The sequence below is a fragment of the Peromyscus leucopus genome, chromosome 5 (genome assembly GCF_004664715.2).
Source record: "Peromyscus leucopus breed LL Stock chromosome 5, UCI_PerLeu_2.1, whole genome shotgun sequence".
NCBI lineage: Eukaryota > Metazoa > Chordata > Mammalia > Rodentia > Cricetidae > Peromyscus > Peromyscus leucopus.
In genome coordinates this window covers 43,471,491-43,759,848 of record NC_051067.1, presented here as the reverse complement: position 1 = coordinate 43,759,848, position 288,358 = coordinate 43,471,491, and the positions used below count along the sequence as shown (strand labels likewise).

Genomic DNA, 288,358 nt, shown 5'->3' with positions numbered 1-288,358 from the left:
TTTGAAATAAAGATCTTACATTTGCCTCTGTCGAGCCACCGAAGTAGGCAGATTTTATGGCAATTGCTGACATCAAAACTGCTGAATCTTATAAATGTAATGTTATTCAATAAATCTGACATTATGGAAAGGCCCAAGCATGTCCACCTGTTTCTGGCACAGTGTGCTCACAAGGGGCTCCTCTGCTCTCTGTGTGTCTGCCGCGGTGTCTATTGGCCTTCCCTAGAGCCTTGATCTAGATGGACCACATTCCTTTTAGCCTCAGGAACTGCATACTATTCAGTGGCTAAGAATATTGCCACATCTTGGTCTATGATGGGTATTTGTTAATTAGATGAAATAAGGAAATAGTAACTAAATTGAAATTACTGGCTTTTTACAACATTAATGAATAAGGGTCCTGAGAGGGGAAACTTGCATTTTCAGCACTTAGCACAGTGCCTACCTCATACTAAAGACAGAACAATTATCTGTTCATTAGAAAATGATGAACTAATAAATGTAATAAAATGAGTGGAAGAACAAATGAATAAACAAATTAGTTTTTTTCCTAAACCATCATCTACCTACAAATTAAATCTTTTTCTACTTATATCATGAAAAAGGCATGTGTAATTGTGTTTTTTTCATAGGAGGAAACAAATTCTAAAATATAGAATAATTGAGTATCTATTTAAAAAAATTCTGCCCATAAACAAAACAGAATATTTTGACATGATTTTTGATAATTTAATGTTTTATTTCATCCACCAAGTAAAATGCTAAATATTCTCAGTGGTCATATGAACAGAGGTCACAAAGAAGAAATCAATAATTTTTCTCAAATGCCTTTCTTTCTTTCTTTCTTTCTTTCTTTCTTTCTTTCTTTCTTTCTTTCTTTCTTCCTTCCTTCCTTCCTTCCTTCCTTCCTTCCTTCCTTCCTTTCTTTCTTTCACAAGGTCTTTGGAGGCAACTAAATAGAAAAGAAGGATCAACAGCATTTAAGAGAAGGAAGCAACCACTTCATGGAAACAGTTCTGCCTTCACACATGTTTATTGAACCAAGAGTGTGTTTCTATTGCCCAGCAGGGGAAAAGGTCTGGAGAGACTACAGGTCTGACCAACAGCTACAGAAGAGAATGACCAAAGCTTGAAGACTAACTGAGCAGGTAAGAAAGGCACAATACAGCTTGATCTGACTCCTTGAGTCATTAGAACAATGCTTTCTAATATCCAAACCCACAGATAAACCTAACATTAGAAGTTGCTAAATATTCAGTATGTCGTAGTTAACTATGGTCACCCTGCTCTGCTACAGAGGACCAGAACTTACTTCTCCCACAAATGTGTAAAACTAGGAGAGAAACAGGACAGTTGTTCAACATCATGTCTAAAATTATAAGCTTACTATAAAATTAACTACATCTTATTTTTCAGTGTGTTCACCTTTTTTATACACCCGTGGCACCTAGTCACTTGGGAACACACCTTTCCAGCTAGTGGAATGAGAGATCCATCAGCCACTCCCACAGGCCCTTCTGAAGCAGGCACCAGGGGGAAACGTTCATGTGAAGCAGGGATGTCCACTAGCAGCAGTGTGTTATGCTTCTCTGAAGGTCCTACGGGTTGGCTTTTAAGTAACTGCTTAAAGTCACTCCCAGGAGATGCAGCTAACATTCCCCTAGTCTCTTCTCCCGGCTAGAAAAGACATTGCCACCACATCCATATTTGATTTTCTGGAAAATCTGTATTTTCCTGAGTCTCATACCTTGACACTAATAAATGTAATGAAATGAATGGAAGAACAAATGAATGAGCAAATTAGTTTTTTCCTAAACCATCGTCTACCTACAAATTAAATCTTTTTATTATTAATCATATGGCTTTTCTTTTTGCGACTCATTCTGACTGCTGGGAGGGGGGGGGGGAATCCAGAAATAAAGTAACCTGAGAAACTGAGTCCATAAATTAAGTGCTGAAATTCTCTACAAATAGAATTCTTGATAGTACGCTTGAAGCACAAATACTGGTTCTGCAGCACCCAAAGAATTCATTCTCAAAGTGAATGAAATGATGTTGGAAAGGTGACATTCTAGGATTATTTCCTATATTTGTTGACTTATAGCAGTCCTAACCACTTAGTAGTTTTAGACAAATGTTGTCATTGGAATGAAGGGAACCCTAAATATTTGTATAAATAAATTATAAACAAGTGCTGCCTTTATTTACACTAAAAAGCCCCATTATCTCTGCAAAATGGTTGATTATATTGGCACTAGGTTCTAAAACTCTGCAACCCAAGATGCTTTGAAACGTAGGCCCATTTCAAAAAGAATAAAGCTAATATAAAGAGAAGGATCAGAAAGATAATCTTTCTTCCTGGATCCATTGGCAACAATTGTGGTCCTGTTCACATGTTCTGCACCTCCAACATGAAACACCGTCACTCATTTGAAACTTCTCTCACCGTTTTTGCTCTGTCTAAGGAAGTCATGAATATTCAAAATGTAACCTTGCTGGAAAACTTTGGAATTTCTAAGTTCAAAAATTGAAATGCACGTGCTAAGTAACACTCAAAAAATCTAGTCTCTTTTCCCACAAAATTTATGCTTTATGTTATGCTTAAATGAGACATAAGTACAACAACAACAATAAAAAACATAAAATACCATTTATATGCAATTTACATTTAAACATAAGGTCTAATTGTCAACAGGTATACAACAATGAAAGAGATGTACACAGAGTAGGTGATATCACATGCAGATGGAGCCACACAGAAGTAAGAAAGCCCTTGAGTGCAGGAATGGCTAAATTCAAATGACTCCAAAGAGGATGGGAGCGAAAGGAAGCCCCGGCCCCCAAGAACAGAACCACAGATCCGGCGCTTAAGGAAATGTCCTCTTTGTAGGCATTCTAAGATTCCAACAAAACACCTGAAAATAGTCATTTCCCATTTCCTTCTCTCAGCATCTTGCCAGCAAACAGGAAGGGTAACAACCTGGAAGTTCAAGCCAAACGGGAAAGCCTACCCAGTGTTTTCTTCATTTGTTGGTCTGAGGACTGGCCTGAAACTCACAGCCATCCCCTTGCCTCAGCGTTCAAGTGCCGAAATTACAGGGAGAAGCCATGATGCCTAACTCCAACAGTTTATTTGAATGATGACATTGTAAAGAATGCTTAGCTGTTTCCAGGTTCTGGCTATTATGGACAATGCTGATATGAACATAGCTGAGCAAGTGCTCTTGTGGTATGATTGAGCATTCCTTGGGTATATGCCCAAGAGTGGTATAGCTGGATCTTGGGAGAGATTGATTCCCAATTTTCTAAGAAAGTGCCATGTTGCTGGAGGGCTTCTCTCCAGGTTCCCCAAGCCCTGCTTATATCACTTATAAACTGTATGGCCATGGCAGGCTTCTTGCTAACTGTTCTTTTATCTTAAATTAACCCATTTTTATAAATCTATACCTTGCCACGTGGCTGGTGGCTTACCAGCGTCTTCACATGCTGCTTATCCTGGCGGTGGCTGCAGTGTCTCTCTGCCTCAGCCTTCTGCTTCCCAGAATTCTCCTCTCTCCTTGTCCCACCTACTTCCTGCCTGGTCACTGGCCAACCAGCGTTTTATTTATTGACCAATCAGAGCAATTTGACATATAGACCGTCCCACAGTAGCGCCATATTGATTTCCAAAGTGGTTGTACAAGCTTGCATTCCCACTAGCAGTGGAGGAGAGTTCCCCTAGCTCCATATCCTCTCCAGCATAAGGTATCTTCAGTGTTTTTGATCTTAGCCATTCTGACAGGCATAAGGTGGTACATTACAAACAACCTAGATGCCCTTCAACTGAAGAATGGATAAATAAAATGTGGTACATATACACAATGGAATACTACTCAGCAGAGAAAAACAATGACATCATGAGGTTTGCAGGCAAATGGATGGATCTAGAAAAAAATCATTCTGAGTGAGGTAACCCAGACTCAGAAAGACAAACATGGTATGTACTCACTCATAGGAGGATACTAGATGTGGAACAAGGATGACTGGACTGCTACTCACATCACCAGGGAGGCTACCTGGAAAACAGGCCCCCAAGAAAGATACGGGGATCACCCAATGATGGAGAAATGGATGAGATCTACATGAACAGTCTGGACATGAGTGGGGGTAATGAAGGACGAGGGTCGAGGGAAAGAGAGTGGGAGATCCCAGCTGGATCAAGAACAGAGAGGGAGAACAAGGAATAGGAGACCATGGTAAATGAAGACCACATGAGAATAGGAAGAAGCAAAGTGCTAGAGAGGCCCACAGAAATCCACAAAGATACCCCCACAATAGACTGCAGGCAATGGTCGAGAGACAGCCCGAACTGACCTACTCTGGTGATGGGATGGCCAAACACCCTAATTGTCATGCTAGAAACCCCATCCAATGACTGAGGGAACCGGATGCAAAGATCCACAGCTAGGCCCTGGGTGGAGCTCCAGGGGTCTAATTAGCGAGAAAGAGGAGGGTTTATATGAGCGAGAATTGTTGAAACCAAGGTTGGATAAAGCACAAGGACAAATAACCAAACGAATGGAAACACATGAACTATGAACCAAAGGCTGAGGGGCCCCCAACTGGATCAGGCCCTCTGAATGGGTGAGATAGTTGATTGGCTTGATCTGTTTGGGAGGCATCCAGGCAGAGGGACCAGGTCCTGTCCTCATTGCATGAGTTGACTGTTTGAAACCTGGGGCTTATGCAGGGTCTCTTGGCTCAGCCTGGGAGGAGGGGACTGGACATGCCTGGACTGAGTCTACCGGGTTGATCTCAATCCTTGGGGGAGGCTTTGCCCTAGAGGAGGTGGAAATGGGGGGTGGGCTGGGGGGAAGGGGAGGGGGGCTGGAGGGGGAGAACAAGGGAATCCATGGCTGATATGTAGAACTGAATTGTATTGTAAAATAAAATAAAATTAAATTAAATTAAAAAAAGAATGCTTAGCTGAACAGAAACTTGCGCTCTGCCTCTGACCAGAAACCAAATTCCATGGGACCATGTGGCAAATAGCTTTTTTTTTTTTTTTGAATGTATAAAGAGGTGAGCCCTCTAAGTTCATCTCCAAATAAAAGTAATTTAGAATGTGCAGCCGCAGTGCATCCCTGAGGTAAAATGCTCATGTAGGTCCTTAACTTCCACACTGTTAAATGGGATTTTCTTTTTCTTATCACATGTAGTGTAGTACTAAACACTACAAGATGCCAAGTCAATCCTGGCCAGGACCCCCCTTCCTTAACCATGTAGGCAGAAAACTCAATGTCTTAGATTCTACAGTGAATATTATCTTGAGTTTCTGCCAGAAATTAAATGACCATGAACTGGATAGCCACAGTAATGCCTGCTTCTGAATGTTGAGATCTAGTGAGGAGATCTGCCTGTTTCTGAACATGAGCTCATAGAGATCTGATAGGTAAAGGTGTCATTATTATTATTATTATTTTTTACGAAAGTCACTGCCGATCCAAAGACTATCTTAAAACTCAAAACCAAACCAAAGAGGAATTCCATGTCCTTGTGTTTGTCCCCTGACAATATCAGATTATATTCACTTCAGGACTAAAATAATTAAAAAAACAAAAACAAAAAAGAAGAAAGAAAGAAAGAAAGAAAGAAAGAAAGAGAGAGAGAGAGAGAGAGAGAGAGAGAGAGAGAGAGAGAGAAAGAGAGAGGGGGAGGGAGGGAGGGAGGGAGGGAGGGAGGGAGGAAGGAAGGAAGGAAGGAAGGAAGGCAGGCAGGCAGGCAAGCCAGCCTTCACCAGGTGGGTCAAGACAGCACATGCTATTCAGCAACCCATGCAGACACATCACTACTCCCTTTGCCCAAAAGCCTTTCACGTAAATGTCCAGCCAGACAAAAGCCTGTTTTTCTACTGCTTTTGTGTGCTGTGGCAGGAAGCAGTTGTCAGCTACAGCTACGTTAGTGAAAAATAACAACTGCAGACGCTGAGACACCCGCCACAGTGTTCTTGTGGAAATCAAACTCTGAGAAATTTTTTAAATGTTTTCAACACATCAGCGTGAAGCATCGACCTAGTTGGAATCACTTAGATCTAAAGCAAATGCGCTGATTGTTTTCACAGCAGGCTTTTCTTCTTGGAGCAGAGCAAGAGCAGGCGCTGGTGCGAGGGTTGCATGGAAAGGTTTTCAGCCCCCTGCTTCTGTAGGCTGTCGCCTGTGACAGGATCAATACCAGGGTGAGCAGCACAGGAAGCTGACGGAAGATTATGAAGATGAGGTGAGCTGTGGAATTACCCTACAGGCTCTGCTCTTTCTCTGACCTCGAATCTCATCAACCTCGGACATAGATGGAAAACCACCAGGACAGAGACGGAGAAAGAGAGGAGGGCCCGGATGAATGGTATGAGGCAGCAGTATCTGTGCAAAGCCTGGGGGTCATCCGGCTGCCTGTTGTGGTCTCAGAAAAAAACAAACTCAGTGGCAAGGTGAGGTGGCATCATGACCAGCAGGAAGAGTCCCATGCCTCACCAGCAAAGCAGGTGCGCAGTAATTGATTGGTAACACTGTCTTCAGCAGGTTTTCATTACAGTGAATACAATTCCTGTTCTACTTTTGGACCCAGACAGGTGGCATTTCTGTTAATAATCTGCACAAAGTACCATGGAGAGGACGAACTGCACCCTGAAGACCCATCATCTGTCTAATGGGATTCTTGCTGGCCCCAAACTACACAGCACAGTTTTCCTTCAGTTAGAGCCCCAGACTATCCTCTGAGCCAGTCCTGGATCTTGGCAGGAGCAGTGGATCAGGAGAAGCCATTCTCATTCCAAGTGACCAGTACACACACTTGAAGGAACTTCTTTTTCCTATTAGTCTGAACTGTTCCAGCCAACTGAGCATACTGGAGATGTGGCTCATAATCAATGAACAGAGTCAGGTCCAAACTAAAATCGCTACACAATCTAACATTTGAACCTAAAGCATGAGATGTCTCTGGATTTCTCTAATGATTGTACAATATACAATGACAATATTTAAGAAGCATCCAAGAAATGCAAGGCTATTTTTAAATCTGTTTGCATAAGTCACTGGATGAACAAAGAAGAAGTATATGCTAGTGCTTCTAGGTATTAAATGGACTGTTATCTACAATCCCTCAAACCTGAAAATTGCCACCACCAAGTTTAGCTATCAATTTCTACACACACACACACACACACACACACACACTTTTTAAAGATGTATTTATTATTTTTATTTTATGTGTGTTGTCTGCTAGTATATATCTGTACTTCATTTGTTCCTGGTTCCTGTGGAGGCCAGAAGAGGGCGCCAAACCCCATGGAGCTTCAGTTCAGGATGTTGTGAGTTGCCATGAGGGTTCTTGGAACCAAACCTGGACCCTCTGCAGAAACAAGTGCTTTTAACAGCTGAGCCATCTCTCTAGCCCCATATACATCTGTTATTTTCATAATTAGTACCTTACAACATAAAGTTTCTCTTTTGGGCTAATATTGTACATTAGATCACCAGAATATACGCAGCTCATTCAGCTTCTTCGAAAACAATTTTAAATGGCTTTTAAATTATGAATTGACTTCATCTATTTCATCAGTCCTCTGTTTAAATATATCAGATGTTTGTTTTTGTGTGTGAACACTAAATACAAAGTCTTTTTTTTTTGAAGCAGAATTACTAGATCAAAAGCCCAAATGAATACTTTCTGTGGCTTTAAAAAAAAAAAAAAAAGGACCACACATTACTGAAATTTTATATTTTAAAAAAGAAAATTTCTCAAAAATCCCACAAGTATGAGATTAATATTGTAGTGTGTTCTTGGTGGACTTATGTGCACGCAGATAAAAATATGGATGTGTTTCTCATATTTTATTATTTATAAAACTGAACCAGGTAGTGCATAGTAGGGTATAATCTGCCTTGAGATTCATTTCATGTTGTCTTCCAAATTCAGAAATGGAGCTGACAAAGCAATGCTGGTTTCCCACAAGAACCCTTCCACGGCTTACAAATGGCAGAATTACCATCAGTCCATTGGCTTCTCTACCATACCACTCTCTTCCCAGTGTCTGACATTTGCATCTCATCCATAATGAGCGCTTCCTAAGTATATGTTGAGGAGCTTTTCGCAGAAGGAGAAGGAATCATATGGTGGGGAAGAGGAGGTGCATATCAGAAAATACTCAAAAAATTTGCCTGATGAGAAAGATAACTTGCAATACTTCAAAGAAAGATCAGCTCAATAATTTACCAAAGCAGCAAGTGAGGAATGTTTCTTCTTAATAACTGTGAATCACAGACCTCAAGGCAAAATAAGCACTATGTTATGACACTAGTTTTATATATATATATATATAAAACTTTGTATAATCTAGATAGTAACCCTCTACTAGTTGTATAGCTGGTAAATTTTTTTAACCCTTTCCTTAGGTTGTATCTTTCACTCAAACAATCCTGTCCTTTGTTGTGGAGCTTTTTAGTATCCTGAGGTCCCATTCATTAATTGTTGGTCTTAACGCCTGTGCTATCAGCATCTTGTTCAGAAAGTCTTTCCTGTGCCAATGAGTTCAAACGTACCCCTACTTTTTCCTTTATCAGATTCAAGGTATCAGGTCTCATGTTGAGGTCTTTGATCAGCTTAAAGTTTTGCTTGGCTGAGAGATAAAGATCTAGTTTCATCCTTCTATATGTAGCTCCCTAATTTGACAATTATCATTTGTTGAAAATCTTCTCAATGCGTCTTTTTTCCCTGAGTATCACAAGTTTATTTAGCAAAAAGTTTCATATGAAAATGCACATGATCCAATTCCACACCATAGTCAAACAGGCTCTTTGGGGAGGGATGTAGACTCCCCTGCTGGAAAGCCATTGTTCAGACTCTTTCCAAGGGTTCTAACATGATGATGCTGTTTCCTCACGTGACCACCATGACAATGTTATTCTGTTGCCCACTGGTTGCCATCTCCACACATTCATCATGCACAAGATTCATAAAGGGATCCAAGCCCTGTAGTATTCCTTGTATATATCTGCCACCATTTAATTTCGAAGATAACTTCTTCAGTTTGGGAGGGCGGGCCTTGCTCATGGCAACTTCTCAATTGTCTCAGCACAACCTCCATGTGTATTGTTAAATACTTTGTCAAAACTCAGTGGCTAGAGGAGTGTAGGCTTATGTGTGCAATTCTATTGCAATGATCAGTGTTTCTGTTTTTATGCCAGTACCATGCTGATTTCATTATTATATTATTATATTCTATAGTATGACTCAAAGTCTGGGATGCTGATCCTTCCAACAATTTGTTGTTGTTTTATTTTAGTTTGTTGCTGTGGGATGGTCTGTATGTCAAATTGTTCTGATTGGTCAATAAATAAAACACTGATTGACCAGTGACCAGGCAGGAAGTAGGTGGGACAAGGAGAGAGGAGAATTCTGGGAAGCAGAAGGCTGAGGCGGGGAGACACTGCCAGCTGCTGCCATGACCAGCAGCATGTGAAGACGCCGGTAAGCCACCAGCTACGTGGCAAGGTATAGATTTATGGAAATGGATTAATTTAAGCTATAAGAACAGTTAGCAAGAAGCCTGCCACGGCCATACAGTTTGTAAGCAATATAAGTCTCTGTGTTTACTTGGTTGGGTCTGAGCGGCTGTGGGACTGGCGGGTGACAAAGGCAAGACAGGAAAACTCTAGCTACAGTTTGTTCACTTTTTCTTTTTTTTTTTTTTTTTTTTTTTTTTTTTAGTTTATGTATTTATTTTGCATTTCAACTGCTGTTTCCCCTCCCTTCTCTCCTCCAAGCCCCTGTTCTTCCCCTCTGACCCTTCTTCATCCACTCCTCCTCCATTTCTCAGAAAAGGGCAGGCCTCTAATGGATATCAACAAAACATGGCATATCAAGTTACAGTAAGACTAAGCACCTCCTCTTATATTAAGGCTGGGCAAGGCAACCCAGTATGAGTAGGGTCCCCAAAGCCAGCAAAAGAGTCAGAGACAGCCCCTGCTCCCACTGTTAGGAGCCCCACAAGAAGACCTAGTTACACAACTGTAACATACATGCAGAGAGCCGAGGTCAGTCCCATGCAGGCTCCCTGGTGGTCAGCTCAATCTCTGAGCCCCTGTGAGCCCAGGTTAGTTGATTCTGTGGGTTTTCTTGTGGTGTCCTTGACCTTTCTGTCTCCTACAATTCTTCCTCCTCTTCAGCAGGATTCTTGAGCTTGGTCTAATATTTTGTTGTGGGTCTCTGCATCTGTTTCATTCAGTTCTTCCAGCAATTTTTTTTATTGTCCAGTATTGTTCTGAGTGTTGAGTCTTTATTATTTCGATATAAAATTTAGTATTATTTTTTCTATTTCTGTGAAGAATTGAGTTGAAATTTTGATGGTGATTTTATTGCATTTGATAGATTGCTTTTGGGAGGATGGCTATTTCCACAATATTAATCCTACCAATCCATGAGCATGGTAGCCCTCTCCATTTTCTACTATCTTTTCAATTTCTGTTTTCAATGTCTTAAAGTGCAAGTCTTTAACTTGTTTGGTTATATTTATTTCAAGCCATTGTATTTGTTTTGAGACTATTGTGAATGCTATTGTTTCTCTGATTTTGCTCTCTGGCCTTTGTATGTAGGAAGGCTACTAATTTTTATATGTCAAGTTTGTATTTTTCTACTTGCTGAATGTGATTATCAGCTGTAGGGGTTTTCTGGTGGAGTTTTTATGGTCTTTTGTGTACACAATCATATAATCTGCAAATAAGGATACTTTGACTTCTTCCTTTCCTGTATATATCAACTTTATCTTCTTTACTTGTTTTATTGATCTACCTAAGACTTTGAGTGCTATGTTCAACATCTTTGCCTTATTCTTGATTTTAGTCATGATGCTTTAAAGTTTTCTCTGTTTAGGATAATGTTAACCACCTTTATTACGTTGAGAAATGTCCCCTGGATCCTTAGACTCTCCAGGACAAAGTTGTTTAAAACAAACAACTCACTAAAAAAATGGAGCACAGAACTAAACAGATACTCCTCAAAAGATGAAATACAAATGGCCAAGAAACAATTTTTAAAAGTATTCAACATCCTCAGTCATCAGGAAAATGAAAATTAAAAAAACTTTGAGATTTCTTCTTATCACAGTTAGAATAGCTAAGCTTAAGAAAATGACAACAAATACTGATATGGATGTGGAGAAACACTATCAGTGCTGGTAGGCATGCACACTGGTGCAGCTACTATGGAAATCAATGTGGAAGTGCCTCAAAAAGCTGAAATAGACCCACAATGTGTGATCTAGCTATACCACTCTTGGGCACAAACACAAAAGTCCTCATATCTTATTATCCTGTTCATTGCAGCTCTGATGGAAACAACCTAGATGTCTATCAGATGATGAATGAATAATGAAAATGTGGTACATTTATACAATGGAATATTATTCTCTTATAAAGCAAAATTATGAATTTTCAGATAATTTGATAGAGCAAGGAAAAAAATTATTCTGAGTGGGGTAACTGAGATCCAGAAGGACATAACATTGTAGGATTTTTTCTCATTTGTAGATAAGACTCTTCAGATATGTTTGGGTTTTTTTTGCAGTACCCACAGGGGTCATGAAATTAGTAAGGGGCTGTGAGTGGGCTTTTAAGGAAAAGGGCATAAAGATTTTTAAATAAAAAAATAACATAAGAAGTAGGTATCAAAATTCTGGATTTTTACCTAGAAAACAAAGTAATAGTAAGCCCTTTTATTTGCATAGTATTGTAATTTACCAAATAAAATGTATAAGCTCTAAAATATTGCTTGTTCCTTCACTAGTTGTTCACTGTAACTTTTTGTCAGTAGTAAATTATTCAAAGACAAAATAAGATTATTCAACTTAATGCCATTCTATTTGCTATTACTCCTAAAATTCCTATAATAAAATGTCAAGAAACAACATTTGACACAACACTAATATTTATACACAAACTAGATTTTTAAAATTATTGTGACTTATAATCACTATCATCAAATACCTACCACCATCATCACTATCATTACCACTATCATAAACATCTTTGTCATCTCATCACCACCACTACCATCACGGTCACCACTATCATCATAACCATTGTCACCACCATCTTCATCACAGCATCAGCACCATCACCATCATCAGCAACATAACATCCTCATAACATCACCACTATCGGTCAACATTACTACCACCACCATCATCACCACCATTATCACTGTCAACACTATCATTACCACCATCACCACTATTATCACCACCTTCATCATCTCACCATTTCCATCAGATCATCATCATTGTCACTACCATTGCTACCATCATTGCCACAGTCAGGTCCAAGAGTACCCATTGCCCTCATTGCCCCCTAAAAGAGCAAGTCCACTGACTTGATCCAAAATTGAATCTAGGCTCAGCTCAAGCTGCCCTCCTATAGAAGCATTTTTGGTGGTTGGATAAAAGCCAGCATTCCTCAGGAACTTTTGAAAGAAGTCACTTCCCTTGCCTCTGGCTGAAAGGACACATATGGCTCTTCATCGACCTACACCTGTTGCAGCTATCAGCATAGCCAAGGCCTGTTGGTCTACAGGCTCCTTGGTACCTGCTCACAAATGCCTGTTATGCATTTCAAAGCCTGCACTAGGATCCTGGTCCCTCTCACCTCCAACTCTACCCTAAATTCCCAGGCTATTTTAGTTCACAGGCTTTCTGCCTCCCCAAATAACTTTTCTCTTTAAAATCCTCAAGATTATCCCCCCACCCCACCCCAACCCCATCAGCTTCTCTCTTCGGTCCATTTTGGTGGTTCCTTCACTGCGCTCTTGAATACAATTTCAGTGTTAATCTGTTTTCTTTTGCTAGACCTGAGACTGGATAATATGTCAATAAATTGTTCATAGTTTTGTAAACAGACAGACCAAGATATGGTAGCCTCATCCATTTGACCTCTGGTGTTGCAGAATACTTGATCATACTGTGAACCCCGCGATTGCATCATTTACTAGAAAAACCTGCTTCTATTTGTGGTGGGGCTCAGTCCTGGCACACATTTAATGCAAGAGTTTTCTGCTTGGATATTATAAACAGAATTAAATAAAATCAACCTTATGTCAAGAGGCAGAGCAAGCAGGCGGTTGACAGGAAATAACCATAGAGAGTGAAAGGAAGTCAGGAGGACAGAGAGAGAGACACACACACAGGAAGTAGAAGGGAGGGTCATCCATTGGAGGAGTTTTTGAGAAGGGTAGGAGAAAACTCTTTCTGGGATAATGGCAAAGGAGGAAGCAGCTGGGTATGTCTTTTGCCTCCCTGACCTTGCGTGTTTTCACCACCACACCTGGCTCTTGAGTCTTTATTCATAAAATAGAAGGATAGGGAGTTAGTAAAAACAACACTCTGGTAAAGATCTCATGGTAGATGGCATTTCAATGAGGGGTATACATACAGGAAAGAAAATCTTGACAAAATAGAAATAGGAAGGTGGGAGGAGTCAGCCTTGCTCCTGAATTGTAACGGACTCTCAGGAGAACCAGCAATGCTCTCCCAATTACTACATTACTTCATTAATCCCTCTGAGAGACACCCAAAGACCTAACATTTTCCTCTAAGCTACAACTTCAATATTCTACTACTTCTGAACATCACAGTACTGAGGACCAAGTTTTCGACTCATGAATCCTTGATAAGCAGATTTATACCCTGTCCAAACAACACACTCATTTTATTTGTGGTTCACTGTTACCTCTCTAGTTGGCAGCATGAACCCAGGAGAGTGGAGCCTAAAAATGAGGTGGGCTAAAAATCTCACACAATAGCCCACTCTATTCAGAGCATCAGACAATTTGTTTCCTTGGAATTATCTCGCAAGGTCTCAGATTTCTCCTCACACAGCTTCATTCTTGGATCGTGTTCTGACCAGTCACTATCTTATAATAGTTTTTATTTATTTCTTGGCATTTATCACACCTTAAATTTTTCTTTGTTTTTAACTTGCATACAGAGCAGGTTTTCTTGCTTATACTGTAAAATAGCTGAGGGGTTAAAAACTGTCTTAGCTATCATTCCTTCACTGGTGTGCTGTGTAGTGGCTGGGCGACCATAGGTCATCATCAGTCAATGAAAGCTACAACAATAATTAATATCAGCTCTACCTCAAAACAAAGAAAGCACCTAGATTACCCGTGATAAGAATTATCCTTTTATGTAGTTTGACACACTTCATGAATCTTTTGCTTTGATCCCCACAAGAAGACTGTTTGAACCTGTGTACACATGCAGATCCTAAGGAGAACCTGTAATGAGAGTGACCTAGGCAATGTGAGTCAGAAGTGAAAAAAAAAATACTGTCTATTCAAAAACATTTTTCACCTGTCAAAGATGAAATTCATCTACTCAAATTAGCTTTTAAGGCTAACATAGCATAATATCCCAAAATCCACTTTAAAACATAAATACAAGATGACAGTTCACATATGAATTCATCTACAGACTGAACAAAGAGTGCTGGACAGCTACATTTCCGTTTGCCAAAGACTGATATGTTAGAAGACAGGAGGAAAAGGAAAGACTGTATTGTCCATGAGGAGAAATAAGTCACTGCACAGGGGACATGAGACAGAAACAGAAAGATATAGATCCTTCACCCCCAATACCTTCTAGAGACTCTGTAATCAAAACTTGAGACTATTTTTATATTTTTACTCTGTTTCAGTAAACATGTTTGAATGAACCAATTTATAACTTAAGAGGAGAAAGAGAAACAGGACTGAAAATGCTAAGAAGAAGGTAGGATCTGGCTTTGAGTTGGGGAACATGGGGGGTGGGGGTTAGGGGAGCAATAGTTAGGGTGGGAGATATGGAAGAGATGAGACAGCATCGACAAAAGACTGCAGTGGAGGACTTGAAGAGTTCGATGCTAGTTGCTGACGGATAATCAGCATGGACAGTGTTGTTCTTGCTTCCCGAGACAGTGCGGTTGATCACAAGATAAAGTAAAAGCCTTGTAAGTAAGTCAGCATTTAACAACAAGGGGCTCTCAATCTAGAAAGGGTTAGACACTTAAAGGATTTCCCCAAGAGACTGTATCAGAAAGTGTCAAGTAGCACAGAAATACCTGCTGGCTTAAGGCCAATCTTTCTAACCGTGCTTAACCGGCATGCCCAAGTGTGCTGGCTGGAGCTGGGAGAAGAGAAGCACTTGGCTCCACTTCATCCCCGGAACTGTCCCCTCACTCAGTTACCGGCGCTTTCCTTGACTTTCATTCACAAGCTAGATTATAAGAACTAAACATCTATGTACTTTCCCCGCTTTTCAGAATTCCAGTTTAAGAATATTTCCATTGAGAATAATGAAGAGATTTCCCTCTTAGCACTGCTAGATCAGGCCCTCTGAATAGGTGAGACAGTCGATTGGCTTGATCTGTTTGGGAGGCAACTAGGCAGTGGTACCAGGTCCTGGGCTCATTGCATGAGTTAGCTGTTTGAAACCTGGGACTTATGCAGGGACGCTTGGCTCAATCTGGGAGGAGGGGACTGGACCTGCCTGGACTGAGTCTATCAGGTCAATCTCAGTCCTCGGGGGAGGCCTTGCTCTGGAGGAGGTGGGAATGGGGGTGGGCTGGGGGGAAGGGGAGGGGGCAGGAAGGGGGAGAACAAGGGAATCTGTGGCTGTTATGTAGAATTGAATGGTATTGTAAAATAAAATAAAATAAAAAATAAAAAAAATTAAAAAAACAGAATAGTGAAGGGAAAGTTTCTGTTTATTAACAGTTATAGTGGAGTTAGAGAAATGAAGCAGTGACGTCATCGTGGCTGCACTGGACAAGATGAGAAAACGTGACCAATGCTATTATTCCTACATCTCACATAACCAGACTGACCCAAACGGACACTCCTTTTCAAAATGTGCATAGGAAAGAGAGTAGCTCCAATGATCGAAGCTCATACTAAACTGTGGTTTAGAAATACTCTTATCACATAATTACTCCAGAACTGTCATATAATCAGGACACAGACTTGTAATTGGATGTATCGACCAAACCTGGAGAGGAAGTTAAGCATGTAAAGGTGAAGCGTACAGTGTTACCACTGAATAGACCAGAAAGGCCAGTGCTTATTTTAGGTGCAAAAAAGCCATGATTCCCACAACAACAGTAACTTAACTGGTTGAACATATAGTATATTATGACATGAAAGTTGACACCACATACAAAAATACTAAATACTACACATGCCTGAGGGGTTCTCATTACTACCACTGTGGGAGTTGTGAGTTCTGAATGGCGATAAAAATGGAGTCAGAACCAGCTGAACAACCTTGGATCAGGCCTTTATGGAAACCCTGTGCACTCATGTACTTCACAAATCTTTATTGAGTGCCTAGTATGTATAAAGCATTGTACTAGAGGCTGTGCAAAAATATGGTACCTGCCTCAAGTAGCTTATAAAAACTATATCCCCTGGGACCTAACCACTGGTTTATAACAAATGAGAGAATTCCTCATGCTTTGGCCAGGCAGTCTGTTCCACCTTTGGCAAATGTCATGTGCAGATGCTTATGATGTAGAAATGCTGCCAGAACCCATACCCAACTGCTAAAGCTAACTCTCTATTGCCCACTACTGTGCTACCCATAATTAAGCTTCACATGTTAGTCTGTCATTTTATTCTTTGCTTCCTCCCAACCTTTAAAATAGATCTTCATTATTTAAAAATTTCTAAAATTCCCATTGTACTAAAGATACCCTTTAAAATATATCTATCCCAATCTCTACATGTTCAGATCTCCAAAAGGCATGCACATACCACATGGCATTTCAACAAGCATCTATCATCTATCTACTTCCCTGCCTATGTCTAAATGCAGGTAAGCGTCTTAAAAATGGAATCAAATTGAGCATACCAGAAACCCATTTGCACTGGGTACTGGGTGCAACAGCCTGATCATGCTGAGTTGATGAAATCCACTTCAATACACTCTAGTCACTCGCACAAGACAGCTCAAGCTACCATGAACCTCATGGAAGGAAGCACAGGAGAAGATTCTCTCCACCAACCCTAACCTTAGGAAGTTTCAAAGTCTAGGAGATGTCACAGGTAATTTATTAACCAAAGTGAAGAGTAGATCAATCCATAACTACATGCAGCATTTATATAACTGTTGGGAGTTTGAAGAGGGAAAGAGAGAAAATAGAATGACAGAATCATTGTAAAAATGGTCATAGAAAACATATGGACTCACACAGATCATTTCACAAATAATTTTTATTTCATACAGGTTTTTTTTTTTTGAAACTTATAAAGCTCTGTGTTAGGAATCAACCAGATGCTCAGAGATTGCAAGTTCATTGACCTTGACCAAATCAGTTAAAATATTTCAATTTAAAACAAATGTCTTGAGTTGGGCGTCCTTTACAATTTCTTCTCTAGAAGCATTCTCTAACTACACATGCTTCCAAGAAGCATGACCCTTTCTTGTCTTCTTACACATATCTGTCTCTCTATTAGTTCCAAAGCAGCTGGAATTTAATTATTCTCAAGGCCTTAAAATTTGCTTAATAATAAATAACTTTCTGTTGAATTAATAATATTTCCCACTATTTGAAAAATATTTATTTTCAGTGGGGCTAGTACATCCAAGGCCACTTATAAACTTTTGCCTAAGCTCAGGGGATAGATAAAAACAGAGTATACATGGGTTAAGGTAAAGAGAAAATGAAATAGAAATTTACAATAACCCAAATTCAAAAGATGTATGCCAAAAAGAGGTATGGCATGCTCTGAGCATTGAAGGGAAGACAGACACATTTGGAAGGGCAGGGTAGAACTCTGAAGGTACTGTTTTTCCATAGGGAGGGACGGCACTTCGGAAGCAGAAACAGTGGTGGACTCTCAAAGGCATGGAGGGAAGGAATTCCAATTACTCTCCGAATGTGTTATCGAATTTAAGGAGAGGATTTAGAGTCTGAAGAAGAGATGGGGGAAAAAACATTAACTTGTGGGATATGGCCAGGTCCTGTCATGATGTCTCCCCTGACTGGGAATCAGGAATTGTGTCAAGTAAATTCTCTAGCATCTTCTTCAACAGGGAATAAAGTCAACGGAGAGCATTGGGGATCTGGTTCCTTAAAACCTTTAGCCTGGGTTCAGAAGTATTTGTTTGCTCAGCATCTGTGTATTCTGTGTAACAGGGTTTAAAGATAGAAATGTGAAGAGTGCCATTACAGGAGGCACAGGACCTGAAGGCAAGGAGGAGCCCAGGAGAGAGGAAGAAATTCGGAAAGGAATTGGGCCAGCAGAAATGAATAGGGTATTGCAACCCAGGTACATCCCATGAATGCTGGAGAGGCTGGAGAGATAGCTTAATAGTTAAAAATACATACAAATCTTGAGGAGGACCAGAGTTCAGTTCAGCACTCACATTCACAACTGCCTTGTGACTCCAGCTTCAGCATAGCTGATGCCCTCTTTTGGCCTCCACAGGCATCTGCATACGTGTTTGTGTGCACAGAAACACATAGACACAAACAAAATTAAAAACCAAATAATAAATATTTCAAAAATAATTTTAAAAGAAATATGCTTGTTAGGATGAATAAACAGAGGCTGGTTGCCCGAGTTTGAACGCCAGCTCTACCACTGGTTCATATAGAGAGAGAGATGCTTGCTGCAGTGTTGTTAGAACTCTAAGTGTAAGACAAGTGCATACCATTGTTTGGTGTTTGCAAGAAAGATGGCTTTAGCACAGGCTGTTATGATGGGAAAGCCAAATAGGGAAGTAAAAGTGGTACATTTTAAAATAATAAGGTTGCCAGGGATGATGAGCAAGTACATCAGGATCATGATGGGGAAACCTGCAGAGACAACCATACCAAACTAGTGGGAACTCACGAAAGTTGGATCAATGGCTGTGGAGACTGTATGGGACTGGACTAGGCCCTCCACATGACGAGACAATTGTGTAGCTTGATCTGCTTGGGGGGTCCCCTGGCGGTGGAATCAGAATCAATCCCTGGTATATGAGGGGACTTTTTGGAGCCCACTACCTATGATGGGACACCTCACACAGCCTTGAGGCAGGGGGAAAGGCTTGGACTTGCCTCTACTGGATGTACCTCCCCATGGGAGGTTTTGCTTTCTTGTGCCCTCTGCCCAGGACTCTCAGATATACTGTGCCTGACTTAGGTCATCCTTGATTATCTTCCTTACCTGTCATGGAGATATACTTTTCATCAAGCATACTCTGGCTTAGATCGGAAGCTATCAAGAAGAAAGTTGTACATCTTTGGCTACCAGTTTCTGGCAGGAGGAAGTACTGAGCTTAATTCAGCTCTGAACCAGATCTCAACTATGAGCTTGCCAACATCCACAGCGATCTCCATAACTGCCACACATCCCAGCAAAGGAGAAGGGGATAATAAAACTGGAATTTCCTTTTTGGAATAGGTCTAAAGTAACTACAGCAGTCTCAGCTGCACCAAGTCCTTTTCCTGGATCAAAACTCTCTCCTAATGGATGATCAATAAAACTTTCAAGAGACTATTTTGATTCCCAGGAGAAAACAGTCATTTCAAATCGTTTCAAAGTATCCACTCAAGTAAACAAAAACCCATGCTAATTATAAAGACACTTTTACAAACTAATTTGATTGTGGGAAGCTTATTCCTTCTAGAAGGCCTATCCATTTCTAAACAGAAACAGAAGGAGTGCGAACTTCTAGGAAGAAGACAGAAAAACTCCCCTAATTATGACACCTTCAGTTAAATTTTCCAGGGACTACTGAGATCATGAAAGTATTCAACTATAGCTGAAGTTAAAAGAGTAATAAAAACGTCAAGATGCTTCTAAAAAAAAAAAGAAAATGGATTGGAGAATAAATATATGGAAAATTGATAGCTGATGATACTGACATTGGTTGCGGTACAGAGGATAGGAGAAAACCTGGGTAAAACTGGGGACTATCTCATTTCTTGAAATGAGAAAGAAGAAACAGAATTAAAAATGAATGGAAGATTAAAAAAACTCATCTTAGAAAGTTGGGTTAAGAAAACCAGAACACAGCAGAATGATACATGCCAGTAATCCCAAAAGGCAGGAAACTGAAGAGAGAGAATTGCTATCTTGGGGTCATCTTGAGCTACCTAGTGAGACTCTATTTCAAAACAAAAACAGAAATGTAAGCAAGCCAGTAGGCAGCTTCAGGAAGCATGGCCAGTACGAGGCCAGTGGAGGTGAAATGTACTAAAAGTGGACTGACAATTGTTAGCAATAATAGATCTTTCAAAATAGGTAAAGGAAAAGACGTTGAATGATTCTACAGTAAAGAAATGAAAAATATTTGAGTGTATGGACATGTTAAGTATCTTGATTAGATAGGTATACACAATATTCACATGTAGCAAAATATCACACTATATCCATAAATATGTACAATTATTGTTTCAATTAAAAATAAAAACTTCCTTTAAAAGAAGTACATTGAATAATATCCTACAAAAGACAAAAGTGGATGCCCACTTCCTTCTCATTTTCACAAAAACTATAAGTCAGAAGTGAGCAGAAGTGGGTGAGAAGGTTTAAGAAGTGAACAGGCCATAAAAACAAAATCTTCTCATGTATATGGAGACTTTTCTGAACACCAACCACTGCGCTCTTTTTCTACATGAACTGTTTTACTTAGTTCTCACCATTTAGGTGGTCATTTTTAAATTTATTTTTGAGAATTTCATACATGTATACAACACATTCTTGTCACACTCATCCCTCCATCCTTTCTTCCTCTTGCTTCTATCATTATCCCCTGTCCCCCCCACCCCCAAGTCTCCAGTTCACTTTTATGTCTGTTTTTATGCTTTGTGATGCATGGCATTCAACTAGGGCCACCGGCATGGGTGTAGGTGTGAAGCTATTCTCCTGGTATGAGTAGCTGCACCACTGAAGACAATTACTTACTCTTGTTTAGTAGTCTTGACTGCAATAAAATCCCCTGGGCAGGGCCCCATGATCTTCTCCCCCATCTGTGCCTGAGTGTTTACTGGCTCAGGCATGGGCAGGCCCTGTGTAGGCAACAATAGCTGATGTGAATTCATGAGTGCCACAGTTATGTCAAGCCCATAAGACAGCATTTCACAGCTCTCCTCTATGTTCTTGGCTCTTAATGTTTTCCAACACCCTTCTATTATGTTTCCTGCACTTTTAAAGGGCGATACAGGTGTTTCATTTAATGAATGCTTAGAACTCAACAGTCATTTGTTCTCAGTACTTTGACCAGCTAAGAGTTTCTGCATTAACTGCAAAGAGAAACTTCTTTGATGAAGGCTGAAGTTAGCACTAGTTTATGGGTAGAGGCATAAATATTTCTGAGGCAGGGGCCAGTAAGATGGTTCAGAAAAAAAGAAAAGGGGAAGTACTGTGGATGCCTTTCTGTATGCTGTGAATATGTGCTGCGCTGATTGGTTGATAAATAAAGCTGTTTTGCCTATGGCAAGGCAACTTAGAGGCAGCCAGGAAATCCAAACAGATAGACAGGAAGAGAAAGGAGAGGCAAGGAAGACACTGAAAGCCGCAGCCAGGAGAAGCACAATGTAAAGGTATTAGTAAGCCACAAGTCATGTGGCAAAGTATAGATTTATAGAAATGGTTAATTTAAGATATAAGAGCTAGCTAGCAAGAGGCCTGCCATATATACATAATTTCTCCAGCTCTATAAAGATGATGGTATCCCATTTAAGCTGTTCTCCAGCATTGCTTTCTGGTCACATCTGGTTTATTTCGTTCTTATGCAACTTAACATCTAGACAGGTTAAACTACTGAAACACAAATTTTGCATGTTTTTTCAGTCCCCTTTGTCTTGTAAGTGCTGCTAAATAGTCCCTGTATTTAAGATCAACATTTTGGTGTGCTAAAGGTGTGTATCAGATACCTTGCTGGTGGCTCCTAAGTCAAATGCATTACATAATGTGTAAGAAACCATGAAAGAAATGTCTCACTTCTTGTAGACATCGTTATGAAAATATAAAATGACCATTTTAAAGATAACATCATTTATACATTCTGTAATGAAACTATGAGCAGAGTACCCCCAAATTCCCCAAGTATGTTGAGAGAAAATGAGTGGAACTAAGGCAACTCAAAGTTTCTGAGCCACTTGAAACTTCCCAAGCTAGAAGTTAGAAGAGGGCCAGCTGCCATAAGTTCTCATAGTCAACAATCAGTAAGCCTCTCAATGCCAATAGCACCTCAGGAGAGATGCAAGCATTGTTAGGAAAAGTAACAGCAACGGTTGAAAGGAAAATGGTGTACATGACAAGAGAAAAACCTGTGTGGTCTTTGGTAACTCTTTTCAACTTTTCACTCATTCTAAGATGGTTATGATCCGTTTTCTCATTAAGGAAAGAAATAAAGAAGGAAGGAAAGAGAAGGAAGGGGAGGGAGATGAAGGTTTCTGAAGTCATCTAAACCTAGCATACAGAAAGCCAAGACCTCCTTTCATTCAAACAACTTTTGCTCAGCTTCTCAATCTGACAATATTCCATTAAGATGCCAACAGTACCCCTTTTCTGCAACACAGGCAGCAAGTATTTACACAGATAAAGGATGGAGACAGGAGCTTCAGTTCCCTGTTCCTGGCTTTATGCAAACGCTCTTCTCAGTCCCAAGAGGACAGATTCAGCACCACTTTGATTTCTGATAGGGTCTGACATCCCTGGTTCCCCATTTACACGTGAGGATTTCATCTTTTCCATTGGAGCCTTTTCTGGAAAGAGACAGAAGTCCTGACTCCTCATGCTACCTAAACTTTCCTCCAGTAGGCAGAGCCAAAATAAAACACAGATACATAAGAAATCATGGTTATAATTGTATATTGAAAGCCACAGCTGTCATCAAGCCTTATAACATATAAGCCAAAAATAACTTCAGAAATTAAAGAGTGTTGTTTATTGTGCCTTAAAACTTTTTAAATAAAATTTAACAAATGCATGAGGCACTAATTTTTTAAAATAATGAATACTAATAATTTGTTACAAACTTAAATGACAGCTGGTGGCTCAGGGTAAGGTCTCCTATTCAAGTGGTCATAAATGTAAGTTGAGGCTCTGTGCAGTGCTGTGGTAAGGGAATAATCAGGCAGATGCATGGGGGGGCAGTGTGATCTTTTGTAGAACATTTCCCTTGTAACTGTTTCCTGATGGAGATTTGGTTCATCTGGGAAAGAAAGAATGCTACCAACAATACTAGAGGAAGAAATGTGCAAAGAGATGGGAAAAGTTCCAAGATCTATGTACACAAAATCTCTGCTGCCCCTTCTGCCATCTATGGCTGTTCCGTGTGCATGCTAAACTCAGCTCCACGTCTTTCTCAGCTGGGTCCTTGCAAGAGATGGCATCAGTCTGAGGCTCAGAGCTTAATCATGACCACCTCCCTTCGCTTTGGTTCAGAGTAGTCATCAAAGGCAGGGATGTGGGTGTGGAGATGTGGCAGGCATGACAGAAGATCTATTATACATCACTGAATTACAGTACACCAGAGAGAGAGAGAGAGAGAGAGAATGTACCATGTACTACGTTCCCTTTGTTCCTTGTGAACTTTCAAAGCAATAAATATTTTGCTGAGGTTCATTTCAGGAAACCACTGCATTGTTTTCTAACTGTATATTCATGGGGTCTGAAAATCTTAAGTTATTTGTTGAAGTTAAAGGAGGTATTGTAGCTAGAGTTTTCCTGCCTTACCCACAGTCAGGACAAATCTCTCTCACGGGCCAGTCCCACAGCCGCTCAGACCCAACCAAGTAAACACAGAGACTTATTTTGTTTACAAACTGTATGGCCGTGGCAGGCTTCTTGCTAACTGTTCTTATAGCTTAAATTAATCCATTTCTACAAATCTATACCTTGCCATGTGGCTCATGGTTTACCGGTACGTATTTACGTCTTCCTTGTCCTGGCGGCTGCTGCAGGCAGTGACTCCTTCTGCCTTTCTGTTCTTTTATTTCTCCTCTCTGTTAGTCCCGCCTATACTTTCTGCCTAGCCACGGCCAATCAGGTTTTATTTATTGACCAATCAGAGCAACTTGACATACAGACCATCCCCCAGCACAGCCAAGTACAGACCATCTCAGACACCTGCACTCAGGCCTGTGGTCCTAATCATCCTCTATACGGACCTGCTGGGTAAAGCCACGAGGAACCCGAGAACGGGCTCCCACAGGACATACAAAACATCCCACAGCAAGGTATTTTGGAGTGAATTCTCTTAGATCCTACATTCATAATACAAATGCAAAAAAGAAAAAGACTGAAGTTTTGTGACAATTTCAAACTACTAGATAATGAAAAGAAGTTTTGTTCTCAGCTGCAATTCTACCGTTAAGGTCACAGATACTTAAAGTGCTATTTACAGGAAGAAATGAAGTTAAGAGGATGTGAGCAGAACAGAAGAAACCCTTCATCTAATTCAGTGTAAAAAAAAATGGAATTGAAGTAGAAAATGAGAAGGCACAATATAAATCAACTTTTCAAATTTTAATTTAAGATAAATCTTTGGTGATGTCACATTGCCATAATTATTAATGATAATAATAAGGACCATAATTAGGGCATAGACTAAGTATATATTAAGCATTAGAGTTTCCATTGGCAGCACTTAAGGCCATGTTTTCATTTTGTGGTTTTGTGCACGATTAGCAACCCTGACACCCACATTTTTATACCAAATTCTAACTTTGTCATTTTACTGCCCACTTGATACTGTCTTCTATGCTCAGCTTCCTGGTCAGGAAAACCAGGTAACTCACACCTATCTGGCAGACCTCTTGTCAGGATTAAACCACATTTGCAAAGTGTTTAACACCTGCTAACTCCTCACTAATTCACAGATTATCATAAGTGCTCTTGATTGGAGATAGCTGAATATTTAGCCCTTTTCTGTTGTTTTCTAAAGGGTGTGTGTGTGTGTGTGTGTGTGTGTGTGTGTGTGTGTGTGTGTGTGTATGCCTGCCTATGTGAGTATGCCATATGTGTGCAGGTGCTCACAGAGGCAGGAGGGCATTGGATCCTCTGGATTTTTGAGTTACAAGCAGTTGTGGGCTGGCTAGGAAGGGAATATGGACCCTTTTCTGGGTGAGAGATATTATTAAGTAGTATTTCATATATTCAACACAATATACCAGATTCTCTCTGAAAGATATGCACACACACATATCTTATGGCATGCATTCCCCATATGTAAAGTAAATATTAAACTCTTGGTCAACATATAATAGGATTGTACCACAGGACTGGTGGGAGCTGGCACAAGCTGTTCTTGAACCCAGGCAGAGGCTGCAATTTTTAACTTGGTTTAAGGATGAAGCTAAAAACATAGAAAAACAATGGAGGGATAAAGGTTTTTTTTTTTTTGTTTGTTTTTTTTTTTTTTTTTTTTTTCCAGACAGGGTTTCTCTGCGTAACTTTGCGCCTTTCCCGGAGCTCACTTAGTAGCCCAGGCTGGCCTCGAACTCACAGAGATCCGCCTGGCTCTGCCTCCCTAGTGCTGGGATTAAAGGTGTGCGCCACCATCGCCCGCCACCATTGCCCGGCCAATGGAGGGATAAAGGAATACAAGTTTGCCAGGATCAGCTTATTGGAGAAGGCCAATATGCTTCAGTACAAGCACAATGTTTATATGATGTCCAAACCCTAATTTTATGTCGAATGGCAGCCTTGAATGCATGGGACAGAGTTGAGGAACCAGGAAAAAAAACCTGAGTCATTTACAAAGGTTATGCAAGGCCCAAAAGAATCTTTCACAGATTTTTTACGAAGACTGGCTTCAGCAATAAAGAGAATGGTCTCGGATTCCGAAGCTAGTAAGGCAATAATTGAATCTTTGGCCTTTGAGAATTCGAATGCAGCATGCAAAAGAATAATCAGGCCATTAAAGGCAAGATCTACACCTTTGGAAGATTGGATTAGAGACACAATTAATGTTGAGGCTGATGAGCATGATGATACATGGGAAGGAGAAGCAATTTCAAAAGGTTTGAGGAATGTTAGTTGTTTTGGATGTGGAAAGCAAGGACATTTGAAAAGGGACTGTAAACAGGTCATTCCTAGAAACAATGTTTCTTTAAGGAACAATGGCAACAGAATGCCCCTTCCTTCTGGAGTATGCAGAAGATGTGGTAAGGGAAAACACTGGACCAACACATATAGATCAATAAAGGACAGACAGGGTAATCCTTTGCCTCAGTTTTTGGGAAACTCCCGGAGGGGCCTCATGCAGGCCCCCATAGCAAATCCAGTTCAAACCTTTCCTGCAGTTGTAGAGGAAACCCCTGCTCAGAGCGATTAAATAACCAAATGCCTATTGGAATAAATCATGCTGGTCAGGATGATGAAACAAAGAGAATAGAAAATTCAGGAAAAAACATAAAGAAAAATTTTTTGGCAAACTTCTATTAATGAACAGAGACCAAAATTAACGATAAAAATAAATGGTGTTTTGTTGTCTGGTCTGGTAGACACAGGTGTGGACGTTACCATAATTGCACCAGAATTTTGGCATCCAACTTGGCCTCTTCAGGAGGTAAACGTTCAACTGTTAGGAATTGGGACATTATCTCAGGTGAAACAGAGTGCAAGATGGCTGGAATGTATAGGTCCAGAAGGACAGAGAGGAAAATTAAAACCATGTGTGGCTAACATAGCTATGAACCTGTGGGGTTGAGACTTGTTGCAACAATGGAATACTCAGGTTAACATCCCTCCAATCTCAGAAACAAATCATAAACTAGCACATGTTTCTGAGAGAAATATGAGAAGGCAGAACAGAAAGACTATTTAAAGACAGGCACACAGGAAGTAGCTCTCTTTTGGAGAAGCTAGGAGCCCTGCAGGAGGTAAGATTTTAGCTCGGAGCTATGACCTCTGGGCTTTCTCTTTTACATTGGTTCTGTGTTTCTTATTTTAATAAGACGGTTGGTTACATCAACACACATAGAATTATTTAATCTTCATTGGCTCAAATTTACATTACAATTGCCTATAAAGCTTTATTGATTGTTTAATGCTCAGGATTGAACACGGATTTGCATAAGTGAAGCAAACACACTACCACTCACCCAAGCCTTGCAAAGCTTTAGAACAAATGCCAGTATTACCCAAGCACCACTCAGAGAAATCAAGTGGAAATTTCTGGAACTGGCCTCGCATATAGTCAGTAACTTTAAAGCCTTTCCCTGGTGGTTTCAGTGGCAGCCAGAGTTAAAACTAAGAAAGGGAGAACCATAAAACTACAGAAAGAACATCTGGTTTCAAATCTCACTTTTCCACTCATTAGCAATGTGGTTATAAAAAGAGAGTTCAACTGCTCAAGCCGGAAATAGAGTTCTATTTCCTCAAGATGAGAAGTGGATTCTAGAGCTGTGGCTGCCACCTGGGTCAAGGCTGACATTGTGATTTGCTGTTAAGAGCCTGCTCTAAGCTTGAGGAGGCAACAAACTGCTCTGAGGCTTACAAGTGAAGATGGTTGTATGAAATCCAGAGTACTTATCTTGGTGTCTGAGGGAGCACAGAGGAGGGGCAATTGTACATTTCTCCAATGGGAGTTCAGAAAACCAATTTCCATAAATCCCTGCAGGAAAACCTGCCTTGAGTAGCTCCCTACCACCCCCTCTCCCTGAAGATTTCATTATCTTCCAATTCACCTTTTTTTCATATGCATGTCATAACGTGATTAAGATCCACAATCACAGAAATCCTAAAGAAATGTAAACTATAACTTCGAGCACATTCTCCTAAGTATCCAAGTAGCAGACATTTTGCCTACCTTACCAAAACACCAAGTTAGTAGAATGCAAATGATAATTCTGATTATTTTTGGTTCATTCTTCTCTCAACTGTATTATGAAATGTATAAGTCAGTGCTGAAAGATTGGTCTGATACAAAAATGAAATAAAGAAAATAGAAATCTAACTGGCAGCCACTAATGTGAATTTCTTGTTGTCTCCAGCTCACTAATGTAGGTACACTAACTGTGTCAAACACTGGAAACAGCTCTGTGTCAATTATCTTCCTAAGGAGCAATGAGACCCATGGTGGAGTGTAAGATGTGCACTATGATCAGCTGAGTGACTGGCCTGGTTTTAAAGTCATAACATATCCGACTGAGAACTGGCTCCTTTTATCATTCTTTCTTGTTCTTCCTTCCTTATTACTACATACAATACTGTGATATTTATTGCTCTCTTAATTGGTTTTGATATTCTACATGTAAATGATAACTATCTTTCACAATGCCATTAATCTATCTTTCATTTTGAATATTACACTTCATCATCTATCTTTATTAGGGTTTCTATTGCTGTGATAAAACACCATGACCAGCCGGGCGTTGGTGGCGCACGCCTTTAATCCCAGCACTCGGGAGGCAGAGCCAGGCGGATCTCTGTGAGTTCGAGGCCAGCCTGGGCTACCAAGTGAGCTCCAGGAAAGGCGCAAAACCCTGTCTCGAAAAACCAAAAAAAAAAAAAAAAAAAACACCATGACCAAAAGCAAGTTGGAGAGGAAAGGTTTATTCAGCTTACACTTCCACATTGCTGTTCATCATCGAAGAAAGTCAGGACAGGAACACAAACAGGGGAGGAACCTGGAGGTAGAAGCTATTGCAGAGGCCATGGAGGATTGCTGCTTATTGGTTTGCTCAGCCTGCTTTCTTAGAGAACCCAGGACCTCCAGCCCAGGGATGGAACCACCTACAATGGGCTGGGCCCTTGCCCATCAATCGCTAATTGGGAAAATATCTTACAGCCACATTTTCTGGAGGCATTTTCTTAAGTAAGGTTCCCTCCTTTCAAGAATGGCAGCAGCAGTGGCATGGAGCCAGCAGGAGCCTAGAAGACAAGCTGTGTGCGCTGCAGAGGGCAGAGCTGGAGAAGTGACCCAAGCTCCCTGGAGGAGCCAGAAGATGGTGAATGAATCCCAAATAATAGAACATTGAGTTATTTATACTATCAGAGTTTGGTTTTGCTTGGTTCAGATTGTGACTATGCCCTGATTCTTCCCTCTTGAAGAAGGTGTTTAATTTAATTTTGATTTTTACAAGAGTCCAAGAGCTGAAAGACTTTGAACTTTTAATAGATTTTGGATTTTTAGAGAGATTGGATATTTTAAAGAGATTGAAATTTTAATGTGTTTGAACTTGTAAAGCCTGTGGGAATTTTAAAGTTATTTATGTTTTTAATGTGAGATCTTGGGGAGGAATAAGAAAGGAAAGGTGGCTGGGCTATGGTGACTCATGCCTTTAATCCCAGCACTGGGGGGCAGAGGAAGGCAGATCTCTGTGAGTTCAAGGCCAGCCTGGTCTACAGAGTGAGATCTAGGACACCAGAACAGCCAGGGCTACACAACACAATGAAACCTTGTCTCAGAAAAACAAAACAAAACAAACATAAAAAAAGAAAGGTGTGGCTTAACGATGATGTGTTTGTGTATCAAGTTGACAATGTGTCAGCTGTGCTGGGTGGTCTAAAGTCAACCTGACACACAAACTAGAGTTATCTGAAACTAGAGAACTTTAACTGAAAAAAAGCCTCCATGAGACAAGGCTGTAATTAGTGATTGATGGGGGAGGGCCCAGCACATTGTGGGCTGGAGGCTCTGGGTTCTATAAGAAAGCAGGCTGAGCAAGCCATGAGCAGCAGCCCTCCATGGTCTCTGCATCAGCTCCTGCCTTCAGGTTCCTGCCCTGCTTGAGTTCCTGTCCTGAATTCAATGATGAACGGTGATATAGAAGTATAAACCAAATAAACCCTTTCCTCTCCTATTTGCTTTTGGTCATGATGTTTCATTATAGCAATAGTAGCCTTAACTAACACACCATCTCTTAGGAAGGGCCGTGTATGAGTTCTTTAGGGAAAGCAAACCCCACTTAGAAGATTCTGGAAAACCTTTGTTTAGACTAATTGATAAGAGTGCTTTGTTTAGACTAATATTATTATTAGTCTAAACCTTTGTTTAGACTAATAATAAGAGTGCTTATTTGTAAATAATGGGTGCTCAGCAAGAGAGCACTGAATATCAAGAAAATGGAATATTACACAAAAGGATGTAGTTTTAGAGCCAAGCATGATGACACATGCCTGTGGACCCAGGTTTTGGGGAAGCTGAGGCAAGAGTATCATTTGAGCATAGAAGTTCAAGGAGACCTTGCCTTTTTTTCTAATGCAGATCTATTTTTAAGTAATATGTGGTATTCAATATATGCTTATAAATATATGAAATAAGTTGCAGAACTCTGTAAAATATGAATGTAATCCAGTGGTACAAATATTTTCTATGCTTATATATACATGGAAACTTTCTGGAAAGATAAATAAGAAATTGTTAATGAATATTAGTTTGTAGAGAGAGAAATAAAGGGTACTTTGCTTTCCAATTTGTATAGTTCCATCTTATTGAAATTGTCTCCCAAAAGTGTGCTTTATTCTGTAATTTCTTAAATGCACTAAGCAGCTCATCTCAATCTTGTATGTATCTAAACTGTGCTCATCTCGGTGATGCTGCACTTTCTTCCTCTTTAGGGGAATTACAGAAAAGAGGAGACAATCCCAGCGTGCATGCTGCAGCACTCACAGGAAGTAGCTACACAATGGATGGAAATGTATTGGGAGACAAGCCTGAGTTTATGAGGGAGTGGGACAGTCATCATCTTTTATTCTAGTAACCGGTGTGCTCAAATTTCAACTTGGAAAGCTTACAAGGTGATTCTACATTCTCTTCAACAACTTAGTTGAGAAGAGTGTTTTAAAGTACAAACCTAACATAGTTTTTGTATTCATTAAATTTAGAAGACGCTTAAAGCACCTTCAAACAATTAGAAGTTAAATAATCAAGCATTTCTAAAATCCTTAGTGTGTATGGTGCACCTATGTGCACACGTGTGTGTTCATGTGTTCATGCATATGTGTGTGTATGTGCTTGTGTGTGTGCTAACTGGATTGTCAAATTGGCCTGTTTCCATTCCTACATTTGAGAATTGGAAATCTAAATATGTTCAATCACACACACTAAAAAAAATGTTTTCCACAAATAAATCACAATTTTAGCACTTGAATATAATTCTCTACAATAGAACAAATATGATTGTTTTGGACTTAAGCATGGTTTTCCTTTGTTCCTATAAACCTTTGACTATAACTCAAAGCATCTTTTGCATTAGCAGCATCAGAAATGTGCTAAGAAATAGATCCAAGAAACAGAGAGTTCACACTATTAAAGAAACATTCTGAAACTGAGAAAATGAATGCAACAAAAGTCTACTTTTAAGATTATGGACACCTCCTATACATAAAAAAAATAGAAAATTTCAAACTTGGGGTTTTTATGTTGCAGCCAAATTTCTACAAAACCTCCAATTTTTCCCAAATGCTGACCTGGGGCACTTCACCCCCCAATCATCACTTGTGCCTTCCATTCAACCAGCATCTTGTCAAATCTGGCTGCAAGATTAAGTTTCCCAATTCAGAATTCAATATTGTAACCCTAAGGATATAAGATCCAAGCTGGAACATTCTGTTTTTTTAAAAAATGGATAAAATTGTTTCAGCCCAGAGACCACAGTTGGCCCAGACCGTAATGATGTATCGTCAGGACTGACACTAAGTGAAATGAGTTTGATGTTCTTGGCTTAACTTGTGCACATTAAGCAGCATTTTACATCTGTCCCAACTCTCAACCTTTTGGAGGAGAGGTTGAAGGAGTCTTATGTTCTTGTGTTATATAAGACTTACAAAATTAACAAGCTCTGTCAGAGCAGTTTGGCCTGCTGTGGTCTAGCTTTTTATGTTTTTCTCCATTCCTGTCCATGCTGGCCTTTACTTTGAGAGAAATAGAGCTGAAGATCTAAAGAGTTCTTTCCTCATATGTCTTCAGTGTTGTTGAGACTCCTGGTATCCATGCTTCTGTTTCTATATAATACTCACTTCTCTTTCTTGGAAATAATGCATTTTATTTATAAAAAAAAAAAAAAAAAAAAAAAGGATGTGAATTCTGCACCAAACCTCTTAAGCTTAAAAGGAGCCTTACACTCTCTATAAATGATGCACTTTGTTCTCTTCAGGAGAGTTTGCCTGAGTTCTGATGAGTGCTAAAAATCTTTCTTTTAAGGGACATCTAAGCTTTTCAAAATACACCTGTTTAAGTCTCTCTCTGAGCATTGGAGAAATAAGTTTTCTTCTTAAAATAGTTTCTAATGTTCATATAAAAGCAACATGGACACAATATTAAGTCCCAGAAACACCTATGTGGTAAGTTGCTACTTCAGATCTTTAGAACATTGGTCAAACTCTTGTAAAAAAAATGCTCCAAGGCTGTCTGAAAGTGTCCTTTAATTCTGAAATTCACATATGACAACAAGTGGAGAGAGCTGTTTTCCTTTAATCTCCCTTTGGAGATTTTATTTGTCTTAAATTATTTTCACTGCATGATCCCAGTTACAAAGTCAGCTGAAGTAAAATTATGAGCTTAGAAGAAACACGAAGGAAGCAAATGTGTTGGTGGGTTTATTGGCTATGCTCGAGTACTTGTCTCTCCTTCCAAGGTCCTTTCTGCCTGGGCAGCCCACTAAAACTCACTGTTCATTTCTTCCTCAGGACTCTGACTCTGGATCACAGGGCAAAAGAACAGAATGGCTGACAGATGTAAGACAATGGCAGAAGGGAGCAGAGTGCCCGAGCAATGCTCTGGAGTGGATTGTCCTTCTCATTAAAGGAATTCGCACATTCATTTGCAGCTTTGGTCCCAGGAATGGAAAGCTGGTGATTACATGGGTACATCTTTACCCAGGAGCAACCTACCCCTCAAAATAGGTGGAATTTGTTCTGTTGATTCTTTGCCCTCAACCCCGGATCCTTTCTTTAGAAAAAAAGCTACCAAAGACAGTGGTGTTGCAGTTCACTGGAATCTGAACCCAGTATCTACAGCTACTCTGTCTGGTGAAGAAAGAGTCCTTCCTATCATGGGAGATTTAAAGCTGGTGAAAAAACAAAAGCAATTTTCCAAAGACCAGCTGGTTGGAAGAATAAAGTACCTTGCTAAAGAAAACCTAGAAATTTCTCTTTAATATAAATAATTAACGATGCTTTCAATTGTCTTACTGCTGTTATTTGCATTTTTATTTACAAAATGTTAATTCTGAAATAACAATACAGTCATGTATGCATAAGGTAAATAAAATTAACACAAGCTTGGGTTAACCCAGGAAATGAAGTTATCAAGTCAAAACTAAACAATTTTCACCATCATCCACTCACACTGTGAGATGGGAAGAATAAGAGGATGAATGGGAAGAGAAATGGACCCTTCCTGAAATGTGATACTGGTGTCTTCCTTTAAATACTATCCTCAAAGTGAGACTCAGAAGTAACGAGGAAAACTGATAGAAATCACCAGTGTAACCTCAGACGAGCTCAAGACAGTGTGGCTCAGTAGAGCTATTCCCACGTGCTCGGCAAACAAGACATGAGTTGGCCATTTATCCCACTGGAACACATTAAATCTATTAAAAGAAGGAAGGAAGGTAAAAAGGAAAGAAGGGGAGTGGAAGGGAGAGAAAAGGAGAGACAGAGGGAAAGGAAATGGTAATGCTGGCTTCAGTTTCTATTTAGAACAGCCACACAGATTTTTTTAACCATAAATGCAAATTAATTTAAAAGTAGTATACTTTATATTTTCTATCGATGTTCAATTTATGGCCAATATTTGCCTTTCCCCCACATTGTTTCTGTGTGTCTGATCCTTTTATCTTTGCATTTTATTTCCAACTTTACTTTCTGCTCTTTCAGATGTAATGAGAAAGCAAGGACTTACACAGCACAATGCAGTGAAAAGCGACATTTTCCCACATTTGCAGGTATGTTCAAAACTAATTCTGATGCCAAAAAGAGAAAGATGCTTAAACTGCTTGGTATTGTGCAGTTTGCCCAGCAAGGCAAGTCAGTGGAAAACGTCTTCCTTCCCTGACCTCCAGCCAGCACTCAGGATTTAGCAGGCAGCTCACCACAGACAAACTTTTTTCCTCATGCTCATTTCACTTATTATCACTGCACTGATAAAATGGCTTCATAATTTGCATGCCCACTTCAATCTTAAAATATTCAAAAGGCAGTAAAAATCAAGAATACCAGACAAGAATCACCTAAGCAACATTAGGCTGCCTTCTAAATTTGTATCTAATGAAGCGTTGGACAGCAATAAGAAGGACATAGACAAGTTCAATATTTGTGAATCTAGCACTGTTCTGTACCTGAGGAAAATCTTTCATTAAGCTGTATTTTACTAATAACACATTAACTACCTATAGCACCATGGGAAGTGTATTTTCAATTAAATTTGAGTAATAATAATTTCATATCCTGAAATATATACATTTATTGAAGCAATATTTCAGTTTCAAAAAAAATATCATTCAGATCCAAATGACTATTACTGAAGCATATGGAAGTCATATTTGGCTCGTATAAAACATGATTAGGGAAGCCCCAATGTTTAAATTGTATATATTTGTCATGAAAGTCGGTCCAAGCACACCGAGGATAACGTGCATGCCATTTACTTGCTACTAGGATCTTCTCCCTTGGCAACGTCCACCTCATGTCAGCTTGAATGTGCTTCAGGCAAGCAGATTATTTTCAGTACGACATTGGCTATTTCTCCGGAACAAGGAAAGATGTAAATAAGTCTATGCTTTAGTTGTTTTGATACTAAACCATGACTTTTTGCTTGTTTTCACACCAGAATGTGAAAGTGAGAGAGTATGTACTACCCCAAGTCAATGCAGGACACACAGCGACAACAGCCCCTCTGAGCCTTAACACAGGCTTCTAATGTGCCACCGTGAAACACTGCAAACTGTATAAATCAACTTGAAAAAGGATCTATTTTATAGGGAAGGAAAACGGCAAATACTTTTGAATGCTCTTCCAGTAGTGTGAGGAGAGAGAACAGTTGGTGTCTTCATCCCTCTGTATTCTAGCAATGTCCTCTAGAATTGCACCCATGACCCAGTTATTTCTCTATTACTGGCAAACTCTTAAATATGCTTAATGAACACTTTTAAAGACACCTAATTTGCCTTACCTGTTGTTTTTAGTACCTAATTCAACACCATCTATTGGTAATATTTGCACAATAGTCTGTAGATTTGTGCTGCCAGCCCAGACCCTCAGGGCTGCACATCAGGATGGTAGATCTCTCAGTTTCTCTGGGGCACAAAGCGCCAGAAGTATTAGGAATAGTGACCAATCTCTATGAGATGAGCAGAAAACAAAACAGAAAAAAACTCTGCAATTCTCATGAACAAATCTGTCACTCATAAGCACAGGTTTACAAAAGAGAAAAGATGAAGTAAACATTTAATGACCATGGAGATGGATATTTAAGCCTTTGTTTTTAAATGATAATTTGAACCCACAGGATAAAACCTTCTAACTGCTGAACTTGAATTTATTTGAAATTATATGAAGGATAACAGTCCATCTTTGGAACAAGGGTTTGTTTAGGGAGCTTGCTGCAGATAATTAGTATTAAAAATCTGATTTGATTTCTAAAAAATGTATGAATGAATCGAGTTTCTTGGTCTTGATATACTAGGCAGAGAGCTTGTTCTTCCAAGTCTAGACTGTTTAATTGCTTGCTTGAGGGAGGGAAAATCCTGGGGGAGAGGCATAGATGAGCAATATCTGCTGTGTGAAGCCAGAACTCTCCCAAGCTAGATCATGCCTAGTAATGCAGAAAGGTCTGATCTTCCCTCCAGTTCAAGTGACCATATACATATTTGATCCTAGAACTGAATGAAAAAGAAAAGCAAAAATGACCATATTTCGTGGGAACCATTCGGTATTTTGAATGGAAAACATAGCTGGAAACTGTTTCCTTCTCCCAGCCAAAGCCATTTAGAAACAAGAATCAGAACAGGAGGGAGGCAAGACGGAATCCACCAACATGCATCCTAACAGAAGCAGCAAACATTTGCATTATGAGGCGGGACTGTCCGCACCTGCTGAATAGGTCTTAGAGATATTTAGTCAAGGGCTTGAAAACAAAGCCTCCCCTGCTGGCTATGGGGGACTGCAAAGTAATTTCTTTTCTCCTTTTTCTTTTCCTTATGTTACAAACAATGAGTTGAAGAAACGTCTTATCTGTTCTGTAATAGTTAAAATGAATCAATTTCAAGTGTTGACCACTTCTATTTTTGTCTTTATAAACATGGATCAATTTAGACTTTCACAGTATACATTTCAAATTCAATTTCAAATTCAAGAAACGAATATTTCAGTGTGTACCTTTGAGAACTGAAATTCTTAGAATCTTCAAAATAACCACTTCTATAATTTCTATTTTAACAAAAAGCATGGGTTTTTTAAACCAAATAATTTAATGAGAAACAATGCCAGAAAATGCAGTTATTTGGATGCAACTATTTACAAAGTATCCATAACAAGTCATTAGCATTAGTGTGCTTTCTGTACATAGACCTCAGGAGATTCCTGGGGTGCACACAAGACACAGCTAAGGAATAAGCACATGTACTTAAACCCTGACAAATCATAAGTCTTGCATCTGTAAAATACGCCCTGGTTCATCTTTAGCGGTACATGATGGAGCCTTTTAAAAGTATACACATTTGCAATTGATTTCCTATAAAAAAAAAAATCTTAAATAACAAACTAAAAGTATTCCTTCTGATTTTCTTCACCAGAAACATATGCAAAAGGAAATCAGAGTAATTTTGCCCAGTACTATGCACCGTAACTACTTCATGGAGAAATAGTATACACGACTGAAGAAAAGTTTTATTAAACAGGACAAGACAGCTGTCATGCGTTCAAGTTTTAATCATATACAAAAATCACCTATAGCAGATATTTATTTAATTCCCCACTACAAAAGTATTTTGTCTCCAATTGATATACTTTTCTGTCAGCAAACACTTACAATACAGCAGGTATTGGCAGCACCTAGAATTAGTTGCATATTTTCTCCTGACAAATATATGAACACAGCCTTCACTTTATAACGTGCCAACAGAATAAAAACAACTTCAAAGTTTAAAAGAATGATTTTTTTTTCTGTTCAAACAAACATATACTTCTTTTAAATAGTGTGAGCACGTGGAAATATGGTATTATGTATCTGACATTTTCCATCTAGAAATGCATTGTGAAGCATGCTGGTATTAATAAGCTATGTACCTTCAGCCTCCTGAAGTGCTTTGCTATTATTTGTTCGAAAACAGAGTGAGAAGGTATATAACTACTGTGTAATTAACATACAGCAAATACATTGTATGTCTTCACCTTGCTAGCTTGCCTTGACTGGAAAGTGCGCAAAAATAAAAAATCCCAAAACTTTTTAGAGTTCATAAATATTCGTAACCATATTCTGATTTTTGAGCTAACAATTCTTAAGCAAGCATAGAGAACTTAGAGAATATTTTAGCTAAAAGCACATTTAAAAGAGAAACTGTATATATTTCTTTTTTGCGCACCCCACCCCCACCACCCTCCCTCCAGCAGGGCACTGTCATTCCTTTCGGTACTTCAGTTATCAGAAGGCAAATGAAAAGACAATGGTCCTTTCCTCCTCTCATTTAGCCTACAACGCAAACATTTAAGCACAAACATAAAGTACCTACTTAACAGAAAGCACCAGACAGAGAGAGCAGGACTCACTGACCCATTTGGAAGACAAAGACGACAGAACAGCAAAGCTCTAAAAATCAGCTTGTGAGGCCTCTGAGAGATATTCTTCTGGCATTTCATCACAGCAGCCCCAGACCAGTTCACCTCCCTGGATACAGAGAGGAGGAACTAAATAGAGCTGTTTATTAAAGCTGGTGTGCTGGATTGCATTAGGAAGCGCGGGCAGGCCACCTGGACCTTTCAGATTGTGGCGGTGTTTAATTTGCAGGCTGCCCCTCTGCAGCAGAGGAGGCGACGACTGCTACTACTACATTTACCAGGCTCAGTCACACACCACCGGGGCTAGAAGTAAAGGCACTTGTATTTGTGTACTTATATTTTCCATACAGAGGGAGAGAGAAGAATACAATCCAAATAAAAATATTGAATAGCACAATAAAAAATCGTAACTACTGCCTAGGAAGCATGGCACTTTATTTTCTTCTCATACTTTATTTTTTTCAGAGATAACAATCTATACAGAAAAAATAAATAAATTCTTAAAATGAAAGTTTTTCATATTCAGCCCAAGTCATAAATTTGCTATGCTCTGTGAATTTCTTGGTGGTGGTTTTGTTTTGGTTTCTGTTTAAGAGCATCACACTGAAGTTTCCAGCTGAGCTTCCCTAGCCAGATTTAATGGGCGCCTTTTGCCTTTCGCACCTTCAGCACTACGCTGGCAGGTAGCTGAAGACACGGATAGAAAGATGGTACAGTAAATATGAATTATGTGAATCATATGGTGAGACCCTTGTGGAAAGGGGGGAGTTGAGAAATGGCTGACTCCATACCTGACCAATTACAGCTTGCATGGTCCCCGTGTCCTGCTGCGCTGGGAGATCGCAATCCATCATATGTTGTCTTTGAAAAGGAGAATGGGGGTTTCTGGCATGCATCTGTCAATCAACTTCTGCACTCACAACCATCACCAAAAGCAAGGGGGAAAAAAGTCAAGCTGCTCCACCAAATAGGATGAGACTGTCATGTGACCTCCGGCAGAGACGCACACACATTCACTACCTCCATAGAGCGTAAGAATTTTCTGTAGATATGAAATGACATTGACAAATATCCAATACCAAGTAAATAAAGTGAGACAAACAGCTATTCACCAAAGACGAAACGTTAGCTGTAATCTTCTGCTAAAGGCATATCAAAAATAAAAATGTGAGGATTCTTTTTAATGCTCTAGAAAATATATTTGAAAACAAAAAAATAACTTTCATGTGATAATTGAGTCTTTTTACAACATAAATTTTTAAAATAATAATTCATTGTTGGGCCTCTCTTAAGCTGCCCCTTGTAATTTTATTTTCAAAACTTCTAAATGATTTTTTGACAATATGCAGTGATCTCTGTAGTTTTATAAAAAGTCACCATTATAGAAAAGCTTAAAATATTAACCATTATGTATCACAGATGCCCTGATATTCATTGATTGGAAATGGATAGACAATCATGTGTGTAAACTCTGATGACTACTCAAATATAAAATATTCAAAGTGTGTAAATAGTGGTCGCTAAACTTTTCATCTTCCGAAAGGTTAGGGAGGATTTACTTCCAGTTCCTCCAAACTGACGCGCCATAATGGCAAATGCCTCCACTTCTCCCCTATTTAAATACAGCCATCTGACCCTACACACTGTAGCACAGATTGCTGGTGTATTGTGGGCCATTTATTAAAAGACAGGAAAATAACTACGTAGCTTTTTAACCCTTTCAGGATTAAGAACCTGACTTGGAAGACAATCCCACAGACAGTGCAGACTTGCTCTTTGAAAAGCCCCAGTCACAAATGGCACTATATATTTAGTGTCTTTGTAAGTTAATGGTTCTGTTGGCCCACTTTTTCAATTGGAGCTCATGAATCACAGTATTTCTCTTAAACAAAAACAAAAAAAGATTTTGTGTTATAAAAGGAGAACTCTTTAAGACTAAAAACTAATACTAATGTTAAACTTGGTAAGTGGTAAAATGAAAAGAAATGGCTAATACACACACACACACACACACACACACACACACCAGTATCTCCAAACAGAAGGAACCATGCATGCTGCAGGTCTTGAGGACTGTCAGGTCCCACTGCACACCATTCGAATTCAGAGTCCACGCTTTTAGCCTCTGTCCTGAGACCCTAGACAGGGACACTGACACAGCAGGGTGCTTCTGCAGTCACCCCAAATCAAGGCCTTGCATATCCATCACCCACCCCCTGCCTGAGATGGGGTTGAGGAGGCTGAGGCCATCGGGACCATCTGCTAACAACGGTTGGAACCTGCAAGTCCTGAGACCAATGTATCCGAAACCTGCAGGCTGAAGGGCTGGGAGGCGGTAGTGGGCTCTGGGGACCGCTCGACAGACTCCAGGCAGACAAGCAGACAGATAGCAAGTTCCGGGGGCGGGCGGGATGAGCATCTGTCCAGACCCTAGGATTCTGACGACCCACGACCAAGCTTGGAGTGGTCCCGGGACTTTTGGGCTCCTGCCGCACGAGGTGCTCTGCTCTGCTCAGAGGAGCCAGCCCTGATCCAGCTTGACAAGGACGCCTGTGGGCTCCCTAGCAACCGGTTCCCTCTGGCTGCTACTTCTCTAGATGTTCAGTGTCCTCCCGGGACCTTCCTAAGTGTCTCCCCACAGGATCAAGAGTGGGGGTTGGGGGTCAGGCTGTAGTATGAGGAGGAGACCTTTGAAGTTCCTTTCCCATATTTTGGTGTTTGCGACTGGCTGTAGTATACCACCTATCATAATCTATCTAACTGATATCAGCTGTAATTACTGTGGGTGAGCCTGGAAGAGGGCCTGAGCCAGGCACTGCCAGAGACCTTGCCTTAATTCATTACCTCCTGGTGAAATCCAGGGGGGCCTGACAGTTATTTCCATTTCACAGACGCAGCTCAAAAAAGCAAATAAAAGAGCTGTGATTTAAAGTTGCTTTAAATCCAAAGACAGAACTTCTATGAAACTGGAGTCAGCTAGCATTTAAAATAATTGTTTTAATTTAATTATAACAAAAATAATTTAAATTAAAATAACAGCTGCCTCATTTGAGACACTGACTTCTTCAACAAACATTTATGCCAAGTACTGTACTCAGTGCTGGTGACACAGCACACAGTGCAGGTTACTGTTGAAACAATTAAAACAAGCTGAAAGCTTAAAAGAGTCATTTGCGGGGATTGTCTGATTCTGAATGCTGGAGCAAGTTTATAATTCTAGAATCTCTCATGTAAAGGTATCTGTCCATCTATTACCTATGCTGGGTATGCCCTTGGGCAGGTGGCAGATTCTCTGAGTTTTCAGAGAAATTTTCCCATTTTATACCAGAGGTAATAATCCCTCAAGAATTCGAAGAGATGTTTCATGGAAACTTATTGAGTTATATTTTGCTGGTACCCAAGAAATCTTAAGTTATTTCCCATCTAGAAGGGCAGTAGAAAGTCAAGAAAGGTGAATTCTACTGGAGATTGAGGAGGAGCACAGGCAGGTAGCAGGAAGGTTGGGTTATGGTATAAAGAGGAGGCAACTCCTGCTTCCCATAGGGAAAAGCATGGTCTGCTTTTTCCCACTCCACCCTCATTTCCCAGTGTGAGTGGTAGGCATTTCTAAGACTTGAAGAGTGGAAGACCATTGGGAGAGAGTAGGAATGCAGAAGTTTACTTCCACCCCTACAATAGAATTTAGGAAAGGAAATCCATTAAGTGAAAAACGTACTATTACTACCATCCCTTCTGCCTTCTCCTCTCCTCATCCAGGTTCCATAAAATCATCCACTGTTGACCCACGTAGACTACCTCATCATTGTCCAAGGAGACACTGGGCTCTCAACAAACCCTCTTATATAACAGATGGCATGAACCAGACCAAAAGAGGTCTCACCATTGTCCCTGACTCTAACTCTCAGCTTCTTAGACTAGGGATTACCTTGATTTCTTAACATTAAACCATAAAGGATGCAAAGATAAAGGCAATCCTGAGACCAAGGTAGAGTGATATTTAGCTAGATTCTGTCTCTGAATTCAACTGATGCTTTGCACTCTTCAGAGATAAGAGATAGCATACCTAGATACTTCTCCAGCCCAAGGACCAAGCACAGTAAATGGTGGAGGCATGTTTCAACAAAATCCATGAACAAACATCTCCTCCTGCTGGATTGAGCACATTTCCCCTCATGCTGTTAGAATGTGTAAGTTTACAGCAGCACACCCGAGCCTGCCTTTCTGCCTGTTGAGGTCTGCTTTGTGTCTCTGCTGTTATTTGCTTCTTTCTTTGGTTGCAATGATATCATACTTGTTCCTTCATCTCCTATTCCTTGTTTGCTCATACTTAATATTCGTGCTTATATTTCTGATCCTTGAAAGGTTGACCTTACCATTTCCTTAATTTCCTTTCTAGATCTTCCCCCTTCACCTAAGGCTCCCTCAATATTTTCTCCAGATTACACAGCACTCTGTATAATGCAGTTTATTATGTAGTGATTTGACATCCATGGTTTTCAAAACTCCCATGGACATGATTCATTGTAGTGGGAGTAGATACGTGTGGTCAAGACTCCCTTCCCACAGTCTTTGGTTTACTCTGCTTCACTCCATCTTCCTTTTCAAGGTCATGTTTGTCAAATTTTCTGCACCATCACCTTCTGGATGATCTATTGCTTTGTCTATTTCCACCATTTCCCTCCAACATCACATTTTTATCTAGACTTTTATATTTTGTAGAGAACTTCTCTGGTACGGTCTTTTCAATCACTATCTGTTTCTTAAGCAATACTACATAGCTTTGACTTCCACTGGACGCTGACCAGCATAAATAATCTGTACCCTGGGATCCTTGGTTGTTCTTATTTTTGTATTTCTAGAAAGTTGAGCACGGGAAAAGTATCACAAGCAGAATGATGAAAGTGGAAAGAGGAGAGGAGGGAAAAGCCATCATTCCCAGATCCAGGGAATGCAGAATTGAGAGGGGTTTGATCATGCGAGTCTTAAGCACCAAGAGTTGTGAGTACTTTTGATTTACAGTTTTCTTCTACAGTATAATTTGGAAGCACCTTTTTTGTTTTTTGTTTTGCTTTTCATTTTTCCTCCTTGAGAAACAGTGACAAGAATGAATAGCTAAAAAGTCGTTCAAGAATCTGTTGACTCTGACCAAGGAAGATCCACGAACATTGTCTGATTATCTGACCTCTGATTTTGTTATCTTTTCTAACTAGGGACTATATTCAGAATGGAAAAAAACCATCACAGGAAATTAATATCTGTTTTTTACATCCGTAATTGCCTTTTGTTACAGCTTGGTTTTCTTGGGTCCATTCTTCTTCCAGTACGGACTTAGAAGAAGGCAGTGAAGTAAATGCTCCTGGACTTCACAGTACTTTGGAAAGTTTTGGTGTCTGAATCTAAATGCTAACACAATTTTCCATCCTTCCTGGTAGGACAAGTAGACAGCTTGCTTCCTTAACATTGTGGTCCACTGGGGGACTTCCTTACCTTTATCTCACAGCTAAAGAGACACACGCCTGAAGAAGCTCCCCAAGGTGCCATTGGACTCTTGATTCTTCATATGGTAGATTTGAAGCACTGGGATCTGTCCATTGTTTTCAAGACAACCAGTTTTAAATGGCTAACTGAATAGAGATAGATTCATTAAGAGAACATGGCCATTCCTAGATCTTCTTCTGGAAAACCCACCCTATTCTAGCCTTCTCTGTGATCACAACCACCATCAATATAACGTCACCAGAAAACCAGGACTGGATCCAAGAAGAGGGTGAGTGCTGAGGACCTGTGATGTCAGAGGTCTTTTCAGGAGGAGCAGAAGGTTAAATGGTTTTCAAAATTACACTGAATGTGACCTTCCTCTTTTACTCTCCTCTTCTGAAGAATGCACAGTGGAGTTTTCCTGGAGCTGTATGATTTAAGACTTGCTACCAGCCCGGATGAGGAAGCAGGTCTGAGACTCCAAGTCCCGTCTGGTAACTTATTCTTTAAGGAGAGTTGCTAAAAATGTAACACAGTGCCACACTTCTCACTATTTTTTTGGGGGGGAAGTATGGTTATTTTCCATTAAACATTATTTATGTAGCATAATTAAATACATTAGTAAATATACTTTTCCTAACCTAATAAACATTAATCAATATAGACCATAAAGACAAACACTGTGGGGAGTCTTAACTAGCCTTACAATGGTGTGGAGACATCTGAGGAACAAAAGGGAAGTACAGTCATGGCAGGAAGTTTCCATTGCCATACAGTATCCAAGCACATCCCTTCCACTCCCTCAGCTACTCTCATGCCCATCTCAGCTCTCTTGGTATTTCAGGTAGCAAGGGGTGGAGTGGGTTTTATAGCTACCAACTGGAACAGAGAAAAGTATTAAAATTCCAACAACTTCATTCAGGCCCAGTTTCATAAAGGAGGTGGCAGAAGAAATAGAAGTGAGAGCAGACATACTTGGACACTTCTGACCTTATTCAAGGTATGATGCTTTCTCTAGAGGCATGCTAGAATTACTGGGCTATAGGTTTGATGCTACTCATGAATGTATATTCTTAGAAAAAAAGACTTAAAAACTTTAATTTGATTCTTTTTGCAATGTTCCTAAGAAGCATTGCTTACCTTAGTTCATACAAATGCAAGATTATTGTTTTAGGCATATTCATCATTAAGACCCCTGCATTTGTAGTATTCAGTGTAATGCTTCTACCAGCGTCTATGAAGTCAAGATAAATTCCAAGCATGTCAATCTCCTTCCTTGTTTACACACTTAAATAATTAGCCCAAACCCATCATTATTAGTGAAGTCCTCATTATTAGTGAAGTCCATTGACCCTTACATCCTTGATATTCCTTACATCCAGAGATTGGAATGTCACATATGTTGATTCTAATGACCTTATGTTAGGCTAGTTCTAGACCCTCCCCTAACAGCCATTCCTTATTCACCTGTGTGTCAGAACTAACATCCCGTGACTAATAGATCAAAACCTTTTGAAATCTATTAACTTAACAGACTACTAGCTTCCACAACAAGCCCAACAGCTACGAATGTCATCAAATAGCATCTGATGACCTACTGAAAAGCTTTCCGTCACCATACAGTAACATCTGCTCTGCTGTGTCCTCCAATGTAGTTAAGCCTGCCTTAATTTGTTACTTTCTTTGTTTTGTACACTATAAAACTTCATGAAACTGCTTCCACATTGAAATGTATCTGGGGAGATCTAAAGATATGTTACCAGGCTATGGTCACAACCATGTCCTTTATACTTTTGAGGTGTTTCTTTCAAAGATGTAACCATTTCTTTATTGAAAGTGAAGAATTAACCACTTGCTCTGTGAACTTTCTTCGAGCCAAAGGACGCCGGAGGATTGGACTAGTGGCTGAGTCCCTTTGCAACTTTAACTTGGAGAATGGTCAGGAATCTATGTATACTAGATTGATCTAGATTGATGAAGGAGAACCTAGTAGAAAATGCCAGACCAAACATGTGTATGGAGTGAGAACTTGTTCCTGACCTGTCATGTACAAAGTTATTAAGACCCTGAGTTTATTGCTCTCCTGAGCTGTATATCATTATGCACATCTCCAGTGCAGAATGACTGTGAAATCAGAAACTGCCTTAAAAGTCACAGGCCTTTGTAGCATCACTCTGCATACTATTACCTGTTGTTTATTCCTTCTTCACCCTAAGTAAAATTAAGATTATGTGAAGTCCCTAGTGTCTCATACATTGTCTTAGAAATTGTCCATCTGTTCTTGTGTATAATCTTTGTTTCACATATAAAGACCCATCCTATGCTAAGTTCAATGATTTACCTTGTACCTGTACACAAGAGAGAATGTAGGAAAAGGAAAATACAAATCATGACTACTATCTTAAACTCATTAACCTCAAATAAGCCCACCATACTGCTTTGCCATCCAAATTCATGTCCTTGCTCAACAGCTTCCACTATCAAATACATGATGCGTTTTCGTTCTTCCTCAGCACTTACAGTAACCCCTCAACATTCCTCGAGCTCAATGAACCAAGAAACAGATAAGGAATGAAGAGAGATACTTATGCTCCTCCCTTTGTTTATCAAGCTATAAAAACGGTGGCCAACAAAGAATTGAAATTTCCCTAGAAATCTCATTTGTTAGAGCCTGGTGATAACCAAAGGAAGAACTTACCTCTAAGGACAAGATTTCACAGAGTTCCGACAACTTGTCAGATCACCTTCCCAAAAAGACTGGAGCTAAAAGAATGATGGATCAGTGATGGGCTGGACCATACCTTGACTAGGACTGCTTCACTATACATATCTTTTACCTTCTAGTTAAACCTAAATTCCATGTCATGACCCAGAAGACGGACTTGGTGAGATGCCATCACTAGACAGCTTACTTTTTTCTTCCTACCAATGCCGCCACGTTGAATGTCTTTTTTCTGCTTTTCACCATTACTTACATCTTTCACTGACCTATTGAAGACAAATGGCTGAAAATAAATTGTTAAGGCTTTCAGGACTGAGGCTTTCACCCTAATAATGCCAGCAACATTCTTGCCACCAAATCTGTCAGTCTTTTTATTTGTACCTGATGTTCTGTCTTCCTCCTGCTAAAATGAATAAAATGCACTTGCCTCTGCATGGGAACCCTGTGCACAAGAACTTGTTCCCTCTCAATTACTCTATAATTTTGTTCTTACAATCATTCCTTGTCTTGTACATCAGCAAAAGTTCCATTTCCACTAGACTCTTCCAATCAGCACCCAGAACATACTAGATTTTCTTTAGCACTACCTGTCCCCAGAAAGTCAGCTATCATTTCCATTTTCCTCACGCTTCACAAGAAAGGTCCTCAAAATAATTGGCTTTTTCTGCCACCTCCCCTACACCCATGAAAGACAAGGGAAACCTGTGTTATCATGTTGCTTTCCTACAAATTTATTCCATTTAAACTTTATATAGAGATCTACTAAGATCTATAAAATATGTGAAGCTCTAAAGATTGCCAGATTCAGGAAAATCTTAATATTCAACTTTATTTCAAGACACATTGTTGAGAGGCCAATCTTCTCAAATTAATCTAATAGAGTCAGTGTGATATCATCAAAAATCGTAGCAGGGGTTTTGGGGTAGAAGTGGACAAGTTAATTTTATAATTTATATGAAATGACAAAGGACAAAACAACTTTGAAAAAAAGGAAAAAAGTAGACAGCATTAAAACTTAGGATAAAGCAGCAGTAATCATCATAGCTAATGGTGAATTTACATAAGATAGACAAATAAATCAATGTAACAGAATAGAGGCTAGAAATATACCCATAGATACGTAAACACTGTTTTTTGACAAAAGTTCAAAACAGTTCATTGAATAATTTTAGTTGATGATGCTTGAATAATTGTACATCCCCATGCAAAGAAAAATAAAAAGAAGTTGAATCTATATCATAAATACTATACCACAATTAACTCAAAGTGAACTAATGACCTAACATAAAATTTGAAACTATAGCATGTTGAGAAGAAAATTTTTATTGTCTGGGCAAATATTTAGTTCTTAATACAACACCTAACTCAATAAAGATCAAAGTGATAATATGGACATTATAAAAATGTAAAATTTTTTCTTCAAAATATATAAGGAGATGGATGGTAAAATGGGGGGCTAGATATGATCATATATCATTGCATATATCTGTGAAATTCTTAGTAATAAAGAAAAATTAAGAAAATTTAAAAATAAAATATTAAAAACAAACTTTCAAAAGACAAATTATAGAATGGAAGAAAATATTTTAAGTTATATATCTGATTGTTGTTATATCTGTAAGATATGAACCATTCTCAAAACTAAAAAAAAAATAATAAAAAGGGTAAATTATTTGAAGAGACTCTCCACTAAAGAAAATACTCAGTAAGTAAATAGACACATGGAAAGTTGTCCATTATTCATTAGGGAAGCATTAATTGGCAAAAGAAAAACAGGTAAAGATGTTTCCTTGGGCTGGAGAGATGGCTCAGTAGTTAAAAGCACTGGCTATTCTTCCAGAGGTCCTGAGTTCAATTCCCAGCAACTACATGGTGGCTCACAACCATCCTTAATGAGATCCGGTGTCCCCTTCTGGCCTGCAGGCGTACATGCAGAACACTACATTACATAATAAATAAATACATCTAAAAAAAAATGTTTCCTGACTTAGTAATTATTCTGCTTGCAATTTTTTAAATTAATGGTACTGATAAGTGATATAAATTTGGGAGAACTATACCTCAAATTGAGCATTGATTTTTTTCTTGTGCTAGCAATATGTAGTACCACTCACTTACATGATACTGGACAGCATCAAAGATCCACAGCTCCCAGCCAGCACAATCTACAGTGTGTTTCACTGCTGAACTCTGGTGTTCAGTGGTTAGGTGGACAAAATGTACTTGGAACATAAAATATTTTCAATTTATAATATATTTGGGGGATGGAAGCTTAATGTATATCCACAAGTTATCTAAATACTCTATGTTCATGGCTAAAACTAAAAAGACTTACCATACAAACTGCTGGCAATAATGTAGGTAAACTAAATTCCCCCCCCCCCTCACAGAGAAGAGTGCAGCAATCTACACCCACTTTTAAAAAGCAGATGGGAAGTTTTAGAAAGTTAACTATAAGCTTACAGTATGATGAAGTCTTTCTATGCCTAAGTATTTACACACTGAAAATAAAAGCAGATATTTTCACAGACTTGCTTACAAATATCTATAGCTCCTTTATTTTTAGTAGGTTAAACTCAAAGCAACTCAAATGGTCATCAATAGACAAAAAAATAAATCTGTCTTCTCCCACATAAGTAATATCCCACACTACTCAGCAATGAAAAAGTAAACTGAACTGTCATCACATACTACAGAATAAGTAAATCACCACATGCTTATTCTGAGTGTTTAGGTACACTGCAACTCAGTTCATACAGACGATGGAAACTAATAGCAACAGAAAACAGATCAACATATAATCACCACACAGGGAACTTTCACATTGAAAACACACTGTGTGGCATCTTCTGGTGTGTGAGTGTGTGAGTGTGTGTGTGTGTGTGTGTGTATGTATGTGTGTGTGTGTGTGTACACATATACATATTTATGGGGGCAAATATATCTGGGGTAAAGTAAAGGAGAAATGAAGAGTCACTGAGAAGCCTTGGGTGGGAGCTTCACTATCTTGATTGTGATGATTGAGCCATGAAGGATGTGTCAAAACACACCAAATTATGTACTTAAACTACAGCAAACTACTGAATTTCAGTTCAACCATTGAAAAAGGTATAATTTCTGTGACATTCCCACATAAAAGCTAGAAGATAGAGGAGCACTATAAAAGGCTGTCTTCTGAATATGATATGACCATGTAGTCCTGAAGACACAGTAACTGTGACCAGATGGATACAGCAACTTGACTGCCTACACAGATCTGCACACACACAAATGCGTGAATGTAGGAGAAGGAGGAGATGGTGGAGGAAGGTTATCAGCAGAAGCGGTGGGGACAAGAGAAGGCAGTGGGGAACACGTCACAATACAGTGTATAAATCATGAACTGTCAAAACTTCTAAAAAGCATTTTATAGATGGTATAATTTTCTAATCCTGATTATTATAGCATCTTTGAGAGACTTACTTTAACAAACAGTTTCAAATACTATTTTATTATTAAAATGTTTTCATGCCTGTAGCAAGCTAAGCACTTGGTTAATTTTTACTTACATACTGTTGTGAAAATTAAGCACAGAAGCACACATGGGCCCTGTCCTTAACCACCTTACAGACTCACAGGGAACCATATCTTAACCAAATAAGCCTTCAAAGAAACATGCAAATTAACAATTACGATAATTTTATGAATGTGAGTAAGAGTATTTGGGAAAATATACTCTGCCATTCACTTTAACAGTTACATCATGTTTTATAAAAAGCATATGAGCACAAGAGTTCACAATCACTCTATGGTTGGTTATAGTCATGTTGCCCATGAGTTCTTAAGTAACACAGATTCTGCATTTGTGTATTGCTGACTTTGATTAATCTTTAATTAAGATAGACTTTTGCTTTCACATAAAAGTTTCAGGCTATTACAATTTCACAGTTAATGCATACTCAAAAGTATGCATTTCCGTTACCTCAACAGTAAAAGAACATCTCCTGATTGGGTAAAGCATTGGGGGATTACTTAGGTTTTCTTCACCTTTATTTCTATTTCTTCCCAATTTCCTGCCACTTAATATCTCAGAGGAAAAGCTCTCTGAAATATTAAATAAGTGATCTCTTTCAAATGCTTTAGCACATAGGTTTTAGTCTTTATCCTTGATATTTGTTGACTTTACAAAGAGACATATTGTTCTCTTTTGTTACTATCAGAAAAAAAGTCTTTAGAAATAGAGAGTAAAAGTAATGTGAGGGGAAGTGGGAAAATTGGGATATTATATGATGCACTTGGGAGGCAGAAGCAGGTGGATCTCTGTGAGTTCGAAGCCAGTCTGGTCTCCAAAGCAAGTTCCAGGAAAGGCACAAAGCTACACAGAGAAACCCCATCTCGAAAAACCAAAAAAAAAAAAAAAAAAAAAAAAAAAGAAAAAGAAAGAAAGAAAAAAGAAAAGAAAAGAAAGAAAGAAAGGGATGTCACCATTGTCTGAGCATTTAAATACTTGGTTTCAAGTGCAGTGGTTATTGGTACAGGGTTAGGTAGGAGGGGTGTACTTTCTGCAGGAAGTGTGTCACTGGGGATGGGCTTTGAAGTTTCAAAAGATTCCTTTTGCTTCAAGTTGGCTCTCTACTTCCTGTTTTCTGTTCCTGATGTGACCTCCCAGATACTGCTCCAGTCACCAAGCCTGCCTGCTGCTTTGCTCCCTTCCCATGATGGTGAAGAACTCTTATCCCTCTGTAATGGTACAGCCAACATACACCCTTCCTTTCATAAGTTGCCTTGGTCATAGTGTTTTATTACAACCATAGAAAAGTAACCAATACCGGGTGTTAATTGGGAGGGGGAAGGGAGATCAACACAGAAAGAGAGGGTGGGAAGAGGGTAAAAGAACAGTAAGGGTATTTGAAAAAGTCATAAAGATTCCTATTACTAGCTATCTACCTCAAATTATTTATAATATATGAGTCTATATATATATATATATATATATATTACATATACATATACATGTGTAATATAAATGAAATTTTCTCATCTAAGCTGACAATGACCAAAAAAGCCACAGACTAACAGAAGCCACAGCACCAGGCATAAGAATAAGAATTCTCTATTTGAGTTGTTAGTTGGGGTTGTCTAAGAGACTTCTAAAATATTAGAGGCTATTGCTGTTGCCTTTGGTTGCCTCTCAGCAGTTAAAGGTAAGTTTGTGTTGCTGGAGACACCATGTACTAAAGACACAGGACTTAGATGATCTAAGCTTAGTCAGACCTAAAAGCCTTCTCCTGAGGACTGATTTCCATGGGACCATAAGGCTCCATGTAGCTCCCAAGGCATAGAAGCAGCCAGAAGTCCCACCCAGGTATTATTCCTCTGAACCACAATAACAACCAGCATGGCATGATAAACCTAAGTGGGCAATAGTGGCACACACACTTTGATGGTAACAAACAAGTCTCTAATTGGACTACCCAGAGATAGTTGGGTCATGGGTCTTAGAGGAGAACCCACAACTACCGATCTGCTAAGGCAGCGTAATTCCTGACTACATTCTAAATATTGATCCTTATACCTACAGATAAGTGTATTTCTCACTCCTCAACAAATAACATTCTCTTTGCAGTGGGTTGAGACTGTTACAGAAAACCACAATTGATCAGAATGCAGAGAACAAGTGGTCATCTGGTGCCTAGCCAAACTGATACATCTACAACACAATTCCTGTACCCAAGGATCAGGCAACAGTGCCCAAGAGTGGGCAGAAAAATTATTAAGAGTCAGAGGAACAAGATGTCTGCTGTGAGGTTGATCCTTTCATACAAATGTCAGGGAAGCTATAACCCGTGATGTCTCAACAATCTGGCTGCTTAAACACAGATAACACCAACAGACATACTAACATGGAAAGAGGGAAACGGGAAACACATCGGGCCCCAACCCTAAACAAGGAATTATGGGCAACAGAATAATACAGAGAGCTGCAGAAAATGGTGTTCCCCGGGAAGAGACCCCTCAGTTGGTTATCCAATGCTAAGTAGCCAGTCCTAAAGCCATATATAGACAACAAACATTGCATAGACTGAACAGGTTGTACTTATGTATTTAGGAAAACACACACACTTGCACACTTAAAATAACAACTGCTGAATCACACCCAGAGGCTGAGAATCCAGTAGTTGCTAGTCCACAAAGCTGGTGCCTCAGCAGCCCCAATCAATACAGAAGACTTGGACCTCTGGTCCTTAGTCTGGTTCTGATAGCTGCAAAGGAATCAGCAGGAGCAGCCACAGGGAAAATCAACTGAGTGCCAAATGGGAAGGTCAAGCAAACCAACAGAATGCTGCTCCTTGTACCAGGCCTTTTTTGTTCAGGATGCTATTCACAATTGGGGTGGGTCTTCCTGCATCAGTTAAGGCAATCACATCATTTTCACAGTTCTTCCTCAAACTTCTTCAGGTGAGGTTCCATGATAAATGATTCTAATATGTGAGACGTTGGATGATGTATCATGATGACTATGCCCACTGAGTTCTCAGCAGGATTCTAAAGTGCTGTCTGCTTTTATGTTCTTTCACCCCTAAACATCTCAAGATGAATTTCAAAAACAAAATGTCATTTTCTTGCATGACCACTATTACAAAAGTTGATCATATTACTTAATATCATAAACTATATGATAATTCTAATAGTTGATCTACCTTGTTTGTATTCAAACTTTCAAAATTGATATACTTCCAGAAAATACTTTTCTACTATTGGTTTGATTAACTAAAATTTAAATAAGGATCTTGTATTTTAGTATACATTATGAGTTTCTTATAAAAGTCTCAATATAAAAGACCCTCTCTTCATTAATTTTTTCTGCTAAAATGTTGAGGAGACTGAGTCCATTTCATGTTTTTCATTTCCCTGTTTCTCTTGATATTGTTTCCCTGTCACTTGCAATTACTGTGGAGCCAGAACTAACACTGTAATTGCTGAAGTTCATGATCAAGTTTCATCCAGGGAGCTGCAGCTTCACCCTACCTTACGTTAGAAGGACCCCCATACCTATGAAGGTGAGGGGCCCACATGCTCACAGCTTATTTCTACATTGTACACATTTCCATCCAAAGGTTTTGATGACCACTGCCTATAGTAGTTAGTTTCTAAGAGTTGTGAATTGTGATGTTTTCACAGTCCTTCTATATAGATTATCAAGTTATACAGAAAATCTCATTCACTGAGGATATTGGTTCTTTCTAAGTAGTTAATGCTGCCAAGGCGATGTATGCTTAGTGCATTGTTTTCACCATCAGTTTTCAGAGAAATTAGTTCACACTTTAGCAACCTCTAGTGCCATGGTTTGTTTTTATTCTCCTTTTAATATCATAAATCAGTCACAATTTTTTATTTTCAGTATTTGAACAATTGCGCTGGCCGTCTCACCAAAGCTCATGCCACATGCTTTGCTGTGGGAGCCCATGTCCAGGCTCTGTTCCTTGATATACCCCTCCACCCACCCAGAATTTCTTTTAGTTTTGCACCAATACTACATTTCTTCTAGTTCATTTCCTGTAATACTCCTAGGTTCTTTTTGGAGGTGAATGGTATTTAGAACCACTGGGAATATGTTATTTCAGAGGTCAAAGCTAGAAAATACACCTGTTTTTTGAAGGGAGAAAAAAAAAATAAAGATGTTTACTCTGATATTCCCAATTCAAATTTTAGTATCAGAGATTTGTCCTGATTTCTTTATTTTACACCTATATCTCTAACATTTATATTTCTTATGAATAGTATTTTGCTTTATAATGACATTACAGTAATTGTGTGCTATTTTATTCCTGAATAAATGTTAAATAGTTTCCAAAATGAAATGTAAAATTCCTATTAATTCTACAATCATTTATTTATCAATCAGAAGCAATGCCATCATTTTGAAGTGACTTCCACTTATGGGAAGCTTACAATTTTTTCTCTGTGAATGGTTTTGTTTCATATTATTAGTATGTGTTGTTTGAAGCATCTTTCTCTGTGATCATATCCAACACTGAGTGACCTTTTAAGTCTACTGGTCCCTTTACTCCAGGTGACTTTCTCTACTCTTGGACTTGGCTTGGCTGTGGGTCTGTGTTCAGAAGATTCCCTCCTACTACCATGGTTATTGTTTATGGAGGCACAGTGGTCCTGTAGGATTTGAGGATAACAAAACCACTTTAGTGCCAACATTCAGAATTTAAGTATGAGAATTCAGAAAATGTGGGAGTCCTCATGCAGACGAATTGAAGTATATCTTCTCTGACTAGGAGAAGCATTGTTCTCAGAAAACCTATAGCTCTTTCATTGTGTTGATGAGTCTGATAGCTGGTTCTCTACAGAAAAGAAAAACCACATGAATTATAGCAACAGTTAACAGCATGTTTTAAATACAAACTTCATCTGATTGGAAAGAAAAGGGAATATTTGGGAAACAGAAATAGAAAGAAAATGGAAAGCTAGCCCCCAGTTTCATGTAAAAACACTGAATAGACTTTAAGATTTGGGAAAGGAGATGGCCTGGGATTTGGATGTCCAGGAACCCAGGAACTGAGCTCTTTAGGCAATAATTGTGAATCAGGACCAGTTCTTGGTCCAGCTCATGCCACAGTTGGTTAAAATGTGAAATTACTTTATTTACATTGTGTTACAGTTTGATGAGCATTGACCCAAGATTCATGACACAATTAAATGTAAAATAATCATAATCCAGCTATTGAAATTCTCATAGGTTAAAGTCATTTAAATTACTTTTAATTTAAATCTAGTTAAAATGTTTGACAAAAAATTCAGCAACAGAAAAGTCACAAAATCATAAATAGGAGATTAAATCCTCATATTCTTTAAATTAAAATATTACCAGCAGCTCCTCTAAAGCTTCAGTAAAGCCTGAGGAAACAACCAAGCCAAGCCCAGACTCCTGGCCACAGGAACTGAGATGTTGTTCCTTTAATCCACAGAGTTTTATTTTATAATAATTATAAGAAATTTATTTTTTTGTTTGAAAAGTATAAGAATTAAACTGAAGAATTTAAAGCTAGAAAAGGAAAGGAGAGAATAAACTAAGTGAAAGTCAAAGAAAGGAAACAACAAAGGAAGGAAACCTTAGGGGACATAAACAAAATCAAACAACGAACAGGAAAACCAACAACAGACACCAAAGAAATTCAGAATATTTTAAGAAAATACTTGGGAAAGCTATATTCTATTACGTTAGAAAGCTTAAAAGAAATGGACAAATTTCTAGGTTCAGCTAAACCACCAGTGTTAACCCAGAAAAAGATCAACAACATAAAAAGAACCTTAACAACTAAGGAGGTAGAATAAGTAATAAAAACCCTCCCAGCTAAAAACAGCCCAGGTCCAAACTGATTCCCAGAAGAATTCTATCAGGTTTTTAAAGAACTATAACCAATACAACCAATACATCTCAAATGATTAAAAAAAAAAAAAAAAAAAAAAAAAAAAAAAAAAAAAAAAAAACAGAGAGAAGCAGAAGGATCATTCTCAAGTCCTTCTGTGGAGCCAATGTTACTTTAATACCCAAACTAGGCAAAGGGAAAATTGTAGGCCAATATCCCCAGTGAACACGAGTGAAAAAAATCCTCAGTGAAATACGGGTAAACTAAATACAGGCATTTATCAAAAAGGTCATCCACCTTGATTAACTTATTTTTATTTGAGATTCAGGGATGACTCAACATATTTAAGTCAATAAACGTAATAAGTAATCTAAGTAGAATTAAAAACAAAATTTACATGATCATCTTAACAGATACAGAAAAGATCCTTGACAAAATTCAATATGCCTTCATTAAAACAAATTCTAGAGAAAGTAGGACTGGGAGATAAATACCTCAGCATAGTAAAGCCTATATACATGACAAACCTATAGCCAACATCATCCTAAATGGAGAAAAACTCAAAACAATACCATTAAAATCAGAAATGAGACAGAACGGTCAAATATTTTCCTTTTTTATTTATTTTATTTTATGTTCATTGGTGTTTTGCCTGCATGTATGTCTGTGTGAGGGTGTCAGATCCCTTGAACTGGAGTTACAGACAGGTGTGAGCTGCCATGTGGATGCTGGGAATCAAACCCAGGGCCTTTGGAAGAGCAGATCAGTGCTCTTAACTGCAGAGCCATCTCTCCAGCCTCACTGTTCTCACTTTCAATACAGTGTTTGGCATACTAGCTGAAGCAACAAGGCAAGGGAAGGAAATTAAAGAGATACAAATGGGAAAGGAAGAAGTCAAATTATCTCTATTTGCAGATGCTATTATATTATATTATATTATATTATATTATATTATATTATATCATATCATATCATATCATATCATATCATATTATATTATATATATGAAATCCCCAAACTCCATTTACTTCTAGAAATGATTGGCATTTTCTGTCAAGTGGCAGAATAAAAAATTAGCTTACGGAAAAAAAACAGTAGCCTTTCTATATGCTAATAACAGGTTGAGAATGAGATCATGGAAATACTTTCATTCATAATATCCTCAAAAATTAAAAGAAAATATCTAAAATAAGCATAACTAAGAATGTAAAAGACCTCTACACTGAAAACTAAATATCTGAGAAAGATTTAGACACTAGATGATGGAAATACCTCCCATGCTCATGGTTTGATAGGACTAGTATTGTCCAAATGACCATCCTACCAAAAGCAATTTAAAGAGTCAAGGCAATATCAGTCAAAATCCCCATGATATTTTCTACAGAAATAAAAAAAAAGTCCTAAAATTAATATAGAACCACCAACTACCCTGAATACCCAAAGCAAGCTTGAGAAAAAAAGCCATTGCTGGACGGATTACTGTAACAGATTTTAAGATATATTAGTAAACTTTATTACTATAAATAACATGGTACTGGCATAAAAACAGACATGTAGACCAATAAGATGTAATAGAAGACTCAAACATGAGTGCACAAAACTACAGACATCCAATACTTGACAAAAATGCCGAAGACAGAATATTTAGGAAATATGGGGAAAACTGGATGTCCACATGTAGAAGAATTAAAACTATTATATATCTGTTATCCATACAAAAATCAACTCAAAATGAAACAAAGAACTTATTGTGAAACCTAAAATGTTTAAACTGCCAGAAGAAAACATGTGCAGTACCCTGCAAGACATGGGTGCAAGAAAGAACTTTCTAAAGAAGCCTACATTTGTTGGAAATGATCCAGTGGAGAGAAAGTCTTCAGAATGGGAGAGGACTGTTGTCAGCAATACATTCATTTGAGGATTAATATCCCGGATATACAAAGGACTCAAAAACTAAAGAGTTAAGAAAACAAATGATTTTATTTAAAAATAAAGCCATGTATCTGAAAGGAGGGCTCTTAGAAGAAGAAATGAAAATGACTAAGAAATATCTCAGAAAGTGATCAACATCCTTAGAAGTTATGGAAATTCAATTTAAAATTACTTTGAGATTTCATATTACCCTAGTAAGAATGGCTAAGATAAAGAAAACAACTGATAATAAATGCTTTGGGGCATGTGGGGAAAGGAGAACCCTCATTCACTGTTCATAGAATTGCAAACTGTGGCAGTCACTCTGGACATCAGTGTGGAAAATTCTAAAGAAGCTAAAATTAGATATACCCTATTGCCCAGCCACACCACTCTGGAAAATACACAAAGGACTTTACATCCTTCTACAGACACATTGCTCAGATGTGTCCATTGCTGATTTGTAGAGATTCACTCCACAATAGCTAGGAAATGGGAACAACTAAAGTGTCCTCCAAATGATCAATGAATAATAAAAATCTGGTAAAGGGAGTTATGCCACACCAGATGATAGGTCTCCCCCTAAGATCTGTACACTATCTCACAAAAATGCCAATACTAGGCGTGGGAAACCTCCCTTGAAGTTGTTGGTCTGGGGTATCAAAGATACCACCAAAACAATATAGATTCTTGCTATTGCCCTTGGTTTACTCCATGAATTTGATGGTGACTCTATTGTTAAAGACACTGCATTCTTCAGACACAACACTTGAAGTCCTTGAGCAACTGACTTACAAACCTCCTTCCTGAGAACAAGCTCTCATAGTATTTGAAGATGCTCTACAAGCTGAAAAGGATGAAAAGCAATCAATAGTCTTACCTAGTTGTCACAGCTGCAAACCACAACAATGGTCAGTCTGGCAAGATGTCCCCAGTGATGCAATATTGACATTATTATCTTGGGGGAAAACAACAGCTATCTAATTGGACTTTAGTTTCATTCAAAGGAAATAATTCATACCTGGTACTGTAAACCTAGCTAAATACCCACAGGTAGAGAGGTTATATAACCTAGAAGAGAACCTGCTACTGTAACTTTCTCAAACAGTATAATCTCTAAATGCATTCTTAATATTTACCATTATACCCATAAATAAGTGTAACTCTCATCTCTTTCAGAAAAGTTTATTTTGTAATAGATAGAGGCTATTTCTAGTACCAACAACTGGTCAAAACACAGAGAATAAGTGACCACGGTATGCCCCAGTTGGTACATCTACAGTGCAACTCCTACAACCAAGGTTCTGGAAACTTCAAGAAAAAGGATCAGAAATATGGTAAAAACCAGAAGACTAGATACCTGTGGCTAGATGGCATATTCTAGATGTGAAAGTGATACTTCACCCATGAAATCTCAACATTGTGTTTTGCACAAAGAAGACAGGAGTAAAGACCACATCACTTGACATGCCAGTGTGGACAGGGAATATTTCACAAGCCCCACCTCTTGATGAAGAACTATAGGAAATTAATTGCTCCTGAAAGAGGAAGAATCAGCTTTTTTTCAGGGACAAGCCTACCAATAGGTTTCCAAGTCACAAATAATCAACCCTAAACACATGTACATATGAGTAACAGTACATAGATTCAATAAGTTTTATATACCTATACATATATATGTATGCATGTATCTATGTAACAATTATAGTTAAAGAAAAAAAGTTGTATATTTGACAGGGAAAGGGGGACATGGAAGAGTTAGAGTGGGAAGTGGGGATAGAAAAATATGTAAATACAGTACTCATAAAATTCTCAAAAACAAAAATTTAATTAAAAATTATGTTTTGGCCAGTTCCATTAGTAAATTAGCAAAAATAAAAGCATATTATTTAAAAATGCAATATCAGCTTAAAATGTAAATATCCAGTAAAGAAATTTCTCTTTATCTCCTCACTGTGCACATGCTTCATGAACCATTTCTTTTTGTTTGTTTGTTTGGTTGGTTGCTATAGAACTTTAGACTCCAAAGATAAGATAGATAATAAAATATTTTCTTTAATTTTGTCAAATACAAATGGACTGAATATTGTAACTGTAATTCTTAATTAATAACTGTTCTCATATATTTATATAGTTTTACTATGTTAAAAGTCCTTCCTTTTCAATTAGACAAAAAGGGGAAATGCTATAATCCTTCTGTACACTGTGAATATATATTACTCTCATTGGTTAATAAAATGCTGACAGACTGGTAGCCAGGCAGGAAGGATATGCAGCCAAACACAGAGGATTCTGAGAGGAAGGAGGATGAAGTCACAGTTGCCAGAAGAGGCAGAGGAAACAGGACATGCTAGAGGACAGGTAAAGCCACAAGCCACATGGCAGAATTTAGATGAATAGAAATGGCTTAATTTAAGTTGTAAGAGCTAGTTAGTAATAAGCCTGAGCTATTGGCCAAGTATTTATAAGTAATATGAGCCTCAATGAGGTAATTTGGAAGCAGCTGCTAGGACAGGAAAACTCCACCCCACCTACAGAGTTGCATTTTTTTCCTTTTATTTTATTTTACAATACCATTCAGTTCTACATATCAGCCACGGATTCCCTTGTTCTCCTCCCTCCTGTCCCCCTCCCCTTCCCCCCAGCCCATCCCCCCATTCTCACCTCCTCCAGGGCAAAGCCTCCCTGGAGCAATGAGATCAACCTGGTAGACTCGGTCCAGGCAGGTCCAGTCCCCTCCTCCCAGACTGAGCCAAGCGTCCCTGCATAAGCCCCAGGTTCAGAGTTGCATTTTTAAAGGAAATATGAACTCAACATTATTTATAACTTGTAGTATAAATAAAAAATGTTTGTCTCTGATTTCATATTTGTTGTAGCTTTAGATGCTCTCACTTGTTTTGTACTTTACACATTTTAATATGTTTCATACTGCATAATATTTGTACATTTTTGCATACAATCATGTAACTGGATATCTATGCACAAACGTTCCACGTTCTTTTAGTTTCCAGAAATGGAAACCTGTTGTTTTGACCACACAATCTGTAACTGAAGCTGTCATCATTGTTGCTCCCAGTTGGTTCAGTGTTGAGTAGCTAAGCTTAGCTTTCCAGTACACCAACATGACAATCCCCTTCACATAAGGAGTTCTGGCTCAGATTCTTGTCAGGATGTACTGTTTCTTCCTTTTTTTTTGGTTTTTGTTTTTTTTTGTTTTTTGGTTTTTGTTTTTTTTTTTGTTTTTTTTGTTTTGTTTTTTTTTTGGTTTTTTCGAGACAGGGTTTCTCTGTGTAGCTTTGCGCCTTTCCTGGGACTCACTTGGTAGCCCAGGCTGGCCTCGAACTCACAGAGGTCCACCTGGCTCTGCCTCCCGAGTGCTGGGATTAAAGGCGTGCACCACCACCGCCCGGCTAATGTTTCTTCCTTTTTATAGTGTAAAGCTTTCAGATATCAACAGAACTCTAAAAGAATCCTGTTTTCATCTCCAATTATACAAATCATAGATGTAGCTTTCCAGCTAAGGTATTTATTAATTAATTATTTAAAATAAGTTTTTTTTTTTTTTTAAGGAAAATGAGACTTTGCTTGGAATCAGAAGAAAATAAATAACAAAAGTCTCTCAGCATATAAGACATCCTCTTTTCCAGTTTGTATCCCTTTGATCTCCTCAGTTGTTTTATTGCTCTAGCTGGAACTTCAAGTACTATATTGAATATATAAAAGAGAATGGACAGCATTGTCTTGTTCCCGATTTTGATGCATTGCTTTGAATTTCTCTCCATTTTAGTTGATGTTGGTTACGGGTTTGCTGTAAAATGCCTTAATTATGTTGAAGTGAATCCCTTGTATCTCTAGTTTGTTCAGGACTTTATTATGAAGGGGTGTTGGTTTTTTGTCAAAGGCCTTTTCTGCATTTAATAAAATATCATTTGATTTTTATCTTTCAGTTTGTTTATGCAGTAGACTACATTTATCTATTTGCATATGTTAAACCATCCCTGTATGTCTAGGATGAAGCCTACTTAATCATAGTGGATTTTTTTCCCCTTTGGTGTGTTCTTGGATTCAGTTTTTAAATTATTATTATTAACATATTCTTTTCATTTTTTTGGAATTTCACATCATGCACTCCAATCCTACTCATTCCCCAGTCCCTCTGTATCTGCCCTTCACCCTTGTAGTATGTCCCTTAAAAAAGAAATAATAAAATAAAATTAAAATGCAAATAAGAATATTAATTAAAAGCAAACAAATAAAACAAAAAAGCAAACAAGGAAAAAAAACTTCACTCCTTTATCTTTTCTGCCTCTCCATCACCTCTTCATTCATTTTGATGGCATTGGGAGCTCTGTGTGTCATGCAGTATATGCAGTATACCCTTCTGTCTAAGCAGCTTTACTTGTAAATGTTCATTGTTTAATGTGTTATTGATCAGGTTCAAGGCCTCTGGCTTCAGATACACCATCAATACTGGACCTCACCAAAACTCCTCTCAGATATCCTGTAGTTGCCCTGAGTCATGGAGATCCTTTGGCTATGATTCCATAGGACCAATCCCTTCATGAGTCCCAGCAGGTCATACATAGATGGGTTAGATGTTGGGAAGTGTCACTCAAAGCCCTGCATGTGTGACTGGGTGGTAACTGGGTTGTTCTGGCTTGGCCACTGGAACCAGCACTGCCTTCAGATAAGTGGCAGAGCCATCTCTTCCATGCCTGTGGTGAGGGGTGGGACCAACTTTCCCAAGTGTGAGGGTTGAGGGATAAGAACACAGCTCTCCTATTAAGAGTCAGGGCCATCTTTCCCAAGCCAGGGTCATCAGGGTCTGTTATTTCATGGCTCAGCTCCACCCTCACACATATGGTTCAGCACAAGGTTCACATGGGCCCCTGTGGTAACACAGGCAACTGACATCAACAAAGAATTTTCACATCTATGTTCATAAAGGAAATCGGTCTGCAATTCTCTTTATTTCTTCCATATTCATGTGATTTGGGTATCAGGGTTTAACTGTGACCTCATAAAATGAATTGAGCAGTGCTGCTTCTGTTTTTATTTTGTGGAATAATTTGAGAAGTATTGACATTAACTCTTCTTTGAAAGTCTGGTATAATTCTGCATCAAAACCATTTGGCCTTGGCTTTCTTTGGTTGGGAGACTTTTAATGACTGCTTCTATTTCAGTAGGGGTTATAGTTCTGTTTGAATTCCTTATCTGGTCTTGATTTAACTTTGGTAAGTGGTACCTATTGAAAAAATGATCCATTTCTTTTAGATTTTCCAGTTTGATGGAGTATAAGTTTTTTAAGTATGTCCTATGATTCTCTTCATTTATTAATTTAGATATTCTCCTTCCACCTATTAGTTGATTTGGATAAGGGTTTGTCAGTCTTGATGATTTTCTTAAGAAACCAACTCTTTATTTCACTGATTCTTTGTATTGTTCTGTTGTTTCTATTTTATTGATATTTACCCCGTTTGATTATTTCTTGCTGTCTATCCACTTTGGGTATAATTTATGTTTTTTGTTATAGAGTTTTCATATGTGCTGTTAAGTTATTAGTATGTGATCTCAATTTTTCTATGTAGACACTTAGTGCTATGAATGTCCCTCTTAGAACTGGCTTCATTGTGTCCCATAGTTCGAGTATGTTGTGTGTTCATTATCATTCAATTATAGAAAGTCTTTAATTTCTGTCTTGGCCATTTTTTTTTCATTCAGTGGTAAGTTGTTAATTTTTCATGAATTTGTAAGCTTTCTGTTGTCTCTATTGTTAATATCCAGCTTGAATCTGCAGTGGTCAGATAGGATGTAAGATGCTATTTCCATTTTCTTATATCTTATATTGAGACTTGCTTTGTGACCAAGTTTGTAGTCCAGTTTGGAGAAAGTTCCATGAGGTGCTGAGAAGAAAATATATTCTTTTGTGTTTGTGTGAAATGCTCTCTAAATATTTGTTAGGTCCATTTGGCTTATGACACCAGTTAGCTCCAGCATTTCTCTGTTTAGATTTTGTCTGGATGATCTGTCTTTTGGCAAGAGTCGTGTATTGAAGTCTCTCCTACTACCAGTGTGTAAGGGTCTTTGTGTGGGTTTGGTATCAGAATAATAGCATCTTCATTAAAATAAAATTTGAAATGTTCCTGCAGTTTCTGCTTTGTGGAATAATCTAAGGATCATTGATAGTAGCTCTCCTTTGATGGTCCGACAAAATTCTTCATTGAATACATCTGGCCCTGAACATCTTTGCTTGAGAGATTTTTATTTTTTCTTCTATTTCACTAGTGACTATGTGTCTGTTTAAGTTGTTTGTTTTGTCTTAACTTAACTTTGGTAGGTTGTATATAAGAAATATCCATTTCTTCTAGGTTTTCCAGCTTGGTAGAATACAGATTTTTTTTAAAAAGTATATCCTTATGATTCTCTGAATATCCTTGATATCTGTTGTAATGTTTCCCTTTTCATCTCTGATCTTATTAATTTGGATCTTTTTATCATTCTTCTTGTTAATTTGACTAAAACTTTGTCCACCTCTGTTATAGTGATTCTTTATATTCGTGGTTGTTGTTTCTATTCCATCAATTTCAGTTCTGAGTTTATTTCTTCCCATCCTCTCTTTTTGGGTGTTATTTATTCTGGTCTTTCTAGAGCCTTCAAGTATATAGTTTAGTTATTAATGAAATATTTAAGGTTTTTTTTATTATTATGTAGGCATTTAGTGTCTTGCCTCTTAGAACTACCTGTATTATATCCCATATTTTGGATATGTTGTATTTTCCTTTTCATTCACTTCTAAAAAATGTTGATTTCTTCTTTAATTTCAGCCGACTCAATTTTGATTCAGTAGTGAGTTGTTCAGTTTCCATGAATTTGTATACTTTTTGCCCTCTTTTAACACGAATCTTAAAAGGTCTTATTAAATTAAAAAACACAGAGCCAGATATTGGGGTGAACGCTGAAAGATCAGAGAAGAGAACAAGCCACAGCTAATCTCACTTTGCCAGTTCCTCAGCTGATCTTGTTTCCTCAAACTGAAAGCTTCTGAGTCCTCACCCAAACGGTTCTCAGCTGAACTGCTGCTCAAAAGCCTAAAAGATTAAAAAGCTTCTAGATCCTGGTCCTCACGCCTTATATACCTTTCTGCTTCCTGCCATCACTTCCTGGAATTAAAGGCGTGTCTTTTCCAAGCAAGACAAGAGATCTAACGTGCTGGGATTAAAGGTGTGTGTCACCATGCCTGGCTTTGTTTCTGGTGTGGCCTTGAATTCACAGAGATCCGGATGGATTTCTGCCTCGGGAGGCTAGAAATAAAGGTATGTGCTACCAATGCCTTACCTCAATGTTTAATATAGTGGCTGTACTGTTCTCTGGCCCCCAGATTAGTTTATTGGGGCGCACAATCTAGCCAGCTTGCGGATGGCCATTTTCTGTGTCTTGCCATTCCTTTCCTCTGTGCCCATGTATGTCCTCATGCCCTCTTCAATAATGAGCCAGTCACATTGGATTAAGGCTCTGTCCTGTCATCCTATTTTACCTAAATTATCTCATGAAGTCTTGTGCATTAACATAGGTACAATCTATATTGAGCATATATTTGAAGGGAAGAACCAAGTCAGCCCACAGCAGTTCCCTGTTCAAAAATTTATCTGCCCAGATTTAAACTCCTCCCCATTACTCTCCCTTACACTCATTCATCTCCATCCCCCCAGCCCTTGTGTCTGCCAGAGGCACTGAGATCTTTCCTGCCCTGGCTCTGCACACATTGCCCTTCCTCCAGGAACGCTCTGCCTCCTGCTTTGCTTGTCTGCTTACCAGTATTTAATCTCAGTGTAAGTGCTTCTTCTGCAAAGATTGGGATCTCAAATTAGCCTCTCCTCTTTCATTGTATTTCAAATTTTCATTTCTTAGTGCGTAGATATACTTGTTTATGAGATCGTTTAATAATATATATAAAATATTTACAAAGGATAATTTACTTAATTAAACTCATAGAGATTAAAACTGTAAAAAATTATTGTTAGCTTTTTATTTTGGTCACGTATTTTCCATTTCTAGTTCTCTTCATTCTCTTTAGTAGATCCACATTTCATTCAGTCCTGTTTCTTTCTGCCCGGAAGGACTACATATCACATTTTTATTATGCTGAAAAAAAATGAATTTTCTTGACTTCTGTTATTCACAGAGGTATCAGTCATATCAAATTAAAGCAAGGGATTTCTGGATGTATAATTTTATGTCTCTGCTTTGGCTAATTTTAACATCTATAGTTATTTTTTTCTCTCATTTTTAACGCTGGTAATTTGTACTTTCTCTTTCTTTATCTTTACAAGTTTAAGGCATGACAGAGATAGGTCCTTTCAGGGAACCAAGTTTTGCTTACACTGATTTTGTTTATTCATTTTCCATTTATTTGAATGGGAGTGTAATTTTCTCCTTTCTTGGAACCTTTTAAAATTGAAACTTAGGCCACAGATTTTTTTTTCTGTTTTTTTTTTTTAATTTAATTTTATTTTACAATACTATTCAGCTCTACATAACAGCCACAGATTCCCTTGTTCTCTCCCTTCCTGCCTCCCTCCCCTTCCCCCCAGCCCACCCCTCATTTCCACCTCCTCCAGATCAAGGTCTCCCCCCGAGGACTGAGATCGACCTGATAGACTCAGTCCAGGCAGGTCCAGTCCCCTCCTCCCAGATTGAGCCAAGCGTCCCTGCATAAGTCCCAGGTTTCAAACAGCTAACTCATGCAAGGAGCCCAGGACCTGGTACCACTGCCTAGATGCCTCCCAAACAGATCAAGCCAATCGACTGTCTCAACTCTTCAGAGGGCCTGATCCATTTGGGGGCCCCTCAGTCTTTGGTTCATAGTTCATGTGTTTCCATTCGTTTGGCTATTTGTCCCTGTGCTTTATCCAACCTTGGTTTCAACAATTCTTCCTCATATAAACCCTCCTCTTTCTCACTAATTAGACTCCCAGCACTCCACCCGGGGCCTAGCAGGGGAGACACCATGATCAAGTAGGCCACAGATTTAATCGTCATTTTTCTCATATAGATTTTTCTCCATAAACACTGTTTTGTGTTTTATAAAAGTTGACGAGTTTTCAATTTTCTGAAAATTTTTTTTTCTGACTTACTTCATTTTTCTTCATTGACCCATGAAGTATGAGTATGTTGCTTACTCTAAATAGTTAAATATTTTCCAGAACCATTTTTATTTAATTTTGTTTTGTTAATAGAGCATGTTTTATATGCTTTCAGTCCTTCAGTATGGCCCAGTAGACATTCTCTGGGATGAGATGAGCATTTGTGTGCCTTGAAAACAAGCTGAGAATGTGGAGCACAGTCTTGGAATGCCAACGAGATTAAGTTGGTTAATAGCACTGTCCAAATCTGATGTATCTTTTATTTCCCACTTTCTAGCTGCTTATACTTTCAAGAGAGGATCAGTAAAATCACATCTGTAAGTGTGGATGTTTTTGTTCCATCAGTTCCTATTTTGTGTATTTTAAATCTGAGATTGTTGTACCAATAGAATTCTTCTCCGATGTTCCATGCTTACTCATCAGAGAAAGACCATTTAAAAAAAAAATCACAGTAGTTCCCCATTATAAATAAATGGAAAAACATGGGGCAAAATGTCATTGTCTCCCTCTCTGTCTCTGACTTCCTCACTCTTTACCATTTATCCTGCTCGAATCCTGTGTCAACCTTTTGATAAAAACAAAACAAAAAGGAAAAGCAACACAGTTTCTAAAAAAAAGCACTCTAAAGTTCCAACCCCACCTTCAAGTCATATTTTAACCCAGGGTCAGTCTTACATGGAACTGTGTGTCTTTGTTAAATAATGAAAGTGGCTATTGCTTTTTTTTTTTGTTGTTTGTTTTGTTTTGTTTTTCGAGACAGGGTTTCTCTGTGTAGCTTTGCACCTTTCCTGGGACTCACTTGGTAGTCCAGGCTGGCCTCGAACTCACAGAGATCCGCCTGGGTCTGCCACCCAAGTGCTGGGATTAAAGGCATGCGCCACCACCGCCCGGCTGGCTATTGCTTTTTAAACTATTTTATTAATCCTTTGATAATTTCATACACTGTATTTTGAACATTTTTGTCTCCCTCCCCTCTGTCCTTCCAGATCCACCCCCATTCCATACCCACATTACTTTGTGCTCTCATAATAATAATAATAATAAAAATCCAGTACCATTAACGCTGCCCATATACTCAGGTGGATAGCTAGACATCCACTGGAGCAATTTAGATCTATCAGTAGCTACATCTTTAAATAAAACTGCCTCTCCCTCTGCCAGGAATAGCTGGCAGTAACCAATAACTCCTTAGCTGTGGTGGAATTAATGCCCATCTTCTCTCTCCATTCTGGGATTTTTGTCTTGCTTGAATTGTACATGTCGTATACAGGTGACATCTACTGTGGGTTCTTATGTATGAATGCTCTGTTGTTTCCAGAAAATACTGTGTCCCTGTAGCCATTCACTACTTCTGGCTCTTGCAATCTTTTTGCCCACTCTTTTCCACTGATTCCTGAGCCTTGAAGGAGGATGTTGTGATATAGATGTCCCATTTAAGGCTGAGCACTCCACAGTCATTTATGTTCTGCACCTTAACCAGTTATCAGTCTCTGTGTTAAAAACATCTACTACAAAAAGAAACTTCTCTGATGAGGTTTAAGACATGCACCAATCTATGGATATAACACGAAGTCCTTAGGAGTCAGTACAATACTGTGTCCCATTAACAGAATAATGGTAATAGCTCCTCCCCTAGGGTCACTGGTTCTTATCCACAATAACTGCACAAGATAGAGATTTCATTTTCTAGAGCAAGATTAAATCCAATCAGAAATTGGTTTCCTCCAAGACATTTGTGCCACTATTGAATCAGTGGGCCTATCTTGCCTATCAGGTTATTATTGTAGCTCATAGGGTTCATGGGATGATAAGATTGATAATTATTTTTCTTCTCTGGTAGCAAGCATAGCACCTACTAGCACTATGCAAGCTACTCAGTAGGAATGAAGCTTCCAGGTCAATATCAGATTTATTTATCCATGTGTTACGACTCAGGTATGTGATGGCTATAACGGTAGGGTCTTACCATTACCATCACACTTTGGAAGAGAAGCCAAGAGCAACTGTAATATCCTGTAGTATCTGGGGATCTATGGGACCTCAGCAGCCAACAGCTTCTATAGAAGTAACACTAAAGTGAGAAATCCATGACAGTCTACTTCAGGGGTACTAGAGAATTTATTAGGATATAAATTGAGGAAGTACACTCAAATACAGAACCAAGTAGACAGCTGAAATTGTCCTCTGATCTGACCTGGAGCAAGTTCACCTGGCAATTTGATAATACCAGGAAGCAGGGAGAAGGGACCTCATGACCCCTCTCCCTTTCCTTTTAATAGGTCATGTACACCAGCAAGAAGCACCAACTCCTTCAGGCTGTATAGCCCAAGGTCATGGTTGGAGCAAATACCACTACATTTCTCCTTTTTGTTTAAATAAGAAGGTTTTAAACCTAATGCAAACTATATACAATAAGAATGATTAGCAAGTATTGTCCAGCACAAACAAAGGTTAATAACATAAACAAAAATGGAACTACAACCAACAATAACAACATCAAAAAGAAACACATGCCAAATGTCCAGATCACAGGTAAATGGCAAATTACCAAGATGACTCTAATAACTGTCCTATTCTAAAGATTCTAACTTTAGTATCTAAAATGTTCTTAGCTAAGATATGAGAGGATTATAACTGTAACTATATAGTCTTCAACCCCATCAAAGACCTGAGAAGAAAAATAACATTATCTGAGTAAACAGGAAATGCAAGTGAGCAACTTCTGAAAATTGCAAGAATTGACAGAGACAGCTGGCAGCCTGAACAGTCACCTAATGTTTCTCAGCACTGTAGGGTCATTCATTTTTGGCTACATACCTAGAACATCTGAAAGATCATTTTCAGAAGCAGGGATTTTTGAAAGACCATTTCACCCTGTCTTGGCAAGGTTCAGCAGTCACTTTTCCTTGTGTCCTGCTCATCTGGAAAGGACAGTGTTCATACTGTCAGTAGCAGGGGCAAGGGCAATTATTTGCCCACCAGGCCATTTTGTGCCAAGAAGAAAACAAACTTCTATATAGAGCATCATAGAAGCCCAACATTCTCTCGAGAGTAGATCAGTACTGCCAGGAGCAATCATGTCTCACATCAACAGAATTCTAAGTTAGCAAAACATTTAAATGCCATATTCTCTAGGTCTATAAAGTATTTGAAGATTACCTATCCATCTGATAAAAGTTTCTGTAAATCTGGAAAACCTAACTAATATCACTATAGATATGACACTCATGGGTGACTATTAATCTGTAAGTCTTATCTTACAGATTAGATAAGGAATAATCTAAGGACTAAGGATTCACATCAACAGGGCAAGCAATCTCTAAACCAAGGTACAATATAAGAACAATGACCTCAAAATTGTGACAAGACACAAAATATCTTAAATGGATATACAAATGTATAGTGTAATAGGATAACAATATCCTTAATATGTATCAATATACAAAATATCCTAAACAGAGGTAGATAATACATACAGTATGACAAATATAATTTTACATTTGTATCAATATACAAAATATTTCAAATAGAAGTAGGAACATGTGTATAATATGACAATTATTTTGAATTTGTATCAATATACAAATTATCTTAAATAGGAGTAGAAAATAGTTTACATTTGTGTCAATATACAAGAATCCATATCAGTGCAAATTATCTAAGGCTGATAGTTTGCTAATTTAGTTTATTAGTAAATACAATAATCTACCTTAATATATTATACCTATCCATTCCCTTTTTTTTTCATTTCCAAAAAAAGAATCCTGAGTCTAAGTATTTGTGAGTATATTACCTTAATTTATATCCTAATAAATTCTCTCATACTCCTTAAGCAGACACTTGTGGATTTATTGCTTTTTCTGGTGCCCAACGTGGGGCAAGGTTTTCCACCTAAAACCTGAGAGATCTTACTAAAATGGAGCTAAGAGCAGCTTCCTAGTTCATATGTCTCATGGAGGCTGCAGTAAAGAGATACTCTGACATTGGATCTTGAGCATAGCATTGCAGATTCCCACTACCAGTACATAGAGGTGTGTCCAAGCTGTGCAGTGCACTGCATGGTAGATTTAGATTTTGCTAGTACAGACAAAAAAAAAAAAAAAAAAGGTTTCTGGGCCACACACTGCTTGATGGAGACAGAGACCCACTGCTTCCCAGAGTCAGTGGTGAGCATGGCTCCCAGAGCTGGCCCTAAATGTATCTCGCCATGTTAAAAAGCCAAGAGGGGTGGAGTCAGCAGCCAAGGCTTCCACTATGGTCCTAGCCATGCAGCTTAGCAGTTTAAAATCTTTCCTGGTCAGAGAAGGATTATAGATTTACAATAAGACAGATTCAGAAGGAATAAAACTCTAAATGAGTTACAGTGTGTATAAAAATGTACATAGGCTTGGAAGAGAAAGAAGAATATAGACAGTTATATAAAGAAATAGATAATTAAAAAATAAAATCTTTGAAGAGACAGTAAGAATAATATGAAAGTTTAAGCCATGTAAGGATGGAAATTACACAAAGAATCTGGACACAGCATATTATTATGTTTGGGGAATTTTTAACTACAGAAAGACATTTGACTGTAAGGGCTACTAAATTAAACCAATATGTGTATTTTAAAGTTATCTTGACTTCAAATTTTGTGTCTAAAGATACGTTGCTTTAGAAAACAGGTTCTGCTTTTGTTTCTGCAGAAGATGAGAACCTACAGATATTTTCCAGGCTAATATGATTTCATCAACCAAGACCCCCTGAAAGGTCTCTGATGACAGCCATGGGCCAGATGATCCAACATCCAAAACATCTTTAAGGGAACTGGCTGACATGAGTCTCACAGACTACAACAGCCAAGATTTAACTATAATTCTTAATTTTCTCAGGATCCCCATAAGATTCCCTCAATCAGCAGGAAGTAGTATGGGAAGCTACGCCCAAATTTTCAAAATATTGTTTATGAATGTTTATTTTTATTTAAAGTGTGTTGATTATGAATATAATCTCTTTCTAAAGAAGAAAAGGGGATATAGATATGATAGAATGAAAGGGTAGATCATTGAATCTACTTTTAAAGTATGGATTTTAGTTTATTGATATAAATTTAAAGTTAATTTTGTTATATTGTATATATATTTCTACTGTTGTTTAGGGTATTATGCTTATGCAGCTCATTTTAAAATATAATTAAAAATACAAATTAATAGTCATCTATAATAGTCAAACTTATAGTCTTGTTAATTAAGTTTTCTAGATATGAAGAGATATATTTCAGGTAGATAGATAGTCTTCAAACACTTCAAAAGCCTACAGAATATGGCATTTAAAATGTTTTAAGAACTTTTCTGGACATTGAGACATGTCTGCTCCTGGCAGCACCAATCTGCTTCAGAGAAGATGATGGACATCAAAGGAACTCTATATGGAGTTTGCTTTCTTTGTGGCAAGTTAGCCATTTAGGGAAGAAACTGCTCTAGCTCAAGACTGCTTGACAGTATGTTATATAAACTGGACATACAGTACCCATAGGAAAGTGACCACTGAGTTTTGCCACAAGGGGAGATGGTCCTTAAGTTTCTTCTTCACAGAAGATACTGCCAGACATTCTGCAGGACACAGAGAAATGCAACTGATGAACTTTGCCAGCATGGGTGGAACAGTCCTTAAAATTTCCTGCTTCACTGAAAGCTATGCCAGAGACTCTAGGACTATAGGCTGAAGATAGATGCCCCAATGCTACAGAGGAACTTTGGATGACTGTCCAGGCAGCCAGATGTCTCTGTCATTTATAGAATTACAGAAGTTGCTTGCAATGCTCTTCCTGTTTACTCAGGTGATATTATATCCTTCTGGGGTCTTTGATGGAGTTCAAGAGTAGGTATTTATAATTATAGTTTTCCTTAGTCATGATAAAAGATAAATTAGATATAAAACTTTAGACTCACAAAAATAGGATAGATGATAGAATATTTTCTTTAATTTTGCCAAATATAAGTAGACCAGATTTGTAAGTATAATTCTTGCTTGATAACTGTTTTGTTACATCTAATTTTACTTTGTTAAAGCTAAAACCTTCCTTTCTGATTAGACAGAAAAGGGCAAGTGCTGTGGGATGTCTTTCTGTATGCTGTGAATATGTGTGGCTCTCATTGGATAATAAATAAAGCTGTTTTGGTCTATGTCAAGAAACAGGCAGGAAATCCAAGCACAGATACAGAGAAAAGAAGGGCGGAGTCAGGAGAGACACCAGCCAACTGCCCAAGGAGCAAAAAGATGCCAGCAGACTGGTGATGCCACAGCCACATGGCAAATTATAGATTAATTGAAATTGGTTAATTTAAGATGAAAGAGCTAACTAGCAAGAAGCCTGAGCCATAGACCATACAGTTTGTAATTAATATGAGCCACTTGGGACTGAGTGGCTGCCAGCCCAGGCAGGACACAGGAAAACTTCCAGCTATATAACCCATTCCTGACATTGTATTGTTGTTTTTAATCCTCCAATATCAAATATGCTTCCTCCTATAGTTACAAGGATGATTCAACATATACAAATAAATAAATAAAATCTACTACATATGGACAAAAGGAGAGAAGCCATATATCTCATTAGGAATGGAAGAGGCCTTTGACAAAATTCAACTCCCTCCATGACAAAAGTCCTGAAAACCTTAAAAGTACAGGGAGCATAGTTCACTATAGTAAAGGCAATATACAACAAACTCACAGCCAGCATTACCCTAAATGGAGAAAAACTCAAAGAATTTCCACTAAAATCAGGAACAAGACAAGGATGTACACTCTCTCCATTCTCGTCCGACATAGCTAATGAACTAAAACAAGTGAAGGGGATCAAGGGTATACAAATAGAGAGGGAACAATTCAAATAATCCTTATTTGCAGATGACATAATTGTATAAATAAGACCCTAAACACTCTACCAGAGACCTAAGGTGATAAACACATTTAAGAACAGTGGCAGAATACAAAATGAACAGACAAAAATCAGTAGCCTTCCTATATACAAATAGCAAGCATACTGAGAAAGATATGAGGTAAGCAATACCATTCACAATTACCTCAAAAATTAAAATATCTTGGAATAAATCTAACCAAGAAAGTTAATGACTTGTACAATGAACCTGATCCTTCTTTATGAACCAGGATATGAGGAGAGGCTTTGTAATAGGGTCAGAGTGAAAAACACGGAAACTCTCAGTCTGATAAAACTAAATTGGAAGAATACTCTTTAACCTAGGGTTTGGGGATTTAGCTCAGTGGTAGAGCACTTGCCTAGCAAGCACAAGGCCCTGGGTTCGGTTCTCAGCTCCGGGAGAAAAAAAAGAATACTCTTTAACCATTGGGTGATATGCAGATCCAGAAAAATATTGTAACTGATATATATGAAAGACAAATGGCAAATATATATGTATATATGTGCATGTATATATAACTGCCTTGTGCTTTGTGCTTTCTTCTACTATGTGCTGTCAGCATAATCTGGACCTGAATATTCTATGAATGGAATCAATATCAATAAAATGCTAAAAGATTAGATGTGCCCTCATACATTTAAGCAACAAGAGGACTATTGAATAAGAATTAGATTCCATAAATACTTCTTTCAAAAATTCTATTTATGCCTCTATTTCTCACATTTTAACCAAAATTAATCAGTCCATACAAGGTTGTCAATCACCATTAAAAACAGATTTCTCAGATGGGTCCAAGCTCACCTGCCCCTTATACTTCCTGGTTTCATTGCTACGATTTGTTTACTTTTCCTTTAGGAAAATGAATGACACAGGAGATAGCCTACTAGAAACTGTGCCAATACCTCTTGGTTATGAAAAAGGACTTGGAGTCTTTTTTTGCACCCCCAAAGACTGAGTATTAGTTTGTTGATTTTCCCCTTCATTTCAAGGTCAACTTCCCTGTTTAACCTAGTTCACGAGTCTGGCCTCATCCTTCCTCTTGAGGCAACTAGGAAAGAATGGCACAGCCATTATCTATACCACACCTTAGATATTTATGTTTAAAAGAAGTTGATGAAGTTAATTACTTTTGTGCCTTCATCAGATTTATATTACTATAAACTTTAACATGTAAATAAGAACAAATAATGCTTGTAAAATGTTGTAAGACTCTGTAACCTTGCTGTGTCTCAGCAAACTTTCATTTTAGCATCTCTAAAACTGTGATGCATCTCAAAATTAAAGTTGTCATAGTTTAATGGGCAGGTTTTTATCTTTCCCTGGTGTGCTTTGCAATTAGTTAAGGATTACATTCTATGAAACAATAATTCTGAGTATAATCACTTTTTTGGTATTACTATATAGAGGAACTGAAATAAACAACATTTATTACAGACATTGGGAAGGTAATAACAGGTCTTGAATTTATTGCTGGGGTATCAAATTCAACCCTTGAACTTATTTACCACAAGAGTAACAATCAGAGCAGTCAGATGCTGTGAAAAGGAAAGGTTCATGAAAGGATTACCTGTCCAAATGTAGTCAAGCACAAAAGCCACATAGTCTCTATACTATAGCACATCTTTGCCCAGACACTTCTGTATCCTCTTGAACTTCTGCCCCAGCAGACTCATTCATATACCCATCTATGAATGTCTTGTTTCTTTATCATTCACAACCACCCACTTCTGTCTTAAAACACAACTCTAACTACTCAGATTTAGTATATAAAATTGTCCTGTAATAGGACACTTCCCCAGTCATTGAATCCAAACACTACTAAATTATTTTTACTGGCATTGTTTGGATAAGATCACTCATATCTTAGAAACAAAAATGATCTTGCAGTTTCTTCCCTCTTAATGTTATCTGCCTGGTGAGTGCATACAAGCAAGCATTGCATGTACTCATGTGGAATATCAAACACAGTCAATTCACTGTTGTTTTTGTTGCCTATTTACTCATTGGCATGGAGAATAGACTCACAGAAGATAAGCACAGGCTGAACCACTGAACTCCACCCCCTAGCCCAGCCCAGTATGTTTAAGCATATTTAAACTCAAATAAAATTAACAGAAAGAGATGTTATCAATAACTTAGAAAACAATCATAAAACTTTAAGGTGAGGAAATGCCTATAATTCATTCATTTGGGAGTAACTTTAGTCCCAAAGTCATACTTCAGACCATGCCAGAATAGTCTTACTACAAAGATGCTTTTTTTGGGATATAATTCATAGAAATTCATATATTATCATCTGAAAGAAAGATTAAGTTTGAAAGGCTGGTAAAATAGAACAATATGTGATATTATTTCACTATATTCATCAATATTTACTTTTCTGAGAGCAGGGATCTGAACATAGCCACATCTGTCTTTTTCTCTGTGTAGTTTCACCATTTAGTACAATGGCAGGCCTAAGGCACTGAGCAAGCATAGAGACAGAGCAGATATGATTTTATATTGCTTTCTTTATATGTGAAGTCATTTGGAAATCAAATACTGTTTGTAGGAGGCATGGAGGAGAGAGTTGAGGTAGTCACTGGATACAAAGCTGTAGTTAGATGAGGAAAAGAAGCAAGGTGAGGACAGTTAATAATCACGTATACTTTAAATAGCCAAAAGATTTTAATTGTTAGCACAAAACCTGACAATTATTTGAGATTATAGATTGCTAAATACATGGTTTGATCACCCTCCAATGTATCCATGCACTGAAATATCATATTGTACCCATAGATATCTCTAATTATTGTTTATTAACTAAAAATTAAAAGTTTTTTAACATAAGCATACTTTAATCATAGAACATTAGTTTTTAGAAAGAGCAAATCACCAATGTAATCAGGAATTCACTGTCTTAGTTAAATAAAAACTTCTTGGGTAAAATTTGTGAATTTAAAACAGTCAATATTGGTGGAAGCTTTTCCTAGTATCTATTATATTCAGCTTGCTTGGTTGTCTAAAACAAAATGGAAATGGTTCAAATAAATGTCAAGAGATCCATGCTTGGTTTCAACCACTTTTATGTAATCCTAACATCTAGGTCTAGAAGTCCATATTCTTCCTGCTTGTAATATTTCTGTCATGTATTGAATCATAAGTAGTTAGCCTTTCTTGAGGTTTTAGAAACTTTCAGTGGGTCTTCACAAATTCTTGCCATCTCCTGTTCTGAACTTATTTATTTATTTATTTACTTATTTATTTATTTATTTATTTATTTATTTATTTGAAACAAGGTTTCTCTGTGTAGCTTTCCAGGAGCCTTTCCTGGAACTCACTCTGTAGCCCAGGCTGGCCTCGAACTCACAGAGATCCACCTGCCTCTGCCTCCCCAGTGCTGGGATTAAAGGCATCACCACCGCCAGGCTTGAATTTATATTCTTGATACTCAAAGGTCAATGTCTGGATTGCTGTCTTTTCTCCTAAAGTACTCATCTGATCATCTACACTATCTTCCTTCCTTTTTTTTCTCAAAGGACCACTAACCATAACATTGGGCATAGACATAAACATGCTTTGAAGGCTTAGGCTATCTGAAGCAAATTATGCACAGGAAGGTTAAAATTGACAGCCTTATAAAACTGAATACTAGGCATCAATGTCTGGGATTCAAAGGTCATCTGTACTGAGGATCATTCTGCAGCAGTCTTTCCTCCCTGCACACTCCAGATGCTTCCTACTTTCTGAGGGTTCCTACTCTTAGCCCTGAAGTATTGTTTCCATCCCGCTTTTCCTGCCTTCCATTTCTGACTGTAAACTTGGAGTCTTTAGCCTTCCATTCAAGGGAAATAATGTCACTTACTTTGTAATATAAAAATATCATTTCCTTACTGGCCTGGACCTTACCTCTTTACACTGTGCCCTACAGATTTTAGTGCTATGTACATTATTGTGCTCTGCAAAAGAAAATTGTACCCTAAGAGGAATCCTTCCTTTCTTCTAGTCCTGCCAGATTAAAATGAAAAGAAAATGAAATGAAAGAAAAGAAAAGATGGAACTAGAGAAGGAAAGGAAGAATGAGAGACAGGAAGAAGGAGGGGAAGAAAGGGGAGAGAAGTGGAGAGAAACAGAGAAGAGGAAGAAATTAATCACATCTTCTCAATAAAGTTGTCAGAGTAAGGAACCTATTTAACACAGATCATCATGGAGAAGGAGCACACACTCTGAAATTCTTTCTAGAATTGAACAGCACTCAGAAGAAATGAAAATTTTACCCAAACTATATAATTTTCTATCCCTGTAGTGTGATCTTTAAAATCTTCTCTGAAACGCATCAGCACAGACAGCAGGATGAAAATGAATGCATGTGTTAATTTTAATCCACACCATAGGGGGTGTCACTTACCCCAGTCAGGAATTTACTCTCAACATAAGATCAACTAGTATTATATTGGAAAGTACACACCATGAGACTATGAACACTTTTTTTTATACTCAAGTAATTATGCTACTAGTTTAGAGTGTTGGAATGGATTTATGTTGTTGAGATTGCTGGCTTGATCATTAGTATAGAGAACACTGGAAATGGTAAAAGTAAGGCAAATGAATCACAAGAGTGGTAAACTGAGCACAGAACTTTACATATTTGTACATAATCACTGGCAAGCCCTCAAGCATACACAGTGTAGTCCTGGAATAAAGAAACCACAGTGGTAGAGTGCCTGTAAGCATGCACAAGCAAGCCTTTGCATTAAAGCCCCTGCTCTGTGAAAAAGAAAAGGGGGCTAACAGTTGTCAGCTGCCAGTTTCCAGGTTAATTATGACTTCACCTTTGGACCATTGCTACAGCTGTCTGTATGAGAACCTCAACCCAAGGGGTTTGTAGATTCTTTTAAAGAAGCAGGAGCAGAACCTTCTTGGATCTCACAAGTGAGTTGTGTGATGGTTTATGTGTCTGCTTGTTTGTCCTCAGACTTTGTTCTCAGACAGCTTTCTCCAAAATAGATCATAGAGGATTAGCTGTGAGCTTTGATTCTAGTACCTATAAATATCTACCAAAAAGAAACTAATAATTGTGCATGAGTCAACAGATTCAGATGGGTAGCCATGCCACAACTATGACAATGGCAGCATCTGCTCCCACGGGATGTTGCACAGGACTGGACACAGGAAACAGGCTTAGTAATTATTTCATAAATGAGTAACTAGGGCCCACCATAAATCTAACTAGGCTATTGGGGGAAATGCATTGTGTTTGGTCATTTTGTCACCGTGGTGTGTCAAATGCAAGTCTGGATATGAACACAATAGAATTGAAATTAGAAAGACTGACAAGCTCCAGGACAGGCTTTACCAAGGAATACCTGAATTAGACTCTCTTCAGCAAGCAGGGATGATCACATACAAGAAACAGTTTTATAAAATGGAAAGTCTAAGAACCAAGGAAGAGCTGCCTGCTTTTTCCCTTTATAATAAGAAATAAAAATCATATGAACCAAAATTATGACTTCTACATGGCCAAGGAAAGCACTAGAAAAAAAACATAATAGAAAGACATTAAAATAAAATATTACTTGAAAACAATGGATGTTTAGCAAATGAGCACATAAATGTTCAACAAACATTCTATAAACAGACTAACACCATTTCTTCTACCCATCTCTACATTAGGGCCTCTACTGATAAATAAGCACCACGTTAATGGCTAATGCTTTAGTTATAAAGTGTCTCTGTGGATCTGGAGAGGCTAAGAGTACTAGCTGCTCTTCCAAAGGACCCAGGTTCAATTCTCAGCACCTACACAGTGGTTCACAAACATCTGTAAATTCCAGTACCAGGAAATCAAATGTCTTCTGTCCCTTGTAGGCATGCAAATAAATGTCGAACAGACATACATATAGACAGACACTTATACTCATAATAAAGTTTACTGTCTCAAAGTTAAGTAAATAATTAGTAATGAATTAGCAACTAATTAATGAGTAACTAATTAGTAACTAGTTAGATAACTAAGTAACAAAAGGCTCATTTTTGAAGGCTTGATCCTAACTACAAAGAACATTCAGAGATAAGCTTTTGGGAGGTCAGTGGATCATGAAGGCTTGCCTTCATCAGTCAGTGCATAAGCTAATGAATTTCCACTGTAAATCCTGTATTGAGAGGTGAAGCTGTGAAGGGTAGGCCTAGATGGAGGAAGTAGCTTATTAAGAACAAGTTTTTGAAGGATGTGAGGCTCTTGGCTTTCCTTGCTGTCCTTTGCTTCCTGAAGGCCACAAGGTTGTCAAGTCCATCTTGCCACATGCTCCTACTATGATATTCTAACTTACCATGGCCCCAGAACCAAGAAAGCAAGTGGTCATGGGCTGAAACTTCTGAACCCAGGATCTAAAACAAACATTTAATTATTCCACATTGTTTTCTCTAGTGTTTGCTACAGTGATAAGAAAAAAAAAAGACACAATGGTCAAAGATCCCTCTTCAATTTCAGTTCTATTACAGTGATGTCTCTCTCTCTCTAGAAAAAGTATAATGTAAGCTTTGTTAGTATTGAATGTTGCAAGCCCAAGTCTGTCAATTTAATTTATTGCTTTTGCATTTCTTTTATAATATTTGTGTGTGTGTGTGTGTGTGTGTGTGTGTGTGTGTGTGTGTGTGTGTGTGTAACAAATGTAGAGTTCAGGTTTAGAAGACAGTGCATAAGAGTCAGTTATTTTCTTCCACCATTATGCAGCTGAGATTAAACTCAGGGCCTCAGGGCTTGGTCGCCAGCCCCATAACCTGCTGAGGCATCTCTCCTGTCAATTTTTGCATTATTTCCAGTATTTCTTATTTGTACACATTTGGCAACCTCAACATTGGAACCCAAATGTTCAAATACTGCCTTGATTCTCAAGAAGCAAATGCTCATCATAATATCCTTCACAAGCAATCTGCTTTGCTTTGTCCATACTTCTGATAAACATGAGATTCTGAACTACAAATCTGAAAGAAGACTCAAAGATAGTCTAAATGGCCTTCTCCCTTAACCCTGAATATTGATGTAATTCTGTTTGGCACATTTGTCCAATGTCATTATTATGAACATCTGACCTTGATCCTTATGCTCTATTAAAAACAGGCACCAAAGCTTTATACTCAGAAGTCTTTAATGTATTTTGGAAAACTTGATTCAGATACATAATACTAGAGAAGAGTAACTGGAAAACACTCTAATTGGTGGATAATCTAGCTTGGGACTCAAAGGTTTCAGTCTGAAGATTTCATATATGCTACTTTGTTTAAAGAATTATAATCACATAGAAAATTGTAAAGGTCATAGTAAGATGGAATAAAGCAAGGAACATCTTGAAGAAAGAGATGTGAGGAAGAGCTCACAAGCTAGTTAGAGTGATGAAGGAGTTGAGAAGGTCATCCTTGACTACGGATGGCAGAGATGAAAATTAGCACAGTGAATCAAAACTATGGGAAAACATGAGACATAGGGAATAGAGTTAGGGACTAACATGCCTGCAACGTAAGGAACAGTACTTTCAGGGTGTGTATTACTATCATCTGAGGCTTCACAAAAGATAGGGATGAATATATTAATATCCACTTTTTTTTTTTTTTTTTTTTTGGTTTTTCGCGACAGGGTTTCTCTGTGTAGCTTTGGAGCCTGTCCTGGACTAGTTCTGTAGACCAGGCTGGCCTTGAACTCACAGAGATCCATGTGCCACCAGCGCCCGGCTAATATTAATATCCACATTTTACTAAGGAGACCAAGTGTACGCAAAAGCCCTCCAACAGCAGGAAGTAGTGGAAAACCTCTAGGAGGAAACTTATTACATCATAGAAACAGTCAAGCAGGCTCCCCTGTCATTGGGGACAGGAGACCCCTTGTCACTAAGCAGAGGCCATACACTGGAGAAGCACAAGCTGCATGTTTTATCAACATGCTTTCTTTGGCCTGTGGGTTTTTTTTTTTGTTTGTTTGTTTGTTTGTTTTCGAGACAGGGTTTCTCTGTGTAGCTTTGTGCCTTTCCTGGAGCTCACTTGGTAGCCCAGGCTGGCCTTGAACTCACAGAGATCCACCTGGCTCTGCCTCCTGAGTGCTGGGATTAAAGGTGTGTGCCACCAACGCCCGGCATTTTTTTTTTTTTTTTTTTTTTTTACCTCTTTATACTTTTGTTTTTATCCACATCTAAGCAAAACTAAAGGATCCCTCTTCATCCATGTGTGCATATACGTGTGAAAGTCAGAAAGCATCTTTGAGTATCATTCTTCTGGCACTGTGAATGCATTTTTTGAGACCATGTTACTGTATTACTGGTCTGACTGATCAGCAATCCCCAAGGATCCCCTGTCTCTGTTTCTTTAGAAATTACAAGCATGATGTTCAGGTTTGTTAAGTAAGATTCTGGGGATGAAACTCAGGTCATGATCTTTACCAGTTGAACTACCTGTCAGGGCCATGGCATTTCTAACATAAACACCAATTGCACAGCCGCACTACATCTGTATTCCAGTGAAAACCATAGCCCCAAACAAGAGCCATTTCCAGGAAAGCAAGGCCTCTCTACTCATCTCTGTAGCTAAGTCACACCCTCAATTTTGTCAACCACCTGGATTCTGGATATTTGAGTAAAGAAATACTACATTAAAGTAACACTTTAAAGGAAAAATGATATAGAAAGAAAAGGAGAGGTTTTCTCTGTGTTTTTTCTAAAGTTCTGTGTCTTAGAAATCTCCTTCCACTGCTCAAAATTCTCACTCTGCAGAAATAAGCCCTAGTATATAATAATGGTATTAAATCTCCTAGGCCAACATGATCCATTTTCTGCAAAGTTCACCTGAAAAACCTACAATACTAAATGTGATGTCTTACTCTAATAGGATATACTGGAGAACTGAAAGTGCAAAGCCATCTTGAGCTATACATTTATAGTTAGAGATTTGGCTTAGTTAAGAGCACTCACTGCTCTTACTGAGAACCCAGGATTAATTCACAGAACCCACATGGTGCCTCACAACTATCTATAACTCAATTTCCAGGGGTCCAACACCCTGTTCTAACCTCTGCAGGCACCAGGCAGGCATGTGGTACATGCACAGATGCACAGGCAAAACCTTCATACATATAAAAAAAAACCCAATATTTAAAAAAATATCTGTCACAGGACTGAAGAGATGACTCAGTAGTTAGTAGCACCTGCTGCCTTATCAAGAGGACCAGAGATTTGATCTCAGTACCCACACAACAATCCAAACATAATGCATGCTTGTGCCCAACTCCAAGGAAGGTAGGGAATGGAGAATCACTGGGGGTTGCTGGCTTTCAACCCAGCTGAGAAGACACAAGCCCCAAGTTCAAGGAAAGTGTCTTTCAAAAAGAATAGAGGAAGAGTGCTAGAGAGGAGCACACAATGCTTCTTCTGGCACCCAGAACATGCACAGGCATGCAAACCCACAGGCATATCAAGACATATGTTCACATAGAGAAACACATAAATACATATATGCCAAAAATTACATAAATAGGTAAATCTTTTATCATTACCAGTCACACAACTGCACTCATGAGTTTGTGGCACTCAGAGTTACCTGAACAAGACCTGCACAAGATTAAACCCATTCACATTCTATTAGGGATAAGGAAGAAGGCACAAGCCTGGTGTGGGATAGGGAGGTGGGTTGGATCTGGAAAGAATAGGGAGTGAATATGATCAAATACATTATATGAAATTATCTAGTAATTAATTATAGAATTATAGTCAGAGTGCATAGGACTTTTCTTTAGCATAATAAACAATTTTGATACAGAAAAAAAATTAGAGAATTATACACTTTTAAAATTACCTGTCCTAGAAATGGAGGTTGAGCAGATAGTTTTCTGTACAGATGAGCATTGATAGGCAAACAGGAGCTGTAGAAATTCTTAAACAGTCAAGAATGTCATCCTCACAGATGTGCCTATGCAGGGAGGCAGGAAGATGCTGGTGTCAAGTCTTACATGCAAAACAACTGGACAGGAATCACAGTTGTGTCATGGAAACAGGAAAATAAGTGCCACAGACCTGACATGTGTTTGATCCTCCTGTTGTTTTAATGCCATTTTCAGCCTCTGAACAGAATAGATGCTGATTTTTATTGTGAGATGATACAAAATTGTTCCACAGTGCTTTAAAGTGACTTCAAAAGGCATGAGATGTTGCATTTTATTTCTACAGCAGCTGGTATAAAATGCAGAAATTGTCATATAGAACAATTTCCTAAAAGCTTTGAGCACATGTTCTAGTCAAAAAGACGTTTTTGAAAGTACAATCATTAATTTCCTCTTCCTTACTAAAAAGCATGTTTAGCATCTAATTAAATCTGGTGCTGTGCAGGGCATTTTGCAAAGAGAAGTGCTCGTACTGGGGAAAGGTAACAGCAAAAACACACCTGTATTCTTACACCATGAGGATAAACTGGGAAGGACAGGGAAGCGGGGATGGCATGGGGGATGAGAACATGAGGAAATGGGATGGTAGAGTAGGTGGAGGGATGGAGAGGGAGAACAATGAAAGAAACACCTTGATAGAAGGAGCCATTATGGGGTTAGGGAGAAACCTGGTGCTAGGCAAATTCCCAGGAATCAACAAGGATGACCCCAGCTGAGACTCCTAACAATGGTAAAGAGGGTGCCTGAATGGGCCTTTCCCTGTAATCAGATTGGTGACTACCCCAACTGTCATCATAGAACCTTCATCCAGTAACTGATGGGAGCAGTTGTAGAGATCCACAGCTGGGAACTGGGCAGAGCACCTGAAGTCTGGTTGAAGAGAGGGAGGAGGGATTGTATGAGCGGTGTGTGTGTGTGTGTGTGTGTGTGTGTGTGTGTGTGTGTGTGTATGTGTGTGTGTGTGTGAAGATCATAATGGGGAAACCCACAGAGACAGCTGACCTGAACTAGTGGGAGCTCACAGACTCTGGATAGATGGCTGGAGAACCTGCAGGGAACTGAACCAGGACCTCTGAATGTAGATGACAGTTGTGTGACTTAGTCAGCTTGTGGGGGTTCTGGCGGTGGAACTTGGATCCCTCCCTGGTGCATGAACTGGCTTTGTGGAGCCCACTCCCTGTGGTGGAATACCTTGCTCAGCCTTGATACAGGGGAGAGGGTTTAGGGCCTGCCTTGTTGTGCCAGACTTTGTTGATGCCCCATGGGAGGCCTTACTCTCTCTGAGGAGTGCATGGGGGGGGGGTAGGGGGAGTAGGGGGATCAGGAAGAAGGGAGGGTGGGGTATATGTAAAATGAAAATAAATAAAATAATACAGGAAAAAGTTTATGTATTTTCAGAACAAAAGGACAAGACACTAATGAGAATGGATGGCCCAGATGAACCAACATCTCATCATGCCTGTTGCAATTTGTGAGTTTTGCACCCAGAACAGCTTCAAGGCTACCGGCTGAAATGGTCCACCTCACAAACTACTCTAGCCAAGACTTAACAACTATCCTAAATTTTCTCAAGGTTTCCCCAAAGATACCAGCACCCGCAGACAACAGGAAGTAGTCTAGAGAACAATGCCTACATTCCCAAAAGATTGATTATAATTATTTATTACCATTTAAGGAGGTGGCTACAAGTTGTTATTGGTAATGGTCAGGAAAAAAGCAGAACAAAGGAGATTAGATTCGATGATTTTGTTCTAAAAAGAAAAGGGGGGGTATAGAAATAATAGGATAAAAGTATAGATTATTGAATCTACTTTTAAACTAAAAAAGCAACTACTAGTCATACATATTTTACATTGGTATGAATTTTGGCTTACTGATACAAATTTAAAGTTATTTTTTTACTGTACTATTTGTTTCTATTCTTGTTTGGGGTATTGTGTTTATGCAATTCATTAAAAATGTAATGTATAATTAAGAAATACAGGTTAATAGTCATCTATAATAATCAAACTTGTAGTCCTATCAAGTATATTTTCAACATTAAACAGATATATTTAGATAGATGATCTTCAAAGACCTACAGAATGTGGCATTTAAAATGTTTTAATAACATAAGACTTTTCTTGACAGTGAGATACGTCTGCTCCTGACAGCACCATTTACTTCAAAGAAGATGATGGGCATCGAAGAAACTCTGTGTGGAGTATACTTTCTTTATTAAAAAATTTAGCCATTTAGGGAGAGGAACTACCCTTGCCTCAATTGCTGACAGTACACTGTCACTTCCTTTTCTGGCCCAGCTCTGTCACTTCCTGTCTGTCTGTACAGACCTTCAGACCTCCATGGTTAACTAGTGTTGGAATTTAAGGCATGTGCCACCACACCACTCTCTTCCCAGTGTGGCCTTGAACTCACAGAGATCTAGATAGATTCCTGCCTCCCAAGTGATAGGATTAAGGCATGTGCTACCATTGCCTGACTTCTATGTTTACTATAGTGGCTGGCTTTTTCCTCTGATCCCCAGATAAACTTTACTGGGGTACACAGGTAAAATATCATCACACTTTCCCTTTTTTCTGGTCTAATATAAAAGAAATTAAAAGTTATAAGAAAATTATATACAATAAGTACAATAACTTATACAATATATACAAGCAATAAATACATCAATAATGTCTAGTAGTGCTGTGGGATGTCTTTCTGTATCCTGTGAATATGTGTTGCTCTGATTGATTTATAAATAAAGCTGCATTGGCCTATGGCAAGGCAGCTTAGAGGTCAGTGGAAATTCAAGCAGATAGACAGGAAGAGGAAAGGAGACATGGAAGAGACACCAGCTGCTGCCAGAAGAAGCAAGATGTGAAAGTACTGTGGCCATATGGTAAGTTATAGATGAATAGAAATGAGTTGTTATAAGAGCTAGCTATCAAGAAGTCTGCCATATGCCATGCAACTGGTAATTAAATAAGCCTCTCAGTAATTATTTTATAAACAGCTGTGGGACCACAGGCTGGGCAGGACCGGAGAAACCTTCCAACTACATCTTAGTCTTGTTTAGTTTCCCTCTGTAGCCTCTTGTGGGTGTTTATGTTTTTCTTCAGTCTGAAGTATGCCTTCCAGTAGTGTCCTGTGTAGTGCTGGCTTTGTGGTCATAAATTCTTTTAACCTGCATTTGTCATGGAAAATTTAGAAACTTTTTCTTTCTCCTTCATTTTTTATAGATAGTTTTGACTAGTATATTAGGATTGTCAGTTGTAATCTGTCAAAATCTGAAATAAATCTTTTCAAGCCTTCTAGCTTTTTAAAGTTTCCATTGAAAAGTCAAAAGTTATTCTGTTGAGTCTTTCTTTATATGTGACTTGGCCCTTCTCTCTTGTAGCTTTCAATACTCCTTCTTTGTTCTGTATATTTCATGTTTTAACTGTAATGTAAGGAGTTTCTTTCCTGGTTCTGTCTATTTGGTATGCTGTGTGCTTCTGGATGGCCTTCTCTTTTCCCAAAAAATGCTAAACCAGAGCTAGGGGCACAGGTGTGGACATTTTCCCTATCTCTAAATGGTGAAACAGGAGTTGCTGCATCTACATAGTACTTTGGCAATTCTGATAAGCACGTCCTATTTGTTATGGGAGAAACTCCAACAGATTTTTTCCCCGTTCAATGTTTGCTTTGTTTTCATTGCTGTCTTATTTCCCCAAATTAACTAGAAATATATTTTCATGTTCTCAGGTTTCTCTCCATTGTGTTCTGATTATCATAAACCTAGAAAATTTGTGGTATGAGGTCATTGGTTTAAACCAATATCTTTAAACAATGAGAACATGGCATGTGTAACTCAGTGAAATATTTATCTAGGAAAATATATTATAAAGACAAACATAGCTATCATTCATTAAACATTTGATATGTGCTAAAACTCAGTGAAAATTCCATATGTAAGCTAGGAATGGTAGCACACAGGAAGCTGGGGCAGAACTAATGTCAGTTCAGAGCCAGCCTGGCAAGACAGAAAATGGCATTCTCAAAAATAAAATAAAAAAGAAAAGAAAAGCATTATCTCTGTGGTCCTGACAGCTCTGGTGGAGGAAGTAGTATCATTTCATATTCATCCACTAACACCATTTTCACAAGTTCTTTGTTAAGGTTTACTTTCATGGTTATACTGCATGATTATACACATTTCTTTGCTAAAGATTGATCTGAGGACCCTGGACTATTTCTCTTCTGGGTGTACAAGGGCACAGGGAATGAATGACTTTCTTCTAAATCTATTTGTTCCTTGGTTAGGCTTGGGAAGCATGGCTTCTGATTGGGCACACATTCTCCAAATATTGCCCAGTGATCCTTGGCTTCTTGTATTCACACTCAGAAATTCCTTTCCTTTGGATATACAAGAAATTCAATGACTTGATGGTATTAAACAGAGTTTGTAGGAAGAGAATGAGTGCTACTTACAGGATTAGGCCACAATACCTCACTTACATATTGAATGTTCACTTGCTGAATGTCTAAGGAAATGCATCATAGTGGAGTATCCTCCAGAGAGAGTCAGATCAGAAGAAGTGAGAGAACCTCTAGCCAACAGCCAGCATGAAACTGAAGCCCTCAATCGAACCCCAGGTCAATCTCCAGAGTGAGTTTAGACATAGTTCCTTTTATATCAAATATTCCCTAAGACCACACACCAGGTAAGCCCGCACATGAACAGTATAAGAAACTTTAGATTGGAGGACCTTGGAGAATTGATGGCTGAGTTCCTGACCAAAAGATAAATGTTAGTTGTGTTAAGCCATCAAGTTATGGAGTAATTTGTTATGTAGCAGTAGACGACTTGAAAAAAGCCTGTTGACAGTAGAGCCTTAAACAAACATAACTCTGTAATTTCCAATGCCCATTTTCTTTCTTTTTTGTTTTGTTTTATTTTGGTTTTTCGAGACAAGGTTTCTCTGTGTAGTTTTGGTGCCAGTCCTGGACCTTATTCTGTAGACCAGGCTGGCCTTGAACTCACAGAGATCTGCCTGCCTCTGCCTCCCAAGTGCTAGGATTAAAGGCATGCACCACCACCACCTGGCTTACAAAGAATGGGTTTATTTTAAGATTTATTTATTGATTATGTATACAGTGTTCTGCCTGCATGCCAGAAGAGGGCAACAGATCTCACTATAGATGGTTGTTAGCCACCATGTGGTTGCTGGGAATTGAACTCATGACCTCTGGAAACACAGCCAGTGCTCTTAACCACTGAGCCATCTCTCCAGCCCCCGAATGCCCCTTTCCTTAAAGGTCAAAATAGACACATACCTTCTTGCTAGTGAGCTCAACCTCTTCACTACTCTCAATAGACTACTATCTCAGCCACACATGTGAGGCAACACTCTTCTCAAATAGAAAATAAGAATGCACATTTTTTAAAAAAGGAAATATGTTAACCAATAATTCTGGAAAAAAACAGATTATCTACATGCAAAAATTATGTTGGAGCTTTAACCCATACCATTTACAGAAATTAATGCCATGTGGACATAAGACCTACTGAAACAAAACAACAACTAGGTGAATACATGTGGTCCAAGACTTTTTTTGTTGATTATAAAAGGGGCAACATAAATGTCTTCTATAACTACTTCCTGCTGAAATTGGAGAATAATGGAGGGGGGATGCTGAGGGTAATCAGGAATGATGATCGGGATAATTAGAGTGATGCTGGAATGATGGCCAAAGAATGGACTGGGGACATCTGTTTTACTGTACTGCCCAGGTTCTGTGGGCTAGTGAAGTACAGGCAGCTTTGGAGCAGTCTGTGTCACAGAAGCTCAGGCTGGTCAGAAATTCCACCAGAAGCATCCAGGGCTGGCATGTTTGGAGCAGTTTGCAGCCCACAGTTACTTGGAAATCTTCTGGGAGAGATATAGACTAGGGACAAAGGTAAAGCTAAGGAGTTTAGGGATAATTTTTGTCTTGGATGTTTACTTGGAAATTTCAGCCCCATAGTTAGTAAAGCAGAGGATGAAGACCAGGGGAAAGAGAGAAATCCTACCCTCAGGAATAGGCAAGTTAGACTGTTAATTGACAGGAGTACTTATCTGGAGTCTGTTTGACCTGTGAGAAGTAGATCCAAATCTCACAACTCCCTACTTACATAAATTTTTTAAGTTTACAAAAAAGAGATAAAAGTTTTAGACATATTAGCATTATCACTTGTGGTGGTTTGAGAGAAAATGCTCCCCAAAGGGAGTGGCACTAATAGGAGGTGTGTCCCTATTGGAAGAAATGTTGTCCAGACCCCTAAAGACCATCAAAAGACCAAATCCGATGCAAAAGCAAAGAGTCTTTTCATTGCAAATTAACTCAGGCTTCTCCATTCATCTGATGCAGCAGCAGAGCAGGAAAGACCCAGAGTAGCAATGGGGCAGGGTTTTTTATAAGGGGTAAAGCATGGGGGGGGGGAGTCCTTGGGATCTACAGACTACATAGGAACAGGCAGGATTGGTTTATGTGAGTGGCAATCATGTTAGTAACTTTTAATTGGCTAGGGTTAGTTGGGGGTTTGTCAGGGCTACAGTTATTCATTTTGGGGCAGGCCTGGACAAGTCCCAGGATCTGTCCTTGATCCTGTCCTTGTCCCTGTCCTGCTGGGGAGGTTGTCTTGGCCTAGCATATATTGACTGTGGGGGCTGGCTCAGTGGCCCAGGCTTGGTGCATCCTATCTCCCTGACTCTCCTGACAAGGGCATCAATGATTGTCTTTTGTTCATGACCCTCCCAGAAACTGCTTGTTCAGTCTCAGGAAAGTGAAATTGAGGCCTGATCTCGGAGAGAAGCCTGAGCAGCTGTTATAGTGTCTGATTGGTCCTCTCAAGTGTATCACTGTTGGGAGTGGGGGTTTTGAGGTCTTTTCTCTCAAGCTTTATTCAATGTGACAGTCAGTCGACTTCCTGTTGCCTCTGAGTCAAGATGTAGAACTCTCAGCTCCAGCAGCACATCTGCCTGCATGTCGCCATGCTCCTCATCCTGATGATAATGAACTGAACCTCTGAAACTGTAGTGAGCCACATCAATTAAATGTTTTATTTGTGAGAGTTGCCATGGTCATGGTGTCTCTTCACAGCAATAAAAACCCCTAACTATGACATCACTGTTTGTAATCTGTACTGAAATTCACATTGAAGAAAAACCAATAGACACATCTTTGAGTCACAGTAAAGGCTTGGGGACTGTCAGGGTCTTAAGTGGGAAGGAAAGTATCCCGTCCACCTCCATGACAGAAATCGGCAAGGGAACTGCAGGACCCGAGTGAGATGTCAAAACAGAATAGGTAGCTCATGTGTCCAAAAGAAAGTCAATGGACTTACCCGCTACCTGCAGCATCACCCTAGATTCAGAGAGGGCAATGGGAGTCACCAGGTGTAGGCCACATCAGTTATCCGCCAGGCTTAGGAGTTCAAAGGCCAGAAGAGTCCCAGATGCCAATGTTGATGATCCTGGACCTCTGAGATGTGGCATAGAGAACAAGCCCACACCGGGCATTCCGATTTCCAGTGCCCAGGCTGTCAGCAGACAGGGCATGGCCTCCTGAGCGGCTGCTGGATGTGTTTCTGGCAGAGTCAACTTGGGCTGAGCTCCGGCAGGATGGAGCCTCATGGCCGACTTCCCTTGTCCCCCTTATAGGGGCCTTGGTGGCCTCAGGGCAGCTGCTAAGACTTGGGCTTGGAGCGTATTCTGTTGCAGCCTTGTCTATCGGGATGACTTGGCTGTCATTAAAAACTTTAAAAGCCATTTTTTACCAAGTCCTGTAGGGGAGTTTGGGGATCTTCCTTAGCCTTTTTAAATTTTTTTCTAATATCTGGCGCTGAAAAATGAAATGGGTGGCCAGAACCGTGGCTCCCACTGGGAAGGCTGGGTCAAGGCAAGTATAAGAAGAAACTGGGGAAAATTCGAAGGCATTAGGTTAGTGTGTAGAAGGGACCTGGATGTAGGTTGAGGCATTGGGGGATCGGTGGGGGGAGGGGAGAACAGGAAGGCAGGTAAGGAGGAGGAATTTATCCTAGAGGGGTTAAGAAGAAGGGAGGGGTGGATAGAGGAGTGTTGGCCGCTGAACGGGACATGTGACCTGGTAGGAGGGGGTTGGGTAAGTAGAGTTTGGGGAAGTGGGGGAGGGGCCAGTGTCTCCAGTGCCAAGGTGAGGGCAGAATTTTCAGGGTCCCAGTTCCAAGATAGGCAGGAATCTGGAGGCACCATGACCCTAGCCAACAAGACCGGTGCTGTGAGACATTGGCCGCTATAGGAAGAGCAGGAAAACGGAACCCAAAAACCATGGATGTAGGGCAGTTTTGTCCAATTATCTCCAAGCTGACAAAAATTTTCAAGATCACAGAAGATGGAAAAATTCTAACGTTTAGCGTACTGTGACCAGGCCTTGGTGCTCAGAGAAATCAAGTGTTCAGGACAGATGGTATCAGATAGCCCCAATTTGAATAGATTTTGTAAAAGACCCCGCAGGGGCATTTGGGGATCCAGCTTTGAATTGCAAGTGCCCATTTCACAAGTCTATGCCGGGACCTAAGCCTAGCACAATGCGTCCACTGTGGTAGGCCTCGGGTCAAAACTGGGGTGTGTGGGAAATTCCCTTCAACAGAAGAACATCTTCTGAAGAAGGGGTACCATGGAACAAAAGCAGCCCTTTGCTATGGAACAGGTCGGGGCCTAGAGTAGCTGTGTCTTTGGCAGGACACCCCGAAAAATGAAGAGGCCCTGGGCCTCTTAGGCAGTGACTTGAAAAGGGTAACTTACCCAGTCAAAAGCAGATCTTAGTCCGGCAGAAAGCAGTGTTGGGGAGAGGGGTGTTTTGCCACCACGTAGCCCTGGCCCAGTAGGGAAAAATCAACCCCCTTGGTGGAACTTCCAGATGAAAGTTTTTTGGTTTTTTTTTTTTTTTTTTTTTTTTTTTTTTTTTTTTTTTTTTTTTTTTTTTTTTTTTTGTGTGTGTGTGTGTGTGTGTGTGTGTGTGTGTGTGTGTGTTTCCACAGATAAGCCTCTCTGCCGAAGCAGGAATCCAAATCAAACCAAATCAGACCAAATTAGAAAAACCCCTGGTTTAATCAGTAAAGCGTTCCTGGGCAGCTCTCCAGCCCTCCAGATTGGAGACAAGGATGAGAGACTGGAGAACCACATGTCTGTTTTCTGGGATGCAGCTTAAATACTCTGTGGGAGGTCTTGAGCCTCTCTGGGGGAGGAGCCATGTTTGGTGGGCTTTGAAGGGGTGGGTTTGGGGAAAGAAATGGGGGAGGGGAGTTGAGGTGGATCAGATAATAGTAGCAGTCAATGCTTAACCAGGACTAAATTAATATCTTATCAGAATTCCATCGGTTAATATTAAAATTGTGAACTTCAGAACTTTTAATCTAACAATAGCATAGAGAGGGAAAGAAGTCTAAACCATTTTTTCCGTACCTTAAATCACTTCCTTGGATCTTTACAGTGTGTGTACACACACACCTTAAATGACTTTCTTAGACCCTTTTAACTTACTTAAACTTTAAGCCATTTTTTTTTTCCAGGCAGTCATTTACCATGCGACATAAGTGCTTGGTTTTGAGAACTGTCAGTGTAAACCAAGTTTTATTTTTTGTGTTTTGTTGTTGTTGTAGTTGGTGGTGGTGGTGGTGGTGGTAGTGTTTCCTAAAGGAATGGTAAAAAGTTACTTTGAAACCTTGCTGTGAGTTTGTCTGTTTAAGAGTGAAAGTCTGTCAACCTAATCAACAGCTTCCCTTCTCCCCAGGAGACTTAGCTGCTCCAGAAAAGCAGTGCCTGAGGCCCGACCTTTACATATGCAATGGACTACCAGAGCAGCTGCAGCCTTGCCAAGGAGCTGGTTTGCTTTCTGCCCAGTCCGGCCAAAGGAGCTTCCTGGCACACTGGTGTGGCTGTTGTAGTAATGGTAGACAAGGCAAGCAGTTCCAGGGTGACTCTTATCCAGTAGAGGAGAAGGGGAGAGAGAGATGTCCAGTAGGCACAGATTCCCAGATGAGAGAGTAAGGCCAGAGACACGGAGAGAGTAGATGAGGAGAGGCTAATGGTTAGAGCACTTGGAGGGAAGACACAACTCTGGACTCTAGAATATGGAGTCAAATTTGAGTCCCAGAAGCCAGCAGAAACAAATGACCCATACATACCTCAGGAGAGTCAAATCAGCAGCATGGTTTGGAGAGGCTGAGTCCCTTGACAAGGAGCTCATATTTGCCAATCCTGTGCCTTTGGCACCAGATGAATGACACCTGAGGACAGGACGGTTCCAAGGTATGGTTGAGAAGAGTTGGTTGTAAACATAAAGGGGGAAGGGAATCCAGAGACATCTGCAAGGGGTCGCACTTAACCAACCAGATGAGCCATGAGAGGAAGGGGGATTGAAAGAGAAAGAGAAAAGAGAGAGCAAAGAGAATATCTGGGACTCAGAGATCAAGGGACTAAGGGACCAAAGGACTGTCAGTCAAAATAGCTGAGGTTATATGGAGATCAGAGACTGGGGGAAGGAAAGCACCCCCCCCACACACACACACATACACACCCACACACCCCTGCACCCAAGTCCCCATGCTGTAGAGCTCAGGGTTGGGGACCAGGGCTTGCCAAGAAAACTCTGTTAACAAGTAGGAATTGGGGGAAGACTAGTGGCCAGAGTCTGTTTTGACATGTTAAATAGGCACCTCAGTCAGCCATTGGTGGGGTGGGGGGTGGGGGGTGGATTCTTTGAGACCTAGCAATGCTAACCAAGGCTGCACAGGCCTTGCACTTAGGAAGAACTACCAAAGGATGTAGGCAGCAAGTTTTTGGCAGGAAAGAGTGAGGGGCTTCCTCTTTCCCATGAAAAGATTTGATTGGCTTTTTTGAATAATTCTTGGGCTGGTAGGAAATGGAAGCCTCAGCCTTAGAAATGGTGGGTGTCTGTCTCATCCTTTGATAAGGGAGGATTATTTCCGAGGACCCTTATTTGTGAGAGCAGACTGGGGAAGGATGCTTTTGGTTAGGCAGGCCATTGAAGGCTCTCCCAATTTCAATGCACATCAAGGCAGCACATAACTTAGAATTTCAATTTTAGGCCTCGCACCACTGTGTGAATATGTATAGAAATGTGCAGCCATGGAGTGTTTCAGGAAGTAGAGGACACTGGCATGGAGGAACAGTGAGCTAAGTTAATGTAGAGCACCGCCCCCACTTCCCTAGTCATGGTTAGACCACAGCTGCTCCATGTGTGATCCTTTCTCCACTGCAAATTGCTTATCATGTATGCAATGAGGTAAGTTCAGAAATCCAGAGTAGGTCTTCAGATACTTTTGTAGCTATTGAACACATATATAATGGTACTAGGCACATGTGTAAAGCATGCACATCACACTCAATATGGTTTCCCACCAAGGAATATTCACCTATAACCAACCAAGGTGGAAATGTGAATACTGGTCAACAGGAGGCTTATTTCATTAGTGGTTAATTCTGCTCCTGTGCTCCTATCCCCACTCCAATTAAATATAAAACACACATTGCAAGATTTGATGCCAAACCATAAAGGCTAGAGACAAGCCCTGCCACCCAGCAGTAAATATTAAGGGAAAGATTTAATGTAAACAGCAGTGTATGGCGGTGCTGATGGTTTCTTATAAGCTACATGGACTAATTTAGAAAGGGGGAAAAAAGGCAGAGAAGCCTTCAAGGAAGTAATAACCCAGAGGTAAAAAATATTGATTAGGGAAAAATATTATCTTAATCAAAATATGTCTTTTAGCTGGAAGTTGTTTAGACTCCAGAAAGAGAAAACAAAATATGTTTCTAAGATGCACATTTTTTTCCTTGTGTTATTTGTTGAATAATGACCATGGCTATCACTCAGCTCTTTGCTGTATAAATCAAAATACAGGCTTTAAAAATTCTGTTAGAAACCTTATTTATTAGTGTGATAAACACTAAGGAGAAGTAAGTATTTTCTAAATATCTCCACATACACCTGTGCCTTGTGGTGTTTTAAATTATATGGCCTGATAAATTTTGCTAGTCTGGCCACATGCTGTATTTTCTTCTAATGAGAACTTGTTACCTCTGCTCTTTGTCACCTGCCTTCAGAAACAAATGACTCAAAACAGCTTTGCTTCTACTGTAATTGTGTCCTGTGTGAGCAGCTCCTTTTGAATCTGCTTCCGGTGTAAGCTTGACCTCTCAAATATTGTGAATACATGTTATTTCAATGTGCCACACATTCTTAAATTTTTATGTATCAAAATGCTGTATGTTTATTGTTTGCCATTTGGACATTGTTTAGCCATAGGAAAGCCTGTCATAGGGATGCATGGTGCCTTGCTTGCACTCCATAGGTAGAGAAACCAAAACAGGATGTGCTAAGGGGTACAAGAGCAAAGTGACCTGGGTATGTACTTTCTGTCTATTCACTCTGTGCCTGCATTCATAACATGAAAAATTGATACATTTTACAATGAATTTAGCTCTTATAGACCAGAAAATTTAGGTGTAATTGATGAACAGGGACTCAAATTATTCAGGAGACCAAATTCCCTTGGAGCCTCTAATTACCATTTCCTGTGTAAATACTGGCTCTCCCTCCAACTTCCTTCAACTGGCCCCTGGATTTCCTTGTTTTGCTCTGAACACATTTGCAAAAACCTTTCGGTGTTTTTGAAGAGGCAGAGTCTTCACTTGTGCCTTAAAAATAAGAGAGAGAGACAGAGACACAGAGACAGAGACACAGAGACAGAGATATACACAGAGAGTACTATAATTCATTTTGAATCCATTTCCTCTCATCAAAATATGAAGAGAGCACCCCCTATTGGCTGCCTAGCAGCAGGCGACACACAAAGATGTCAACCTAGAGAGAGAACTCTGGTGATTTGGGTCCTGTACCAAAAGGGGGAGGGGAAATCAATATTTGCTAAAGGGAAAAAGGCAGCATTGATAGGGGAGGAAGTTTTATTCTCTAACTTTCAATAGAATCTTAGAGGCACTGGGGGAAACACTCTATTTCCTTATTATTTGTTTTTTAAGCTTAAAATTAGGTTCATTTCCACTATTAGCTAATTTTCTGAACAGAACACTGGGGGGTGGGGCTTCCTAAAATATACTTTTGTTTTGTCTGAGGCCACACTTTGCTTTTCACATTGTGTCTTTAATCTGTTCCAGTCAAAGACTAAGAAACACCACAAGTTTTACTCACCACCCTATTTTTACCTGGCCAATGAAGAGAGGAAAACAGGAAAAAGAGACATAAGCTCATATGGTTCTCTTTGCTGTCTTGAACATTAAGTTAATAGAAACAGATTGTCCTTGTGTTTACAGCACATGTACTGTGATCCTAGCCCTTTAGTACTCCTGCTAAAATCTGAGCTTACTTGTCTATAATGAAGCAGAGATTTGATTTTAAAATACTATTTTAAAAGTGCAATGTTATGTTTTTCTTTAGAGAAAAACATACTTTATCAATCCTGTCAATAGAAAAATGACACGCACTGTTTTTCGCTAAGAAATCTCTTCTGTTTGAGAAATTTAAATATCCATGATTTTATTCCCAGTTGTGTCTCCATATATGAAATTTAAATAGGCAGTGTATGACACAGCAAGAACATTACAATGCCTCTGAAAGGACCTGATTTTTTTTAAAAAAAATTAAATTAATTTATTTATTTTACATCCCAATCTTAGTTTCCCCTCCCTCCTCTTCTCCCAGTCCCTCCTCCCACTTCCCATCTGCTCCCCCACCCACCTGCATCCTCTCCTCCATTTATATTCAGAAAAGGGCAGGCCTACCACAGATATCAACAAATGCCATGAATAAATATGGTGAGAGTGGACAGTTTTGTCATGTTCCTGATTTTAGTGGAATTGCTTTGAGATTCTCTCTATTTAATTTGATTTTGACTATTGGATTGCTGTATATTGCCTTTATCGCATATAGTATGTCCTTGTGTCCCTGATCTCTCCAAGACTTTTATCATGAAGGGGTGTTGGATTTTGTTAAAGGTTTTTTCAGCATGTAGTTATATGATCATGTGTTTTCTTTTCCTTTCAGTTTGTTTATATAGCAGATTACATTAACAGATTTTCATATGTTGAACCATCTCTGCATCTCTGGGATGAAGTCTATTTGATCATGGTGGATCATGTTTCTGATGTTTTCTTGGATTCAGCTTGCAAGTATTTTATTGAGTGTTTTTGCATCAATGTTCATGAGGGATATTGGTCTGTAATTCTCTTTCTTTGTTGCATCTTTGTGTGGCTTGGGAATCACAGTAACTGTAGCCTCATGAAAGAAGTTTGGTAACGTTCTTTCTGTTTCTATTGTGTGGAAGAGTTCGAGGAGTATTGGTGTTAGCTCCTCTGTGAAAGTCTGGTAGAATTCTGTACTAAAATCATCTGGCCCTGGGCTCTTTTAATGACTGCTTCTATTTCCTTAGGGGTTATAGGTATATTTAAATTGTTTATCTGATCTTAATTTAATTTTGGTAAGTAGTGTATATCAAAAAATTTGTTCATTTCTTTTAGATTTCCCAATTTTGTGGAGTGTAGGTTTTTGAAGTATGACCTAATGATTGTCTAGATTCCCTCAGTGTCTATTGTTATAGTTTCATTTCTGATTTTGTTAATTTGGACAGTCTCTGTCTTTTAGTTAGTTTGCATAAGGATTTCTCTATCTTGTTGACTTTCTCAAAGAACCAACTCTTTGTTTCATTGATTCTTTGTATTGTTCTCTGTGTTTCTATTTTATTGATTTAAGACCCCAGTTTGATTATTTTTTGCCATCTACTCCTCTTAGGTGTGTTTGCTTCTTTTTGTTCTAGAGCTTTCAGGTGTGCTGTTAAGTTGCTAGTATCAGATCTCTCCAAGTTCTTTTTGAAGGCACTTAGTGCTATGAGCTTTTCTCTTAGCAGTGCTTGCATTATGCCCATAAGTTTGGGTACATTGTGCATTCATTTTCATTGAATTCTAGGAAGTCTTTAATTTCTTTCTTTATTTCTTTACCCAGTAGTAATCCAGTAGGTAATTTTTCAGTTTCCATGAGTTTGTAGGCTTTCTATTGTTTCTGTTGTTGTTGAAATATGGCTTTAATCTGTGGTGGTCTAATAGGATATAGGGGGTTATTTCAATTTTCTTGCATCTGTTGAGACTTGCTTTGTGACTAAGTATATGGTCAATTTTGGAGAATGTTCCATGAGGTACTGAGAAGAAAGTGTATTCCTCTGTGTTTGGGTGAAATGTTCTGTATAATTATACATAATTATAGGTCTAGGTGCCAATTTTTGGATTTGTCTTTGTTGGACATGTGTTTTCTTCCTTGGTTTCTGTTTCCTTTCTGGTCTTGTGGCTGATGTGACCTGTGGTTGAGTAGATGGTCTCTACCTGCATTGGGGGCTGTGTAGCATGAGTATTAAAAGGTCTTATTAATAAAAACAAATTCAGGCTCTTTCGGGAAGCTGGAACCACGGCAGTTGGAAGGGCCCAGCGGCGGCCCACAGAGGTAGACGGGCCGGCAGCGGCAGTGACAAGCAGAGGTAGGTAGGCCCACGGCGGCTCCTGGTAGAGACATACAGGCCCGGTGGCGGCCCACAGAGGTAGACGGGCCCGGTAGCAGTGACAAGCAGAGGTAGGTAGGCCCTTGGCGGCAGCCTGCAGAGACATACAGGCCCAGCAGCAGCCCACAGAGTCAGACAGACCCAGCGGCAGCTGACAGGGACATACAGACCCGGCGGCAGACGCAGAGGTAGACAGGCCCAGTGACTGAGACAAGCAGACACAGCATGGAACAGGGACTCTTCTAACCCCAACACCAGGGGAAGAAGCTATCTCCGTGGGACGGAACCAGAACGAATCTGAACACTCTGTCTGAGGACAACCCAGGGCCCAGCTGCTGATCCTGCAAAACCCAACAACTTGGAGGTGAGGGTGAGACTACCCCGCTCAGCTGAAACCCATCTGGGAGAGGATTCAGATGCCTACAGTTTGAAGTCTGAAGAAACAAGATCAGCTGAGGAGTTGACGAATGAACAAAACGTGACCTGGGAACACAGAAGAAGGCACTGCCCAGCCACCAAACCAGATCACCAGAATCATAAGTATATACTTCACCGACTGAGATCAGCTGCCCCTAAAGAAATAGCCCAATAGCACCAATTTAACCAAGAACTCCTACTAAACCAAGACTAAAAATTAGAACAAGAGAGGCACTCTCAGACACAGACACCACCTGCACCGCACAGAGGAAGAGATGAGTAGACGCCAGTGCAAAAATAAGGCAACAACATAAAGACCTATATGGCAACATCAGAACTTAGTGATTCTACACCTGCAAGACCTGAACATACCAAGACAGAAGAAACAGAAGAAATCAACCCTAAAAATGACTTTAAGAAGATGATAAAGGCCCTTAAAGAAGAAATAAAACATTCCCTCAAAGAGGAAATAAAAACTTTCTTTAAAGAGGAAATGAACAACTCCCTTAAAGAGGAAATAAAAACTTCCCTTAAAAAGGAAATGAAAAACTCCATTAAAGATGAAATAAAAAACTCCCTTAAAGAAATGGAAGAAAAAACGAACAAAAAATGGGAAGAAAACAAAGAAAGCCAAGAAAAAGCAATTAAACAAATGAAAGAAACATTCCAAGATCTGAAAAATGAATGTGAGACAATAAAGATAACACATGCTGAGGGAATGCTGGAAATAGAAATCCTGACTAAAGGAACAGGAACTACAGAAACAAGTATAACCAACCGATTGCAAGAGATGGAGCAGAGAATCTCTGACACTGAAGACACAATAGATAAAATAGATTCGTCAGTCAAAGAAAACACTAAAGACAAAAAAGTCGTAACACAGAACATCCAGGAAATTTGGGACACCATGAAAAGACCAAACCTAAGAATAATAGGGATAGAAGAAGGAGAAGAATACCAACTCAAAGGCACAGAAAATATATTCAACAAAATCATAGAAGAAAACTTCCCTAACCTAAAGAAAGAAATATCTATGAAGATACAAGAAGATTACAGAACACCAAATAGGCTGGATCCAAAAAAAAAGTCCCCTTGCCACATAATAATCAAAACACTAAACACACAGAACAAAGAAAAAATATTAAGAGCCGCAAAGGAAAAAGACCAAGTAACATATAAAGGCAAACCCATCAGAATAACACCAGACTACTCAATAGAGACTATGAAAGCTAGAAGATCATGGACAAATCTCATGCAGACACTAAGAGACCACGGATGTCATCCCAGACTATTATACCCAGCAAAACTCTCAATCACCATAGGCGGTGTAAACAAAATATTCCAGGATAAAACCAGATTTAATCAATACCTGTCCACAAACCCAGCCCTACAGAAAGCACTAGAATGGAAAATCCAACCCAAAGAAGCTAAACACAGCCATGAAAAAATCAAACAATAGATAATCCCACACCAACATACACCACAGAAGGACAACACAGCACAACCACAAAAAATAACAGGAATTAACAATCACTGGTCATTAATATCCATCAATATCAATGGTCTCAACTCACCTATAAAAAGACACAGGCTAACAGAATGGATAAGAAAACAGGACCCATCCATCTGCTGCATACAAGAAATACACCTTAACTTCAAAGACAGACACTACCTCCGAGTAAAGGGCTGGGAAAAGGTTTTCCAAGCAAATGGACCTAAGAAACAAGCTGGTGTAGCTATCCTAATATCTAATAAAATAGACTTCAAACTAAAATCAATCAAAAGAGATCAGGATGGACATTACATATTTATCACGGGAAAAATCCACCAAGATGAAGTCTCGATTCTAAACATTTATGCTCCAGATACAAAAGCACCCACATTCATAAAAGAAACACTACTAAAGTTTAAAACGCACATCAAACCGCACACATTAGTAGTGGGAGATTTTAACACACCACTCTCACCAAAAGACAGATCTACCAGACTGAAACTTAACAAAGAAATAAAGGACCTAACAGATGTTATGACTCAAATGGACCTAATAGATATCTACAGAACATTCCATCCTAACACAAAAGAATATACCTTCTTCTCAGCACCCCATGGAACCTTCTCAAAAATTGACCACATGCTTGGATACAAAACAAATCTCAACAGATACAAAAAAATTGGAATAACCTCCTGTATCTTATCAGACCACCATGCCTTAAAGTTAGACCTCAACAACAACAAAAATTATAGAAAACCCACAAACTCGTGGAAACTGAATAATGCCCACCTGAAACATCAATGGATCAAGGAAGAAATAAAGAAAGAAATTAAAGAGTTCCTAGAATTCAATGAAAATGAAAGTACAGCATACCCAAACTTATGGGACACTATGAAAGCAGTGCTAAGAGGAAAATTCATAGCTCTAAATGCACACATAAAGAAGATGGAGCAATCCCATACCAATGAATTAACAGCACAACTGAAAGCTCTAGAACAAAAAAGAAACAAACTCACCCAGGAGAAATAGATGCCAGGAAATAATCAAATTAAGGGCTGAAATCAACGAAATAGAAAACAAGAGAACAATACAAAAAATCAGTGAAACAAAGAGTTGGTTCTTTGAAAAGAATCAACAAGATAGACAAACCCCTAGCCAAATTAACCAAAAGGCAAAGAGAGAGCACCCAAATTCACAAAATCAGAAATGAAAAGGGAAACATAACAACAGACAATGAGGAAATCCAGAGAATCATCAGATCATACTTCAAAAACCTGTACTCCACAAAAATGGAAAACCAGGAAGAAATGGACAATTTTCTGGATAAATACCACATACCAAAATTAAATCAAGACCAGATGAACCATTTAAATAGACCAATAACCCCTAAAGAAATAGAAACAGTCATCAAAAGTCTCCCAACCAAAAAAAGCCCAGGACCAGATGGTTTCAGTGCAGAATTCTACCAGACTTTCAAAGAAGAACTAATACCAATACTCTTCAAAGTGTTCCACACAATAGAAACAGAAGGAACACTACCAAACTCTTTTTTATGAGGCTACAATTACCCTGATACCCAAATCACACAAAGATGCAACAAAGAAAGAGAACTACAGACCAATTTCCCTCATGAACATTGATGCAAAAATACTTAACAAAATATTGGCAAACCGAATCCAAGAATACATCAAAACAATCATCCATCACAACCAAGTAGGATTCATCCCAGGGATGCAAGGATGGTTCAACATACGAAAATCAGTCAATGTAATACACCATATAAACAAACTGAAAGAAAAAAAAAAAAACACATGATCATCTCCTTAGATGCTGAAAAAGCCTTTGACAAAATCCAACTCCGCTTCATGATAAAGGTCTTAGAAAGATCAGGAATACAAGGAACATTTCTAAACATAATAAAAGCAATTTATAGCAAGCCAACAGCAAACATCAAATTAAATGGAGAGAAACTCAAAGTGATACCACTAAATTCAGGAACAAGACAAGGCTGTCCACTCTCCCCATATTTATTCAATATAGTACTAGAAGTTCTAGCTAGAGCAATAAGACAACAAAAGGAGATCAAAGGGATACATACAAATTGGCAAGGAAGAAGTCAAACTTTCACTATTTGCAGATGATATGATAGTATACATAAGTGACCCCAAAAACTCTACCAGGGAACTCCTATAGCTGATAAACTCCTTCAGTAAAGTGGCAGGATACAAGATCAACTCAAAAAAAAATCAGGAGCCCTCCTATACACAAATGATAAAAGGGCTGAGAAAGAAGTCAGAGAAACATCACCCTTTACAATAGCCACAAATAATACAAAATACCTTGGGATAACACTAACTAAACAAGTGAAGGACCTTTTTGATAAGAACTTTAAATCTCTAAAGAAAGAAATTGAAGAAGATATCAGAAAATGGAAGGATCTCCCATGCTCATGGATAGGTAGGATTAACATAGTAAAAATGGCAATCTTACCAAAAGCAATCTACAGATTCAATGCAATCCCCATCAAAATCCCAACACAATTCTTCGCAGACTTGGAAAGAAAAATACTCAACTTCATATGGAAAAACAAAAGACCCAGGATAGCTAAAAGAATCCTATACGATAAAGCAACCCTTGGAGGCATCACCATCCCTGACCTCAAACTCTACTATAGAGCTATAGTAATAAAAACAGCTTGGTACTGGTATAAAAACCGACATACGGACCAATGGAATCGAATTGAAGACCCTGACATTAATCCATGCACATATGAACACCTGGTTTTTGACAAAGGAGCCAAAACTATACAATGGAAAAAAGAAAGTATCTTCAACAAATGGTGCTGGTATAACTGGATCTCAATATGTAAAAGATATTACAAATAGATCCATATCTGTCACCATGCACAAAACTCAAGTCCAAGTGGATCAAAGACCTGAGCATAAATCCAGTTACACTAAACTTAATATAAAAGAAAGTAGGAAGCACTCTTGAACGCATTGGCACCGGAGACCATTTCCTAAATAAAACACCAACAGCACAGACCCTGAGCACAACAATTAATAAATGGGACCTCTTGAAATTGAGAAGCTTTTGCATGGCAAAAGACATAGTCAATAGGACAAAAAGACAGCCAACAGAATGGGAAAAGATCTTCACCAACCCCACATCTGACAGAGGATTGATCTCCACAGTATATAAAGAACTCAAGAAACTAGACATCAAAATACTGAACAGTCCAATTAAAAAATGGGCTAAAGAGCTAAACAGAGAATTCACAAAACAAGAACTACAAATGGCTGAAAGACATTTAAAGAAATGCTCAACATCCTTAATCATCAGAGAAATGCAAATCAAAATGACTCTGAGATACCACCTTACACCTGTCAGAATGGCTACAATCAAAAACACCAATGACAGCCAATGTTGGAGAGGATATGGAGCAAAGTGAACACTCCACCACTGTTGGTGGGAATGTAAACTTGTACAACCACTGTGGAAATCAGTATGGCGGTTTCTCAGAAAATTAGGAATCGAACTACCTCAAGACCCAGCCATCCCACTCTTGGGCATATACCCAAGGAATGCTGATTCATACCATAAAGATACATGCTCATCTATGTTCATAGCAGCACTATTTGTAATAGCCAGAACCTGGAAACAACCTAGATGCCCATCAACGGAAGAATGGATGGAAAAAATGTGGTACATATACACAATGGAGTACTACTCAGCAGAGAAAAACAATGAAAGCATGAAATTTGCAGGCAAATGGATGGAACTAGAAAAAATCATCCTGAGTGAGGTAACCCAAACCCAGAAAGACAGTCATGGTATGTACTCACTCATAGGTGGATTCTAGATATAAAATAAAGAACAGTCAGACCACAACCCATAGAACCATAGAGGCTATATATATAGCATGGAGGTCCCTAGGATGACTGTGGCTTATTATAAATTTTGGTTTTACTCAATTATTGAAAAAAATAGTGAAATGAATGGAAACACATGAACTATAAACCAAAGGCTGAGGGGCCCCCAGGTGGATCAGGCCCTCTGAATAGGTGAGACAGTTGATTGGCTTGATCAGTTTGGGAGGCAACTAGGCAGTGGGACCAAGTCCTGTGCTCATTGCATGAGTTGGCTGTTTGAAACCTGGAGCTTATGCAGGGACACTTGGCTCAGTCTGGGAGGAAGGGACTGGACCTGCCTGGACTGAGTCTACCAGGTTGATTGCAGTCCTGGGGGGGGGAGGATTTGCCCTGGAGGAGGTGGGAATGGGGGATAGGCTGGGGGTAAGGGGAGGAAGTGGGAGGGGGGAGAATAGGGGAACCTGTGGCTAATATGTAGAACTGAATGGTATTGTAAAATAAAATTAAATTAAATTAAATTAAAAAAAATTAAAAAATTAAAAACAAACAAACAAACAAACAAAAAAAAACCAAATTCAGAGCCAGGTATTGGGGTGAACGCTGAAAGATCAGAGAGACAGAACATAGCTACCTCACCTTGCCAATTCCTCAGCTAATCCTGTTTCCTCAGACTAGAAGCCTCTGAGTCCTCATCCAGAATGAATCTCAGCTGAACTGCTGCAAAAGCCTAAAAGCTTAACCAGGCTCTAAATCCTGGTTTTCACGCCTTATATACCTTTCTGCTTTCTGACATCACTTCCTGGGATTAAAGGTGTGAGTCACCATGCCTGGATGTTTCCAGTGTGGCTTTGATCTGGATGGATCTCTGCCATCGGAATGCTAGGATTAAGGGTGTGTGTGCTACCATTGCCTAACCTCTATGTTTAATATAGTGGCTGTTCTGTTCCCTGACCCCCAGATAAGTTTATTAGGGTGCACTATATTGGGGAACACAATACCACCACAGGGCTGGAATTCTGATGGCCTGAATAGCCTCTGGTCCAGTAGGCGGTTGCTGCTCAAGTTTGGGGCTAGAGTTTTGGCTGTGTGTGTGGTCTCTGATCTGGCAATTGGTCCTCGGGGGGGTTCAGGATCCTGCCCTGGCTTCTGGTGGGATAGGAGGCTTCTGCCTAGTTTTCAGGGAGTTGTATGTTATAGAGTGGTCTCTGGGGATCAGGATGCTGGCCTGGTTTCTGATGGGGTGGGAGGCTCACACCAGAGGTATAGGCAGTGACATGGTGATGAGGAAAGGAGGAACAATTGTAGTTAATCTGGGTGAGCACAGGTGGGGTGCGGGGCAGTCTTACCTGGGGTTCAGGATGCAGGTCTGGGTTCTGGTAGAATAGGAGGCTTCTTCCAGAAGTGTGGGCCAGGATATGGTCAGGACCTGGTTTCTTATCCTGAGACTGACATTTTCTGTCTATAACAGTGCAAGCCATATAAACTTCCCATGTTCCAACTTCCTCATCTGAGAAAGTCATGAACTTGATCATTGATTTAAGATGCATGGAATATTGGATGCACAGCCAGGTGCTTGCACAAGATGATATGTATGAGGGGGACTGGTAATTGTAAATGACTTTCTACTGCATCCCAATTACTGTGAAAATCAGTGAGTTGATTCATGGTGATGTATAAAAGTTCAGTTCTTATGTCTGATCATCTAGGTCCTGATCCCATTGTGTCATTGACCATGTAGAGATGTTTGTACATATTGCTGATACTGAGCTTCCTTATACAGAAACTCTGAATTGATTTTTTCCAAGTGACATTTCCAAGTGATAACAAATGGGAGAAACAAGACTAGACTGCACTCATGCACAGAAGGACCGCACACCTGGAAAGAAAATGTATATAAGTTTTTTTAAAAGTAGTGTCATTTGACTTTGTTTCTTCATTTTAATCTCTGTACCTTGAACATCCTTGGACATCAGACTGAAGAATTTAGACTTTATCTTTGTTGTGTGACCTTTTCTGAATTGTATATTTCTATCCATCCTAGATGGGAAAACAACAGACTAAAGAAGCAATCCCATTCATATTCAATTTGGTGAACCAGAGTTTTGGGGAATACATACAGGATCATGAAACAGATGCATCAGCAGAGAGTCTCTTGCACCAGAGTGTATGATGACTCATGAAGCCTGCATCACTCCAGTGCCCCAAGCAGCTACACTACTGAAAATGTCTTTGCCCCCAGTAGCTGTTTACTGCTTATGTGACAACAGAGAAGGGCTTTCTGAGTCAGGTAACTTTCTGATTTCATGAGCTCAGGTATGATTCCTTCCTCCCTCAAGGGGGGAACATTGCAATGTAGAGGAAACCATTATACAACATTCTTACAAAGGAAAGTTAGTGAAATATTTTACTCGGGGATAAAACATAGCCATGACTAAATTCCCAGGGTGTTAGGAAAACTTAAGGGATTGAAGACATGACTCTGTGGATTAAGAGTGCTTGCTTCTGTAGAAGAGGACTAGGGTTCTCTCCCAAGCACCCACATAGCTACTCACAATCATCTCTATCTCCAGTTCCAGGGAATCTAACACTCTCTTCTGCCATACTCAGGCACCAGGTGCACACATAGCACACATATATACATGCAGGCAAGTACTCACAAAGATAAAATAAAGCTAAATATTCTTTTTAAAACTTAAGAAGCAACCATGTATGAAAATTAATGCATTTTTCTAAGTTCCTATGATTGTATTTATCACAGGTGATGATGTAGAGAAAAGACCTACACAGCATTTCTGACTTTGATGTTGGATACTTGTGTTCTAATGTGATGTCCTTAGGATATAAAGCAAGGCTATTTTAAGAAAAGTAATAAATTAGAAATCAGAAACAGAAGCTTAATCCATGGCCACAGGTAAACCTTTCATGTTTCTAGTCATCTCCTCTTTTATCTCTTCTTCCTTAAAATTGGTAGAAGGGTCTGAAAACTATATAAAGTGATGAGAAAAAAAGCCACGTGGCAACAGAGTCAGCCCGAGATGGGCAACATGGTCTCTGCCAACAGAGGAGCTGAGCTTTACAATGATAGAGTATGGCTACGAGGCAATTATAAATCAATAATGACATTTTAAATTTACTTTGTGAAAACTCAGTGGGAATATTTCCACTCAATGTGGTATTTAATTAATTCATTGTCAATATGTGATAGGGTTATGCTAAACTTTGATTATAATTTCTAGAGCATTTAATTGTTGGTACATAAATTCATCCTTTAAATTTCCTTTTAGAGCTAAGGGCAAAAATGGAATCGAGCCCTGAGCCCTGGTTATTGGTAAAGGTCAGTTGCCATGATCACAAAGATCCTCATTATGAATCATGGGGTCATAAGGACTTACAAAATCTCTAAATATATAGAATGAAAAGAATGTAGAAGAATTATTGTTTAAGGAGAGGCTGTACTGGTTATTAAGGTGCGTAGTTTCAGTTAGAGACTTATGTTGTAAGGCAGTTAGCAAATATACTCTCTACTTAAAAGTATGGATTGTAGGGACTGGAGAAACGACTTGGTGATTGAGTGCTTGCTATTCTTGCAGAAAACCAGAGCTCAATTCCAGCACCCATGTCAAGCAACTCACAACTACCTGTAACTCCAGTTCCAGGGAATCCAACACCCTCTACTGGTCTCAGAAAACAACTGCATTTATGTGGACTCAATGGGTACAAGCATGTGTATATACATCTAATTAAAAAGAATTCTAAAAATCTTCTTTAATGTGTGGATTGCTATGTGATCTTTAAAAACAATGTGTGTTCCATTTTTGAAGCATTCATTCCTATCTTTATTTAGGAAGCTTAGTCCCTTCCCTAACCAGGGCAGACACCTACACTAGGAAAGTGGTATCCAATTTCAACTATTCTGGCAGGTGGTGGTCTGGTTTTTAATTTCTTGAAATCTACAAATATACTCTTTGAGAGAGACTCTTAGCTCAAAATGTATTTCTTTAGAAAGACTCACCGAGATGTCTGAAGAAAAGAAAATACTACCACAAGCCATGTACTTAGGCAGTCTCTTTCAAGCACCACTTACTGGCATTGAGCTGAACCACGGATCAGGGTTTGAAGTCTGACGTGGCCACTTTCAGCTCTACAATCACAGATGCCCCAGGATAGGGAGTGTGTGTGGCTCTGACTTAGCCTCTATTATTGACGAGGCTTGGGGAGGAAGAGAGGAAATAGGAAGGACAGGCTATTTCTGTGAAGAGGAAGGAATTGAAAGTGGAGCGAGAATGAAAGTATAATGAAGGATGCTGCCATCTGGTTGGTCAAGGAGTGTCAGAGAAGGAAAACCCTACACAAGGCAGTCTGTTGCCATGGGAAAACAGATGGCATGCATCTGCTTGGAATTTTTCAGTAGTGGAGTAAATTTTTCAGGGGTAAAAGAAAAGAGTAAAACTTAAAATACACAGAATAGCAATCATGCTTAGTATCTGTGAATTTAGTCCAATATTTTCACACTATACATTTAGCTTTTTAATCTACTCTCACACAAGTTCAGCAGAACTGTCCCTGAACCTCTGGTTCATGTTTTACATTTACTACAAGGTAATGGTTAAATTAACAACTACTATAGATATGTATGCAAATATGTGTTGTAGAAAACATGCCTTCTGAACTATTGTCTAAACAGATTATATAATGATGGTGTATTAATAATTTGGGGAAGGAAGTCAGGATCTTAGACACATTTAATTCATGAAAGAATCTGATATAGGGTCTTAGAACTAACTCATGGAAACTCCTGGACAAGTGCTGTATCATATAATCCCTGGCATAACATAAGCCAGATGAAAGTCTATACAGAAATCTCCCTGCAGTAAATGCTGAGAACAAGCATTTAAATACACTCAACTAGACACTACTGTATGTCACTGGCATTGGTGTACACAATCTCATTAGAGCTCAGATTTACAGTAAAGTATAGCCTTGTGCTATCTTAGTTTAGGTAGCATAAGCATGGAGCCAAACAAAAGTAATTTCCTTTGCAAGAATATACATCACATTTAACTATCTAACCTTGGAGAGCTTACTTTGCTGGTTGAAATGCATGATATCCTTCAGGTAGACCAGACCTTGCAGTTTGTGCTATCTTGGAAGTTTTGCTGAGGCCTCTCCAATTCTGCAAATACAGAGAGGCACTATCACAGGATGGAATGACTGTAGACACATTAAAGGCATTGAGCAGTCAGCAATTTGCAGCATGGTGGAACTCAGAGCACAGCTTAAAGTTGTAACCCAAGTTTCTTCCAGGGGATGACATTTTATTGAAATGGCTCCAGGTCCGTGAAGACCATCACTACCAGAGTCTGATGGATATTTTCATCCTTCCTGGGCTAGCATCTAAGAGTCTTTGATGATATTTGCAAATTGCGAATCAAAGTATAAAGTTGGAAAGATTTTCAGATTGTTAGAAATAGAAAGGAACTGTAATTTATTTTGGTTAGTTAGAGGAAAGTTTTCCTGTTGTGTGATATTTTGATTGCCTTCTGATGTTCCCAAGAATGACAATAAAGTTTGTTTTGAAACTGAGAGCAAAGCTAGCTACTAGATGACCAAAATTAACCATAGAGGTCTTGGAGGACTGAGGACAGATTGAGAAACAGGAAGTAGTATGGCAGAGCATAGAGAGGGTCTTGGCTTTTTTGTATGGAACGAAGGAGAGAGAAGGTCACTAGTCATTTATCTGCTGCTTCTCTGATCACTCAGGTTCTTACCCAGATATCCGATCTGATTCCCAAGTTTTTACTGATAAATGATAATTAGATAAATGCATCATCTGGCATCCAACTCGGGGCACAAAATCACGAGGTAGCCACTTGCCCCTGGCTACCTCCAGAGCTGCCACCACAACTGGCTTTTTCTCCCTCACCCCAAGCCCTTTGAGTGAGTCTGTGATTTTCCTGTTGTAGCCTCTCTACAACAGACTCCAGCTGCCACCCATTCCCAGCCCCAAACTCCACAGGTGCTTGGGCTCCAAATGCCATAGGAATTAGCACCCACCACCAGCCAGCTCTGTCCTTCAGGCAACCCTGTGCCCTTACATCCCACCACATGTGCTTCTTCTGCACATGATGTTCCCATGTCAACTGTTCAGGAGGCTGACTTCCTCTGGATAACCTTCTTGGGCTGCTGCCATACCAGGTCAACTGCCTTGATACCCTGCCCAGGCTTCTATTGTTGCTATGACTGCCACACACTCTCAGCTACCAGGTATGCATGAGTTGTGAGTAGCTGCAGCCGCCCTCAGCCAGGCTGTACACCACCTGTCTTCTCTGCCCAGACATGCTATGCAGAAACAGCCAGCCTCACACTTCACTGTCATGATCAGCAGATCACCTGGGAATTCTTAAGGGAGGGAGGAATTAGTTTTAAAAAAGTTTTTCCCCCCACATTAAAAATGGGAAACATTATGATGCAGAGTTAGGTCTCTATATAGTTCCACAATGGGTGGTTTGAAAATGGAACAATTAAATGAAGGAATAATCAACTGGGATTGACATGATATCAATTATAATCATTATCAGTTTGGTAGTTCATTTTTTTTTCTTTTTTTTTTTGTTTGTTTGTTTTTCAAGACAGGGTTTCTCTGTGTAGCTTTGCGCCTTTTCCTGGAACTCACTGGGTAGTCCAGGCTGGCCTCGAACTCACAGAGATCCGCCTGGCTCTGCCTCCTGAGTGCTGGGATTAAAGGCGTGCGCCACCACCGCCAGGCCAGTAGTTCATTTTTTTATGCCTAAAAAAGTTGTTTGATGTTGGTGGCAAATACAAAAAATTGACTGATAAGATACAATCCTTAGAAAGACATATTAATGAAACTAAGAAAAATATTCACACACAAAGGAGTTTAGAACAGAAGCTACCACACCATTGCATTATAAAACTGAGGAGGAGCAGCCCAAGGTTATTAGGAAACCAACCTTAATTTATCCAATTACTATTCAAGAATGACCACCAGATGATGGGCACCACCAGGGTTGTTCAGAAGTTAACTGGCATCCCATAGAAATGTTATATTTGAAGAGATTGAAGGAAGCAATAGTTTCATATGGTGTGCATTCACCTTTTGTAAAGTTGATGTTAAATTCATGGGTCACACTGAACACAATTATTCCACAAAACTGGAAAGATTTAGTTACAGCATATTGGAAGCTGGTCCTCAGTTATAATGGAAAACATGGTGGATAGATGAAGGTAGGGTCATAAAACAATGAGGTAAGGCTAGAGGTTATGAGATTTCACAAGATAAAATTCTTGGTGAGGCCATTATGCTAATGTGGAAAGACAGAGTAAATTTGATGATCACATCTTGGCCCTATACCACACAGCAGCTTTGAATGCTTGAGACAGGATTAAAGAATCAGGAAAAAGGAGTGAGCCATTTACTAAAATTATACAAGGCCCAAAAGAAACCTTCACTGATTTTTTTTTCAAAGATTGACTTCAGCTGTAAATAGAATGATATCAGATCCAGAAGTTAGACAAATATTAATTGAATCTTTGACTTTTGAAAATTCTAATTCAGAATGCAGAAGGGTGATTAGGTCTTTAAAGGTAGGATCAACACCCGTAGATGAATGGATTAGAAATACAGCTGATATTGGATTTCATGCTTATGATGATACTTGGATTGGAGAAGTTATTTCTAAAAATTTTAAGAAAAACCAAAAGGTTAGATGTTTTAATTGTGGTAAACCAGGTCATCTGAAAAGGGATTATAGGCAAGACATTCCTAGGAACAATGTTTTTTTTTTTCTAGAGGTAATCCAAACAGAAGGCCCTAGCCTTCTGGAATATACAGAAGGTATGGCAAAGGCTGCCACTGGACTAATGAATGTAGATCAAAATGGGATGGGCAAAGTAACCCTTTGCCATCAGGAAATGCCTTACTAGGCCTCTTGCAGGCCCCCATGTCAAATTTGGCTCAATCATTCCCTGTCATTATTGGAGAAACTCCTCCACAGAGCAATTAAAAGACTTAATGCCTGTTGTGATAACCATACTCTTCTGAATGACAAAGCAGCTTTATTTGATAGAACAAAATTTTTAGGAGAGACCATAAGAAAATATTTTGGCAAACTTCTATAAATGATCAAAGACCAAAGTTGAAAAATACAAATAAATGGCATTGAAATTAATAGTTTAGTAGACACAGGGATAGATGTAATATTAATTGCACTAAAATCTTGGCATCCAAATTGGCCTCTTCAGGAGGTGAAGCTTCTAGGGATTGGAATTTTATCTTAGGTAAAACAAAGTGCAAGATGGCTCGAGTGTATAGAGCCAGAAGGACAAAAGGGAAAGTTAAAGCCATATGTGGCTAGCATAGTAATGAATTTATGGGGACATGATTTGTTACAGCAATAGAATACCCAGATTAATTCCTCCAATCTCAGAAACAAACCATAAACTAGCATATGATTCTAAGAAAAAAATTACAAGATAGTATCAAAAACAGTCTCACTTACCATTCAGGCTGTACATAAACAGGGCACAACAGCTGCTGATCTTTTAAAGGTATCAACAGCCCTACCTTTAAAATGGTTGACTGACAAGCCTGTCTGGGTGGAACAATGACCTTTGACAACAGAAAAATTTCAGGCCTTAGAACACCTGGTACAGAAACATCTAAATACTCAACATATTGAAGAATTGACCAGTTCTTGGAATTCTTCTATATTTGTCATTAAAAAGAAAGCTGGAAAGTGGAGAATGGTAAGAGATCTAAAGCTATTAACAAGATGGTTCAGCCAATGGGCTCTTTACAGCCTGAAATTCTCTTGCCTTCTTTGTTACCTAAAGGATAGTCTATTATAGTGATTAATTTAAAAGATTGCTTTTTTAGTACACCTTTACAAGAACAGGATAGAGGAAAAAATTTGCCTTTGCAGTGCCTACTTAAAACAATTCCCAGCCTATTAGAAGCTATCAGTGGAAATTCTTCCATGGGGATGTTAAACAGCCCTACCTTGTGTCAATATTTTGTACAACAGCCATTGGAAATAATTTGTAATCAGTTCCCTCAATCTATAATTTACCATTATATGAGTATCTTACTAGTGGATTCAAATGCAGATACCATAAAGAAAATGTTTGAAGAAGTAAAAAATATTTTTGCCTTGTTGGGGATTGCAAATTGCTCCTAAAAATACAAAGAGGAGATTCCATCAATTACCTAGAATATAAGATAGGTTTACAAAAAATTCAACCACAGAAAGTACAAATCAGGAGAGCTCAATTATGAACTCTTAATGATTTTCAAAAATTGCTAAAGATATTAACTGACTATAGACTACAATTGGATCAATAATTCAAGAACTAAGTAACTTATTTCAAAGGGTACTCAAATAAATGAAATACCGCAAATGGAAGTGTTTCATTTTGCAGAGCTTGGAAAATTAAAATATGTACACCATACCATTGATAAATATTCAGGATTTCAATGGGCAACTGCTTTGAGTTCTGAAAAGGCTGATTCTGTAATTACATATTTATTAGAAGTTATGGTCATCATAGGGATACTTGTACAAATTAAGACTGACAATACTCCAGCATATATCTCTAGTAAAATGGAACAATTTTTTGCATATTACAACATAAAGCATATTATAGGTATATCCACACAATCCTACTGGGCAAACAGTTATAGAAAGACCTAAGGTTATTTTTGTTATATATATATACTTTTGTTTAAGATGTTTTTGTAATTGATACAAATTTAAGGTTGTTTTTGTTAGAACATACTGGACATATTTCTACTCTTGTTTAAGGTATTGTACCTATGCAGTTCATTTAACAATGTAATGTAAATTTCTAGTCCTTGAAAGTTATGAAATTCTTTAAGATAATTAAGAAGTGTAGATTAGTAGTTAGTCATCTATAACAATCAAATTTGTGGCCATGTTAGATATGTTTTCAAGGTCAAGCAGAGATATATTTTAGGCAGGGGTCTTCAAACACTTCAGAGAGCTACAGAATATGGCATTTAAGATGTTTTAATAACATAGATTATTTTTATGACAATGTGACATGTCTGCTCCTGACAGCACCAATCTACTTCACAAAGGATGATGGATACTGAAGAACCTCCGTATGGAGTTTGTTTTCTTTGTGACGAAAGTTCCCCACTGGGTAAGAAACTGTCCTTGCCTCAACTGCTGACAGTATGCTGTTCAAATTGGACAAGCAGGACACTTAAGAAAACTACTGCCAAACTTTGCCAAGACAAGGCAGGATAGTTCTTCAAAATTCCTGGTTCACAGAAAAGTCTGTCAGATATTCTAAAACTGTAGGTTGAAGATGCATACCCCAACGTTACAGAGGAACCTTAGGTGACTGTCCAGGCAGCCAGCTATTTCTGACATTTCTATAGTTTGGAAGTTGTTTGCTCTGTACTTCCTGTTTACTTAAGTAACATTTTATCCTTCTTGGGTCTCTGATGAAGATTGAAGATTAGTGCTAGACACAGTGTAGGAATAAACTAGGAGAAGGTGGGAGTAAACAATTGTAACCAGCATCCAAAGATCAGAGAACACAGTCTGTCTTTATCTGAAGATACTTTTCCTTGATCCCTTGCTGCTGGGAACCAAGGTAGTTTCCCTGACTTTAAAAGACCACTGGTGAGACAACAGAAGGATTGTTAAGAGGGGAAAGCAAACTTTGTATGATGTAGGGTTCTTTATCTGCATTGGGGAATGGATTTGAATGTGTTTTAACAAAAAGTTTCCTGTGATATCAAACAGAACATAAATATCAGAATACAGTGTGGCCTCTTTACTTCTTCATTGCAGCAATTTCAGGAAAAGAATCATGATCAATAGCGTGCATTTGGTGAGTGGAGGTGTTTGGTGGGGTGTGGGTGTGGCCAGGGTCTACTCAGCACAGAATCTCTCTGTCATTACATTTGTGGAAACAGAAAAGCCGGAACATTCTTATCTGAAGCAGAGTCTATAGAAACAATGAAAGAAAGGCACTAAAGGAAATGCTTAGAGAGGTCCTTATGAGTGAGTGGAAATGAAAGAACATGGAAGGAAATACTCATATTCATAGAAGCTCAAGATGCACTTGTTGGAGAGGCCCTACCCTTGGTTTTGATTATGTCACAGACTCTCTCTCTCTCTCTCTCTCTCTCTCTCTCTCTCTCTCTCTCTCTCTCTCTCTCTCTCTCTCTCAATTGTCAGTTGTTCCAAATGAACATGTAAATACTACTCAGATCATCCACAGGGAATTAGTTCCAGGAACCTTGGAAATGCCCAGATCCACAGATACTCAAAGTCCTTATGTAAAATAGCAATGGCTTATATATAACCCACACACACTCCTGTAGAGTAGAAATCATCTTTAGTTTACTTATGATTCCTAAAACAATGTAAATGCTATGAAAATAAATGTAAAATAACTTTAAGTCTTCTGTGCAGAATTAAGTGGTTTTTTGTTTGTTTGTTTGTTTTCTGTTTTGGAATATTCTCTCTCTGAGTTTGGTTGAATCTACAGGTGCAGACCCCAAGCTGTACAATATGGGAGTCTGATAATGTTTACCTAAGGGCACAGGGATGGCTTCATTTCCTGTGTCCTTCCCCATGTCCCCATTTTCTGAACTTTCTTCTTTTTGTCGTTCTCCTTGAGATATGTGCTATTTGAAGGGCTACAGCGTGAGTAATAGTGATCAAATCAGGATTCTCAATTAAAGGTTCATTTTCAATTAAAGCTTAATTGTCATTGGCTGCAATGTGGCCAGCACAAATGACAGCTGAGATTCCTGCTGGCCACATTGCAGCCTTGCTAGAGCAATAAATGACAGTGCACAGCAGAAACATAATAAAATAAAAAAGAAACCCCGTGGTGTTAAATTTTATTTTCATTGTAAACTACTATGTAATCAAGGCCCAAAATTATTAAACTAGCATAACAATGTTTATTCCTTTAATAGCATCAGTAATATGCTGTGTTATATTCATATCATCTGTGGAGTCAGCTGTATTATGATCAAATAGCTACCTGACTAAGAATCTTTCTTACTACTGTCTTTTAAAATAAGAAATGAACATTAATTTTCAGTAGCTAACATACTGGTTATGTTCAATTTTAGAGCATAACTGGGTACAAGCGTTGTACAACAAATCCTTCTACTTTCTCCTTCCTCCTCTTCTTTTACAGTTTTGTTAGTTTGTTTTTATGTCTGAAGCACTCTATACATATGAAAGAGAAGCTGGGCTCATCTATAAAAATATCTTGACCTTAAATTCTCCCGAAAAGCAGACCATGGTTTGCAAATAAATTTTGGATCCAGTGGCAGGATGTGTTGAGTATTTTGTTTCAAACTTTTGATTGAAAATGAAGGACTTTATTAAATAATACATTTTCCTGGCACAGTCAAACACCTGGATTCGGGATAGATTGAATTCATGGTTAAAAAAATTGTTTTGTGCTCTTCTGTCAAAAATATGAAAGAACTTCAGTAAGTGGTTTATGGACACACAGACTATGTTGTGGTCCTCTAAAACAAGTGGCCCCTGAATATATCTGAAAGAAAGGCACATGGTAGGAATCCCACACTTATTTTGCATTTTAGTTCTTCAAAAGTTGTAGCCCCTAAAACTTGTTCCATCTAGTATTCTAAGTGTCATTTTAACATGTAGCGTAAGAAGATCTTCTCAAGTACTCCATATCAGTACATGTCAGTGCTTAATGGATCTTTAAAAGGCATTTTTGTGCTATTTACACACACAAAAAAAGCTTTTATGATGACTTTAAAGGTGTCAGTGACCAGGCTATCCCTGGTCATATTCAACGTATGTTCTTAAGGAAATATCTACCAACTGGACAAGTGAAATGTTAATTAGCTATATTCAAATCATACAACAAAATGAATGTTTATCAAGATTAGCATTTTTTTCATAGAATGAAGCTGCAATAAGCACCACTAAATGAATATTTTAGAACAATATATAATATTAATTCAAAGTGAGCTTGAAATAGGACAAAGTGAAGAAAGCAGATGACAAAATTTGACTCCATATTTTTGTTAGAAAACAAATCTTTAAACACAGAGAAAGAGCAGAAAGGAAAAGGGGGATAGTTGAAGAAGAAGAGGAGGGGAATACAAAAATGTATTCCAGCAATGGCGACCTGAATGGATATCTCACATATAAGTTTTATCTTTCTAACTACATGTATAAGTGTATATTATGTTTATAACTAGAAAAGGATTGTTTTAAAATTCTAGTGGGTTTACTGACGTCTATGGTATGAATATTAAACGTTTCTTGAAAACCCAGGTAGTGAAGGCTTGATTAGTTCCCAGCCTGGTGTAGCAGGAATTTTAAAAGTTCTTATTCATAAAATCAAACCCGAGGCAAGTTATTGGGGTCCATGCTGGTAGATCAGAGAGACAGAACAAACCACAGCTATCTCACCTTGCTCAAAAGCCTGAATGCTTAACCAGCCACATGCTTAACCAGCCAAATGCTTAACCAGCCAAATGCCTAACCAGCCAAATGCTGCTAGTTTCTGGGCCTCACGCCTTATATACCTTTCTACTTTCTACCACCACTCCCTGGGATTAAAGGCTGGCTTTCTGGGATTAAAGGCGTGTCACCATGCTTGGCTATTTCCAATGTGGCCTTGAACTCACAGAGATCCAGAGGGATTTCTATCTCTGGAATGCTAGGATTAAAGGTGTGAGTGCCACCATTTTCTAGCCTTTGTATCTAGTGGCTGTCTGTTCTCTGACCCCAGATAAATTTATTAGAATACACAATACCACCACATTTCCTCTCTTTTTGTCTAAAATTAAAAAAGCTTATAACTAATACAAGAAAAACTATCTAATAATATACAATATATACAGACAAAAATTACATTAACGATGATGTCTAGTCCATTAACATTTGACCGATTCAGATAAAAACTCCATTATATAAATTAACAATGTCCAGTCCAGTAACATCTGATAAACTCAGACCAAAAAATTTTCATTACTTATCTTATTTAAAACAAGTAGTTTCTTTTTAAAAGTAGATTCCATAATCTCCCTTTCTATTTTATCATATCCATATTTTCTCTTTTTTCTTTTCATAATAGATTCATTAGTCTACCTTTTGTCATTTTTATATCTTCCCCTTTTTCTTCAGTGTAGATTCGATGATCTACCTATTTATCCTATTATTTCTTTATCTTTTTTCTCAGAGTAGATTCGATGATCTATCTCATATCAATATTCTCTTTTTCTTTTTGCTTTCTAGGGTGAAGATATCTTTAGGGAATCTTGAAAAGAAAATTTTTGGGTTAATCATCAAGTCCTGTATCATTTGTCCATTCTCTGCATAAAAGGAAAGTTCAGGGCTTGTTTCAAGTCCTTGTTCGAGTAGTCTCTCAGGCTGTATCATCTCAACTAGTCCTCTCAAAATTGTTCTGACCAGTCTGTAGTCCAAAGTTGATTTTCCACAGTGTTAATCGGCTTAATGGCTTTATCATAGTCCATGTGGAATCATCGTTGTAGGATCCTGTCATCTTTTTGAAGATTTCAAAGTCACTGTTAGGCATGGTCATGGTTTCCTGTGGTTTTTTTTTTTTTTTTTTTTTTTTTTTTGCCTCCTCTGTGGTTTGGAGCAATCACAGTCTGATAAATGTCTGTCTCTAGGAACCATGAACATTCTACCCTAGAACAGAAAATCTTCACAGCAGCTTCTCCCCACCATTTTTCTTGCCAAACTTTTTCAAACTGACCTTTGCCGATGCTTTCTTGTAACACGATGGTCCTGACAATTCTTCTCTGAATCAGCAGCAGTAAACCCTTCGTCCCAGGTAGCAGCATCACCGCAGTCACCAACATGATGAGAAGGAGCTGGCAACGTGGAGCAGTAGCCACTGCTTCCATGGTCCCACTGCTGTTTGTGGTTCAGTCCGGGCCAAAGCTTCTCCCAAGCCTCCTAGGCCGGCTCAAACTTGGGATCCTCCTGCCTCTGCCTCCTTCAGCAAATCCTACCGGTGTGTGCCACCACAACCACCTGAGTGTAGCTTGGGCCTGAGCTGGGGCTCACAAGGCCACAGGCAAACAGCTTTTTCATGAATTCGTAACACGAACGTTGGGCGCCAGATGTAGCAGGAATCTTAAAAGTTCTTATCAATAAAATCAAACCCGAGGCAAGTTATTGGGGTCCATGCTGGTAGATCAGAGAGACAGAACAAACCACAGCTATCTCACCTTGCTCAAAAGCCTGAATGCTTAACCAGCCACATGCTTAACCAGCCAAATGCTTAACCAGCCAAATGCCTAACCAGCCAAATGCTGCTAGTTTCTGGGCCTCACGCCTTATATACCTTTCTACTTTCTACCACCACTCCCTGGGATTAAAGGCTGGCTTTCTGGGATTAAAGGCGTGTCACCATGCTTGGCTATTTCCAATGTGGCCTTGAACTCACAGAGATCCAGAGGGATTTCTATCTCTGGAATGCTAGGATTAAAGGTGTGAGTGCCACCATTTTCTAGCCTTTGTATCTAGTGGCTGTCTGTTCTCTGACCCCAGATAAATTTATTAGAATACACAATACCACCACAGCCTGGTGCTTTGGGATATCCTATGACCTTCAAGAATTGAATCTAATGAGAGGTATTAGGGCGCTGGGTGTGAGCAGTGCAACTTTGGTCCCTTCTTCCAGGCTTCCGGTTTTGTTTCACACCCCCCACCCCCACTGTGATCTGCTGGCTCTTCACAGGCTCTAAAGCTGGGGTGGTGGTGGTGGTGGTGGTGGTGGTGGTGGTGGTGGTGGTGGTTTGTTATGTATTACAATACCCCCAAATTGTGAACCATCACAAATCTTTTCTCTTTATGACTTGAGTATCTCAGGATTTTTTTTTAAACTAGAGGTAGGGAGTTGACATTTGATATTTCTAGTAAGCTGTATATTAAAATAGCATTTGCAGTAGTAGACTATGAAGGTTTCAGTTGGTTCCATTTTAAAAAAAACGAAAATGTGAAATAAACTGAGGCTTGTTATCACTAAAGATAGCATTAATGTTATTTTCTCTATTTTAGGGAAAAGTTAATTAAAGAAAGGGTGGAAGGGTACTGTTGGAAGCAGGTAATGTAACATGCTGTGAGTTGGCTTGTCATTTCATCCTAAAGATTTTAGTGTGAAGAAGGTAACAGTCTAATGCTGCCTGATATCATCTCTCCAAATCAAACTGAGCAGAAAAACAAAAGCACCTGGAGGAGAAAGCCATGGTAACAAGGCATAGAGACTCAAGACTGGGGTGGTTTCCTGAAACTGCTACTTTTTCAGCAAGGCTACCTGGCTGGTGCTTTTTTAAGGTCACCTTCACACTTTGCTGAGTTCTCATTGCTAAACGTAGAAGCACTACTTTGTAAGGGTCAACACTGAAGCCATTCATATTGTTTAAGATGAGATAAAGTTATTATGAATAGAACGGCTATCATAATTTTTTTTTAGACAGGGTTTCTCTGTGTAGTTTTGGAGCCTGTTCTGGATCTCATTCTGTAGACCAGGTTAGCCTCGAACTCACAGAGATCAATATGACTCTGCTGGGATTAAAGGTGTGTGTCACCACTGCCCAGCTGGCCATCATAATTTACTAAGATACTACTCTGTTTCAAACCTATAGGGATAACTTTTAAGACAGATCTTTAAACTCAGCAAACTACTCTATAAATATAAAGGCTGAGGTCTGGTTGCTTACACCAAGTAAGTTTCAAGTCCTATACAGGGAGAACGAGGAGTTGAACTTAGTCTATCTCTCCATAGCTTGAAGGGAGAGGATGAGTAGACAATATGCATTAAAAAAAAATGAGTGGTCTGATGTAGAATTAGTAACTGCTAGGCCAAACACTTTTCAAGCTTTTACCAATGTATGTATAATCTGGGGTCATTATTGAAAATCAATTATCGTTCAGTAAGTCACTCATTCAGTTCTAATGAGGTCCCAGGTGATCTGTGGAGAGTATTTTGTGTAGCAAGAAGAAGCACTAGGACCTTTCAGATAAGGGAACCTTAAACTCCCACGGGAGAAAATGTGGGTTTCAGAGGTCACATGCCAATTTCATTCTGCCTAGTAACCCATAGTGAACCTAGCCCATAGTAGGTTGCAACTTTGCATGCTTTTGCCTCTTCATCTTCCTTGTGCCTGAAGGATCCCATGCTCATTGTATTTTATTATAGTGAAGACAGAAGATGTGGAGAGCATTATCTTAGGACTCTCTGGGTTTGGGTGAGCAAAGAAGAATCTGCAGCAAACTTCAACTGCTTTTCCAATTCATCCCACAACATCTCCTTTGAGAAAGATAAGATGTTAAACATTCTTCATTTCAAAGAGTTAAAAGTCTACCATGGGCCAGAGCTGATGACTGGCTTCCAGCTTTGCTTGTCTAGACTACTTTAGTGTGTTCTCCATGTTGCTGAGCAGAACCTGTGTAGTGGATGAAAGGGATGTGTTCTTTAGAGACTCTTTGGAGAGAACTCATTCAACATACAAACTTAGAGCTCCAGCTGCTGAAAAAAAATCCCCAGAAGACAGACAGACAGACAGTCAGACAGGAAAATCAGCAATAAAATCAGAGCTGCAACCCTGGCTGATTTGGATTCTCAGAAGACCTTTTATTTCTTATTGTAAAATTATCATCTATTTACTTATTTACGTAGTGTGTATGTGTCTCTGTGTGTATATGAGCATTGAGAATATGCATGCATGTCTGTTTAGGCTGAGTCCTGAAGATGGTGATGGCAGGCACTCTTAACCACTGATGCATATCTCCAGCCCTCAGAGGGACCTTTTCAACAAGGACTTTCAGCTGACCTCAGCTCCAATTCTGCCATCAACACAAAGCCGGTGTGAGATCTTTCTCTCTCTCTCTCTCTCTGTCACACACACACACACACACACACACACACACACACACACACACACACCCCACAATCTCCATATCTATCTGTGTGTGCATCAGAAGCCATGTGGAGTTAAAAAGAATGCTAGCCTAGAGGGAAAGGACGTCATCAAAATTTGAGGATTGAGTATGGTGATGCATGCCTTTAAGCCCAGCACTTGGGAAACTGAGTTGTGAGTTCAAGGGCAGCGTGGTCTATATAGCAAGATTTAAGCCATCCAGGCTTGTATAGTGAGGCCTGATCTCAAAAAAACAAACTTAAACAAAAAAAAAATTTAAAAAATCCTCAAAATTTGAAGTGGATCATACAGGGTTGTCTAGAACAAGAACAAAAGCCTTGTTTGGGAATTCAATGATGATTTTCCAGCAGTTAATCACTCCTTTTAGGCATGACTGATTCTCACCAAAATTGAAATGAACAGCAAGAAAAGTACAGCAAGGAAGAAACAATGATAACAATCCTGCATTTTCTTCCTCCTTCCTGTAGCTATTTGATCAAGATAGGATTCTGCCAGTCCAAAGAGAAGGCAGTCTTACTAGTCTCTGTAGATGTGGCCCACAATGGAAAAGGGAAAATGATGGTTTGTGAAGAAAATCAGAGGAGCCAAAGATCAAGGCTTCTTTCTATTTTCCACGGTAACTAAACTTAGGGCTTCCTCTATATCTGCTGTGTGGAAGGCTTGTTGCATTGCATTAACATCTGATTCCAACAATATCCATCTTCATAAGACCGTCTGTGTCTGCTTGCAAAAGATTGTCCAACTGGTTCTGTTAACTGTTGACATTCCCTCATAGAAGGAGGTAGGGAGGTCACTGGACCCTCACTTCAGTATCCAGCCATTCCTCCCAGCCAGTATTATGCCAGTCTGTCCTAACTGCATGTAGTTTCTGGGAGAGGTATGTAGGAGATGGGAAAACAAGGAGAAAGGGGCTCCATCTGTTGTTATGGTTAAGCTTCATCCTTGGAGGGTGAGCACTTTTTGGTGCAGCTGCTTTGGGGCCACTTGTGCTCCTGATAGTAGCCCCTCATGCATGCTCTGTGAGCTCTATAAACTCATTAGTTTCCCAGGGGAACTGTGGTGGGTCAGAAGTTTGGTTTTTGTCATTGGGACCTTAAAGGAAGGAGATAGATTACCTAGGCTCCTGCCAAGGAGAACATTCTCACAAGGTCCTTCTGTGGCTTGAAATTCTTCATGAGCACTGTTTGGGCCTGAGCTGCTTAGCAACAGGTGTGAGAAACTCTTAGATTAGACACAACCTTGGTTGGGTGTTTGCCTGTGGGTGTCTAACGGAGCTGAGTGAGGAGCAGGCTGGAAGAGGGACTCCAGCAAAGGGTCTTGGAGGCTGTTTACGTCCACAGGGGAATCCAAGTGTCTGAGAGCTGACATCATCATGGCTTGTGGGCCACAAAGGAAAACAGGTTGAGAAGGCAACACCCAGAGACCAGGAGAAGCACATAGTACTGAGTATATGACTTCCTACTAGGTCAGAGTCAGTGTGTGCCACAGGGAACAAGAAGGATGCTGAGACACCCACCATGTGCTGCCAATTGTGCTGCCTCTGTGAGTTGCCAGGGAATTAAGACACTATTAACAGACAAATGTCTTTGGACAGGTGAATGGATTCCCGAGGAATAGAAAGACAGTTGATTTTGTTCAGAAACATAGGGGAGGGTCAAGTTTTCTGAATGATGTTTTTCAGACTTTACAAATGACAAACTTATATTTTTATCTTGAAGATAGTCAATGCAAGTTTAGCAAATAATTATTTTCTTCCAGGGGTACATGCAGGCAAAATATCTATACAAAAAAAATTAAGTTAAAAAGAAAGATGTCCATTTAATGTACCAAGATACAAAGTCTTTGTTAGAATATACATTATTTTCTGAATCAACACTGCAGACATTCTTTTATAGTCACTATCCTTTAAAACAGGGAGTGGGCAGGCACAGCAACAGTATTAGCCTGAAGAACATTTGTAGTCTTGGCCATCGAGAAGGGACCAATTCTAAACCTATTCTTCTCATGTAAGATTAGTTAGATCTCTGAGGCACTGTGCTCTTGCCTGCTAGTGCGGATAACCGTGGGTATTGCTGAGAGTACTAAATGAGATAATTCATAATTTTACTGTCAACCAAGCCTGGAATAGAAAGTGCTTAATAGATACTACAGTAACAATAGGACGTATATCAACAACAAAATAAACTCTAACATTAACTCAATATATTTTGGATTCCTTTAAACGGAACCCTGTTGAGTAAAAATGAGAGCTGGGTAAGGAACCGGATTGGTGGGGGAAAAACTACATTTCCCAGTAGGCTGCTGTGGCCAAGGGCTGTTTTCTCTTATTTCCGGGTATGTCATGTGACTCTCAGACTGCGCTATGGCGGAAGCAGAGGAGCAGGTAAACGCTGGCAGAGCTAGTTCGGGGCAAATGGGACATGGAGACTTGAGTGAGGGGGTCTGGGGCGCGGAGGGCCGGGATTGAGACTGTCCTGGCCCGGCTAGTTGGGGCGGCCCCTCCCCTCGGGGATAGCGTCATGCACACCTCCACCGTCTGAGCCGGCCTAGCCTTGGCTCAGCTCTGCGGGTTTATGTTAAGTGGAATTTTTCAAAGAAGGCAAGTCGAGACTGGGCTATGCAAGGCTGAAGGGATTATCCCTGTTGCTGGTAAGACTTAGAAGGCAACGTCCAGCCTGCAGCTCAGAAGGTAGCACTGAGATGTTGAGTAGAAATTATTGCTTTATTTTCATAAAGCCGTTCTGATAGCCACACATTAGGGCAAAGAACAAAAACTGAATGAAACTGACAAAATAGAAGACTAAGGCCAGACCTTAGAAGAGACCCCAGGAGTTGTCGTTTCTAGTTTCACTTCAATTTGACATATACAATATTTCCCTTTCTTACATTAAATGGCCTGTCTGCCACTTTCCTGTGATGCTCCTTAAGAAGATATATGGTGATGAGCTGTTTACTGTCATAAGAGACATTGGCTTGTAGTAGACTTTTTACCATTCACATCCGTGCTTATTTTATGTATGCCAAAAGCTAAGGAATTTGCCTTGGGAGAATATGGGTTTGGCATTGTGTTAGCAAGAGCCTCTTACCCATCATTTATGCAAACTATCTTTTGCACTGCAGGCCAAAGGGGAACAGAACTTGCCTTCCCAGCAGGCCTTACTCAGTTTGACTACTGTGAGTCGGCTTTTCACATTGGGCATTTCCATTTCTGTTGAAACATAGCTGTGGTTTTGTAGAGAAACAAAAGCCCCAGTTGGTTGACTTCTTAGATTAGATCCAGTGTGATAGAACGTAGTACCCCTTATATTCCCACTCATGCAGAAGAGGAGTTTGACAAAGCTGTCTGGTGTTAAAAGTAGAAAATCAGGTAGATGATAAGATGTTTCACACTTGTACAGTGCTTTCCAGCTTCAAAAGCCCCTTTCACACGACAGTTGGTCCTTCCAAAAGAGTTCTGTGAGGTAAATTTTTTTTCTGATACAGAAGTCATATAAAGCCTCCATGTCTCAAACCCTTTCCTCCCAAACTGTGGTAAAACAGTGCCCATATATATGGTAATTACCAACTAGGGCCTTGTGCAGGCACCCCTTCCATGCTCTGACTTCATTTCCGACCAGCATCTTCCTCTTGTACCACTCTGTCTCACACTGCCTTTCTTGTTCTGTAAACAAGCCAGGCATGTTTCCTCCCCAGAACCTTTGCTCACACTGGCCCTTTTCAGGATTTCTGATATCTACAGGGCGTTCCCCTTTACTTTCCTCATGCCTCTGTGGAATTTTGCTTCCTGATTGAGACCTCCTGCTCATTCTTTGAAACCATCTTCTGATAATATTCTGCATAATATTTATGTCTTAAAATTTTTATTTTTCTTGTGTATTTTCACTTTTGCATGCTATATGGTAAGAATTTATTCACTACTGATAACCAATATTGGGCTATTGCTTGATACTTAATATATTAAATTATTGGATTTTATAGATAAATGGATTGAAATTCAGTCAATTTGAATTTTCTCATGCTCACATCTATAATGTTTTAGTCTCATGTTTTCAAAACTCACATTTTTTTCACTAGACCACTTTGCACTTTGCTTTTTAAAATATGCTGAAGAACCTAAATCTAAATATATATATATATATATATATATATATATATATATATATATATATATATATAATATGAACTTTAAGAAGTAAAATTAGCCCTTACCATCTTGATGGCTTTCCTTTTAGCCCTTATTTTTCCTGTGGTGTTTCCAATGTACTATTGGAAAGAGCATTCCTTCCCAGTTGGTACCAGTGTACATTCATAACTTGTTCTATGAATTCATAAAAAGTTATGATTCTATAATTATATTGATATTATTAGTTCTTTGAAGATTAAAAAGAGCAGGCTTTTCTTATTTTCTGGATTGGTGCATTTTGCACTTACAGTAAGAGCCATTAAAATCTGATAGTAGGCCTTTGTCAAACAGTTTTTTGATGACAAAGTTCACAAAAATCAAGTGAGTAAATGTGCTCATATTTTGCCACCTTGCATATTTTTGGAAATTATGGCATCTTTTTTTCTTCCTCTTGAGTCCTTTAGGAGTTGACATGTGTATTAAATGAACTACCATGACAAATTACAGAGGGAGGCGAAGCATTTTCTTGGTACCCTGTTCTGTAAATGCAAACATCCTTCCAAGATGAATAGCACAAAATTAAACCCATTGGCTTATCTTTCCTGAGTGTTGTGTTCTTTGATGATTGTCTCCCCTTTAATTTTATGAATAGCCAAAATGGTGACATCTGTACTGAGTTAACATACTATAAAAAATTCACAGTTTAAAACTGAAATCACTGCTTGAGTATGGGTAAACAGATGTCTTTAAGTCATAATGGAAGCCTTGATTTTGCTGAATGTAGAAAAAGTACTTTGTAAAAGTAACATTTGTGTTTTATAGTTCATAGAAAGCTAATAGCCACAGCTCTGCTTGGAATTCTTGTAACCAGCAGTTTTGCTTATTTCTGGAACGATTTATAGGTGTCTTTTATCGTCACAGATGCCCAACAGTGTTTGTCCCGACCTCTCATGAATAACACTCTGCTTGAAGTCTGGTGGGTGTATTTGTCTCCTGCGGATTGCTGAGTCCTCAGAATGAGGGCCATAGCTTCCTCATGTCTGTATCTCCCCAAGAGCTAGTAGTTTCCAAATCCTAAGTGCTGAAATGAATCTAGTAGGAGGAGAACACTTGTAACTGTCACATGTGAATCCTGTTCAGTAGAGTTAGTGGGAAATCATTGTATCATATTTAAAATGTTGGGCTGTTACTCCTTCAGGTGTAATATGAATCACATTGTCTACATTTCTTCCACTTAGCCTTCACACACTTTCATCCTACCTACCCAGCCACAAAATTAACCATCTGTTTCTTGGCTGGAGGAGAGAATTTTAAATTTGATTTCCACTACTGCATCTTAGAAATTAGGGGGGGTTCCATCTTTATTGCAGGTTATCAGATGGTTCAGTCTATGCTGATGAATATCAATGTGCATATAAAATAAAAATCAGGTTTGTATATACTTCAGTGCCTCCATTTCCTTGCCTGTTAATTTATTCTATAAGCTTTGTTATGAAATAAATCCACTAAAGTGGTTAGGATAAAATAGTTATAAATTAGACAAAGATTAATCGTTCAGATCCAGGCTTGGCCAGGGCATCCAAGGTTGGGCTGTTAAGGAAAGTGAAAGTTTAGAAAAGCCAGTGCTTTTCACCTTTAAATCTCAGGTTGGTACCATGAACTTAGGGTCATGATAGTGAAGCTCATATTGAAGCATTGCGACACCTTCCCCACTGAGTTCCAGAGACACGACTTGAAGCTGGAAAACCGTAAGGATCCTTGTGGAATTGAGCCAGGGTTAAGTGGAGGGAATACCCTAAGGAAAAAAATCTCAATTGGGAATCACAAACTCAAGGCAAGTGTCCACGACCTACGTGGGGTTGGAAATGGTGTTGAGGGGTAAAATGTCCTCCATCCTGGCATTGCTGTTCAGTCCAACTGAAGTTAGGCAGAAATACAGATACTATGTAGATGTAATGTGATTTTTACATTGGAAATGCAGACTTTTATAGAGATGTTTCTGAAAACCATCCTCTAGGTTAAACAACACATCTGTAGGCCACACCTAAATCCTACCTGTCATTTTACTGCTTCTAGCATGGAGACATGAGCATGTGATTCTCAGTGATAGCTTACTTAGTGTGCCTAGAGTGGTATAGATTTGTGCAGGGGCTGGAGAGACTAGAAGTCTCCTGGTGTCAGAAATTACTCCCCCTCTGCCTTGCTGGGGATTCAGATCTGATCTAGTCTGGGCCTGGGAGACCACTGCTGGTTCTTTGAGGATGGCAGTAATCAGTCTGATCTGTGCTTTGGACAGCTGATGAATACCTCAGGGCCAACACAGGTCATAGGGGAAGTTCTTCAGATAGATGATTGGAGTTCAAGAGATTGCTTTGGGAAAGAAAGGTGAATTACTGAATTTATTGTTAAGCTTGCTGCCTAGAATTTGAGTGGCTATACATTTGTGTCAGTGGTATCTTGTAGCCCAACATCTTTGCCTCAGCCAAACCAGCATGGAGTTTTTAGTTGGACATGAAGCTCACAACTTCAGTCATTTTTAAGTGTGTGATTGAGTTAGATTAAGTGTATTCAAGTTGCTGTACAGCCATCACCACCGTACACACTGAAAGTTTACCTACTGATAACTCCCTATCCCCACATTGCTCTGATCATCTCAATTTTACTCCTGTCTCATATACATAAACTCATACATTATTTGTGGGCTGTTTTGGTGAGTTTGACTTATGTTACATAGAGAACAAGGCAGTTTTAGCTTATATTTTCACGATTCAAATAAGAGATTTCTTGAGGCTAAAAATGTTGAAAACCATGCAGTCTTTAATTGTAACCTCTGTCATGGTTCAGTCTTGTTTCTGGTATTTGCATATTTAGGCCTTTCTGTTTACTTCTTTGTCTCTAGAACATTAAGCAGAAACATTGGTCTAAGAATGGAGCTAAGCACCCATACTGGGCTAATATCTGAGGTCTACCATGCATTGCTTACATAACATGATGGAAGTGTAGATGTGTTGAGGCCGTATCTGTGTTCAGGTAGTTTGTGCTAATGCTGATGGTAGGTCTTACAGAGTCCTGAAGCACACATTCTCAACTGGTGCCAACCACTGAAACTTTCACATTTTGGCACTGCATTCTTTCAGGTGTAAAAAATATGAAATCGGTTTTTGAGGTTCTGGGCCAGCTCTATTGGTTGATGATTTATGTTGTTTTAATGAGGCACGTGAGGGGACACTCCCCCATTTACCAAGTATGTATATTTGAGTGGATTCCACATTAAAAAATATTCTTAGGTTTAATGTTTTGCTGGAAGAGTAGCCAAGTATGTTTTTAGCACTCTAGATATAGGAAATCAGGATCTCGACACAGGTTTTTAGTATGGGTGTCACAACATTGCTTTGCTACTGCTATTTAATTAGTATTCAGGGAACTCAGGGACCAGAGATATTTTAGAAACCATTAAATTCAGCCTCTATACCTCATTTTTCTGGCCTAAGGGGTTAGAAATGTTTAAATTCTGTGTTATAGACGTACAGATGTTAAAACATTTAGCATTATAAGTGGAATATGATAGATGGTCAGTAACAAAGTCAGAGAAGTAACTATAAAAATTTGTAAAAATCAATTTCTACTGTGTGTTTAAAGTATACAGCATGATGTTATGAGAAGCATATATATTCATATATATATATTCATAAAGTGGTCACCATAGTGAAACATGAAGATACGCATCCCTTCTCAGAATTGTCTATTTTTCCATAATTAATCTGCTCTTTCACAAAAATCCTTACAATTCATTGAATATACTCTTAGTAGCTATGGTCCTTATTTTGTCCCTGAGCTCTTTAGAACACTTATTCCTTCATATCTGCTGCTTTGTGTCCTGTGACCTGTATTAACCATTTCCACACACCCTGTTTAGTAGCTACTGCTTTATTATATTTGCCTACTTGACACTTCCTGCTTTTCTATTGCACATATAAGGAGATAATGCAACAGACCCATCACAGCTCTCCTCATCCCTTGTCTTTCTAGTAAAAGCTATCCTAGAGTTATCTGAAGTGATAGAGTGGCTTTGATTAGCATTTCTGAGATTAGAGAGTCTGAACACCTTTTAATGTACCAATTGCCCATTTTAAAATGTCTTCGTTGGAGAAATGTTTGTTTAGGACCTGTTTTTAATTAGGTTCTGCGTTTTCTTGCTGTCGAGTTGTGTGAATTCTCTGCAGGTTTGGGAGGTTAGCCCTTTGTGAAGTGTATGGCTGACAAATAATTTTCCCAGCCTATAGGCTGTCTTTATATATCATTTGCTTGGCAATTCAGAAGATTTTTAGTTTGATGCAGTATCATTTATTTTTACATCTATAGCCTTAGCTTTTTGTGAGATATTCAAGAAATCAATGCTAAGGCTAATGTCGAGTGAGCTTTCTCTGTGGAGCTTCAGGGGAGGAGAGTTTAACTTTGGGCGTTTTGTCCACTGTGCGTGGCTTTCATTCTTCTAGACGTAGAGACCTCGTTCTTTTTTTTTTTTGGTTTTTTCAAGACAGGGTTTCTCTGTGTAGCTTTGCGCCTTTCCTGGAGCTCACTTGGTAGCCCAGGCTGGCCTCGAACTCACAGAGATCCGCCTGGCTCTGCCTCCCGAGTGCTGGGATTAAAGGCGTGCGCCACCACGCCCGGCGAGACCTCGTTCTTTCAGCGTCATTGTAAGTGACGAGCCCTTCCCATTGTGTTTTCCTAGGATGCTCGTGGGAAATGAGTTAGTGCTGCTTACGTGGGTTATTTCTGGCCTCTATATTCAGTTGGAATAATGACTTCATTTTAAAAGTGGAATGTGTAGAAGAGCTAGATCAAGATGGTAAGACGACTAAGACCAGGAAATGGATGGCTAGTGCAGAGGAGAAATGACTTAGAAGTGTAGGTGGGATACTTGCCTTTAACTGTCTGGACAACTTCACATGGTAGGAAAGCTGGATCTCTCTCTCTCTCTCTCTCTTTCTGGACAACTTCACATGGTAGGAAAGCTGGATTTCTCTCTCTCTCTCTCTCTCTCTCTCTCTCTCTCTCTCTCTCTCTCTCTGTTTTGCAGATGTAAGAACAACCCATTGTTTTGGAGGATTGCAGCTTCAAACTAAAGAGTTCTAAGATTCTGAGTCACATTAAATGAAACAAACTGTATGGGCATGCAGAAGAGATTCTCTGGTTTATCCCTGTTAATAACACATGTATAGTAAAATTCTTAATTGCATGTAACATCTCTAATTATCACATGGTCTTCACAGACAAGGACTATATTTTCCTTAAGACCTAAGCTACCTCTAGAAGAAGCTGTCTCTTTCCAAGCTTCTATTGTTTTTTAACATGTAAAATAAAGCTGTTGTTTTTGAGCATCAGATTTACATTTATCCTACTATCCATCTTGAATTGATTATAATGTGCATCTGACTTTCTTTAGAATGTTCTTTTTTCCTTAAAAATGTGTTATATCTAAAATGTTCTTACCCCTCTTCCTGTGTTGCTCCCGTTGTTTACCTCATGGATTGTAAAATGCTTACGTTCAGTGTCAGCATATTAGCTGTAACTTTTTATTGCTATTGATAACTATAAGTACGTTAAGTAAATCTTCATTTTGCTGACTTCTTTGAGGATGCGTGGCATCAGCAGATTCTCTCTTTCAGTGGACAGGTGAGAGATGAGCAGGATCAAGTCCATTTTTTTCCCTTTTTGCTGTGTTTCCTCCAGAGCAGCAAGATTCATTGTGCAGCAAGAAGGGAACTGTGCTAAGTGAAGGAATTTGTCTTAGAGTTACTGGTTTATTACAGGCTTATACCACATTTGATGAGTACCACTGTAGGGAGATTCTTTTTACAAGAACTGTTCTAGGCTTGGGGGTGTGGCTTAGCTGTAGAGTGCTTGCCTAGCATGCACAGAGCCTTGAGTTCAGTCCCCAGCATGACATAAAAACAGACATGGTGTCACATGCCTGTAATGCTAGCACATAGGATGTAGAGGAAGGAGGATCAGAAGTTCAAGGTCTTCATCAGCTTCATAGAGTGTTTAAGACCAGCCTGGAACATGAGAACCTGTCTTAATAAACAAACCCACCCCCCATCCCCCGTCCCGAGACACAAACAAATTTCCTCCCTAAAACTTTTAGCAAGACGGTAATTTTGACTCATTGACATAAGAGATTTCAGTATTAACAACCGGCTCATTTGATGTGGTGGTTTCTTGTTCTGCTGTGGTATCAGTGAGGTTTTGCCAGATGGATTTCCATTAGCTGAGTATTCAGATTTCACATATCAAGTTTCTGGGGTAATTTGTTCAGAGTTTGAGAGGGGGAAAACAGAAACTTGGAGCCCCATAATCCTATCCCTTCCACACCTCCACTCCCACCCCTTACCCATTCCAGGCCAGCCATAGTGTGAAGTTGTAAAAGGGGTGTGAGAGTCGAGCATGTGGAATCCTCTGAAATGCAGTTGCAAACGACTCTTCCAGAAAAGCAGGTGGGTACAATGACTCTTTCCCATTGCAAATGGTTTTTATTCTCCTGACACCCTCTCTCCTCTGTGCTTTCAGGAAACTGGGTCTCTTGAAGAGTCTACAGATGAATCAGAGGTAAGATGGAGCCTGCAGATTTGCCACGCACCTTGATGCTGTCTTGAGCTTGTTGGCAATGAAGTATGGCATTCCCAGAGCCTGGAAGATGAGAAAAGGGGCTAGAAGAACAGGGCTGTAAAGCAGAGATTTAAGTAATAGTGTGCTGGTTGTCTTTAAAACATTAAATGGATTAACTTAAGCATATATAGAGAAAACCAAACAGGAATGTTTCTCTTCATCTTTGGAGACGAAGGCATTAGTCATTACACTATGGATTTCTATCTGTTATCTTGAATGGCGTTTTTACCTGCAGCTATGTATGCTGGGAAGACTGACATAAAGTTTTAGAAACTGATGCCCACCTACTAAAGCCTGCATGTTTTCACAGTTTTTGCATTGTGGTTTTAAGATGTGTGTGTGTGTGTGTGTGTGTGTGTGTGTGTGTGTGTATTTTTTTTTCCCCTCTTCTTACTTTGAAGATTCTGCCCGGCTCCCCACATTTGGTAGACAAGTGCCGCACTGCTGAGCCATGCCCCCAGTCCGGATGTTCATTCATTTTCTTTTCTTTTTTTTTTCTTTTTGGTTTTTTCAAGACAGGGTTTCTCTGTGTAGCTTTGCGCCTTTCCTGGAACTCGCTTTGTAGACCAGGCTGGCCTCAAACTCACTGAGACCTACCTGGCTCTGCCTCCCAAGTGCTAGGATTAAAGGTGTGAGCCACCACCGCCCGTCCATTTTCTTTTTCCATGAACGTGAATGATCATATACCCTATGCTCACTGCCCCTATCTATATTTCCTGAATCAATGAAATTGTAGCTCATTGCTTTAAAAAGAAAACTACTAGGGAGTTTTGTTAAAGACTATTACTCAAGGGAAATAAAGTTGTTCTTTTAAAATTGACACTGCTTTGAAAATTGACTCTGTATAAGAAATAGGATGAGCATAATGCAAATTAATTAGATTATAAATTGTGTGGATGGACTAATGGATAATTTTTTTCTTTTAATATTTTATTTAGGGAAGGCAAATGAAAATGTATCTTGCTAACCTGCAAGAAATTTCTATCAGTGTGACTGTATCTGATAATCTCATCTTTTGTTGATATACATTGCATATTATATGGATTTTGCTTTTCTTGTGAAATAGTAGGTTTATACATACTTCTCCAGATAGCATCATATAGATTATGACATTTTCTGGTCATGGCTCTTAAGATTTCACTGTAGGATTCTTAGTGCCATGAGACCCCAGGTGCCTCCTTTCTGAATTTGCTCATAAGTAGAAATGATATCTGCTAGTGTCTGACAGTGTGTGGAAGAACAATTCCGATGATCTCTGAGAAAGGAACACTGTCTTCTATTGTGTATGATTTTCATTGCTTTTGAAAAGTGAAACCAAATGAAAAGAATTTGGCAAGGGTGGTAGTGTTGATATAGTTGGGAGTTACACTAGGTGACTAAGGACCAGGAATTAAATTTGATGGATTAAAAATGTTTGTTAAAAACCAACACATCTCTCAAAAAACTAAAAACCAAAACCAAAAAATACCCCAACACATCAGTTTTGTAAAAGAAAATTTTAATTTACTTATATTTTTTATGAGTGCTCTGCATGTATGATGCATTCCAGAAGAGGGCACCAGATCTCATTACAGATGGTTGTGAGCTACCATGTGGTTGCTGGGAATTGAACTTAGGATCTCTGGAAGAGCAGCCAATGCTCTTAACTGCTGAGGCATCTCTACAGCCCCCAACACATCAGTTTTAAGAGGAGATCCAAGGAGAGAGAAGAGTACCATATGTGGGCTGAAACATGGGGGTCTGCTCTGTAAGAAGGCTGCATTGGCCGTGTATGATTCATACAACTGAAATAGCCAAGTTTTGGTTGATTTTGTCTGTAGTGCATTCCATTGAGGCAAAGATTCAAGTACATACTTTGCATCTCTTAGCCCCTGGCCAAGATGTGTAATAACAGAATGGCTAATTACTGTCACCTCTATCCTTATAGTTTTTGCTACTGTTATTAAAAAACATACTTTCTAAACATGACTTTGAGGTGGTTTAGTTTATACATAGTTCTGATGGCATGAGTATGTTTCATAAGTTAAATAGTTTAGTATTAAACATTAAAATTAAAATGAATTGGCAGCTGAAGCTATTCAAAATAATATGGTGAGTGAGAAATTAATCTTCAAATAAAATCAACTTCTAGGCATTTCAGCCCCATGGAGAGTTCCCTTGCAGTTTTGTTGAAGTGAAAACCAGTCATTGTGTGAAATCAGGAGAAGTTATTTTTAAATCAGAAAATGCACCACACAAAATTATTTAATCTCACCTGGTAAACAGAGGTTATGAATCATTTATTGAAAATTCAATTGATTTTTTTTTTTACTCATATTAATTGTAATATACAGGTTTCTAGCAACTAGTACCTATAATGGTAATTACCCTGTTCTGAATTGATTGCTGTGGAAAATAGTGTAGACTTCCAGGGTTCCATTTTTCTAGGTAGCCCTTGGATTAAAAATCTGTTCTTTTATTTAAGGAGCTATTAATATTAAAATAGGCTCTGCTGATTATTATTCAGGTATGGATAAACATTCCCTTTGAAGCAAATCTTATGAATATTATCCTTTTAGAAACTTGTAGAACTTTCTGGATGTAAGATTTTCACTCCATGTATCTGCCATTTATTATAGATTAAAAAGATAAACATGGTCTAATAGACCTTTGAATGGAATTTGTAATTTCACTGCTTGGAAGGAAAATTATTTCCGACAGTTCAAGATTGACTAATTGATCACTCAAATACTTATTGAATACTAGGATACTACAGTGCACCAGTGCTGATCAAGAAGGTGGACAATAAACAAGAATACTTATTAGGATATGTCAGATAATAAATGTAGATTAAAAAATGTGTTTGGGGAGGTGGGGAGGATATGGGAGGAGTTTGGGGGAAACTGCAATCAGAGTGTATTGTGTAGAAAGTATTTTCAGTTAAAAAAGAAACAACATTGATTGAGGGGAATGTGGAGCAGCCTGAGGGGTTGATGGCTTACCTTTCATTGTAAGTGATAGTTTTTCTGATAGAGTGATCTTGTGTTCTTATTTTGGACAGCATCAAGCTTGGGCCTTGAGAGTAACCTTTATCAGGCAGAGCAGTGACTGCCCCAGCCCCTGACTCAGAATGAGAATTGTTTGATTCTTGGATTGTATTCACAAAGTGAAAATGATTTAAGAAGCAAATAAGAACTGTTTAGCTTAGTTTTGGCTCTGGGCATACAGCTCCATACCTACTAATTTTAACCTTCTGCTTTTAATGTTAATCTAGTAACAGAAAGAATGTTTCTCTAGAAATGTCTCTTTCCTTATCCCCAGAACCTGTGACTATGACATATTACAGAAGCAAGAGGAGTTAAGGTTGGCGCTCAGCTCACTTTGAGATATGGAGTTTCCTTGGAACATGTGGGCAGGACCAGTGGGATCTTAAGGGTCTTTACAGATGGAACAGAAAGCCAGAAGAGAGTATGGTCTGGTGTGGTGTGTGTGGTGTGGTATGCTGTGTATGTAGTATGTGGTGTGTTGTATGGCATGGTGTGGTATGGTCTGTGGTGTGTTGTGTGGCATGGTGTGGTGTGGGGTATGGTGTGGTGTGTGGTATGGTATGGTATGGTGTGGTATGGTATGATGTGATGTGGTATGTATGTGAATCCTGCTCAGGGCTATTTGCTGTGGACTTCCTACTACAGAATTGTAAGACAGATGTGCATTGTTTAAAGGAACAGTATTTGTTATCATGTTTTATAGTACTGGTAGGAAACTAATGCATTAAATAGTTTGATTGGATGACCTTGTCTCCACAGTTCTTTCACGTGGCTTACTTTATAGTTTAGGGAGTGAAATACATCCAGACAAGGGAAGGCATCCTGGAAGCACTTTGTGTTTAAGCTGGTTATCCTAGGATGTCGTGGGGAGCTGTTTGTAAAGATGTGTGTGTCTTTCTGATGACTCTTCTCAAATATTGTTTAATTAATGATTTCACTTGGCAGTTGGGGTCCAAATCTGCTTTGTAGAGGCTTGAAGGCTTCTTTCTCTGTAGACTAAAAATGCTATAAGGAATCTGCATAGTTCTGTGGTTCTTTTCATCCCAGGTTGATATTTTGTTTATAAATATAGAGATTACCATGTATCTGTTCTGTCATGTTTCTTTACTTCAGAATATGACTGGTTCCTTCAGCAATCTCAGAGGACTAAATTGATCTCCTTGTTTTTTTTTTTTGGTTTTTCGAGACAGGGTTTCTCTGTGTAGCTTTGCGCCTTTCCTGGAACTCACTTGGTAGCCCAGGCTGGCCTTGAACTCACAGAGATCCGCCTGGCTCTGCCTCCCGAGTGCTGGGATTAAAGGTGTGCGCCACCACCGCCCGGCAAAAATTGATCTCCTTGTACAGAGAGAGATTAGAGAGGGCCAACCACTGGAAGAGCTTGAGATTTTAGGCTCTTGTCATTGTTCTCAGCACCAAGGGACTGGGCAGTTTGGGAGTTTTGGCTTTGTGATAGGCATCTGGGAGAGGCTCTTGTTAATCTGTAGGAAATGGCAATACCTCCTCTTCTTTTCTCATTAGTCAGACTCACACTTAGCTGTGTTTGAATACTTCTGTTTTTCCTCATGGATGTTCAGGATCAAACCCCAGGGCCAGAGTGTGCTAGAGAAGTGTTCTGTCACAGAACTGCATCCTGAGCTGAAGTCAAAGGCAATGAATGTGTCATTGTTATAAGAAGTCAAAGAAGTATTTAGATTCCAAGTGTTTCTGTTCATTCGATAATGTGTTCTAGCACTGTACTGGGAAGTTAGCACCTGAAGGAGGAGATGAGTTCTGCAATTTAAACTTGTGGTATTACACTTGTTACTTACAATACTTTAAAAAACTGACATTCACTGGATACTGCCAGATACTATACTTTATGAACAGTTTGTACATTTAAATTTTACAAAAAATCCCCGATATTATCATCCCTTTTAAAAGTAGGGTAACTCAGGTTTTAAGATACTTGCCCAGTGTATATGGGTTATTTGTGGTGCAGCCAGTAGAAGATACATTTCTTTAGCATCAACTCCTTGGTTTGGAAGCAATTGATTAAATTGGGGGAAAAAAATGAAGTAAAGGTTTGCAGCTCTAATCTTGCTTTAGGTGACCCAGTACATTCAAGTTAGCACGGGCCAAGGTACAAGTGTTAACCTTTCATAGTTTATACTAGTATATTACCTTCCAAAGATAGACACAGTCTCTCTCTGTATATGCTATGTATCATATATATTTAAACACATAATAGAAGTAAGTGACTTAAAGAACGTAAAGACAATACTCTTCAATAAGTAATTGAGATTTCATATTCAGAAAATGTTATTGAACTTAAGGAAAGTGTGACTTAATGAATACAGCATCCTTTCCTTTCTAGTCTTTCTGTCCAGTATGTTTTGGGCCCTTGTATTTCTTTGGAACCAGATTAGAAATTTCTTCTAGGGTTCTTTCTCTACAGATAGGGTGTTTTGGCTTATATCGAATGATATCTCTAAATGGTATGTAGGTGACTTTGGCTTCTTAAAGGATTAATAAATGTTCAGACTCTCCTTTAGCAGTCATTTTCTTCAAACAATGGTACAAAAAGACAGATCTTGTTGCTCTCCAGGGTGCAGGGGTCAGGCCTGCTAGCCTTGAAGCACCTGGTGCTGCTGGACTCCTGCAGTTCATCTCATGTAGTCACTGGGCTCTTTGGGAAAGAAGCCACTATTATTTCCTGAAAGCGTTCATATATTACTGTATTTCCATGTTAAGGGACAGTGGGAAACTTGAGGGTTCTTGTGCTTTCAAAGTTTTCATAGAACTTATAGCTCACATAGCCTGGGCCAGGTGCTTTGCTAAAGGAGAGAGGCAGTCCTTTTAGGCTTTGATTTATTCAGTTTATTTTGTTTGTCTTTCAGAAGTACTGTGTCAAACATCCCTTACCTGAGATAGTCCACTTGAAAGGAGGAAACATTTATATAGATGATTGGTTTCAGAGGGTTTTCTTACTCTTGGTTGTTTGGCTCTCTAGCTTTGCACCTGTGGTGTCATAGAATATAATGGTGAGAGCATGTGACAGGAATCCTGTTCACTTGATGACAGGTGGGAAGGGAAGAGGAGTCGGGAGAGATAGAGAGAATGAATATGAGAATATAAGAATATGAGAGACAATGAAAATGAAACAGTGAGGATCAGGGTCCCAATCTCTGCAAAGACTTGCCTCCAGTGACCTAAGTTCCTTCCATTAGTCTCTGTCACAGGCCCTCTCACCTCAGAGTACCCAGACTGGGGAGTGACCCTAGTGCTTAGGCTTACTGTTGTTTTCTGATTTGTCTCAGTTTTCTAGTAAAGTTTTTGTGCCACCAGGATTCCCTTGGTCCTTCAGCATTCAAGGCTGAGACTCCCATATCATGTGTCTGGCATGCCAGCCTGCTGAAGAATGATGCAGAAAGATGGTGGCCAGGGTGGAAAGAGGTCACGGGTAGGAGTAAAGAGGGCTATGATTATAGGCGGAGTTGAGTTGTGGGTGCAGAGTATTGGGAGGAGGCTAGAAAGCAATTGCCTACTTTTTCTTCAGGCAGCTTATGACTTCTGAAAAAAATAGGCTGTAGGCTTAAAAAAATCAAGGTATCATTACCTTGATTTTGGTAATTGCTTTCATTTTAATGTTATTGTTAGTTGTGAATAGATATAGAAATGATTGTGTTGTAAGAAGTTTGTGTGGAGCTGGTTACCAGATGCTTCTATACATTTAGAAAAGGAACATGCAATTAGACATGCCTAGGAAGCATTAAGTCTCTGCTAAACCAGCCATTTCAAGGATTTAACATTTGTCCTTTGTCATATAACAGGGTACAAATTTTAAATATAAGGTTTTTTGAAAACTGAATTTACATGGTCTTTGCTTTCTATCTCCGCTAGGAAAGGAGGAGCATCATTTCTATAAATTTATCTAAAACTCCAGTTTATACTGCCTTACTCTGTTTAGAGCTTCCTTTTCCTCTGTCTGTATCTTAAGAGTTTCTATGCCACCTGCGGTTGCTTGGGTTCCTAGTCTCTGATATGAAGTGTGGAGATCTCAGTGGGGATACCTTAGGGGAACTGCTTGCTAAACTTGGGTCTTCTGCTACTACAGACATTTGTTTTGACTGGTCTTTATTGGGTACCCACAGTTTTGTTAGGTGAAGTTCAGAACAATGAAAAGGCATAAACCCTGCTTCTGAGGATCTTGTGATCACCAGAGGATATTGGGAAGAAAGGAAAAGAGGGTTATGTTGGCTTTAGTGGCGGAAATTGTCCACCCGAATGGCATATCTTGAAGATTGGTGAGGTTATTCCATATGACTGGGAGGAAATGAAAAGCTTATTTGCTTTTCTCATTTTCCTCCTCTTCTATATATTCTTATCGCTTTCCCAATATAAAACATATGATGAGAGTTGATCCTGTTTATGGTGTGTGGCACAGGGCATGGGAACCTTCCCCTTATTTCTTTCTCCTTGAATTGAACATGAAATTCTGATACCACAGGGCAAAGGAGAGGGCAGGGTTTATGAAGACTGCCTGACTTGTGCATCTTAAGCAGTGCTCTTCAATTATTACAGGCTCAACTTTCCCTCCCTTTCCTAGTTAGAGTATTTGAGTGAGGGGGGAGGCTCCAAAACACGGGGATTTCGGTTCACTTGATGTGGTTTGAACGATATCGAATGGTGGCATTTAATTTTATTTTGATAAAAATAGCATTTATTTTTATAAGAAATGCAGTGCATATTTGTTTTAGAGTGTATTGGCGCAATATCAGAGCAGTGATCCCCTCCCTCCTCTTTAGCATGACATAGGTCAAGTTATCACCCCTGTCCCCTAGATGAAGAGCATGAAGCTTGAGGGAGGTTACTATTTGATGTGTATTCTTCTATTTTTATTCCCTGGAGAAAAATTTGCATTGTCCAGAGTGTTTCCTGATGTGTTTCACCTGGCAAGCATTAAGAAGATGCTTCCTGGGGATGATGCTAATATCTGTAAAATATTTTATCAGTGGAATCTTATTAAGTGGTACTTGACTTTGGTACCATAGGCTGCTTGAATTGAGTGATGTTTATTTTCTGGGACAGTCTTACACATTATAGGTTATCTCACCCACACTGACCTCTCTGTAGAAGCTGGGAGCTGCCAGTAGCAGCTTCTTGCCACATGACCAAGTTATGGCCAAAGTGTCTTTAGGCACTTCCTGGGGAACAGAAACCACCTGATTACGAGTAACTTGCCAATGTGTGTTTTATACTTTTAAAAGTAATGTGTAACAGGAGGGATGAGGGGTGTGTGTTTGGTGGAGAGAGGGATGGAGGGAGCGAGTACTGGATAAGAAGACTGTAACTGGGGGTCATTTTAGGGGTGAGGTAGAAACCACAGGGGTGAGGAAACTCCCTGGAATCTGTGAGGTTGACCCTTGTGAAGACTGTTAGTAATGGAGGATATGGAGCCAGGCAAGGCTTCTATTGGAGGGACTGGGGCACCAACCCAGTCACAAAACCTTCTACCTACAGTTTGTCCTGCCTGCAAGATGTACTGGGGTAAAGGTGGCACAGAACTTGTAGGATTGGCCAACCAGTGACTGGTCCAACTTGAGACCCACGCCATGAAATGGAGCCCATACCTGATACTGCCTGGAGGGCCAGGAACTAGAGACTGGGATAGCTCAGAGACTTAGGATAGAACCAAATCTGACTGACCAAAACAACAACAACAACAACAACAAAAAAAAAGTCAATGTAATGAGACCTAATGATATTGTGCTATACTCATAGATCGGTGCCTAGCCCAGTTGTCGTCAGAGAGGCTTCATCCAGCAACTGATGGAAACAGATGCAGAGACCCTCAGCCAAACATTAGGCAGAGCTGGGGGAATTCTATGGAAGAGGGGGAGGAAGGATTGTAGGTGCCAGAGGGATTAAGGATACCATAAGAACACGGCCCAAAGAATCAATTAACCTGGGCTCATAGGGACTCAAGAGACTGAACTGACCATTAGGGAGCCTATATGGGTCTGACCTAGTTCTTCTGCATGTGTTATGGTTGTGTTCTTGTGGGACACCTACAGTGGGAGTGGGGGTTGTCTCTGACTATTTTGCCTGCTTTTGGGACCCTTTTCCTCCTACTGGGTTGCCTCGTACAGCCTTGATATGAGGGTATGTGCCTTGTCTTGTTGTATCTTGTTATTCTTTGTTCAGTTGATATCCATGGGAAGTCTGCTCTTTTCTGAAGAAAAATGGAGGAGGTGTGGATCTAGGGAAGAGGGGAGGTGGGGGACAGGGACTGGGAGGACGGGAGGGAGGGGAAACTGGTTGGGATATAATAGATGAGAGAAGAATAAATAAATTAATTAAAAAAAGCAAAGGCAAGAAGGGAAATATGACAAGACCGAAAAAAAATTATGCTTAGGAATGAAGAATCATGGTGACTTTTCTATACATTTGAAAAAGCAGATCTGAGACATCTATATTAATTTATCAATTTCAATTTTCAGTGGTTTTTATGATTTTTTCCATATTAGCAATAATTCTTTTTTTTAGCAATAATTCTTAAAAGATGAAAATGTAACATTATTTTCATAATACAACAATGCAGTTGCGTATCTGTCAGCGGACAAGTAGAAAGGCATTCTGGAAGCTGTGACCACTGTTGTTTTATTAGAGGTAGTCGGTTATTTTCATGTCAGTTTCGTGAGAAGTGTGGTCATTGAGGCAGCTGTAATACCTTGTATTATTAATGGAAATCAGGAATTACTCTTTCAGCTTCATTATGTAGTTTTCTTGATCTATTTTGACACTTTAGAAATAGCCGTGAAGTCATCTTTCTTACCAGGTGCTCATCTTTTTACATAAATCAAACACTGCTTCTATAACAGAAGTGTAGCACACAGTAATTAATAGTGCGGGTTGTCTTTTTAAAGTGATCACGTTTGTTTTGCACACTTTGGGGAGGGCATTAGACAGCTAGCCAAAGGCCTTAGCCCCCGACTGACTGCGCCTCACCTGCAGTGTCTTTTCATAAATCCCTTTCCTCGGCCTGTGACTCCTCTACCCTTTCTGAAGATGGGCTTTTTGTTTGTTTGCTTTTTGGCTTTCTTCCTTCCTTCCTTCCTTCCTTCCTTCCTTCCTTCCTTCCTTCCTTCCTTCCTTCCTTCCTTCCTTCCATCCTCCCTCCCTCCCTCCCTCCCTCCCTCCCTCCCTCCCTCCCTCCCTCCCTCCCTCTCTCTCCTCTCTCTCTCTCTCTCTCTCTCTCTCTCTCTCTCTCTCTCTGTCTTTCTTTCTTTTGCAGGGGTTGGGAGGGTGTTCAAGAGAGGGTCTCTCTGTGTAGCCCTGGCTATCCTGGAACTTGCTTTGTATACCATGCTGGCCTTGAACTCATAGAGACTCGCTTGCCTCTGCCTCCTGAGTGTTGGAATTAAAGGCATACTTTGTGTACTAAATTTGAAGGAGTCCTGTGTATGTGCACATTTATGGATAACATAGTTTCAAGTAAATGTGTATGTCCAGTAATATGTGATTTCCATTTGTTTCTGTTGCTTGTTTATAATACTCTGTGGAAATGGTTAGAGCTGTTCCTTAAAATATTTTTATGTTTTTGAGTTTCAAATTGTGTTTTGTTTGACATTTATTTCAATAATGCCTTTAATATTTTCCTAATTTGTATATGTTCTCTGTTTTCTCTGATAAATTATAATTGATCAGAAATATTAGCATATGTCATGGATCTTCTATTGAGTAAAATTATTGGTAATGAGAGACAATTTAAAATACAAATATTCTGAAATTCAAATGTTCTGATATTGGATTTTGGTAGTTATATTTTATATATTGAACTTGTAAGAATGAGTACAATTTTGAGTATTTCAGTTTTCCTCAAGTAATTAGAGTTCTAGACAGAATGTCCTAGAGGAAGCAAACCTTTATTTTAGACTTTCATAACCATGGTTGATTATTGATTTGCTTTTTATTAACACTTGGTTTTTACTGTGGAAATTCAAGCTGCATGAGAGCAGTTTTTTGTTTTTGTTTTTGTTTTTTTTTTTTAAACACTGAGAAATTCTTTGAGGATGTTAGTGTCTCCCTATTGTATCCAGCTTTAAAACATTGGATATTTATTAAAAGGATTTGCCCCTAGTCAGATGTAGCTGATGACAGGAAACTAGGTAAACCATTCATCTGATTAAATTTCCTAATGGTTCAGCTGAGGTGTCCTGGAAGGGGAACGCCATCTGCACAGAGTGATGACGGGTTGCCGAGTAGTGATTTCCTGGAGATGTTTTTACAAGCTTAATCTGGGCTTTATGTGATATCTCACCTCTTTTCTTTAGCTAATGTTGTCAATTTTGGTTTCTAAAGTTAAAGTTGAATTTAATAAAGAAGTGGTATCCAAAAATAAAAATGTAATTTCTGTATAAATAGGAGGAATAGAAAGTGGAATGATTGACATCTGGTGCATGTGAAACTGGGGACTGAACTGATGACCTGTGTATTGTAATCATGCACTGAGCTATGTCCCAGCCCCATTTAATGTTTTTATTTTGAGAGGGTCTTGCTAAGTTAACACTGTTGGCCTTGAACTCAAGTGTACTCCAGGTAAGCCTCAAACTTGCAATTCCCAAGTAGCTGGGATTATAGGTCTATACCACCAATCCCAGCTAACATTTTTTTCTTTGTAAGTGAAATTCAGGTTTTTATTTGGATCATAACAGTGATACATTGTATGAAATATATTAATGTGTGAACAAAGATATTGGCAAAAATTGCAGTAGGATGAAAATGTAGAATCCATTAGCTGGACTAAATTTTTTTATACTTGAATTTAAATGATGAGAATGATATTACTGTTGGTACACAAGACCAGGTGAAGTGCCCTGGACTTGGCTGGGATATTCATCCTCCCAGGACACACTGACAAAAGGAAGAGCTACTGAGCAGGTTCTTACAGAGAAACCTTTAATAACTTTAATTTGTTACTTCCTAAAATGATTTTTCTCCATTTAAGTTCAAAACTCAGCAAAAGTGACCCTGAAATGACATTTTCTGATAGTGTTCTAGAATTTCATAGGATGGTCCAAGGATTTGTCTTTAATTAAAAGTGCTATACACTTAGTACGGATCCGTGTTTGTTGAGAAATTGATTCTTTTTGAAGGAAAGCTGCAAACTTTTCTTGTATGGGTAAATGTCACTCTATTCATATCTTCACTTAGCTGCAAGTCAGTACGTGTTCTGTTCCACCAGGTTGTCATAGTAACACAGTTAACTGTCATCTCAACTCAGACTGTTGATGGTTTTATTTGTAGGTTTGTAGGATTATTAAAATTTAACAAAATTATTGATTTGCTTTTTATTAACACAGAGTTATTTACCATGAAAGTTCAAGCTGCACGCTTTTTTTTCTGTTTAATTTTTTCCCAAAATTAAAGTGAAACTAGATATTAAATTCTTGTGATTAAATTTTTTTTTATTTAAAATGTAATATAGAGTCTGCAATAGCAGAATAACCTCTGTGAATTGTAGTTTTGAGTCATTTCCTATTTTCTTTCTTTTGACAAGGAGGCAGGAAAAAAAAAGCCTTAAAATTCACCTTTAGCTTGCTCTTAACTAAACATAAAGGATACCTGTCAGGAAAGCATGAAATGGTACATAAAGTGCCTAATACTGAGTTTTCATTTTATTTATGGTTTTTGAAACCTTGTGGGAATGCTTCACTGAGCTGTGTTGTAAAAGTATTTATTTTGGTATATTTATGTGAGAGAGATTACTTAGTTTTCACTTATAAATAAGGCAGGCAAACCTTATTTACAGTAAGCTTATCTAATGGTCCGTGGATGAGTGCTTTTATGCAAAATAGTTGGGAGGCTAGAATTAACTTTCACATTGAGTGCACATTTGATGTCCACACTTGAGCAACATGTGGCATCTTATTCTAAGGACTGCTGTTCAGGAGTCAATTTGTATTTAAGACATTTCCCTCGGAACACACAGCTCACCTGCATGACATCTAATGTTTCCTTTTGAGTGTCTCTTTCTCTTGGGAGATACAAAAGGGTTTATTGTTTTTATAATCTTCCCTATTTATTTTTCAAAGACTTGGTTAATTCTGTGTCATATTATACATCAAAATAGATCAGTCTGGGGATGTTACAGCTTCAGTTGATTATTGTGAAGTATCTTTCCCTCTTCCTGTGTATACTGTGTATTGTTCAGTGTATTTTGTTGCTCTTAGGTCTTAGTCATGGAAAGCTAACAGTATGTGCACAGTCCCTGGTGGAATACTGTGTTACTCAACAGCTGGTAGCTAGTTTTTGTGCTCTTGAACTTAGGAATGTTCACTAGTGTACATGAAATGTTTCCTTTAAAGGTTTTATTAGTATTCTTGTAGCTGCATGATGCCCCTCCCTTTGCAGTCCCCACACCCTGTTATTTATGTCCTTGGGTCCTCTGCTCCCATACTGAATCATGGCTGGCCCATACAATCAGTAGAATATTGTAGATGTGAAGTGTGCAGCCTTGCAAGCTAGGCCTAACAAAGCATCAGGCTTTAATTTGTTCTCTCTGGGATGCATTTACCATGGGAGAAGCTGCATGCCTTTGAGGTGCTCAGGCAGCCCAGGGAAAGCCCCATCCATGAGTTGTAAGGAAATGAATCTTCCCACCAAAGTCGACACTAACAGGCCAGCCATTGTGTGAGCTGCTGTGGGGGTTGATGCCTTCTTTTTTAGAGTTTCATTCATGAGCATAATGAATTTTCATCATATCCCTCCTTTCTCCCCACTCCAACTCCCTTTCTCATCCCTCTCTCAAATTCATGACCTCTTCATTTAGATAACCATTTGAGTCCAGTCAGTGTTGCCCATAGTACATGGGTGTAGAGCTGACTTCTTGGGCAGAGCCATTGCAGTCCTTGGTTTGTGAACTTTGCTTTGAACTTACAAATGTAAAATTATACTTCTTTTAAATCACAATAATATTATAGCTTCTTGGATTTATTGATTTGTAATTATCATCATGAAGATGGAGAATATCTTAGATACTGCACCGCATAGTAAGGTTGAACATACAGTTATTTACAATACAATAATCATGTATCAAATATCCATGTTTTCAACTTTTGAATTTATTCCACCAGTGAAACTGTATATGTAATTGGCAAAAAGAAACAGGAATTTTAACCTATATCTGCAGCTGTAGTTTTTGACAATGAATGAAAGGCTATCTCTTGTTACCTCTTAAGTGCATTTTGAGTCATTCAGAACAAAGCCACAATGATTATAGTGTTCCTCTGCTTTTCATGCAGGAAGAGAGTGAAGAGGAACCCAAATTGAAGTATGAAAGACTTTCCAATGGGGTCACAGAGATTCTTCAGAAGGATGCAGCAAGCTGTATGACGGTCCATGACAAGGTAATGAGCACTTTAAGAGGATTGCAGATGCTCAACATCTGTGTCCTTGCTATGGCAAGGGTCTTAATGGACATTCTGAGACTGCACTAGGTATTGGGTCAGACTCCCAGTTCATTCTTGAACCAGAACTGTTTATATTATAATAGTGAGGCCATGGTTCCACCCATTGTTCTCTTCTTCTCTGTGAGCCTTAGACCTTCCCCACCTCTGATGCACCCTTTGGGTTTGTGCTCTGTTGTTTCATTCTCCAGCTGGCTTCCCATTTAATGCCTTTTGCTTCAGATTTTGTTCCCATGTAAACAGATCCCTGTATTCACTCTACACTTTAGTGGTAATGTCTGCTCTTCTGTTTTTTACCATAAACGCCCTCCTGTGAGTCCCCTGCCGCCTTTGGCTGCTGACTCTAGTTAAGTCCTTGTTCTTCTTCACTGATGAAGACTGACCTTGCATGTCTTCAAACTCACTTACTTCCATTGAGCTTCACTTCCTTATGTTTGTCTTAGTCACCTCATTCTAGTGCTGTGAAGAGGCACCATGACTAAGGCACTTCTTATAACAGAAAGCGTTTAACTGGAGACTTGCTTACAGTTTCAGAGACTTAGTCCCTTGTCATCATGACAAAAAACATAGCAGCAGGCAAGTATGGTGTTGGAGAAGTAGCTGAGAGCTACATCCTGATCTCCAGGCAGAGAGATAGAGTCTGGCCTGGCATAGGCTTTTAAAACCTCAGAGCCCACCGCCCAGTGACACACTTTCTCCAGTAAGACCACACCTCCTAATCCTAATGCTACTCCCTGGTGACTAAACATTCAAATATATGAATCCATGGGAAGCGGGGATTCTTATTCAAACCACCACAGTGGTGCATTCTCCACTGCTTTGGGCACATTATGGATGGTTTCAGTAGCAGGAACCTGCTGATATTTGGCCTGCAACATACGCTCTTCAAACCTTCACGTTCTTTTCACACAGACGCCATTCCTGACTATGGTGTCCCAATCTTTGGTCTTTTATTTTCCTTTATTATCTGTCCCGTGAAATTATCCTTAATATGTCAGTCTTCCTTATCCATCTTTGAGTCGTATTCTTAGTTTTGAATCCATCGTGTAATGGCCGAAGTAGTCGTGGGCTGTGGTATCTCGTGCACTCAGGCTTCCTTTTTTTACTAAAGCTTGCTGTAACCTGTTTTTTCCTTGCTCCTCTTGACCCCAGTTCACTTCTCCACCATTGTCCTTTTACTCTCAGATGATGGCATTCTCTTTCCTCTGCCTTCCTCTCCCTTTTGCTTTCTCTTCGATTTTTGACAGTCACCTTAAACGTGATTTTGCCGCCTTCACCTCCTGATGTTTGTATTACAGGTGTGCACCGTGACCCCATGCAGTGCCATTTCTTCACGTCCTAAGCTTGAGCTCTGGCTTTCAGCTTCTCCTTCCTGTACTTGGGGAATGAGGGACTCTTCTTGTTTTCCTGTCTAACCCCTCTGTCTCCTGGTTGCAGGATGGTGTGTTGAAAGTACAGAACCTTTTCGATCCTTGTGTAATTGTCATCATTGACACAGGGGCTGAGCTCCTCAGTGTGGTGTGTAAGGCACTCTGGTGTCTCGGCTGCTGTGTGTAGTTGAGCTCCCGTCTCACCACTTTGGCTGTGGGTGTGGGGCTGGCAGCGATGCTTTGTCCTTACTGTGCACACTCTGCTCCTGCTTGGATTCTGCCACCAGCTTATGTGCTAGACTCTTCTCCCGAGCTTCTGGTAGTTCACGTTCGTCATTTCTCCCCGAGACCGCTGCACCTACTGTGAACTAGTGTACTTTCTTTCATATTTGTTCTCTTGCTCCTCTTCCTAGCCCCTGTGCCCGAGTAGACCTTCAGAGATTCTGATCTGATCACTCAGTCTTCTCCCTTGAAACTTGCTGATTCCTGATGTCTTAATGGTTTGGACCCGTCCACCCTGCTTTCCTCCACTTCCCACCTTTCATCCTCTGTAATTATTCAGTGCTCCTTGTTAGGCAGCTTTTCCAGCTGTACCACCTGCCTTTTCTCTTGGGCATGAATTAGATGGATCTCTCGTCTGTGTAAAGATGCCTATAATTTTGAACAAGTTGTTTCCACTGTGGCCCTTCTTCTCTGTCTGTGTCTGCTTTCTATTCTTCCTTCCGGGTTTATCATGAAGCTCTTCCTATTTCCGTGGATCTTAGAGGTACTGCCACTTTAAACACAGTCTTTGCATTTAATTGTAAGACTTATTTTTTATATCTGTCTTCCTCAGGAAGCAAAACTTTATGTTACATTTGCTCATTGTCTAAGTACATTATGATTCTTTTTGTGTGCTTGTTGAATGAACATTTGAATGCCATATTTGTCCCTTAGTTAACATCATACATGTCCAATTGGCCAGAGAGCCTGATAGTTGGGAAAGATTGTCAGTGCTGACATTTAGAACATAGACTATCAGTTGATGCCCATATTTTTATTAAGAGGATTCTGATTGAGTTGATAGCATTTCAGTTTTTCTTTTGCTTTGTTTCTGCAGTTCTAGGACAGAATGCAGGGCATAACAGGCACATGCTCTGTATTCCAACTGCCTCCTGGGCCCTGCATTTCGGTATTTATTTCTGTCCCTGATTGCACTTGGTACCTGTTCTTAATGAAGTCTCATTAGTTTCTGGGACCTAATTCCTCATGTGTCACTGGAGGTTTTCCTAGTGACAGCACTTTCAGTATTGAACAGCACTTTGAGGAAGGACTGAACAGACATGCAGTATGCTTCCTTTTCCTGGCGATTCCACAGACCTGCTCACAAGCCTATCTATTTCTCCCACATAAAGTTCAGTTGTGTACAGGGGCTTAAGGTGTCCACCCTTTATAAAGCAAACCAGGTTTCTTTAAACATTAAAGAGGACATTGAAACTATATTTATGATTATACATCCTAGATTCTACATATTTTCAGGCTTAAAAAAACCAACGAACCAAAATCTAATACCTAAGAAGCCCAGGGAGTTAAAAAAAAGTATTAGGTTTTTAAGAATTTAATAAAATACGTTTTAATTATATTCACCCTGCTCCCCCAATTCTTCCCATTCCCAGGTCCTCCTATTTTCCCCATCTACTCAACTTCGTGGTTTTGTTGTTGTTGTTGTTGTTTTGCCTTGTCAGAGACCAAATTGTGCTGCCCAGATACTCTTTTGTGTGTGGCCTTCCATGGGAGCGTGCAGCTTAGCAGGGCTATACTTCAGAGAAAACAGATTCTCTCCCAGCAGCTAACATTTGCCAGTACAGCCATGGCTAGGGGGAGGATTGTGCCCAACTCCTCTCTCCATAATGGGGTTTTGGTCTGGCTTGGCTTTGCACAGGTTTTCTGCACACTGTTGCAACTGCTCTGAGTGCAGATGTGCGGCTGTGTCCTGAAGACACTGTTTCCTTAGAGTCATCCAGTACCTCTGGCTCCCCCACTTCTTCAGGGACACATGAGCCTTGGGAGGAGGGTGGGATACATGTTCCATGTAGGGTTTTCTGAGTCTTGACCAGGTTTTATTGCATTTATTTGTTCGTTTGTTTATTATCTGTGTATGTGTGTGAGAGAGGGTATATGTGTATATATAGGCATGATTGAGCCATGGTATGTGTATAGAGGTCAGAGGACAACTTGGAGGAGTTGGTTCTCTTCATATGCCACACAGATCTAAGGGATGGAATTCACCTGTCTCAGCAGCAAGCACTCTGACTCAATGAGCCCAGAAGCTTGTGGATTTTAATGGTTAGAAGGAAAATAAAATTTGAAGGATTTGTTCTTATATTTTGTCACATTGTGAACAGTTTTGTATTTTTCATTTCTGCTGCATTTTAAGTTAGTTAAAAGCATTAGCAAATGATTACATGAATTATCCAGAATTTCAGTAATTAAATAAATATGCAAATTAAACACTATTTGGAAGGGCGTTTAGTTGCTTTCTTCTAAGAGACATTAGCATTCATTTACTGTTTAAATGGTTAGATGTTTTCCTGAACAAAAGATAACTCATCATACAAATACCTGTAATTTTTTTTCATAAATGGTCCAAATTTATTGTACCTTTAGATTAAAAATATAAAAACAAAATTATATTTTACTATCTATCCTAAATGAATACAAACTATAATTTTTCCAAAAAGAGATAAGGAATTATATTTAATCCCTGAATTTTTCCTAAAATAAAATGTAATTATTTTTTAAAATGGTCTTTACAGTGATGCCACAGAGTGACACAACATTACTGCATTTTAAGGATCCAAACTCCCTTAGTTTTCTAACAAACTATATGCAGAATTTATGAGGAGAATCGATACTGCGAGATACTTGGGGTGCAGTGAGCTTTTAAGACCCATTCTTTTACCACAGAAAGCCGTCAAATGGCGTATCACTTGCCTTTGGTTAGCGTTTTATGTGGCATCTCCTATTCAGATACAGTCAGTGTCACTCTGAAGATACAGTGACAACCACTTGGGTCCTCTAGTTCTGATTAGAATGTTCTTGTGCTTTGGAGAAAGCATTCCTGCTTGGTTTAAATATGCAGACTAATTTCCCACCAGGATCACCTCTTCTCCCTTTCTCTTGCAGCGCCCAAGCCTGTTTGCACCAGGCTTGCTGTCTGCCCCGGATGACTAATCGTCATGGCACCTGGTGCATTCAGGCAGTCCTGTGCAGCGGAATCGTCATCCCTAGTTATGTCTGCACACCTGATGTTTTATTAACCAGTATTGATTTTTTTACCCAGGGGACTTTTTTCTTCCTGAAAAAAGGCAACCTTGCAGGAGTGAAAGGCATTGCAGGGGATGAATTTCTAATGAACTCCCTTTCCCCTTTTTGTGGCTCCTCTTTAATGTAGCTTCGTATTTTAAGTGCCCGAATTGAAATTTCATTTTTAGCAATTCTATTTTGATAAATCCTTTCAAATCTTGACTTTCTGTAAGGTTATTTTTTAAAGATTGTGCTGCTTGACTGAAATGCTTAGTAGTGCCTATGAATTTGAGCATTTCATTATAGGCTGCAATGAAGCATGCTCGCATGCAGTGAAATACAGAGGATTCTGGACTATTTGAGTAATGCTTAGAGAAATGAAAAGGAAGAAAAATCTCATGTCGTATTTCAGGTAGTCCTTAAGTTTCTTCTGGCTTGTTTAGGATCAGTTCAAAGAAATAAAGAAACAGTGCAATGCGTGAACCAGCCTGATATCATAAAATGAATATGTAGCTCAGCAGTTACTTAGTGACAGGAAAGGATTATTTTTGCATTGGAATATAAACATTTATGCTCGGTGTTATGTGGTACCATTTATAGAGCTATCCTGAAGCTGATGATACAAGAACATCTGAGGTTTTTCATCCCTCAATATGGCATGGAATTTCCCATTCAGAAGCAATACTTCATTGTTGTTGAGCATTTTCCCCCATTGGACTGAAATGATGGCCCGTATTTCCACATTTAACTTAAATTAGGAAGTTTCTTAATCATTTCCTCTGACTTTGAGTTCATCTGTAGCATGGTTGAGCTTTTATTGCTGCATTTTTAATTTACTGCCTCAGTCCATCAGGCATTGTGTACAGAATACATACACACCATGAGTTGTCAGTAGATGAGGGTCCTCATGAGTCATGTTGACAGCTGGCTTGCACTATCATGTTAAGTAGGCCTGGTTCTGTCATTTCCCCCAAGCTGGAGGCATTCCTTTTCTAAGGAATGCCTATCTTTCAAGATATTGCAGATGATAATGCATTAAGTGTTTTCATTTTGAAAAGGTTTATATTAACTGTATACTAATACACTGCATATTCATTAATTGACCTCTCTGCTTTTCTTACAGTTTTTGGCACTGGGTACACATTATGGCAAGGTTTATTTACTTGATGTCCAGGGAAACATCACTCAGAAGTTTGATGTAGTAAGTATATGGTGTAAAGTAATGTACATGTTAAGTGTCATGCTGAAAATTTGTTATTTTAGCAGTTGAATAGCATAAGAAGCTATTAATTAAATTAGAATGCTAAGAGTACAGTCTAAAATTTATAGTATATTTCTCAAGTTTTAAAGATGAACTAGAGAAAGAGATCTGTGTAGATACAAGTATACATATATTAGTTTGACTGATGTGTTTGTACTTACATAATATTTGTATAAATTTATCATTATAGGAATCCATTTGACTTTGAATGGAGCATTAAAACAATACATATGTGTATATATACTTAATTGGAAATGTAGAATGTCTAGATCAGTGGTTCTCAACCTTCATAATGCTGTCACCCTTTAATACAGTCCAACTCCCACCTTTTGAAGGGTTCTTAGGTGGAGGAGAGAGGGATGAGGAAATATCAAGTAGAAAGAGAGACCTAGCCGACGAGCAGAAAGACAGACAGGATAGCTTAGGGAGGGCCTGGGTCAATACCCAACAGCCTTAAGGTTTATTCAAAGGGTTTTTTATAACATGCCAAGGGGAGAGGCAAAAGACTTCCCCCTTGCTAGATCAAAGCATACTGTACAGCCAAGTATAGACCCTTCTAAATACCTGGTAACCACGCCTGTGGCCAAATCATCTCCTTATGCAGCCCTGCTAGGTAAAGCAAGCTCAGATTCTCTGGCCCTAAGTTCTCACTAGGAAACCTCTGTAGGCTCCCACACAGTTCCTCATATTGTGGTGATCCCCAACTATAACATTATTTTGTTATTATTTCCTAACTGTAATTTTGCTACTGTTATGAATTGTAATGTAAATATGTGATATTTAGGATATCTGATAAGTGACCCCCAGAAGGGTTGCAGCCCACAGGTTGAGAAGCACTGGTTTAGATGAACTGTTATTAAAACAAAAAGATCCTGCTTTTGTTAGTGAATAATGCTAATTTACATGCTTTGAAGTTTGTGGAATCCTTTGTGTGTGAACTTCTTTTTGATGTCTGAATTGTCTTGCCATCTAATTGAGTTGCCAAATGTGATTGAAGCTTGATTGGTTGTATTGGTGGATCAGTTTATCTTTTCTAGTATGTACGGTTCAGATGTTTTATGTGAATGCTTTTAGACTTACTTGGTTGAGACGTTGGGTATCGAAGATGAAGGAAATGTTACATTTGAAGTTTGATTTTTGTGTTTAATGTACACCTTAAAGGTATTGGTAACGTCTGTTTTTTGTGTGACTATGAAAATGTGGGGTGAAAAGATGATTATTTTGTGTGGGGGCAGATGTTAAGTTTTTTTTTAGATTTATTTATTTTATTTTTGTGTATGAGTATTTTATCTGCATGTATATATGTCCACTACCTGTGTCCCTGGTGCACGAGGAAGTCAGAAGAGGGGCTTGGATCCCCTGGAACTAGAGTTTTTGTAGACTATTATGAGCCACCATGTGCATGCTTGAAAATGAACCCAGGTGCTTTGCAAAAGCCACAAGTGTTCTTAATTATTTAGCCATCTCTCTAGTGGAGTGAGGGGAGGCATGACAGATATTAAATACTAATAACAAAACCTCTCAGCTCTTGTTGTAAGACTTATTATATCACACTGCAGTTTCTAAAACCAACATGTGATACATGAGAGGTAAAGGAATGTAGCATCTAGAAAGGGAAATGTACCCTCTCATTGTACTGCTCCATCAGGGCAACTCTATTTTTTGTTTTCTCTTAATTATCCTTTTTGGACAAGAGGAATGTACTCCTTCCTGTCCTTCCTCTATTACTTCAGTCACTGACTATACAGCTTGGCGATCTAAGTCTTTGGTCTTTCCACTGTGATCTGTTAGCATAAAAATGCAGATGAGTATCTGTGTGTGTGTGTGTGTGTGTGTGTGTTTGTGTGTGAGTGTGTGTGTGTTTGTGAGTGTGTGTGTGTTTGTGTGTGAGTGTGTGTGTGAGTGTGTGTGTGTTTGTGTGTGAGTGTGTGTGTGTGTGAGTGTGTGTGTGTGTGTGTGTGTGTGTGTGTGTGTGTGTGTGTGAGTGGGGTGAAGTGGGGGTAGCGGAGCATTACACATGACTTCCCCACTTTAAAAAAAGTTTGTCCGAGCAGTCTCTCAAGTCTTTAATATGCATTGTTTAGAACTTGTGTGTTTGCATGTGAGCTTTATAGTCATATACTTTTGTTCTGATGCCCCAAAGCAGCCTTTGTGTCTACTGAGCACGTGCTTCAGTTCTGTCTTCTGTGAATCAGTGACGTGTTAGCTCTGTCCTTCGTCCATCGTTTTACGAGGTATCCATGATCTCACCCATATGATTGTCGGAACTTTTGAGTTGGCCCTGTCTGATGCTGTTAAAAATTAAGCTTCTGTAGTGTTTGTTATTTTGTTTGTTTCTTTTTATTGTTTTTCCTTTCTTTGGTAGAAAAGAAGATGATTTGATGGCATTTTATTTGTTTATTCTCTCCAAGAAATTAGATAATTTGTCCTGGAAAAGTTACTTGTGTAAGGTCATGGCTTCTTGATGGTGTTTTTCAGATTAGAATTTTAACTGTCAAATTTCAGATGGTCATTATCTTTTGGAGGAAGTGCTAGTGTCAGTTTCACATCTGTCATGAGATTTATATTTCCCTTCTCCTGTTTCTGTTGTGTTTGATTGGTCGGGCTCAGGGTGCCTCTTCTTTTAAAGACTGCCCTTTGATTTTGAAACCATTTGTTAGCACTTGAATTTCTTCAAATGTCATAGTTGCCAATTTTTACATTGTTCTGCAGTATTTGTTTGAGACAGTCTTACCTTATAGTCCTCCACCCCCATTCTGTGTACTTATGTGTATCACAGGAAGGCCAGGGGAAGGACTCTAGCTCCCCCAGAGTTCTGGGGTTGTACATGGCAGTTCTGCCTCTGGCCATGGTTGCCATAGCTATTCTAGAACCTTTCTCTTCATTGGGAAGATAATTAAAAAAAAAAAAAAAAAGCAAAGATTTTAAAGAAATTAGTGAATATCTTTGATTTGATTTTTTAACCTGTAGGTAAAAAATAATGTAAACAAATTAAGATCAGACAAAATAATAATTCATTATATTTGTATAACCTTTTTTTTACTTTTCTGAAGAAATGTGTTTTCAGCCCATTCATTGCATTGGTACTTTTGATTCCAGCGGTGGAATAATGACACAGTGGTGTTGACCTTGTTGACAAAGGATGGAAGTATGAAGGAATCACTTTTAAAAATGTGTGTAAGGTGATTCACATATTTGAGCTGGATAGTGCCATTATGCTAGAAGTTAACTTTCTCTTACCTATGTAATATAAGAGAAGAAAACTGAACAACTCATGCTGTATTTTAAAAAAAGTAATATTGCTTCTGCCACTAATACCTCAAGAGGAATAATATTGTTGGTGGAATCTGCTAAAGCTGAGCAAGGCTGCCTGATAACCTGGCAGTTGCACTTTGAAGAAATTCATTTCCAAGAAGAATGAATGCATGTAGCACATAGGTCCATAAAACTGTAGGTCAGCAATGGCTTAATTCCTGATAGCCCCTAAATGGAAGCAACCCAAATGTCCACTGGTAGGATATATACATTGTGCTGTGTTCTGAGCAACAAAATGAACAGATTGTTAGTATGTGCATACAGTGGCTAATGAAGCCAGCTAACCAGTGTTACTTTTGAATTCCTGTTTGGAATGTATGATTATAAAATATCATTATACTTTCTCTTAATTGACTCTCATTTTTCTGTAACATATTCATTTAAAATTTGCCATCAAAGTACTTATTTAAAAAAATTACCACATTATTGTGTCATTTCTGTGTTGAACATTTCAGAGCATTATGTCACATCAGCTAAGTATTTTTTTTATGTGTTAGTAAAAATGGAAATACTCTATTAGTCAAACCAAAATTCTCATACACCAAATTTTTGTGTTTTTCTTTCTTTACTAGAGGTAGAAAGCTACAGGGTTTTACTGTGATGTGTCATGGGAAGATGTTAGATTAAGACTTTAGAAAAACATATAATTATTGGACAAAAGAGTAAAAAAGTAAACAAGAGCTTTAGGCATTTTTTGTTGTTGTTGTTAAGATTGACAACATTTTTGATAAGGTAAGGATTTTCCTTGAATTCCAGTAGTCTGTTAGTATTTCTAATTGTTTTCATTTAGGATAATGTAACAGCTTCTGATCCACAGTTGCCAATCTTTGGAACTGTTCATGTTCATACATTAATAAAAACCCATCTTCAAAATTTAACTAGTTTGAAAATCCTGTTTGTTGTTTGTTTTTTGAGAAAGGGTTTCTCTGTGTAGCCCTGGCTCTCATGGGACTTACTCTGTAGACCAGGCTGGCCTCAAACTCAGAGATCAGCCTGCCTCTGCCTCCTGAGTGCTGGGATTAAAGGCATGCTGCTGCCTGGCTGAAAATATTTTTATTTTCAGGAAAATGGATGAAAATCATCATATTAAGTGAAATTAGTCAAACTCAGAAAAACAAATATTGTGTATTTTATCATATTAAAATAGATTTAAAGAAAGAAAGAAAAAAAAACAACCACAGGACTTGAAAGCATAAGGGGGTCGTCTATTTGGGAACAGGAAAGTGACCAATGGGGAAGGGTAGAGGAACAAGAGAGGAGAACTGTGGGGTTGATTGTGTGTAAAGTACATGATCTTCAGACATGAAGCTCAAAGGTTGCCAAACTGGAACTTTCCAAAAGCCTCCTGGACCCCGAGGGTTAGATTTTATGGTACCAGAAGGCACAATGCAAGCTTCAAAGGAAGGAAGCAACCAATAGTCCTATCTTGCTATGACACCAGCAACCAACATGGCGTGATAGCCATAAGGGTACAAAAGTGACGTGTATACCTTGGCAATAACCAACAGCTCTCTAATTGGATTTATGAGCCACTCAAGAAGGAAATCATCTTTGGCATTAGAAACCTAGCCAGCTGTGTAGGGCCAATGAAGTCATGGATCTTGGAGGAAAACTTACAACTGCCACTTTATCAAGCCAACATAATTTGTAACTGCTTTCTAAATATTTGTCCTTATACTCACAGATAAGTATAGTTCTCAACCCTCATTCAGGAAACTTCTCTTTGCAAAAGAGAGAGACATTTACAGAAAACCACAATTTATGAAATGCAGAATTATGGATCCCAGTCCCAGTTGATAAATATCCGCAACACAACTTCTGCACCCGAGGCTCAAGGTTCATTGTGGAAGATGGGACACAAATATTCTAAGAGCTAGATGAACAGGAAGTTGCCTTTGAGATTCAGTCTCCTAGAAATGTCAAAACTTTCTCATTTCCCATTCTTGCTCCTATGGGAAGAGATGGTATAGTAATTTCATCTGAATTGAAACATTCTCTCCAGGAGGGAGGAAGAGGTTCATTAACTTAGAAAGCTAAAGAAACGTACAAGACTCAGGAAACTCATGAATGACAAGATTTGTAAGGCCTCTCCCTACAATTAAAAAAAATGTACTAACAGTTGCTGGGAAAGATTGATTCTCACCGTCTCAGGAGTCCCTCACTAATTGCCTGTATATAGTTCTTCACTCAGGGGTGGGGCCTTGTGAGATTTTCTCTATCCATGTTGGTATGTCAACTGGTATTGCCATTATTCAGGTCTTGTATAGGCTACAAAAATTAATCAAAGACCTCAGTGTGAATCTCAAAACACTAAAACTGCTAGAAGAAAACATGGGCAGAAAACTGCAAGATACAGGTATAGGGAAGAACTTTCTGAATGGGAATCCATTTGTCCAGGAATTAAGGCCAACAACTGACAAGTAGGACCTCATAAAACCAAACCATTTCTGTATAGCAAGGGAAACAAATCAAATGAAGAAGAAGCCTATAGAGTGGGAGAAAAACCTGCCAGCCATGACTGTGATATAGGACTGATATCCAGAATATATAAAGAACTCCAAACACAAAGGGCCAAGACACAAATTAAAAATGGACTATGAATCTGAACAGAGAGTTCAGGTTTATTCTTCAAAAGAAAAAAATATGGCTAAAAAACCCTCAAATAGCGTTCAACACCTTTAGGAAATGTAAATGAAAACTTCTTTGAAATATCCTCTCACCCAGCTGAAAGACACGTGCTGGTGAGCGTCTGGGGAAAGGGGAACCTCATCCACCATTGGTGGGATTGCAAACTGTTGTAGGCATTCTGGATATCAGTATAAAATATTCTTGAGAAACTGAAAATAGATCTATGATATGATTCATCTATACCGCTATCATAATTTGCTTTCAGTTGCCGTAATAAAGATCATGATCAAAAGTAACATGTGGAGGAAAAAGGTTTATATGTCTTACAAATTATAGTCCATGGGGGGGGGGGAGGCAGGAACTCAAGGCAGGAACCTGAGGGGCAGAATTAAAGCAGAGACCATCAAACTTGTTGGCTCCTTGGTCAGCTCAGCTGCTTACTGGTTTGTTCCTCTTGGGTTGTTTAGCTTGCTTTCTTATACCAACCCAGGAGTACCTGCCCAGGGGTGGCATTGACCCAGTAAGCTTGGCCCTCCCACGTCAATTATTGATCAAGTAAACCTGCTATAGATCTTCCTATAGGCAATGTGATGGAGACATTTTTCCAGATGTGGTTCTTCCCAAACAGTTCTAGCTTGTGTCAAATTGACAAGCAAACAACCAACCAAATAACCAACACAACCAGTTCTTGGCATGTGCCCACAACATCAATCTAGGAAAAGCACGTCACAGAGATAATAAAAATTAGTAGAAGAAAGACATTTTAGATATAAAGAATATGATGGAAAGCTTAGGAACAAGCGTGCACATAAAACAATCAGAAGATGACATGTGGATCAAAATAAATACAGAGAAGCAGCTAGAGCTCAGATTGGAAAGGTACATTCCCAGCCATGGCCAGGGTCCAGGGCTTTTTCTTCCTCTGAACACATGCATTGTTATCATTTTCCTTGGAGTGTGGTCCTTCATCTTGCCAGTTGCAGCTGCATGTCTCTGTGCTGTACTTCTCCATCTCGTTCCCACTCGTCTTCTGGGGCTGTTCGGTGCCTAATAAGCATGTATTGGTTGATGGTACCTTTGTTTGTTTGCACCTCTGAAGCTAGTTAGTTGGCATTGTGTAACCTTTCAGTAGACATCTGGGAATCAGGTCTTGCTTGCCTGTGTATCATTCACTCCCAGGTTTCTCACTGTGTTTATGATCATTTTTTTTCCATTGCAATCTGCTATAGAATGAATTGTATCTTGTCTGCTAATTCATAATTTTCAAGTCCTAACCTCCACTGTGATGGTATTTGGGAATGAGACATTTGGAAGGTGATTAGATTTAGATAAGGCCATTGGGGAGGGGGATTAGAAACACCAAAGAGGTCCACTGCCCCAGAACTGGGAAATCTCTGTTGTGCAAATTGTCCTGACCATAGTATTTTCCTAGGGTACATCTAGCTGACTGGTATAAGCTGTGGACGGATCTTAAACCTTGCTGGTTGGTTTTTAGTAACTTGACACAACCTAGACATATCTGGGATGAGGGTATTTTAATTGAAGAATTACCTCATCAGAATGGCCTATAAGCAAGTCTGTGGGTGCATTTTCTTGACTAGTGATGATGTAGGAGGGCCCCCCTCACTGTAGATGGTGCTACCCCTGGGCAGGTAGTCCTGGGTTGTATAAGAAACCAGGCTGAGTAAGCCATGGGAAGCAAGCCACTGAGCAGTGTCTGTCTATGGCTTCTGCTTCAGTTCCTGCCTTGAGTTTCTGACCTGACTTGTCTCAGTGGTGGACTGTGGTGTGGAAGTGTAAGGCAGTATAAATCCTTTCCTTCCCAGTTGGTTTTGTCAGTGTTTTATCACAGCGAAAGAAAGCAAACCAGGACACTCGTCAAAATAATAGTTTCTGAGAATTTCATATATGAGTATTATATTTATATCATTTTTCCTCCCTCCTCTCTTCAATTCCTCCTGTCTCCACCCACACTCACTCTCAAATTCAAAGCCTCTTTTTCCTTAGTTACTTCTATTACACACACACACACACACACACACACACACACACACACCACCTGCAGAGTTCTATTAGTGTTGCTTTTATGTATATGTTTTCAGGGCTACTTGTGAAAATTTTAATATATACACAGGTCTCTTTTGTTTGCTGTGGGAATTCATAAACCTTTTGAGTTTAGGTGTTGAGGAGACTTTAAAGGTCATTCAAAGCATAAAAGGTGCTAAGTAAGGAAGCCAGGAGTAATTGAGCTTCTGCTGTTTTGGTGTGTGTTCCTTGCCATTTACTGTCAGTCTCCTAACATGTCTAGGTGTTCTTATTAGGTCTCATCCCTTATCTAAATTTCAAAGGATGTTTTTGTTATTAGTTCCTTCTGTGAATGATTCATGTCTGTCCCTGGTACTTGGCCATCATTGGACTGGAATGCACTTGGATTTGACCTTGGATTGTCTTCTTTGGCATAGAATTATCTCTAATCCAAATGAACTTCCCTTCCTATTGAGATATAAATGTTGTTAGGAAGATCACCCATCTTTCCTTGCATATTTCAGCAAAGGAAACACTGTCTTGGCTCCCTCCTCTTTTTGCCAACACAATCCTAAAATTTCCTGTTTCTTGCAGGCTTCCTAAATTGCATTTTTAATACTCATTCGAAATTCTTTGTTCACATGGCTTAATTGTCTTCCCTGTGTTACATTTGGTACATGTGTTTACATTGTTTACACAAATGGTTTTTGTAGCCTTTGGAGTACTTAGTATATAAGTTTGATAACAGTGAGGGAGGCAGTAAAAGTTCTCCGAGCTAATATGCTATATGACAGTATTTCAGTGGTAGCTGGCATATACTACAGCAGTCCTGTAAGGTTAGATTGCTGGATGTTTTAGTCGCTAACTTCATAAACACACTCTAAAGTGGTACAATCATGGCATTGCTCGGCAGCGTCTCTCGAAATGTTTCATATGACTTTAGTTCAAATCGGAAAAATTTCTTATATCAAGACAGTTTACCAGATTGAGTTTTATAGCTTTCTTCCCACATTAGAATTACTGTGCATGCATACATTCATGATTCCCCAGCTATTTTTGCTTGCTATGTGGCACATGTGATATCAGGGGTGATTATTTATTGGAAGAATCTTGGGAATCAGGTCTAAGAACCTCAGCTAGCTCTCCTCACTCAAACAAGCCATGCTTCATACTATAGGTCCTTTGGTATCTGGTGCCTGTCCTGAAGCAGGTATTGACTGTAGTGTGCTATTTTAGCTGTGGCATCATTAATTAGGAAGCAGGGTTTGTATCTGTTGATATGATCAGAATGGTACATTGTTGGCCCAAATGTGCCAGCATCTATAATTCTCCTGTAAGACTGATTGACAGGTCTCAGACTCTCATGTGCTTAGAGAACCTGTTTTCTGTATTTGAGCACAGTGTTTTCAGTGATAAGAGATGTGTCAAATGAGTTGTGAATTACTTAAATGGGAAACATTCTAACTTTTGATAAACGATGCTGAGGAAACTCACATTTCCAATTTTCTGCATTAAATATAATCTCAAGTTTGTGGATTAGGCGCAGGTACCTTGATAACTTTGTGGCATCCATGCATCTAAGTGAGTAAGAAAACTTATTTGGCATCAAGGCTGCTTGTCTAATTTAGAGTCAAGTGTAGAGTGAAGGATGCTGGAATATCTGACCCTTTTGTGGTCAGTGTGTTTGGGCAGATATCTCTTCAGCAGCTAGATTTTAATAGTTCTTCATAGAAGGAAATACCCTAAAACTTTCCTGTTTCAAAGTTGAGGCTGAAGTAATTTTAACTTCCTAAAACATGACTGTGCTGTGAAGATGGTTAGTAGCCTGGAGCTTAGCTGCTAAACCTGCGGATTATTTCCTTCTGCAGTGAGAGCACTCTCAGGGCGGGGTCTTTCTTTGGGGCTCAGCCATTTTTTTTCAAAGAAAGAGTGAGAGAAAGATCATGAGCAAGGTGAGACTCAGGAGCGGCAATCACATTTGCAAGAGGGAGACTGAGAAGCCATGGAAGCTGGAATTGGGAGTTTTGAGCTTTGGATGGCTGGGTTTCAGGTTGTCACAGTTGGGCTAGACAAGGTGATGGATTCTTCTAAGAAACAGGGAATCACCAGGCTGAGGAGTGGTTATCAGAAGGTGTTCGTATAAACATTTGTGTACCCTTCCAGAGCTTGAGAACAGGGGAGTGAATAGCAAAGGATAGGTAGGCAACAGTGACACAGACTTTTTGCCAAGTTTAGCCAGTAGATGTCAAGAAAAGAGTGCTGGGTTTCAAGAGATTGCTTCTGCAAGGTGATTGGCTTTGAAGTTGATGTATTTGGGAAATGAACCAGGAGAGGAATGGTAGATTGGATGTCCTGAACCAGAAGGCCGAGCCTTTGTGTATGGATCAGGTCTGCTTAGATAGTTTAGCAGCATTTTTACCTTGTGTTTGTTTTATTTAAAATAAACATTTTAATATTTGGGAATCCTGACAGAGTATGTCTCAAAGTAATTGTATATATTTTCTTCTTAATCTGATTTTCTGATTGAATAGATTTCTTTTTGTAGCACCCCCATCCCTTTTTGGAAACTATTTATCTGGCAATAATTCCCAATTATCTCTTATTTAATTGACTTGCATATTAATTAGAACAGATAAGCACTTGAAGCATATTTTCCTCCATCTCTCCATAGTATGGAAACTTATATAACATTCTTATCACTTGATGTTCATTTCATACTAATAAGATGGTATCATAACTTCTAGTAATACTATTAATCTTAACTCCAGCTTTCTGTTTCATTGAAAGGAAGAAAAACAGCACACTAAAGCTCGTTAAAATGGGATAACATATAATTAAGATACCTTTTAAAATGGCTGCAATTACAAAGAGTAGCCATGTTAAGTGTTAGGGGATGTGGAAGAGCTGAACCTCCTTCCTTCCTCTCTGCTCCTCTCTCCTCTTCCCTTCCCTTATAGTGTTGGGGGTCAAACCCAGGACCCTATGCTGTCTGGGAAAGTGCTCTGGCCGTAAGCTGTATCTCCAGACAGATGTGGAACTTGATGGCACTAATGCAGAAATAACAGGCCGTGGGCAAATTTTAGGAAATTAAATGTAAAGCCACTGTGTGCCCCAGACTTTCTAGACATGGAGATGAAAACAGGTGTGCATAGAAAGACATATATCAAAAGTCATGAGGTTTTTTTATAATACACTCCAGCTGTAGACAACCTTTGTTGTCTGTCTATAGTGAATGGGCAAACAAAATAAAGCTCATCTATATAATTGCATTTCTCATCAGTGCAAAGGAAAGTCTATTTATGCAAACAACATTGGCAACAACAGAAATGTGCCAACAGAAATGTGCGTGCCCCACATGCACAAAGAAAACAACACAGGAAAAAGTGGATCCATTTGTTGTTGTTTGGAGTTGTTGGTGCTCTGCACATATCAAATGGTGCTGAACCCTAGAGTGCAACCCCGGGATGAGTATCCCTGGGGGGGTAGGAAGCTTTTGAATATGTTCTGTATGTGAGGGGACCAGGCCAGAGGTCATCAGGTTTCTGTTACAAGTGTCTGTGTTTCCTTACAATTCAGCATGCCAAGTTATACCCACCAGTGTAGTTCAGCAATGTGTTTGTGTTGCTACTTGTGGTCACCAGCATTGGCCATTCTCATGCAAAACCTCATTGCCATTATTTAGATGTCTAGAAAATGGGAAATATATTGATTTAGTCTGTATTTTTCTGTTTTCTAATGAGGCTGTTTACTCTTGAGTGTGGTACATGTATTTTGTTAGTATATATGTAAACTTCTAAATTGATTTTTAAAATGTTTATTGTTTACAGGCAAAAAAAATTGAGAAAGCAACTCTTGATTAGGGTGGGTCATATGACTCAGAATCAGAATTGTCACTAGCAAGTCAAATTTAATGGTTTTCAATAGTAAATGAGGGATAGGTCTACTTTTATATTATCTTGGTATTTTGAATATGAGCTTTATTGGTTTCATTGGCATATATTTGATTCTTTAAGTTTTAAAAAAGATATGATATGTTTGTGCCATGTTTTAACATATATATTATTCTGTAAAAATGTTGCCTGTATTATGGTTTGTGAAATGGTTCAGTGGTTAAGAGCACTTGCCACTCTTGTAGAGGAAATGAGTTGGGTTCCCAGCCACCACATGGGAAGTTCACAACTGCCTGTAAACTCCAGCTCCAGGGAAGCTGACATTCTTGTGGCCTCCACAGATATCTGTATGCACTGGCACACATACATTACAAATAAAAATAGTAAATCTTTAAAAGACTGGCAGATACATTTTAGTATGTGGCTCATGTTTAAAATTCTCAATTATAGCCATTTCAGTTCATAATTTTTTAATGGAGTAAATGTGTCAGTCTTCTCATTTATAGTTTGAGTGTGTCCTTCCTTCTTTCCTTCCTTCCTTCCTTCCTTCCTTCCTTCCTTCCTTCCTTCCTTCCTTCCTTCCTTCCTTCTTTCTTTCTTTTTTAATTTGGTTTTTGAGACAGAGTTTCTCGTGTAGCTTTGGAGCCTGTCCTGAAACTCTCTCTGTAGACTAGACTGGCCTCAAACTCAGAGATCCACCTGCCTCTGCCTCCCAAGTGCTTAAAGGCATGTATTTATTTTTTTCATCTTCAGAACTATTCTACAATCATATCTCAGATTTATGTAACAATTTGGGGTTATTTGAGCTAATGCTTGTAAAGTATATAGTGTAAGACTGGATAAATGATAAATATCAGAAGGTGAATCAACTGAAGAGTGACTTTTAACTGCAGGCATTTTTATACTTCTTGAAGAATATATGTTAATTGATTTATGTAGTGGGAGTTAATGTTTATTGTATATAAGACTGGGAAAAAGGGAAGGAAGAAGGAAAAAGAAAAGCAAAAGAGGCTTATGTAGTGCCCATCCTCTGACATCAGCTCTACTGGCTGCTCCATTAGGTTCTTTGTCTCTTTGGGAGGGGCCTATCGTTATCATATGGTGCAAATAGAACTCAGTAATTAGCTAGGTGAGCTCCGTTCTGGGGAGCTACTGAAGCAGTTTCTTTTTAATGCAGAGCAGCTGCAGCTTGGTCTCTAGCATTCCTCTTGCTGTTGGAAATGTTGAGAGGTGTAATCCACTTGAGAAATGACCTGCTGGGAGTCGGTGTTTGTACTGAGCTTTATAGCAGTAGTTTTTGTGGGGAAAAGTCCAGCTGAATTTGTGAATTGTGGGGTGGTATTTCTTTATCAGGTACTGGAGAAGTAAATTAGGCAATATGTATTTTGGTTAATGATTTGGTTATGTAAACTATTTGTATTGTCTTTTTTAGATGAGTGATTTTACTAACTCTTAAATAGAAGGGTTTTAACCTCGTGAATGTTTGGCATTTTGCATTGCTGCAGCAGAGTTAAAATGATAATGAGAAACAGGAGAACATCATTATTGATAATGGGTTGTTTTTCCTCTGTCAGTGATAGGATCATTGACTTGTGTGGTGGAAAAACAGGAATGGCTGTGGGCCCATCAGATGCTCATGCCAAAGTGGGTCATGGACAGGCATTTGGACATTGTTTGGCTTTTGTGTGTGTTTGGGGCTGTCAGGGTCTCATGGACCTCATGTCAGCTTTGAATTTTCTTTGTAGCCAAGATGTCTTTGAACTAGTTTGTACTTCTTGAGCCATTATATGGCAGGTCCTCAGAACAGCAGTGCAAGGGTAGTTTTCTTAGGAGCTAATTTTAAAGAACAGTAGCATGTTCTTTATTCTTTCATATTTATATACTCTCAAGGATGGCATCTCATTTCTAGTGTTGTACTCTCATTAAAACACATGACTCCACTACATTGTTCTTGGGAAAAAGAGAAAAACTTTGTGCATGGGGTTGTAGTGTTATACATCCTAGAATTTAGCTATCATGGGAACATAGTCAGTTCCACAACACTATGTCCACCTTTCTCTATACTCACTTGGACATTAAAACCAATTTCTGTTTCTTTTCTTTTCTTTCTTTTTTTTTTTCCAGACAGGATTTCTCCGTATAGCCCTGGCTATCTTGGAACTTGCTCTGTAGACCAGGCTGGCCTCAAACTCAAAGAGATCTGCTTGTCTCTGCCTCCCAAGTGCTGGAATTAAAGGCGTGCGCCGCCACTGCCCAGCCAATTTCGGTTTATTTTTGGGCAAACTTACTGTTCAAAGTAACAGGTCAGCTGGATTGTGTGGCATGTGCAGATATTGCCACTGCAGGTTACTGTCGGAGCTGAAGGAACGACACCATGCTTTCTGCACTGAGTTCTGGCTCCATAGGCCAGCAGCATTGCTGTCAGTAGAGGCCTGCCTTTTAATAAGACATCAAATGCTCTTTTTCCCTGGGATCTAGTGGGCCTACAAGGCAAGGTCTCTCATTCTTTTCTATATAATTGCAGAAGGAGAAAAAAAAAGTCACTCTGCCTCATTGCAAAGAGTAGTCGTTTTGATGCTGGTAAGCGTCATCAGGAGGCTCCGTTCTTTTCTATGCCTCGGTGTTTGCTTTCATCTCTGACATTTATCCCTGTCATCTGCCCCATTGTTCTCTGTCTATTCTCCTGATGCTTCCTTTATCTTGTTCTCCCCTCCACTAGTTCTTCAGATTGCCACCACCCTTGTTCAAGCCTTTATTGAATCTCACATGGGTTATTGCAGTAAAGCCCAGCTGATCTCCCTGTCTCATGTCTCTGCAAATCCATCCTTCACACAGCTGCCCAAGTAATCTTCCTAAAGTGATGCTGGGCTTTCATTCTCCTTTTCACCAGCAGCAAGCAAGAGGCTCCCCGATTCCAGTGGAATACAGCTGCCCTTCTGGGTAGCATGCAGGACTTGCAGTTGACCTTCACGGTGTTCTCCTGAACTGCAGTCCATGCCATAGCTGGAGCTAGGTAGAATGTGCTTGCCTGTCTTGCTCATGGAAATGGTGACCCATCTTCTCTGTGACATTGCCCTTGACGTTCACAGACAGGAAAATATGTATATGATCTTCACTTAATAATGACTTCTTGTTCCTCATGCAGACATTCTCAAAATTTGCCGGCAAAGTGATGACAATTAAACATAGTGCAGCCCCCACTCTGGGTCAGTTGATGTGATGTTATGATCTGCAAATTAATGTGTTAAATTATTTCATAGAAGCTCAAAGTGCTAAGATCACAGACTCCTCAAAGGCAGGCCTGATTTGTCCATCCCTCCCCCTTACATTCTGCTTATGTCATGTAGGGTGTTTAGAATGAGTAAACTTATTTTATTAAACCAAACCATTAACAAACTGGTCTCCTTATAACATGTTTGCAACAATTTGGTGACAGACTTTCTTTTTCTGTTATTTTATGGTTTTGGTGGCTTTAGGTATGACCAAGGAAAGTATTTGCTCAGTTAAATTTTTTCACCATACTTTACATATTATATGTCCCCATTGAAAACTGAGTAGTATTTCATTTCACATTACCTATGTTTGGAATAAATGCTTAACTGTTTATCCTTTTAATACAGTGACATTCTAGTAATAAGGATCGCTTCATAATGACCTCAGGACCAATGCAGTATTTGGCTGGTTTTCAGCAACTTTTTATTGGCAGAGTGGCTGCCGGGAAGAAAAGCTTTTATTTGTTCCTTACACAGTTGCCGGAATCACCTTAACTTCTGTAGCAGGGCCTTTTACTTCTCCTTCTTATCTCAGATGTAATATTGCAGACAGCCGTTTGAGGTACCATGGTGAGACCAGAACCAGCTTGTCCAAGATGTTCATCTGAGTTGTTAGGAAATGTAATATTGTCTCAGAGCAGTATGATACAGACGAGGACACTGAAGGCTCTGGGAAGATAAGCTCCAGGTCTGGACTTGTTGTTGATCTACCTGCAGCAGATTTGGTCTCAAGCTGAAGGGCATGCCAAGCTTTCATAGCTTAATAAGGGCAAGACCCTTTTGCTTTGTTCATCACTATGAACTTCTTTCCTTGAAGCAGTCTGTGTCCAGATGGTGAAGGTCTGTCTAGCATAAGAGTAAAAGAAGGGATAGAATGCAATTCTGTAAGAATGTATCACTAGAAAACCCAGAATGGATTGGAAAGAACCAGAGACTTCCCTTAAAAAGTGGTATGTATCATAGCCCAGATGGGAAGCCGCAGCAGGAAATATGTGCAGAGGCTGTGGGTGTAAGGTTACTTAATGTCTGGTGTTGTATGCAAGGCAGCCTTCTGCTGCTGTTCATGGGATGCAGCAGACATCAGCAGAAGATGAAGGTTCACAGAAAAAGGTGTAGGAATCAGCAGGACATGACTTTTTTAGAGGGCAATCCCTTCCAAATCCCCTCTGTTCTTTTAAAGGTTGTTAGGATTTAGACAAGGAACATCCATCTAATAAGTCTTCTGCAGGCGGAAAGGCTGCTCTGGGCCCCAGCACTGCGGAGGTTGTAGTGTTCTGGCAGTGAGTGTGCAGCAGCAAGTCTGAGCCTTCTCCCAGTCAGGCACACTCACAAAGCTCTTTGTCTTGGACACTGGGTAGAGACAGCAGCCTAAGGTGTTAGGGGTCAGGAGGAGCTACTAATGGTGGTAGCCTGTGGCCTTCCAAGTTTACAGCACCCACATCGAGTCCTGTGTTCTTATAGGGGGAGGTGGTTAAAATCTCTTGAGTAGAAGATATTCTTAAAGTTAAGAAAAACGGTACTTAAGGATATTTTAGTGCCCATCAAAAACATTTTAAGCATTCTCATATATGATAACAATTCAAGGTCAGTAATTAGCTTAAGATAGCAATGAGGGCCAGGAATTTAGTCAGTGGTAGAGCCCTAGTTTTGATCTCGGCACTGGGGAAAAAAAAAAAAGCAAAGATCTAATGTCATGAAAGGGTAGAATTACATTCTTTATTTTTCAGACAAGAAGACTTCTCCTTAAAGCTTCTTTCCATTCATCTCAATTCCATATGCGTTTTGTTTTGTCATGTGATATGTAGGATATTCAAGTTCAAGTCATGGACACTTATTTTTTTAACAAGGTGTTTTGATTTTTAAGTCATTAGAACAGGCTAGTCATATTCAAATGGCTAATTGAAAGTAATATGTGAAGGGCTCAAAGATGTCACAGAAGATATATGTGGACTCCCTGCCCCCCACTGGCCAGTTCTCAAATAACCTACATGGAGACCATATATTAATTATAAATGCTCGATCAATAGCTCAGGCTTGTTACTAGCTAACTCTTACATTTAAAATTAATCTGTGTTTCTTAGTCATGCTTTGCCACATGGCTTAGTACTTTTCCTCAGTACGGCATGCCCATCATGCTTCTTTCTGTGTCTGCAGGCGACTCCAGACTTCACCCTTCTTAGCATTCTTAGTTTGTTTCTCTTGCCTAATTTTATTCTGATCAGTTATTGGACAGTCAGTTTCTTTATTAAACCAATCACAGTGATACATTCACACAGTGTAAAAGAATATTTTACAGAAGGTGCTACACAAGTATTGAGGACTGGAGTTTGGATCTCAGCCCCTCTGGAAAAGCTGGTTGTAGCAGGGTGTGCCTGTAAACTCAGCTCTAGTAAGAAGGGGGTAGGAGCAGGTGGATCCCTCCTGGTTAGTGGCCAGCTTCAGTGAGAGACTCTATCTCAAAACCTAAGGTGAGAAATGATGGAGGCAGACACCTGATGCTGGTGTCTGCCCTTCACATACAAGGACAAGTGCATCCCTCTGTCTGCACACATGTACATGTCACACACAGGAACACACAAAGAAGGGAAAAAAAAAACGTATTAGATGTCTTCCTTATTAAACAGCATTCTTACCATGGAAAGGAGAAAATATTTAGGGCTGCCTGGAGATTTGTATGTGAACAGTGAACTCTATGCATTTTAACCTGTCTGTATTATTGACATTGATTTTGTAGTGTTGAGGGTGTTGATGGTGAACTATTAAGCCTAGGAGCCACTGGGGGAAATATTGCCTACAGTTCAGTGGGTTGTGCTATTCAGGAGCTCTTGGAGGAGCACAGCTGGAGCACAGCTGATGTCACCTTCAGTGAGAGGCATGCTGTCATTCATACCGTTAGGGTGGAGGTAATCATGTTCTTGGCTTGTCACTGCTGTATAGTTTCTCAGATACTTTCCCCTTCAGATTAGCTTTGCTTAAGTAAGTAAGAGTGAACTTTGGGAAGTGTAAGTTGATAGTAGGCAATGACCACTGGGTTGTGAAGTGAAGGGAATATTTTAGCTATTATATGAAAATTTAAAATGCAATGCACAATGAACCCTACTACATTTTATCACGTACCTCTTCTGTTTGTTCAAAATAGAAAATAAATTCTAATAAAGTGGGTTCAATTTTTTTTTTTTGTCTTTGTGATGAATTTGCTACTTTCTTGTTCTCTCTGGAAGGAATCCTTACTGACAAAGCAGCTTCCGTTTCAGCCCGATTGCCCTCAGCTGCTGGCAGTGTTAGAGAGGGAGACCTTAGAAGTGCATTTCTTGCATAGATGTCCATTTAACTGAGAAGTATAGTTAGTATTATGGGGATATGACGGCCCAGTGACTGTCAGCTTTGTCAGCTATTCAAACTCAATTTGAAGCTGTGACACCTTTGCTTCTGGAAGGGCCACGACAGGTCAGAGGCTAGCTCTTTCCTTCAAAGTTATTTTGAGGTTTTACCAGTCTCTAAAACTTTTTAAAAACGTTTAGGAAAACAACATTGTAACAAAATTGATTGTTTTCCTCTCTTCTCTAGTTGTTTGTTTATTTTACAAGGCTTTTGTTTATTTCATTATTTAGTTTTCAGACTTACTTATTTTCATACTGAGCCTTTTTTTTTTTTTTTACAATATGGTCTATCTATACCACTACTAGGTAAACACCCAAAGGACTGTGTGTCTTACCACAGAGATACCTGCACATTTATCTGTGTTTATTGCTACTTTATTATAGTAGTGAGGAAATGGAATCAGCATAGATGTCCCTCAACAGATGAACGGGTAATGAAAATGTGATGATAATGATGATAGGTGTGTGTTATGAAATTTTACTTAGCCATAAAGAAAAGGAAGGCCTGAAGTTTGGGGAGAGTGAATATAACTGGAAAAGAGCCAGTAAACTAACTTGGGTTCAGAAAAAAAAAAAAAAAAAAAAAAAAAAGCTGCATGTATTTCAAATATTTGAATCGTAGCTTCTAATTTTTATATATATGTGTCACTATGTAGGAGTTAGTGTGGCTATATATCTTGAAACTAGAAAGGGGTCCAAGAGAGGGAGAAAAAGAAGTTTTAAGGAAGGGGATGAAAAGCATAATTGAACACGTGTAACATGGAATGGAAAGGAGGGGACTCAGGGAGGTGTGGGTGGGGTGGGGTGGGGAAGGAGACGTAGCCAAAAGAAAGCATGTGTGCAGATGACAGAAGGAAATTCACTTCTTTGTTTCATTTGGATTAAAAAGCCCAGCTAGCTCAGTCGGTAGAGCATGGGACTCTTAATCCCAGGGTCATGGGTTCGTGCCCCACATTGGGCGCTAGATATTGGTAAATTATTATGGCCACTCCACATAGTTAAAAGGATATTTATTTAATGGCATAACTCACAAATTAAGTGAAAGGTAGGTCACAGGGTCTGGGGAAGGTGTATAGCAGTCCAGCGGTGTTCTCTGGAGGAGGCTGTGCTTGGTGTATCCAAGCCAAAGATGCGAAGTTAAAGAGGACAGTTGAAAATCAAGATTGCCAAAACTGCCTTGAAGGGAGAGAATGATAGATAGGCATGAGTGTCTTGGTCTGTGTGAGGGAACTTTGGGCAGGACTGTCTAAATGGACAGAGGTCATTTAGTGACACTGAGCATCTAGAAGGGTCTACTTCAGTAGAGCAGTGTGTGAGTATTGGGCTCCATGATGAGGCCTGAGCTGAAATGAAGTGAATACTGATCATTGAGAGGCAGGTAAGATACCACAGTCCAGAATGGGGCCTGAGAAGCTGTAACTAAAATGGCTGTAAAGAAATGAGGAATAGGTAAATAGGAGCCAGTGGAGGAGACTGTCAGGTGTGGAGAGTCATGAGGGCTGAGGGGCAGCAGGGTTCAATGCAAAGCCAGTGCTGGCAATCTTTCCATGAGCAGCTTTGCTGACCATGTTCAAACTTACCTCTTCTGCATTGTCAGTGAACTTTGGGAATGGAAGAGAATGCCACTCATATTCCTTGGAATACTGGTGCCTTGAGTGGTTGAAAACAAAATTTTCATAAACATAACAGTATAACATTCACCATTCAGTATTACTTAATACTACTAAAGCAGAGTTGGAACAGGATATTTTCAGTTGCTAATATTTGTTATGAATGCTAATTTGATATCTTTGCCCCTTCTCCATTTTTCATAATGAGAAGTATATGTACTAAATGTCATTAAGGAATTTTCTCCTGAACAGGATTTAGTGGGTTCATGATTTCATAGCCTTTTGAAAGATGTGGACCTGGTGTGCTCGTAAATAGGTTTGTTTTGTCAGTGGGACCATAAATAACAAAAGGCTGCGTTGCTTGTTTTTCTTTTTTTCAGCATTGTTTTTATTGCTTATTGTCATAAGTTCAAAAGTATACAATGTGATTGTCATTACTGAAGAGGAGAAGCAGTGGTTAGCAAGGATGTTTGTTACAAAGCAGTAAGCCTACTAAGGTGGTCAGCAAGGGTATTTGTTACAAAGCAGTCAGCCAACTACAGTAGACAGCCAGGGTGTTTGTTACAAAGCAGTCAGCCAGCTACAGTGGTCACAAGGGATTTGTTACAAAGCAGTCAACCTACAATAGTACCTGACTGTTTCATCCTCCCAGCTTCTTTGGGAGAGCACCTTGCATTGGAAGCATGGATGGCTGCCAGTTGCCCAGGTACTTATGAGTGATTTCAGTGACCAGAGGTTGAGCAGCAGTGAATGTGTGGCTTTCCTCAAGAGCCAGCTGGAACTTTACATCTTCTCTTTTGCCTTTACTGAGCCTGTATTTGGAGCTTTTCTGGAGATGTTCACAAAATGCCTCACTTCAAGATTGTTTTCTGTTAAATGTATTCCCCATCTTGGAACAAAGAAGGCTTTCCTGCTTGAGATGAAGTCTGATGGCTCCTGAGGTTTGCAGTTGTATCATTAAAGGTTGGTCAGTGAGAAAATAAATGTAGTTTTTGTTCTGTGATTTGTAGACCACCTAATGGCCAGGCATGCTTTCCTTGGCTCATGAAGTCCAGGTAGAGATCTTTTCTTCCTCCAGGACTTATAACCAGTAAAAGATACAGTAAGATGAGCTTTTCCAAACTATGGAAGCAGGGACATTTGCTTTTCACATGTGGAATGCAAGTGTGACCTTCTCACTAGATGTGACTAAGGGGCAGTAAACTGGCCTGGAAACCATGCCAGTGTTGGGCCCTAGCCAGTGCATCTCTGAGAACAGGAGAAGGAGAGCCTGTCTTCTTTTCCTATTCATTCCACTCCGGCTGTATGGATGCAACATTTGTGAAGGGATCAATTATCCATTTGTTAGTCAGAGAAGCCTTACAAATTATACATTAGCAGATTGATTTCTTGGGCTCACTGTTGGGGGACGGATAGCTTAAGGTGGGGTGATGAGGAGCGTCTGGGGAAACAGTTGCCACTAAGAACACCATTAAAAGCAGCTTTTGAAATGACCACGGATTTATTCCTAATTGAAGAACTGGCATAATCCATACTAAGTGTATTCATTTCAAGTATTTTATGTTAGGTAATTGATTGTCCCATGAGGTGTACTTGTTAGTAATTTTGCCTTTTCTTTAAGAACTTGGCACCACATGTAGTGGACTTAGATTTAGAAGGTGTATGTTGGTCCTTGCCACCTCCTGTTTACTTGAACTTCTTCTTCTTCTTTTTTTTTTTTATTCCATTAAGGAAACATTTTTGTATGTTCTATAGTGTCAGCTTGACATTATTGATTTTTTTTACAAACTCACTTATATTGTCCAGAATTCCAAACGTGTCTCCATTAGGAATAAGATTGAGGCTAATGGAAAGCACAGCTGAGCCCATTTCTCTCCAGTCTGTTTTCCTTTGGGCCCTCTTCTTTTTCTGTGTCTATTCCAGCATCCCATCTTAGTAAACATGTACCCAAACACATCTTTAGATATGACTCTTTCCTTTCTTCAGCTCTTGAGTAAAAGGGAAAAAATTATCCCATTCTGGAAAAAAAATGCAGGGTCGTGTGCCTCCAGGGCTTGGCCTGAGGTTGTGGGCATTGGCAGCCTTTTGGTTTTGCTATTTGCACTGTGTGGAAATGGCACAAGAATGCTTGACCTTTGTCCCCGTGTGAGGATGATGATGATGAATGGCAAGACAGGTGCAGGCCATTTACAGACATCTGCAATTCTCTTCTTGTTTGTTGTTTCCTGAATGTTACAGGATTGTTGTGCAAATGGTAATGTACTAGTGATCACTAACATAAGCCATGTGTGGTAGTTCCTTACCTGTGTGATACTGGTGAAAGCTAATGATACTTAGTTTCTTTTGTTTTAAATGAATCAGTTTCCTAGGTAGCCAGGTTTTAAAGATGTTTATCTCTGCATACAAACATAATAACTACTTTTAAAAAACTTGCAAAACATAGAAAGGTGAGACTTAGAAATATCTCTTGTGTATGTAATGTGTGGTGTACATGGATGTGTATATGTGTGTTTGCATGTGTGTGGGTGCATGCGTGTCCCTGCTGCACATGCATGTTTGTGCATAAGCAGTTGGAGGCCCCAGGATGATGTCAAAGTCCTCTTCGATTTTCTCCACCTTATTTATTCAGAAGGAGTCTCTTGGTTGAAGCTATAGCTCACTAATAAACTTAGTTTCTCTAGCCAGCTTGCTCAAGAATCATGTCTGCTTTCCTAAGCACTGGGAATTGCAGGTGGGCTGCTATGCCCACACAGTATTTATGTAGGTGCTGGGGATCTAAACTTTGATCATCAAATAGGCACTTTATCCACAAAGTCATCTCTCTGGGCCCTTACACTTAATGATATCTTTAAAAAACATACATTCAGTGCTACTATTTGGGACTTTCTGCCTCTGATTATATAAATGATAACCACATTAAAATATGGTAGCCAGGGATTGAGATTTAAGAGCACATTTCTCCAGACTTCCATGTATGCTCATCACTTATTTGGTGAGTAGATAAGGGCATACACAGTGTGATTATTTATTACAGGGCATAATGGTTAGTGTTAATTACCAACTTGACAAAATTGAGAACCACCTGGGAGATGGCTTCTGGGCATGCCTGCGGGACATCATCTTGATTGTGTTAATTAAAGTAAGTAGACCTACCCACCATGGGTGGTACTGCTCCCTACGTGGAACTGTGGACTATAAAAGGAGCAGAGCAGCAGAATGCATTTGTTGCTGTCTGCTTCTGACTGTGGCCATAATCTGACCAGCTACTTGAGTCCTTTTGTTTTGAGTTCTTTACCATGAGGAGCTGTACCTTGAGCTGCAAGCTAAAACAGACCCTTTATTCCCTAAGTTGCTTTTGTCAGTGTTTTATCCCAGCAATGGGGGGAAACTAGAAAACCAAAAATCACCAAGACATACAGATGGGGTCCACATCAAAAATCAGCTAAAGTTTGAAAGCTACAGACCAGGACAGCTGCAGATGTGAGACTTCCATTGTCCTGAGATTGTATGTGGTAGCCTCCTCCTATAGATGTCAGCTGTCCAGGAAAGTTCCCGGGAGCCTCAGCTGGTTAGAGCTCATAACGGTTGGGTATGGCAGCACCCCCAGTGTCAAGTGAGGCTGTTCTCCTGCTCTGTTAGTCCGTAACAGCTGGGACACACAGCTTCCCAGAAGCCAGGATGAATGGCAGATATCTTTTGGATGAAGCCAAATACTTTCTCCATGATACTTCAAAATATTTATTTTATTTTAGCATTTATAATTACTTAGATTACTTGCTTCTAGAAATTTAAATAATTGCCATTTCTCAATCTCATGCAAGAGAAAACTGCCATGGAAAGCACCTTTTCTTTGTTCAGGTAGGAATATATATTTTCAACAATTCCAATACATATTCTCAAATACCTTTTAGGAAGGCTTTCAAATTTGGATTGTGATTTTTAAGTGTCTTTGACCAACTCTGTACTTAAAAATTCAGTGCTGCTTCCATAGTAAACACTCACTGCTTTAGCTCTCAGGTGCAAATTTGTTATTAGTAAGTTTAATCATCCTTAACCTTTCATTTGCAGTATTTCCTTTGTGAGTTGACTGTTTCCTTTTTATTTTGGTGAATCAAAATTTCACATGTCTTCAAAAAAACGTTCTAAAGAAAACTTCAGATACAATAATCTACAAACCTGTTTCAATGTGTATGATGAGAGTAACTATCATTAATCTGCAATAAAGTCTTTTAAATTATTTTGAAAGTTTTGACATCATAGTAAGAAAATAGTTCTAGATTCTAGCTTGTAGAGTTTAAGATTGTAGTTTTACTGGTAGATTTACTAGCTTTTCTCTCTCAGTTTCATTTTAAGTAACCCAAGAGCAATCAAATGAGCTGATACTTTTCCATTTGATTTTTCATAGAAACATAGTTCATGTATCATTTAAGACACTCACTAAGTAACAAGTTAAGTGTTGTGGAATAATCTTTTTGTACACTGTGAAGATGTATCTTTGCCAAGGCGCCTTTTGATTGCTTTAATTAAGAGCTGAATGGCCAATAGCTAGGCAGGAAGAAGTTAGGTGGGACTTCCAGGCAGAGAGAGAGAAGAGAGGAGATGAATCTAGGCACGAGAGAGATGCTAGAGGACACAGAGAGGGAACAGGAGGTGCAAGATGGAAGAGAGTAAAAAAGGCATGAGGCAAAACATAGATTAATATAAATAGGTTAATTTAAGTTGTAAGAGCTAGTTAGAAACAAACCTAAGCTATTGACTGAGCTTTCATAATTAATAAGACTCCATGCCATTTTTCTTTTTTTTTGTGAGCTAGTGGCCCAAAGGAAAAGCTGTCTACAGATAAGAGTAGACAGCATCCAACTCTGAGAAAAGGAGAATAAAGAATATGAGTAATATAATAAAAATAAAATGGAAAACATCATTTTAAAACCTAGGGTGAAGTGATATAGTGTCTATGTTGGGAGGCTAAGGCTGGAGGATTACAAGTTTAAGACCAGGGTATACTACGTAGCAAAGCCTTATCTTGAAGAAACAAGGGATAGAGATGCAGTTCTGTGATGGAGTGCTTGCCCCGTGTATGCAAGACCCTGTGTTCAGCACCCCTCCCGCAAAGGGGAAGACAGTCTCAGCCTTAAGTACCTTGCATCGAGATGATGTGGACAGCAATGCACTGTGAAAGTCAGGGTCAGACTCAGCATGAGGACAGCAGAAGCACAACCAGCAGTGTAGGGTAAGGTGGAGGACAGACCAACCGTGTAGCATTTGATGGCATTTCAAAGTTAAGGGAAGCTGTAACTGTTAAACCCCTTGAACACCAAATTATAGGGAATTTAAAGTAAGTACAAATTTATTTTAACTTCAAGGAGAAATGGACAAAACTAGGCTTGTATTGTGAAATTTTGAAACCATTTTAAATCGCTACTGGGTTACTAACGATAAATATGTATGGATAATAGTTAAATAGCAAATGTCATTATTAAAAACATATACTCTGAGCCTTTCCTGAGCTCCTTCCTCACAGCTGTGACAAATCCCTATCAGAAGCAACTTACTGGAGGACATTGCAGAGGACAGTCCTCCATGCAGGGAAGCATGGGCAAGGGAGCTGCAGAGGCCGCTGCTTGTTCTGTGGAACCAATCAGGAAGCAGACAGAGCTCAGGCAGGAAGCAGAGCAGGCTCTGTAAGCCTCAGGTCTACCTCCAAGGCAGTGTATCTGTAGGTCTCATGTCCAAAAGGTTTCACAGCCATCCCAGAACAGTGCCACCAGCTGGTGACCAATGCTTAAACACATGAGCATGTGGGGGACATTTCACCATCAAACTACGACTCTAAAATAGAGAATATGAAATATTTAAAACTGCGGTGTCATAGGTTACAAAAAGAAATTGTGCAAATACATGAAGTGTATTGTGTAAACAAAGTGTCATCACACCAGGGTTTATTATTAGGTGAGTCTTCTGTTATTCTTTGCTTTCTATTGGTTCAGTTGCCCATGGCCAACTGTCTAAACTAGTGGTTCTTAACCTTCCTAATGCTGCGACCCTTTAATATAGTTCCTCGTGTTGTGGTAACCCCCAACCATAAATTATTTTCATTGCTACTTCCTAGCTGTAATTTTGCCACTGTTATGAATCGTTAATACTTGTGTTTTCCGATGCTCTTAGGTGACCCTCCATGAGAGGTGCAACCCACAGATTGAGACCCACTGGTCTAAACATTAAGTTGGGAATCCCAGAAGCAAGTCACAAAATGTGAATTGTGCACCATTCTGAGCATGATGCCGTCTTGTTTCTACCTAGAGCATTAGTCTGCCCTTACCATATCTTGTATAGTTGCTTAGTAGCCATTTTGGCTGTCAAATGAACCCCATTTCCTCCTTGTTTATATATAGAGTTCAGTATTGTTAGCACTTTCAGGCATCCTCTGGGCATTTGAAAGCATTCTGTATGGATGAGGGGATCTCTGTGACATCATTGCCATCATGAATTTGAAGCAGAATGAAACGTAACTTTATTAAAAAAAAGAGAGAAAATAATTATTATAATTACTTTTCTGGGTTTTTGGTTTCGTGAAAATGCTAATAAGGAAATACTTCATTGTATAATTAGTGGGTAAATAATTACAATTATTGAGCAATGCAGTAACATGTTAGGAAATTAAGAAAATCAAATTTTTTCCTAAGGCTTAAAGTGAAAATTAGTAAGAAATTAGTAAAATAGAAAACATTTAAAATCCACATCAAATTGCTGAGAGCATTGTGACTGTTTCTGGGGTATCAACAGCAAAGACAGTTCAGTCCAGCTTGGTGAGCCAGTGAATTGATGTGGCTACTTACAGGGTCATGGGTTACTCAAAGGCAGCCCCATCATAGAGAAGGCCACTTCTTCCTGGTGAGGACACACAAATGCTGCATCCCTGAAGCCCCTTGTCTAGCTGACAGGCAGCTCAGCCCATGAAAGAAAGGCCTTGGAAATCTGGTAACATCTTGAGCTTTCCAATCCTTGATATTTTCATGTTATGAGCCTTCACTGGGAGAAGTCTGCAATTCAGAGGAAAAGGCAACACAGCAGGAGGATTGCTGCGATAGAACTGTCAGTACAACTGATAAGCATCTGTCATGGAGAACCACAGGAAAAATGGCAGTCAGATGCTTGTTGTAACCTACTATATGTGCTTGTTTTCATTGTTGCAGATAAATATTTTGGTGCTGAGGATGTAATTAAGTGGTATTGTACATTTATCACATTCAAAGCAGTGGTTTTGTTTTTGAAAATAGAGATGATCCAAGTAGAATAGACCATTTGATCAGTCTGACAATCATGGGGTGGGGTGTGTGTGTGGCAACAATAAAAACAAAAGAAAAGGGAAAGACAAACCTTGAAATAACCCACCAAATATGATCCCAGACATTTTAAAACAACTTTTAAAATTTAACTAGAAAAATACAATGCTTGGTTTTGAGACTAATGTATGGTATATGTGTATGCAGATAGCATGATAAAACCCATTACTTTTATTCTAACCTAAAAATTAGCAATAAAAAGAAAAGTATGTGAATTATGTAATGAAATAGTCACAAAGTAAATGTAGCTCCTAGTTCATGGGAATAGATGATGTGAGACTTCCTCAAAACTTTGTCTTTTTTGCTGCACTGTCCTTTATAGTAGGGATGTTTTAGATATTCTTTCATTATTCTTACTTACTACAATTTTGCCTATTGTTATACATTTTATAACTGAGGTTGGATTGTGAATGTTAGGAGTAAAGAAAAGGTGGTTATTATCAAGGCTTCTCCTAGAATAATGCAGAGGACTCTAAGGGAAAACCTAAAGCTTTTCAGAGACTTCTAAATGCAGGTAAGTGGAGGAAGGCTTCCCGAGGAGAGATGCTTCATATGGAGACATGTGTCATGTGGAGACACACAGTTCTTGTGGAGAGGTGGCTTCTCATGAGGGCATGCTTCATGTGGACAGACTTCATATGGAGCAGTGTCTCCTATGGTGACATGCTTTACAGGGAGATGTGCTTCATGTAGAGAGACACTTCTTATGGAAAAATGCATCATGTTTCTGGATTAGGAGAATCAGCATCATGATGATAACAGGAAGCCTCTGATCATGGTAGGATATACCTGCTAGTCATATGTAATATTCTTTATGAGGCTGAGGAGGTTTCTGTGTGCTAAAGCTTGTTATCATGAATGGATGTTGAGTTTTGTTAGATACTTTCTACATTTGTTGAGATGATTCTACAATTTTTCTTTTCTACTAATATATAAAATTGTGTTTTATCATCTCTATGTTATACCAGACTTGCATTTTTGGAATACACTTGGCTTTGATGTCTGTACTGACTCTGCTTGTTAGCGGTTTCATCAGGGTTTTCCATTTAGGTCCTTGCTTGTACTTTTTCCATGATGTTCTTGCTAAAATTTGTTATTGTGGATTTATACAGGCCTAGTTAAGTAAGTTGAGAAGCATTTCCTTTAATTGTGATCTTTGAAAGAGTGTACACAATTATAATTTTTATTCTTCAAAGAATCATGAAATTTACATTTGAGTTAGTGAGCTTACAGCTGATGACTGGATCAAATGAGCATGTTAAGTGCCAAGGAGAAAAGAAAATGCAGAAGAAAATGGTAGGACAAGTGCTTGAGAAGAGCCAAGGGCAATATGGGAAGGTCTGACTAGATGTCTTACCAAGGTGCCAGACGAGTTATATGCAGATTTACTAATGAAATCAATGTGGAACTGATAGGAACATGGCTGAGGAGAACTCATTCAAAAGCTCAGAAAGTTGTCTCTGTATATAAATAGTTACAGTATGGTAAACGCCTTTCTCTTTGGGAGTAGAAGGACAAAATATTTCATAAATGGGGCTAGCTCAACTGGTATCTTTCTTGCAGAAAAATAAAAGGATTTCTGAAATGACTTAAGGTAATAACATAATGAATAAAGCAATAACCATCTTGGAGAAAAATCACATGTGGGTACTGGGTGCCAAACCTGGGTCCTCTAAAAGCATAATGACCTCTTAACCCCTGAGCCGTCACTCATGCTCCAAGAAATATCTTAATAGAGAAGGATGTGAAAAGGATTTAAATAAGTATTTTATAAAGATCAAATTAATTGCTCTGTAGACTGAAGCAAAAGGCTTAAGTTTATTTGTAGTCAGGGAAAGTAATCAATGAATACTAGAAAGTTTTAAGGTATCTGTTGCTAATACATTTGAGAGGAAACATTGCCATACCTTGTAGGTATTATTTTTTTTCCTTGTTATATTGTTGATGGAATAATGTAGTTTCTGCTAGGTGTACCATGGTAAATTTGTTTGATCTGCTCTTGAGATACCATTGACTGCCTTAGCTAGTTAGCAGGCCTTGGATCACATGTAGAAACTGAAGCTTCATTTTTCCTAATGTGAGATGGAGACATCTCTCCTTAGCTCACCACTTTCTTCAAAATTTGACTATCAAATAAAGCATAGACCCCATTTTAGGGGCCATCAAGTGAAATTCAGGGACTACTTGGACAGGCCATGGCCCTTTTAGTAACAAGAATCTAGGAATAGAGTACACAAAACTTGGCACTGTATGGGATAAAAATCTAGTTCTGATTTATAACTTGCAGTAAAAGGCCTTATAATGGAGTCTTGGCATTGGTTGCCTTCAGCACTTGGATTTAGTTTTGTAGGTGTCAGATACACTGTCCCCTGGAATTTTCTGCAATGGGAAGATATTGTGATCTTTGTTCATTTCAGTACAGTCATGTATGGGTTTTCAAATCCTTGATATGTGTTACTATGATTTAGGAATTGAATTTTTAATTTTATTTAATTTTCAGTAATATAATCTATATGTTTTTATTGTAACCCTTGCCTTTTTAATGGCTGAGCCATCCCTCTGGCCTCAAATATTATTTTTATAGTTACTTGTGGACAGTGCTGTATTCATCAGAGGAAGAAAAAGTAGGCCACACCCGCCCATGAAGATGTATTTTAAACCAATTATAGCAGATGCCAGTTAAAATACAGTGAGAGGTCCATATAGCTTTTACTTGCCAAGTGTAAAGTAGATGTAAAATGTTTGATGGAAGATCAGAATGGAAGATGACTAACTCAAGGAATTGTTTATCCCCATAAAGCTGTGGGGCTGACCTTCAGGCTGGTGCTCAGCCCAGTGGCCATGTTCTGCTCAGTGCTTTCCCAGGGCTGCCTATCTTTGTCTTTGCATTTTCCTTACTGACTCTGCAGTGCTTCCCATCTCCAGGCCTTTCTCATAGCCGTGCACTGTAAGTCAGTCTGCTCTTATTTCTGCTCTGGCCCTTTAGCATGGGCGTCAGGTCATTCTCCTGTAAAGCAGACCGACCACCCGTCTTCAGTGACCTTTTCCTTGACTAACATGCTAGAAACTTTTCAAGCTAGCTGATTTTTCTTGGACTACCTATCAGAATATTGTGCAGTGATTTAGGGATCCAGATGTGAAATGATTCTGTAGCCAGAATTCTTGGGAACTTGTCTCAGCAATCAGTCAGTATGTAGCCTTTGTAAAGTGTGAGGGTCTTATTGTGCCCTGACCTTTCCTTAATGACTGTGAGAAACTTTCCTGTTGAAGATTCAGCATTCTGTTTTGTGTATTTCCCTTTATCTCATCAACAAGGCAAATGGGGTAATTTTAAACTCTACATGTGTTCTTTTGTTGTTAACGGCTATGGACTCGGTTGCTTTTTCAAGGCTTGCTGCTATGGAGCTTTGTGTCAGGTACTTGGAACCGGTCATTATTTAAGAATGAAAGCAAAAGCTATTGTGTGATGCTGACAGTGGTCACTGAGTTTTGACTTTATTAGAAAACCCCTATATGAATATTTTAGTAAGTAAACAACTGGCTATGTAGAGATTTAAAATGTAATTGTTATTTAATTTTTGGAAAATACATCAAAAGTGAAATATTCTTAAATTTGAAATTATTTTAAAGACAGGGGGATACAAAATTAATTAATGTGATAAAAGCTAAGATTTTCCTAAACAAAATATGATGAACAAAGTAAAAATGAAATGTTGATCTGGTTATTCGTTAGGGAACAAACAGATTGATGAAACAAACTAAAACAAGCAAAAAATGAATTTATGTGCTGACTTTCATTTTTACATTTGTTTGTGTGTTTTGTTCTTTTAATAGATTATGCTTGGGAAAGATAAATTTAAGGGTATAAAGTAGGTAAAACATATAAAAAGAATGTAAGATTCTGAGAAGTAGTATTTTCACTATGCTTCGGGTATTTGAAAGAAAAGTTGTGGGCACCGTGGGTTTCTGCGTTCACACTGAGTGTAGGAACAAAGCTGTTGGTTTTATGTATTTGAAATGTTAACATTTTCATCTCAGAACAAAGTACACCTTAATTCATGAAGCTGATAAACAATTCATGTCATGTCAGTTTTACAAAGAGCAAAGATATCAGATTGTTGAAATGTTGTCCTAAAGTTTTCCATGCCATTTTCTGTTTGTATTTAATAGAGTCCTGTGAAGATAAACCAGATTAGCCTGGATGAAAGTGGAGAACACATGGGTGTGTGTTCGGAGGACGGCAAGGTATGTGAGAAGTGGTCACAGGGAAGTTGCTTGGGCAGTGAGTGCTGGATTTCACCCATGCGAGGGATTGGATGCTTTCTACTTGCTTTACACCTGTGTGCAGAGAGCCTTGATTATTCTTTTTCAATATTGGACTTGCTTTTGATTGCTCATAATTAAAATAAAATATATTTTGCCCAAATGTGCCTTAGGAAAAGTAATTACAAGAATGTCAATAATCTAACTAGTATTAAGCTGATTAACAGCTGTGGCATGGTGACGTGCCCCCTTAATCATTACTGCTGTGCCACTTTGACTCCAGTGACTAGTCTGCAGTTCCAGCAAGACAGTAGTTTAATGCTTTTCTGCCATAAATCCACAAAATTGGATTTTGTGGGCATGATTTCTGTGGGCTGGTGGTTTTCATTTTAACACACAAGTTATGAATGTTACTCTTGAATTATAGAATCTTTTGATAAGCAATCATAGTTTATCAGAAGAATAAAGTGTCTTACAATGGCCACATTAAATAAATGTAAAATCAATATATGTACAGTTTTCTAAAAACCTGGCACCTACTTCCTGGACCAAGGACATACATCATTTGTGCAGCAGATAGCTAACAACTATCAGTGCTTCTTGCTGATGGTATGCTGTGACATTTAGTGGTTGTGATGATTGATTTTCCACTTGCAAGAATATCTTCTTTGTTTTTAAGTCGATGGAAGTCTTTTCTAATGTTCGCTCGCAGTGATAAAATCCTAATGCAGAGTATTTAAGCCACTTCTCTAAAATACCAGTTTAAGAAGAGAATGCATTAAAAATCATTATATAAGTTTATGCATTCATTAGTGAATAGAGATTTCCTACTCTAATTTTATACATTTTTAAGTGCTCTGAATTCAATTGGCCATTAAGATGAGTAAATTAAAAACAATATACTCAGTGCAAAAGAGGATATACCCATCCCTGTCTCTCAACAGTGCGACACCCATGTCTGTCTATCAGCAGTGCTACAGCCATTGATCTGTTAACAAAGAGCAACACCAAATCCTCTTGACATACACAGATGCATTTTATTTATCTCAGCTTCATCTTGCCCCACAAGTCTTTTAAAACACAATTAGAATGCTACTAATTTTCAAAGAGTACTGTCAAGGCTTATAATATTTTGTGAAATTCTGAAATGAACAAATGTCAAAAAAAGAGTTAAGGGAAGTGTTGGTTTGTGTGGAAATTGCAAAGAATCATCTTCACAGTTGAAACACTCCTGTGCATGTATTTGTAAAGAAAGTTAATCTTAATTTTCTTTACTTAAAGGCCTAATTATTTCTGAACTTGTAACAGATAGAAGTTTCTTTAAACTAAGTGGGCAAGTAAGAGTATTCAGTTTCTCAATTATAAACATTCATTAGGGATTCCAGCACTTGCCCTGTTGAAGACTCATTAGTAATGTGTCATAGTGGAATCTTTTAATTACTCTATCTACTATGCAATGTGATGGCCTGAGAGTTCCCATTGCATCTTTTTAGCAAACATTATGCTTTCCTGGTTTAGAAAAAGTGTATATTTGTCTTGTTTTTGTGTAGTTTCATGATAGTTTTGAAGTGTTTTTCCCACCATCTTTTCTTAGCATGAATAGAACCATAAAGAAATCTCTCAGTACATGTATTTATGTACGTCAGCCCTGCCCAGTAGTCAGTGTTGTGAAAATTGGGAGGCTGTATGAAATGATGTATGAAGTGGTTAGCTGCCATACGAACAGAAGGACTTCACCGGGGTCACGTGTGTCTTTCAGTGGTTGTTACGGTTTTTGCTTTCATTGACTTGCTAGGACTCATGTTCAGGTACTTATATTTATTTCACTGCTAATCTTTGATACCCGCATTGGTTTTTTAAGTCATCATTCTGATAGTTGGTTAAAGTTTACTTGTACATTCACTTTGTGCTCAGTTCTTTCTCATGGCTTCTCTGTGTTTAAGCTCTGCATTTGAGATACACAGGTGTACAGAGTGTATCTGTAGTTTCCTTTTGGTGGCATGGATTTATACACAACCTTTAGGATAAGGTTTCAGGATAGGGTATATTTTCTCATCTGTGAAGGATGACTTCATATAGAGCATACTAATTTAACAAAATAAATTCTGGGTTGATAGATTTTCTCCCAGATATTAGAGATAATGCCCGTTTTATTCTGATACCTTGTAGTATACCTGTTGGTCAGCCTACTTTTACTCTTTAAAAATCTTTAAAAACAACTTTTGTCCTTCATAGTTCAGCTCATAATAATAGTAATAACAAAAACAAAAATAATAAGTATGCCCTTTGTAATCTGGTTGCTATCCTACGTCTCAACTCTTATCTGTTGTCATTAATTTTGTCTGGAACACAGTAACTCTTTTAATCCATATATTAAAGTGTTGCTTTCATTTCAGAAAGTTTACTTCAGTTATAATTTTCATTATTACCTCAGTTCTATTTGTTTTCATTTCTTCAAAGAAATTCAATAATATGAGGCTGGAGGCAGTATTGCTTAGAGGCAGAGTGTAACCATATTCCAGCTGCCTGTGCTAGCACCTCACTCTGCTGTCTTAATGGTGGTGTATTGCTTGGTTTCCCAGGTATCTTCCTTGCCTCAGGTGGATTATGTGCACAGAAGGAAGCCCACACAGGGAACCTCTCTGATCCCCACTCTGATGTGTAGCCACTGTTTATTTCCAGGCTTTCATTTCTAGCCCATTACATTCTGGACTCTTCCTTACTTCCATTTTTCTACGTAAACTTTTGCATGTAGCAAGATGAATGGACACATGGTATCATAAAAATGCATGGGTTGTAAGAAAAAATGGGATGATTGAGTTACCCCTGGCATACTGTCACGTTGGTCTTGTCCTTCTGCTTCTCTGAGGTGGGCAACTTCTTTACTTGTTTAATTGTTTTGCTAGTTGGCTTTCCTTCCAACATCAGTTTTATTTTTTCTCTTTGGGTGTGGATTTGTATACCATTTTGCAGTTTTAGTTTTTCTTTGGGTATCAGGCAGCATGGTCCCGGGATTCAGATTTGAATTACACTACTGTGTTTTACATGTTGTTAAGTAAGCGTATTTTTCTTTGTGCCTCAGATTGTCTCCTCCTCTGTAATGCCTGCCTACTCCTGACTACTGTGAGGACTCAATGGATTAACTTTCATCACTTGGGATAGTACCTGGTAGAGAAGATCCATATGGTAGCCGTTAACCTCCCTTCTAATGGCAGTCACCATCACTTCACATCACTCTGCTGTAGTTTCAGAGATAGGTTTCTTCTTGTTGAGGTTTCCAAATAGCCTTTGGGTTTTCCTTTGGCTTCTGAGTACTATTAAGCCACGTTTAAATGCATTGTTTTTTCTCCCTTTGAGTCTTTGGAATGGTGTTCTGCAGTTTTTAAGACATCAAGTATGTTTGTTTGCTTTTTTATCTATCCTAGCAAGGACCATGTTAGCAAACAGATTCAGTGCCTGGCTGACTCTCGATGGGCCTGACTTGGGATTTTTGAAGTTGTATTAGTTACTTTCTGTTGCTGTGATAAAAACAGTGGCCAAAACTACCTTGGAGAGGAAAGGGCTCATTTGGTTGTGTCATTGTCTATCATTGAGGAAAATTAGAGCAGGAGTCAACTAGCAACCTTGGCGTAAGGACTGAAGCAGAGGCTGTGGGAGAACACTACTTACTGGCTTGCTTCCCAGATGGCGCCTCATGGCACTGTCTCAGATGTTCTGCCTTGATGAATAGGATGGACAACAGTAATCTCTCCTTTTACTGTCCATGATAAAAGGCCAGCTCACTCAAGTGCCTTGGTCATGCCTCTTGACCTGATATTATTTGAAGCTGGGAGAATGGTGTAGTACTTTGGCTACCTCAGTCATAGTTCCTTTATATGTGGCTGGCTACTGCCTAGTGTTACAGTTGACAAATGATAGAATTCCATGCTAAAGTTAATCACACACCCTCTTGTTTCATTCATAATGGTAGGTAAAGTATATGTTCCATAGCTCTGTGATACTCATATGGCTCTCTGGGTGATAGTTCATGAGTACTCCTGCAGGACTTTTCAGTATATTGGCTGTAAGATACATGTAGGGAATTCTCATTCATTTATTTATTCATTCCGTCTCAGTCAGAGTCTCTCTCTCTCTCTCTCTCTCTCTCTCTCTCTCTCTCTCTCTCTCTCTCTCTCTCTCTCTGTGTGTGTGTGTGTGTGTGTGTGTCTCCCTCCCTCTCCCTCCACTCTCTCCTCCTCCTAGAAGTTTTTGTGGCAGGTTATTAGAACTTCTGTAGAAGATACCATTTTCAAAAGAATACTTTCTGTTGTGACCTTTAATTTTATAATCTTTATCTTAACCTTGATCTTTCTAGAAGTCAAAATTCTGAGCTGTCATTGACCGATTCCCTTTATAGATTAGTATAATCTTCAGTGACCAATAGCCAGATAAATAAAGAGGAATATAGAGAGAGGGAACGAGGACTGTTTTATTAGTATAACTTGTGAGACTGTAGCCTAGGATAGACCACCACTGAAATGAAGTACAACATCTGGAGCTTTACCGAGCACCACTGTGCTGACACTGATGTGGCTGAGATCTCCATGTGTTTCTGTGTGTTCAGTTAAGCTTACTGTTAATAATGTGGACCTGGGTTTTCCTTGTCTTGTTTTATAGAAAGGGTCTCATTTTGTAGCTCAGGCTGGTCTGGAACCTGAGAGTCTCCTGCCTCGGCCTTCCAAGTACTGGTATTACAGATGTGCGCCTGGCTTTACCATCATTCTTATCTGCTCTGTCACTGGTAGTGGTTCCTCTTTCAGGGTTCTTTAACCATAAAAAGAAGGCACTGCTTCTGAGGAGTTCTGAAGGACAGTGCTGGGGGTCAGGGCCTGGTTCTCTCTGTTCCCTTTGTGTTTGTCACAGTTGGGCTTACCGTCCAATAAATAGGTTCCCATAGGATACAGTGCTGGCCTTCTTCAGTAGACAGTTGACCTCTCACCCTTAAAATGATCGCTTCAGTCCATGAGAAGGAGATCTAGTTTGTCTAGTGTGAGACTGCCATCACTCTTCAGGGATTTAGCCACCTATAATCAGAGGTAAGGTCTGTTAAAGGTTTAGAGTTGTTAACGAGTTGTAGTACTATGTGACTGTTGTGTGATATTTTGTTAGTGTTCTGATAAATAAAGCTTGCTTGGAGATCAGAGGGCAGAGCTAGCCACTAGTTAACCATAGAGGCCAGTTGGTGGTGGCACACAGCACTTGGGAGACGCATGCCTTTGATCCCAGCATTTGGTTCCCAGCATTTAATCCTAGCATTGTACTAGGTGGTGGAGACAGGAATATAGGGTGAGTGGAAACAGGATCCCCCCCCCCATTTGGTCTGAGGTTTTGTAAAGGTAAGAAGTCTCTAGTGGCTGCTCCTCTGCTTCTCTGATCTCTTAGCTTATTACCCTGATATATGACTCCTGGTTTTAATTGATAAGACTAATTAGGATCATGCTTCATGTGACCTAGAACTGTGTTGTCAAGATACTGTGCTGAAAAGGAAAGAGTTTGCAGAGGACCAGATTCAACTCCCAATACCTACGTGGTGGCTCCCAACCATTTGTGACTCCAGTTCCAGCGAGTCTGACTCCCCTCTCTTCTGACTTCCTCAGGCATCAGGCATGCATGTGATGCACATACATACACTCAGGCAAAACACTCATATACATCTAAAAAAACCTTAAATGATACAAGTATGACAAATTTTTTTGTCCATTAAATGTAAACATAATCATGATCTGTGACTTATTCTCACCTCTTCTTCTGTGGGCCTCATTCACATGTGTGAGTTAACGAAGAGATTTGGAAAGAATGTCTGCAGAAGTGCTGTTCATAAAAGCCCTGCTCTAGTGCCAAAGCAAGTGGTCATCAGTGGAAGGAGAACGTGAATTGTGACATAGTCGCACATTGCCAACTTCACAGCATCACCAAAGAACCAGCTGCTGCTGTGTGCTGCGGTGTACATAAAGCTCACAGGGCGGTTTGGGAAGGGGCAGCAGGGGGATGGCATATGCTTCCATTTGTGTGAGACTTGAATGGCAGTGTGACGTGTGCACAGCGATAGGTCCCGGGGTGGCGGTGGGTTTCAGGGTGTTGTTGACTGAGAAGTGCGGTGGAGGAACTCCTTGGAGTCTGGTTTTTGTTTTTCTTCCCCTTTTGGTTTCTTCCTTTTCTGCCTCCTTTGCTCCTTCCCTCCCCTCCACCCTCCATTTCTTTCTTTCGATTTATTTGTTTTTCATCAGACTCATGATCCTCCAGCCTCAGCCTTGGAGTGTCAGGATTACACTCACATCTGGCTTTCTTGCTCTGCTAAAGGTTGAAGAGTCCGGTTTACATCACAGATGTGTCATACTAAAGTCTGTGATTTTACCCCTTATGTTATGCACGTTAGACCTAATTTTATTTTTTGCTGTGTTTGTGCTGTGACCAATTTAAAAACTGCGGGGAAACATAACTGAAGTGGTCAAGACAGCTTGAAAGTAAACAGCCACGAGGGGCAACTTTGGTCCTTCATTTACACGGGACTGTAATGAGCTCATTTAGTTCATTCTCTTGCCACATCTGTGTATGTGTGCATGCATGTGTGTGTGCGTGCATGTGTGTATGTCTGTGAACCATGTATATATGTATAACTCAAGAAAGGAAGTTCCTTTCTCCTTATGGGAGGAAAACAGATCCATTAGCCTGTGGGAAGTTCATAAAAGAATGTTAGTAACCTGCCCATATCTATTTCATTTCTGAAAGTTAGTGTCCGTTTTTTTTTAAATTGGGTGAATAAAGGGAACTCTATCCGTGTGATGCTTATGAAAGCTTTTATTTTCATTTTTTACATTAAAATATAATTAGGCTATTTCCCCTTTCCTCACTCTGTCTCCTCCATGTACCCCACCCACATGCCAGTCATAGCTTCTGGTCTCTTGTTCTTGAAGATACTTGTAAAAGCTTCATTGCCACAAAGTGCTCTACACTGTTGGGATAATTTGTACTGGGTACTTGATAGGGGTCATGATGACTTGGAATCATTTGAATGTCTCACTTTTCTTTTCCTTCTTTCTTGTTTTCTCTGCTAATGTGGCTTTTTCTGTTACTGTCATGATGAACTGATGTGATGTGTTCGCTTCTCAGGTACAAGTATTTGGACTCTATTCTGGAGAAGAATTTCATGAGACTTTCGACTGTCCCATTAAAGTAAGTACTTAGCAAGTTTTCCCTCATGAAGGAGCTTTCACTGCAGATGAGGATGACTGTAGTAATGGATACACTGTCCTGTTACATCAGTGTCTGCTCAGTCCATGGTGTGTTGGTGCACCTTGAATGCTGTGACTGAGGCCAGATGTTTGTGACTGTGGTCTCAATCTGTGTTCTGGGAGCTTTTATTAGAGTGACTGAATCACACACACCATTCTGACTAAAGAGTGACAAGGTAAAAACAATCTTAAAAATTTCTGAGCTAAAAGAAGTCATGTTTAGCTGCTTTTGGTTGGTAGTGTTGTGTCTTGTTTTTGAGTGACAACTTCAGAAGTTGAGTGATACCTGGCTGAGCTTTGATACAGTGACGGGTACAGTTGGGAATCAGTCTTCCATGTGGAAGAGCATATTAGAAATTGAGAGGCCAGATAGTTCAAACTATGTCCAGTAAGTAGCAGAAAGTCTTGCCTAGATGTACATGGACGACTAAAGAGGCAATAAAGGCAGACTAGAGCAGACTAAGGAATTTGGTTTCCAGCTAATAGATTATTAAGTGCCTACGAGCAAGACTGGCATGAGGGAGCCTGGCTCCAGAAGGACTAATGTGGTGACTGTGCAATAGACATGGCAGGGAGAGCAGCTGGAGAGACCGCTCATGGTAAAGCGTCCGTGTGCTCTTCAAGGAGTAATTTTCTTCCATGTGTTTATTCAGACATTGATTGGCCAGTAGCAGAGGGTAGATAAGATCTGACATGTGATTTAGAAAGCTGAATTTGCCAGGGAAGAAGGGGATTTAAACAGGAGAGTCCCTGGGAAAGAGACAATTTAGAAGGCTAATGTAGTGTACAGAACAAAGCGCTGTGGAGCTTGGTAAAGGGAGCAGTTCTGAGTGTTCACGATGGAGAAGTGGATTGAGACAGTTTTGAAGAGGCAGACACTGCAGCCTTAGTGACAGCATGGCTGAGTGAAGTCAAAGATGGAGGCGCTGAGGGTAATTCCAGTGTCCTGCTTTAGTAATGACTTGAGGAGATCTCACCAATTATTCAGGTAATAATTTGAGAGAAGGCATTGCAAATTGGCCAGGAATTTAGGGAGCTGGGATGTGTCAGACGGTTTTACAGAGGGTTTAGGAACAGGTGTTGGCCTTCTTGGTGGACATTGTCCCTAAACAGTTGGTAGCTAGAGGTGAGTTTGAGGAAGCCATTTTTAAGGATATTAGTGTGAAAAGAAAAGGTTGATGTGGATATTCTGGAGTTCTCAAAAGATTGAAGTAGAAATAAAAATAGCCACTAAGCCAGGTAGTGGTGGCACGCCTTTGATCCCAGCACTCAGGAGGCAGAGGAAGGCAGATCTCTGTGAGTTTGAGGCCAGCCTGGTCTACAGAGCAAGTTCCAGGACAGCCAAGGCTACACAGAGAAATGCTGTCTGGAAAAACAGAACAAAACAAACAAACAAACAAACAAACAAACAAAAGCTACTAACCTGAGAATTGAACAGTTTTTAACAAAGACTGCAATGTCAAGAATAGAGGGTTTCCAGAAGGGAGAGGGCAGTGGTGTTAAAGGCAGCCTGGAGATGGAACAGACTTTGTCCAGTGTTTTGAATGGCACCTGTGAGCTGCTGATGGTCTTAGTGAGGACAGCTGCCAGAGCAAAGGGAGAGAGTCAGAACTGCCAGGAGACCACCACTCTTCTTTTAAGACATTTGTTCATAAAAAAAAACAAAACAAAAAAAAATGTCATCTGGCTGGTGGAAAGAATGGGAAGTAAAAAGGGAAAGTGTGCAGAGAAAATTTCCATGGACTATGTTTTGGTTAACAGTAAGAGTGAGTAGAGAGAGCGAAGACCAAAAGGAAACAGTACTTGGCAGAGCAGCACTGAGCAATGAGATTGGCAGCGTGTGTGCATGCTTGTGCATGCTTGTGTGCGTGCGTGCGTGCGTGCGTGCGTGCGTGCGCGTGTGTGTGTGTAAGGTATTTTTGAGGGGAGATGCTCGTTGCATGTTGTGAGAGAGCCTGCAAGATTCTTTAGAGATTTTTAAGAACTTGGAGAAATGTAATGTGTGTTTCTGTGTTGGAAGATAGGATAGGACAGAGCTGAATCGAACACTGACCTACCAAATAGGAATGTTCGAAAGAATGAGAGGATGTATGCTAAACTCTGGCGATGACAGTGTAGAGAAATCCATTAACCTGTCCCATGGGGGAGGGAAATGTATTGGTTAGTTATAGAAATGTAAAGTGTATTCAACTGAAAGTTAGTAAAGTTTCTGATTTTATGGATAGTTGGAGATAAAAAGGTAAGAGGGGAGAAATTTAGATTCAAAGAGAGCGAGGCTGACTGGAGTCCCTGGACCTTCACTGCTTTCCTCCCTCGGGACAGTGGTGGAGCAGCCTCCAGAGAGTCCTTCACATGGCCAGGTTCTCTGGGTTCTTCTAGGCAGTAGACTTAGTCACCAATGGTTGAGAAATCATACTTCTGTGGTCCCTCTGGCTTTGTACCTGCAGGGGGCGAGTGTGCTCAGAGCACCTCACTCAGCCAGAAGCTAGAACCCCTTCATTCTTGTGTAGCTTGATTTTTGCTTCAGAGGAGATAGTTTATCACACAAGAGCAAGACTAAGATGCTGAGATGTCCTCAGCAGTACACAGCCTTACCTAAATGCATTGCTTCCTGTGGAGATCCAGTGTTTAGATCATGCTGCTCATAGTGAACAGAGGGCTCAAATGTGCTCCTGTGACTTCTAAACTGGGCTGGGGTTCTTTTTCTTTCGTAGATCATTGCTGTGCACCCACAGTTCGTGAGATCCAGTTGTAAGCAGTTTGTGACAGGAGGGAAAAAGGTAATGCTGCGTGTCTCTGCTAGGATGCTGGCCGGTGACAAATGGTGGCAGAAGGAAACTGTGAGACTTTGATCTCTAGGGACTTGCAGCCTCAGTTAGCTCACTACCTTCCTCTGAAGTAGGTAACACCTGAAGTATGAAAATAATGGCCTGTCCACACACACAAAAAGAAGCAGCATTTCAAAGTAACAAAAAAACGATTGAATTAGGGATTGCTCCTCCTGTTTGTAACAAACCTCCTGTGGGCTGAGGTAGTGTGAGGAGAGTTACTGCTGCTCTTAATTGGTATGTTCATAGCACGTTGTATGATTTCAGTGCTCCTCAGAATAGTGAGCAAGTAAAACTTTCCTCAGCATCTTTCAGTTTATAGAACTAATGAATCCTGAAATTAAAGAATCATGGTGATTTTATGCAGGTTGTTTTCTGTTTTATTTTCAGAGCATTTTTAAAGTCTTTTTCAAAATTTTTTATTTTTTTTAATAACAAACACTATCACATACAAGAAATGAAAATACTACTTGGTATACAGCTCTTGAAAAAAAGAGGTAGTCGGAGGGGTTTCAGTAGTGATGTAGCTGTGAGATGGCAGCTTTGAGACCTGCATTCCAAAGCATCTAGAATGTCCCATGGTGGGAGTTACTTGTCCTCTCCCTGTGCTCTTGTAGTATATAGAGTGGGGTGCTAGGAAAACACACTGTCGTTCCCTCTTTATTGTCAAGGCTCTGTGGCAGACCTGGGGACCCATTCTATGGCACAGAATCAAGATGACACCAGCTCTGATTTCTTCTCAGGAGTTACCCATTCCCTTCCCCCCTTCTAGGCCATTGCCATCTTTCGGTTCTAGTCCCATTTACCTTATACAAGATGTTGATGCTGTTAGTAATGGGAATCTAGGCTTAGTCTGACATTCCCTGCCTCCAACAGAATTAAATCCCTTCCTTGTCTCTGACAACTTTGAGGGAGACTAATTTTAAAACCCTTCTTATTTCATTATTGAACAGATTTTGGTTAGGAGATTTTGTTTGCATAAATTCACTTCACTTTGACTACAACCTATGCCCTTGGCTAGAATTCAGTGAAGATCAAGTGTTAATGATCTGTTGCCGTTCTTAAACGTTGCTTAAGACAGGATGCTTGTATTAATAGTTTGGAATCTAAGAGCTCAGAGATTAGGTGCTGTTGAGGATCTAGGTAAGCACTCAACGAGTTACATCCCAGCCCAGGTATTGCTCTTGAAACATTCTTGAGCTCTCTTTAGGAGGCCATTATAAAGTCTCTAATGTGTTAGGAGTTTTATGAAACATGGATGTATTTTTTTATCTGAAGAGTGTGACATGCATTTTAGTGATTTGTTTCCTTGTATCCATTGAGTTTATTATGTAAGTCTGCAGTTTGAAAATAGTAAAATGTTGCATTTGTTTTTATAAACTCTCATGACATCTTTAGTTAAATGATATTTTCAAAATTTATTGACTTGGTGTGGTTGTTTAAATCTCTAAAACATTTCTTTGTTCTATGCATACAGTACAAACATTTAAAGATTGCCTGTGCTACATGCTTTTCACATTATTGTATTTTGTTGAAATGGGTGTATTTAATTGAAGATATGGTTTTATTATTCATTTATTTACTTACTTACTTTGATACAGGGTCTCTTGGAATTAGTTATGTAGACCAGATTGGCCTTGAACTCACAGAGAGCTGTCTGTCTCTGTTATCCAAGTTCTGGGACTAAAGGCATGCACCACCATGTCTAGGCTAAGAAGTATATCTTTTATTTTTTATTTTAAAAACTATTTTATGTGTATGGTGTTTTGCCTGCATGTATATCTATCTGTGCACCACATGCATTCCTGGTGCCCTCAAAGCCCAGAAGATGGCATCTGATCCCTTGGAACTAGAGTTACAGATGGTATGAACCACCACGTGGGTACTGGGACTCAAACCTGGGTTTTCTGGAAGAATAGCTAGTGCTATTCTTCAGCACCTTGATTTTTTTTTCTTAAGTAAGAAAAAAAGGCTTTTATAGATGTTTTAAGTATTGACTATAATTTGTGATTAATTTCATTTGGAAAATGTTGGCAGACCTTCAGGACTTACTAATTTATAGGTGTTTATAAACCTTGAAACATGAGGAAAGCAAAGACTACATTGGTCCAAAGGCAAAGTCTTATTGTTTTTATTTATTTATTACTTATTTTTTTAATTAAGATTTTTTTCATTCATTTTACACACCAAAGATCCCCCTTTTCCCTCCTCCCCCCCACTACCCCCAACAAGAAGGCAGGGCCTCCCATGGGGAGGCACATTCAGTAGAGGCAAGTCCAAGCGCTTCCCCCTGCCTCAAGGCTGTGTGAGGTGTCCTATCATAGGTAGTGGTCTCCAAAAAGCCCCCTTATGCACCAGGGATTAATTCGGATCCTACCGCCAGGGGGCCCCCCAAACAGATCAAGCTACACAACTGTCTCACCTTGCAGAGGGCCTAGTCCATCCCCATGCAGGCTCCATAGCTGTTGATCCAGCTATTCATGAATTCCCACTAGTTTGGTTTGGTCGTCTGTGCAGGATTCCCCATTGTGATCCTGATACACTTGCTCATAGAATCCCTCTTCTCTCTCTTTGACTGGATTCCTGAAGCTCTGCCTGGTATTTGGCTGTGTATCTCTGCATCTGCTTCTGTCAGTCATTGGAGGAAAGCTCTGTGATGACAATTAGGGTATTCGCCGATCTGGTCACTAGGGTAAGCAAGTTCAGTTCAGGCACCCTCTCCACTATTTCTAGTAGTCCAAGCTGGGGTCATCCTTGGGGATTCCTGGCAACTTCCCTAGCACTGGGTTTCTCTCTATCCCCATGATATCTCCCTCTATGATTAAGAAAATGTGGTAAATATACACAATGGAGTACTACTCAGCAGAGAAAAATGACATCATTAAATTTGCAGGCAAATGGATAGAACTAGAAAATATCCTGAATGAGGTAACCCAGACTCAGAAGGACAAACATGGTATGTACCCACTCACAAGTGGGTACTAGATGTAAAGCAAGGGATAACCAGACAACAACCCACAACTCCAGAGAAGGTAGCTTACAAGGAAGACCCAAAGAGGGATGCACGGATTGCCCTGGGAAGGGGAAATAGATGAGATCTCCATGAGTAAACTAGGGGTGCAGGGTGGGCAATGGAGGGTAGGGGATAGGGGATGAGAACATAAGGGAATGGGATGGTCGAGCAGGGATGGAGTGGGCAGTCTTATTGTTTTAACTGGAGTTTTAAACTAGAACCAGAAATGAACAGAACCAGTTGATGAGTCCAGCATTTAGCAACTATTAATAACCTTACAATAATCATATATCATGGGCACCAAGAGTCTTCTGTAAAGAGTGGGAACCAATCACATAGAAGAAAAGAAAAATAAAGGCAAATACTATAATTGAGAGGCTTGAGTCAGAAATAACTTGACATTCAAAAACTTAGAGGATGCCCAGATGGAGGTATGATGTGGAATAGAGGTGATTTTACAGGTAAGAACACTAATTACACACTTATCTATTCTATAGTCCTTTACAGTATGTGCCAACTTCTATAAACAGGGTTGAAGTGGCCCATGAGCAGGGGATGGAGAAGGCAGGCAGGAAAGTGAAAGTCTGATATTAAGATATGTGGGCTATTCATAAAAATAGTTAGTCATCTTATTTAATATTTTAGTTTTTAAAGTACTTTTAAAGGATTGATTGATTTATGTATTTTATATACATATGAGTGTTTTGTCTGCACAGCAGAAGAGAGCATCAGGTCCCATGGGACTACAGTTATAGATGGTTTTGAGCCACTATGTGGGTGTTGGAAATTGAACTCAGGACCTTTGGAAGAGCAGCCAGTGCTCTTTTGTTTTTAGGTTCTCAAGGTAACTTCTTAGTAGTTGAATATTGTAGTTGAGTTTATGGATTTCACTGCTTGACATATGAGCATAAAAGCTTATTCAAAATTCTGTTTTGTTTCCTTGTTGAAAAAAGAAAGAAAGAAAATAAGAAGCTCATCTTTGAAAAGTGTCATCAGAGGGAGTGCTAGCACACGGGAACCAGTGGATTTTTATCCAAGTAGGAAGAAATCTAATAAATGAGCAAAGACAGTGAGGTTCCACTGTAGACATAAAGCTGCCAAGTCTGGATGCTTTTTTCAGTTGTAAGGTTTTCTCTGTCGGCAAGATAAACAGCTTTATACAACCTTTACCTTTGAACTCCAAAATACATTTCAGTGATAACTGATTCTACTTCTTTGACAAATTATTAGCTCATTGTGATGATGTTTGCAGTGAAGTTTATTTGTAGAAGTGAGATAGTCAACTGCTTGACATTGTTGCAGAATCAAATAAAGGGACCTGGGTGTGGACACAGGTTGCTTTATATGCTAAAAACCATCAGTCAGCAAACAGGGAAAGGACCTGTTTGAATGAAATGAGGACAGTCACTTCCCTGTTCTGGGCTGGAGGCTTTGTGGTGGTTTTTGTTTGTTTGTTTGTTTGTTTTGGGGGTGATGATGAAATAGTTGTATCATACCTTGACTGTAGGCTTCCACTGGTGATATGCAAATAAAAATTGCATTTGAATATTCTAAGGATGATCCAATAAAATAGATTCCTTAAAATACAATTTTAACAACATTTTCAAGATTATTTTGTTTTTCCAGCTTTATTGAGGTGTATTTAACACATATAGTTCAATATGAGGATTTGATCAAGCATACCTGGTTCTCTCATGTAGTTATATTTTCTTATATGTGATGAAAAGACTTAAGATCTAGTCTCAGTACATTTCAGTCATCCACTTATTAACTATGGTCCCTATATTGTACATTGGATCCTCAGAACTTACACAGCTTGAGGTGGAAAAACGTCTGCCCCATGCCCAACACCTCCATTCAACCACCCCAGCTGTAAATGTTTTCAGCAGTGCGATTGCCAAGGAGCCTTTCATCCTGCTGGGATCACTAAACACAGAGTGCAGAGGCATTTTCTTATGTGCTTCTTTATCCTTTGGTCAGATGGGACCCAGATATTTTTAGGGTTTAAGGATTTAGACATGAGCTATGTACAGTGTATGCACAGTCCAAGGACGTGACTATGCAGGATAGTTATGAACATTGTCCTGAGATGGCCATGGGCAGCCTGTACCATTTCACACAGTTCTTCCATTATACTCTTCAGCTAAGCATTTGTGAAGAATTAAGAATATATGCTTGAAGACTTCCTGTCCAAGTCAGTATTAAGCCATAGGACATCACCAAGTTTATGTGCTGATGATTTATGTTGAACTGCTAAAAAAAAAAAAAAAAAAAAAAAAAAAAAAATCCCCTTTTTCTTCTATATACTATATTTCAAGTTGTGTTTCCATTCCTAGAATTTCATGCTGTCAGCAGATCAACACTGTAGAAACACCAATTAACAGGAAGTAGAACACAAATGTAATTTTCACAAACCATTTTTCTCAATCATAAAAAACCAATTTGTAAATTAACTCCATGGCAATGTATTTTGGTAGAGTTTTTTGTATCTTCTATACTGGTTCAGGGTAAATATAGAAATCAGTTTCTTAAACTAGTAATCACTTAAGTCACAACATTGACATTTTATTTTTTCATTTATACCAAATGTCAGTTGATTTCCTGGTGTCTATATGTAGGATTCCCAGTCTTTGATATCGACAGTGGATGTGGAATGTGGGAAGGGTCCATGCCAGCTTCATTTTCTTTTATGAATCCCTTGACACAAGGCCATCAACTGCCCATTGAGAAGACCTTTCTGCAAGGAGTTCAACTAAAATTTCCACATATAGTAGTTATCTTTTGGTGCATGTGTATATGTGCATGTTCACATGTATGTGTGTATGCATGTAATTGTGTCTGACCATGCAAGTGGAGACCAGTGGACAAACTCAGCTGTAGTCCACTTATTTTTTTCTTCCTTCTTCCTTTTTTTTGTTTTGTTTTAAAAAGGGTCTCTCACCTACCGGAACCTCACTATGTAGACTGAGATGACCAGTCATTGAGCCTCAAGTAATTGGCCTTCCTTTGACTCCCCACTACTGGAATTAAAAGCATATGGTTGGCTTCTTTTGTGTGGGTTCTGGGGATCAAACTCACACCTTTATGCTTAAAAGACAAGCACTTTGCGGCTGTACTCCAGCCCTTTCTATGTGTGATAATATGTGTATTGATCATAGCACCTCCTTGAATCCTTCTCTTCCTGAAGCAATCAAGCCACTGTCACTTCTTATTTACTGTATTTCTCATTGCATATTTGAGTAGTAGAATTGCCAGTTAGTGGAGAGATGCTCATCATGTTTTCTTGTGGGACTTAATACAGATTGACTGTTATTAATATTCCTTCCCTTTCTTTCTAAGTAGGGCTGAATAAAACAGGATTACAGGTACAGCTGTTGTTAGTGTCACTCATACAAACTAGCGTGCTCATTTCAAGGACTACTCAGCTCAGATCTGTTTCTTGAGCACATCTTTGTGGGGGGTTCCAGGTAATGTTATTGCTTGCACACTGTATTGTGACAGTGGGTGGTGGTTTTTTCAAAAGAATGTGAGTGGGGAAGTAGTAGTGGAATGACATTGGTAAGATCATTAATTAATCAGAATGATGATCTGGTGAGAAATGAATGTTCTGAATCATTGGAGAAAGAAACATGTGCGGGCATTTTTCTTTGTATGTATGTACATATGTAAGGATATGAGTTTTGCTTTGGAGAAATCTTATAGGGGTATTTTCTTTATTTTTAAACTTTCAACCAATATTCCTCTTTGTTATTTTTAACAGTGAAGATTGGAACATACTAAATACCTAAATGGGCTGTGTGTCCTATATCCGTAGATCATCAGAATTGCCATGGCGTATTAGGAAGAGGATGTCAGAAAGATGATGTTTTAAGATGGAGCAATTTTAGGATGTGATTTGGAGGAGGCTTTAGGAGGCGCGTGTTTGTTCTGGAATGGATGCTGTAAAGAGGCCAGAGTAATTGTGTTCTTGAGTATTTAAATAAGTCTTATCTAGGAGGACAGAGGCTAAGCCAAGGCTGAAGTATAGTAGTAAAGAAGCTTGGTCTTTCACTTTCCACAGGATGAAGTGTGTGATTATTTTTTTTGGAAAGCCTTCATTGAGACATGCTTATGGAATGATCTTGTCTATACCAAGATCCTTCATGCTCGCAGAGTGGCCTTGTGTACTGCTGGTGCTCTGTAAAGTTGCTTGTTTGTCAGAAGACCAAGGCTTCCCTGTGAGTGACAAGGCAGGCCCTTTATAGATGTTAGCCTTTCTCTTTGTCAGTGGGAGTAAGTAAAGTGTCCGCATCTGATAGAGTATTTTTGTTGGTGCACTTTTCCAAAGTGTATGAAGGGTCCCATGGCATTGGAAATATAATTATGTATGTAGGTAGATTCAGGATTGGCTATAGACCAAATCATTGATTGTAGTATGTCAGAGCAGGATTATGAACATACTTTTTGGGCTTCATTTGGACATTCATTTAATTTTATTTGTTAGAAGCATTCATTTATTTTATAATAAAATAGTGAAAGAATGCATAAAGTCATCTCAATTTAGGACTTGTTTCTATTTAAAATTTTATAGTATATAGAATTCCCTGCATTCTTAAAGTTGTTTAGTATTGTTTAATATTTTCCCGATTGTCCATTCTACATGTCTGTTTAGTTTTCTTAGCCTTTCTTCTGTTATTGAACCTTTAGTTTGTATCCGTGTTTGTCAGCAGTCTACTTGTGTTGTTTTTTTTTATCATTATTATTATTAATGTATTTTTGAGACAGAGTCTCACGTAGCCCAGACTTCTGGCTTCAAACTCCTACCTAGCTAAGGGTAACCATGAACTTTTGATCCATCTCCCTCCATATCCTGAATGGTAGGGATATAGGAGTGGATAATCACACCTGGTTTATTTTGTCCTAGAGATAGAGCCCAGGACCTCATGCTTGTTAGGCAAGCACTCTACCAACTGAGCTCCAGATCCAGTCCACTAATGCAAATTAGTTTTACAAATTAATAGTCTTCACTGTGACATTTCCATAATGCACACATTGTGTTTTGATTTCTATCAACCCTTCTTATGACCCATTCTTTTCTTGGTTCCTATTTCTCTTTGCTAGTCTCTCTCTTCCTCTGTTCCCTTTCCCTAATGGTTTCTCTTCTACTTATAGTTTGTATTTAAAATCTGTCTGGTTTATTTCACTTAGCATAATCTCCATTTTCATTCATTGTTCTGCATGTGATATATCATTCTTTGTGATTGACGAGTATTCTACTATGCATTTATGCTATATTTTCTTTATGCTTCCATCTGCTTGTAGGCATTTAGGTTTATTTCATAATTTAATTATTAAGAATAATATTGCAGAAAACATGGATGGACGAATGTCTCTGTAGTATGATTAGATTTCTTGGGATATATATTTAGGAGTGGCATAGTAGAATCATATGGTAGTTCTATTTTTTGTTTTGTTTTGTTTTGTTTTTGAGGAACTTACACACTGACTTTAACAGTGACTTGACTAATTTTCATTTTCATCAATAGCATATAATAGGCCCTTCTTTCTCCCACATTGTCATCAGCATTTGCATTTTATTTTGCTATTTTGTTTTATTGATAATAGCGATTCTGACTGTGTTGAGAATCTCAAATACATGATATTTGAATTCCCTGGCTCCCAGAAAAATTCATGTTTTTCATCTATTTATTGGTCATTTGTTCTTCTCTTGAGAAGTATTTGTTTAGATCAGTTAGCCCCTTATTGACTGAATAGCTTGTTCTTTTGGTGATTAAATTTTGTTAATTTGTTATATATTCTAGATATTAAGACTCTGTCAGGTAACTAGCCATCAAGCATATTTTCCGATCTATATGCCATCTCTTCACTTGGTCATTTTCTTTGTTGTGCTGAATCTAGGAATCTTTGGGCATGAACTTTTGTCTGTTGGTTGAACTATTTTCCTAGCATTGATTCCTTTGATTAGAATTTTTAAGTCAAAGGTTATGACTAGTTTTTATGTATTTGAACACATTGCTGAGTAAACTTAAATTTCGAACAATGCACACTCGTTTGTACCAGCTATGTGCAAATAGCTTACTTCATTGTGTTCTCTGCCAAACATTATTTTGCAATGTCTTTTAACTATTAGAAATTTTGAACATTCATATTATTCACATCCATTTCTACCTTTGTAATATGTCTGGTGACATTCTTTGCTCAGGGCAGCTTTTAATATTATAATAGAAGCCAGGCCATTGAAGACTGTCCACTTGATATTTATTGTCAGTTTGAAAACAAATTATTGCTGCCTAATGAATAGCCTGAAGCCTTTTTATCAATATTGTCTAAATCTGGGATAATTATTCCTGTTCCTAGGGGGATACTATATAGGAGTCCAAGTAAGACTTACAGTAGAAATTGAAGTATCTAAGAAGTGGTTGCATATGTTGATTGCATATTGCATATGATTGCATATGTATATCATATCCCATAGATGTGAGTCTGTTCAAAACCCACTTTATAGACCTACCTGTGACTGACTGTGTGCCTGGTCTTTCATGAAGCAACTGACTGTGTGCCCAATTAATGTCAGCCTTTCATAATGACGATAGGGAAGGTAATTTAACAAATTAAGATGGATCCATTTAACTTGTTTTTTCTGTTGAAGGAGGTCATGATCATAAGATTTTTCTTCCCTTTGTTTTACATAGAGCTATGTGAAGGGTTTATTCAAATATACAAATAAGATAGCTTTCATATTATGCAAGTTTATCAATTTTGTATTTCTTTTTTATACCCTTCTTGCCATGATTCCCTCCCAGTGGTCCACTACAGTTGAGGTGCTATACAGGTAAAATTAGAGATTTTTGTTCCTGACACAGGATGTGAGTTCAGATGTGGGCAGCTTTTAGACTTTCTCTTCTCTGCTGCTGAAGGTCTGACCTTGAGTCCAGGCCTCAAGATACATCCTTAAGTGCCACAATCTGAACTATAAGCCCATCTGTTAAGTCTGGTGATATGGATCTGTGTGGAAGATTTTCTTATAGTAGCAGGATTATTAATAAATGGTACAATCATTTCTCAACCATTTATAGTCAGGAACTTGCATCTGTAAATATTACAGATGACAGGGTTAAATGGTCTACCCTTTATATATATTTTAGTCTGTAGTGGTAGATGGGTTGATGTACAGATTTACATCTGTCATCTGTTTTACAACACAAAAGAAACTCCTCCTCAAGGGATCCCTGGGGTTCAGCAACTTCTTTTCATGTGGACTTTACCTTACAATGACTCAGTTTTGTTTTGTTTTCAACTATTAATATGTCCACATAGTTTTCACAAAATTAGCTAGATTTCAGTGCTTACATCATGTTTCCTGTATTTCCTATAAAGCACATAGCTGGTCAGCAGGCTGTGAGACTCCTGTATGCATAGGTGCTTTCTGTAGCAGGGGTGTTTGGTCTGCATTTGACTTCTTTTAAGCACATGAAGTTGCCTTTAGAAAAAGACATTTGAAGGAATATAACATATCCAGAAATTAACCAGTGAATTTAAAGCAAGAAGATACTTCAGATTGTCCCCCTTTCTTGCCATGTTTTATGATCTTTCTTGCAGGAGATTAAAACAAAACAAACCAAAAAACGAACAAAAAAACCTGTGTTTTAAACCTTGGTCCTGAGTCAAAGCTGGAAGCAAGATGAAGGTTTCCACTTGCTCCCCTGGCTACTTGGCCATTCCTGGCTCTGTCCGAATTCTAGGCTCCTCTCTGCTGTACCATCCAGTACCTTCTCCACACTGGCTAATGTTTCATTCAGTTGTCCTTTCCATTTGCAAGAAAGACTTATTTCAGTTTTAGTTATGGGAGGATATGCGTGCTCTGTATGTGCCTTGTATGTGCGGGTGCCCATGGAGGCCAGTTAGCCCTGATGTAGGAGCTGAGAACTGAGTTCTGAGTCCTCTCAGAGAGCAGCAAGCACTCTTAACCACTGAGCCATCTCTCCAGTCCTGTGTTTCTGCTTTTAGAATTTTATCTTGATGTTTTTCAAGTCTTTAAGTCCCATAATATGACTTCCTACCTTTATATCTTTGTCTTGTTTTACTGAGATTTCCTTGCTAGGTTCTGATTTGCTGAAATTTATCTTTTTAAAAGATTCCCACATTACTACTACTACTACTACTACTACTACTACTACTACTACTACTATCATTATTGATTTTTAAAGACAAGGTTTCTCTGTATAGCCCTGGCCATCCTGAAACTTGCTTTGTAGACTATCGTTTCGAGGCTGTTCCCTAACTCAGAGATTCACCTGCCTCTGCCTCCCGAGTGCTGGGATTAAAGGTGTGTGCCATCCCGCTATTCCCTCCATATTGTTATCTTTTCATTGTCTAGCATCTCATCTGATTTAGCAGAAGTTATCTTTTATGGAATTGTTTTTCTTGAGACCCTTGGTCCTTCCTATAGGACCATATCTGGTGTCTTTCAAATCTGCTTCCCATGGCATGATCTCACTGTCCCAGTCTTTGCTAAATTTTTTTTTTTGTCTGCCTCAAAGCAAGCAGCATTGCATGTGTTGAGGAAGGCTAAAAAGTTATGCTGTCCATAAAGATCCTGAGCTGACAATTGAAACACGCAACTTGCCTCTATCTGGGGATTTGGGTGATTGGTAATGATAGCACGGGGGCCAGAACCAGAGCCTTTATCACAACTGTTAGGGAGCTTGGCACAGGTGTGGGAGATTCTGGGATGTGCATCCTACACCACTCTGTAATGTAGAAAAGTGTTAGATACATCTATCAGCACAAAACACAGAAGAATAAAGTATATTGCTGGTATGTGAAGGCTCCTATTGAAATATAAGTACTGAGAGTGCTGACTGCCAGAATGTGGATTTATGGGAAATAAAGCTCTAAAATACTTTCTCCAACAACAACAAAAATATAGACCTCTTGGAAACAGCTTTTCCTCTCCATGTACTTAGCTCCCATTGAGCTTAAATTGCTCTCAGTATTGGGATAATGACAATTCGATAATACAGGATGTGGAAGACAAACCAAATAAATTAACCAGCTGCTTTTAAGGCTAGTTCGCTCAATGACTTACCCCTAAAATGCTTTGTAGAGCATTCGTGCTCAGTAGGTCTCTAGGCAGTTTTATGACTAGAAGAAAGAAATGGATTTTATTAAATGTCAGTGAAATAGGGGCAGATAGCTTTGTGGTACTTAAATTAGTGCGGAATGTTTGTAAGAAAAGTAGTTTATCTTTCTCTGAATCATCAGTGCAGAACCTTCCTTGGCATTCCTGCTAGAAAATGTGTTCCTCCTCAAAATTCCCATAGATTAGGCTAAAACAGTAAATGGAAGTGCACTATTTGGTGCTGATCTCCTGTGTGGAGCCCTGTATCTTGGAGTAAATCCCACAGAAGGCCGGTGATAAAAAAAAAAAAAAACCTCAGCAACCACTAGCAGACACATGAAGTTGAATGCCGTATGAGGCTTCGAAGCTAGACCTTGTGAGCGAGGAATATGGGCAGAGGAACTGATAAGGAGCCAGGGACTTGATGCAAGGAGAAGAGCTGCTTAGGTACAGAAAGCCAGAGAGGTGAATGCCATCCAGTCCAGAGCCTTCTGCAGGGCCCAGAAGAACATCACTGTGCAGGCCAAACATAGGGCACATCTGTGTCCTTTAATGAAGAGAGATCAGCAGCTGCTTAAATGGAGCATGAGAAAACTGACATTAAGAGTAGTTTTCAAATTTCGATAAGCTTTGTATAAGTTACATACTCTACCCTTGAGGAATGGACATTAGCCTGTCATTGCAGGAACTGGGCATGAGCTCAACAGAATAAGTCCCTTCTCTTATGTATTAATTGTGTGAATAAGCTTGGAGGTCTTTTCATTTTAGAGATGGCAGATTCTCATGTATTGGATGCAGTTTTTGAAGTATCAGGAGTTATAGATGGGTTGTATAGCTGAAAAGAGGCTCTGGGCCATTACATAGCTCCACAGAAGTGGCAGACATATCATGAATTGACAATGAGGGGAGGATTAAGAATAGCCCTCAGAAAGCCTACTTGCTGTCTCCTGTCCATCATACCCATGTGTCTAGCAAAGAGAAAGGCATGGTCCTTACCCCAGCATGGAGAGGCAGGGAAGCTCAGATGATACCCAGACCCAGGGAAGAGGATGCCGTAACTGGACAGTGGTGCTATGATTGGACCAGCATGATTATAAAGCACATAACAGGGCCAAGCAATTGGAGAGACATGACTTACAGAAGATGCTTGTCATTTTCATCCATAAAAGACAATAGTGATATGATAAAAACTATTACATTTTGAGAAACACCCAAAAATCAGACAAATCACATTTAACTTACAATGATAAATAGTTCAAAATGTTTAATTTGTTTAGAGAAATTAGCATGTTTCCTCTTTTTGGTTTGGGGGTTTGTTTTGTTTTTCCAACATGTGACTTTTGCATACATGTCCTTGGCCTTTCTCTCTATGAAGCCTTCACTGAAAGTGTGCAGGGATCTTTGCTCTTCCCATCATGTCAAAGGAGTTTTTAGAGTTTGTCTGAACCAAACTTAACATGGACTGACCTCTGAATTCCTGTATCCTTCCTTTTCTTCCTTCCCCCTTCTAGAAGTTTTCCCCAGAGCTAGGACAAGACAAAGGGAGACAGGGGTCAGCTGGCCTCAGTTTCCCCTGCTAACCCAAGCACACTGATTGTACCAGAGGGGACTTGGTGGAGTGAATTTGGAAAAAACAAAAACAAAAACAAAAAAAAACAGAAGATAAAAATGTAACAAACTGAGACCATTGTCCTTGGAGGTGTGGGTGGGTAGAGGTGGAGATGGGTAGAAGCAAAGGTGGGTAGAGGTGGGGTGGGTAGAGGTGGGGTGGATAGAGGTGGAGATGGGTGGAAGCAAAGGTGGGTAGAGGTGGGGTGGGTAGAGGTGGAGATGGGTGGAAGCAAAGGTGGGTGGAGGTGGGGTGTGTTGAGGGTGGGGAAAAGAGTCCTCAAGCATCTTTGTGGAAGACTCTATAGCACTATGGACCCAAAGCTCTGTTTTAGACCTGGTTATTTTAACCTAGAAATTGGGTTCTTCTAAGATCCATGGTCTCTTGAGCCCTGGATGGTAGTTATCTAAGTTTCTATTACCAGACCTGATTTCCCTCCTGCTCACCAGGCCTTAACTCCAGTTAGACAGCAGCTGGTTGCTGCCGGATACAAATCTCACCATTACCTTTAGGATATTTTGCCATGTTGTATGTTGTGGTGCAGAGACATCCAGCTGGATTTCTTCAGATGTAAATATATAACGTGGAATGACTAACTGCAGGAACCAGGAAGAGTTCATAGGAGTGTGTGGGGTTGGGTGAGAGAATAGCAGGATGACTTCTTTTATCTAGTCAAATGAAGGGCATTTCTGTACTCTTTCCATGTCTTACTATACAGCAAGAAAAATCAACACCCTTTCACCTAATTGCACAATTTTTAAAATGGCTAATATCTCACTTTCTTTTTCCTTTCAAATGAATTTCTAGTACTTTGAGAATAACTAGAATTAATTCCTTGAGATTTTCTATGGTCCTTCATGAGAGGCACATGGTAAACTGATGTGACTAAAACTCTTTTTATGGACTTCAGTGGAGTGTCTTTGTTTGGCTTCTGTGTGGCTTGCGTAACTTCCATATCTGTAATCAGATGTTTCTCTTCTGACCACCCAGTCCCAAATAACTTACTCAGGCTGAATATAAATTACAAATGCTTGGCAGGTAGCTCAGGCTTATTACTAGCTAACTTTTACATTTAAATGAACTCATATTCCGGTTTACACTCTGCCACGAGGTGGTACCTTTATTAGCATGGCATGTTCATCTCTAGCTCCCTCTGCTTCTGGCCAGTGACTCCTGACTGCACTAACAAGTGAGAGATACACATATTCATAGTGTGGAAAAGGATTGTTCCACAGCACATATCTGAGCTGTTTCCCTTTTCTCATTTTGATTGGTTCCCTGAATGTTAGTTGCCTTAGTACTCTAGGTATAATATGATTTTCTTTTTTACAAAGTTGGAGAATATTTTTAATCTTTTATTGTCCTTTATTAACTTCTTATTTTTGTTATCCCTGAAGAATGGTGATATGAAGAATTAAATCTAACTTTTAAAGCTGCTGTCTGTTCGGTAGGATATCTTAGGCCTTTGGAGTCCCAAGGAAGAGATTTATCCCATTCTCTGGCTCATATCAATTCTTCTCAGATACCAAGCCTTCTGTAGGTGCCCAGCAATCCCAGTATGCCTGCGTTCTTTCATGGTGACAGCAGAAGTGGGGACAGTTTGGCCTTTACAGCCTGAGCCTTTGTGCTTCAGCTGTGGGTTCCCAGGACTAGCCTCCCATCCACCCTTGTCACACTGAGCATGCAGGGTTAGCACTCTGGTACCTAACTGAGCAGCTTCTGGCAGGCTGCTTTGCGAAGAATGTGAAATCACAGCCTCTTCTGGGTTCTCACTTTTTACAAATTTTATAGAATTTTTAATTTAAACTTAGGGTTGAGTTTACTTTTTTAAACAAAGTGCATATTGTTTATCTTTCCTCTCAATGCTGAGTTGGTTCTGAGGTGGGAATTGATGGTGGAAGAAATATGTTGCCACTCTACCAGGGTTCTTTCCTGTCCACCTAGCCAGCCATTTTTCTTAGCAGTTAGTGATCAGCACTCCCTGTGCCCTGCCCATATCTCACAATCCCCTCCAGACCAAGGCCACAGGTAGAGGAGAGATTCTGTGATCTTACCAGTTTCTCCTGGTTAAAACAGTTATTAACTGTTTATTTCTAGTGGATTAGGAATCCTTTTCTGTCACCAAAAATATACTCTTAATTTTTTTCTTTTCCAAATTTCAAACCTTGTAGCAAATTCATCATTCTGCTCACTTGGTTGGGCAGCGTCCTGTTAGGTCTTTTCCCTGTGTGACGAGAAGGGAAGAGTCTGAGTCTCAGTGCAAGGCCACCCCTGTGGATTTCTAGCTAGGTAGCTAAGGATAAGATGAGTTACAAGATCAGTGAAACTGGGTGCAATATTTCTGATGGAAGATGGATGGTGAGGCCAGCTTACTTTTGTACAAATAACAGAGAACTTCAAACATTTATAGCACATTGACATGAATATATTCAGCTTACTTATGAGAATGCACATTTTCTTTTTTATATCAATTCTAATTGTGGATATGTAAAAAATGAGAAAGATGTGTAGGAAATATAAGTAAAATAAAAATTTATTCTTAATGCGTGATCTTTCCTCCCCAGTGCTTTGGACATGGTTAGAGATACACAAAACACTGAAGTGAACTGAAACAGGAGTTTTAAAAATTCTCTTGTCTGGTGTGGTGGCATCTGCCAGTAATCCTAGAATTTTGGGGCAGAGAGATTGTAGGCCCACAATTCTACAACAAGATTCTAGGCCAGCAATAGTGGAACTTCTCTTTTCAGTGCTGTGGATATCACCCTGTATAAATAAAATACTGACTGGCCAGTAGCCAGGCAGGAAGTATAAGTGGGACAAGCAGAGAAGAGAATTCTGGGAACAGAAAAGTTGAGTCAGAGAGATACTGTCAGCCGCTGCCATGAGTACCAACATGTAAGATACTGGTAAGCCGCGAGCCATGTGGCAAGGTTTAGATTTATAGAAATGGGTTAATTTAAGATGTAAGAACAGTTAGCAAGAAGCCTGCCACAGCCATACAGTTTATAAGTAATATAAGTCTCTGTGTTTACTTGGTTAGGTCTGAGTGGCTACGTGACTGGCAGGTGAGAGAGAGTTGTCCTGACTGTGGGCCAGGCAGGACTGGAGAAAACTCCAGCTATACTTCAGGACCCTTGTTTCTGCTGTTGTATCTGTTCTCAGTACTAGTTAGTGAATAGTGGTGAAACACATACTCCTGGATGATGTGCTTTTAGTGACACATGGTAAAAATGTCATTGCTTAAAGAATTGAAGTTGAGTATATCATGAAAAATATTTTACAAATATGTGAATTATCAGAACTATATCTTCTTCAGGATTTAGGAGTTTTGACCAGTTATATTTTACATTAAAATTTCCAGTAGGATTTAACAGTAGATTCTACTCTATACAGTGTCTAGCTACTGTGGACTATTTAGAGCCCCTAGATCCTAAAGCAAATAATCTGTACTCTGTAATTTGATTTACTGTTCAAAAGATACTGTCAAATTATTTGCTTTGGATTAAATGAAAGAAAAGCTGACCGTTTCAAACTAAAGCAGTTTAATCTGTGATGACTTTCTTGTCAGTGAGAAACTTAAGAGGTTCTGATTTTCCAGTTTACAAAATGAATTGTTTCTTAGTTCCTTATTTGAAAAGCTTTCCTGAAGCTACTATTCACTAAGGCATTGTTTGCCCAGAGTCCTGGTGTTTTGGTGCCATCTCGTGGCTGGCATATGTCATAACCTCAATGCTCGAATCTGATTTAAATAGAGATCCAGGCGGTTTAAGATACATAGGGAATTCTTTCCAAAAGCAAGTTATCCACTAAAAATAAACACACACACACACACACACACACACAAAATCACACAATTTATATTGACTTATTTGTCACTTGGTAACACTGACAGGCAGAAGAGGTGAGTAAAAGATCTTTGTGACTCTGGGTGTCTGAAAGCCTGTGTTTTGCTGTGTCCTCAGTTGCTGCTGTTTGAACGGACATGGATGAACAGATGGAAGTCTTCAGTCCTGCACGAAGGGGAAGGGAACATAAGGAGTGTGAAATGGAAAGGCCATCTGATTGCTTGGGCCAATAACATGGTAAAGGCACCTGTCTGTCTCTCTAACCCTGTTCAGTGGCAGAAGCTTGGCCAGATTGAAAGGTCTGGGTCAGAGAAGATGATAACACACAATGGGGTGATGATTCTAATAGACACAAGTGACACTGATCCCACACCTCAGAGCCTAAGGAAGGCAGAGCACTTTCGGTTGTAGTAGTACAGTAATTCCCAACACACTGTAGACTGTGTTTTACAGTGGGAATCCTGAGGTACAGAGTAGCCAAGAGAATGAAAAGCCATTTTAATAATTGAAGGGCTGCTTCAGGAATGAGTTCTGGGACTGCCATTTACCCGTTGCCCAGGGGCCACTGATAGAAGTAAGTAGAGGCTATTTTTGATTTCTCCTTTCCTTCCAATATAATCATAGGCCAAAACATAGACCTGACATTTTAAAAGTGTGTTGTACTTTCAGTATTGCACTTATTTAAAGTTTATTTAACATGAAGTGGGTCCTGGAGAAAGTTTAAAAAGTAATCTTTTTCCATATCTGTCATATTATCTGAAATTTCAGTACATTATTGAGAAAATCAGTCCATTCGGTTGAACCTTCTCAGTTCAACCCTACTGTTTGGGGTTTTTCTTACTTCTCTTGGTTCCCAAAGAAAGTAAACAACCGTGGTCTCGAGCCTCATTTTCAGCCAGCAGTATGCTTGATGTTTCCATTTGAGCACTTTGAAATGTCACACGTAGTTTTCTTTGAGTGGATGGGTTTCCAGAACCAACACATTTCTGAAAAAGCAGACCTCATTCCTGTGCAGAGAGTTCCATGAGGAGTGCCTATCTACTGTCAGGTTACAAGCAGATGGTGTGTCTGTGCATTGCATGTTTGCGTTGGATTTACCTCACCCATGCTATCCACTAATAACACAGCCTCTGTCCAGAAAGAAGTATGTAGGTTGCTTGCAGTTTGGGTTCTCATAGGGTTTGTGTAAAGAATGATCGTGCCTTTGTGTGGCTCTTTGCCATGCCCAGTAAATACCATCATTGTCTTGATATAACATACTTACTGATATGTTCCCTTTCCAGAATGCAGGATGCCTAACATTGTTTTGTTTTGTAGGGTGTGAAGATTTTTGACATCACCTCAAAGCAAAGAATCACCAATGTTCCCCGAGATGATATAAGTCTTCGCCCAGATATGTATCCCTGCAGCCTCTGCTGGAAAGACACTCTGACACTCATTATTGGTTGGGGAGCTTCCATCAAGGTGATTTACCCGGTCTTTATATTAAACCCAGATCATTATAGATTCATTGAGAATGGTCTAAAGAAATACATATTCAATTCATGAATGATTTCTGGGAAACCTAATATTTTCACCTGAATGCTGTTGTAATAGGACAGTTTACTTCACAAGTACAGATTTTAAGATGTGCTCTTGCTTTTCTATGATGTGCAAAGCAATTGCCCTTTTCTGTTCTCAGGATGATGCTGTATTTGTTGAGTTCTGTTTTCATTTCCCACAATCCCACTGCAGTCTCTTAGCTGTTTATGGAGCATGTGATTTGTTTTGGTGGTTTACTCAGGTGCTCATCTTGATATTACCCTTTCTTTGTCTTCACCTGCAACCATTTGTTTCATTTGGGTTATTGATGGTAATGAGATAAGATTAAAACTAAATAATCCTGCATGTTTCTTAATTTAATGACATAGAGACCCTGGCTCATTATCTATAATTTGGTTGTGAGCCTAGCCTTTAATGGCTGAGCCATCTCTCCAGCCCTATAATTTGATTTAAGATTTTTTTCTTACATTTGATTATCTCACCCATATGTGCCTTGATAAAGTAAAGCTGCTCTCCAGAAGGGAGCCCAGACCCCACTCACCTTTATTTCATGCTTACCAGTGCCTCTGCTAGAGTAGGTACTTGAATCTCAGAAGTTATTGCTTCCCTTTAAAGGTGAAATACATAATTTAAAAACAAACTAAGATTTAGCTAAAGGAAAAAATGTGTAAGAAAGTATCTCAGCAACAGTTTAATATTTAGAGTGAGACAGACTTGAGATTGATTCCATCCTTCCCACGTACTTTTTAGATGGATGTGGGAGGGCATGGAACTTGGCGTATTGTAATAGCTTATCAGTGTTACCTATTAAAACATGAATCCAATAAGGGAAACGAGACACATGAGTAGAAAGGAAAAGTGTGACAGTAACTAGTGTGGTGCCTTGCTGCCCAGACCAGCACCGTTGCCTCTATGCCATGCTCTTCTGTCCTCACAGTGCCTCGATGCAGGTTCTCTTCTTTTCAGATTGGACTTGAAGTGCTTAGTTATATGAAAAATAAATAAGTGATTAAGTTTAGGATGGAGAGATTACCCGAGTTGTCCACCTGGTTCTAAGTGCAGTCCCAGTGTCTCAGTTACTTTTCATTGCTGTGACAAAACACCATGACCAAGGCAACTTAAAAAGGAAAGTGTTTAATTGGGCTTATGATTTCAGAGAGTTAGAGTCCATAATGGCAGGGCAGTGTGGCAGTGTGGCAACAAGCAACAGACATGTGGCCGGAGCAGCCAAGAGCTCACATCATGATCTGCAAGTAGAAGGTACAAAGGAGGCACACTGGGAATGATGCAAGTCTTTTAAACCCCTCAAGCCTACCTCAGTGACACATCTCTTTCAACAAGCCACCCCTCCGGATCCTTTCCAAATAGTTCTACTAACTGGAGACCAAGTATCCAAGCACATCAGCCTATGGGGGCCATTCTCCTTCAAACCACCACATTACATTCCCTGGCCCTTTATATTCATGACCATATCATAATGCAAAATTCATTTAGTCAAAATTCAGAAGTCCTCATAGTCTTTCAGTCTCAAGACTATTTAAATTTCCAGAGTTCCAAGCCCCTTCTTTTCAAGGCAGTTTCTTAATTGTAAACCCCTGCAAAATCAAAAAGTAATTGCATACTTCCAACATATAATGGCACAGAATATACATTACCATTCCAAAAGAGAGGAATAGGGCAACCTATTGGTCCAGAAAATACTGGACCAAGAAAGACCAAGACCCAGTAGGGCAAACTACAAGTCCTGTATCTAGTTCCCATGTCCAATGGCAAAGGGCTTTGCTGCTGTCAGTCCACTTTTCTCCCTTGGACTGGTTTCACTGTGCAGCCCTCTTTGACTCTGGCATCTCCAGCATCTTGGGGTTTCTACTGCAATCCAGGCTTCACTTTCACAGCTTCACAAAATGGCCTCTCCAGGCCCCTTGCCATCTCAGGGCCATCACCCAGGGACTGCTCTGTTACAAATTCTCTGATCTTAGCAACTCTCCTTAACCATGAAGGAAGTTTTCACAACTCCTTTTCTAGTGTATCCTTCCTGGCTCTAAGGCCAGAACCACTTGGACAACAGGTCCAAGTTTGGCTGATGGCTTGAGGTGGAGCCTGGCCTCTGACGATTGCAGCCACCTTCCTTTCCTGTTGCTTTTTAGAAAGCAGAAAATTTCTTTGGGCTGTTTACTTTTATAGGTTGGAAACCTAGCCTAAGGGCATCCCTTCCTTTATTCCATTTTGGATTAGCCTCTCCTTCATCTTCTTATCTCTTTCAGCATACTCCTTAGATCCAACATTACCTTTTTTGGTGCTATTTTTTTTTTCTCTTTAAACTACATTTTGTATGTATTTTTTCCCTGCTTCACTTCTTCATTGTAAGACCTAAGAGTGATTGCTAATAATCATGTGATAGAGTCAATATTAGATTTCCTTGAAGTCTGTAGTTCCAGTGAAATTAGTTCATGGCTTTTCAATTTCCCTTCATGCAAATTCTTTCAACAAGGGCAGAAAGCAACTTGTTCTTTGCCAAACTATCACAAGAGTAGTCTCTATTCCAGTTGCTAATATTGTTTCCCTCTGAAACATCTTGAGCTAGGCCTCCACAGTCCACATAGCTCTCAGCACTATTACCTTACAAGCTCCTACTAGACAGCCTGGTTAACCCTGCTTACAGCTTTCAATCACTTTCCTACCCCCAAACCCAAAGTCTTCCACATTCCTCCAAAAACAACACAGTCAGGTTCTTCACCGCATTAGCCTACTCCTTGATACCTACTTCTGCTTTATTGTTTTTCTGTTGCTATGATAAAACACTGACTAGGGCAATTCATGAAAGAGCTTTTCATTGGGCTTATGATTTGAGAGGATTAAGAGCCTATCAGAGCATGGCAGTAAGCAGCAGACATGTTGACTGGAGCATCTGAGAACTCACATTTTGATCCACAAATAGGTGGCAAAGAAAGGACACACTGGGAATTGTGACTGCAAATCTTTGAAACTTTAAAGCCCACCCCTGGTGACAAACTTCCCCCAACAAGGCCACACCTTCTAATCCTTCCCAAACAGTTCACAGAGTAGGAACAAAGCATCCAAACCCATGAGCCTGTGGGGCCATTCTCATTCAAACTAACCATGCCAGCAATCCCAGTGAGGGAGATGGAGAAGGAAGGAGCTGTTATACAAGAAGACAGTATGTTACTTCTGAGGTAGAGCAAGCTGGCTAGGCTTAGGTTCTCTCTCAGAGCCTCCAAGGAAGTGCTGCCCTGCCCACACCTCATGTCACCTGATTAGTGAAACTGATTGGACTTGTAGCTGTAGACCCATAAAGTGATTGCCTTTCTGTGCAAAACTGCCAGATTTGGGGTTATGTGTTAGAACAGTTGTAGATCATGAATACACATTCTCTATGTTTAAATAATAGCCTACAAATTTATGTCAAGTATGTTACTTTATTAGAGATTTTTTTTCTTCAGACTAAGTCATATTTTGAGCATTTCTCAATTCAGAAATCTTGGTGAGCAATCTTGATTGAGAAAAACAACTAGAAGTGGCATAATAAAGCATGTAGTTAGAGATATATTCTATTTATTTTGTATGGCCACCAAACACGAAGCACCTGTAGGCAGTGGTTGCTGCAGATACAACAATAGGCAAGTTAGTCCATTCTTTTACTGGACAATTTCTGTTCTGGTGAAGGAAGATAGAAGTCAAAGAGCAAGTAAACACATGATGATGGGAAATAGCAAGGAGGACATTCAAACAGGATAAAGGTAAAGGGGCTCTCTGAAAGCTACCGCGTAATTCATGTAGAGCTCTGAGAGGACAAGTTCTGCAGCTCCGAGGAAGTGCTGAGATGGAGCAGCTAGAAGTCAGGAGTGGAGCAGGGTGGAGCAGAGGGTAGGTGAAGATAATGGGAGAGAGGGCTGTGTGGGGGTGGGGTAACAGAGCGCAGTATCCTGGCTTATGGGACCCTGGGAAATCTCTGGCCTATCATTGAGTGGGGTGGGAAGCCAGCAGAGGATGCTGCAGTAGAGTTAGTTAAATGACCCTACTTGTACTGTAGAAGGACCACTGTGGTTGTGCAGAGATCATCAGCAAAGGCACAGTAGAGAAGAGTGAACAGACGGAGGCCACTGCAGTTAAGTAGTAAAGTAATGTCTTCTTGTACCTGTGTTGTGGAGCTGGTGAGAGAGAACTGACTCTGGGCAGATTCTGAAAGTGATGGTGGAAAAGGAGTGGAAGACAAAGAGAAAAGTCAGTGTTTCTTTAGGAGTAATAAAGGTGAAACTTTATTACTCATGGGGTTTGTTTATAGGAAAAAGATGCCCATGTGGGGATGTGGAAGAGATAGTTAAAAGAAGCAGATTGGTGCTCATGGGTAAAGGGTTGCCTGTAAGAGGAAAGGGCCTTCACGTCGTTGATGTGCTCTCGTGTGGGCTGCAAGCTTTTTGAAGCATTTGCCTGTGCACCCTCCAAACCTGCTGCTTCAGACCGCAGAACTGAGGAGCAGTGGGATAGAGTGGTCCAGCAGCCGGGGAATGGCATCTGATTCTTGTCTCCAGAGAGAATGGTGCACAGATCAGGGATATGAAGTAGCCCTTGAACTCTAGCCCTGTGGTTTTGAGTAACTTTCAAAGCCTCAGGTTTCTCATCTTAGATTAAACATGGTGGCATTTTCTTTCATGGATATCTGTGTGTCAGAAAGTCCAGTCAGTCCACAAGTTCACTGAGCATCCCTCAAGTTTCTCCACTTGTTTCTCCCTGGTTAGTCTCTCTGGCTCTGGCTTTGCCTCTCAACTCTGCCCTCCACAGTGCAGCTAGAAGAGTGTATACAGAATGCCGGTCAGGGTCAGAGGTCAGCCTCTCTGTAAAGCAGTTGAGACGTGCTCATTAGCATATGAGGACTGATCTTCAGCATAACCCCACGGGTTATACAGGATCCAACCTCTTTGTTCTTTTCTGGACTGAACTCTGCCCCCACCCTATGTTTTCAGTTTCTGTCTGACCATCCAGCTGAAGGCCTAGACTCTTCACTTTGTCCTATACATCTATTCTGCCCCTCGTGGTTCCTCTTCCATGTTCCTTCTAGAAAGCCTTCCTACTTGCAGTGCATGCCTCTACTTCCCAGCCACACTTTGGTGGAGTGCTGTATTGCATGTCTTCCTGCTGCACTATCATTTTAACAAAATAACTCTAACTCGGGATTGGTGTTCAGTCATTACTCAGAAAGTGCTGGCTAATATCGACATTATATTTTCTTTATTGCTGTACTCCAAACCATCTCCTTGGCCACTTGTTATCAACACATCAAAATGACTGTCCATTTGGCATTGTAAAATGTTCCCCTTAAATGATTGAATAGTTTCCTTAATAAGTGTGTATGGGTGGAAATGGGGGTGGGTGGGTGGGAGAGTTGGTCTCTTCTAAACTCAGAAGTCTACCAGAAAGAGAAGGAAACTGGGGGAAATGGACAGGAGACCAATGTTGAACAATAATTAAGGAGAAAAGCAGCTGGTCATGTATTTGTGGATGTTCACGTGTCTGCAGCCATGAGATCCTATCCTACCTTAGGGAAAGCATTCTCTGAGGCCCTCTCCAAGTTGCTGCACTGCTGGAGAACAATTTAGACATTTGCGTTAAGAAAGAAACAGACAAAAAATACAAAGGATTTCTAACCACTGATCTGACATCTTTATATCTAGTAATTTGTCCTAAGTAAAGTCCTTAACATTGTTATATTTAAGTATATTGAGCATGCTGTTATTGTTTATGGTATTCATGAATAGAAATAGAAAACAATGGGAAATTGATCAAATAAGTAAGTTATACTCGTTTCTTATGCTACGTTCTAATGACACTAAAGATTTATATGGTAGAAGAATATTTAAATGATACATATTTTTCATAGTAAGCTTTTACATGAATAGCAATAGCTCTGTGATAAACAACTACTGAAGGTGTTGTCCTTGGCTGACACTTGGTTCATGCATTTCACCATTTGTTTGTCTACTGTAGACACTAAATTTACAATGTTCCATAGTGTTGTGATACTTAGGCTAGTGGCTATAAAATACCACTGTCTACCAGTGAAGGAAGAAACCTAATCACTGAATAGTGGGATCAGTACCTAACTTCTAGTTCAGTCTTATAGAGAGGGCCAGACCAATAGAAATGCTTATTTCTTATTACAAAGTTGAATGTATTCACTTTTGAAAGGACATTCATTTAGAAAGAGGTAAGAAAATATCCATAGTCTTACCAAGCAATAAAAAAATTTAACTCACAATATGCATCATCTGGAGTTTGTGTGGGAGTTGGAGGGGTAAGAGATTAAGGGATAGATTAAGGGATATATATATATATATATATATATATATATATATATCCCAACTTTACATGTATAATTTAAAACAAAGATAAACTTTTTTTTGAGAAAGATCTAACAGTAGAAATGGTAGACTTTATAGGCCACATACTTGCTGCTCTTTTCGTTTCTCCCTCACAAAGTGGAAGCTACTCTTAACTTCCAGGCTACACACATGTGTGATCTTAATAGGGTGTATGTAGACAACAGATTCTGTAGGTGAGCCATAGTATGTCTGTTCTACCAAAAATCCCTCTAGCACATGCCTGCAGCCCTTAAGTAGTGCTTCAGAGAATAGACCATAGAAACAGCAAATTTATATTAGTGTGCTCTTTCTTTGCCATAGAGTGTAACTTTATTGGACTACCCTTGGGGAATCTAAATAATGGTTGCCATAGGTTATTCAAACAAATTGCTTTATTTTCTTTTTCTTTTATGTGTATAGGTGTTTTGTCTGCATCTTTGTCTGTGTAACTCATGCATGCAGTGCCCACAGAGGCCAGAATTGGGCATTGGATCCTTTGAACTGGTTACAGAAAGTTATGAGCCACCATGTCAGTGCTGGGAACTGAAGCCAGGTCCTCAGAAAGAGCAGCCAGTGCTCATAACTGCTGAGCCATCTCTCCAGCCTCTCTAACTGATTTCTGTCTTTTACATCTTAGAGTAGATTTTATGTACTCCATCTCTGGGTGACATGATTATCTTAAAAAAAAAATACCACACTGAGTAAAATGCTATAGAGAATTTCCTATCAAAGCTAGAAAATAACCTGTGAATTTCTTTTCTAGATATGTTCAGTGAAGGAACGTCATGCCAGTGAGATGAGGGATCTGCCAAGTCGATATGTTGAAATAGGTATGGATCCTTCCCATGTCTTCTGTGATGGTAAAACTTCTAATGAATGCCTGATTTTGCATCAAGTGGGAGTCAAAGGCCACATCTTCCACCAGAGCTTATCTCTTGGTGCTTTGGTAAAGTGGATCCAGAAAGCCTTCAAGTTTTAGAAAGATCCCCCTCTCCATTTTTCCAAACAAACAAAAATTTCTATTTTTCATAATAATTTTATAGTTGGTTTTGAAGTCAGATAATCATGTATTTTGGATCCTGGTTGTGATATTTGCCTCTAGGACCTCGGATAGATTTCTGCTGTTTTAAAATTCTTACATGTAAAATGTGAGAAACAATATTCTTAAGGTGGCTGTAAGGAGTGTGAGTTAGTATGTACATGCACCTAGTATAGTACTGACCATTGGTTTTGTTGACTTGAAACTTCTCAATCCTCACTTTTGTGGTAACCGGTCTGGCCCCAATTGCACCATCTTTTATTTGGAGCACCACGGCTAGCTGTCTCCTCAGTTTTATCTGCTCCACTGTGACTCTGATCCAGTCTCTTTATCTTAGTAAAAATGCAGACCAGATCATGTAACTGTCCTTCAGTCTTTTCCCGTTGTTCTGAACAGAAAGGATAGACTACATGGGTTGATGTTGCCCATCCCTGTCTGTCTAACTACAGCTCCCACCAAGCTTCTTTGTGGTCTGTGTGCTATGGCCACAGGGACTTTCCTACACAGGCCCAAGCTCCTCCTTTCCCTCTGTATAGAACATTCTTCTTGCCTCTTTTTTTCTTCACCAACTTTAAATCATACCTTGTGTCAAGCATTCCTTTCTTGGGAAAACCCACTGGTTCTGTCAGACCAGGCTAAGCCTACCCATTCAAGTATGGATTCTATCTGCACCTGGCTATACATATGGCTGCAGCAGTCCTGAGTTCTTGATTATTGGTATATTTTTGGGTATTACAAGACTGTCACTTTAATACAAGCATACCCTGGTTTATTTTTTTTTTACTTTGTATCTTGAAGGCCTGGAACATTATAGTGTGCACTACATAATACTGTGTTGAATGATTCAGCACCTCCTGGAAGCAGCTACTTAGGAAACGTGTGCTGTGTATGATATTATGTTCATGATGGAAAAAAAAAGTTTTGCCATATTAAATTGGCTGTAAAATTCTCTTGTGCCTTTGGATGGTGGCTGCTGTAGAAGTGTGATACTCCTCTGTTTCTCTGTGGTGCTGTGAACATTGTTTTCTCTCCATTATCCACTTGGCTAGTGTGGTGAGAGCATTCCAATTTGGGTTGTTCTGTACTTGGAGTCAGAAGTGGTGTGTAGAGTTTTAATCCATTTTTTAACCTCAGAGAAGTAGTAGTTCAGATTCTGAGTTTGAACAGATTGCATATGTAGAGTGTAGTAGTACGAGAAAAGCCAAGGAACAAGAGGATAGAGTAGACTTCTACATAGAAGATGTTCGTGTGAGTGTCTCTCACTTTCTTCCCACTTCTCCTTTGCCTATCAGGGATATCCTCTGAAATTCTTGATGCATAGTATCTTAAGGGTTGTTATTGAATAGTTAAGTGGCAAAACAAAAAGTTCTGATAATTTTTAAGGCTATGAAAATTTCCAGGGAAATACAAGAATGTAGCTTTGTCATTTGTGTGAGTACATTACTGATATTTGACCACTATAGTCCTTGGTTAAGGACCATAGTCCATTTCCACGGCAGGTGGCACAGCTTTTGTGTAAGAGACCTTGAATGAGATGAAGGAGAGGGAAGTGTTAGGAAGTTGGGAATGGGATTGGCTTTATTCCTGAACAGTGAGCCACTTTCCTTCAATGGCATAATGACTGCACTGAGATTAAGAAATATCTGTGAGAGTGAATTTGTCAGAAGCCAGATTTTTTAAAGTTAGAATCATAAAGGCAAGCAAAAGTTTTTATTCCAGTATTCTTATAAATGAAAAATAATAATGACAAAAAAAAAAAAATAAGGCCTCTGGACAGTTACTGCCATGAAGAAGTTCTCTTGGTGCAGCAGGCTTTTGAGTGGCCTTGTCTCTTCCAGGTTACAGTACTGCTGTGGGATGTTCTGTATGCTGTTCTGATTGGTTGATAAATAAAATGCTGATTGGCCAGTAGCCAGGCAGGAAGTATAGGCAGGATAAGCAGACAAGGAGAAATCTGGGAAGACAAAGGCTAAGTCAGGAGATACCAGCCTGCCATTCAGGGAGCAGCATGTAATTGCACACAGGTAAAGCCATGGAACATTTGGTGACATATAGATTAACAAAAATGGGCTTAGTTTAAGTGTAAGAGCTAGTCAGTGGTAGGCCTGAGCTAATGGCCAAGCAGTTTTAATTAATATAACCCTCTGTGTGTTTACTTGGGTCCAAGCGGCTATGGGATGGTGGGTAAGAGAGATTTGTCCTGTCCACGGGCCAGGCAGGATACAGGAAAACTGAGTTACACAGTGATGAAAGGTATGCTCCATGCCTACACTGCTCACTTTAACCTAACTTGGATCTCCTTTATGCTCACAAGATTCCCTAACATCAAAGTCTTTATTGCATGGCAGTTGGAGAGGTAGTACTTCTTTGATAAGTGAAGTCAGTGTTTTAATCATCTTCTCATGTCTACTGCCAGCAACAGATGACTTACATGCACGAAATTAATGACTGATTTCCTTATGTTGATTGCATATAGAAGTTTATTAAGACAGTTGAGATAAGGAACTACATGAAGATGTACACAGACTTATCAGAGAACCCAGGATAAAGAAAAGGAAGAGAAGAAAAGAGAATGCATGTGTTTTCCCTTTAATAAAACAACATCATTATCTCCAGCTGGTCATGCACTGTGAACTTGAAACTTAGCATGTCATCCTGTTTTCAGCCTCTTAATTGATTTGGAACACAGTGACCTGGAAATTGAAGGTCTGTTTACATGGTTCAGAAGAGCTGTGGAATAATTCATTCTTAGATCTAAGTGTCTCTCTTCATAGGCTTGCTATCATTTTTATCTTGATGTACAGATTACAGCAGTGAGATAATTCTCTTTGCACACAAGTGACTTAGTTTCTCCTCCTAGTAAAAGTCTCAGTAGAGACCATGTCAGGTAGAAGTATCTTGCCAGGTGTTTGAAATTGAGGATCTGGCTTTTGTATAGTTCTGTTCAGCTTACTGTTTATGTTCAGTTTACTTTCCTGTTTTTGCATTGGATTTTCCCTAGTACTTCATTATGAAAAGAATTTAAATATGAGAAAGCATTTTACAGTGAACACCATAACCCTCCCTAGATGCTGTTATGTATGACTGCATTTGCTCTGTTAGGAATTGTTCTTTATCCATCCTCACGTTGGTATGATAGACTTACATATAGTGCCATGAACTTAGATTTGTTATTAATAGTGAGATCATAAAAAATCTGAAACATGAGGCTAGGAAAATAGCCAAGTTGGGAAGATATTTGCTGTGCAAGCAGAAAGATCTGAGTTTACATCGCCAGAACTTATGCAGAAATGTGAACTTGGCCATGTCATGCCAGAGCCCCAGTGGTCTCAGGAGTAGAGACAGGAGGATACCTGGGGTTTTCTGGCTGCTAGCTTAACTCTAGGTTTATTGAGAGGTTCTTATCTCAGGAGCATAAGGCAGAAAGTTGTAAAACAGAAACTGGACATCTTCCTCTGGCACACACACACACACACACACACACACACACACACACACACACAACACACACACACACACACACACACACACACACAACACACACACACACACAACACACACACACACACACCACTTGAAGTAATATATTTGTTTCTTTCATAACAATAGTCACTAGACAGAATGCTAAATACATCACAAACAATATTATTCAGTCTGTACAGTATTCCATGGGTAGGTGGTATTATTTGCATTTTATAGGTAAAGAAGTTGATCAGAGGGGCTCATGTAACCTACTCACGACTGTCCTGTTCCTAAGCAAAAGCACTTTAACTCAGACATTCCTGTTTGTAGGCAATCTGAAGCCAGATATGGCTCGCACCTGCAGTCCCTACACTTGGAGCCTGAGGCAGGAGGATTGACACAAGTTTGAGGTCACCCTGGGTTACCCTAGTGAGCTCAAGGCCAACTTGGCTATAGAGTAAGGCACTGTCTCAAAACATAAAGCAGATAAGGAACATCAGAAGGAGCCAGCATCCTCTGTGGGCAAACAGTGCTCCCATCATTGCCTCCTTGATCTTCTGTATCCCCACTTTACAGCCAAAGGGACCCGGGGAGGGACCACCTAGTTCTGACATGTAGGTACAAACCACTGGGTGGGAATTTCCCAACATCCACAGACCCCTGCACAGGTCAGTGGCGATGCTGTGTGCCTCTTCCCTAAACAACTGAATTTGTTTGTGAGATTCTGGTTCAGAGAAGCACCTCATTTAGAGAAATTGTATGCTTCCTTTGTTTATTCTTAGATCAGCAGCCTGCCCTTGTGTGTGCTCCATGTTAGTGAATCTCTGCAGCACACTTGCCTTGGGTAGTTTACAGAGTTCTTTCTAAGGACTGGGAGTCAGAACAGACTGTGACTCTGTCCTCTATTCAGAAGGTAGAGAGCCGCTGTCATTTAGTGCTTGACTTGGGTTGAGCTGATGCACTGAGGTAATTTTATACTTAGAACACAAAGAATAGCCATTTGGTTTAGACATTTTTACATAGCATGCCTTGACCATTTCTTTTTCTTTTATCTAAGCTTGAATACTGTCATTAATGAAATATCCTTATCACTGCCTTCATGGGGGGGGGGGTGACTGAAGTTTAAAACATGAAAGATTAATGTACCAGATGCCAATTAGAGAATATGGAATTAAATTGAAACCAAAGTTGCCTTAAATGGTTTCTGACCTGTGTGTAGACTATTGTCTTGGTTTATTTTAGTGCTTTCTTATTTTGTCTATTAGCTAATCCTTCAATTTCCATTCCATGTATCAGGTCTATAATTTGCTGATGTGAAGCATCACATCACTTTTTACTTCAGTCTGTCTGCTTTAGAGCAATTCCTGAGGCTATGGAAGTGTTGATTCCAAAATTATTTTTACTGGCCCCCTGGCCTACCAACCAAGTGTCCAAACTTACCGAAAGCTCTCTGGGCACGACTGCTCCTGCTTTTACCTGCTGGCTAAGGGCAGGAGTCCCTTGCCGAAAGCCAACCATAAAGGGTCTAGAATGGAAGGTGAGAGAGTTGCAGATAGCTGCTCTTCCTTAGAGATTGGCATTTGGGGAGGGCAAAGGGATAAAGGGGGACCAGAAAAGACAGTGACGGTTCAGTGCCCTGCAGTGTGTTGACCTTAGAGCAGCATAGAAAGTTCCTGAGAAGGGCAGGACACTCTGATCGCAAAGATCTCTTTTGAGTCTTAAACTGTTGTTCTTGGTGGTGTAGTATACATGTAGCCTGCGCCTCTCTATGTTCTCATTACGTTGTCCAATGTGCCATCTGTCTATCTTGGAAAAGTAAGGCATTGAATCTTGACATCTGCTTTCTTCTGAAGAAATTTTAGTCCTCTTGCTGACCTTCTGTGAGTTTCAGTGCACTGATTCTTACAGCATGTCTCCAGATGTTGCTTTCTGAGCACACTAGAGTGTGGAAGCCTTTGCAACTGTGTCAAGATGAGAAGTCCACGCCACACTGCAGTTCCCACCAGAACTGGTGTTCTTCAGGAAACAGTGTGTGTGGAAACACAGCACCCTGCCTCAGGGCCCCAGAAGCTTCTCTTCACTTCCTAGATACCCTTGATCTCCAGAGTAGGTTCTGTCTTCTGTGACTCCTGGAAACTAGTTTTCTCTCAGCCTCCACTTCCCAGCCTTTGGTTTTTCTTTTGGGGACTGTATAACCCAACAGTTTGTTTCTGTTTCTTTGTGATGTATCTTTCCCTGATAATCCATTTAAATGGGAGCTTATGTCTAATTAAGTTTGTTAATCTACCTGTTTCAAACTAGCTTTCCCTCAGGAAAAGACAAGACTTATTAAAATTATTAATATTATTGTTCTGTGGTTAGAAGGGAATATCAGGAAAGGTAAACTTCATTGGCTACTTTTATTTTGAAATGCAAAACCAATAATTGCTAGAAGACATTTTACAAAGTTAATCCTTAAATGTTTTGTATTTTATGTATGTTCCTTAGAAGAATAATACAGCAATTTAACATTTCTTCATTTATGTCAGTAGAAAAAAAATTTAATCCTTAATACATACATGCATTCTGATGCCATGGTTTCTAGCCATCTCTTCATTATCTTAGCATAAATATAAAAAATAAATAGCAGTTTTTGATCTGAAAACCCTCTTGTTTCATTGCTTTAGAGGAGAATAATGGAAAAGCCAGGTTCTTTCCGTGGTATTCTAAGGCACAGTAACTGCAGGCACCTCCACACCAACAACTCAGATTAGGAAGTGAGGCTCTTTTGTTCTTTATTTTTGACATCTCTCTCTTCACGGGTGTTATGGAGAGGAAGTGCTGGATGGCACAGTAGCCACCGCTAAGGTAACAGAGTTAGAACTCTTCATTGTGGGTCATACTGAGTGTTGCTATCACTGCAGTTTTGTTTCTCCATGAAGGGTATGTGTAGTGTAAGGGAACGATTCAACACAGAGACTGTTTCAATTTTGTCTAGATGTTGATAACTCTTGCATTTCCAATGTCTTGACTATTAGTTTTAGTAGCATACTTCTTCCTTACTATCCTGTCAAAATGACCATCAATTCACAGTTGGTCATCTGATAGCTTAGTGTCTATAACTACACATTTACTACCTGAAACTCAGATGCACTGCTGAAGTCTTCTCGTTTTCTCAGAAACATATTATTGTTTCCATCCATGGTCTGAAAGGACATGAACTCTCCATGTTGTTTATGTAAACATTGTAGACCAAGGAAATCTGGATGTGGAGTGAAGATTTGCACAGGATGTAGTCCTAATTTCTCACTTCTGTGTTAATAATTCATTCTTAAAAAACTAGGCCTTGCTGGGCGGCGGTGGTGTGCACCTTTAATTCCAGCACTCAGGAGGCAGAGCCAGGCGGATCTCTGTGAATCTGAGGCCAGCCTGGACTACAGAGTGAGATCCAGGACAGGTACCAAGACTACACAGAGACACCCTGTCTCAAAAAAAAAAAACAAAAAACAAACAAACAACAACAAAAACAGGCCTTGATGTAAAGTTAGGTACTGTTAGGAGACATTGCCTCATACTACCTTTCAGTTAATCCGGGCAGGCCATGTGATCTCAGAGGAGACAGTACCTCATACCTCATCATTCACCACTGCTTTGTGATTAACTGCTCTTTTCCCTTGGATGTGTTTAGCATACAACACAAAAAGGCCTCCTCCTGGCTCTCATGAGAAGAGTTTCTGTGGCATTTCTAGATTATTGTTCTTTGCTCAAACTGTTGGCAAGGAGATGGAATAATAACATTCCAGTGATGGAATATGATTTAGTAAGACAGAACTCAACTCCATTTATGCCAGGATAGCTGGAATAATGGCCGCCAAACTATTGTTAATTTGCTTGCGAGTAGGTGGATGAGATTTCCACCTTCTTCATAAATGATCCCAGTGTGGACCCATGCAGTTCAGCAGCATCTGCACAGTGCCCTCTCTCATGTCTTCCCCCCCCACACACACACCCTGCACTCCAAGCATCTCTAGAACCTCACTCTGTCTACACTGGGCATTCCCTTCTCCACAGTGTGACTGAGGTGGAAATGATTCTTAAATAACCTTATTTGTGACCATTTCCCATGTTACCTCTTTATCAAAACTGTTTTTATGACACTCAGCCCAAGCTTACAAAAGTGAAAGAAAATGTTAGAAAGAAAAAACGCCTGCCGTTGGACTTGTATCGGACACCAGGTCCACTTCTGTCATCCAGTCAGGGACAAGGCATAAGAACTACTATCTACTGGGAATGGTGGCACACCTGTAACCCAGCATTTAGGAGGTGGAGACAGAAACATCAGAGTTCAAAGTCATCGTCAGCTCTGTAACAAATTCAAAGCCAACCTAGGCTACATAAGACCCTGTCCACAAAAACTTACCTAGTTTAAAGTTTATGTTAATAGTTTTTGGCCAGATGTTTTGGTGTAGAATTTAAATTATGAAGATGGTTATAATGATAAGCAAGGACTAGAAAGTCTAGGAATTCTGATGAACAAGGAAAGAGAAAGCAGGAAGAAAAATTCTCTTGTCCCTCATTCCATCTGTATTTTAGGTTTTATCTTGTTTCTTCTCCGCAGATGAGAAGTTTACACATTGACTCTAAAGTAACTTGTTGAAGTCAGTTCAGCAGAAGTTATGACCCAGATTTCCGTAGTACACAAGCATTCAATATCTCTTTCAACATGGCACACCAAGTTCTCTAACTTGGGAAAAGAAAGTGTGTTCATCATAGATGTTAACTGGAAATGCAGCAAATAGCCAGGACATTGGAGACAGTCTGAATTAAGAAACTTGAATAATGGGTAAGTCCAAATGAGAGTTTACTCACAAGTGAGCCCACTGCAGAACTCAGTCTCTAAAGGCTGCTGACTTCTAGTTTGCATCCTGGAGTCATCAGGATCAGGCCATAGGAATATTTGTATTTCCCCTGTGTAATAAGTGCACACAAACCTTTCCCCCCAGTACTGGGGATTAGACACAATCCTTCTCGTGCATGGTAGACAAGCAGTCTACCACTGAGCTGTGTCCGGAGCCCTCTTTTTATGTTTTACCTCGAAACAAACTCTCACTAAGGATACTTAGACTGGCCTTGAATTCTTACTGTAACCATACCAGTCTTTGAACTTGTGATCTTCTTTCTTCAGCCTGTGGAGAGTTGGGAATACAGAATTCCACCACCAGGCCTGCGTCTGCCTCGTGTGTATGTAGTGGTTGCCTTTGATTGTGTGTGTGTCCTCACCTGTGTTGGAACCCGGGGAACCAGAAGAGGGTGTCTTTCTCTCTCACTGCCTTGTTGCCCTGAGACAGGGTCTCTACTGAGCCAGAAGCTGCCATTTCAGCCAAGCTGATTGGCCAGTGAGTTTTGGGGATCTGGCTGTCCTCCCCCACCCCAGTCCCTGAGTGCTGGAACTGTAGGTGAATGTGTCTGTGCCTGGCTTTTTATGTAGGTGCTGGGGATTCAGACTCCACTCCTCATATTTGCAAAGTCCAGTCTTAACACGCTGAGCCATCTCCTTAGTGTCCATGCTTCTTAACTTACAATCATGTTTATTTTTAAGGACAGTAATACTTCTTAATAATATTTATACTAATAGTATTTCTTCTTAAGTTTTTAGTACACTATTTTGAAAGTTTATTATTTTTCTCAGCATATAAGATATATAAGTAAGTATGCAAAGTAAAGCCAAAAACATAAAATGTCTAAAGCCCAAAACAAAGTAATGTTTTATATTAACCAAAGCATAATTTGTACTGTTTGCACCACTGCATTTCACCTCTAAGAAAGAAAAACTTAAACTCAGCCACTTGTTACAATTAATGTTGTTATTAAGAATAGTTTTATCATTAAAGATAATTGACGTTAGATGTTATTGTTTCAAAGAGTCTTCATGTGATGTAACAGCATTATTAAGTTACCTGGCACAGTAGAGTGCCCACGCTTGCTGTTTGGAGGTTCATTTTTATCTGTGATGTCAACTTTCAAGTCTGCATTGCTGCATGTCTTTTAGTGCTGTGTGGGGAAAGTACTTTACCTGGAGACACACTATGGCACATATGTAGTATAGTATCGTAATTCAGCACATACTCAATGTGTAATAATCACATCAGGGGATTGAGCATTTATTTCCATTTTAAACAACATTTAAATGCATTGTAACATTCACAGTGGGTGTGTCTTTGCCACCGTGCACCTTTTTGCTCCTTTTAATGGTGAATCCTTTCTGCCTTTTGTTTGCAGTGTCTCAGTTTGAAACGGAATTCTACATTAGTGGACTTGCACCTCTCTGTGATCAGCTTGTTGTACTTTCCTACGTAAAGGAGGTTTCAGAAAAAACGGTAATTATCTTCTCCCCTAGTCCAGAGGGATACAGAGGAGTTGGCTTTTAGCATCACACCCAGGTCAGGCTGCCTGTCAGAGGAGATTGCTATAATCCAAACAGAACTTTTTGACCTATGAAATAAGCCTAGAAGAAATTACCCTGCAGACCAGCATATTTACCTTCAGAAGCCACGCTCATTGCCTGCCTGTGTTCCCTCTGCCGCACAAAGGAGTGAGCCCCTTTTTTCTTTTTCATCAGTCGCTTGATATTTTAGTTGAAAGAAATGAAGGATTCCCCGTGCTGAAAGGCAGAGAAACTAAGCTGACATTGCATTAGCAGAGGTGACAGCCGGGAAGCTGGTCACTGCTACCACAGGGGTCCCAGTGGTCAGAGGGAATTACTGAAAGGACAGCTCCTTCTTTCCTGGAGTCCAAACATATTTGTTTACCTCCCAGTGGCCTGATGATTCTAAGAAGCTGGCGTCCTGCTTTGAAAGGGATTGTTGCTCACGTACTTGTTGGTGCAGACTATAGACATTGAAATGTGTTGCAAACAGAAAGCAGCAGAAGAAAACAAATTTTGTTTTCATGACATTGGAATGAAGTGCTCAGCTGGGATGTAATGACACCCAGACTCACTAGAAAGCCCAGAGCAGTGCCATTCCGTTTGCCTATTGTTAGAGTTCAGGGCTCTGCCTGGAACAAGAGAGGGCAGCTTCAAGGCCTGAGCAAGGAGAGCTTGTTGTAAAGGATTTCCTTTTGGGTGCTGTATATAAAAGAAATTGCAATTGATTCTCTAGCCCTTCACGCTAAGCAGGCAGGTGGAGTGTACTCTCCCTGTTTGTATCCTCCTCCTCCTTCTCTCTCTCTCTCTCTTTTTTTCTCAAATGGCAAGGAATAAAATGGGGGAGAAAAGCCCAGGGAGCCCTTGTTGTGAAGTGGTGGCTGCACTTGAGCCTTTCTCTGAGAGAACACTGCATTAGGAAGCCATCACTATAGTAACTGAAGCTCTGGGTGCCCATGTTGCTAGGCAATGAAATGCTGTAGACTAAAGTGAACCCTCAAACCTCCTAAAATCAATAGGGTTGGCTTCTAGCCCTATTGCAGGACATCAGTTTATTATTATTTTATTTATTTTTTGAAAATACAGAAAAGCAGAGGCTCCTGGGGGAGTAAGAACAGTGCTTTTTGATGAGAAATGTGGGGCAGATTGAGGATGTGATTGAACGAAACAAGGGAAGAAGCAATAAAATTGGAAAAGGGAAAGGCTAATAAACTGATCAAAAAAAGTAAAAAGGGAAAAGAAAAAGGGAAGCCCGTGTTAATAAAGAGTGTAGGGAAGGAGAAAATCAAAGGAAGGCTATCCTCATCCTCACAGGGCAGATCAGAGAAGGGGCGGCAAATTTTCAGAGGAAAAAGTAAGAGCTTAGGAGACAACCGTGTGCTGGTGTGTGGAGACTCACTTTATTTCACATCAGTGTGTACTTCCAGTTCTTAAATACTGAGTAAAATTAGGGCAAAAGAATGACAGTCAGCTTTGAGCAAAGTTTTCATATTGAAAATCTGTTTCCATTAGGTTTTCATTGGCTGCTTCCATTGGCTGTTCATTAATACCCTCAAGTGTTTCCCCTGTGATGCCCTTCACAGGTAACCACACACACACACACACACACACACACACACACACACACACACACACACACACACACACACACACGTCTCTGCCCTGAGGCAGTTACCGCTCCTTTGTGTGCCTCCACTCTTCTACACATTATCTTACTCTTTTCCCCGTGTGTGTGGTTTTCATTGTGAGCATGTTTAGTAGCTGTGCACTGTTCTATTCAGTTAATGTATCCTATAGTTCATTAAGCTGTTCCAATTATTTGCTTTTTCCCCCTTCATTGATAAAGCACATGTTTTAAGAATTGAATTTTTCCAAAGTCCTAGCGGACAGTGATAAAACGAAATTGCTGCTCTTGAGAAGCTCATAGATAAGAACATGGACCATGCAACCCGGGAGCAAGGACTGTAAAGTGACACGGATCATATTAGTTACATATCTCTTAACACATATAAAAGAATTTTCCTTCTTTCCTAATCCCAGTGCTAAGGATCAAACCACAGGGTTTCCTACATACTTTGCAGGTGCCCTGTCACTGAGCTACCTCCCTAGCCCTCAGAGCTTCGTTTTTGATCTAGTAAGGGTCAAATGTTTTTCATCTTGTCATGATTTTGATTTTTTAAAATCATTTTCATTGCAGCCATTAAAAAAAAAAATCCTGTCTTTCAGTTTACCCTCCATTTTTTTTTTTTTTTTGGTTAAAAGTTGAGATTTTTTTCTTCCATTTTTTTCAAAGATCTGATACATTATGGTGTATATTCCCCATGTTTTCTTCTTGTAGTTGATTGTCAGTGGCTGTAACCCCATCGTGAGATATAAAGCTGGTATATTGACTTCTTGGTTAACAAAAGTGCTCACAGAAATCCACATTCCACTGTTTTACGTAGAAGACAGTGCTTTTGGATTTTGTTGTTGTTTTGTTTTTTTTTTTTTTTCTGTTTTTTGCTTTGTTCCTCTAATCTGCCCACTCCGAACTGGAATTCAAGTGTGTTCTGTTGCTCCGTTGTACTTTGATGGCCTGTGGGCTTCACACCTGCAATGCCCGTACCCCAAAAGCACAAAAACTGAAGCAGAACCCATTTCATCCAGAAGTCCAATGTTGACTCTAAATCTCAGTTTTTCCAGACACCCAGCCTTACCATTGACTTACTTAATTTTAATCTTATTTTTTTAACCATCAGTTTATGTAATTGAGAATAATAATGCTTAATTACTTTCCAGGTTTCATTTGAGAACCCAGTGAGTGATCTGTGTATCACCACCCTCAGTCCTCAGAAATGTCAGCTCATCTTCACTCTACCATGAACTAGAGCTTTACTTTCAGAAACTGTAGTCATTGGCTATTTATGCTGTTTAAACTTAAGCTAATTATGGCCAAATAAAATTCAAAATCTAGTTCCCTGATCACATTAGCCACATTGCCTGTGTTCAGCAGCCATGTAAACGATGTAAGCATAGGCAGTTCCAAGGGCTCCACAAAACCTGGTTTAGAGATGGATTTTAGTCCATGGCCTTTGGGCACTGCTAGTAAGTTTCCTCATGTTAGCAGTGATTTGGATCATGAAGTCGTTTGCAATACTGTAGTGCCTTCCTTCATATTCATGTCAACGAGCTGTAATGAAGCTGTTTTTTGGTGTTAGGCCATAGTTTCATTGCTTTTCTCACTCCTGTGATGAAACACCAGGTAAAAGGAACCTAAGGAAGGAGGGTTTACTCTGTCTCACAGTTTGACAGTACGGCTTATGTTGGTCGGGCCTCCTGGCGGCAGCCTGTCCTACCACATCCACAGTCCAGAAGCAGAGGGAGAACGCTGATGCTTAGTTTGCCTTCTCCCTTTGGCCCAGGACCCCGACCATGGATGGGATGGTGCAGCTCACATTGGAGTGGGAACTCTTCCTTGCTCACTTTAGCTTTTTTGGACACATCTTTATGCATGTACCCCAAAATATGCTTCCGTGGTGACTCTAAATGCTGCCAGTGATGAAGATTCTCATTAGCCACCACTGCTTTAGGATTGGATTCTGTGATAGTACAGTTCATAAATGTCACAATTCTGCATATTTCACCAAAAAAAAAAAAAAAAAAAAAAAGAGATCACGAAATAAGACAGAATTAGATTGCTGTTTGTGGTGAGTTTTTAGGACTTGTTTGTACTGAAATGATAAATTCAAAGCAAGTATGGATAGCTTGTTCATTTGTATAACCTACAGAAACACATGTAAAATGATCCTTTTCTACCATTTTCCCCCATAGGAAAGAGAATACTGTGCCAGGCCTAGACTGGACATCATCCAGCCACTTCCTGAGACTTGCGAAGAGATCTCATCTGATGCTCTGACAGTCAGGGGCTTTCAGGAGAACGAATGTAGGGATTATCATTTAGGTGAGACAGCAGAGATCTGCTTGCATGCTTTCTTATTCTTACTCTGTTGCCAATCTGTCCAGCTCACCCAAAGGGGAACTGAAAATAGGTGCTGACAGGACCTTAGAGACTACCTGGGCTGGCCTCTGCCAGTAAAAGCTGGAGTGCTAGACCCAGAAATACTGCACATCTTGCCTGAATGCACAGGAAAAAAATAAATGTTAGAGATGCACAGGAACCAAGGTGAGAAGTGCATTCTTTTTTTGTTGTGTTTTTCCTCTGTTGTTCCATCAAACCAACTAGTTAGCTACCTATGTTTTCTGTGGTGGGAATCAAGCCCTTGGCTTTAAAGATGCTAGGCAAGCACTTTGTCACTCAGCACATCCCAGCCCTGTCCTGTTTAAGTGACATTTAACTTGATATCAAGCAGCATGACTCATAGCTGTCCTCTCAGTCCAAATTTGATGTTCCTGGAAGGTTTGCTGTGGGTGGCAGCAAAGTCCTTGTGTGTGGAACTGAGTACTGAGCGATGGAAAGATTCCCACCCCATCACTAGGGACTGGAGTATTTGCAGAGTTTGGTGGGTGGATGTGGGTGAATACACTTAATCACTCACTGCTCAGGAGCAAAAGGAGAACTGTGACTTTTTAGTCCTGCCTGGGAAGTCTGTCATCATCCTTGTAAAATACATTGAAGAAAAGGAAATACTTAAGCTCTTAAGAAATTCTTTCCTGCTTTATAAACAACAGACATGAAAATAGTTTTACTTTTCATTTGGACAAAGAAAATGATGCAGAAGTGTACATGCATCTGACCCTTCTTTTATGAACCCTCTAATTAGTTAAAAATTGAAAAGTATTATATTTTGGACTTTACAAGAAACAATTATGATTCAGAACTGAAAACATACAGTCTGGGTATTTTGCTCAGGGGAAACTCAGTTGTATGCTTAGAAATTCTTCAGAGCGTTTTTACAATTGAATTCTGTAGGAAACACTCAGGATTCACATCATAGACACTGTGCTAAAATGATAGATTGTGTCCCCAGGGCTTGGGCATCTGTCGTTTCTGCATTAAATGGCCTTGACCCTAGTGGAGAGGAAACATTTATCATTGATTGGGATGTAATTGTTCTGTAAGACTAGAACAGTACTGGAAGTGTCCAAAAACAAAGATTATACACAGTAGATGGAGCCCAAGATGCACTAGTACAGTCAGTGGGGTTCTGTTGGTTCATCTGAAGCTAGATGTGTTAAATTAGAATTTTAAAGCTACCCTAGTGTGTTTGTTAGTTTGTTTGCAGTCTTTTCTTCTAGCTCCTTTTCTTCCCTTCCTTTTGAATAGTTTTACACTGTGGTGCATTTAGGAGGAGGACATGCTGCCATTCCCTCCCTCCTTGACTTTCCAGAGGGTCAAGCACACTTGGCTGCAGAGGTAGATAATTGACTGTTGAGTCTGCAATCGTAGGCTAATTACATCCCCTGAAACTATTGCCACTCCGTAATATCGAGTCACCCAACCTGTCCTCTCTCTCCTCCCTTCTAGAATACTCTGAAGGGGAATCACTTTTCTACATCGTGAGTCCAAGAGACGTTGTTGTAGCCAAGGAACGAGACCAGGATGACCATATCGACTGGCTCCTTGAAAAGAAGAAATATGAAGTAGTTTTGATTTTACTTTCTTGAAAGTATTGACTTGTCTGAACGTAGAAAAGAGAAAAGATTTTTATAGTAAATCTTTCATATTGAGTTAATGTACTCCAAACTAAAAATATGTTATAGTTTCTCAGAAATCAGAGAACAAAGAGCACACAGTTCGGTTGGTCGGCTTTTCTGTTGGGGGTGGGTTGGGGAAGCACAGTTGGATTAGAGAAGGGGGAGTCAAACAGAAGCTACACAAAAGCTAATGTACTGAAGCTTTTCTGACTATTTTCCTAAAGTAATTAAAGTAGAATACATTTTATGTATAAGGGAAAGATGCCAGATTTATTCTTTCTTAGAATGGTTTGAATTAATTTGGGTGGAATGATGCTATCCTCTTGGCTGAGCCATGGTTTAGACAAGTTTAAGTAGACTGTGTATCAACATGACTGACTTTAGAACTGAAACAACATTTTATGCAACTGTAATAACTGCCAAGATATTTTGTTTATTAGAATGACTCTGGATGTTTTTGTGTGCCCATCAGCAGAAAACAACAGTATCTAGTTTATGTGGAATAGGGGATTTTGTTTTTAATTTGTAAAATGGAGTCCAGTTGTTAAATATTAATACCTAGTATATAATCCAACTACTACCATATGTGTTAGATTAAGTAATATTTTAGTGTTTCTTATATTTATTTAGTTAATTTCTTATTTGTATATGTGTATATATCTGTATGTATGCATGTATATATGTATATATCTACATGTGTACATGGGTGCTTATACTTGTTTATCTGCACAGAGGTCAGAAGATGGTATGGTATGTCCTCTACCACTCTCCACCTATTCCTTTCAAGGCACTGTCTTTTGCTGAATCCATTGCTCAAGTTTTCTCTGCTAGGCTGGAAGCCACACGTCTAATTCTCCTCTGTCACCACCTTCAGAGCTGGGGTTAAAGGCATTTGGAGAGACAGGACTTGTTACTGGGTGCTGGGTTCTGAACTCTGCTCCTTGTGATTGTAAAGCAAGCACTTTAGCTGCTAAACCATCTCTTCAGCCCCTAGATTAAGTAACATTTTATGAAATTAGTTTATGTGTTAAATATTTGTGTTAAACTAATACTGGTAAGTGTCCTGAAATAAAAACATAATGTGATTTCTATATAAGCTTAATTGTAAACATGACTTATGTATGTTGTTTACCTTTATTGAAACATAAAGGAAAAATGTCCTTTGTCAGTCTGGGTCATACAGATTTAGAATGACAGGTATCCTTTTTTGCTTGAAGTCTAAGAGATTTTGTTACTTTGGTTTGTGTATGAAATGTGATTCCAGGATCTTAATGTGGGAATGAATTCAAGTGAAAATGAAAAAATGTCTTCATTTTGGTTGAATATCTTCAGTTTGAATTCAGTGAGGTTTATTCAACCAATAACATTAAAAATTCCAGTGCCTTAAGCAAAAGCCATAGGAAAATGAGGTTTTATTTGAGTAGTTCAGACGTTAAAACATATTACACAGTTTATAACTGCAATTGCGTTCTCTCCCATTCACCCCCATTTTCTCTCTCTTCTTTTTTTAATGGCTCTTATCACAATGCTTGTGTAAACATAGGAAGCTTTGATGGCAGCTGAGATTAGCCAAAGGAACATTAAAAGACATAAGATTCTGGTAAGTGCAGCATCGTTATTTGAAACCTACCCGTTCTTACTAACTCTTAAGGAAACCAAGTGATTTGAAGAGAACAAGAACAGGTCCTTTGTATCTGTTCATAATTGGTTTTGAACTAATTCTTTTACCTGGGAGGGCATTGGACTGAGTCAGTTTCTGCTTGTAAACAAGAGACTTGAGCACCTGCTAGGATGTAGCTGTAGGAAATTTTGAAACTGCATTTGGGCAATGCACTTTCAATACAAAGCTCTCCAGTTCAATGTGTGGAAGCCTCTTTAAATCATGTGTAAAATCACATTATCACAAAATGTATCAAGACTGGTCTCTTCAAACTAGATTGCTTTGGTATGGCCTTGATAACAAATTCAATTGCGTTTGTTATGGAGACTATTTTAGGAAATCAAATACATTTTTATTACATTTTGGACTCCGGAAAAGTACAATGGCTAGAAACCTATTTCTCTGCTAAATGTGACAGTGAATTTTTCAGGCAGAGGCCTGACATGAAATTATATCCTCAACATATGAAGAGTCCTGTCCTTCCACAGCATTGAGTCCATTACCCTTGTTTACAAATGAATACTAGAAGTTTAGCCTTTTATGGCTAGTTGGGTTTCAGCACAAATTTCTTGAATTATTTTGTTCATCCTAAAATTTTCTGTAAAACTACATATACAAGTCATTAACTCCAAAAGAATGCATAAGAAATCAATAAACAACGGGAAGAAAAAAAGCTAGAGATCTTTTATTTTCATGCACCATTGAGGAGAATAGTAATTCTTAGAACTGAAGAGGGCTTTGCAGCATCTAGTGTCGTGTGTTGAAGGCACAGAGACTGAAGGAGTATGGGCTGCCTGCTTATGTGGGCCTGTTTAATGAACTAACTACATGAGTAGTTTCAAAAAATTACTTTTTGGGTGAAGCTAGACTTGATTCTTAAGGGACATACATACTTAAAACTTAGTTCTGTTTTTGAAACATGCAGAAGACAATTGAACCTCGTGTTCCTAAGCCTGAGGTTAGTCTAACCTTGGCAGACTACTGGAGAGGGGGGGGGTAGTCAGAGGGAGGCCAGCTGGGATGAGGACCACTTGGGAGGAGTCTTGGTGTCGTTGTGGAGGAAGATGAGGCTGCACAGGGCTGTGTAAATGGAGTCATGCTGGTGGAGTCAGAATTAGGAGAGTGCTGTTAGCAGCACGCCCGTCAGTCTTCCCTCGAGTTTGGAGAAAGGCATCCATGGCAGGTGTGCAGTGTTGGAGAACAGAGGGCCGGGAATGCAGTCCTTTAAGGAATGATGCGTACAAGACAAACTGAGAGGAAGCAACCGAGGCTGTGTGCTGGGAGCTGAGAGAGTGCATTCAGAAGAAAGGGAGGTAAAGACGTACATAGTTGACTAAGCAGGTCAAAAGGCCAGACAAGCTCAGCTGGTGATAATACCCTGGATGTGATAATATGAAAGAACTTTTTGTCTATGTTACTCTCATTGTGACATGGGAGTGAACATGAGCAGGCAGCTGTAAAATAGAGTTCTGCAAAGACTGAACAGAGGACTGAAAACTCGCAGTGTGCTCCAGTCTCTGGTGATGCTTGTAGTATTCTATGAGAGAGACATTTTATTTTATTTTTGTTGTAGTTGTTTATTTGTTTCTCAAGACACAGCTTCTTTATATAGCCCTGTCTGTCCTGGAATTTGCTCTATAGATCAGGCTGGCCTCAAACTCACAAAGATCAGTCTGCTTCTGCCTCCCGAGTGCTGGTATTAAAACCATGTACAACTATGTGAGAAACTATAGTAAAAGACACATTTAAAAATGCTTATGCTAGGGGGAAAATAAATAGAGGTGGCATTAGTAATACAGAGGAAGAAGGAGTGTACAGAGTGAGTGACAAAGTGCAGACCTTAGGATTAGAGGTGTCGGCTCTGAAAACTGGAGAAAGAGCCGGTGAGATGGCTCAGTGGTAAATGTGCTTGTCACCAAGGCTGATGACCTGAGTTCAATCTCTGGGACCACATGGTAAAAGGAAAGAACCAATTTGCACAAAATGTTCTCTGACCTCTACTATGGTACATAACCCCCACACATGCATATATATGCACCCACACATAAACAGATGCATACATGCACACACACACAAAAAAATATAGTATTAAAAACACTGATAGAAAAACCCTCTTGGATACTAAGATCAGTGGTCTGCTTTTAGAAAAATTCTGTAGGTGTGAAATATAGTTTCTCACATAGTTGTCATTAAAGATGACATTTAATAGTCTAAAAATGATGATATTTCCCTGTTTGCTTAAAATGATTGTGCCCTGTGCATTAATTATGCATAGAAAATTTCCCCAGCACAGTGTAACTCCTTACAAGACAAGCAGAGATAATGCTAGTGTCCAAGAGGAAGTGCTGTATACACCCAGTGGTAGAAGCTAGCACATGAGTTTTGTTCTGTATACTGAGCTTTAAGCTTCTGGTGAAATGAGAGCCATGTAGAGGGTGAGAGCTGCCCTCCCATGCCGTGGTCACATACAATGGCAGGCCACCATTGTAGATTGAAGGGTTGGTAGCTGCTTTAGGGTTTACATGTCTCCTTTGGTAGTGTGCAGAGTACCTTCTGGTACTAAGAACACTAGTCAGCAGGGTTGAAGGCTCTAGGTGGGCACCAGCTCCACTTCTCCATGTTCAGTGAGTTGTGTAGGCATTGTTTTCAGCCAGAATGTGTGAATAGACATGGGTGTTCTGCACACGCATAGCGTCCTTCTGTCATCTGTAGCCTCGGGTTGGCTTCCTTGCCCTTCTGAGCTCATTTTCACTGTTCGTGTTAAGCTGGCATCTCCCATTTCCTTTTAGTATGATTTTTTCCAGTTGAGCTAATTTTATTGCTTTATTTTATTTTTTATAGAAAAAATTTTATTCATATAATACATTGTGGTTATGGTTTCCTCTCCATCTCCTCCTACCAGTTCCTTTCCTTTTCCCCTCCCATCCAGATCCACCCCCTCTCTGTCTCTCCTTAGAAAACAAACAGGCATCTAAGGATAATGATAAAATAAAATATAATATAAAATGATTAAACAATAACAAATAGGAATAGGACAAAACAAACATACAGAATGAAAAGAACACAAGAACTAGATATAGATGCAGAGACTTATTCATTTATACACTCGGGAATCCCATTAAAGCACAAAACTGAAAGCCATAATATGTATGTAAAAGACCTTAAGGGAAAAATAGAAAGGGAAAAAATTTTTAAAAAAGCCCTGACATGACATTATGCTAAAAGGAACCTTCAAAGATACTATTGAGTTTGTTTTCTGTTGGCCATCTCCTGCTTGTAGGCTGCTTACCCATGAGAGGAGTTTGTTTCCCTGGTTAGACACCCCTGGAGAGAACAAAATTTTCATTTGCAAATGGTCATCAATTGGAGATACCTTCTGGGTTAGGGATGGGGCGTGTATTCACTTCTCCTTTCTGCTCTAGGATCCCATCTGGTGCAGACCAGTGCAGTCCCTGTGCATTCTGCCTCAGTGTCTGTGAGTTGACAATAGAGTCAATCCTGCTGTGTTTAGAAGGCTTTGTTTCCTAGGTGTCTTCTATTCCCTCTGGCTCTTACACTCATTTTTCCTCCTTTTCTGAAAGGGTTCTCTGAGCCCTGAGGAGAGGGATTTGATGGAGATATCCCATGTAGGACTGAATGTTCCAACGTCTCCCACTTTCTGCATATTGTCTGTCTGTGGGTCTCTGTTTGTTCCCATCTGCTGTAGAAGGAAGCTTCTCTGGTGATGGTTGAGCGAGGCACTGACTTATGAGTGTAGCAGAATGTCATTAGGAATCATTTCATTGCTACATTCTTTTAATTTACATTGCTTTTACCTCATGTCCCTGGACTATCTGGTCTTAGGTTCTTAGTCAATTGAGCAGTGTCAGGTACGGGTTCCATCTCAGGGAGTGGACCTTAATTCAAATCAGATATTGGTTGGTTACTCTCACAGGCTTTGTGCCATCACTGTACTAGCACATCTTGCAGGCAGGACATAAGGACATCACTGTAGATTGAAGGGTTGGTAGCTGCTTTGGGGTTTACATGTCTCCTTTGGTAGTGTGCAGAGTACCTTCTGGTACTAAGAACCCTAGCCAGTGGGAGTGAAGGCTGTAGGTGGGCACCAGCTCCACTTCTCCATGTTCAGTGAGCTGTGTAGGTGTTGTCTTCAGCCAGCTTGTGGAGAGCAGCCTTGACAACAGTCTGGGTTGTTTGGGGTTCCCATGAGACCCTTTTGGCCAAGAACTCAATTAGATGTAACCCATTCCTGGTACTGGAAACTTCATTTGGTAATGAGAGATGTCCAGTTGGGTCTCTGTCTCCCCTATTATTTGAAATTTTATTTATATCACCTTCATATATGTATATATGATGGAAGTTTCTACTGTGCTAGGTTTCCATACTCCCACTCAGAAAGCCCTCGATTCTAGCTGTCTGTCTCCACATCCCCTTCAGGATGAGAGCCTGCCACTTCATGTTTCTTGCATGTCTCTCCTGTAGAAGAAGTAACATTTAACAACAGAAGACATTGGAAAAATAGACCTCTATATCTGGTGACAACTTTAGGCTGTGTTTCTAGTTCCAGAACCTTCCTCTACAGAGTATATCTGAGGGGGATCGGTTAGATTTTCACATAGAAACAAGGTTCAAGTTTTCAAAGTTTGATTATTCAAATTTATATAAAACAAATATAAGTGCATTAAATCTAATGTGCTGAAGTATAATATCACCCAAACTATGACACAGATAGGCTTGGGCCATGGTTCTCACAGGCTCCCCAAGTCATGTCTGCTCAGAAACTGACACACAGCTCTTCAGTTGTTCTAGTTGCATTATTAACTTACTTTATTTGCCTTTCTATAGGATATTGGGTTGGCATATGTCAACCACCTGGTGGAAAGAGGAGAATACGACATGGCTGCACGGTAATAATGACATCCTCACAGTTATTCCTGCTGATGTAACAAGTATAAGTGATTCTTTTCAGTTGACTTTTGTCATGTGAAAAGGTCTTGTGTAAGACAGGAGCTTTCTGCACAGAATCAAAGGACTTTCCAGATTTGTAGGAGTGTAGGTCAGCGTGTACTGCATCACCCCAGTTCCGCTTCCCACAGCACACATTGGGCAGGCAGACTCTGCCTATCGGCTGTCCTCTCCAGCACGCTGTAGAAAGTAAGCAGACTTGCCCTCAGCTCTCATTTTGTGTGCCCTCCAGTTTCTAGGGTCACTTGTGTTACACATGCCTTTGGAAGAAATCTAGAACAAAGTCATCTGCATTTGGCTCAAGAACAGTGGTTCTTTACAAAAGTATGGTAACTAAATGGAAATGATAAAGCCTGTGAGACCACCCTTAGACCTTCTTTTAGTGCCCTGAGATTGAGACTCAGCCCTGTAAATTATGTGGTAGACTGGGAACCTGATTTTCTGAAGTCTGCTTTTTCGCCTCCTTGTTTAAAGCTGACCTGGAAGGTGTTGGCATTTGGGGTATAGTGAGTTTTCCTATAGAAAGTCCAAACCAGTCATGCTTTCTGGATAAAAAGGAAAGTCGGGGGAACCTCTAGTCTGCTGAAAGTGACCTGTATTTTTCTGTGAATTTTGTATAGTTATCATGATTTCCGTCAACCCCACCTACAGTCAGATGAGTAATGTTCATTGACATTTCATGAACACACTTTCATGTTCATTGACAATAGAGATGGGACCCTGTCAAAGCTCTGGGGAGAGGTTCACCTAGACCATAGGGAAAATGTCCACTTACTGTATCTCTTTATTTTTATTTACATTTTATTTTTCCTTGGATGCTTTTGCTGCCAGAAAATGCCAGAAAATTCTTGGAAAAAATGCAGCTCTCTGGGAATATGAAGTTTACAAATTTAAAGAAATTGGACAGCTTAAAGTAAGCTATTTTATCTTAACCTTTAATTTTTCCTTGTATTTTATTAAAATGGGAATAAAATTGAGACAAAGCAGTTCTTGGTTGGAAAGTATGTACTGTCTTGAAAGAAGAACTAAACTTTATGTTTTGTGTGTACCAAGTGCATACATATCTGCCATGTTGCCTACGTGGTTCAGGTGCTGTATTTAATTGTGTTCATCTTCCTTTTAGCGACTTGAGGACAGTTGTAATTTATCTAATAGATTTTACAGCATAGCACTTTTTAAATTTACTCAAGAATTAATTTATTCTTCATTTTTATTTTTTCTTTTGTTGTGTTCGTCTGGAACCCAGGGCTTCACAAATGTTAGGCAAAGGCTGTTCCACTTAGCTCATCCTTGGTGCTTGGATAATCTGTCACCTGCAGGAAGACAGATGAAGATGCTTGACTGTAGCTCTGATGAGAAATTTTACCACTTTATTTTAATCTTTTCCTCTGGGGTACAACATATATACCCGTCAGTCATTTTTATATTCCTTTAAAGAGTTTTTAATATTTCGTCATCTGTGGGCCTTTGGAATACTCTATTGAAATTGAGAATATACTATTAAAATTTATATAATTGTTTAAAGTTACTTTATCAAGAAACAGGCTTCATTGTGGCATTGTCGTACATTTGTGGCAAGCTTGCTTCATAAGACGATTGAATTTTTAAATTATTAATTGATGTATTACATCCAGTATAAGGAAAGTTAAAAGAAATATAAAATAGCAGTTATTCGTTTGTTGTGCGTGTGTATGCGCACACACGGGCACTCACACACACGCACACACACACCACACACTCTTTTGAAAATACTTTGTAGCTTCCTGTTAGGTGACAGAGTTTGTTTGAGTCTTTTCTGAATGTTCCAGTATGTCCTGATACCTTACATTTTTAATGTTAGAACTATACTTTCATGTTGTCTGCACGATGGGGATGCACTTGTCGTACCACTCCTGAAAGGATTCTTTCTCTTCTTCCCTAGGCAATTAGTCCTTATTTACCAAGGGGGGACCCAGTCCTGAAACCACTCATCTATGAAATGATCTTACACGAATTTTTGGAAAGTGATTATGAGGTAAGGAATTCTTACACAATCATGGCTTGTTTTCTGTGTGTGTTACTTTTTTGTTCTTTCGCATTGATGTCATGAGGATTTGATATAAAAGTGATTATGTCATCAAAATTATCCTACCAATCCATGTCCTATGTAGAAAACTTATGAATGTGACTAAAGGAAATCAACCTGCCCTGACTCTTGGGCTTGGAGACTTTCTCCTGCGTTATTGTTATGTCTGCCTCCTCAATGCTATTGAAAAAGTTAGAAAGACTTTTTATTGTCATTAAACCGTATAAATCATTTGAATATTATTTTCCATTTTTATCATCTTAAGGCTTTATTTTAAACTACCATGTAACGACTCAAGTAGCAGTGTTCCCTAGCAACTGTTTGCCAAAATTATGTCCTTGGAAAATTCTATGCTGCTAACAGAACACTAAAGATCAGGTTGCAAAAAAAAAACAAATGAAAAACCCAAGTCTAGTAGTGTGCACTTGTAATCCTAGCTATTCAGAAAGCTGAGGCAGGAGTTTGTGAGTTTGGGTCAACCTGAGTAACATAATGAGACCCATCCCCACCTGTCCTCAGGGGACGGGAACTATTTACTTGAAGTGCCAACTTCTTAATTTTCCTTTTTTCCTTTTTGCTAGTCAGGAAGCTTTCTGAACCTTGGCATATTGGGCATTTATGGAAACTTCATTGTATAGGCATGATAGCTAATATGTGGGAAAAGCCAGAGGCCTGTCTGGTGTGGTTGCTTAGCCTTCCTTCCTCATGGGCAGAGGGCTGGACCCCTCTTAAGGAGCTCTTATGACCCACTAAGTTTCTGTGTCCTGAATTGGGGAAGGGGTAAAGGGCAGGAGACTGTGGATTAAAACCCCAAAGCAATCACCACAGTGTCACCCTCTGCAGTGACACTTTTTCTTTTTCTGCTCTTCTCCTTTGGTTAGGGCTTTGCCACGTTGATCAGAGAGTGGCCTGGAGATCTGTATAACAATTCTGTGATAGTTCAAGCAGTTCGAGACCACCTGAAGAAGGACAGTCAGAACAAGACTTTATTAAAAACACTGGCAGAATTGTGAGTATATTTGAGTTCTTGCAATCTCAGAATGGGGAGGATGCCTTTTCATCTTCCTATATCACTCTTCATTGGAAACCTTTTTCTAAGTCTCGAATAACTAGAAGATGAATGTGTGAAGCTGCATTATAATGTGATTTAACATAGGAGTGGAGTTACGGTATGAGTCCTGTTGAGGAGATGGAAGGGTACCAGATTCCCTTAGGCTCTCCCAGAGAGTCAGGCTCTGGATTCTGTTATTCTTAAGTCTGCAAGTCTGTTGCTTTTTCTGCATCAGAATCTTTATCAGTACAATTACAGGTCACACTTTGTTAACAGGATACTTTCAATCTTGAAAGTTGGGCTCAGTGAGAGAAGTTTGATGAACATTTTCCTTTTACCAGGCATTTCCACCTTGCTTTCTGCCATGTCTGAGACACAGAGATAAGCTAGACCCTCAAGGAGCCTCAGTGTAGGGCACCAAATGGTATACCACAGACCAGTCCAGAAGGAAGGCCGGCTGCGTCCGTTCCTCAGCACCCACAAACCTCAGATTTCCCTCACTCATCATTTTTGTCAAAATCTTAGGAAAGGACCTATGATGACCTGGACATCAGGACCACATTAGACTTGACTCAGAGGAAGTCATGATTGTGACTTTCTAAATTAGAGCACTCATTGTTTTCTACCAGAAACATTTTTCTGGATGTCCCTTGGACTTTGTAGCACTGTTAACAGTGAACAGCAGGATGATTTCTGTTCAGCTGGCTTTCCTCAACTGGATGAGGGACTCAGTGTGAAAACATTGTTTCAATGGAAAAATACATTTCAGCTTTATACAGCCCCCTACAAATGAGCTGGAATATAACTCATTTGTCAGCTGAACATTGCTTACGGGAATTCAAACTGATTCCTCTATTACTTAAGAGCAGTATCTCTTTCATTCTGGACAATTAGGTCAATGTCTGGAATATAGATTTCTATAAACAAGGAACATTTATTACTTGAATATTATGCATTTTTACAAATTTGGTGAGATAAAAGGCACAGTTCTAAAAAAGAGTACATAGGAACCATGTGTTTTTAAATCTCAGCTAATACTTCCTATAGTAAAGTTAACTCTTCTCTTTGAACAACTATTTCAGTCTTTTGGGGGTGGGGTTTGAGACAGGGTTTCTCTGTGCAGCTTTGCACCTTTCCTGGAACTCGCTTTGTAGACCAGGCTGGCCTCAAACTCACAGAGATCTGCCTGCTTCTGCCTCCCGAGTGCTGGGATTAAAGGCATGCGCCACCGCCGCCTGGTGTATTTCAGTCTTTAATATTGTGAAACATAATCTCTGTGCATTTTAATTGTAACTGTTAATGAATATTAATTTTTTTATTGCCAGGTACACCTATGACAAAAATTATGGCAATGCTCTGGAAATATACTTAACGTTAAGACATAAAGATGTTTTCCAACTGATACACAAGCATAATCTTTTCAGCTCCATCAAGGATAAAATAGTTTTATTAATGGATTTTGATTCAGAGGTAATATGTTTCTTACTTCTTCTACATATTAACTACTAACTGTTCAAAGGTTTAATCAGTGACCACTTGTCCAAGTGATTCACATACCTGACCATATGCTGGCTATGCTTAGAACTCATAATGAACGTTATTTTAGTAGTTGCATTCTGAAAGCCTATTTTGGGAAAGCTATTGTAACTTAACATCAAGTACTTTTCTTGCGGTGGTGGCAGGAGAGGGCTGGGGATCAAACCCAAGGCCTTGTACATAGTAACCCAATTCTTCCCCTGAGCTGTGTCCCAGACACTGGTGGAGTTCTTTACAAGAGGTACTTGTGCTATTTTGTGTTAATAGTTCATATAATTCATAAGAAAGAAGGTAGCAAAGAACAACCCCTAGGCCTATACTTAGGCTTATTAAACTATCTTAATCTGTTTTAGCAGGAAAATTCAAATGAATTTCTGTTTAGACCCTGTCATAGTTTGTTTTTTAATTTGTGGTGATAAAGACTATGGCCAAAAACAACTTGGGAGGAAGAGATTGGCATGGCTTACATATCCTCTGCCACACTCTATTGAGGGAAACAAAGCAGGAACTCAAGGTGTGAGTCTGGAATTAAGGAGGTGAAGCGGAAACCATGGAGGAATGCTGCTGACTGCCGTGCTCCTCCTGGCTTGCTCTGTTTACTTTCCTCTACACCCCACAGCTCACAAGAAGGGTCACAAAGTGAAACACTTAGTTTCTCTATTTCTCTCCAGCCTGTGTGTGTTCAAGTCCCAGTGCAAAAGCACAAGAAATGTGAAAACCAAGACAAGTAATTTAAAACAAAGAAGACACAAACTTCTGAATTAATGTGGAGAGGATAGAAATGAACAGTTGAACAGAATAACAAAACCAACACAGGATATGAAATAGAAATCCATTGAAGAGCTAGAAATACTGAAAAACTCAAAATGGAATTTTGGATATAAAATGATTGATAAATCAAACAAAAAAATGTAATGAAAAGTCTCACCAACGTGGATCAAGTAGATGACAGAATTGGGTTTGGAAACAAGATAGATGGACTAAGGCATTCAGACAAAAACAAAGGTAAAATAATGAATTTTGAGCAGAATAGGTGGGATCTATGGCACATCATTTAGTGAATAAAACCATGAACATATGAGAAGAATGACTTCAGGCTGAATGAAGAGATAATATATTAATAAGATCATGCATAACATTTCCCCAAAGTAGGGGAAGAGATGGCCATAGGAATACCAAAGTTAATTAAAATGCTAAACCAATAAGACTAGAAGAGATTTTGTTTTCTACATCATGTTATGCAGTTAAAACACTAATTATGTAGAATAAATAAATAACATTTAGAAACTGCACAACAGAAAGATATCAGATGTAGAGGAAAACCATCAGAATGACAACAGATTTCTCACGGGTAACTCTTTAAGATGGAAGATACATGTAGTTCAAGCTCAGAAAGGTAAACTGCTAAAGCTGTCACTCACAATTGAAAGAGAAAGAATACATTTTCATGATAAAAACAAACTAAAGGGATTTGTGACCACTAAGTCAGCCCTGCAGAAGGTTCTTGAGGAAAATGGACATATTGAAGAGTAAGATGACTATGTCCTGAGTTCACAGGAGAGACTAAAGTACACTAGAACAACAGATAAGTAAATGAGACTCCCCCAAATACCAGACAGTACAAAACAACCAAATGACAGCCATTGATGCACACCTTCCAGTAGTGACTTGGTATTAATGGCCATAACTATCCAGTCAAAAGACATAGACTAAGGCTGGTCCCAGGTCTGATCTCTGGGACCCACATGGTGGAAGGAGAGGACCAATTCCTGGAGTTATCCTCTGACCTTCACACACGTACCCATCCATATGCGTGGACACATACTCTTGTAAACAAACTCAATAACAAAAATTAATTTTTTTAAAGACACAAACTAGAATATTGGATTAAAACAGTACCCATCTACTTCTTGTCTGTTAAAAAAAAATACCTTAGGTGCAAAGATAATTAGAGCCTTAGGGTGAAAAGGTAGAAAAAGGTATTCCAAACAAATAGGACTTAGAAAACAGGTGGTGCTAGTCTAATGTCTAACAAAATAAACTTCGAACAAAAATTAGAAAAAATAGAATTGCTTCATTTTCAGGGAAGCCAGTCAGGAGGATCTAACAGTTTTGAACATCTCAACATTGCTTCATGGAACAGTACTGGATACAGAGGCACAGTTTGACAGGCACAGTAACAGTGGGGGACTTCAGTGTCTCACTCTTATCAATAAACAGGTCATCCTGATGTAATATTTAAAAAGAGATAAGTGAAATAGAGCAAAGGAGCCTCTCAAAAATCTACAGAATTTCTACTTGTGTACTATAGAATATACATTCTCAGCAATCGTGGAACTTTTTAAAGCAAATCACACTTTATGGCATAAAGCAAGTCTTAACAGATACAAGGAAATTGTAACAATTTATTCTATCTGATCACAGTGGAATAAAAGTAGACATCAATAAAAATACAGAAACTATACAAGCTTGTGAAGATTAAATAACACATTATTGAATAATGAATAGAGTAGAATACCACAGAAATCAGGAGGGAAAAGGAATGCCCTAGAATCAAATGAAAATGAAAACATAGCATATCAGAACATGGGAATACAATGAAAACAGTTCTAAGAGGGAAATTTATTTGAATAGGTGCTTATGTTAAAGACACCAGAGATCTCAAGTGAATAACTTAATGATTCATTCCAGGGTCCTAGAAAAATAATTATAAGCCAAACCCCAAATCAGTAGATGGAAAAAAGAATAAAGACTATAGGAGAATGCAGCTGGAGACAGGTTAGTGGTTAGGAGTATTTACTACCCTTGAGAGAGGCCAAGTCCATTTCTGAAAACCCACAGAGAAGTTAACAACTATCTCTAACTCCAGTTCGGGGGATCCAGTGCCCTCTTCATACCTCCATGGACACTGTGCACATAAGGGCACACTATGCACCATACATGCAGGCAAAACATTCATAGCATAAAGTTTAAAAATATTTGAAAATCATGGAAGAAATTAATAAAGTTGAAATGAAAATATCAGAACAAAGAATTATGAAACAAGACTTTGGTTCTTTAAAAAAACAAACATTGGCAAATGATTGAAGAAATAAAACATCTCCCAGATATAAAAAGCTAGACTGAGGTGAATTCATTGTTGAATTCTTCCAGACCTTTAATGAAAACCTAGGTGCCCCTCAGACTGTTCTATAAAGCAGAAAGTGAAGGAACTCTGCCCACCTCTTTCAATGAAGCCTCCATTTCCCTGATACCATAACCAGATAAAGATGCACTTACACATAAAAGACAGTTGCAGGCCAGTTTTTAAAAAAAGAAAAAATAACACATTCATAGCCGCCGCCGCCCCCCCCCCCACACACACAAAGTACTTTGGAATAATCTAATGAAGAATGTGAAGGGTCTCTTGTCTTAGTCAGTGTTCTATTACTGGGAAGAGACACCATGGCCATGCAACTCCGATAAAAGAAGCATTTAATTGGGACTTGCTTACAGTTTTAGAGGTTCCGTCCATTATCCCCCAGGCAGGGATCCTGGTTTGAAACCCTAAACCCCATACCCAGTGACACACTTTCTCCAGTAAGTCCACACCTGCTCCAACAAGGCCACACTTCCAGTCCCTCTCTGGGAGTGCCACTCCCTGGAGCATTCAAATATATGAGCCTATGAGGGTCATTCTTATTCAAGCCACCACACCTCTAGAATGAGAATTTTAAAGCACTAAAGAAAAGATTAGACAACGAGGAGACCTTGCCTGCTCTCTCGAATCTGAAGAACTACTACTGTGAAAGGTCCTGTGTTGCTGTGATGGTTGGTTTGATTGTTGGCTCCACAGGATCTAGAGTCATCTAGCGGATACGCCTCTGGACAAGACTGGGAGGACATTTCTGTATAGCTGAGGTGGGAAGAGCCACTATAAAAATGGGTGGCACCACTCTGAGGACCAGAGCCCTGGACTAAATCAAAAGTAAACTATGAACTGAGCACAGGCATTCTTTTCTATTTCCTTGCTCTAAATGCAGCATGACCGACTGCCTCACACAGAAGGTCCTGCTGCCAAGACTTCCTGCCATAATGTGCTGTAATCTCAAACTGTGAGCCAAAAAGAACCCTACCTGCCTGCCTGCCTGCCTTAATTTGCTGTTGTCAGACACTTTGTCACGAGAAAAGTAATTAGTGTAGTCCCCCCAAACAATGATAGATTCAATGCAATCCCATCCAAATTCTATTGCCGTTCTTCACAGAACCAGAAAAACAAATCCTAAGATCTGAAGGAAAGCACAAAAGACTCTGAATAGCTAAAGCAGTCTTGAAGAAAAGAACACTGTTTGAGAAACCATCATACTCATAGTTTACCCTAGAGAGCCATAGTAACAAAAACTTGACTATTCTGGTACCAGATCAGGTGTGTGGAACAGTGCAATAAAGTAAAGCCACAGAGCTGCAGCCACCTGAATTTTAACATATATGCCATGAACATACATCGGAGGACAGCATCTTCAACAAATGGTGCTGGGAAACTGGGCATGCACATGAAGAAGACAGAACTGATCCCCAGCCTCATCTCACTCTGCACAGAAAGAAGGTAGTTCAATGTGGGTCAAAGCAAAACCTGAAACTTTGAAATTGATAGAGGAAAGCACAAGGTAAACATTTTGAGACTTAGCATAGGAAAGACTTTCTGAAAAGGAATCTTTTTCTAGTCAGTTCTCTCCTATCTTTACATGGATTCAAGGGATCAAACTCAGGTAATCAGGGTTGTCCAGCTTATGCCTTCATCCCCAAAACCATCTTGATGGCCCTGCAGTTTGATTCAGAATGAAAAAATATTGGTTTTGTGCTGTAAAGAGTAAGGCTGCAAACTAAAACCGATATCCCTAAATCTTATTGTATTGATTTTCAATGACAAATAATTAGGGGAAAGGCTGCAGCCTTCAATTTTACCACCTAAATCTCACCATGGGGTGTGTACAGTAGTCCTGGTGACATTGTAAACCTGTAAAGGACTCAGTAGCTGAGAAAATTAGTCAGTGACCCAGCTCTCCCACTCCTGCAAATACACCTGAAGGGCTCTATGTCAACATTCTACCAAGATACTTACAAGTCTTTTGTTTCTTGCTGTACTATATACAGTAGTCACATTAAGAGAATCCATTTAGATTTCTATCAACAGATGAATGGATTAAGGTATGGTATATATGCACAATGGAGTTTTATTCCACCATTAAAAAAAAACTGTATCATTTGCAAGGAAATGAATGGAACTGGAGATCATGTTAAGCAAAATAAAACCCAGAAAGGCTAATCATATTTTCTTTTGTGTGGATCTTAGATTTTATATAGACATATTTGGTCATGGAAGTAGAAATAAAACTGAGAGCATCTGGTGTAGAGGTACACACCTTTAATCCCAGCATTTGAAGGCAGAGGCTGAAAGGATCTCTGAATTGGGGGCCAGCCTGGTCTACATATCAGATTCAAGGCCAGCCAGAGCTGCTACACAGTGAGACCCTGTCTCCAAAAACAAGGAAAGGAAGGAAGGAAAGAAGGTAGGTAGGTAGGTAGGTAGGTAGGTAGGTAGGAAGGAAGGAAGGAAGGAAGGAAGGAAGGAAGGAAGGAAGGAAGGAAGGAAAGAAAGAAAGCTAAGGGAACCAAGAGACTGATAAGAAATTAGAAGAGAGTATGAGGAGGTGGATGCATGCAAAGTTTGTGGAATACTTTTATGAACATCTTTATGAAACCCATTACTCTGCATAGTGGAACCTACTCCCCCAAGTTGTCCTCTGGCCACACATGCTCTGAGACATGCATGCATGTGCATGTGTGTGCAGTGTGCACACATACACAAGTGTAATTTACAAGACTTACTTACATTCCCCTTATCCATTTTCTCCTTTGTATTGAAAGTAATTAGCATATGCACCTGTGGGAAAGAGATGGCTGAGCTGAAACTAATTGCTATTCAAAGAATTTGAGCTAAAGTTAAGGTATCATAGTTTTCCTGGTTAGAAAGGATCGTTGGAATAATCAAACACCCTTATATTTATATAACAAAAATAACATTTGGAACAAACATCTAGGTGGTAGCTGAGTCAAAAAGACCCAGTTATTCTGTTTGGTAGGCTGTTGTCCTTCCTCTCATCATAAACAAATTGATGTTTTATGATTGTGATAGATGGTATAGGAAACTGGAGTCTACCAGTTCTATATATCTGCAGATTTCAGGTATTTCACTTGTTTTCCTGTAGTTAACCTGCTCTCAGCAGGCCAGCCCTTCCTCACCTCTGGACTGTGGTAATGTGATATTCTCTAGAGCTCCTGAGGCTCACATGGAAATTTGTAAACATAGCTGAGACATCATAGGGCTAGAACATGTTGCCTATTTTGAATACAGTAGGAACTTTACCATTTTGTGAAAATAGAGCAGTGCAGCAGTTTAACAATATATAAAACACACAGACCTCATTGAGACACATTTGAATTTGTATTCCTCAAGCGTCATTTTATATAAGGACCAATGATGAAGCTGTATCGAGTCTTTCTCTGTCCAGCCAGCCAGCTCCCAAATAACCACATGGAGACTTATTATTAGTTATGAAAGCTCAGCTGATAACTTAGGTTTGTCCCACTAGCTCTTATAACTTCCATTAATTAACCCATTTCTATTTATGTGTTGCCACATGACTTGTGGCATTTACCTGTCCTCCTGCATGTCTTGCTCCCTCTCCTTCAGACCGATGACTCCTTTCTTCTTCCCAGCATTCTCTTTGCCCCAGAAATCCTGCCTAGCTAGTGGCCATTCAGCTTTTTATTAAAGCAGTCAGAGCGACACATATTCACAGTGTACAAAAAGATTATTCTATAACATGAAGCTCAGTGCTTCTTAAGTGTAAGGAATAAACCCTTCAACCTGTAACAGCGGTACTGCGTTTTGTTCAGTGTTCTTGTATGGCAGACAAGTGACCATGACTGTGTTTGTATTTCAGAAAGCTGTTGACATGCTTTTGGACAACGAAGATAAAATTTCAGTGAGTCCTTTTATACATAACAGACCCATTCTCTGTTGCTCATAACACACCACAGACTAGGCATGCTTTAGAGGAAAGAGGTTACGTTGGCTTATGGCCTGGTCCAAGATCAAGAGGCTGCATTTGGTAATGGCCTTCTTGCTGGCAGAGTGGCAAGTCAGTTTTGGGTGTTACACAGCAGGAAACAGGATGAGCCATGTGAGAGGTCAGGTGTGTACCCTGGAAAAAGAAGGCAGGTGCAAGGCATCTGGAAGTGTCCATGCTCCTCGCTCTTTTATAGCTATCTGCTCTCATGCAACCTAAGCCTCCTAGAGTCCAGTTTAATCCCCTTATATGGTAATCAGTCACCTCCCATGAAACCCTTCCTCTTAAAGAGTCCCACAACCACCACCTTTTAGTGATCACATTAGGAATCCAAGCATGGAGTCAGGTTTTGGTGGGGAGCAAGGCACATTCAGACTATAGCATGTATTACTAGATGAGTGTCTGCAGTAGTGTGCCCACAGTAAAGTGGTAATTTGTCAATATGATTGTCTCCTCATACTGCATTTTAATTTTTTCTTTTTCCTCAGATTAAAAAAGTGGTAGAAGAATTAGAAGACAGACCAGAATTGCAGCATGTGGTGAGCATTAGTCTCCTTTGCCCTTTTAATTCAACAGCAGACAGAGCACCTATGTATTGGTGGGGGGTGTCCATGCAGAGAACTTTTTCTTAGAAAACACTGCTCAGATTGGAGTTTTGACCACAAACAGTGTGCAGGAATTACTAGAATGTAACACATGCTGTGACTTTGTGGCTTGGAATTAATCATAGCACAGGTGGTTGAAGTTTGATTTACAATTGGAACTTTCAGAAAAAAATGCATTCTATTTTGCTATTCTCTATCATTCTATGCCTGGGAGTAAGTGCTTTCCTCTGCAGTTGCTATTATATATAATCAGGTCATAAGTCACAGCATTATAGATACCAAGTCCTGTTCTTCAGTGTGCACGACCATAGAGTGAGCAAAGAACAGATTTATAGTTTCCCCCCTCACCCACATTGTAGCTGAGCTTACCTCTTCTGTATAGTTTTGGTGGCTGTATTCTGAAGGTTGTTAGTCTAGATTTCCTTAGAGGCGCCCTTGATTCCATGTATCATGTCGTCCAGGGAATAAAGCAGGAGTAGTGTCTTTGTTTGCTTTCTATTACTGTGACCAAACATCACGACCAAAAACAACTCGGTGAGGAAAGGGCTATTTTATCTTACAACAACTTTCAGATCACATTCCATCACTGAAGGAAGTCAAAGCAGGAATTCTAGCAGGAACTTCGAAGCAAAAGCTATGGGAGAGCACTGCTTACTGGCTTGCCCCTCATAATTTGCTCAGTCGGCTTTCCTATACACTTCAGGACCACCGGAAGGGTTTGGGGGGTGGCACAGTGGATGGGACCCTTTAATCATTAATCAAGAAAATACCCTTCAGACCTGCCTACAGGCCAATCTTATGGTTGTATTTTTGTTTTCCAATTAAAATTCCCTCTTCCCAGATATGTCTAGGTTGTGTCAAGTTGACAAAAAACAACCGGCACAAGAAGGTATTTTCTATATGCTTTAAAAACATATATAAAACTATATGGAGAGATGGGCAGAGATGAAGCACATCTTGGTATTGTAGCTAGAGTTTTCTCCCAGTCCTGCCTGGCCCACGGTCAGGACAGATCTCTCTCCCCCGCCAATCCCACAGCCGCTCAGACCCAACCGAGTAAACACAGAGAGACTTATATTGCTTACAAACTGTATGGCTGCAGAAGGCTTCTTGTTATCTAGTTCTTATATCTTAAATTAACCCATTTCTATTAATCTATAAGTTGCCACATGGCTTGTGGCTTACCGGTATCTTTTACATGTTGCTTGTCATGGCGGCAGCTGGCAGTGTCTCTCTGACTCAGCCTTCCACTTTCCCAAATTCTCCTCTCTCCTTGTCCCGCCTGTACTGCCTGCCTGTCTACTGGCCAATCAGTGTTTTATTTATTAACCAATCAGAGCAACACATTTAACATACAGAACATCCCACAGCACAGTATGGCTTGTCCTACTCTGACAACCTGCATCTCTCACAGGCTTTATTTGTACACAAAATCATTGTCTCACAGACTTTCATCATTGATTGCGAAGTCTTCATGGTGCATACTTTTTCTAAACTCTTCCACGATTGCATAAGCATATCAAAGTAAAAGAAACAATGAGCAAACAGCAAATGTCATGAGAATAAAAATGCAACATTATGATAAAATCAATTCTTTTTAACACGATGTCCTTTTCTTTAACATCAGTGTGGTAAAGCCTTGTGGTTATAGAAAAACTAGACAGGATGTCTCTATTTAAGTTTGATTTAAGTTAATAGATCAGAAGTTATTTACTACTGCTTGTTATTCTATTAATCTACTATAAGTATATTTGATCTTTCTATAGAAATCTAATTCTTGGTCCCTTGTTCAAATTCTTTCTTTTATATCTGACATAAGACTACCATCCTTTCCTTTAACTTCTGAAATACCATGTTCTGTTCTTATTCTTTGTATAATCAGTGGAGTCCTGATCTGACAAGTCTGCTCTGGAAGCAGTTCACAGGCAGTTCACGGAGCCAAGATGGTTCTCTTTGTTTCTCTGTCATAAACTCTTGTTTCAATATGGTCTCTATCTTTATTACAATCCTGCAAAGAGTAAAAGAACATCAGGATTCCTAAAACTGCTTACTTTGCCTTTAGGAGGGTACCAAGGCCTGTCGTTAATTTTATAATAAAAAAAAATCTTTTCCTTGACCATACTAGATCTGTGTTTCTGGGCAAGGAATGAAAACCTAATGATTCAATTATAATTTGTTGGCTTCTAAAATTTCCCAGAGTTTTTCTTCTTAAATGATTTGTTCCAGATCCATGCTTATTAATTTGTTCTAATATCATTTGTTCCAATATCTCATGCTTATTAATACCACTTAAGTAATAGGTTCTATAGAAGACTCAATTTCTTGTATAGCTAATTCCCCCAGGGAATCACCATAAATTTTATTCTTAACATCAGCTTTCATAAGAATTGTTACATTGTCCCAGTTACAGCCTTTGGTGAGGGGACCTTAACAGCAAGGAATTCAAACATTAAACATGTCAAAGACATAGCAAGAGTTGTGCAGCAAATTCCACCAAGGACAATGAAGGGTCAGTTCAAGCCTTTGTGATCTTGGTCAAGCAGCAGCTTCAAGATGCTTGGCATTTTCGCTGGAAGTGTGGTATTCTATTCAAAAACCAGCTTCTATGCTGAAGCTTGTGGAGTCTCACAATGGGAGTGTAATCTGGATATTTTTGTTAATTGCTCAGTATTTAATGCAGATACTGTTACCATAGTTTTCATGACCAGAAAATCTCAAGATTATCTGCTCGCACAAGCAAGGCTCCATTCTGCTGTCGTCTTAAAAGTTTGCTTATAGAGCAACAGTTTCTGACCTGCTTAAGGTATAAAACAGCTACAGGCAGCATTGCTCTACAGCCGTGTAACCAGTGTGACCAGTCAGATATCCAACTAAAATAGTCGTGTAATGTCTGTAGTCTGTGTGACAGGAACACACCTCTTCAGGGAAGGTACCATGTCTTGGCCATATCCAGACCCCACTGCAAGCTGCCTGTCGGCACTCCTTATCAGATTTAGCTCAGCAAATGAGCTTAGTTTGGCTGTTCCATGTCCCCTAATTGCCCCAGAGAACTGTAAACAGCCCAAGGATGACTCTTGAAGTACATATGTTGTCTTGGCATGATATACAGCAGCAGTTGACTTATAGCTTTGGAAGAACTGGGGTTCTTTGTTATGAATCTGTTACCAACACTCATGGTCTGAATGGACATTGTGTGGCTAGTGTGTGTCTTCTCCCTCTGGTGGGTTGTGGGTTTGTGTTTGTATTTAGCATTAGCACAGAGTATCCTTTTGGGGGTATTATATAATGAACTCAATCCTTTCAGTAAGTAGATAGTGAAAAATATTCCCTTTAGAGTCTAATTGTATGAAACAGCTGTTCTCTTTTTATTACTTATTTTTGTTTTCTGATGCCATCAATATAGATACCACTTAATTGCAAACAGATTATATTAATTCTCTAAAAATGTGTAAGGATTAATTTATGGAGTGCTTTTAGAATAGTCATGTCATGACCCTGTGCTTTTCATGTAAAACAAGAAAAATTTGTAAAGATTTATTTTAATTTTATGTGTAAGAGTATGTGTGTAAGTGCACTATGGGCTTGTTGATGTGCATGGAGGCCAGAGGAAGATGGCAGATGCCCTGTAACTGGAGTTATGGACAGGTGTAAGCTGCCATGTGGATGTTAGGAAACCAACCTGGGTCTTCTACAAGAGTAACAATACTCTTAAGCACTGAGCCATCTGCCCAGCTCCAAGAATAGAATTGTTACCGAAGACTGCTACCCAGGCATTTGATTTCTGCAGCAAGGAGATAATGACATTAAGATTTACCATCACTAATGCCTGTGCAGTGCTTAGCGTACACACGCGTGGTTCTGGGTGATGCACAGATGGCAATTGCTTTGACTCAGTGAAGTTTGCTGCGGGTGAGGACCCCAAGTCACAGAGTGAGTAGGGACTTATCTAACTTCACATAGTTGCCAGTGGCAGCCAGTCCAGCCAGGAACCTTCTAGGAGAATTTCAGAATCTGCTCCCCAAATGATATTCTCCCCCTCCCCATTCCTCATCACATAGAAGTTATCCTTGCTGAAGACCATGTTTCCTAACCTCCATGGAAATTGTTAACAACTAAAGTAGCGAAGTTAACTGGGTATTTTGTTCTTATTCTGATAGTGTGGCATATCTTGTTCCTTTTAGTATTTGCATAAGCTCTTCAAAAGAGACCATCATAAGGGACAGCGCTACCATGAAAAACAGATCAGTCTGTATGCTGAATACGATCGGCCAAACCTCCTTCCCTTTCTCCGAGACAGTACCCATTGCCCACTTGAAAAGGTAAGCCACTGACTACTCACTGTTTGGACACCTCAGAAGTAGTTGTCGGTTTTGTAAGTCATTTGTTGGTCTGCTCTCCTTGCCTGTGCTCATTGTCGTTTTTGTAAGTCATTTGTTGGTCTGCTCTCCCTGCCTGTGCTCATCCCTGTTCAAGGGAAGGCTGCTGTTGAGTCCAGTGGGTCCTGCCAGCCCACTGTGGTGAGACAGGGTCCTTTGGGTTAGGCTTTGGGACAGAGCACATTTCTGTGACAGGCTTAATGAGAATAAATATTTAGTCCATGGAAACACATACCAAGCTGAAGTGTTATCAAGAGTCCGAGTCTTTTTCTCAGAATTAGAGTAACTCGGGGTCAGAGCCTGAGTGTGGGGACTGCCCGAAGCCAGGGCAGCTGCTGCCCCAGGGACCAAGTTTGATAAGCAGAGCGACAGTGTCCGTCTGTGCCCAGCACTTGCCACTGAGCTTCTGTATTTCTCCAACACGCGGTGTACATTGTAATGGCCTCTCTGCTACTCGGTCGTCTCCACTCACCTGTAAATTCTTTCAGGAAGGAAGGACTTCTTCTACTCATTTGGGTAAAGGAATCAAGGCACTGCTTGGCATTTTTTAACTCTTTAAATGGCCTTTTCATTGATGATCACTGAAACTTCTAAATCAGGCATTTTTTTCTTGTCAAGATCCATGGTAGGAAATCTATTTGCATAAAAGTATTACCCTGCCTTATTTTGAAACATAACTGACTTTGACACGTAATCATGACTTATGGATTCATGAAAGATCTCATTCTTTTTTTTCCTTAGAAATAAGAATTCTATATACACTGAATTACCTCTGAAATTGTCATTTATGTTTACCACAAATGACAAGGTTGATCCAGGCTATGACAGGGATGTCTATGACACCTGTGATACCCAATAGATGACAGGGCGTGAATGGTGGAATACATCCTCACCTGTTTCAGCCCAAAGACACGCAAATATAAATTACAAATTTTAAAACCAAATGCTCCCTCCCCAGAAAGCTCTTACTTCAGAGCACTAATTCCTCCATGTCATGTCATTTAACTCATCTGGGCTTGGGTAACTGCTGAGGGGAATAATGGCGGCAAGTGGGTGACTAGAAATTTTGAAGTATTCAGGTGTACCTTATTTTGTGTGGTTTGAAATCCCAAATCCATACTTTGCAGCAGCCCTGATAGTAGTACATCAGAAGCCCTGTGAGGACCAGCTATTCAGTCCTAGATTTCCGGGACTGAAAATCACCACAGTTCATAAACTCAGAAATCAATCATAAGTTTTTTATGGAATTGTTCATTGCAAGGGAGCTACAGACTTTGTAAGAATTTCTAACTCCTGCTCTTGGAAAGAACAGTACGTTCCTTCATACATCTGTCATGCCTTCCACCATGCACTGTGCTTTTACTTGCTTGATATTAGTTCATCTCCACAAAAGTACCTTTAGGTGGATGGAGGCATCTGGTACCTGGCAAGCTGAGACTGGGGGTGTGAATGGAGTAGTTGTAAGAGGGGGAGGTGGGGCTCGTTCTTCACTGTGCTGAAGAATTGTTTTTCAGGTTTAAAGTGTCCACTAAAATAGCAGCAAAGGTATTCCTTAGCATTGTAAGCAACAAGAAAAATAGAGCTGCAAACCTGTCTTTGGACTATAATTTACACATGTCATCTTGTGATTTGATCCTGCCTCAGATATGTTACAATAATTATAACTTTGGCAGGTTTATAACTGAATGTATGATCTCATATTCTGCAACATTCACAAGGTAGCAATGTGTATAATTTGGATGAACACATTGGCAACACAAAGTGGATAAAATTTCTCTAAAGGATTTGAAGAAAGGTTAGCTAGGATATATCAGAATCAAGGCTAGGCAGGAATCCTTGTTTAATTACAGCTGACAATGTTGCTCTTGCTTCCCTGAAATTCCCGTTTCACCTTTATGCTGAGTCAAGAAAAAGAAAGTTAGAATGTTAATTTTGCATCTTTTTTTTTACTCAATTTCTGTTAGTTATCTTACTTTTCACCTTTGTTTACCCTAAAACACACACTCTCTCTCTTTCTCTCTTTCTCTGTCTCTCTGTCTCTGTGTGTGTGTGTGTGTCTCCTCTCTCTGTCTCTCTGTCTCTCTCTCTCTGTGTGTGTGTGTGTGTGTGTGTGTGTGTGTGTGTGTCCTCTCTCTGTCTCTAGTCCATCTAAAGTCTTTCTTCTAGAGGGATCATAGTGTTCAAATATTTGAGAATCTAAAATAAGGATGATGCCACATTTGTGTCAGTAAAAGAAGAATTCTGTGTCCTGTAAATACTTTATTTTTATATTTCACTCAAAACTCTTACATATTTCTAGAGTTTCATCATTTTTGATGAGAAAAATCTAAGGTACTGTTAGAATCCACTTATAAATTATTTTAATAATCTAGGAAAAGACTTGCTGTTGTAGAGAGCTGCCCTCTAGTACAGTGTGATCTGTTGAACTCTTGACAACTGTGATTCCTGGTTGGAGACCCGTATGAGACTGGGGATATATAACCAGTAACAGTGTCCTGGTAGTGTGCTCAGTAGGTCCAGACCATCCTTGTGGGTGCATAGTCAGTTAACACACTGACACTGAGTATCCGAAACATGGTAAATCAGTATAAATTAAATAGCCACTTAGAGTAAGTGCTTTCTGTAATGGACCATTCAAGTGAGGCTCATTTCTGTCTTAAATGGTATGTGTGACTTGAAACACTGTCCTGGCATCATCCCTATTCTAGACTAAGGTGATGCTCTTTTCCCTGTTATTTATTAGTTAGATACATTGCTCTTTGTGATCAACCCCCACCCCCATTCCTTAGCTGGTTTAAATATATAGTCTACAGGAAAATTTAAGTCAAAAATCCAAATATCAAGACTACTCCTGCTGTTATTTCCAAAGATAGATCACAGAACAGAAAGAGATGATTAGCTCAAGCTGTTCTTTCTATGACTTTGATTCTTATTTTCAAAACTGCCTAGCTGGCTGGTAGTTTCTAAATAACTACTTTAAATATGCAACCCAGTTAACTTGTTCTGAAACCTTTATTGTCTCCTCATTTGAGAAAATACTCATTACACACCTACTGTGAGCCCAGCATTGCGCTAAGCATAAGACTTAACAAGCACATGGTCCCTACAGGGTGAAAGTGAATGACTAATATTGTGAATAGTTAGTTATCCTAGGGATAAAGAATTGTGAAGCCACATGCAGGGTGAAAATGGAGGAATCCCTAGACTCTGGTCCAGTGTGACCTCCTCTACTCTCTAGAGTAGGGACTAAGGAGTGAGGAGCAAGTTTCAGAGGGGGACAGGTGGTCAGGGAGAATAAAGATGGCTGGACAAGGCTGCGGGTCACCACGCAAGTACAGCAGGAGGGCGGGCGGTCTGTGAGATGTGATTTCCCCAGCAATGGTACCAGACTCAGGTGCCACCTCTCTGAATTCAGTGTTGTAACTCCATGCATACGGTCCTCCCTCTGCACTGTGCCAGTCATGGAAAGACATGTGGCCATGTCTTTGTCATCCTTCTTGTGCCCGTGAGCCTGGGGTAGACTTGCTGTCTCTTCTCCTGCTTCTTTGTCTCCCAGAGTGTTGTCATTACATGTTACTATTCTCCTCATCTTTGCTCCCTTGGTTCAACCTGATCCTTCAGCATCCAGCAGGGAGAGCACAGTAAATATATGCTGTTTGATTTTAGTGACTGTGACTTGTCAGTACACAGTGCATCCTTACACTGTGGGAGGAGGCAGTTTATACAAATGACTATAGATGAGGGTGGAAGCAATGGTATAAACCTCAAGCATCTAGAAGAGAGAAAGCTTGAGAGGGAAACACATTCCAGCATTGTTCTCTGCTTCTGCCTATAGAACGCTCTGTGGCTTGGTGTGCTCTCAGTTCAGTTACCTAGATCCAGTGACTGAAAGGTGAATGAAAACCAAGAGCCACAGAGATGTGTTGTGTTTTGTTTCATTTTTTTTAAAGGAAAACAATGAAAAATTCTTCCAAGTTTGTAAGTGGTTTTAAGTGGCTCTCTTAATATTCTTTGCCTGTTTGGTAGTCCATAGTAACATTTTTCCCTGCTTTAATTAAAGGCTCTTGAGATCTGTCAACAAAGAAACTTTGTAGAAGAGACAGTTTACCTTCTGAGTAAGTAGCATTTGTTCATTTTAGTTCCAAATGGGGTGAGGATTTGGCATCATATGTGTAAGAATGGACGTAGATTTGAGAACAAGGTGTCAGACATTCAGGCCTAGTGTGTATAAAAATGTAACACACGTAGAAAAGGAGAGTCCAGAGCACAATAGCATAGGAAGAATTACTGGAGCCATGCTTCTAAAAGAACATATAGCAAATCTGTAATAAAAAAGGCAACAAAGCAAACAAAAATGTATCATATTTCATAACACAGATTAAAATTGTAGATGGGCTAACAGATTTCATTTTTTGGCATTTGGGGTCTTTTCCCCCTTTAGCTTATAGTTGGCTTATATCACCACACACTGATATGAAACAATTCCTATTTTTAAAATTCATACCCTTAATAATTAGCGTATGGGGCTTTGGAGCAAGAGGAAAGCTTCATGGTGTACTGTAGCTATCAGTGCTCCCGTCTCCCCTGGTGCCCACCTCCAAACATGGCAGAGCTTGTGTGCAATCTATCCCCGGAACCTAGACTTCTTCCAGAATGCATGAGCGCCATGCAGCTTGTACCGGGGATTTCATGAGGAAGCTTTGCAGGTGCTGGTGACATACAGCATAGACCAGATGTGAGGATCTCGCTGGCATCTTTTCCCTGCCCGCCTACCCTGTTTCTCACACCACAGCTTTCTTCCACACACCACTCACTGTTATTGGCTCCTTCAGCCTTTGGTGAAAATTAACCCAAGTCTCCAAATCTTATGTATGGAGGAGCAAATTCATGGATGTTCAGCATCAGCCCTAAAACTGTCCGATCATGGGATCTGCTTTCCTTAGGAGAAATATCTGAGGCTTGAGCATGGTTTGGGGCTTCTCGTCACAACTTCAAGTACGTTATCAATTTACTTCTTCCAACTGTGATCCTCCAGGAAGTATCTATTTGAATTCATCTTTATCATACTGCCTTGGGAACAGTAGATGACTTAATTCATGACCCTCTACTGGTTCTTGCATGGAACAAAGGACAAGGGTCAATGTAATAAGCCTCAGCCAGACAGTTGGCCCTCTACTACATAAGGCCTTCTACATGAACTCTAATACAGCTTGGGAAAACTAGGAAGTGCCAAGAGATTAATGAGCAGAAAAGGCAGAATGTTTTCCAAGTTTTTAAAGTCTTAACTGTGTCAGATTTTAAATCCAAAAGAAATTGCAGGCCTGTGAGAAGGAAGGCAGAATGCAACAGACCCAGCTCAAGCTCCAGCTGTACAGTTCAGTGGCTACATAATCTTGCCAAGTTACAAATATTGTATTTCCTCTTATATTAAAAAAAAGTAGTACGTAATATTAAGTCCAGGCATGGTGGCACATGCCTTTAACCCTAGTACACAAGTGGCAGAAGAAAGCAGATCTCTGTGAGTTCAAGGTCAACTTGGTCTACATAATGAATTTCAGGCTACATAGTGAGGCTGTTTCAAAAAAGGGGCGGGGGGTGGGGGAGGAAATGTTGTAAATAATCAGTATGTTAGGCTAGAGAGATGAGTTAGCAGTTAAGAGCATTTGCTGTTCTTCCAGAGGTTCCAGGCTCAAAACCTAGCTATCACATGGCACATGATAGATCACTTCAATTTCGAAACTCTGGTTCTAGGGGATACAGTGCCCTCTTCTGGTCTCCATGGGCACTAGGTATGCACATGGTACACATACATACATGCAACCAAGACACCCATGCACATAAAGTTAAATAATAAAATTAAATAAAAATTAAAAAAATAAAGTAGGGACTTCGGTAAAGCATCTCTCCTAGCACCATAGTGAGATGAAATGATGTCATTCACATAACATCATCCAGTGAACATTCCACACAACATGAGCACTGAATAAATAGGAAGTATTTATTTGGCTGTCAGAGACAGAAAATGCTAGTGTCCTGTAAGAAAGTCAGTTTTAGTCTTTTCTTTCAGGCTTTATAAACCAACTAAGAACTATACTATTTCCTTTTTTAAATGAATAAAGTATTCCATACTTCCTTACCTCATCTAGGCCGAATGGGAAACAGTCGGAGTGCCCTCAAGATGATTATGGAGGAATTACATGATGTTGATAAAGCAATTGAGTTTGCCAAGGAGCAAGATGATGGAGAGCTCTGGGAAGACCTGATTCTATATTCCATCGACAAACCACGTAAGCAGAGAGGCCATTTGGTTGTAAGGCTTTTTGTCAGTATATATTATAGCCCATTGTGCGAGGAAGAATTATCTCAGGGTCCATTGGGCTAAAATGATGGCCAAGTGGGTTGGTGGAGAAGTTTAATCCCTAAGTCCCACAGGGTGGAAGGAAAGTGTTCCCTTCAGTTGTCCTCTAACCTCCGCACACGTGCACCCAGTGCATGTGGATCAGCCTCCCTCCCTCCCTCCCTCTCTTTCTCTCTCTCTTTCTTACTTATACACACACACACACACACACACACACACGAAGTATAAATCAATATAAGTGAATAAATCGATAGATGAATATAATAAAGTTTTGATGGTAAAGCATCCACAATGAATCCAGCAGTGAAAGTTCTGGGGATTCTTACCCTTCCTGTGCAGGAAGGCCAGAACCTGACTCTGCAAGCCTGAGGGTGAGGAAGAGCAGGTGGTTGGTTACACAGTTTACCATCCCTTCTGCAGCTCCACTGATAAACGCCTTGTGGCTTGGTTTGGCTTGGTTTGGGTTTGAGTTTGTATACAGAGAGTGTGAAATCTCAGAGCCCTTTCCAGACTATGTATAAAAGCATGTTACTTACTGGACGGTAGCCATGGGTGAGGTTTTTGAGTTGTAGTAGTGCCCTTTCCAGCCTCATTTTATTAACACAGCACTGGGAGTTCTTAAATGTTACTGCTTAGCTCGGCCATGTGCACAGGCTCTCTCATCTCCCTACTGCTTTGTGATGTGGTTGGTGGTTGTTGGTTTTGTTGTTGCTGTAAGTTAGGGGGCTTTATTCTCATGTAAGTAGCTTACAGTCAAAATGGACCTTGAGGACTTTCTCTCCTGAAACTACAAGGAATCTAACGTGGTTGGAATTTGAGTTCATTACTTATGAGCTTCATGACCCTGGATAAATTAAATACCTACTTACCCTTTTTGTAAAAGGAAAACACAGTATATGCTCACCTTGAAAAATATTAAAGTATAGAATAGCTGAGTGATCAGAAGTTCTTGGTGTTGCACTTTGACAATAAAAATGATTTTAAAGGTGTGAATAAAGGTAATCATTTAACTTTTCTTAAAATGTTCTTAGTTTCTCTTTTAGATCTTAGACCAGTGGTTCTCAACCTTCCTAATGCTGTGACCCTTTAATACAGTTCCTCATGTTGTGGTGACCCCCCAACCATAAAATTATTTTTGTTTCTACTTCATAACTGTAATTTTGCTACTATGAATCATAATGTAAATATCTGATATACGGAATATCTGATATGTGACCCCCAACGGGGCCAAGAACCACAAGTTGAGAAACACTGACTTAGGGGAAATTAGTCCTTAAGAGTGTAATTTAAATTTAAAGAGGATAGGTCCTTGAGAGTTTAGAAAGTCACATTTTTAACATTTACCTTGAAGGAAATAAGTTGTTACTTTTGATTGAAGTTGATGTGAACAAATAAAGTGCATTCTAATATTGCTCATGTAGGTTTTTGTTTGTTTGTTTGGTTAGGGTTTGTTGTTGTTTTGCGTGTGTGTGTGTGTGTGTGTGTGTGTGTGTGTGTGTGTGTGTGCGCGCGCGCGTGCGTTTTTGGTTTTTGGTTTTGTTTTAGGGTTTCTCTGTGTAACAGGCCTGGCTGTCAAGAACTTGCTTTGTAGACTAGGCTGGCCTGGTCACAGAGATCTGCCTGCCTCTGACTCCCAAGTGGCTCATGTTTATTTTTACATGGTGTTTTGTAGCATTTATTACTGGCTTGCTAAACAACATCGGCACACACGTGGACCCAATCCTACTAATTCACCGTATCAAGGAAGGAATGGAGATTCCCAATTTGAGAGATTCCTTGGTTAAAATTCTGCAAGATTATAACTTGCAGGTAAGTATGAGCAGGTTCATCCATTTCTAGATAAGTATTTCTAAACCACTTAGATGTCTGCCAGACTTTGCAATTCGATGTTGGAAACCTGTTCAGATAGAGAAACTGAAACCATCTCAGCTAAGGAAGCTGTTTGATTCCTCAATCGCCTCCAGATTTTCTCTTGAGAAGATTTTTTTTTTTCCACTTGTGTGGTAAATACAGCATAGCATTGAGGAGGGCATGAGAATACTTACAAAGACTACTTCAACAGGCCACAAAATGTTTTCTGAGAAAATAAATACTGTGTGCAATTTGGGAGAATAAGATATATCTTTAAACACTCCAGTAATTTTCCTTGAAGCCATTGAAGGACTCCATTGTCTGAAACGTGCTTAAACACAGGACCTAATGAGCCTCTGTCTGGCTGCTGCAACGATGCTACTTTATTTGCCCTTTAGTTCAAAAATTGTGTTAAGAAAAATGGAACCCATTATTTTCATGTAAATAATTAATACACTAGTTACTAAGCATCCTAACCTTTCTCTTTGAAAGGTTGAACAATGAATATATTTCAGAATCCTGGTAGCTTTCTTAGGACTCAACTGCTTAAAATGCATCTACTTTTAAAATGCAGGCTGTCTTTTCTACACTCATTTGAAAATGGTTTTGTCGTAATAGATGAACTTGCTTTCCTGGAAACAGTGTACATTTTTCAGGTTGTAAGAAGAACATATTAACACAGATGTGTCAGATCACTGGTCACTGTGAGGGGGCAAAGCAGAGGACTGCCTCCCGAACTCAGGGTGATGGCACCAAGAATCAGTGCGACAATGTGCAGGAGTGGAGACCAGGAGGGACAACGGTTGTTGCCTTGGAGTGTGATTCTGTTACTCTAACATTTCCATAGTTGTAGTGAAGGTGTTCAAAAGTGGGGTGGGGATAAAAGTGGTCAGAGTAGAATTTAGTGAGAAATTAAGAAGGCAGGGCCTTATGAATCAACCAAATGGACTGAGACCTGGCTGGTGCAGGCAAGGGGAACTACAAGGGAAATCCCAGCATCCTTGTGGTCCTCGGAGAGCTATAGTATGACTGGAAGGAACAGCATGAAAGGAGGTTTTTTTTTCTGCAGTTGGAGGTGGACATCCAGAACCTTCACTCTAGAGCACTATGTATGGTATGGGGTTTGTGAAGAAGTGTGTGTTAGGTTGAAGCAAAGAGACTGAGGGCCTGTTCTGTAGAGTCTAATCTTAATGCTGGTGCTTATGGCCAACGGCCTTGGAGGTTTTCAGATGACCCTGGAGAGATTATTTGAGGGAGAAAGAAAAAGTGAAAAAGAGTAAGAATCTAGGAACCAGCTAATAGGGAGAAGCAGGGAACAGAGTTCTCTGGGAATGAACAACAGCGATCCAGACAAGGAGGCTGCCATCTCAGGCTTGTAAGTGGGCTTCGAGGGAAATGGTGGCAATAGTCAGCCTTCTAATGCCCTGTGAGTAAGACTGACAGGATCCTGCACTTTGGTGGGCCCTGCTTCCTGAGGAGCAGAATATGCTTGAGGCCTCAAATCTAAATGTAGGAAAAGTGTTTTTAGACCTATGACACCTCTATGTGATGGTGGATTCTTAAACTAGTGCTTGGAGCTGGGCCTCTGGGGTGAAACCATGCCTCCTTTACCAGCCCCCTGTGATACCAACAAAAGCACGTGGCAGACCCCCTCCCTGTGTTCTCCTCTTGAAGCTCACACACATTGCTGTAGTCTCACTATCATCCACTTTCTAGGAACACATTTGCATGGTTCTGAGCCAGCTGAAAATACAAAGTGTTAGATGTAAAATGAACATTTAACATAAAAATGATCCTCTAAAACAGCTGGTAAATCAGTATCTTGTCCTCTTAATTATAAATGCATAGAGAGCTTTCTTTATGCTATGTAAATATGCAGTTAGGTAGTGATTTAAGGAGACCCAGAATTTTTTTAACAGTGGGTCCAGAGAGCCATTGCTTTCCATCAGTCCCTGGGTAGAACAGCTGCTCGGAGGAAGAGGAAGGAGCAGGGACGGCAGACCCGCAGAAACTATCAAACTATGGCACCAATGCTGCCTCACTGGAGCTCAGAGGCTCTGGTGGAAGATGCCAAGAACAGCTGCAGAGTTCCAAAGAGTGCTTCCTCTTCTTTGTAGAAGGCTTTATCTCTCTCTCTCTCTCCCTTCCTCCCTCCCTCTTTCCTTCCTCCCCTCCCTCCTTTTCCTTGGGAAGAGCTGCTCATTTTATTAGTGGCCAGTTGCTTATCTTCTTCATTTATGCAACCTATTGAGATCATCATAAAAATATCCCAGGCCTCTGTGGAGCCATGGGCAGTTCCCAGAAGGTTTTCACAGACATACTTTTATTTCATTGTATTGATCTTCATTTTTTGTTTCATAAAACTATAATTCATGTTCTCATTTATAATAAAAGAGTACAACCCCCCCCCATAAATCTCCCAAATTTGAGGGGAGTGTTACAGACCCATGAGTTTTCAAGAATCCTATGTATAAGGTAGGACAGTGACCCTAGTATATATGAAGACCCTTCAGACATAAAGGTCCAGAGTCCTGTGTCACAGGTGTGCTGCCATACACTTTCTCAGTGCCCTTTTTAAATAGACAATGCATTGAGGATATAGAGGTCTAACACAAATCTTAATAGGTCTTATTTATAAAATGAAAAAAGCCCAGAGCCAGATATTGGGGTGAAAGCTAAAAGATCAATGAAGCAGAACAAGCCACAGCCAGCCTTATCTTGCCAACTCCTCAGCTCATCCTGATTCCAGGAATCCTCAGACTGAAAGTCTCTGAGTCCTCACCCCTGAGTTGAACTGCTGCTTAGTTCCTGTCTCCTCACGCCTTATACACCATTCAACACCCAGCCATGTCACTTCCTGGGATTAAAGGCATGTGTGCTTCCCAAGCAAAGGCATGAGATCTCAAGTGCTGGGATTGAAGACGTTGTGCCACCACTGCCTGACTCTGTTCCTAGTGTGGCCTTGAACTCACAGAGATCCAGATGGATCTCTGCCTCCCAAGTGATAGGATTAAGGGTGTGTGCCACCACTGTCGGGCCTCTGTGTCTAATCTAGTGGCTGACTCTGTCCTCTGATCCCCAGATAAGTTTATTAGGGTACACAATATATCCCCACATAGAGGAGGCTTACAGTATGGTAATGTGGACACTGAAATGTGCTGGTCAGCTGTTGATTGAAATGAGAGGGAAGTAGCTGTGAGGAAACTTGAACTCCTCTGATGATACCATTTCATACTTTCGAACACCCCAGCTCTCTTCAGCTGAAATTTAGCAGAGTTGAGCATGTTCACTGCCTCAGATCCAGGTGACGTTAGGGAAATGGAAATCAGCACTTTTGTTACTAATCACTTTGTTTTCGTCATTCTTATTTGACAGAAGTTTTAGGTCAATAACAGTACTCTAGCATTAACCCTATTGCTCAGAGTAATAGCTCAGACTGAGGCTCCAAAAGGTTAATGACTTGCTGGCATGTGAAGACAGTGAATTTTAAACTCAGGCCCTGAAAGGGAGTGCCATGCCATTTTCATCTAGGACTGCATTAGCTCTAACAGGTAATCCATAAACATCTGCCAGTTAGGACCACTTTCTGGCTTCGCTATGGTAACAGCTCTGGAGGAAGACAGCAAGCCTGTTAGAACTTGTTCCTGAGGAGGCAGATGTGGGGACTGAGTCCTTGTTGAGAGCAGAGGCCTGAGCCTGTCCAGGTCATCATGTGATGTGCACTGAGTCATTTGACACCTGAGGCCTCTTTTCCCAGACGCACTCTAGTCATCTCCAGGACCACAAACATGTTTTCCTGTATTTACACTTGCTACTTAAAATTGAAGGCACAGTCAGTTTAAAGAAATCAACAACTTCTTTCTTTCTTGCCCCTTTTTGGGAGGAGGGCACAAATTTCTTTTTCACTCATATTATCTAACCTCCCTTTGTTTTTCCTGAGATGGTCTTTAAACTTGAAAGAAGCTTTTGAGACCAAATGGATTTTTTCCTTTACAGAGTAGTTCAGTTTGATCTTACTGCCACATTGAAGTGGCACAGTTGGCCTGGGCCCGCCAGCCATCGCTTCCTGGATCCCTTCAGCTCATCTGTACCTTGTGTTAAGTACAGTCATGATTTTAACGTCTTTTTAAACTGAAGAGTAGACCTTCACGTTTAGCTTTCCCATTTTTTTTCTCTCTACACTTAGTCATCTTCGGCAATAATCCAACAAGAGCAGAGCATTCCAAGTAGAATTGATGTCCCATGACACCAGTGACCTAAAGACGAGGCTGGAAGTGAGGAAATTCGTGGGGTTTGGAAGCCAGCTAGCTGGCAGCCATTTACATCCTAAGGACAAGCACCTGTAAAGTGAAGAAGGCAAAGCCAGCAAAATCCCAGTGTTCAGAGCCTTTTCAACTAAAACTGCAGAAACTTGGCAGTTTTTCTGGCACATTCCCCAGAGCAGCTGTTTCTAAGGAACCATAGTGACTTCTCTGATGTGTGATTCTTGATTGCTTTGTGAGACTGCAGTTTTCCTTTTACTTGGGATTATTATCCATGGAGATGTGCTATAGAGAATTGAGAAAAAAAAATATGGAGCAAACCTAAGGTCTCATGTTGGTTGTCAGCACCTTAAGTATATTCTCACTTAACTTTGACATAGAATATGGATGGACCATTGATTGTACAGTCACAGCTTGTTTCTTTGAAACAAATGATGAAGGGGAAGTGGAGAGGAGCAAGAATGGTTAAAAGAATGAGGGAAGAAATTGGTTCTTAGGTGTGGATAACCTGGGAAAAATAGAAGGACCTTCCATTCAGAAGAAGAAATTCTGAAAAGGTAATATGGTTCCTTCTGAGAAATATCATTAAGTATTTTTGAGATAGAAACTAGTGGTATGAAGTTGAGAGAAGGCAGTAGTCTGTCTTGATGGAGTTTTTAGAACTCGAAGCATCACTAAGCAAGGTTGATAACAGTGTGTCCCTAGTCTCCAGGTTGTGGGGTTTCATTAGGACAAAGCTGTTTCAGTTAGATCATAGGCCTGTCCCTTTAATACAATAGTCACTCTGAGAAGCCAGATCCTACTGCCTGAAAGCTCTCCCTGGAACAGTTAGGTCTACTGTGCTATGACTTTACAGCTCCTACTTGACTTGTCCTGTCCTGGTACCTGGCTCCTTCATGTTCCTGTCAAGTAGGCCAGTCCAGACTAAATCATGTGGTGGAGAACTTCCACCACATCCTGAATGGCAACAAGAGTCAGATGTTTTTCCTTGTTTGGGGATTTTTCATGGCTTTCCTCTGTCCCCAACCCCGTCTCATGCATTAAAGGGAAACCTCTTCTTCCCCTTGAGACTCCATTCATGTCATTGTCCCTAATATAATGAATTGTCCATTCTACTAGTGTTTCCATCATAGCTCGTGTGGTCGCAATGCCCTTTTCCTTAATGAAGTCCATTTCTGTGTCAGCTCCATACATGTCTTACCTCTTCTCTTTCCTCTGTTCAGCAGTTCAAACTGATTTTCATTTCCGAAAATGACATCAGAGGGAAACCAGCACAGGAAGGAGGATGCTCGCACAGCAGTGTGCTGTTTGTCTTCCTTCGCTGGCCTCCCCTGGTGGCCTGAAACTATTGCAGATGTTGACTCAAAAAGACTGATGTTGTCAGTGGACTCTCATTTTCTGATAACTGCCTTACGAGCACCATGTCAGTGACATTAGAATCGTTTCATATTTTTCTGGTTTAGAGCTTTGGGTTTTGATTGGGCAGAAAGCACCACTTTAGTTTTCCTCCTCATGGGTTCTATATGTGCCTAGCAGATACTTTGTGTGAGCAGGCTGCTTAGAAAATGCAGTCCTGGGGGAAGAGTCCTTAAGCCTTAGGCTTTGCTGTCTTCTCTGTGACCTATGGCTATGCTGATTCCTTGGGCTGGGCCCTCAAGTGAGTGTGTCACTGTGCTTCCTGAGCCCTACACCAGAGGTGCTGAAGCTGAGGCCAGCAGCCTCACAGAATTGCTAAACAATTTTCAGAAAGTTTGCCAGCATCAATATTATGTAGATAACTTTCTTGGTGTTTTGTTTTTCTTTTTCCTGTATGCTATATGATTTCTCTTTAAAAAATGTAACTTTTTAATAAAAACAAAAAAATATTATGTTTCTAATAGAATCTGACAGGGAAGTGTACTGGGTAGCCATTCCAGTTTTGGTCTGGAAGTTCCAACCCCCATTGAGGCTTGGGCAACTATTACGCCTACAAGGTGGGGCCGAGGGAGGGCCCTGAAGACCCGAGACCAGGACGGCCCTGCTCTCTGTTCCTGGACAGTATTGGTGGGATTATTAAGGCCACTCCACGCAGTTAAAAGGAAAGTTTTTTAGTGGCGCAACTTACAAATGAAAGAATAGGTAAGTCACAGGGTCTGGGGAAGGTGTATTGCAATCCAGCGGTGTTCTCTGGAGCTCTGCTCAGTCCACCTCCACCGTCCAGGGTTCAGGAACAGAGAGTGCGGCCCATCCCGGTCTCGGGTCTTCAGGGCCCTCTCTTGGCCCCGCCTTGTAGGCATGATAGTTACCGAAGCCTCAATGGGGGTTGGAACTTCCAGACCAAAGCTGGAATGGCTACCCACTACAGGGAAGTTAAATGTAAGCAGTGTGGTACACACCTAAAACCTAGCATTTGGGCGGTTGGGTCAGGAGGATTCCTGTATAGTGAGATACGTTTTCATAAAAACAATGAAAAAGGAGGAGAGGCCCTCCACAAGTTGTATGAAAGTGAACACAAGAATATTAAAACCTTGCAGTCTTGATTGTCACAACAAAACACTTGAAGCCATAGGGACAGAACTGTAATCATCAGTCCTGAATGTGCCCCATCATGTAACTGGGGGCAGCCTCTAGCTAGATTCACCCAGAGCTGGTGTTCTGGTACTTTGCCATTGTGTGTGGTTGCCATGAAGGACTGTGGTTGCTTGCCCGCACTCCCATTCCCAGTGGTGTGAATTTACACTTGTGGAAGAAAAGCACACGTCTAGGTTTAGAGCTGGGAGTGATGTCTCTGTGAAGAAGGCCAAGGGGCACCAGAGCACTTACAGTGACCCACAAGCACAGGAAGTCACAGGCTTCTCTGCACACTTCTCATCTACACCTGCTGCCTCGCTCATGACCGACCCAGTGCATTTGTCAGAGGATAGATGGGCAAGTTTTCCATCCTGTGCAAAGATCTGAAGGTTAGACTCCATGAGTCACTCAAGAACCAAAATGCCAGGAAACAACCCCATGCAAAGTGGAAAGCCTGTGAGATAACAGTAGAATTTTAGTTCACGGTCTTTTCAGGGCTTTGGGATTTATACTTGATTTTACTGATACCACAGTGTGGTTATAAAAACAAATAAATTGCCAAGAATAATGCCTCGCTCACTTGACAATGTTTGTCAGGCAAGAGAACCATAAGTGCCTGTGACATCTTCTGATTCCTCAGTTAGACACTCCTGATACTTAAGTTTTTTAATGATCTTTCCTTTTTAACCATGTACATTAGATTCTGCTTCGGGAAGGCTGCAAGAAAATCCTCGTAGCTGACTCTTTGTCATTACTGAAGAAGATGCACCGATCCCAAATGAAAGGTGTTCTCGTCGATGGTGGGTAAAGCTGAAAGAACCTTCAGAACCATGTACCATGTTTTCCAGAGAGGCCAAGCAAACAGAAATGTGTTTAACCTGCAGTGTGTGTGTGTTTTCTTACAGAAGAGAATATCTGTGAATCGTGCCTCTCTCCCATCCTCCCAACAGGTAAGATGCTTACAGGGGAAATGATTTCCCAAACCTGTTCATGACGGTGGGATTAAGCTTTTGAAATTAGCTATTTATAGTGCCTGTAAAATTATGTGACTTTACAGTTGAGGAAGGATTTCAGCCCCTTCGCTGCTTCTGTGAGTGCTGATGCTTCCGACAGCAGAGCAGGGGGGTGTCAGCATCTGGGGTTTTTGCAGGAACCCACAGTGCTGACCATGCCACAGGACTGAGTTCCAGGGAGTGTGGGTGGGCCTGAATGCCAGTACTTCCAATAAGGTGATGCTGCTGGATCTGGCTAGGGCCCCTGCTTTGAGATTCTTCAAAAGAAAAGAAAAGCCAAGTAAAAACCTAACTGTCTACATTTTCAGTTCTATGGGGAAAAAAACACCCTCCTGGGTACCTGGGAAGCAGTCGATGAGTGGCTGCATCTTCACTGGAGTTCTAGACACCCAGACCATCGCCCACCTTGGTGGAAACAGTATTCAGCATCAAATTTGACCGACTCACTGAAAAGTAGATGTTCCTGTCCCTTGTTGCTGGAGGGCTTCTCTCCAGCTTCCACCAAGCCCCGCAGTCCCACAATCCACTTATAAAATAATCACTCAGACTCTTATATCACTTATAAACTGTATGGCCGTGGCAGGCTTCTTGCTAACTGTTCTTTTATCTTAAATTAACCCATTTTTATAAATCTATACCTTGCCACGTGGCTGGTGGCTTACCGGCGTCTTTACATGCTGCTTCTCCTGGCCGTGGCTGCAGTGTCCCTCCTCCTTCTTCCTATTTCCCTAATTCTCCTCTCTCTTTGCCCTGCCTATACTTCCTGCCTGGTCACTGGCTATCAGTGTTTTATTTATATAGAGTGATATCCACAGCAGTCCCTGTTTCTTGGTAGATCTTCATACATAAGAAAATGTTCATTAAAGGATCATTCCAGCATGAGAAAAGGAAACTCACAGTTGGAAAGTAGAAGTCAAAACATAGTTGCGAGGATACTTTTATATACAAATTCAGCATGGAAAATCACAGAGCTCTCACCGCTCAGTTACCTGGTATTAGGAAGTATTCCATAGCACAAGAGCACAGGAATCATTTCACACAATCGTGGTTCCTGAGGGAGCAGATCTGGGTTTTAAGTGCTTTCTGTAAACCGTGGTGCTTTAGGTGGCATTTCAGTGGAAAAGGGCCATGGGTGCTTCTGTAAAGTTACATCCTCAGTTTCTCCTGTGGAGGGCACTAGGTCTTATCAGAACTAATCTGGCCACACGACAGAAGCAGATGAGAGGACCAAACCAGACAGAAGTGTAGTAAAATACAGAGCGCCTGGGGTCCTGACCCAGTTCAGTCTCAGGCCTCAGTGAGAGGTCTTGGCAAAGGTAAGGTGAACTGAAACATTTTATCAAGCTATACACTTGATTTCAGTATGTGGCAGTTGGAATTGTGGTCAGGACACACACAGGGGCACATATATTCTAGTTTTTCAAATAAACATCACCATATTTGCTGTGAAATTGTCCTGTACTGATCATTTTGTTAACTGGCACTGAGGCCAAGCAAGTAACCTATAAACTGTAGTTCCTAACAAGGGCTCCTCACTCCTCACGATGCTTTTGTAAGGAAGCCGCCTCAAACGCAGCCTGTTGGTGGGAAACCCATTCAAGGCTGGCTGAACCATTTCCTGGTCTGTTTATTGCACTGAATTCTTTTTTAAAAATATTTTCATTTTATGATTAATTTAATTTTACATATCAGCCACAGATTACCCTGTTCTCCCTCCTCCCATCCCCAACCTTCCCCCCAGTCCACCCCCCATTCCCACCTCCTTCAAGGCAAGGTCTCCCCTGGGGAGTCAGCCCAGCCTGGTAGATTGAGTTGAGGCAGGTCCAGTCCCCTCCTCCCTACACCAAGGCTGAGCAAAGTGTCTCAGCATAGGCCCTAGGTTCCAAAAACCCAGCTCATGCACCAAGGACAGGTCCCGGTTCCACTACCTGGGGGCCTCCTAAACAGTTCAGGCTAATCAACTGTCTCACTTATCCAGAGGGCCTGGTGCAGTTCCATGGGCTCCTCAGATATTGGCTCACAGTTCATGTGTTTACTCTAGTTTGGCTATTTGTCTCTGTGCTGTTTTCCAGTCGTGGTCTCAATATCTCTTGTTCATATAATCCCTCCTCTCTCTCACCGATTGGACTCCTAGAGCTCCACCTGGGGCTTGGCCATGAATCTCTGCATCTGCTTCCATCAGTCACTGGATAAGAGTTCTATCATGACAGGGTGTTCAGTCATCCGATCACCAGAGTAGGTCAGCTCAGGCACTCTTTCGACCATTGCCAGTAGTCTATAGTGGAGATATCTTTGTGGATTTCTGGGGACCTCTCTCAGAATGGGAAAAGATCTTCACCAACCCCATATCTGACAGAGGGCTGATATCCAGAATATATAAAGAACTCAAGAAATTAGATGTTAAAATACCCAACAGTCCAATTAAAAAATGGGCTATAGAGATAAACAGAATTCTCAACAGAAGCAGCTCAAATGGCTGAAAGACATTTAAGGAATTGCTCAACATCCTTAGTTATCGGGGAAATGCAAATTAAAACAACTCTGAGATACCATCTTACACCCTTCAGAATGGCTAAGATCAAAAATACTGAAGACAGCTTATGTTGGAGAGGATGTAGAGCAAGGGGAACTTGTACAGCCACTTTGGAAATCAATATTGCACTGAATTCTTCTCCTTCTGTTCCCAACCTCTTGCAGATGCAGCTAAGCCCTTCAGTGTGGTGGTCTTCCATTGTCGACACATGTTCCACAAGGAGTGCCTACCCATGTCAAGCATGGTAAGTTGTCAGCCCAACACCTGTCAGCTGAAAAGAAACAGATCAAATCAGAGTAATCACAACTAGAATCCGTCATCCTTACAGCTCTGGCTTTCTTAATTCTAGTACACAAGACAATTGGTCCTGTACCTTCTACTGAATCCATGGGTTCTACATCCATGGATTGAACCAACCTTGCATCAGCAATATTGGAGAAAGGCTACATTGTACTAAATGTGTAGATTTTTCCCTACTTGTATTTATTCCTTAAACAAAACATATAACTGTTTATACAGCATTACACTGTGTTCAGTATTGTAAGTAATTGGAGATGTTTTAAATATGTGGGGAATGTGCATAGGTTATGTGCCTTTGTATGTAAAGGTGCTCTATTTCTTTTCTGCTACTTTCATAAAACACTAACAAAACCCTTGTTGGTCAGGAAAGGGTTTATTTGCTTACAAATTATAGTCCATCATGGAGAGATGCCAAGGCAGGAACGTAGAGGCACCAAAGCAGTAATGTAGAGGCAATAACTAAAGCAGAGACCATGGAAGAACATGGATACTTTCTTGGTCAGCCTGCTTTCTTATATAACCTAGGACCACCTGCCTAGGGGTAGTACTGTCTGCAGGGCTTAACCCTCCCACATCAATGATTAATGAAGAAAATGCCCCACAGACTTGTCTGCAGGCCAGTGTAATAGAGACAGAACTCCACTGAGGTTCCATCTTCTTTGGTGACTATAACTTGTGTCAAGTTGAGGGGGAAAAAATTTAAAAACCTCCCCAGAACAGAAGCAGTTGTGGATTCTGGTATCTGAAAGGGGTCCTGGCATCCTCTTGGGTTGGCTTTCCTTTTTCTGTCATATAGGTACATTGTTTACTTTCCAGATGAAGTATGCAGTATACTGTAGCTAACATAAAAGTATACTCATTGGAGTGAATTCATCTAGTGACTTGATGACTACTGGGCTGTGGCCTGAGTAGTGGAAAACACTTTCAAACTAATAAAGTTTTCTCAACCTGCTTTGTATGGCATGGTGCTGTTACCCCAAGCTACCCAAGGCTGGTTCTGCAGTGGTGTCCTTTTATTTTGCATTTGTGTGTGCAAGTACATGGCATGGGTTTGTACATTCATGTAGAGTTTTGTACACTCATGTACTACCTCGGATGTCATTTCCCAGGAGCTATCCTCTTTGTAGCAGGGTCTCTCACCAAGTTGTCCTGGCTGGCTGACCAGTGAGCCCAGGGACCCACTTGTCCACGTGTGCCAGCACTAGGTTATAAGCACAGCAAGTTTGGGTTTTAACATAGGTTCTAGGGCTTGAACTCAAGTCCCTGTTCTTGCTCTTTACCAACTGAGCTATCTCCCTAGCTCTCTGGTGACCTTTGAGTTGCAGAGTAACAGTAGAATGAGTCTCGTCCGAGCTAAAAAGTCTTCTCTGGAGCAAGGGATGATAATCAACCGCTTCGAAGCCCTCCACCCCCTGAATGATGCTCTCTATAATCGTGGTTCTGGATGTGAGAGAAGACAGTGTTTTAACCCTTGCTTTTTATTTCTTTTCAGAACGCTCCTGCACAATACTGTAACATCTGCAGTGCTAAGAACCGTGGACCTGGAAGTGCCATCCTGGAGATGAAGAAGTAGCCCTGCATGCCTGCCAGCCTGCCCTTTGCCACTCTGCTCCAGGCAGCTGTTGGGCCACAGCGGCGGTGTTGACACCAGTGCCGTTCAGGGCTAACCTGTGCTCTGCATCAGTTGCCTCTCTAGACCTACCTTCCAGAAACTTCTTCCTGTCACTGATGGAGAAGTCAAGGCTATTCCCATGCTGTGAAATATTTGGATTCATGATTTGTTTATTTGATTCATTTAGTTAGCAGACAAAAGCCTAATTCGCAGAGTCGGAAATGACTTTGCGGCTGAGTCACACCACCAGGCCTCAGGTGCACTACTGAGAGCTGCCTCAGCTGTCTGAGAACATCACCAGCTGCAGTCAGCCAAAAGCTCTGCTGAAAACAATCTGGCATTCCTGGCTTCATTGTTTATATATCATCAACTGTGGTTCGCTCCCTAATACACATTTAATAAAGCATTGAACACTGCCACTCATTGAGTGACAAACGAGATACCATTAGCTGATGTCCTGCAATTTTGTGTTTGCTACTTACATGCTGTATGTCCTGACTAGTAGAGTGTCTGGTCCTCTCAGGCACTTAATGTGTTGTTGAATGAATAAATGTTGCCCTTCTCTTTGTGAAACCTTCAATGCATTGCAAGCAAACTGGTGCCCTGTAAGGATGTAAGGAAGGGAGGTGAGTTTTGTCACCGTAGTACCTGAGGAGCTGTGGTTGGTAAGTCAGGAGGAAGCCAGTGACCCTGGTAGAGCTAGGGGAGACTCTCCAAAGTGCAGGGGGGGGGGGTCAAATGCCAAGGATAGGCTTGGAATGTGCCTCACTGCCTCTGAGAATGGGTTAGGGATGTGCCTCATGCCTCAACTTTTTGTTCTTAACATTTCCAATTTAATGTAAAGATTCTGCCTATCAAGTGTTACCACTTCCTTTTCTGTTTGAGCAGGTGCATGTCCAGAAAACTTCTCATAGAACTTATTAGCAGGAGGAACGAATTCCAGTACTTTCTACTGGAATTTAGGTCAGTTACACTAAATTACTAAATAACCTTTGGACAATAATCCCTAAGTACAAAAAAAGAGATAGTAAGATTTTCTCATTTTAAGTAACTGAGCTGAGATGCAAGTAATAAAGTGTGTTTATTCCCTTCTTCAAAAATAACCTTTAAAATCCCCAAAACAAGATTGTGTTGTAAACAGAAAACACAACCCTGCCTCCCTGGATGACTTTTCTTATTGAACAAACTGTGGTGGATAGTTGTACTAAAGGATAACCAATCCTTTGCATTATTTGTCACTTTATAAAGATTTAAATATAGCAAAATAGTCAAAATGGTAGTCAACTCACCTTTGTAGTATGTGACCAGCCCATTCAAAACAGATCTGAAGGGCTAAGGAAACATTTCAGATGTTAAGAGCATTGACTGTTCTTCCAGAGGACCTGCAGTCAATTCTCAACACCCACATGGCAGCTCACAACTGTCTGTACCTTTAGTTCCAGGGGATCTGACACCCTCTTCCAACCTTTGTACGTGACAGACATGTACTACACAGACATATATCCAGCCAAAACACAAATACAGATAAAACAATTTAAAATATTTTAAATAAATAAAACATGTCTGAAGCAAGTTTGGCCCACTTGTACCTAAGATGAGCACAATTGCTTGTCCTTAAGGAAAACTGTCCCCTGCCTGTGAATCAGCCGAGTTGAAAGTTATTTAGTAACAACAGTTTTGTTTTTAATCAGAATTTCCTACTAGTTGGTATTCATCCTTGAAAAGTTTTTCAGACACTCTCAGTCAATTGTGTTTGGTTGTTACAATGCTTTAATACTATAAAACAAAGTTTTGTAAAGTCACTACTTTCTGTGGGGCTGTTAATGAACCATTCCATATGACCCTTAACCATCCTGTGGCCATGTAGAAAGGCTTCTTACTAGATTCTCTGTTTGCCCATGAAGAAACACAGAAGCTCAGCAACTCACCACAGGTCAAGGTGGGAGTCAATGTAACAGCTGGATCCAGACTCAGGCAGTCTGCCTACAGAGTGCCTGCTCTTAACCACTCCAGATCTTTTTTACCAATGTATTTACTTGACTTGGTCAGTTTTAGAAAGCTAAACTCACTCTTGGAAGAGAAAGCTATTGGTGATGAGGTGTCAATGGATGACAGAATCACTGGTGGATCTGAAGAGCAAGCCATAGAAAGATTCTAGAAGCATTAAGGAACCTTACAGCCCTGCTGCTGTGGCTGCCCTGAAACCACTGCCCATTTCCACCAGAGGGCGGCTGCACCCAGCAGTAAGAGTCATTATGTTGTGTAAATAAAATGTTACCTGCTTCCCAGTTCCACATAAAATTCTTAATAACCTTACAGATACTGGGTAGGCACATACGTACAGGGAAGATTCTATATGTTAAATACTGAGTCAATTTGCTGTGGTCTGTTACTAAGACCTAGGCTGTTAACACTACGTTTCATAGGGTACTGAGTTTCACTTCCTATGCTTGGATTCTGCAAAAGGCTGGTTTCTACACTATGAGAAAGGGTATTTTCTTTGTGTGGCACAGAGTTGAGTATAATTAGGAACAAGAATGTGATACTAGGAAAAACCAGAGAGAATGAATGTCAGCCTGTATCAGTTCTACTAGAATCAGCCACTGTCCAGGCTCTTCCTGTGTACCCAGCCTAGGGGTTCTAAAAGCAAACATCACGCCATTGTCTATCCAGCCCCTTGGGAATCCTTGTGCCTTGTGCGTGCAAGGATTTGCAGGCTTTGGCTTGAACTTCATAACCCATTGCAGGTAGCTACAGCCTGCTGCCTATCACTCCTGCATGGTAGCTACATGAGTTTCCTTCTGTGACTTTTGCCCTTACACTGTTGTTGTCCTCTACCACAGTCTTCTTAGACAGTCCTCATTCACCGTGACCTCAGACCACTGGCTGTCATCTCCCTTGCCCTACATAGTGCCAAATGTTTGCCTTTGTCAGCTTCGTGGTTGTGGAGCAAATGTAGTCTCAGCTCATAAACTCATGTGCACAGAAGATAAGTGTTTTCTTGTGTATACATTCTGATTAGTGCCATGTTCAATTTCTTATGATGATGAATTTGAATAAATGAGGATTTTTATAGGTTCAGCAACCTCATCTCCTAGGTTGCCTCAGTTACAAAGTTTGTGATAGAGATGGTCTTGTTGCACCCAGTTATCCACAAGAGGAAGTGTACAGACTTGTGTAGCTCCTGTCTGTTGCCATTAGCAAAGCATCATCTTTCCCACCAGCCTTCCAATACAGGCATCTGCCGCCAATGTCTCAAAGTATCCAGTCCCAACTGGCTGGAACCATCAGTCCTTGTGATAACCCTGGTGCTCTGGGAAATATAGATTTGGTACCCTGTTTGACCCTTATCCATCACCATCTAAGAATGTGTGGAGATAGGCAGAAGAAGATAGACATTTGGTTTCAAAGGCTCCTCAGAGGAAGCAGAAAGTGTGATGGTTTCTGTTAGCTCTTTGTATGTCTGGTGGATCTATATCCTTTCCCCCACTGACAAGCTGAGTCAGAGGTCAGAGCATCCACCCTCATGCCCTTAGTCCTGCAGCCTGGCTTCTCCCACACTGCCCCAGGCTATTTGAGCTCCTGGGTCCTTAGAAAAGTAGGAACTGGCTCTTACTTTATTATTATTATTATTATTATTATTATTATTATTATTATTATTATTATTATTTTATATTATTTTTGGTTTGGGGTTTTCAAAAGCTGGCTCTCGTGGCAACTGCTGACTAAATTTTTAAGAGTATTTTGGAACTTCATTGTTTTTCCTTTCCTGCTGTGGTATCGCTGTCCGTGTTTCTATCTTACAAAGAACAAGGGAGCCATAGCCGAAAGCCCAAGGTACAGCAGTAACCCACCTTGATTATAACAGATATCACCATGCCATTTCTACTTATGTGCCCCACTCCATCCTCTGCCCCTTGTCGCTGTCCCTGTGGAGTGTGGGCTCAGTAAGGACAGGAAACATCTTGTTCATCTTAGTGTCTAGAGTGCATGCTGAAATGACTTGGGACACTTGGAATGTGCTGAATGAATGAATGAGTGTATTTGCAGCAGGGGAGGAAGGGAAGGAGAGGGTTTTGTTTTGTTACTTAGTAGAATTCTGTGATGAATGTTGTGACTTGTAAACATGGCCCTCTCCGGATGACTTTCTCACCCACACATGCTGCATTACTCTCTACCTCATCCCGTTCTCTCTTGATCCTCAGTATCATTTGAATTAAAAGAAAAGGAAAGAAGTCTTCACTGGTCTGCTTTCTTTCTCTAAGAATTGGCCCAATGTAGTCTCAAGTTCGGTGTAGCTGAAGCCTCACACCTGTTTTCACCTCTGCTTCCCCATCTAGCCTTTCAATGTTTTTTTCACCACCACATTATCCTTCCCTTCTTCTATGGTACTATCTTGAACCCAGAATCTCATTACCTAACAACTGAGTGGGTTATAACCTTTTCTTCTCATTACTTTGCCTCCAATGTGTACATTTGTCTGGGTTTTTCTGCATACATTCTCCATTCTATAACTTGAAGGGCTATTGATACAACACCATGCTTAACGGAATGAGAAAACAATGAGGTTAAATCTGAAACTTCCTTCTGCCTTCTAAGAGAAACTATGTCATACTTGAAAAGGCAACCTTACTTCCACATTGCTGACAGGTCATAAGGATGGGAGCTGAGAGAGGAAGAAAAGGCAGGGACATCGAAACTACTGAGGTTGGGAGTGCTATTGTGGACCTGTGGCTCCAGTACCCAGGAGACTGAAGCAGGAAGACTACAACTTCCAGACAACAATGGCAAGATGCTGCCCCTACAGCAAGATGCTGTCTCAAAAACTAACACCCTTCCAGATTCCTTGCTACTAAGCAGAGCAAATTGAGCCTTTGTCTAAGTGAGCATTGCACAGAGCTGTGTAAGATGAAGAGCTGTCGAGTGCTCTGCTCTGAAAGATGAGAATGGAGACATGAAGGTTTTGGGAAAGAACCAACCAATGTGCGTGATAAAAGGGTGTTTTTATAAGAAAATGTGAATATTCAGTTTTTCCTTACACTGATGTATTTCCGTCTCCTCCAAATATTAAGTCAAGTTGGTCTAAAAAAATAGACATCTCTCTAAGTAAGTTTCTATAACCTGAGTCCTGAAAAGCACAAGGAAGAGACTAGCAGCAGGAGATAGGATGTGGAATTGAGTGTGCACAGGTGCCCAGTCCCACAGTTACAGCAAAAGATGCAAAAAGGGGAGGGTTCAGCAATTCTGAGATGTTGTCTTTGCAAAGAGCAACAGATTAAAATCCTTGAATCAATTCTTTATGAACATGGAAGATCTGGATGGTTGTAGGTATGTCCAATTGCACATTCATATCTTCATGGATAGAGAACAAACTAAGCTTTTGGTTTTGAAAACAATCTTGGTTACAAAACTACATACATTTTGTCACAAAAAAAAGTTTATTCTAGTTTTAGTGTGTATCTTGTTTTAGACACATCTGTAAATTCTGAGTTCTTAGTGACTGGTATTAGACTGTGTCCTGTCCACAAATAGAAGATCTGCTGATGCCATTAGTATGAATGAAAGGAGGTCACACACAATGAAGCAAAGTGACAGACGTCTAATCATGCTTCATAACAGGACAGAAGTAAAGTGAAAAGTTCTGTAATTATGGTCAATAAATGATTGGGAAGGGTGATTTGTCCAGATGTGGAAAGGGTAATAAAGCAGAACCATTTTCTTTAGAGTCAAAATTTTCTCTGCTCCTCACAGATCAGTGATTTCATAAGTTACTTAACATTTGTAAGCATCACTTGCCTTAATTATAGAATGAGGTTATAGTATCAACTTTGGAAGATTTCAACATCTTTAAGTAAGACGATGCATGGAAATGGTTGGCTAGTATTGTCAGCACAGACAGCAGCATGGGGCCAGTGCTTAATTACTTTCCACATCTGGAGGCTGTGAATGTGGCTCAGAGGCAGTGTTACCTTGGTGTGTGTGACACCAGGGGTTTGATTCCCAATACTAAAATAAAAACAAATGAATACCTTTGAAATGACTGAAATGATCCCTGCCTCTACTAGAGCTGGTCTGTGTGACTAGTGCAATATGGCAAAAGTGTGTCTATGTAACTCTCAAAATTGGTAATGAAGGACACTGAAGAAAACCAGATCATACAGAAAGAGGTTCAATTAGTGAGAAACCAGATCATACAGAAAGAGCTTCAATTCATGTCACCTGCCTTCAGCTCTATGTATGAGCTGAGAAGCCATTGTCCAGTTCCCATCAAATCTTCAGGCTCTAGAGTCCCAACTGACAGGCTAACTTATGCATGACAACAAGCAACCCACCCAAACCACTCCTAGATCAAAAACTATGATAAGTATTTAAGTTGCTAAGGTTTGGGGTCATTTGTTATGTAACAGTAGGTTGTTGTCACCTGACCACAACTATGGACCATCTGTCTGCTAAAAAAAAAAAAAAAGAAAAGAAAACTGTGATAATTTTAATATATTATTTGTCCTATTTACAGAGAGAAGCATTCCTGATTTAGCAGGTGAGAATACTTACTAGGTGTTTTAAAAACAGATCTGACAAAATAGATATAGCTCTGAGGAGGCTAGAATGTGAAAATCATGCCATTTAAGAAAACAAGTAAAGAAACTGAGCAATACAATACTTTTAACCACAAAACCTGAAACAAATGCTGAATTTCAAAATTTAGAAATTTGTTATATAAAAGAGGAGAGAAAAAAAAATGCTCCAGGTGACTTCAGATCAACGGCTGAGATGAACCCGTCAGAATTACAGCAAAAGAGATCTGGCTCAGCCTACGATGGCTTATGCTGGCAGTACCCACCTAAATCTGAGGGTGCTTTGGGGCGTAGAGCCCCTGAACGAGAAGGGGCAGCTCAAGCTAAGCTTGGAAACCATCTGTCAGACTGCTGACACTGACATTGAGCTGCTCCCAAAAGGAGTTGATCTTCCAGGCCCC

The 288,358-nt window shown here is 39.7% G+C and overlaps 1 protein-coding gene and 1 pseudogene across 2 annotated transcripts; one reads left to right on the top strand and one right to left on the bottom strand.

Moving 5' to 3' along the window:
• Positions 1-8,868: 8,868 nt before the first annotated feature.
• LOC114685463 lies at positions 8,869-9,084 on the bottom strand (annotated as a pseudogene).
• A 115,716-nt stretch (positions 9,085-124,800) lies between these two features.
• Positions 124,801-281,962, top strand: Vps41 (VPS41 subunit of HOPS complex). Of its 2 annotated transcripts, none has more exons than XM_028860126.2 (29): positions 124,801-124,865; positions 133,176-133,214; positions 147,583-147,687; positions 153,526-153,603; positions 185,297-185,371; positions 192,539-192,601; positions 195,375-195,440; positions 213,194-213,313; positions 214,394-214,540; positions 221,759-221,825; positions 231,755-231,852; positions 235,710-235,839; positions 237,364-237,479; positions 239,077-239,133; positions 244,039-244,100; positions 244,990-245,071; positions 246,080-246,172; positions 247,105-247,232; positions 248,600-248,744; positions 255,797-255,838; positions 256,411-256,461; positions 260,709-260,846; positions 264,964-265,018; positions 267,050-267,190; positions 268,934-269,070; positions 276,625-276,724; positions 276,830-276,874; positions 279,635-279,714; positions 281,263-281,962. In XM_028860126.2, exons 1-29 carry the CDS (start codon positions 124,845-124,847, stop codon positions 281,341-281,343), a joined length of 2,562 nt encoding a protein of 853 aa, XP_028715959.1. In that variant the 5' UTR covers positions 124,801-124,844; the 3' UTR covers positions 281,344-281,962. The 2 variants fall into 2 exon arrangements, with proteins under 2 accessions (XP_028715959.1, XP_037061815.1); XM_037205920.1 differs by lacking the exon at positions 124,801-124,865 and adding an exon at positions 132,691-133,102.
• The last annotated feature ends 6,396 nt before the right edge of the window (positions 281,963-288,358 follow it).

Bases quoted from the DNA above. Each gene is read 5' to 3' on its own strand.
- Vps41 (XM_037205920.1), top strand. From the start codon at position 133,070: ATGCAGTTGCAAACGACTCTTCCAGAAAAGCAG. The intron at 133,215-147,582 runs GTAAGATGGAGC...CTTTTCATGCAG, and splicing joins AGTCTACAGATGAATCAGAG to GAAGAGAGTGAAGAGGAACC. The intron at 244,101-244,989 runs GTAATAATGACA...TTTTGCTGCCAG, and splicing joins GAATACGACATGGCTGCACG to AAAATGCCAGAAAATTCTTG.